Consider the following 219019-nt stretch of genomic DNA (forward strand, 5'->3'; position numbering starts at 1 on the left):
GGCCATACACACTACGGAGCCTCATTTTGACTTGTTTTAAGGACATTACATCAAAGTTGGATCAGCCTGTAGTGTGGTTTTCCACTTTAATTTTGAGTGTGACTCCAAATCCAGACCTCCATGGGTTGATAAATTGGATTTCCATTGATTATTTTTGTGTGATTTTGTTGTCAGCACATTCAACTATGTAAAGAAAAAAGTATTTAATAAGATTATTTATTTCATTCAGGTCTAGGATGTGTTGTTTAAGTGTTCCCTTTATTTTTTGAGCAGTATATTTTCAGACTGTTGTCATGACTTTGAGAGAGCCGGCGCGGAATCGCAGAATCTTCTTCTTCAGGGCATGAGAGGCTTTGATTTTAACAAAGGCCTTGGGCTGCGAGGAGGCCTTTGAGGAGGCCTGAGGGGAGGAGGAAGAGGAGGAAGAGGAGGGGGCCAGACGAGGGGGCAGCTGCTGGGGCCACACCAGCCCCCCCTCATCGGAGTCACTAGAGAGGGAGCTGGAGGCAGGGGAGTACACCTCACTCATGCTGAACTCTGACTCCCCAGGGGCAGCCTGCACATGGCCCTCCTCTCCCCGACACAGAGGTGCTCTCTCCGGGTACTCTGAGAGGCGAGGCTGGGCATGGACCTGAGAGTGGTGGTTGGGGTTTGGATGAGAGCAGGCCTGGGTGTAGCGGGCCCTACGAGGTGGGCATCTGTGGGCCTGCTCACCCTGGGTCTCCCCTTCCTCCTGGCTGAGCTCCAGGGTGGAGCACCAGCGTCGCCCCCCAGTGGTGTTGCTGTGCTGGGAGCCTGTGTGTGGACCCTGGCACCTCTGGTGCTGGGGGCGCTCGGCTGTGCTGTACCTGTGCTTAGGGAAAGCCCTCTGCCCCATCAAACTGTTCTCAGACTGGGAGCGGCAGGTCCTGTGGTCAGGCTTCTTGGAGCTCTGTCCCTCCTCATGACTCTTCTTCCCCGTGGCCCTGGGCTTTGAGCTGCTTTGGTCTGGGAACACAAAGGTTTGGCTGGGCTTAGAGGGCTCTGGAGGATAATGTGAGGGGGAGTGTTCTGGAGGATAGTGTGAGGATAGTACAGGGGCGTGGCATGCCTGCCCAGGAATGTACTGGGCTCTGACAAGGTGTTTATGTGAAGCTGGGGAGTGGGGCAGTGGGTAGTGCTGGGGGGAAACAGACTCACTACTTAAACAAGGGTCCATAGCTCCACAAGGGGGATCCAGGTTGGGTGGATGGCCCCCGGCCAGGGAGTGAGGTCTGGAGTGAAGGTAGGGTAAAGACAGATAACAGTCATCCTCCATGGATGGGGTCTCTCTCCCCCACGCCTCCCTGTCTAGAGGGTCACACCCCCAGGCCTGGCACTCACGGTCAGGGTAGAGGTCCTGTGGGTCAGGGATGCAGTGCTCAGGGGTGTGAAGAGGGGGTTTCCTTTGCAGGCTGCTCTGCCTGTTAATGCTGGATGATGAGGAGATGGAGGGGTCAGGCCCCAGGCTGGTACGAGGCATGCAGGGCCGGGGTGAGAACGCGTAGCGATGGATGAGACCCAGGATGTAGCCTTCTACCCTCAGAGCCTGCTGGAAATCCTCCTCAGTGGCCTGGTCCTGGTCCTCCCAACCCTGGGCAGAGTGTGGGTCCCACTGCCAGGGCTCCTCAGCCGTCACCTCCTCAGCGATGCCCTCCAGGGGTGGGTAGGGGGCAGAGAAGGAGTGGGGCACAGTGGCACGAGGGACTGGCTCCATCAGACTCTCACTTGTCAGTTGGAGGGCATCTTCTGTAGATGGAGAGCACAGAGAGAAGTTGTGTTTGTTTTACTACTGATACCAGTACCTAATGCAACTATAATAACAATGTAATAAAGTAAAGACAGCCCATGGTATTGTTGCTATGATACCATGAACCCTATTGGGGTTGAAAGAGAGCTGTTGATAGTGAGAGTGAGCTGAACTCACTCAGAGACTTGGGCCTCTCAGTGCTGCTGTAGCCCCAGCCAGAGGGGGGCTCTGGGAACTCAGAGGGACAGGAATGCCCCTTTGGAGACTGGCCCTCACTCGCCTCATAGAACCCTGGGAAACACAGATGATGTCACTCATTAGACCTCGGCTCTTTCAGGCTTTCTCAAACCATATGTTGACAAACTCATTTCTAACGTCTTGGCTCTTTCACAAATCACAGAACCAGCAGAAAGTAGGGCATAAAAAAAACATTTGTTCGAACTAATGAAATGTTAAAGTCATTATACATATACTTCAAAGAAATATAGGGCCACAATTAATGTAAAGAGTATACAGAAAATATACAGAACATGGGTCTAACACACAAAAAAATGGTGTTACTACATTAAGAAAAATATAAGTACCCCATGCCCCTCTGATGTGGTTCAGGGGTTAAAGTTCTGAGGTCAGAAATTGACAGGTGGTAGCATAAGAAGTTGAAAAATAAAAGGAGAGCTGCACACTCTAGGTGCTCGGATGCAATAATTTAATAACCTAATAACCAACGTTTCGACAGACAAGTTGTCTTCATCATGACACAAGGCAAGACCCAGATGCAGACACAGGAGGCAGATGTTTGGAGTCTTACAGTATTTATTAATCCAATAGGGGAAGGCAAGAGAATGATCGTGGACAGGCAAAAGTCAAAAACAGTTCAGAGTCCAAAAGGGCAGGCAGAATCAAGGTCAGGGCAGGCAGGATGATCAGGCAGGCGGGAAAGTAGTCCAGAGACAGGCAGGGGCCAAACTGGAAGGACTATCAAAAAGAGAATAGCAAAAGGAGTACGGGAAAAACACGCTAGTTGACTTGACTAACATACAAGACGAACTGGCACAGAGAGACAGGAAACACAGGGATAAATACACTGGGGAAAATAAGCGACACCTGGAGGGGTGGAGACAATCACAAGAACAGGTGAAACAGATCAGGGCGTGACAGGTATAATGACAAACACTGCGGGTCACCAAATAATTTTTCAATCTTCAACATAGAAATGCTACCAACATTTTTCTATTGATACATGTTACACGCATGATTCACCGAATGATAATTTTGAAAGAGGAAGTAAAGTACTTAAAGAATATGTTTTTGTTTCAGTCTCCTCCATCTCCACTAACCGAAGCTAATTGTATGGATTTTATTCCTATTAATAATGTAAAATTAACATCTGTACAGAAAGACTCATGTGAAGGCCAAATTACAGAGGAGAAACGTCTTGATGCAATTAAAGCCTTTAAGGCTGGGAAAACTCCAGGGCTGGATGGCATACCAGTGGAAGAATATCAAACTTTTTTTGATATACTCAGAGGACCATTATTAGCATGTTTTAACCACTCCTATTTAAATGGTAGATTATCGGACACACAACAAGAAGGTCTGATTTCATTATTACTGAAACAGGATCCAAGTGGTATATATAAAGATCCAGTCCATAAAAAAATTAGAGGCCTCTTACACTTCAGTGTTGTGATGCAAAAATTTGAGCTAAATGTTTGGCGCATAGAATTAAAAAGGTTTTGTCAGATATTATTTATCCTAATCAGATAGGTTTTTTATAATGATGATACAGTGGAGATAATAAAGGAAGTACAGGAAACAATAGAATGCTATGAAATATCGGGGAAACCAGGCCTGGTTTTCATAGCTGATTTTGAAAAGGCTTTTGATAAAGTACGACTGGAGTTTATATATAAATGCCTAGAATATTTCAATTTTGGTGAATCTCTTATAAAATGGGTTAAAGTTATGTATGTATAGTAACCCTATGTGTAAAATAGTAAATAATGGCTACATCTTAGAAAGTTTTAAACTGTCAAGAGGAGTAAAACAAGGTTGTCCACTATCGGCATATCTATGTCCACTATCAGCATATCGAAGTGTTAGCTGTTAAAATTAGATCCAACAATAATATTAAGCGATTAGAAATCCGTGGCTTAAAAACAAAGGTGTTATTCTATGCTGATGATTCATGTTTTCTTTTAAAACCACAATTAGAATCCACAGCCTCATAGAGGATCTAGATACTTTTGCTAACCTCTCTGGATTAAAACCAAATTATGATAAGTATTGGATCACTAAAAAAAAATGGATCACTAAAAAAAAAGCAATTTTTACATTACCGTGTAGTTTCCCAATAGAATGGTCTGACGGAGATGTGGACATACTCAGTATACAAACCCTGAAAGAAAAAAATGATCTCACTCCAATACATTTTTATAGAAAGTTAGCAAAAATAGATTAGATCTTGCTACCATGGAAAGGAAAATACCTGTCTATTTGTGGAAAAAGCACCCTGATTAACTCTTTAGTCAGATCACATATTTGCTTATGGTTTTGCCTACACCTAGTGACCTGCTTTTTAAATTATATGAACAAAAATATTCCATTTTATTTGAAATGGCAAGCCAGACAAACTTAAAAGGGCCTATTTATATAACGAATATGAATTCGGCTGGCAGAAATGATTAAATATTAAAGCATTAGACCTCTCACTAAAGGCATCAGTCATCCAAAAGTTATACTTAAATCCAAAATGGTCCTCCAGTAAACAAATAAGAATGTCTCACCCTATGTTCAAGAATGGCCTTTTTCCCTTTATTCAGATTACAACTGCTCACTTTCGGTTATTTGAAAACGAAATTATCTTCAAAATATAATTATTTTTTAAACAAGCCTTAGAAAGTTGGTTGCAATTTCAGTTTAATCCTCCTGAAAAGACAGAACAAATAATACAACAAATATTGTGGCTAAATGTCACGATTCCTACCGACGGTGGCGCCCCCTCCTGCTCGGGTGGGCATCGGCGGTCGTCGTCACCGGCCTATTAGCTACCACCGATTCCCTTTTTGTTTTTCCCTTTTTTTATGTTTTCTCACCTGCCCTGAGTTAGTCATTAAGAGGGCTATTTAGTTCAGCTGGCCCGCTCTCTATTGTGCGGGATTGTCTTTCTGTGTGTCGACTGCTTTTTGTTCGACTGTGCTTGTTGATTGTATTTTCCCTGTTGTTGGGAACCCTTTTATTTTGTACGTTGTGGTTTTATTAAAATTACCACACCGTGTTCGCTGCTTCCTGCGCTTCTATCCGCTACACCACAGACAAGCCGTTACAGAATCCCGCACCGCAAAGAGCATGGAATCAGCGGGAGCAGCGGGCACTTCACTACCCTCGATGGAGGAACGTGTCCTGCAAAATACATCGGTCCTGCATTGCATCGGATCCGCCATGGACCAGGTGATGGAGAGGATGGACCGATGGGAGAGGAGTGGTATCCTCTCTCCACCTATACCCCCCCGATACAACCATCTCCTCCTCCTACGACGTCTGGCTCTGGCGCGCTTCGCTTGGCACTCCCGAGGGAGTACGATGGGACGGCGGCTGGGTGCAAGGGGTTTCTTCTCCAGTTAGAGTTGTACCTGGCCACCGTCAGGCCTGCTCCCACAGGAGAGGAGAGCGTGAGTGCCCTCGTTTCCTGCCTGACGGGCCGAGCTCTGGAGTGGGCTAATGCGGTCTGGAACGCTCCGGACTCGGCGAGGGACCACTACCCAGAGTTCACCCGGGCTGTTTTCGACCACCCCCCGAAGGTAGAGCGGCGGGTGAACGGCTGTTCCACCTCAGGCAGGAGACGAGGAGTGCTCAAGACTTCGCGCTGGAGTTTAGGACCTTGGCTGCTGGAGCGGGGTGGAATGACAGGGCCCTCATAGACCACTACCGGTGTAGTCTCCGGGCGGACGTCCGCAGGGAGCTGGCCTGTAGGGACACCAATCTATCCCTGGACGAACTCATTGATATGTCCATACGGTTGGACAATTTGCTGGCTGCCCGCGGGCGTTCGGAGAGGGTCCTGCCCGTTCCACCCCCGGGCACCCCCGCCCCTACCCCTATGGAGGTAGGGGGGGCCGTGTCAAAGGGCACCGGAGGAGGTGGCTCCTCCTGCACCAGCTGTGGTCGGAGAGGACACACGGCCGACCGGTGCTGGAGGAGTCAGTCTGGGAGTCGAGAAGGCAGGCAGAACACTTCTCGGTCACCTCAGGTGAGTCAGCACCAGACTCGCCCAGAACCCCCTGTTGGTCATGTGTTTTTGCCTGTTTCATTTTCTAACTTTTTTCCCTCTTCCCAGCATAGGGCGCTAGTCGATTCAGGCGCAGCTGGGAACTTTATGGACCGTGGACTTGCCATTAAGCTGGGCATTCCACGGGTGCCGATAGATACCCCCTTCCCCGTGCACTCCTTAGATAGCCGACCATTAGGGTCAGGGCTAGTCAGGGAGTCTACGGTGCCGCTGGACATGGTAACGCTGGGGAATCATAAGGAAAGCATTAACTTTTTTCTTATTGATTCACCTGCGTTTCCGGTGGTGCTGGGGGTCCCCTGGCTGGCTGGTCACAATCCCTTCATTTCATGGAAACAGGGGGTTCTCCAGGGGTGGTCGGAGGAGTGTTCAGGGAGGTGTCTAGGAGTTTCCATAGGTGCCACGTCGGTGGAGAGTCCAGACCAGGCGTCCACCGTGCGCATTCCCCCTGAATACGCCGATTTGGCGATCGCTTTTTGTAAAAAGAGAGCGACTAAATTACCACCTCATCGACAAGGGGATTGTGCGATAGATCTCCAGGTTAACGCTGCGCTTCCCAGGAGTCACGTGTACCCCTTGTCACAAGAGGAGACGGCGGCTATGGAGACATACGTCACGGAATCCTTGGGACAGGGGTACATTCGGCCCTCCATCTCACCCGCTTCCTCGAGTTTCTTTTTTGTGAAGAAAAAGGAGGGAGGTCTGCGTCCGTGCATTGATTATAGAGGTCTAAACGCGATCACGGTGGGGTTTAGTTACCCACTACCTCTTATCGCTACGGCGGTGGAATCGTTTCACGGAGCACAGCTCTTCACAAAATTGGATCTCAGGAGCGCGTATAACCTGGTGCGTATCAAGAAGGGAGATGAGTGGAAAACCGCCTTTAGTACCACATCAGGCCATTATGAGTACCTCGTCATGCCGTATGGGTTGAAAAATGCTCCAGCCGTCTTTCAATCCTTTGTTGACGAGACTCTCAGGGACCTGCACGGGCAGGGCATGATTGTTTATATCGATGACATTCTGATATATTCCGCCACCCGCTCCGCGCATGTGTCCCTGGTGCGCAAGGTGCTTGGTAGACTGCTGGAGCATGACCTATACGTTAAGGCTGAGAAGTGTGAGTTTTTCAAACGAGCCGTCTCCTTTCTGGGTTATCGCATTTCCACCACGGGGGTGGTGATGGAGTGTGCCCGCGTTAAGGCCGTGCGTAATTGGCCGACTCCAACCACGGTGAAGGAAGTGCAGCGGTTCTTGGGCTTTGCCAACTACTACCGGAGGTTTGGCCAGGTAGCGGCTCCCATTACCTCACTGCTGAAGGGGGGGCCGGCGCGTTTGAGATGGTCGACGGAGGCGGACGGAGCCTTCAAGAAGTTGAAGACACTGTTCACCGACGCGCCCGTGTTGGCGCACCCTGACCCGTCTTTAGCGTTCGTAGTAGAGGTGGACGCATCCGAGGCTGGGGTGGGTGCCGTGCTATCACAGCGCTCGGGTGCGCCCCCGAAACTCCGCCCCTGTGCTTTCTTCTCAGGGAAGCTCAGTTCGGCGGAGCGTAATTACGATGTGGGGGACAGGGAGTTGCTAGCGGTAGTCAAAGCCTTGAGGGTGTGGCGACACTGGCTTGAGGGGGCTAAGCACCACTTTCTCATCTGGACCGACCACCGAAACCTGGAGTACATCCGGGCAGCGAGGAGACTGAATCCACGTCAGGCAAGGTGGGCCATGTTCTTCGCCCGGTTTAGGTTTACCATCTCATATAGACCGGGTTCCCTTAATACTAAAGCCGACGCGCTGTCCCGTCTGTATGACACGGATGACCGACCCATCGATCCAACTCCCATCATTCCAGCGTCAAGGCTGGTGGCACCAGTGGTGTGGGAGGTGGACGCGGACATCGAGCGGGCACTGGTGTTGGAACCTGCGCCTACGCGGGTGCCCGAGGGGCGCATGTATGTGCCGCTCGATGTTCGCGATCGGTTGATTCGGTGGGCGCACACGCTACCTGCGGCGGGTCATCCTGGTGTAGAGAGGACAGTGCGGAGTCTAAGGGGGAAGTATTGGTGGCCCACCTTGGCTAAGGACGTGAGGTCATATGTCTCTTCCTGTTCGGTGTGTGCCCAGAGTAAGGCTCCTAGGCATTTACCGAGAGGGAAGTTACAGCCCCTCCCCGTTCCGCAACGGCCATGGTCGCACCTGTCTATCGACTTCCTGACAGATCTTCCCCTCTCTCAGGGGAACACTGCGATTCTGGTGGTTGTGGATCGGTTTTCTCAGTCCTGCCGTCTCCTCCCCTTGCGCGGTCTCCCTACGGCCCTGCAGACTGCGGAGGCCCTATTTACCCACGTCTTCCGGCACTACGGGGTGCCGGAGGATATTGTCTCTGATCGGGGTTCCCAGTTCACATCCAGGGTCTGGAAGGCGTTTATGGAGCGGCTGGGGGTCTCGGTCAGTTTAACCTCCGGTTATCACCCCGAGAGCAATGGGCAGGCGGAGAGGGTGAACCAGGAGGTGGGCAGGTTCCTGAGGTCGTATTGCCGGGACCGGCCAGGGGAGTGGGCGAGGTATATTCCCTGGGCAGAGTTAGCCCAGAACTCACTTCGCCACTCCTCTACTAACATGTCACCCTTCCAGTGTGTGTTAGGGTACCAGCCGGTCCTGGCCCCATGGCACCAGAGCCAGACCGAGGCTCCTGCGGTGGAGGACTGGGTTCAGCACTCCAAGGAGACCTGGAAAGCAGTACAGGACTCACTGAAGGAGGCCAGTGCCAGGCAGAAAAGGAGTGCTGACCGCCACCGCAGTGAGGCGCCGGTGTTCGCACCGGGTGACAGGGTCTGGCTCTCGACCCGGAACCTGTCCCTCCGCGTGCCCTGCCGGAAGCTGGGGCCGCAGTGTGTGGGGCCCTTCAAAGTCCTGAGGAGGATAAACGAGGTGTGTTATCGGTTGCAACTCCCTTCCTATTACCGTATTAACCCCTCGTTTCATGTGTCTCTCCTCAGGCCGGTGGTGGCTGGTCCCCTACAAGAAGATGAGGTGCCGGAGGTCCCTCCACCCCCCCTGGACATCGGGGGGTCCCCGGCGTACAGCGTGAGGGCCATTCTGGACTCGAGACGCCGGGCGGGGGGCCTGCAGTACCTCGTGGACTGGGAGGGGTACGGTCCGGAGGAGAGGTGCTGGGTGCCGGCGGAGGACGTCTTGGACCCATCCATGTTGAAGGAGTTCCACCGCCTCCGTCCGGATCGCCCTGCGCCTCGTCCTCCGGGTCGGCCTCGAGGCCGGTGTCGGCGTGCTGCAGGAGCCGCGCGTCAGGAGGGGGGTACTGTCACGATTCCTACCGACGGTGGCGCCCCCTCCTGCTCGGGTGGCGCTCGGCGGTCGTCGTCACCGGCCTATTAGCTACCACCGATTCCCTTTTTGTTTTTCTCTTTTTTTATGTTTTCTCACCTGCCCTGAGTTAGTCATTAAGAGGGCTATTTAGTTCAGCTGGCCCGCTCTCTATTGTTCGGGATTGTCTTTCTGTGTGTCGACTGCTTTTTGTTCGACTGTGCTTGTTGATTGTATTTTCCCTGTTGTTGGGAGCCCTTTTATTTTGTACGTTGTGGTTTTATTAAAATTACCACACCGTGTTCGCTGCTTCCTGCGCTTCTATCCGCTACACCACAGACAAGCCGTTACACTAAACTCAAATACACTAATTGATCAAAAAAACATATTTTTCGATACATTTTTTAAAAAAGGTATCATTTTTGTAAATTAAATCATAAATAGGACTGGTGGAGTTATGTCACACATGCAGTTAACACAGACATATGGAAATGCTCTACCCAAAATTACAACCAACTAATTGCAGCATTAACATAAAAATGGAAGAGGCAAGTGGAAGGGGGAAAAGTAAGGAACTTGTCTGTCAGCCCTACATTAAAGACAATAAATGGTTAAAGAAAATTGTTATAGATAAAAACATATACCGATTTCATTTAAGGACCAAAAAATTGATAGCTGTGCCATATAAATTTCTAAATAGTTTCCGATGTACTGATTCCATGGCACATGGTTTATGAATTGACACGCAAAACAACGCCGGATTCAAAACTACGAATTTCTCAATTTAAATTATTATACAAAATTCTTGCAACCAATAGAATGTTATATACATGGGGGATACAATCTTCCCAGCTCTGCAGATTTAGCTGCGAGGAGGCAGAGTCATTATATCATTTATTTTGATACTGTCCATATGTAGCTCATTTTGGTTGCAGGTCGAGGAATGCCTGAAGAATTGCAACATTTACCTGGAACTAACGCTGCAGATAGCAATACTGGGTGATTTGAAAAGTCATAGTCAATCTATCAATAATATAATTATTATTTTAGCAAAAATGTTTATCTTTAATCTACAATCTGTTGAAGCTATGAGAATAGAAAGGCTCAGTATTTTTGTGAAGCATCACAGCACAGTTGAAAAATATATAGCAAATAGAAATCAAACTGGATGGACATCAGAAATAGAGGAAGGACTAAAAACAAACAAAATATAACTATTGTAAAATGGATTGTGTCTGTATAATGTGTATAATATGTATAAACTGAAGGTAGAAGCCTAAGTGTTATTGTTTATTAGTTTACTCCAATTGGGGAGGGGTGGTAGGGTTTGCAGGGAATAATAAAGGTATATTTAAAAAAAGTGTGTATATGTATGTCTATATGTATGTATATATATATATATATATATATATATATATATATATATGTGTGTATGTATGAATGTTTATGAATGTTTATGGATATATATATATATATATATATATATATATATATATATATATATATATATATATATATATATATATTTACCCAAAACATATATGGGGGATTGTAAATGATGCAGACAATTAAATTGATGAAAGCAACAATCTATCCGCAATATTAAAGTTGATCCCCCCCTTAAAAAAAATAATATAATAATAGTAATAAAAAAGATTACAAAAAAATCAAAACACTGTGGGTCACTACTTTATATAGTGTCAAAGGACACACAGCTGTCTGAAATCATGGCCGGGTATGGCTTGATATCATTGGTTAATTTACAGATATAAATAAAACACATAAAAAACATGAATGGATAGCATACAATCATAGATACAGTTTGGCTACATAAGCCTACAAACATTTACAATGAATAGCAAAATCACAATAATCACAAAAATGGCTTCAGATCAAAGTCTACGTTGAGACCGAAGGGAGCAAGGGTCTTTAAATTAAAGATCCAGGCAGCCTCTCGTTTTAACAATAAATTGTCAAGGTCAACCCCTCACCTAGGGAGGGTGACGAGTTCGATGCCGATATAACGTAGGAACAAAATAGAGTGGTTTGCTTCCAAAAAGTGAGCTGCTACTGGGTACAGTACGTCGAGTTCTTGCACATAATGGTGCCACGATGCGCTTTGTTTTACCCACATCATTTTTACCACAAGGACAAGTTATAAGATAAATAACTGCCTTAGTGGAGCACATGATAACACCTTTGATTGGGATCTGTTTCCCTGTTTGGGGGTGTTTAAAGGATCTACATTTATAAGTGCCATTGCATTAAGCACAGCCATTACACTTGTAGTTTCCATCCGGTAGAGGCGCAAATAGACGTTGTGCAGGGGTATTTTGGGGTGGTAAATCAGAGTTTACCAATTGATCTCTGAGATTTCTGCCCCGCGAGAATACGATCAAGGGAGGGTCCAAAAACACATGACTGATACTGTCATCGAATCTTAGAATGTGCCAATGTTTGTGAACGATTCCCTTAATTTGTTCAGAGCACTTTGAATAGTGAGTAGTAAGAATGCAAGAATGCTTCTTTTGTGAGACTGTCCTTGAAAGAGATCATGTCTCGATTTGTTTTGGATTTTCTCAACGACAGTATTAATCTGACCATTTTTGTACGCCCTTTCATTTAATTTTCTTTGCGTCTCAGCCATATTTGATTCGACAGAATTGGCTATAGGGAAAACTGTTTTCAAGGGAAACTGGTGACAGCTAAATGCCCTCAACAAACTGTATCTATGATTGTATGCTATCCATTCATGTTTTTTATATGTTGTATTTATATATGTAAATTAACCAATGACACACCCGGCCATGATTACACACACCTGTGTGTATCCTTTGAAACTATATAAACTAGTGACCCACTGTGTTTGTCATTATAAACTGGGTGGTTTGAGCACTGAATGTTGATTGGCTGACAGCCGTGGTATACCAGACCATATACCACAGGTATGACAAAACATTTATTTTTACTGCTCTAATTACGTTAGTAACCAGTTTATAATAGCAATAAGGCACCTCAGGAGTTTGTGATATATGGCCAATATACCAAATAAAATACAATTTTATCGGACACATGCACAGGGTTTGCAGATGTTAATGCGAGTGTAGCGAAAAGCTTATGCTTCTAGTTCCGACAGTGCAGTAATATCTAACAAGTAATCTAACAATTCCCCAACAACTACCTAATACACACAAATCTAAAGGGGTGAATGAGAATATGTACATATAAATATATGGATGAGCGGCTAAGAACCGTGCCTAAGAACAGCCCTTAGCCGTGGTATATTGGCCATATACCACACCTCGTCGGGCCTTATTGCTTAATTAGACCCTGATGAAGACAGCTTGTCTGTCAAAACATTGGTTATTAGGTTATTCAATTATTGCATCTGAGCTCCTAGAGTGTGTGGCTTTCCTTTTCTTTTTCAAGTGTTCTTCTCTGCTAACCAGCACCTCGCCTAAACAGGTGTGCGTTTCTTTTGCCTCCAGGTCGCATGAGGAGTACCTGAGCTGGGCCGACTGTCCATCGAGTCACCTTGGGTCCCCTCATAGGTGACATCATCTGTGTCCACTCTCAGCTCACAAACCTGCTGTTCCAGTGCCAGCATTAGCCCCCAGGGGGAGCTTTGGAGTGCACTCTGAAACAGACCAACACACAGGCATGATAACACATACACTAGACATACATAATTATAAGTCAATGTGAATTATGACCAAGTGTAGTAAACACACTATTAACCTTAAACAAATAACCGTATACAGAATGTTTTATTCCCATCTTTGGATAGTGGAGGTAGTATAGGACTATACACATCAGTGTGCATGGCTGCTTGGGCTGTATGCATGCTACTATAGCCCAATCCCAGTTACGTAAGATACCTGAGGATGCAGCCAGCTGGAACATGAATAATTCACTGTAGTGGGAACTGTGTTGAGATGTTATTTTTGTGGATGCACATGCAGCAGGACACACACATCTCATACACCAGGGGGTTGTTAAATCAGCCAGGCAATTTCAGGTCATCTGAGTACTCACAACACACACTAGCTATGCATGGCCTCCCCAGCACGCACACGCACACACACTTCAATTGGCATGTTATGACTTTTGCTACATTAAATTATGTCATTAACAGATGTGACACACTACATTACAGAGTCTTGGGGATGGAGAGGCTGTTAGACAACTGACAGGAGGCGCTTTATGTATTGTGTGTGTGCGTGTGTGTGTGTGCGTGTGTGTGTCTGAATGTGTGTCTGAGTGTGCGTGTCTGAGTGTGTGTGTGTCTGAGTGTGTGTCTGAGTGTGTGTGAATGTGTGTCTGAGTGTGCGTGTCTGAGTGTGTGTGTGTGTCTGAGTGTGTGTGTGTGTGTCTAAGTGTGTGTGTGTGTGTCTGAGTGTGTGTGTGTGTGCGTGTGTGTATGTGAGTGTGTGTGTCTGATTGTGTGTGTGCGTGCGTGTGTGTCTGATTGTGTGTGTGTGTGTGTGTGTGTGTGTGTGTGTGTGTGTGTGTGTGTGTGTGTGTGTGTGTGTGTGTGTGTGCGGAAGGGGCTTACTTAAAAAAGGATGTAGCTGGACACTGCTGGGATGCAAATGATTTATTGAAAGTGACCAAGGTTTCAGCAATGTGGCGGGGAGGGGAAATTCTTCCTTGAATTAAATGAGCATACAGTATGTGGAGCGTGCAAAGACAGATGAATGAAAAATACAGTCTGTCATTTTGGCATTACAAGGAGCCAACCTTCACATGAGCCAAACCAGCATCATAACAATGAAAGCTAACATAATGAGCTAGAGAGTATAAAAACACTCCACATACTGTAGATCTCAACTTTCCTATTCATATCGACGCTGAGTAAAAAAACAACAAGCAGCACCATATCTGGTCATCAGGATGGCTGTTCTTTTGGTCACTCAGCAGCGCTGGAATAATTACATTTACATTTTAGTCATTTAGCAGACGCTCTTATCCAGAGCGACTTACAGCAGTGAATGCATACATTTCATACATTTTTTCTCCGTACTGGTCCCCCATGGGAATCGAACCCACATCCCTGGTGTTGCAAACACCACGCTCTACCAACTGAGCTACACGGGACATAATTGCTGGGATTCTGGGTGCTTTGTCTCAGACAGATTAGAATAGATCAATGTGATAGCAGCGCTGTGTTTATGAACAGCCAAAAGACCCAAGCCAGGCTGTCCGCCTACTGTAAGCATTCATTATGCAATAAAACCTATTGGAGAGATGTTTTCTGCCACTAAACTAATATCAAATACAAAACCATTGTATTATGGTGGTTCCTAATAGGAGAGTGGAAGAGATCTCTAGATTTTATAGCTACCTGAGTGCGAACAAAATAAATAACACAAGGAAGGAAAGAGAGAACGGAAAAGAGAGAGGAAAACAGTGTATTGGAAATCAATTTATCCGTGACACACTTTCACAAAATGGATCATTAGGCCTAGGTCCTCTGGCAAGCCAGCCTCACACGGATATAGAACTAGCAGACACTGTGAAAGGCTGACTTATTAAAACATAATGACACAGAATACAAAGAAAGCTTTGAGGACACACAAACAAACATACAGTCAACATACTGCTTACTTCCAGAGTGTGTAGCTCTGGAGGGATCTCAGGCGGCTCCCTTTCATGCGATACCTTTGATTCTGCTGCATTATTAATTGACGCCTCCTGGCTCCCAGATCTCATACCGCACACTGCCTGGCATCATTACTATTTGACTGCCTCCTGTGCTCTCTCCGTTAGAGAGGGGGATGGGAAGGGGAGCAGCCAGGCAGCTTCGTGGCAGTGAGCCGGGGAGCCATGGAATCAGGAACACAGCCCCTCTATAATGAAAGCAATGTTGTGACTGGCACCAAAGGGAGAGGACTGTGGGAGGCCGGAAACTACTGCTATACAATACCACCCTGGCCCCCACTAGTTCACCGCTTGACTAAGCCACCGTTCACACACAGACACACATACGCACACACACATGCATGCATGCACACACACCATGTTTACATAACAGGCGTGAATGGGGCATGCAGCCTGCACACTCTGGCCTCAGTGGCCTTCCTCCTCAGCAAGGACAACTGGCTCTGAATGGACTCTATCCAGCTTGACTTCCCAATCAGTCAGTCAGTGCTCAGGTGACACAGCTGCTAAGAGCCTCCGGCTCGGGGGGAAGCTAGGCTAATGATGAAGGGGGATGTTACGGGACAAAGCCCCAGGACCAGGCAGCTCTAACCCACCCAGACATCAGTCACTCACCGCTGAGAGGGGTAGTCTCACTAATGATGTGGCCCTCTATGGAAGACACATGGGCCCAGGACGTCTTAGACATGCCAAAATCACCACAAACTGAGGCCAAGCACATACATCAATAGAGACACAGATGCGCACACACACACACACACACACACACACGCACACACACACGCGCGCGCGTGTATGCACATGCCCATACAGTAAATATGAACACACACAAAGGGTAACTAATGATTGAAATCTTGAAACACACACAGCAGGGTGTCTCAGAGTGGGGTCAATGTATTGTGCTTTACCAGCTGCTGTCTGGCATGACATGGCTGTCAGCACCTCCATACTGGGTCATTATAAACAGGACAGGAGGCCCTGGGGCCAGAGCCACTGCCAAGGGAACTGTCCCCCCCTCCCAGGAGAAGGCAGCATGGGTCAGATGCTTCTGTGTGAACCTGTCTTAAAGTCTCCACACAACATTGACTCTCTACATGCAATATGAGATTGGGTCCAGTGGTGAACATGGAGAAGTGATGTTTGGGTTGGCTAGATGGGCTGAATAGAGGTGGTTCAATTAGACCTTGATGTCAGATCATTCTCCAACCAATACTCCCCAAGGAATTTTCTGTGTAATTACTTGCAGGCTTGGATAGACAATGTAGTTAATATCCATCGATCCAAATGACAGATCCCTCTAATGGACCGACCAGAATGACTTGATGAAATGCGCACTGCACATTGTGAGAAAATATGCGGCATTTAGGGGTTGTCAGTCACTCCAAGCACAGTCTAAGAAATAGTCTTTACCATCCCATTCGAAGCAGAGACAGTTTGCTCTACGTTGACATCTCATTGGTGATCTGTTTCAGTTGTGCTTTTCAAGTGGCGGCATGATTCCCCTGTCTGCGCACCGAGGCCCTTGGGTTCATTAGTATTCTGCTCCATATGCGCCCATTGTTTGGGCCGCGGCCGAGGAGAGGAACGCGGGGGGAGGCTGGAGGAGAGGAGTGTAGTATGAAGGCTACTAAGCCTGCGTGTATTTTACAGGATAGAGGGAGAAAGTTGGGCATAAGGAGAAAATTGTGACATCCCATTCATTCCAAAGAAAATATGTGTTATTTGAAGAGATGTTTTAGTTTTTACAAACGCCCATTGTCTCTATAATAGGCTAATGCTATGCGTGTGTAATAGTTGCCGTCATGGATAGCTAGAGATATTTGTATTATTATTTGGGATGACATCGGTTGGATGGCCGGATTCTCTATACGCGTGGTGATAGCCCATTTGAGTGGTGGGACACGGATCACGCCCATCTCTGGCAGCATAATCATAGGCTAGTTCCCATAAGGACGTCGAAAATCTCCACACGCGAAAGAAACGTGCCTCATAACTTACATCTAAATTATATATGATGCTTTGCTATTAATATCACATAAAGACATATGCCTGTCAACATTGATTTAATAGAAATGTAACTGTTCACATAGCCCATCATCTCCGTTATAGACGAATTTGAAAAAGAAAAGTCAACGAATTAATTGGTATAAACACTTGCTAAGTAAAATACAACATACATGTAGGGCCATGCAGGGAACAATGGGCAATTAAACGGTGGACCGCTCCACCCCCCATTTCGTTGCCCCAAGTCATAAATCTGCGCCCGAAGGATGGGAACGATTAGATCCTTTCAGATGGGGATACCATTAATCAAGTTTAAGTAACTTGCAGATAAGTGTCATCGCTGAACAATAGGCGCACACCACCAATGCATTGTCCACTAACGGTAAAAAAAAAGAAGTCGTATTTTATATAGGCTATGAAGCGTATCCCTCCATATAGAGCCTAGTGGTACAATGGGGGTCGCGGTGGCGACCGACCACCCTGGGCAAATAACCATTCTGCACACTGCAACGATGTATATTTGCGTACCTATTTGCCACAAAAAAAGAAAAAATGTCCAAACTACGTCCAACTATCTAACTTCTTACCAGCTGACGTCTCAATGTCAAATTTTCTTGCCCCCAGCTGCTGAAACCCGATAGCTCGTTCCTTGTGGAATTTTCGAGCATGGGCTCCCCCAGAGCCAGAGCACCGAGGACCAGGCACTCCTGCCTCTGCTTGCTGAGCTCCAGCTCACCGAGTCCGGCCAGACTGGCCTCCAGGCGCTCCTTATTCCGACTGCGCTCCGCAGTCATTGGGAAATTAAAGGCATGATACATGGTTCCAAAACCTCTTCCAATGGTTTGATAGAAAAACCTGAATTACTTTCAATATTTATTTTACAAGAAGGTTATTACTCCACTCCGTATCTTATTGTTTTTTAACCCCGGTGTTGCATCCAATTTTGTTCTTCATCGCACATGTGGATAACCATTCTGCTTTCTTTGCATTAGGCTATAGTGATGGTTGTCTATTTGCAGTAAGGTGCCTGTGGGCTAAACATTTTCTATTTCGCAGCTGCCAGACGTAGAACGGTGTGCTCCGCCCTTCACACCCTATTGGCTCTTATATAACAGTGATGATTAAAACCGGGACGGCATCCACCTCTTGCAATCCTGCCTCAACTGTCATGGGATGAAAAATGCCGTGTGTCTTGATGGGTTGGCTATAGCCCATTCCATATGCATTTCCTCACTACTTTTAAGCACTACACATCTACCCCAGCCATGCACACTCGAATATTGTGGGTCGAGGCTGGCTGGATATCTCGTTATCCTGTCGATGGCATGCTTTACTGGGACATATTGAATATGACGATAAAAAAACAAGGTCAAGAGATATGGAGAGGCCATTAACCCTTTGTCGTCAACGGTTTCTTTGGACATATCCCAGAATGCAAAATGAAGTAAAACATATATTTCTGAATTATTTTCTAGACGTTGACATCAACGGTGCATTTTAGGTGCTGAATAAAAGATGAAAAGACATCGAAAAGACATATTTTCCAGATCTTGAAAATATAAAATGACTTTGAAAATACGTTTTTGTCATTTATTCTATGGCGAAATTTAAATTACTCATACATTCTCAAGAAAGTAAGCGTTATATCACAATATCTTTTTTCAATCCTTTTAATATTGGAAAGAGGAGCCAACGGCAAATTGTAAGAGAATATTAATTTTTTTCTCCCACCTGTCAGATCCAATTACAAATCTGAACCCATTATAAACATCTATGCTTTGGCCAAATATAGCCCAGTCGGGGACTTTTCAAAAGCTTTAAATCTGGCAGCAATGACGTTCAAACCTAAAGAATAAACCAACAGACCACTTCAAGTGGAATAACATTCTCAATAATGGTTACCAAATTCTTATTTTATTGCTATGACTGTCAGCCTATATGTTGTTGTTTATCTACCTTAGTTGAATGCACTGATTGTAAGTCACTCTGGATAAGAACAGAATGACCAAAATGCAAATGTAAAACCAAGCAATTGCAAAGCATGCTGAAAACAAGTACCAATTTTGGTCGTTGCAGACCACATCCAAAATTGAACGAATCAAAGACTTCTAGGCTATGTTTCACAAGTTTGAACATCACAGTACAATGCGGCACAGTTTAGTAGAGTAGAGCACAGTAGAGTACAGTACGGTACGGTACTGTACAGGACAGTAGAATAGAGTACAGTATAGTTTACTCTACTTTACTGCCCTGTGTACTGTATTGTAATGCAGGGGTTCCCAAACTTTTTCACTCAGGCTCTCCTTCCAGCATTGGGGAACATCCCGTGCACCCCTGAACACCACATGTATTTCTATGGGCACAAGCACTGTTCATGACACAAACTGTTCACACCCCTTTTGTTGGCAAAGAGAACATTTTGCAGGCTGAAAGCTTATTTCCTGTAATTCTACACATTTTGTCATGGGGTGCAGAGAACATTTTGATGTTTTAAAGCTAATTTTCTTGCAATTCTATACATGTGATATTTGAGTGACTCAAACATTACAACAACATGTATTCTGCTGTATTCTACTGAGCTCTATTGTGCTGTACTGTACTGTCCAAACTTGTGAAACATAGATGTATTTGATTGGTTCAGATTTGGTCCGTTCCAGACCAAATCTGAACCAATGATAGATGTGTATGTTTGTGCCAAATCAAGGCCGGTCCGGACCAGATCAAATCTGATAGATGTCTATGTTTGGGCCAAATATACGCCGGTCCGGACTGGACCTCTGTGAATGTTGAAATCAAGGCCGGTCCAGATCCGACAAAATCTTAACAAAACACAGACATCTATTATCGATTCAGATTTGGCCCAGGTCCGACCAAAAATTGAAGTCCTTAGATGTTGAAATCAAGGCCGGTCCAGACTACACCAAAAATAAAGACAAAAGAAAGACGTCCTAAACGTTGTTAAATGCTTAGTCTGATCTTTGTAAGCAATTCATCATATCAGAATGGGTCTGAATCTGAAACCTCCAACAGACCTTCCCACACAGCCTAACGCCTCCTTCTGCCCCCACACAGCCTAACGCCTCCTTCTGCCCCCACACAGCCTAACGCCTCCTTCTGCCCCCACACAGCCTAATGCGTCCTTCTGCCCCCACACAGCCTAACGCCTCCTTCTGCCCCCACACAGCCTAACGCCTCCTTCTGCCCCATACAGCCTAACACCTCCTTCTGCCCCATACAGCCTAACGCCTCCTTCTGCCCCCACACAGCCTAATGCCTCCTTCTGCCCCACACAGCCTAATGCCTCCTTCTGTCCCCACACAGCCTAACGCCTCCTTCTGTCCCCACACAGCCTAACGCCTCCTTCTGTCCCCACACAGCCTAACGCCTCCTTCTGCCCCCACACAGCCTAACGCCTCCTTCTGCCCCCACACAGCCTAACGCCTCCTTCTGCCCCCACACAGCCTAACGCCTCCTTCTGCCCCCACACAGCCTAACGCCTCCTTCTGCCCCACACAGCCTAACGCCTCCTTCTGCCCCCACACAGCCTAACGCCTCCTTCTGCCCCCACACAGCCTAACGCCTCCTTCTGCCCCCACACAGCCTAACGCCTCCTTCTGCCCCACACAGCCTAACGCCTCCTTCTGCCCCCACACAGCCTAACGCCTCCTTCTGCCCCCATACAGCCTAACACCTCCTTCTGCCTAACTCCAGCCGACGCTTGGCATTGCTAATAGTGATCTTGTTTGCGGCTGCTCGGGCCATGGAAACCCATTTCATGAAACTCCCGACTAACAGTTCTTCTGCTGAAGTTGCTTCCCAGAGGCAGTTTGGAACTTGGTAGTGAGTGTTGCAACCGAGGACAGACGTTTTTACACGCTACGCGCTTCAGCACTCTGTGGTGCCATTCTGTGAGCTTGTGTGGCCTACCACTTCGGGGCTGAGCCATGGTTGCTCCTAGATGTTTACACTTCACAATAACAGCACATACAGTTGACCGGGGCAGCTCTAGCAGGGCAGAAATTTGACAAACTGACTTGTTGGGAAGGTGGCATCCTGACAGTGCCACATTGAAAGTCACTGATCTCTTCAGTAAGGCCATTCTACTGCCAATGTTTGTCTATGGAGATTGCATGGCAGTGTGCTCGATATTATACCGCCATCAGCAACGGGTGTGGTTTAAATAGCCAAATACAGTAATTTGAAGGGGTGTCCACATACTTTAATATACATAGTGTAGGTTGTTATCAACCAAGACAGTAAGAACCCCTGAAGCTAGCTAGCTTATTCATCAAGATAGATTCCTAAACTACTGTATGTTCCACTCACCAATGGTGCCCTATTTGCCTTGCATGTCCAGTTGTTGATGATGTAGTTCTTGTAGGCTTCATCAAGAGGAAAAACTATTTTAAAAGAGTAAACTTCACAAATCTTGAATGTTTTTGTTCAATACTTTTTTATTCATAATTCCCATCTCTACTTCACATCTACCAGAAAGCCATATTATCTTAGTTTCTATTAGGCAAAGTTCTTGGCAAGTCAAAACCCACGCACAGCGCAGGTTTGATTCTCTTGTCAGTGTGTGTACACTGCAGATATACACAACGTATACTTACAGTATATATATATATATATATATATATATATATATATATATATATATATATATATATATATATATATACACACACACTACCGTTCAAAAGTTGTCCTTGTTTTTGAAAGAAAAGCACTTTTTATGTCCATTAAAATAACATCAATTGATCAAAAATACAGTGTAGACATTGTTCATGCTGTAAATGGCTATTGTAGCTGGAAACAGTAGATTTTTCATGGAATATCTATATAGGCGTACAGAGGCCCATTATCAGCAACCATCACTCCTGTGTTCCAATGGCACGTTAGCTAATTCCAATGGCTCGTTAGCAGATTCATTAAATAGTACCCGGAAAACACCAATCTCAATGTCAAAAGTGAAGAGGCGACTCCAGGATGCTGGCCTTCTAGGCAGAGTTGCAAAAGAAAAAGCAATATCTCAGACTGGCCAATAAAAATAAAAGATTAAGATGGGCAAAAGAACACAGACACTGGACAGAGGAACTCTGCCTAGAAGGCCAGCATCCTGAAGTTGCCTCTTCAATGTTGATGTTGAGACTGGTGTTTTGTGGGTACTATTTAATGAATCTGCCAGTTGAGGACTTGCGAGGCGCCTGTTTCTCAAACTATACACTCTAATGTACTTGTCCTCTTGCTCAGTTGTGCACCGGGGCCTCCCACTACTCTTTATATTCTGGTTAGAGCCAGTTTGCACTGTTCTGTGAAGGGAGTAGTACACAGCGTTGTATGAGATCTTCAGTTTCTTGGCAATTTTTCGCATGGAATAGCCATTTCTCAGAACAAGAATAGACTGACGAGTTTCAGTAGAAAGTTCTTTGTTTCTGGCCATTTTGAGCCTGTAATCGAACCCACAAATGCTCCAACTAGTCTAAAGGAGGACAGTTTTATTGGTTTAATCAGCACCACAGTTTTCAGCTGTGCTAACATAATTGCAAAAGGGGTTTCTAATGATCAATTAGCCTTTTAAAATTATAAACTTGGAGCTAACACAATGAGCCATTGGAACACAGGAGTGATGGTTGCTGATAATGGGCCTCTGTACGCCTATGTAGATATTCCATAAAAAAATCAGCTGTTTCCAACTACAATAGTCATTTACAACATTAACAATGTCTACACTGTATTTCTGATCAATTTGATGTTAGTTTAATGGACAAAAAATTAGCTTTTCTTTAAAAAACAAGGACATTTCTAAGTGACCCCAAATTTTAACGGTAGCGTATACCATGTATAAATCGAATTAAGATACATTCTACAGTTCAAAACAGGACAAAAAAAACATACATTAGGTTTCTTTTTGAACTGAGCTAAACCAGTAAGATAATGCCAAGACACACTTGTAGAACGTTGCTATAAATTTGTTCAGTAGTCATTTTCAAGAAAGAGGTTGGGACTACTTTTGTGGGTTAGCCAGAGATTTCAGTACGAGTGGGACAGCGCCTTGCTACTGCTCTAATCGTAACAGCAAGGCAGATTTCAATTAATGTAGTCAGTGAAGCACACAATGTATGCAGTGTTGATGACAACAGAATGGCGCTGTCAAGACAGCTTTAGAGCAAGAATAGCTCAAGAATAGAATCATACAATCATACTTGGTAATGCAAAAAAATGTGTTAGCGCACACAAAAAAACAAACAAACAAACAAAACAGATCTATGAGAGGTCATGGGTTATATTTTTAGATAGTAATAGTGATTGAGTGGAATGTTGAATAATATGATTGAATATCCACTGTTTTCTATGACAGGTCACTGTAATAGAGATGAAAAAACTAAAAGCTAAACACTTGATCTTGAGCTATCATCCATAAAGTCTATGAATTCTGTTACAATATGGTATAATGCTTGTTGTTTAAACAAACATAAACAATACCCTTATAACTAGTTCATAAGCACCACCATAAGATGTTTACTCATATGACACATAACATGTTATAATTCTGCATAACAGCTAATTACATACTTATAATCTAGTTGTAATGTTTTGTGGTATTGTCATGAATTGCAGAATGAGATTACTTTAAGTTAACAATTCGGAATGAATAACAATTAATACACCCATTTTATGCAGACATTCTAGATGCTAACATGATGAACCCATGGTATGTTACCATGCTTCTTTCAGAATATTTGAGATGGTCCATTTTAGTTACTAAAATAAATACAGAAATCCAAGCAATTTTCTAACTCAAAGTCCATACACTTTAAAAATAAACAAAGCATTTCAGTCACATTTTCACATATGAAATATAATCACATATTTAAAAAAATACTCAGCATATCTTTCAGTATAATATAGCTTGATTGTGAAAGTGATTTCTATAAAACAGAAACATTTCCAACCACTGTGATTCAGATGTTAAGATTTCCATAAATGACCAATAATACACCTTGCCATATCAAAAGTCATCATATGACGCGCCACAGGAGAGCAAAGCCTAAAACATGCTTTCAGGATAACAACTCATTCACTAACTAGAGTCTTGCGTATAGTCTTGTCCACGAGCGATCACTTAATCAGTAACTCACCAATGCAACGACAGCACACATTACAGCAGGGGGGTCAAACATACTCAAACAAACTCAAAATACTTTACTAAAACCAAATCGAAACAGTGTAGAAATTATACAATGGACTTACATTCATACAGTTTCTTGACCAGCTCGCTAATAATCACCGAAAGGAAAGCAAGACAGTCAGGGAGCATCGAAAATTATAAAATCATAAGATAGAGGACCAATTATTTTGCCAAATTTGATGGCGAGGAAATATAACCAATTTTCAAAGCTGCCCTCCAGACCTCGTTGAAGACCGAATGTGTGAATTTGTTTGACATCCCTACATTAAAGAGATAGATACCCACTCCTCCAAAGTCCACATACAACCCACTCCTGTCCTGTCAAACCTTGAAATATCTAAGAGAGTAACACAAAGCTGGCTGGAATTGCTCTTTTGGGTCTAACATTGTCACATAATTACATCATCAAGTGAATAGAAATGTGTTGAATGGATGCTTGAGACATTTTATTTCAATCAAAGATACAGAGTAAGCATTCTATGTTGGATACAAGTAATACTTTTTAGAATGCAAAAAGGGCTTCCTTTTCACTATAACCTAATGGCTGAAATACCACTGAGTTTTTTCATTCACTATTTGGAAGGTCCATAAAGTGCAATACTGTTTTTAGTGCTTTTATTACTGAGCTCTTGCCGCAGCTAGGGGTTACACTTCTTCAGACATTGCCTAGCTGAGGTTAATCCAGCAGTTATTTACTTACCTTTCAATAAATCAATGATAAATAAATCAATTATAAATTCTTTTGGTTCAATTTAATGAATTGTGTACAGATTCCAACACAAACATTGGACAGGGAGAGTGGAGGAGCGTGTATGATTTGGAATAAGTGGGGATGCAGATTGTTGATAGGATAAGCAAAGAGTGTGTGTGGTTGAGTCAAGCCACTTGGCATGGACACAGAAATAACCACATGGGGTTGATTGTAAACTGTTAGCCAGAGAGGCTAATGCAAGGCTGCATCCAAACGCATGGGCATGATGAAAGGCAGTTTGGCTACATCATGTACATCATGAAATGTTGAGACACATCCAAGTGTAGAATGATAGAAATGTCACTACAAATTAACACATGTGCACCCACACACAGAAACATACAGTACACTCAAGCACACTAGACATGTCACAGACATATCTGGCATGCTTTTCTGAAGAAACATTTTTCTTTATAAATTCTTGAACCCGCCTAGAGCTCTGATAACTTTCCTTTATACATAAATAAACAATAAATATCTGCAATGTGTATATATCTTGAAATATATAATAAATATACATATATTTCAAATATATTTATATAATTCTTTCCTTCTTCAAACATTTTTAAGAGATATAGTCACAGTTTAGTAATAAAACACTTACCTAAGAACACAGGTCTCCCTAATTGTCTTGCTGCAGTATCCCTTTTTCAAGTATCAATGACTTCTTAGTCGGCATGCTGTCTTTTCCCACAGAAAAGACTACTGCTCAATTTGTACTACATTCTCGGGTCTTATGGATCTGTACAAACTCATTTAGATAAATGTGCAACAAATAATGGAACTGTGCATAAAACAAGTCGCCAGTAACTGATAAATGAAAGCTCTGTAATGTTGCCGTACTTTGAAAGTAGCAGTGACAGCAAGTTAACTAATTAATAAATTGATAAACACGTGTAGGCAAGCTATCATTCTTAGAAATTGGTCAAAATAGTTGATAAGTCTGATGGGGAATTGACTGCATTACCCAACTAGTACAATAGTTGTAATAGAACAAAGCTCATTCATAAACATTCCAGAAGACTGTAAAATCCATAAATTCCTGTTGTTAACAGGAGATCCATTTGTTACCAAGCATGGATGTTTTGAAGCACCACAATACATATCCTCTTTATCTCCAATAACATCCTGCAATCTTTTAACTTTTCTCTGTATTGAGTACCTGTGAGAAGGACCCTGCTCCACCTAAATCAATCATTACTCATATTCTAACACAACAGCCTAGCTCTAGGTGATTAGGGAAACCAGCCCTGATGCACTGTTGAGCACGGGAAAAAACAAGGCAGTAGAGACATTTCAGTGGAACTGTGCTTCCATATACAGTGAGGGAAAAAAGTATTTGATCCCCTGCTGATTTTGTACGTTTGCCAACTGACAAAGAAATTATCAATCTATAATTTTAATGGTAGGTTTATTTGAACAGTGAGAGACAGAATAACAACAAAAAATCCAGAAAAACGCATGTCAAAAATGTTATAAATTGATTTGCATTTTAATGAGGGAAATAAGTATTTGACCCCCTCTCAATCAGAAAGATTTCTGGCTCCCAGGTGTCTTTTACACAGGTAACGAGCTGAGATTAGGCACACACTCTTAAAGGGAGTGCTCTTAATCTCAGTTTGTTACCTGTATAAAAGACACCTGTCCACAGAAGCAATCAATCAATCAGATTCCAAACTCTCCACCATGGCCAAGACCAAAGAGCTCTCCAAGGATGTCAGGGACAAGATTGTAGACCTACACAAGGCTGGAATGGGCTACAAGGCCATCGCCAAGCAGCTTGGTGAGAAGGTGACAACAGTTGGTGCGATTATTCGCAAATGGAAGAAACACAAAAGAACTGTCAATCTCCCTCGGCCTGGGGCTCCATGCAAGATCTCACCTCATGGAGTTGCAATGATCATGAGAACGGTGAGGAATCAGCCCAGAACTACATGGGAGGATCTTGTCAATGATCTCAAGGCAGCTGGGACCATAGTCACCAAGAAAACAATTGGTAACACACTACGCCGTGAAGGACTGAAATCCTGCAGCACCCGCAAGGTCCCCCTGCTCAAGAAAGCACATATACATGCCCATCTGAAGTTTGCCACTGAACATCTGAATGATTCAGAGGACAACTGGGTGAAAGTGTTGTGGTCAGATGAGACCAAAATAGAGCTCTTTGGCATCAACTCAACTCTCCGTGTTTGGAGGAGGAGGAATGCTGCCTATGACCCCAAGAACACCATCTCCTCCGTCAAACATGGAGGTGGAAACATTATGCTTTGGGGGTGTTTTTCTGCTAAGGGGACATGACAACTTCACCGCATCAAAGGGACAATGGACGGGGCCATGTACCATCAAATCTTGGGTGAGAACCTCCTTCCCTCAGCCAGGGCATTGAAAATGGGTCGTGGATGGGTATTCCAGCATGACAATGACCCAAAACACACGGCCAAGGCAACAAAGGAGTGGCTCAAGAAGAAGCACATTAAGGTCCTGGAGTGGCCTAGCCAGTCTCCAGACCTTAATCCCATAGAAAATCTGTGGAGGGAGCTGAAGGTTCGAGTTGCCAAACGTAAGCCTCGAAACCTTAATGACTTGGAGAAGATCTGCAAAGAGGAGTGGGACAAAATCCCTTCTGAGATGTGTGCAAACCTGGTGGCCAACTACAAGAAATGTCTGACCTCTGAGGGTTTTGCCACCAAGTACTATGTCATGTTTTGCAGAGGGGTCAAATACTTATTTCCCTCATTAAAATGCAAATCATTTTATAACATTTTTGAAATTTGTTTTTCTGGATTTCTTTGTTCTTATTCTGTCTCTCACTGTTCAAATAAACCTACCATTAAAATTATAGACTGATCATTTCTTTGTCAGTGGGCAAACATACAAAATCAGCAGGGGATCAAATACTTTTTTCCCTCACTGTATATATACACTATAATATCTTTGCTGGTGATCCTACTACTCTAGAGCATGGTCTGTGGCCAAGATCAGAGGGTTTAATAAAAGGGACACTGCAGCGTGGACCTTGAGGAGATGGTCGGTTTGGAACAGTCAAGGGAGTGTAGAAAGCCTAGAGACTGTAGGACCCCTTTTGTTCCTCTTTAGACACTCACAGAGCAGGAATGGAACTACAGACAGACGCTCATCGAGAGGAGTTAGGTTGAGAAGTAAAATCACACGCTGAGCTTTTGTTGTCCTCTATTCCCCACATGGCAACGGCTGATAGGACGATGTCCTTCCAACATTAAAAGACAAAGAAAAATAAGAGACAGATGTGGGGTCAAGGTAAGCTGGGCTGTCACCTTCCCACAATGCTTCAGTGCTGTGGGAACACCACTGTTAATTTCCTTTCTGTGATAGCGGCACTTCCTGTCCATAGTCTGACTTGCGGGGTCGTGACCTCTGTGAGCTGGGGGGGGGGGGGGGGTGTCAGCCGGCAGGCCATCCCTGTCACACTGGGGCCAGCTCGCCTCGTGGTCGGTCGATCTCTTGTCTCTCTTTGTTCGTTTGCATACTTACACACAAACAGCTCCTATATTGCACACCATGCCCTCATGGCCTAAGGTCGTATGTCAGTGGTAACGGCTTCTTTTCTCCTCAGCTTCTGAGCTGTAGTCCCTTAAGTCAATGCCCCTTTGAAGGTTCGATAGAGAGTCTTTCATCTGTAGAGGAAAACAGAACAAATTAAAACACCCCAAAGAACTATAATCATAGTTTCTTATGAAAAATGTATTTCACACTTTGAGACCCTGCTCAAAAACCTAAAGAATTTCACACTTGGCCTTGTGTTAATGCCTGTTACTGTATCTGTCTTCTGTGTTCCCTACCTGGTCTAATAGTACCACTGTTCCCTACTAGTGCCACTGTTCCCTACTAGTGCCACTGTTCCCTACTAGTGCCACTGTTCCCTACTAGTGCCACTGTTCCCTAATAGTGCCACTGTTCCCTACTAGTGCCACTGTTCCCTACTAGTGCCACTGTTCCCTACTAGTACCACTGTTCCCTACTAGTGCCACTGTTCCCTACTAGTACCACTGTTCCCTACTAGTACCACTGTTCCCTACTAGTGCCACTGTTCCCTACTAGTGCCACTGTTCCCTACTAGTGCCACTGTTCCCTACTAGTGCCACTGTTCCCTACTAGTGCCACTGTTCCCTACTAGTGCCACTGTTCCCTACTAGTACCACTGTTCCCTACTAGTACCACTGTTCCCTACTAGTGCCACTGTTCCCTACTAGTGCCACTGTTCCCTACTAGTGCCACTGTTCCATACTAGTGCCACTGTTCCCTACTAGTACCACTGTTCCCTACTAGTGCCACTGTTCCCTACTAGTACCACTGTTCCCTACTAGTACCACTGTTCCCTACTAGTGCCACTGTTCCCTACTAGTGCCACTGTTCCCTACTAGTGCCACTGTTCCCTACTAGTGCCACTGTTCCCTACTAGTACCACTGTTCCCTACTAGTACCACTGTTCCCTACTAGTACCACTGTTCCCTACTAGTACCACTGTTCCCTACTAGTACCACTGTTCCCTACTAGTACCACTGTTCCCTACTAGTACCACTGTTCCCTACTAGTACCACTGTTCCCTACTAGTGCCACTGTTCCCTACTAGTACCACTGTTCCCTACTAGTACCACTGTTCCCTACTAGTACCACTGTTCCCTACTAGTACCACTGTTCCCTACTAGTACCACTATTCCCTACTAGTACCACTGTTCCCTACTAGTACCACTGTTCCCTACTAGTACCACTGTTCCCTACTAGTGCCACTCTTCCCTACTAGTGCCACTGTTCCCTACTAGTACCACTGTTCCCTACTAGTACCACTGTTCCCTACTAGTACCACTGTTCCCTACCTGGTCTAATAGTACCACTGAGGATTTGATGATCTCTCTCCACTTCTGCAGCTCAGCATCATGGTAACGCTGTTGGGACTTCAGGAGCTGGGCCCACTCCATCTGCGTCTGGGGCAGTTTACTAGACAGAAACACACACATACTGTCAAACACACCCAGATGCCACGGCCAAGAGCAACTCCAAGCTAAGCATTGTTCAGGGGCAATTCTGCAGCATAAGTGTTTTGTGATTGGGAAAACAGGCTAAAGCCCATGTGGTTGTCAAGTAAAACTAAACAGACATATGCAGTTTGGGTTTGACTAAGTACACGGTCATATACATTCTAGTATTATGTAGGCAATAGGCATAACGCTAAAAACCTATAGATGGTTAGCGTACTTCTCATGTATTCGCAGCCCTTGCCAGGTGGTAAGAGGCTGTGCAGAATACTCCAGCATCCACAGCTTATAGAACAGCATCATGTTGAGCAAAACCAGCAAAACCAGGCTGAGGGAGGAGAGGAAAACAGAAGAATGTAAGGGACAAAGGAAAGAAGATGAGTAATGAAAGATACAGAGGTGCCTTAGTCTGTATATTCAGCATCCATTTTCTTTAGTCAAGTGACTTAGTGGCTTCATGGGTGGAATGTTATTAATATTTGTAATAATTTCATAATTAATAAACATTAAAAAAAATATATGCCAAAAATTCGGTCTTTCTATGTCAAGCGGTTTTGTTATTTCAGTCTTCTGTGACGTACACTATATATGCAAAAGTATGTGGACACCCCTTCAAATTAGAGGATTCGGCTATTTCAGCCACACCAGGTGCTGACAGGTGTATAAAATCGAGCACAAAGCCATGCAAACATTGGCTGTAGAATGGCCTTACTTAAGAGATCAGTGACTTTCAACGTGGCACTGTCATAGGATGCCACCTTTCCAACAAGTCAGTTGGTCAAATATCTGCCCTGCTAAAGTTGCCCCGGTCAACAGTAAGTGCTGCTATTGTAAGGTGGACATGTCTAGGAGCAACAACGGCTCAGAGGCAAAGTGGTAGGCCACCAAGCTCACAGAACGACACTGCCGAGTGCTGAAGCGAGTAGCATGTCAAAATCATTTGTGTTCGGTTGCAACACTCACTACCGAGTTCCAAACTGTCTCTGGAAGCAACGTCAGCGAAATAACTGGTCGTTGGGAGCTTCATGAAATGGGTTTCCATGGCCGAGCAGCCGCACACAAGCCTAAGATCACCATGCGCAATGCCAAGCTGGATCTTTCCGCCATTGGACGCTGGAGCAGTGGAAACGCTTTCTCTGGAGTGATGAATCACACTTCATCATCTGACAGTCTGACAGACAAATCTGGGTATGGCGGATGCCAGGAGAATGCTACCTGCCCCAATGCATACTACCAGTTGTAAAGTTTGGAGGAGGAGGCATAATGGTCTAGGGCTGTTTTCATGGTTCAGGCTAGGCCCCTTAGTTCCATTGAAGGGTAATCTTAACGCTACAGCATACAATGACCTAGACCATTCTGTGTTTCCAACTTTGTGGCAACAGTTTTTTCCTGTTTCACAAAGTGAGGTCCATACAGAAATGGTTTGTTGAGATCTGTGTGGAAGAACTTGACTGGCCTGTACAGAACCCTGACCTTAACCCCACGAACACCTTTGGGATGAATTAGAATGCCGAATTCGAGCCAGGCCTAATCGCCCAACATCAGTGCCCGACCTCACCAATGCTCTTGTGGTTGAATAGAAGCAAGTCCCCGCAGCAATTTTCCAACATCTAGTGGAAAGACTTCCCAGAAGAGTGGAAGCTGTTTTGGCAGCAAAGGGGGGACCAAATCCATAGTAATGCCCATGATTTTGGAATGAGATGTTCAACGAGCAGGTTTCCACATACTTTTGGTATTAAAGTGTAATATTGGGATGCAAACTCGGAATTGAAGACACTTCAACACTTTATCTGACATGGTACAGGTGTCTTATTATTTTAAGCCCATAACCATGTGTGTGAGGTGTATACTTTTATTTCAAAGTACATTTGTTTAAGACTACCAAGAAACACCCTGATTTAGCCCATTACAGTAAAATGTTAATGAACCAGTTACAATCAGGGAGGAGTATGTTTTCTAGTCAGGGCTAAGTGGTTTATCATTAGACAGATGTACCTTAGACAGATCCTATGGCAAGCAATGAAAGGAGAGGAGAGAGGAATCAAATTCAGAACATAAAAAAAAATAAAAAATGTTAAACCCAGAATCAGATTTTTGCTAACTACTAAAGATTTAAAAGAGTTGAACTGAGACAACTACAAATGAAACACAAATTATGAAGGTGGATCTGAAAGTGAGTGTGTATACTGTATGTGTGTGTGTGTGTAGGAGTGTGTGTGAGAGAGTGTACTCACACAAAGCTGATGATGAGCATCAGTTTGGAGACACTGTAGAGGGCAAAGCCTCCAGGGAGGTGCTCAGGCATGTGCCTGGTCTGAGTGGAACCTGAGGGGGGCAGACCAAACACAGACAGGGTCAACTTGATATATTTAACACAATATACATTTGTGGAAATATATAAGAGTGTATGTAATATATGTACTGTGGCAGACCAGGGGGTTTGGTCAAGATGTTTACCCATATTAGACACGGACAGAGAAGGATTAGCTCAGTTTCAAGGGTGTTTATTTAAATAATAGACCAAATAGAAAAGAACAGGTCTCCTCCATGGGACCCTCTCCGGGACACCGTCTTCCGGGTCTGGCTGTATCCTGTCGGGCACAAAACTCCCTCTTCTTACCTCTGCAATTGTCAACAATAACACGGGAGTCCTTTCTTCCCACCACTCTCCCTGTGTGCTGCCTTTCTGGCAGCTTTATGGGCCTTGCACAGCTGGTGAGCAATCCCCCTAATTAGTCCTGGCTGGAGAGCCCGTCGAGACCTGGCACGTCCAGCAGATGGAGCCATCGCCTCGATGTATACTCCATCTGTAACCAGGCCTCGACGAGTCTCCCCCTGGTGGCTGACCTGCTGTACACCACAGTACCTTATGAAAGTGTATAAGAATGAAAAGTGTCTAAGAGTATTAAAAGTGTCCCCCTGCCATCTGACCTGTCACGCCCACATGTTTGATGCGGTGGATGACCTCGTCGTCGGTTGGCGTGGTGACAGGGCTGAGGAAAGCATCGTCCAGGTGCTGGCTCCGTAATTGGACCAGTGGTCTTTTCCTCCGCCTCACAGACGTCTTCACCACCTTGACCTTGGGAGAGGGCCGGGCCGACTCCAACACCACATCCTCCACCTTCGACAGCTCCAACTCTGACAGGGCACACAGAAGCAGTTTCTACTTTCATACATTAGGATGGTTTACGGTCATCAGATTAAATGTTGCTGAACATTTGGTGTGACAGACTTAACAGCTGGTAGAGGAACTTACCAAGATGGCGGAAGTTCTCGTCCAGCCCGCTCCAGAAGTTCTTCTCGATGAAGCCCTTCACTAATCCCCATGGCTGTTTTCTGTAACGTAGCTCAGTGGACACCCTAGTGACAAGACAGGCAGTGTTTCTAAATTAACTTCTAATAGTTTCAAGAGCCACATGTTATTCCAACAGCTGCTATGATAAGGCCCTCCTCACCTTAACCGGCACTTGTTCTTGGCCACCCGTGTCAGCATGTAACGGTTGAGCGTGTAGAAGTAGTCGTGGTAGGGCACATCGTGTGTGATGACCTCAGCATCGATGATGTAGCACTCACTCTCATGGCTGGCCTTGTACAATGTCTGGGTCTCTGTGACAGTGGCTGTCTTGGGGGCCAGCGGGTTGGACAGGGAGATGGTGTACATGATCTCTCTCGTCTGGTTCCCCGCTGCGTCGTCCTTCTTCCAGGAATGAAACACTATATCTGTGTGGCGTTATATGTATACACATTCTATCACTACATTGTCACAGCACAACACCAATGGAAGAGCCAATAATGTGATGCTGACACCAACGCCAACAAACAGAATGTCTGACTAACCAGAGAACCTGCGCTGCTCCATGAAGTCGGTCATAAACTGGGATTCTGTGAAGAGGATGTCGTACATCTTGTCCACACTGAACTTGTAAACCTCATCGATGTACTGTCTCCCTTTAAGGTCATCGTGGAAGGCCTGCACTTCCCCTGCTGGAGAGCCATAAAGGGAAACACACTTTAGATTTAAGTGCCGTATAGGGGACATAATATCATATGGTGACAGTATTACCAAAACTTAGCGGCATCACAGAAGAGCCTGTTTCAAGTAATATACAGTATATATGCAGCAAATCTGTTAATGGACGGAAGATTGAAACCGTACCCTCGTCGTGGGTCTCTGAGGAGTCGCTGAGTTCGGTGGGGATGTCTTCATTGTCGTTGAAGTCTAGGGAGGTTGAGGGCACCAGGCCGCTGGCCTCCGCTAGCCTCTGCTCCAGCACCAGGGGCAAGGCCAGCAGCTCCCCGTCAGGGAGGCAGTCGATGTATTCGTCTGGAGGGAGGTCAAACTAAGACACAGAGGAGGAGGGGGTCAGTCACTAGAAATACACTGTAGGATACTACAGTACATAGTTATGAGTAGGATGGTCTGTGTTCATTTTTTTATGTTAATTCAGTTCTGGTGATCAAATTGCAAAAAAACATTCTGTTGAGTTAACTGTATTCCCCATATGCAGGCTATAGGCAGAATAACAAATGCATTTCCCCTCCATCAAAACAAATCACAAAACAGTAATTGATTTAACCTCTGACCTCTATTATGTCGCTGAGACTCACAGAGAGGGGCTCGCTGCTGATGGTTGAGCTGATGATGCATTTCTTGTGTATGGATGGTGGGCTGCCCTCGTGCTTGGCCTCGGCACTGCTCTTAGACAAGTTGTCATTACTGATCTCATTCTCCTCGTTAGGGATCTCCTCACAGAACCTACACCACCATCGTAGGGGAACAGAGACCAGCTGGAGGTTAGGGTTATGAGTTCTGGAGTATTGCTTTTACATGATAATGGACAGAGGGCTGAGAGGGACGTGAAGCAGGGCTGAGAGGGGTATGTGTGTGTGTGTGTTTGTGTGTTAGTGTTTGAGTGTGTATGTGTGAGTGTGTACAGTTGAAGTCGGAAGTTTACATACACCTTAGCCAAATACATATAAACTCAGTTTTTCACAATTCCTGACATTTAATCCTAGTAAGAATTCCCTGTCTTAGGTCAGTTAGGATCACCATTATATTTTAAGAATGTGAAATGTCAGAATAATGGTAGAGAGAATGATTTATTTCAGCTTTTGTTTCTTTCATCACATTCCCAGTGGGTCAGAAGTTTACATACACTCAATTAGTATTTGGTATCATTGCCTTTATATTATTTAACTTGGGTCAAACGTTTTGGGTAGCCTTCCACAAGCTTCCCAGAATAAGTTGGGTGAATTTTGGCCCATTCCTCCTGACAGAGCTGGAGTAACTGAGTCAGGTTTGTAGGCCTCCTTGCTCGCACATGCTTTTTCAGTTCTGCCCACAAATTTTCTATAGGATTGAGGTCAGGGCTTTGTGATGGCCACTCCAATACCTTGACTTTGTTGTCCTTAAGCCATTTTGCCACAACTTTGGAAGTATGCTCGGGGTCATTGTCCATTTGGAAGACCCATTTGCGACCAAGCTTTAACTTCCTGACTGATGTCTTGAGATGTTGCTTCAATATATCCACATAATTTTCCTACCTCATGATGCCATCTATTTTGTGAAGTGCACCAGTCCCTACTGTAGCAAAGCACCCCCACAACATGATGTTGCCATCCCCGTGCTTCACGGTTGGGATGGTGTTCTTCGGCTTGCAAGCCTCCCCCTTTTTCCTCCAAACATAACAATGGTCACTATGGCCAAACAGTTCTATTTTTGTTTCATCAGACCAGAGGACATTTAAAAAAAAAATACGATCTTTGTCCCCATGTGCAGTTGCAAACTGTAGTCTGGCTTTTTTATGGCGGTTTTGGAGCAGTGGCTTCTGCCTTGCTGAGCGGCCTTTCAGGTTATGTCGATATAGGACTCGTTTTACTGTGGATATAGATAATTTTGTACCTGCTTCCTCCAGCATCTTCACAAGGTCCTTTGCTGTTGTTCTGGGATTGATTTGCACTTTTCGCACCAAAATACGTTCATCTCTAGGAGACAGAACGCGTCTCCTTCCTGAGCGGTATGACGGCTGCGTGGTCCCATGGTGTTTATACTTGCGTACTATTGTTTGTACAGATGAACGTGGTACATTCAAGCATTTGGAAATTGCTCCCAAGGATGAACCAGACTTGTGGAGGTCTACAATTGCTTTTCTGAGGTCTTGGCTGATTTCTATTGATTTTCCCATGATGTCAAGCAAAGAGGCACTGAGTTTGAAGGTAGGCCTTGAAATACATCCACAGGTACACCTCCAATTGACTCAAATGATGTCAATTAGCCTATCAGAAGCTTCTAAAGCCATGACATCATTTTCTGGAATTTTCCAAGCTGTTTAAAAGCACAGTCAACTTAGTGTATGTAAACTTCTGACCCACTGGAATTGTGATACAGTGAATTATAAGTGAAATAATCTGTCTATAAACAATTGTTGGAAAAATTACTTGTGTCATGCACAAAGTAGATGTCCTAACCGACTTGCCTAAACTATAGTTGGTTCACAAGAAATTTGTGGAGTTGTTGAAAAACAAGTTTTAATGACTCCAACCTAAGTGTATGTAAACTTCTGACTTCAACTGTACTTCAGTAATGAGGCCAGCCTCTCATAACAACCAGCAGCAGAACAAGGGCGTCTTTATCAACCATGGTAATTGATGAGGCAGTGTCTATATCTGTAGCCATGGAAACCACACCCACCCCATGGTGTTGAAGTCGTCGTCAGGGTGAACATAGTCCTCGTCGTCACTGGTCAGGCCAAGCTCGTTGCCATAACACTGATGGACAAAGTGCCATAGCTCTTTGGGGCACAGGGGCTAGAGCACAGGGTTAGAAACGACACTCAGAAGGGCAGAGACTTGGATTCAGTGGAAAAGAAAAGTATCAATATAGTGAACATGTAGATCTATTTGTGATGAGGTTAATTGAGGTTGCTGGCTTACTTTGTCCAGCAGTGCATTCTGCCATAACCTGAACATCATCATGTAGGTCCTGTCCCGTGCTCCAAATGAGGTGAGAAAGTGCTGTGGGGAGAGAATTAAAATAATGAGTTTGTATCAGGTCAAAAAATATGCTTTGAAATGAGGCAGAGGAGAAAGTTTGAGCCTCCTTTCAGTCAGTGACTGCCAAAGATCCAGTCCCTGTCCTGTCTTACCTTCTCACCGTCTGTGGACACCTGGATGGCGTTGGGGATGAGGCGGGCTGTCTTCTCCTTTGTCATGGTGCAGACGTCCTTCAGCCTCACCGTCAGCTGCACACACATGCAAATCAATATATCTGTTGAACAATACTGAAAAATCTACTGTGCTGCAAACCATAGAAATACAGTCAATTACATTTCAATACCGCAAACTAACCAACACCAGAGAAATATAGATAAGGTCAAAAGAACAGAAAGCCCCTGCTTTCTGACGTACCAGCGTTTCCCAGCGGAAGATGTTGCTATAAAAACAGATCCAGTTTTCTGAGAGGTAGAGTCGGCCCTGCAGGAGGATGTCTCGTTGCAGGGCGCAGGAGTAATCTGCCAGCACAGGTCAGAGATCAAAGATCAGAGCCCAGGAAGAATACATAATCTACCCATCAAGGTCAGGGTTAATTCTATTTCAATATAGTCAATTCAGAAGATGAATTACCTGAATTGATAGTTTAAATGGAATTGACTCCAACCAGCCAACGCTAACTTGACCAAAACCAAGCTGATGTCCTATATCCACCATATTGATGACCTAACTGGCCTTAGTGGCCTAGTACTTTGTGTTAGTAACTCACCCACGATGAGTCGCTCTGTGTCCGGTAGCTGCTTGAAGAGCTTCCTGAAGTCCTCATTACGCTGTTTGTATGTGGGGCTCAACACCTGGAGAGACAGAGAGCAACAATTGTAACCTATTAGAGAGGGACGACTCACACATATATTTCTGAACACACACTCTCTCGCTCACATACACACACTGGACTACATCCATTTTCACAAGTGCATTTTAAACCAGACTTGATACCAAGGACGATCCCCTCTTGACATTTTGCCACTTCAGGACATCCAATAAGCATGCTTTTGATTAACATGAGCATTCCTAATGTGAGTCACATTCCCAAGACAACAATATATGGTAACATCAATGTACTGTATGAACACACACAATGGTGCTTTGTGCAGCAACAGTTTATATGTAGGACAGAGGGAGACAAAAACACACATCAAACCTGCTACGTTAGCAAACCCTTATAGCCATAGTTTATCTTATAAAACCTAGTCTGGTTGGTTGTTGGTTTAGGTCATGAGAAGAAATGTTCAATTCTCACACAAAGGAATTCATTCTCTCTTGTTACATTCTCAGGCATTTGGGTAAATCTTATCTTGGGCCTGGATTCAGAGGGCAGGCTTGTTTAAAGAGGGAAGTATTGCTGTGACCCACAGCCAGACGCCTTCTGAGTGTGAGTGCAGGGGTGAGTGATCTATGTATCTAAGTCAGATGCTGTCTTTGAGTAGGAACAGCTTCAGGAAACAATGCCTGCCAATACAGTAACCAAAGACATCCCTTCAGGGGAAAAACCTCTCCCTGCTTCAATCTTGAAGGAACACAACAGACTGTTCACATTAACATCATCTAGCTATATGTTCAATACTCATATAACAACAACAGCCCAGAATGGATAGAAATAATCTGTTTCTGTTAAACTATGAATGAAAACCAGTGGTGCCTGTCAAGAAAACTTGATAAATTCGAGAACTTTGAAGACTGGAATTATGTATTACGCGCCAGACATTTTTACTGTCTAGAAATGTTCACAGAAAGTACTCTCTATAACTGCCTAAAATATCAAGAGTATTAGAGCCTCCCTTTCATAACAAATGCCTGTCTTTGCCCCTTAAATTGCAGCCTTCTTACTTTGTCTAGGGAAAGGGTCAATGCATACTATGGGAATGCAAATAGCTACTGACTTCATTTAATTTGCCTGCCAAAATATAATTGGGGCAGGGAACCACAGAGTTATGCTCTTGGCACAGGTACAGTACAAAAACCACCCATCCAAACCTTCTCCCCCCTCTTCCCTCCCCACCGCTCCCCCTCCTGGCATCAGCTCTCTGGGGGGGGGTCAGTAACTTACTGCAGGGACCTCCTCTGACTCCAAGTTCTGGTCTGGGGGGTCCGAGGCGGCCCAGCCCCACTCCCACCCAAACTCTTCCCGGGCCGGATCCTGTGGGAGCCACCCAGCCAGGGCTTCATCCAGCTCCAGTACTGCCTCCCAGTCCGACGGCAGTCCCATGTGAGCCTCCATACTCCATACACTACCCTCAGACACCTAAACCCGTGGTGCCCCCGTGGGGTGCTCAGAACGGTGGATTTCAATGCTGGTGATCCAGTGGTCCAGGTCTGCTGCAGACAAACAGACAGAGCTGTTGTGTGTCCAGTGGCTGTGGCTTGGAGACTGCTGTGATTGAACCTGGTATGGGTGCTACTCCCTTTCAGTGTGAAAGCTGGACCCGGCTGACTGCTGCCACATGAATCCAGTCGTTTCTCCTTCAGCTGTTGGCACTCTAGTAACCCTGGCCACAAGTCTTTTATTATAATAGCAGCTCTGGCAGGTAGGCGTGTGCGGTCAGGGGGTGTAACGCTGTCCAGATCCAGATGCCTCAGAGCGCCTTGGTGAGCGCAGCTCAGACACACCAGCAGCGAAAGCAAAGAAATATCCTTGGTAAAGAGAAAAACAGAGCGAAAGAGAGAGAAAGAGAGATAGTTTCCTAACTGGAAAGTGGTGCAGTCCCGTCTCGCTGGCTGACAAGGTGATTGAGTTACAGAGGACAGATGTGCACACAACCTTCAGTTACCTCCACACTCCGTGAGGAAAAACAAGTCCATTAATCTTGAGTGGTGCGGCATGGAGTCGCGTGCCAAGACTTGCGGCTCAGTCTAATGCAGTTGGAGCAGTGTAGCTCTGGGAGTATGTCCCCTGTCGTTGTCCTTGACCATTCAGGTATTAGAGAGCAATAGCATAGGAGGGTTAACACATTTAGAGGTGTTACTATCACTAAACCCCCCCCCCCTGGAACCCTGTGTCCTACTTCCCTACTCTCTATCCCCCACAACTCTCCCTTAAGGTCAGTAATGCACTCCTGAAACCAGATCCCTGTCAGTGACTACGACCAGACTAGACAGACAGGCACAGAGATTGGTTCTCATCTGACTATGAGCCTAGCAAATCAACCTATCAGCACAGTGGTGAGAGGTTGACACAATGATAAAATACATCAGCAACGAAACAAACACTGTGGCTTCAATTGGAACTCCATTAGGCTCACTTGTGATTGGTTACATCTGTGCCCCGGATTTCAGAAACAAATTCCACACCTTTCCTGCTTACGCAATTTCCACAAGCCCACTCAACATCAACATCTAGCCAAATCAGTGAGAAGAAACAAGCTGTTGAAAACAGTTCAGATCATTCACAGATCCCTCTCAGACGTGAACAGCCTTCACCCTGTTGAAAATGCCTCCTCAGCCCGTGAATAACGTTTCTTCAGACGTTTGCGACCTGGGCCCACTGTCTTCCAAAACTGCATTCAAGATGTCAGATAACCGAGTAGTATCTGAATTCAACGTTTTTCCAAGAGCTTTTCCCAAAAATGAAAATGAAGACTAATGCAAATGCAGAAGCTATTGATTCGACTATCTCCGTTCTTCTCCAGGTGACAATGTGACAAGTCCTAAGACAGTGTAGCTGCCAGGTGATGACGGGGATATAGACAGTCCCTGAGGTGGCGGTTAACCATTAACCTGCTGGGTAAACAGTGAGAGATGTCGGAGACAGGTACAGTCAACCAGGGTGGGGCCCCATTCTTTTAAGGGGGCGGTTAAATATCCATTCCCATAAACAATGAGGCCAGTCTCTCACCCCACTGACAGTAGGTTGCTACAAACCACTCTGGAGAGGAGTGGCCAGGAAGGTGTATGCGTATATGTATTTGATTGCATGTGTGTGAGGACTTCCATCTTCATTGGAAACAAACTAAGTGCCACTGTCAAGGGAGTGTGCATGAATGTGTGTTTGTATATGTGTGAAGACTTCCGTCTCTATCTGAAACACACTATTCCTTGACACTTTCCCTGCCAACGGCGTGTTGATGGTGGGAGGGTGAGGAACCAGATGTGGGAACAGCTCAGCAGAGAAGGGCTGTCTGGTTTAGAAACACAGCCAAGCCATGATCTCTGACGATTCACCCTGTCCTGCATCATACACACTGCTTGCTTTTCTTGACATTTCAAACAAGCACCCCAGCTCCCTACATTGTAAAAATAACCAGTGTGGTTTCATGTAAAGTTTTATGAAGAGCGGTGAGCCTTTCATGGGTTAGGAGATAGGCTCTACAGTGGTATCCTTTGTGTGCGAATCTACCTCAGTGTAAACATGGCAGCCTCCCTCTGAGTCTCTTGCTCACCTTCTCCTGCTCTCTCCTCTCTCTCCTCACTCTCTCTTTCTCTCTCATGCAGGGGGATGAACTCTAGAATGTTTTCATTATAGACCTGAGAGTATGAGGAGGCAGATATTTCACCTCACAAAACTCTTGGAGAAAAGCAGTCTCTTAAACCTGCCACTTAACTGTCGTTACTATGAGCCACTATACTTGGCATCTGGCAGACATTGATTTCCTTGTTAATACCTCAACTGCCTGCGTAGGTCCTGTACAGTTTCCATGAAAGCATTGCAACAGAGTCATTAGGAAGGTTGATATGGCAGGGTGGGGCCTGTTGTGTGTCTCTACTGGGCTCAGACCTCATATCAGGACGGTTGTGATGTAATCACAGTAGGTTCAGTGCCATGGGAGAACATCATTGCCATGTAGAGAAACACAGTGACTGTGACATGGCCTACCACATAGCCTACCATACCCTCTGGTAAAGCACTGCATCAGATACATACCAATACACGTTGCAATGGTCCAGAACAGAGATTAGGCATAATTACATAGTTAGTGTTAGTTAATGTTTCTGGGAGCAGATTGGTATTATGATGCATTTGTTTAGTAATGGTAGAACAGGAGAGAAAGTAAGTTAAGTAGCTAGAGGAGAGTATCAGAAAGCATTAGATGTGGACCATAATTCTTCTAAACATTCTGGAGAATCTCCATTTCAAGTTTCACTAAGCAACAATGCCCAACTATACCCAATGTGGCCATAATGACAAAATGAGCACATTTGAAGACTTGGGAGGACTGGAACATGCTAACCAGTCCCATGCTCCATTCTCCTGTCATTCAAGGCATTCAGGGCTGCTCCAGACACTGACCACATGGTTCGTGGGTTTAGTATGATACACTGAGCAGACTTGTTACAACCTGGGGTGTATTCATTAGTCGCAGACCGTTGCAAAAAGTTTGGCCTGTTGCAAAAATGGAAATGGTTTACCGTTTACTCTAGGAACCTGGGAGGGAGTGAAACAGGGAGGGATATAGGCATTCAGGGCTGCTCCAGACACTGACCACATGGTTCGTGGGTTTAGTATGATACACTTCCTAGGTTTTGGCCTTTCTAGGGAGTTTTTCCTAGGGAGTTTTTCCTAGCCACCGTGCTTCTTTCACATGCATTGCTTGCTGTTTGGGGTTTTAGGCTGGGTTTCTGTACAGCACTTTGAGATATCAGCTGATGTACGAAGGGCTATATAAATACATTTGATTTGATTTGATATACCTGAATTTGTCCAATAGAAACTCTTGTTTTCGTGGCAAAACATTTTTTTTCCCCCTTTTGGAGTAAACAGTTTCCGTTGCTGAAATTTTCGCAGCAGACCAAACATTTTGCAACGGCCTCCGACTAATGAATACACCCATTGCGTCACCACCATCACAGCTCTGAGTAGCCTATAGTCCCTCTTTACACAGCAGCCATTTTGACAACATTATTTTTCAAAACACAACCACAATGTGGCCATGGCATTGGGTCATCTAACCCCAAAGTGCTGCATATTGTGGCTTCGCTCTCAGGTGGAAACAACATAGTGATGAATGAGGGATGAGGAGCAGACTAGTGGAAAGAGAGACCAGTCAAGCGATCCAAGAAGAAGGAATAAGCAGAAAGATATTTGAAAAATTGCACAAGAGTACAAGTCATGCTTACTCTCAGGATGTGTTGTCTTTCATGCTGGGGAGAGAAGGGGAATATATAGACACAAATAACAAGAAAAGAAAGGAATAAACAACAGAACAAGGGAAAAGAAAACGGAGTCCCACAGAGACACCATAGGAGAAACCATGGCTTTATAATAACACCATATCAGGGTATCAAAACACTTCTCACAGATGGCCAACCGAGCCATCAAGTAGATTTACTTGGCTGTTTAAGAAGAATTATAACGAAAGGAATTCATTACAGCCCCATTAAAATGTAGCAACCTTGTCTCTTAGTACACTGTCTGGAAACCTTGTGTTAAGTCAGGACCTCTTGGTGTAATGGTCTTGGTGTTGGACTGAGATCACTGGTTCAGGCTGTCACCATACTTTCGCTACAAGATGCTTTTCTGTCTGTCAAACATTCATCTATGAATCACATCTGTAGTAAGGTATGGGAGTTGCAACAAAATGGTGCAAAACATTACATTTTTATTAATCCTCAGTCATTTTTCTTATTAATTCAGCATGCCATCACACTGTAACCCTAGACTCCTAGAACTGTAATGTAAATCCCACTGGTTAGCTTCCTGGGTAAGCCTGAGCTCCATATGAACGTGACCTTAGGAATATACCCTTGTGTGATTCTAATCAGGGTCTAGAACCCTTAACCTCGTAACCTCACACACACACGCACACAATCGAAAGCACGCATGCACGCATGCACACACACACACACCCACAACACACACACACACACACACACACACACACACACACACCTTACTTTTTTTTTTACAATTGCTAGGACCCATTTCTCAATACTATGGTCACTTTTTTAAAACTCTTCACACAGTGAGGACAACAGCAGTCTATGTGGGCTAAACTGGATCATTTTTCATTGCTTTGGCACAAAATGCATTCAATGACTACATCTTTCAAATGTCATGAACTCTCACTCAGACACAACCACCACCAAAACTCTATGTACCTACAAGCCAATTTGCACATGTTCACATACTCTTTTCAAAACTGTTAAAAACCACACATAACACAAAATTGAATAAGACAGCAATTTGCTACATTTCTACAGTAATACCGTATTGAAATATATTCCAAATCTAAAAAATGAAATACTATCGAAATAATTATACCAACCACAGCTGATTCCCATTGTAGCTGAACACCTACCCAGGTGTTAGTCTTTCAATTTCATTACCATCTATACAAAAGGGGACATCTTAGGAATAATGCTGTACTGTAATGTAAACATGGACCCAGCCAGCGATAGAGAAGTGGCTGACAGAGGAAGAAGAGTGGCTGGGAGAGGGAGAGGAGTATATATGGGTGGTGGAAGAAGACTGAGAGGAAGATCAAGAGCTGTAGTCTCAGATGAGATTAGGGCTACTATAATTGATCATGTAATAAATCATGGTCTATCAATGAGAGAGGCTGATCTGAGAGTGCAGCCAAATCTGCAACACTCAACAGTGGCATCTATTGTGAGAAATTTCTGGCAAATGTGCAAATGTGCATTCTGTAAGGGCATCTGACTGAACTGCACATTACAGAAGTAAATTGAGCAAAGCCTCCAAACCCACTTGTGTGTAATTGTTTTTGTATTTCTGCGTAGATCCCAACGGTTACCTCCCACAGGCAGGAGAGGTAGATTTTCACTGCTGTGCAGGAAACAGCAATCGTTGATATGGTCATCAGAAACAATGGCATAAAACTCACAGAGATTGTTGGCAGACAACGTTACATTTGGAAATATTCACAATGTAAGCATAACAAATATTTCTAGAGTCCTGAAACAACATCAAGTCAGGATGAAGCAGTTGTCCCCTTTAAGAGGAACTCTGGACGAGTCAAGCAACTCAGGAACCAATATGTCCAGGTAAGATGACTATAAAATACAGAACTGGTTTCGAACAAAACCAAACAGGGCAGAGGCACACAATGGCATGTTTTTAGGTGTAATGTAAACTACCATAATAGCCTAACTCTTATGTTGCCTTGTGGATTTATTTGAGAGAGTCATGGAGATTGAAGCCAGGCAAACACCCCACATATTCATCTTTGTGGATGAGGCTGGTTTCAACTTGGCCAAAACACGGCGGTGAGGAAGGAATGTGATTGGGAAAAGAGCCACAGTGGATGTCCCGGGCCAGAGGGGTACCAACATCACAATGTGTGCAGCAATATCCTCTGATGGATTGCTGTTACACAAACCGCTAATTGGGCCACACAACACCGAGCGTCTCATTTCATTCCTGGATGACCTCTATGGAAGGGTTGTGCCAGGTGAGGAAAGGGTTGTAGTGAGTCGAAATCAGCCAACGTTTGCAATTGTATGGGACAATGTGGAATTTCATCACTCCCGTGCAGTCACAGAGCGGTTTGCAGCCCATCACAGGATGGTGTCACTTTTCCTCCCACCTTACTCTCCATTCCTCAACCCCATAGAGGAATTATTTTCCTCATGGAGGTGGAAGGTTTATGACCACCATCCACATGATCAAATGTCCCTTTTGGATGCAATGAATGCTGGATGCCTGGACATATCTGCAGAAGATTTCCAGGGATGGACCAGGCATGCCAAAATATTATTTCCTAGGTGTATTGCCCAAGATGACATAAGATGTGATGTGGATGAGAACCTGTGGCCAAATGCAGAATACAGGGTTGACTAGCATTGCTACTGTATCTGTATATGGTGTATATACAAATTATTGTATTTTGGAATCTCTCAATGCCAAAAAATGACATAAAACATATTGAAGCATATTACATCATGTCTGATTCATTCCTGTAACATATACTGCAGTGAATTCTAACCAGTAGAGAGGTGTTATACTTGTTTTGTAAAGACATTTGACAAAAGAAAACATTGTGTAATGCTACCTGTTGTTAGTGTTGTTTAGGTCATTGTTTTATGAGTGACAACGTGTGCTTGTTGGGTGACAAACTTTGCTAGTGTTATGGAATAATTAGTTGATTTGAGACATGTATGAAGTGTTTTGGTAGTTTTGGATGTGAAAGTAACTGCTGTGCCAAGCTGAAAGTTGGTTAGGAGAACCGTGTGAAGAGTTTTGAAAAAGTGACCTAAGTATTGAGAACTCGGTCCTAGCGATTGTAAAAAAGTGTAACAGAAAGAGTAAGAAGAGGATGAAACTTACGTTGTACCAGCTCTGGCTCTTCTGTAGACAGCGAGGAGCGATGCAGAGTGGAGAGAACAAAGACAATTGTAAGTCAATGAGACAAGAACACAACAACACTTGGCCACAGGGCTCAATATCATAAACACATAGAGGCCAGGGGATGATAAAAACAGACAGCGGGTATTTATAGAAGGTGTGAATGTCAACCTCTGGGTGGGCACCTCCTACCATAAACTCAGGCCTCTGCTGATATCCAACAGTTATATCCCTTTGAGCTTGTCACATCTTTTAGCTGGCCTTTTCATTGATTTCTGGGCTTCACAAATGTTAATTTACATGGCTATTTGCTAAGCAGATGGTGGATTGGGGTTGTGGTACAATATGTTCATCTTTGTTTCTAAGTGTTTATTTATTAATGATTTAGAGTTGCTTCTAAATGCTTGTGTATGGAGGTGAATTGTGTACTGCTGTGTGTTGTATATTTTCTAACAGCAGAGGGTAGTATACACACTGTTATTGAAAGCACCATAACTCACCTGCTTCTATTTTATGGGGCTATAAAGAGAGTGTAATATGTTTCAGAATTGTGATCAGAGAGGGATGCATGCTAGGGACCATCCAGTGGGTGGAGAAAGGGCGGGAGAATCAACCATGATTTTAGTGGTTACAAAATATGTCACCGCCTCCTCTTGATGCCATTAAAACATAAATAATAAGAAACTTAACCAGGCAATAACAAAAAATGTGGTTTGTAATTTCAGTGAAAACATACAAGAAGCATACTGGTGCGAGACTACTATTGTAAATCAATCCTTCGGAGATGTGAATGTAGATAATGTTCAAATATTTCAGCTATCAGATAAGCGTGTAGTGTTTCCTGTCTGAGAGTTGTGAGGCCCCAGTCATGTCCCTGGACTCTGGGCTCTGACGTGGACAGGGATAATCTCCTCTGAAGGTGACAGAGGCGTGAGAGAGAAGATTTAAGCTTTAAGGTGTCCGCAAAGTGTGTGAGTGAGTGTGTGTGCATGCCATTGTGCAAGTGTTTTGGAGTTTGTGTAATTGCATGTTTGTCAGTGCATCTTTATAGCCTACACGTGTGTAATTTGCATGCGTGTCTAAATCAAATGTTTGCCTCACCCACGAAGCACATTTGTGTCTGGGGAAGTGTGTCAGCAGCACTAAGAAGCAGGTTAACACCCACTGATTAAGTGGACCGCGTAACAGAGAGAGCTTGTGTACGGTAGTAGTGTCTTGGCCTGGATTCCCCTGAGGATCAGAAAGGCCTGGAACGACTAACTACTTTACACATCCCAACCAACCGGACCAAACCAGAACTGACCAGCGCTAGCTGTAACCCAGACAAACCTATCAGGTATAACCCCCATATCTTCAAACAACACTAGAACAACAATCTAGTTCTGAGGAACAGAACGGAACAGGCCTGATCCACCCAGCACAACAGGCCTAAAGACAAACCTGAACTCAACATTCTTGTGGCCAAGAAGACCCCCACAGAACTGACCCAGTTATTCAGATTTAAAAAGATGAATGTCCTCAGGTGATGAACCATGGTTATTATTATTATTTATTCATTATTATTATTTGTTAAACTTTTAGAGCGCTTTTCATTACAATCTCAAAGTGCTTTAAGCAACAACAATATTAGATATTATTTGAAATGTTTACGCTTGAGTCATTTAGCAGACGCTCTTATCCAGAGAGATTTACAGTAGTGAGTGCATACATTTTCATAGTTTTTTGTACCTGTCCCCCGTGGGAATCAAACCCACCACCAACTGCTAAATTCCACAATCCCACAACTACTAAACCCACAACCAACCATGCTCTACCAACCGAGATGTTTTATCAACATTTTGATATATAACATTGTACAAAAGGAGCGACTTCTATTTCCTCAGAAACAATCATGACTTTACTTCAGTACGTCTTACTGGTGAGACTCTTGGCAAGGCCAGAGCACAGCAGTGTTTGTAATGGTGGTCCAACTGACAGGTCTTCAACAGAGAGAACACTTTAAGGAGGGAGGAGAGAGAGGAGAGGAAGACGTTCTGGTCTGAGAGAGGAGGTAGAGACAGCTAGGGGCGATGACTGACATCACATATTTACAGAGGAGGGGAAGAGGAGGTCACTGGTCAAATCGGACTAGGGGGTTAAAGGGCAAATGAAAGCAAAAGGAAATGCTTACTTTAATCAGGTTTAATCTGTCATACTGAAAGGAAATTAAAGAGAAAATGAAGAGTTAACCAACATGAAGGAAAGAGCTGAACAACAAGAGAGGGGAAAAGGCTTTGGTTTTTATTTGCAAGTGTACTAACAGTACTAGGCCACCGCACTAAACGATCCAAGACACACTATTGTACTATCTAACTCTACTTTCATTATGTGTCCATGTCTCAGTGTTTTGGTCTGAGATGGGTCTTCATGCTGAGTCTCTATGTACTCTCGCTTTAGTGCTGCTCACTGTTTACGGTTCCATAAACAGCCTCATTGATTGGTGACAGTGGGAGACTGAGCAAAGTCGTGAGCGGCCAGTCAGTTAATTAGTGTGGGACCGCCAGCCCAGGTCCTCTACAGAGAGGAGCCCCTCTCTCTCCCCACCTGCCTGTGTGTTATCTGGATTGCATTAGACTAGGGTGACAGAGCTCACGTTGCCTGGGCGACTGCACAAAGTGCCAGGGTCATGTGACTCCTGCTGACCACGGGCCAGGGGCTCATGTGGGGCCAGAGAGGGCTGGCACTCGGCCACACCACGGGCCTGAGGGGTGATGTCATTGACTGGGTGTGCTGTGAAACGGGCCGGACACCGCCTGAACACCAACTCAACTGACTGAATGTCACTTGGCTCCCATTAACATCATCCTGTCTGCCTGTCTCATAGTCCGTGACAAAGCTGAAGGCAGCCGATTGCAGAGAATGTGCTGACGTGCAGCAAGGGGTCCTTACATGAAAATGCTCTAACTAACCGGTGACACACGGACTCTGCTGCTGTCGTGTGGTGCGAGGAAGAGAAAAGGAGCTTCTTATGTAGAAAGCTCTAGTCTCAGGATTGATCAGAAATTAATGTCACACACGTGTGGTAGAAAGGGATACAGAAGGAATTTTACAGTCCTCCCCCCCCCCCCCCCCCCCCGAAACGTGTCTGAAAGCCAGCAGTCCGGCAGGGAGGAAGACGAGAAAGGAAGGGCGGCAGAGGGGGGTAGAGGAAAAGGTCATAGCAACATGGATGCCATCTGGAGTGTGTTCAGATGGAAGATGTGGGGGGGGGGCACACGACAGCTCACAAGACACGGAGGTGAGGTGGGGGTGGGGGTGGGGTGGGGTGTAAAGAACAGAAAAGAGTAATGCTTACTTTGGAAAGTCGCTTGTGAGACTAGCATGCATCAGGAGAAGAACAAAGAAATCAGAAACCAAAAAACTGCAAGACACAACAGCTGAAAGAACCAAAAAAAGAGTTGAAAACAGTCAGTTTCAGATCACAGACATTTCATATGGCGGCAGTGAAAGTAAGAGAAAGCAAGCACTCTTTGTCAAGAAGAAAAATGGATGAGAGAAGAGGAGAACACAATGACAACAAAAGCAACAGGCGTCTGACACCACAAGGACTGGGGAGCACTGTGAGCAGTGAGTGAAGGGGAAAAGGGATGAGAAGTGAGAGAGCCGTGACCGCCAACTACCACGCTCCTTATCACTTCACAACAACAAGATATTCAGAGGAGGAAATTACTAAATATATCACCCAATATTATCATGTTCATGTCTTGCTTGAGATGTAAGCCTAGTTACCCACAGTCAAAGCTCCTGTCCTTCCCTCTGCTACCTTACTCTTCAGTTCAGACGCTGATGAACGAGAAGCGAGACTGCAGCCTCTTCACCTGCCTACTGTGTCAGAACGAGCCTTGCAGAGTTGAGAGAGCTACAGTTAATGACTGAGTGCTGCGATGGAGAGGGCTGACTGAGCGCCCTGCCTGTGATTATTACAATGCCGCTCTGACAGGACCAGGGGATGGAGGGAGGGAAAGAGGGATGGAGGGAGGGAAAGAGGGATAGAGGGAGGGAAAGTGGGATAGAGGGAGGGAGGGAGGGAAGGAGAGAGGGAGGGAAAGAGGGATGGAGGGAGGGAAAGAGGGATAGAGGGAGGGAGGGAGGGAGGGAGGGAGGGAGGGAAAAGGGAGGGAGGGAGGGAAAAAGGGAGTGAGGGAGGGAGGTGATAGGGGAAGAATAGGGTGAATGTGTGGTATAAGCGTCTTTGCTGATGATAATGGGTCCTTATCTACAATTGATGTGCTGAGGGTCTCGTTACGCAGTCTATGATTGGCCAGTTGTACCAGAGTGACAGTTGGATCTGACCTATAGTTTGATGATGGGAGTTGGACATTACCTTATCAGAGACAGCACAGTGTATCAGGAGTACATTGTACATCTGTAAATTGGAGCTACATGAGGATGGCATGTTTGATTTAGTATGGTGTGCCGATGCTGAGGTATGTGGGGTAAAATCAATTTGAAATGGCAAATAAAAGCTGATAAAACCATGTCATTTCACAAGATATGACTATATCTCACTCCTTCTTGTTGACTATTTCTTATAGAACATGTTTTATGGAATACAAGAAGACAATAAGACTTTACTGGCAACATTTGGAGGTTATCAAGACATTATGTCACGGGTAAAAGTGAATCCCCCTGTATCACCTCACCAGATAAATGTTGATTTCAGATTGTACTGGAAGATGTGTTCAGGGATGATACAAATATCTTGCTGAACTGAAGTGATAGGCCAGGCTGCCATGATTTATTTGTGAGTTATGAATGCACTGTGTGTTGATCAAGTCATTTTGAAAACTACACTGTTGGAGGTACTATTTGAGACTATGATCCTGACCTGTACTGTAGTGCGATTGTTGGAAAGAGGACTTTGATCCTGTACTGTTCGGTAGTGTGATTGGTGGAATAGGACTATGATCCTGTATTGTGCTGTACTGTGATTGGGGGAAAGAGGACTATGATTCTGTACTGTTCTGTACAGTGATTGGTGGAGGACTATGATCCTGTATTGTGCTGTAGTGTGATTGGTGGAGGAGGACAATGATCATGTACTGTGCAGTACTGTGATTGGTGGAAAGAGGACTATGATCCTGTACTGTACTGTTGTGTCATTGGTGGAATAGGATTATGATCCTGTACTGTGCTGTAGTGTGATTGGTGGAAAGAGGACAATGATCCTGTACTGTACTGTACTGTGATTGGTGGAGGTGGACTATGATCCTGTACTGTACTGTAGTGTGATTGGTGGAGGAGGACAATGATCATGTACTGTGCTGTACTGTGATTGATGGAAAGAGGAGAGCCCTGAGACAGAGATGGTCCACCTGCGCAATGAGGCTCACCTTGGAGTTCTTGCCTCCGCTCCGGGCGGACTGCAGAGAGTAGGTTCGCTGTACCACTTGCTCGGGGGTGGAGGGGGACTTGTCAGAGGAGTGGTCAGAGTGGCCCTTCTCCACCATGTTCTCACCAGGCTCCAGGCTCTGGGGCGTGGGTGAGCGTTTAGGACGCAAGACGGGCGAGCAAGCGGGCGTGCTCCTGTTGGAGTTACTGGCAGTGCTGGGGGTGAGAAAGAGACAGAGAGAGGGAGAGAGATAATTAATTTTACTTCTTAATTACAGCTGTGCTTTGGCAAAGTGGGTGGGGTTATATCCTGCCTGGTTGGCCCTGTCCGGGGGTATCGTCGAACAGGGCCACAGTGTCCCCCGACCCCCCCTGTCTCAGTCTCCAGTATCTATGCTGCAATAGTCTATGTACCAGGGGGCTAGGGTCCGTCGGTTATATCTGGTGTAATTCTCCTGTCTTATCTGGTGTCCTGTGTGAATTTAAGTATGCTAGTCGTGCTGCTTCTCCAGATTCAACTGTTCTGCCTGCGGCTAGGGAACCCTGACCTGTTCACCGGTCGTGCTATCTTGTCCTGGACCAGCTGTTTGTTTGTTTGTTTGTCTGTCTGTCTCTCTCTCTCTCTCTCTCTCAACCTCTCTCTCAACCTCTCTCTCAACCTCTCTCTCAACCTCTCTCTCAACCTCTCTCTCAACCTCTCTCTCAACCTCTGAATGCTCAGCTATGAAAAGCCAACTGACATTTACTCCTGAGGTACTGACCTGTTGCTCTCTCTACAACCACTCTGATTATTATTTGACCCTGCTGGTCAGCTATGAACGTTTGAACATCTTGAAGAACAATCTGCCCTTAAATGGCCATGTACTCTTATAATCTCCACCCGGCACAGCTAAGAGTGGACTGGCCACCTCTCAGAACCTGGTTCCTCTCTAGGTTACTTCCTAGGTTCCTGCCTTTCTAGGGAGTTTTTGCTAGCCACTGTGCTTCTACATCTGCATTGCTTGCTGTTTGGGGTTTTAGGCTGGGTTTCTGTATAGCACTTTGTGACATCTGCTGATGTAAAAAGGGCTTTATAAATACATTTGATTAATTGATTGATCATGAAACTACATATTCTGCACTGTTTGTGAATGTAGGGCTGGAGCAAAACCCATGACAAAAAAAATAACAGACATTACATTAATAACATTGAGGAACTAATTGTAGAACTCTTCAGTTCATTTAAATACCTTATTTAAATGTAAGCCATGCAAATTATGCAAATGTATTACCGTCACACAGGCAATGCTAGGCCTACTAGAGTAACATGCAAAGACTGAGGCCCATGCTTCCATTCATCCCCTGAGTGAGTAATCACGTTACATCACGGCAAATAGTCTTGAAAGCCACCCACTAACACAGTTAGTAACAGCAGCAGCTAGCCCACATAACCCAGAGACCAATAACAACAGCAGCTAGCCCACATAACCCAGAGACCAATAACAACAGCAGCAGCAGCTAGCCCACATAACCCAGAGACCAATAACAACAGCAGCTAGCCCACATAACCCAGAGACCGATAACAGCAGCAGCAGCAGCTAGCCCACATAACCCAGAGACCGATAACAGCAGCAGCAGCAGCTAGCCCACATAACCCAGAGACCAATAACAGCAGCAGCTAGCCCACATAACCCAGAGACCAATAACAGCAGCAGCTAGCCCACATAACCCAGAGACCAATAACAGCAGCAACTAGCCCACATAACCCAGAGACCAATAACAGCAGCAGCTAGCCCACATAACCCAGAGACCAATAACAGCAGCAGCTAGCCCACATAACCCAGAGACCAATAACAACAGCAGCTAGCCCACATAACCCAGAGACCGATAACAGCAGCAGCAGCAGCTAGCCCACATAACCCAGAGACCAATAACAGCAGCAGCTAGCCCACATAACCCAGAGACCGATAACAACAGCAGCAGCAGCTAGCCCACATAACCCAGAGACCAATAACAACAGCAGCAGCAGCTAGCCCACATAACCCAGAGACCAATAACAACAGCAGCAGCAGCTAGCCCACATAACCCAGAGACCAATAACAACAGCAGCAGCAGCTAGCCCACATAACCCAGAGACCAATAACAACAGCAGCTAGCCCACATAACCCAGAGACCAATAACAACAGCAGCAGCAGCTAGCCCACATAACCCAGAGACCAATAACAACAGCAGCTAGCCCACATAACCCAGAGACCAATAACAACAGCAGCAGCAGCTAGCCCACATAACCCAGAGACCAATAACAGCAGCAGCTAGCCCACATAACCCAGAGACCAATAACAACAGCAGCAGCAGCTAGCCCACATAACCCAGAGACCAATAACAACAGCAGCAGCAGCTAGCCCACATAACCCAGAGACCAATAACAACAGCAGCAGCAGCTAGCCCACATAACCCAGAGACCAATAACAACAGCAGCAGCAGCTAGCCCACATAACCCAGAGACCAATAACAACAGCAGCAGCAGCTAGCCCACATAACCCAGAGACCAATAACAACAGCAGCAGCAGCTAGCCCACATAACCCAGAGACCAATAACAACAGCAGCAGCAGCAGCTAGCCCACATAACCCAGAGACCAATAACAACAGCAGCAGCAGCTAGCCCACATAACCCAGAGACCAATAACAACAGCAGCAGCAGCTAGCACCAGAGAAAATAGCATGGTCAAAAACAGATCACATACTCTACATCAGTCATGAAGATTAGTGAAAACCATACGTCAGATAATGGATATCATATCCTACTGCTGCTTATTGAGATGAATGAACAACAAACTGCATCTTTAAAGAGCCAGGAGAAACCTTCCCCCGGGGTGTACGTGGAAATACACACTGAAAAAGGATCCTGCGGAAATATATAATTATACTTAATCCTCCTGACATTGACATTTAAACCTTTATCGGATAGCTTTTCTGCAATCCCATTTTCATGCTTTTCTAACTAATCTGGACAGATGAGAACAAGTCCATGAGCAGAGCCTAAGAGTAACAGGGACAGTTAAGCATCATGGTTATTATAATGTTGATATTCAGTTGAGTTATGGTGCAATAGTCAATTTGAACACAAGCTGAAAAGATTACCAGAGAACACTGTAGCAAGGACTACAGTGCTCTCTCTCTCTCTCTCTCTCTCTCTCTCTCTATCAATCTTTATCTATTCCATCTTCCGCCATCTCCAGCCTACCCAATGGCCTCTGCTTCTGACTCAGTCAAACTCACCTGCCTACGTTATAGATGAATGGATAGAGGTAGAGAAACATGCAGCACTAATAGAAGAGGAGGAGAGGACTGGAGGAGTGGAGAGGAGAGGAGGATTAGAGGAGTGGAGCGAGGGATGCTTCCCTTCCTGAACCACAGGTTAACCTGTTTATTATGTTCCGTCTCTGAGACCAGCCTGCACAGGTAACACCCCAAATGGCACCCTATTCCCTTGATAATGCACTGATTTTGGTCAACGGTAGTGCACTATATAAGGAACTGGGTGCCATTTCGGATGCACCCACAGAATCCCAGGGAGGCTCTGACTGCAGCCAGGATGGGCACTACTCACAATGAAGGCGGAGGTATCAAAAGGCCTAGCTGTCAATGATCTGTGTGGCTGGGCGCCGGACAGCCCCGGTTACTTGACGTGGCGTTATGCAAGCCCATTAAGTCATGGCCAGCCAATGGTGTATGTACCTCAAAGAAAAGAAGTGAAGCAATTATACCATTCTACTGTTTCAAAGAAGCCCTGCATGCAGCTTAGACTAAATCATAGTGAATAGTGCTGGTGGCCACTGTCTGCCTGTCTGCATGGATACATACCAGGTGCTCTGTACTCTGCAGTACCCAGAGCTGATCTCTCATCTAACTAATGGGATGGATGGATCATCAGCTCTGATAGAGTACATTGTGGTTACAAACAAATTATGTGGTGTTATGTGATAAGCAAAAGTGTGTTTGTGTAGACATACCTACTGCATAATACTTCAACATACAATCATAGACAATGATGATTCAGCATATGTTTGAGCATTTGTGAGTACAGGCCTATGTACCTGTATACAATGTGTATGTACTGGTATATGTCAATGTATGCATGTAAATCTGCACAGGATGTATATGAGTGTATATGAAATGTCTCACAAGCTGCCCTCATAATATGTAGTGTTGTGGTATCAGTGAATAATGCAGTGAGCTGGTACAAAGCAGAGGACACTGCTATTTCTCCTGCATGTTAATCAGTGTCTGAACCCAGAGTCTGTCTGAGATACACACACATTATGCAGGCACACACACACACACACACACACACACAACAGACACACACACCACACCACACCACACCCACACACACACACACACACACACACACACACACACACACACACACACACAGAAGTGTGCACGTACGCACCCACAGGACAGAGATGTACCTGGACGGACATTGACGCGGACACTGACACACATGCACACAAGCACACACAGAACAGTTCTCATATGCCAGTGGGCTGTGTGACACAAACACACACAGAACAGTTCTCATATGCCAGTGGGCTGTGTGACACAAACACACACAGAACAGTTCTCATATGCCAGTGGGCTGTGTGACACAAACACACACAGAACAGTTCTCATATGCCAGTGGGCTGTGTGACACAAACACACACAGAACAGTTCTCATATGCCAGTGGGCTGTGTGACACAAACACACACAGAACAGTTCTCATATGCCAGTGGGCTGTGTGACACAAACACACACAGAACAGTTCTCATATGCCAGTGGGCTGTGTGACACAAACACACACAGAACAGTTCTCATATGCCAGTGGGCTGTGTGACACAAACACACACAGAACAGTTCTCATATGCCAGTGGACTGTGTGACACAAACACACACAGAACAGTTCTCATATGCCAGTGGACTGTGTGAGCTGCATCATCTTTCATGTCACATCCTGGGTCAGTTACTAATGGTCTCACTCACTTGGCTTTCATCAGATCCACAGAAGCAGACAGAGTTAAGATGTGAGCTGAGCACACAGGACACCGTACTAGAACTACCCAGTCAGATATCTGCCAGTCATCCTCATCACCTTAACCCCATTATGGCCAGTCCACTCCATAAGTGTAATGGCTCTGACTGACCACAGGGTCATAATGATCACAGGCCCTGACACCTGCTGTCAGCTCTGTTCTCTGTCATCTGATTGGATAGAAGCCTATGTACCCATCTTTGAAATATTAATTATGAACGTAAGCCGACTAATATTGCACGCCTAGAGAGCCTAAACGCATTGAAGGTGTTTTTGATTTTGTTTTAGAACAGTGCAGCCAGTTATCATGAGCATTCAGAGTTGGATCACACGTCAATCAACATGTTAAAGGCAGCCCATAAACCCATAAATCCTCAGCATATAAATGGTTTGATCAGCTCATTCCCAGTAGTGTGTGTCTTTGCTCATTAGACAAGACCAGGTACACATGCCGCTAACATGTATGGTCAGACAAGAGAGTCATAGCCTTAGCCAAATCAAATGTTATCTGTCACATGCTTTGTAAACAACAGGTGTAGACTAACAGTGAAACGTTTAATTACGAGCCCTTCCCAACGATGCAGAAAGTAGAAAACACATACTACAATATACTACAATAGGTTACTTTGTGAACCAAACGTAACATGTGTGACAGGCCATTACACATTACTGTCAAGTTAATTGTCTCTCGTTTGTTCAGCACGAGAGGAGAGGACAGTTGCATGGGCGGTAAGAATGGCATCCTACTGCAGAACAATAGAGACAGCTGTTTCTGGATGTTGGCCTATACCTGAAGCTGACCCAGAACAATAACACAAAACATTAAAGTAGCTGCACCATTTGTATACAATGCCAAACCTTTATGACACACTTTCCAATACAACAACACTACATACTGTGTGAAGGAGGGTAATGGGTCGAAATGAATGAGCATAGAAGCCCTTTATTACCATGGGAACCCTTTGCATGCCACGGCAGGGGCTCCAAACACCACACCCTCCACTCCATGAAATGCCTTGTGTCGACTTGTGGTGGATGTGGTTATAATGACTCGTAAGAGAAAAAGATGTGGTTCTTATGACTAGTGAGAGACAATGCATTGTGAATTGTGGATAAAACCGCTAAAAAGCCTATACGGCTCCTCGCTCACACAATGAAGCACAACAAAGCACCTATATGAATATTGCTATAGCAACTGGGACTAGAGAGAATGTCTTTAAATATTCATAATATGCTTCTATATATAATCTACTGGGAAGAGACAGACCTTCTGTTGAGCTTGGCCTTTTAACTGGAAATAAGGGATTTGGAGAGGGAGGGAGAAACAACACTATCATGGCTGACTTTAATTGAGGACTGGGTAGAACTGGGTAGCCTGCACCTTTCCCGCTGCTACATTAGTATAATACTAAACGTGCCATCTAATGACATCGTTTGCATACTGTTTTGAAGCCTGGCCTCAGAACCATACAAAACATACAACACCTTATTTCTGAACACCTCCAAAAAGTATAATATGTAGTAATGTTCTAGTTACTTTAGACTGAAGCAAAAGTAGGGAGGTTGGTCGGGGAGAATGGATGAGCGTATACTGCAACCGTCTAGCAATCCAAAGGTTCAAGTCGCGTCAGTGACAATTGTAAAGTTTTAACTAACCCTTCCAGTAACCCTAATTCTAACCTTAACCCAATTCACCTAACCTGCTACATACATTCTTCTAACTTTTGTCATTAGTTCTCCTTGACACCAAAATAAATTCTCACTATAATTCTCCTCTGTTGTTATGAAGCAACAACTAACCTGGTCTCAGAGAAAGACATAATACTATGCGTTCTCCGCAATGTATGATAAGTTCATTCAAGCAACTCGCATGCTATTGTACAAACGGGTAAGACATATGATACCATTCGTACTCTCATTCCTAAGGTATTGTACAACCGCTATTCCATTCATAATGTAACCTAATGTAAAGTAATACATCATACTAAATACAGGGAACAGATTTATGTACAAAATCCTACAAATTGCCCTGAGACTAGATTGTGTGTGGAGATACAGTAGGTCCTTAAGGCAGGAAAGCAGCTGGGCTCATCTACATTACAGCACCAGAACCAATCACAGTCCTAATTGTATTGTATGTAAGATAAGGTTGATAAGAACATGGACTGAACATACTGCAGCAGAACGACAAAACAATGCACTTGGACTGCACATGGAACACAAATAGACCAAATATGGACCACACAAGCAAATGATGGTCAAAGAAAGAACACTGAGCAATAAGATGCAGGTTGAAAAGCATTATAATGACTTGGTAATCTACACATGCCCAGTGAGAAAAGCTAATCAGTCTGCTGGTGACACTTTGTTGCTGTCTTTTTGCAATGTGCTCTAAATCTCTGGGCTCAGGCTATCCAAACGGGGAGGGCAACGCTTCGCTTCACAATGCCCAGAGTTCCGGGCTGTTCCGAGGGGCCTTGTTCTCACTGCCGCTTTTGCTGACCCTGGAAAATACCCATCTGGCAATGGACCTTGTGCTTCACTGTGCTCCAAAGGGCAGGGGTGGACCGAGCTCAACGGCAACACACACACACACACACACACACACACACACACACACACAGTGCAAATGGCCTCTCAAATGTAGTACAAACAATTCACAGAGGTAAAATCCATATACTCCTACACACTCTAATCATGCATGAACCTAGCTTCAAACATCACATAAACACACCCACAAACATCCCATAAACACACCCACAAACATCCCATAAACACACCCACAAACATCACATAACATAAACACACCCACAAACATCCCATAAACACACCCACAAACATCCCATAAACACACCCACAAACATCCCATAAACACACCCACAAACATCACATAACATAAACACACCCACAAACATCACATAAACACACCCACAAACATCACATAAGCACAGCCCCACAATAAACACATTACCCTACTCCCAACACATCCCCAACTACCTACCTACCTACCTACCTACCTACCTACCTACCTACCTACCTACCTACCTACCTACCCATACACGCACGCACGTACACGCACACACGTTAAATCCTCTGGGGCCACAAAACTACAAGGCCACCATATCAAAGCCGATTGACTGTCCCAACTCCTCACCAGTCAATCATAGGCACAACAGCATCCTTTACATTGTTCACAAACATCCAGCCTCCGTTGGTTGCTGTGACGCACTCAAAAACCTCCATATCCTCATATAGAGAAAGGAGCAGCAAGGAGCTGTTCATCCAGCGGCTCATCTGAGCTCTCCTTCTCCTCCTCTCTCCCGGGAGAGAACAGAAAAAGAATAGAGAGAAGAGAAGAGAGAGAGCCCTGGGAGATTTCCTTTAGCAGGCTTAGGGCTCTGATCTCCTCCAGCCAGCGTGATCTCTTAATAACGAACTAAATTACGTCCCCGTGACAACACTTGCCAAACGGGACAAGAGGATCGCTGGGCTGTTGACTGACACTCCCCTTTCACCCCCACCCCCATCTGCATCTTCAGCACTGGAATGCAGCAGAAGTGTGTCTGTCTTTCTGCATGCAGACAGGCAGGCTGCTCTCTCCCTCCCCACTAACCTGGTAGCCATGTAGACCCAGCTCCGATGCAATCAGCCCCTTTTCAAGCCAAGGCTTCATTCAACCAGCGGGAGCCGCAGACGGGGGAAAAGAGGAGGGACAGGAGGATGAGGGGAAGGGGGGAGGATGGGTTCCAGAGCATGCCAGGAGGATGAGAGGAAGCAGAGACAAGAGAGAGCGCAGAGCGATCCCTTTGGAGAGTGTACTGAGGCTAGTGCACAGCCTATTTCTATCTCTCTGTTTCTATCTATCTGAGTCTGCTCCCTCCCTGCCTGCCTCCCTCCCAGACTCCCCTCTCTCCTGTTCCCCTTGCGTTTTTCAGCTCTTCCGTTCACCTGACTGGTGCGTCCGCTATGTCTGTATCCAAGCAAGGGTGTTCTCGATTCTCACAATCGCTAGTTTGATCCAATATTCACAGGCACACACAAAGTAAAAGTCTGAGGGAGAAACGGTGGCAGAGAGGGTCTGAGGGAGGGAGAGGGAGAGAGGGACAGAGAGTCTGAGGAAGGGAGAGGGAGAGAGGGACAGAGAGTCCGAGGGAGGGAGAGGGACAGAGAGTCCGAGGGAGAGAGGGAGAGCGAGTCTGAGGGAGGGAAAGGCTTTGCATTCTGCCACTGCTTGGTGCTCTGAGCCTGCTGGCCACTCAATTATTCATGCTGTTCATGAAGGGAGGGGCTGATATCACTGGCCTCTCCTGAATTATACAACCAATCCCCAGAAGGCCCATTACACCCCAGAGAACACTGATATAACATTTACAACAAACATACAATACAGCCCATACATCCACACCCACCTACAAACCAAGGTGTAAGAAAAGTAAGAACTAGGCCATTTCTAATTGTGAAATGTGTTTACCTCAATAGACAATACAAGCTTCTCATTCAATTCTCGTAAGCATCTATTTACAAGGTGTTTAGTAATTTTCAGGTTAACACTTTAATCTCACAACATACAGTGGACTCAATATTTCAGTTGCCATAGTTGCCTCCATCACCACCAATAGCTGGTGTAATAAAAAGAGGAAACAATTGAATACTTGAGATATTACGCTGGCGTATGGACCATAAATCTAATGGTCTAATGCCGCCTACAGACCTGAAGCCATATGTCAAACTGCACTTCAAAGACGGTTCCATTTACACTTTGTCATTAGTCATTCTGTTGCAGTGAAACAAATGCTTGCTATAGTTATTTTCACTGGCCTTTGCATTTGAAGTTACCTCTTTAAATACTGTCATCCTCATGACTCTCTAAGAAAATGTTGTTTTAAGTTGGCAAAAAGGTAATTTCACTTCAGTAGACTACATAGGCCTACCTAGCTTCACATAGGCTGCATTTACAAAGGCAGCCCAATTTTTCCACTAATTGGTATTTTGACCAATCACATCAGATCTTTTCACTGCAGATCTTTTTCAGAGGTGATTTGATTAGTGAAAAAAAAAGATCAGAATTGAGGTGCCTGTGTAAACATGGCCATAATGAACTTGAGTGGTTCCTCAAGATAGAGAGCATGTAAAAATCCACAGGCGAAGTTGTGATTTATGCTTTTTTTCTCCAAAGCCTATTAAGGAGGTGTATGCTGCCTGGATACAACATCCCACTAAGTCCATCAGGTCGAGCGGAAAACTTCCCCCACGGGTTCACCCAAAAATAACTTATCCAAGGTGGTGGAAACTCTATGTCCAAAGTTGGGTCACTCACATAGCCTAAATGCTGATGTGAAGTGGATTAAACACCTAACCTTCTCATGCTACTAAATTTGAAAGCTGCATACACAAGAATCTCTTGAAGATATCAAAAAGACCCCTTTGTCAACTTTGTACTAACATAGTACAGCATCAGACATACTACAATGATACGCCCCATATTAATACATGTCACACTTCTGATTTAGATTCAGTTTCATGTAAAGAAAACCTGAGTTCTGGTGCTGGAAAGAACTGACTCTGTGGGTGCTCTGGCTAGTGCTGTGGGACAAGGGCCCAGTCTCTCCCTGCTTTTTTTTGCTCTCATTGTTGTGCACCCAGGGGAGACCCAGATGGCACAACTGACCAACGTTGAGAGAAACACTAAGACGTGGGTAGTATATGGGGTCCATAGGATTAGCTAGATGGCTAAATGGCCTGTTCTGCTCCAGGCCTGGTTTACTACTAGTCCCACACGGGTTAGTATTGCGTTCTTTTAAGACCCTGTGCCAACAACCGCCCAATGTTGAAAGTCTCTGTTCTGTTCCGACTTTCTGGGCCAAAGGGCTGTTTACACCATTGCCATGGCAACCCCGATGCAGCATTGCATAGCTGTGTTTGGCCATGCGGTTTCCAGGGCGACAAGCCATTTGTGTGTGTTGCCGCCACTCTTGAAGTGGGACACCAGAGAAAGACAGTGAGAGAGAGAGAAGGGGGTGGGGGGATGGACCGCCTCACAATCAGATATTTAGCCTGTCAATGGGTGTTGGGACACATTAGGATAGCAGTCACACACTGGGTTATCTACTGGCATGATGTTTTAAAGTGCACTTTGCTGGGGGACTGCAAGCCGTGTTGCACAGCCTCCAAAGTGACAGCAGCATCCTCTGAGCATGGATCGATGTGCTTTCCTCTGGGGTTAGAACTGTGAAACTACCACTGTATATCCGTCCCTGCTCCCCTGCTTTGAGAGCCACTTGGGGACAGACAGACAGCGTGCTTGGGGCTGTGGGGGCCAGGGTCACTGAGCGGTGACAAGAGGGAGAGGAAACAGGCTGCCAACAGGACAAAGCCCTCCACGGGACACACGGCATGGCACCAACGGCCGACGGGACAGGGACAGTGCCATCTGGCGAGGACGTGGCAGAAGCAGGTCTCTGGGCATGGGAGTGGTGAGGAGGGTTGATTGTGACAGGCATGACTGACTGGGGGAGGGGGTTATTTCTTTATTTGGGCCCCAATTTACTGATGTACCCGTAGAAGTCTGACCACTATAGGGAGCCACTGTGATCAAGTCAATACTTCATGTACCTGTACACCCAGCTACTGTATTACAGTATGACTAGTCTGAGGTGAGTGATTTTATCTAGAAGGAATCATACTAATACATCGAAATAACCTGATATGGAAAAAACACAATTAACTATTTGAAATTATGCTGTAAATCTTTGAAAATTATAATAAAAACATTGAAAAGAGAAACACAATGCCTCAATATAAGGGTAATTCAATTCACATTTCGTGCTTTCCAAAAACATGCAGAGTGGGGTTGTAAACGGCAAAATGTACATTCTGCCTTTATCAGCTGACCTATGACAAATCAAAACCTGACATATGCCTTTTATCTGGAGAGAGAATGGTTATATTAAAAACTGCTTCATAATCACCAGGCACTCAAAAAAACTCTCACTCTCTCTCTGTCTTGTAAAAGGCAGATAGGCAGCTGTGATCACGTATGGTGATATTAGAAAGTGTTTTTTTTTACTATGCTTTTGGTCCCACGGGGGACCAGTTCGGAAGAAAAAAAAATGTATGAAATGTATGCATTCACTACTGTAAGTCGCTCTGGATAAGAGCGCCTGCTAAATGACTAAAATGTAAATGTAAAATGTAAAAAGCTTAATGGAAAACGGACAGACGATGTGCACTGTGTACGCCTGGCTGTTCCTAAATAACACGGCTCACGGTACGTTAATGACGAGGTGCAAGGCCCTGTGTGAATACAGGAGGAGTGTTAACACTGTAGACTAAATGCTCTCAGCTTCTGTTTGCACTCAACTGCCCCGGCCTCACTCCATACTATATACATCATACAACAGGCTTGTTCAATAACCATTCAGCCTATATAAAGAAGAGCCACAGCCTTTAGCACAGTGTCCCCTGCTTTCTGATATATCCGTTTTCCTCCCACAGGAATATTGGAAAGCTTGGATACAAAGGTGTGAGAATATGATGCAGAAAATGGTTGTCAAACCATGCAGAGATGGCACATAGTTTTCACAGGATGTGTCTTAGCCAGAATCCACCTCCTCTTGAATGACAGTCGATCCAATAAAAAACCCAAAGCTGAGATACAGTCATCACCATCCCTTCTTAGACATAAATCAACAGATAAGGGCTGTACTATCCCATTGCCAATGCCAGCAATCAAACACACAAAGTACTTATACTATGTTGAAGCAAAATATGGCCAGATAGTTATGATATGATAGGACCATGCCTCAGGACTACCTGGCTTGATGACTCCTTGCTGTCCCCAGTTCACCTGGCCGTGCTGCTGCTCCAGTTCCAACTGTTCTGCCTGCAGCTATGGAACTCTGACCTGTTCACCGGACGTGCTACCTGTCCCAGACCTGCTGTCCCAGACCTGCTGGAACCCTGACCTGTTCACCGGACGTGCTACCTGTCCCAGACCTGCTGTTTTCAACTCTCTAGAGACAGCAGGAGCGGTAGAGATACTCTCAAAGATCGGCTATGAAAAAGCCAATTGACACTTACCCTTGTGTTACTGACTTGTTGCACCCTCGACAACTACTATGATTATTATTATTTGACCATGCTGGTCATTTATGAACATTTGAACATCTTGGCCATGTGCTGTTATAATCTCCACCCGGCACAGCCAGAAGAGGACTGGCCACCCCTCATAGCCTGGTTCCTCTCTAGGTTTCTTCCTAGGTTTTGGCCTTTCTAGGGAGTTTTTCCTAGCCACCGTGCTTCAACACCTGCATTGCTTGCTGTTTGGGGTTTTAGGCTGGGTTTCTGTACAGCACTTTGATATATCAGCTGATGTAAGAAGGGCTATATAAATACATTTGATTTGATTGTTGTTTTGCAGGTTTGTATTGATCATGATAGGATGATACAGTAGGTGCATCTCTGAGCACTGACGAGCACTTACGAACTTGTTTCATTTGACCATAATTGGATCAAAAGAAGCTAAGAAACTAAAACATATCAACCTTCAGATTATATTGCATTATGTTCCTAGTCTATGGTGCTTGTCTATGTCACATAAATTAACAGCATCATGTTATTACATTATCCTTGTTATGTTATGTATTACATCCGTCATGTCCCATAAATGATCAAATAATCCACTAAAATAAATACTGAAATACGATTACTAAGTATTACATCAGGGTGCTGGATATACTGGGAAAGCAGGTTTCTGGATCTAAAAGGGGCTTAGATGGTGAGCGTGGCAGGGGATGTTGCAATGGGAGCGGTTGACCATCGGTGCGGCTGACTTTTAGAGAACATTTTAGAGGCCCCCATCTTGGTGGTGTCGAGAAATGTAAGGTAATTTTTGCCGATTTCCTGCAATTTATACACATTTCTCCATGGAGCATAAAGACATTTTTTGCAGTTTTAGAGCAAATTTTCTGCAAATTTAACACATTTCGTCAAGGATCTGAGAGCTAACTTCCTACATATTCTATGCATTGAGCCATGGCTCATGCTGTGTCATTGCTCAAACCAAACAACAAAATCAATACTGCTAAATTCATTTTTTTTGGAATGTTCAATTCTCCCTGACTGTGGAGCATTTATTTTGGTATCTTTTCTACATACCTTGTATCTGGTTTTAGTCCTTTAAATTTACACTGAAAATGTTATTCCATCGCGAAAATTTAAAATAATAAAAAAATATATATACAGTACCAGTCAAAGGTTTGGACACACCTACTCATTCAAGTTTTTTTTATTTTTTTTATAGTGTTGAAGACATCAACACAATGAAATAACACATATGGAATCATGTAGCAACCAAAAAAGTGTTAAATAAATCAAAATTCATTGACATTTACATTTCAGTCATTTAGCAGATGCTCTTATCCAGAGCGACTTACATTTTATATTTGAGATTCCTCAAAGTAGCCACCCTTTGCCTTGATGACAGCTTTGTACACTCTTGGCATTCTCTCAACCAGCTTCAGGAGGTAGTCATCTGGAATGCATTTCAATTAATAGGTATGCCTTGTTAAAAGTGAATTTGTGGAATTTCTTTCCTTCGTAATGTGCCAATCAGTTGTGTTGTGACAAGGTAGAGATGGTATACAGAAGATAGCCCTATTTGGTAAAAGACCAAGTCCCTATTATGGCAAGAACAGCTCAAATAAGCAAAGAGAAATGACAGTCCATCATTACTTTAAGACATGAAGGTCAGTCAATGTGGAACATTTCAAGAACATTGAAAGTTTCTTCAAGTGCAGTCGCAAAAACCATCAAGTGCTATGATGAAACTGGCTCTCATGAGGACAGCCACAGGAAAGGAAGATCCAGAGTTACCAGCCTCAGAAATTGGCAATTAACTGCACTTCAGATTGCACAGATTTCAAGTGACAGACACATCTCAACATCAACTGTTTAGAGGAGACTGCGTGACTCAGGCCTTCTTGGTCGAATTGGTACAAAGAAACCAGTACTAAAGGACACCAATATTAATAAGAGACTTACTTGGGCCAAGAAACATAAGTAATGGTCATTAGACCAGTGGAAATCTGTCCTTTGGTCTGATGAGTCCAAATCTGAGATTTTTGGTTCCAACTGCCATGTCTTTGTGAGACGCAGAGTAGGTGAACGGATGATTTCTGCATGTATGGTTCCCACTGTAAAGCATGGAGAAGGAGGTGTGATTGTGCTTTGCTGGTGACACTGTCTGTGATTTATTTAGAATTCAAGGCACTTAACCAGCATGGCTATCACAGCATTCTGCAGCGATACACCATACCATCTGGTTTGCGCTTAGTGAGACTATCATTTGTTTTTCAAACAGGAAAATGACCCAAAACACACATCCAGGCTGTGTAAGGGCTATTTGACCAAGGAGAGTGATGGAGTACTGAATCAAATGACCTGGACTCCACAATCACCCGACTTCAACCCAATTGAAATGATTTGGAATGAGTTTGACCGCAGAGTGAAGGAAAAGGAGCCAACAAGTGCTCAGCATATGTGGGAACTCCTTCAAGACTGTTGGAAAAGCATTTCAGATGACTACCTCATGAAGCTGGTTGAGAGAATGCAAAGCGGTCATCAAGGCAAAGATTAGCTACTTTGAAGAATCTAAAATCAAAAATATATTTTGATTTGTTTAACACTTTTTTGGTTACTACATGATTCAATATGTGTTATTTTATAGTTTTGATGTCTTCACAATTATTCTACAATGTAGAAAATAGTATGAATAAAGAAAAACCCTTGAATGAGTAGGTGTGTCCAAACTTTTGACTGGTACTGTACATATATATCATTTTTTACATTGTTTGGACTTAGGCGACCTGAAAAAACGCTTAGTCGGCCCGCCCAAGGATTTCAATGTCAGAAATATCGCTGTGAAGCTCAGACAGCGCCGTAGGGAAGCTTATAAAGAACGGAGATGACAACAGGCAACTTGGAGAAAATATGGTGAATACAGAGACAGAGACAGAAAGAGAGACAGAAAGAGAGAGACAGAAAGAGAGAGACAGAAAGAGAGAGAGAGAGAGAGAGAGAGAGAGAGAGAGAGAGGGGGGATTTTGTCCTGAAATTCTGGCACACCCAGGCCACTTTGCAGTTGTTGTTTTCACAGCAAGTGGAAAGAGAGATAGAGTGTGTCTGTGTATGCAAGTATTAGGGGATAGAGGAAATTGTCCAGCGTTTTCCCACGTGTTGGATGCTTCCATCGGAATCATTACGAAACATACAAATTCATCTTTCCACATTAAAGTTACCATGAAACTGGCCTTACTGAATAATACAGAGACATTTTGTTTATAAGGGCCTTTCTTCATCCCTTACGGCTTTTACATCTTCATCCCCATCTTGGTGCAGCCCGGGTCAGGGAGCCTCCATTGTTATGTCACTGTGAAAATAACCCTGCAGAACATGTCCCTGTAGGAAGGCAAGGCAGCACTGTATACATTACTAGTTGTGTGTGTGAGAGAGAGAGAGGTTATGGGACTGCCTATATGAACAGGAGGATGGGGGCTCTGCCCTGCAGTGTGCTACTTATCTGTTCTGAAGTGCCCAGAACAAAACTACAGGCAAATACTACAGTCCACTCTGAGTGTGAGTGTTTGGTCCACATGATAAAGGAATTGCCTTTACGTGTACACAGGGCTCTCTCCCTCGCTAGTGATGCCATCCGCCTGAGTGTATGTTTGTTTGTGTGTTGTGAGTTAGCCCACATTATGGATATGCAGCACGGTCTCTCTCTCTCTCTCTTTCAATTTCAATTTAAGGGGTTTTATTGGCATGGGAAACATATGTTTAGATTGCCAAAGCAAGTGAAATTGATAATAAAGAAAAGCGAAATAAACAATAAGAAATGAACAGTAAACATTACACTCACAAAAGTTCCAAATGAATAAAGACATTTCAAATGTCATATTATGTCTATATACAGTGTTGTAATGATATGCAAATAGTTAAAGTACAAAAGGGAAAATAAATATGTGTCTCTAATATGGCCATACATTTGGCAGGACGTTAGGAAGTGCACTCTCTCTTTCTGCCTCTCATTCTCTTTCTCTCAGATCCCACTGCAGATGACAGCTGAACTTGCCGGGTCCCTACTGAGCATGCTCCGCTCTGCTACCTCCCTCCCGCCCTCTTCCGTCCTCCCACCTCTTCCCTAGATGGCCCACTCAGTCGCTCTCCAGCATGAACCAGGCTGCATGGTCCTGGAGCTTTAGAGGGGTAGAGGGAATTGCTGGGGGTCATGTGCCGCAGGAAAGTGACCTCTCAGTGGGGTCGCTGAAGTGTTTACCCCCCAGGGCCATGCTGGATGTGCATGAGAAAGGTATTAGGGGGACCTATTGCAGTTGTTTCACGCTTCATCTTGTCAGACCCAGAGGTAATCAGTGTCAGCAGCTAGACCGCTTAATCTGTTAATACAGGGCACATACTGTATTGTGCACTGGGGTATTCAGTGTGTGTGTGTGTGTGTGTGTGTGTGTGTGTGTGTGTGTGTGTGTGTGTGTGTGTGTGTGTGTGTGTGTGAACATATTTTGTGAGAGTGTTGTCATGTTTTGACATGGGTCTTGTTGGCAATATCTGGATGTTCTTTTCACAACACATTGAGACATTAACAGTATTATAGACAGGGAGGAGAGGAAGCAATATCACTTCCTGAAGCTACAGGGCATTAGTGTCAAAGGCCATTCTCCATGCCCCCTTAATGACAATAACACTCTCCAAACACAATAGGCAACTAAATCACAGGCACTGGGTCAGAGTGCATCACATTCCCCACTGTAATCGCCTTAAAGAGGGCATGCATTACACCTCATTAAGACAGCTAATGCAGCTATCACTAATGGTAACCACTCTCCATGTCTGTTACCAGCCACAACCCAGACCTTTACTGACTTTCTAGTTTATTACACTAGACAGGCAGAATTACAGCAGAATACATATGACACAAATTCAATCATGTTTATTCATTATACTAATATGTTAGTGGGATTCATTAGGAAATTATGTGTTGTAACAAAACACTTGTCAACACTAGGCCTACTTAGATTGCCAGCTAAATGACGTTGTTTCATTTTAACGTCTCTGATGCACCTCCCTTGTGAGAAAGAGCGAGTTTAAGAAGCAAGCAAGGGTTTTGAGAAAGGAAGAAAGGAGGGAGGGGGTGAGACAGGGTGTGAAAGGAGGGTGAGATCATGTTAACGCTCTGGTGACCAGAACAAACCCTGGCAGACCCAGTCACACAGTCACACTTTAGTCACTGTTACCAACCGGCTACCACCCAATACTCAACCCTGCACCTTAGAGACCTATGTACACTGTACACTGTGTGCACTGTAGCTTCGGGAAGTGATATACAGTGGCTTGCAAAAGTATTCACCCCCTTGACATTTTTCCTGTTATGTTGCCTTAAAACCTGGAATTAAAATACATTTTTGGGGGGTTTGTATCATTTGATTTACACAACATGCCTACCACTTTGAAGATACAAAATATTTTTTATTGTGAAATAAACAAGAAACAAGAAATAAGACCAAAAAACTGAAAACTTGATCGTGCATAACTATTCAAACCCCCAAAGTCAATACTTAGTACAGACAACTTTTGCAGCAATTACAGCTGCAAGTGTCTTGGGTTATGTCTCTATAAGCTTGGCACATCAAGGCACTGGGATTTTTGCCCATTCTTCAAGGAAAAACTGCTCCAGCTGCTTCAAGTTGGATGGGTTCCGCTGGTGTACAGTAATATTTAAGTCATACCACAGATTCTCAATTGGATTGAGGTCTGGGCTTTGACTAGGCCATTCCAAGACATTTAAATGTTTCCCCTTAAACCGCTCAAGTGTTACTTTAGCAGTATGCTTAGGGTCATTGTCCTGCTGGAAGGTGAACCTCCGTCCCAGTCTCAAATCTCTGGAAGACTGAAACAGATTTCCTTCAAGAATTTCCCTGTATTTAGCGCCATCCATCATTCCTTAAATTCTGACCAGTTTTCCAGTACCTGCCGATGAAAATCATCCCCACAGCATGATGCTGCCACCACCATGCTTCACTGGGGATGGTATTCTCGGGGTGATGAGAGGTGTTGGGGTTGCGCCAGACATAGCGTTTTCCTTGATGGCCAAAAAGCTAAATTTTAGTCTCATCTGACCAGAGTACCTTCTTCCATATGTTTGTAGAGTCTCCCACATGCCTTTTGGCAAACACCAAACATGTTTGCTTATTTTTTTCTTTAAGCAATGGCTTTTTTCTGGCCACTCTTCCGTAAAGCCCTGCTCTGTGGAGTGTACGGCTTAAAGTGATCCTATGGACAGATACTCCAATCTTTGCTGTGGAGCTTTGCAGCTCCTTCAAGGTTATGTTTGGTCTCTTTGTTGCCTCTCTGATTACTGCCCTCCTTGCCTGGTCTATGAGATTTGGTGGGCGGCACTCTCTTGGCAGGTTTGTTGTGTTGCCATATTCTTTCCATTTTTTAATAACGAATTTAATGGTGCTCCATGGGATGTTCAAAGTTTCGGATATTGTTTATTACCCAACCCTGATCTGTACTTCTCCACAACTTTGTACCTTTGCTTCATAGCAAAGGGGGTGAATACATATACGCAAACCACCTTTAATTTTATTTTATTTTTTTTTACTTCACCAATTTGGACTATTTTGTGTATGTCCATCACATGAAATCCAAATATAAATCCATTTAAATGGCAGGTTGTATTGCAACAATATAGGAAAAACGCCAAGAGGGATGAATACTTTTGCAAGGCACTTTAGCTTCCTCTCCTCCCTATCTATAATACTGTTAATGTCTCAATGTGTTGTGAAAAGAACATCCAGATATTGCCAACACGACCCATGGCAAAACATGTCAACACATAAACACAACATATAAAATGTTGGTCCCATGTTTCATGAGCTGAAATGAAAGATCCCAGAATTATTCCATATGCACAAAAACCTTATTTCTCTCAAATTCTGTGCACAAATTTGTTTCAATCCTGTTAGTGAGCAGTTCTCCTTTGCCAAGATAATCCATCCACCTGACAGGTGTGGCATATCAATAAGCTGATTAAACGGCATGATCATCACACAGGTGCACCTTGTGCTGGGGACAATAAAAGGCCACTCTAAATTGTGCAGTTGTGTCACACAACACAATGCCAAAGATGTCAAAAAGTTTGAGGGAGCATGCAATTGACATGCTGACTGCAGGAATGTCCACTAGAGCTGTTGCCAGGAAATGTTATGTTCATTTCTCTACCATAAGCCAACATTGTTTTAGAGTATTTGGCAGTACGTCCAACCGGCCTCACAACCGCCGACCCCGTGTATGGTGACGTGTGGGCAAGCGGTATGCTGATGTCAACGTTGCAAACTGAGTGCCCCATGGTGGCGGTGGGGTTATGGTATAGGCAGGCATAAGCTACGGACAACGAACACAATTGCATTTTATCGATTGCAACTTCAATGCACAGCGATACCGTGACAAGATCTTGAGGCCATTCATCCGCTGCCATCACCTCATGTTTCAGCATGATAATGCACCACTCCATGTCACAAGGATCTGTACACAATTCCTGGAAGCTGTCCAGTTCTACCATGGCCTGCATACTCACCAGACATGTCACCCATCGAGCAGCGTGTTCCAGTTCCCACCAATATCCAGCAACTTCACACAGCCATTGAAGAGGAGTGGAGCAACATTCCACAGGCCACATTCAACAGCCTGATCAACTCTATGCGAAGGAGATGTGTCGTACTGCAAGAGGCAAATGGTGGTCACACCAGATACTGACTGGTTTTTTGATCCACACCCCTCTACCTTTTTTTAAGGGATTTGTGACCAACAGATGCATACCTGTATTCCCAGTCATGTGAAATGGTTACATACTTTTTTACCCACTTCACATGTATATACTGTATTCTAGTCATGGTTCATCCTATATAACTACTGCTGTACACACCTTTTCTATAAACATACTGTCTATAGACACCATCATATATATACTTTATTAATTTATATTTCGGACTCTGACACTGCTCGTTCTAATATTTCTATATTTCTTAATTCCTTTCTTTTTATTTTGGGGATTGTTAGGTATTACTGCACTGTTGGAGCTAGGAACACAAGCATTTCGCTACACCCGCGAGAACATCTGCTTTTGATCAATAACATTTGATTTGATTTGACAAAGCAAGGACAGAAGACATTGTTTATAGCTTTAGTGCCCGTTCTGACCCTCGTGTGCTATAGCTGATTCAGAACAATAGAACAGTGAGGTGGTCATCGACTCAGATTAACTCACCCAGCAGGATAATACTTTACTCATGCCCAGCTCCTTTATGGACAACCAAAGAGAAAGATTAACCACTACCAAAGAGGAATACTTCAGGTCCCAGAAAAACAATACCCAGAGAGCCACTGGGCTACACAGTAACAGAGTGACACAAATTACCATGTCTTCCACTCCACATGATGTTTCCGGGAAACCAGCATAATTTTCAGCAATGACACATCACATTTTCTCTTGCTCAGTGTCTTTGGATACAAATTGACATGAGTGGTTATTGTTTCCATGACTGTGTGTGAAGACAGCTTTCGTGAACCAATGATGACGCAAAACCTCTTGTGGCTCTAACAATGTAATCAGAGTAATGAATGTAATCAATGGCATTGGCCATCTATGGGCATGCATGGAGGAGGAAGCTCAGGTGGCCATTTTACGGTCTGTGATGTTTTTAGGGCTGTTATGTCTGGTTTTCTGCACGTTGTTGTGGCAAAGTCACTACTTACTTTTTAATTTATTTTGACTAGTTAGTTTTATCCAGTGATCTTTTGATGTTGAGATGATTTCAGCTCTTGCTGTTCTTCTGCACTGTACAGAATGCAACAGGAGAATTCTGTGGAGGTTTCTCTGTGAGGCTGAGGCTCCAGTGCAGAGAGAGAGACTATAAGGAGACCACTGACCTGCAAAATCACTAACCTGACCCTATAAAATATCGGTTTGCAGGTCAGGAGTGTCTGTATAGCCTTTTCCCTGTCAGGCAGCCTAGATCTGACCCTGCGACAGATGTGTCCCTCTCATCAACACCCACTGCTGACTGCATTACACTAGCAGCAACACTGACTATTAACGGTTTGTGTCAGTTATCATCAGCTCTATCACAGGAATTTAGAACTGTATCAATATAAATACAAACAATTTTCAGTCTCCTTGACTGAACAAGAGACACTTGTTGTCTATTGGCTGTGACGACGGACAGAGAAAGAGACAACAGATCACAACAGACTTCACAACAGAACACCTGTTTTTCTTCTCTCCTTGTGCATGGTGGGGTCAAATGGAGGTGGTAGCAAGTGATGTGACAAACAAGTTTTAGGTTGCAGTGAACAGCAGCAGTGTTCTGCCACAGTAAGAGATGGGTTAGTGCTATCCGGGATTCTCGGGACATCCCTACCCTAAACCCTAACCCTAACCCCTACCCTTACCCTAACCATAACCCTTACCAACATGCATTGGTCAAAACTAAAGTCACATTGTCAAAACTCTTCACACAGTCAGCGAAACAGAAGTGTATGTGGACCAACCACATTCTCCGAAATCCATTAACTCTTTTCTCATTCATACTCCACCACCTGCAAAACTTTATATTTGCAGCACGTTTTCAAATGCTAACACACTGTTTCCAAAACTGTTAAAAACACATTCAAAACTGAGTGATGGCTAATGTTGTGCATTTCTGCAGTAACCAGATTGAAACATATAGAAAATCTCAGCAGAATATTTATTCATTCCAAACCCAGCTGATTGCAATTTCAGCTGAAAGCCTACCCAAGTGTCCAGTTTTTATTCTCGTTACCAAACAGACAAAAGAGGAAGGCTTCGGGATGATTTAGTTTGAAGCAAATTGCTGCATTTCTGATTCATTCTTGTTACATATACTTCAGTACAGTCAATAAAGTGAAAAGGTGTTATTCTTATTCTATAATGAAATACAGATTAATGTGAAAAATCATTCAAACTTCAAAGACAAAAGTTCATAATTTATGTAATGCTCCCTGTTAGTGTTTTTTAGATCAGTGTGTTATGAGTGACAATGTATGCTTTCTGAGTGAGAATTGTTTCCAATGTTATAGTCGAACGAGATTATTTTGAGACATGTATGAAGTGTTTTGTTGGTGTGAGTGTGTTTTGGAGGTGAGATTAACTGTTTGGACAAGATGCATGTTGGTAATGCAGACTGTGTGAAGAGTTTTGAAAAAGTGGCTTCAGTATTGACCGACGCTTGTTAGCAATTGAAGGATACTGTTTAGACTTTTCCCGTGAGAGCTGTGCTCCCGTACCATTGCAGTATATCAATGACTCAACCCAAGTGCGGCCCTGAACGCTAAAAATAGTGTCAGCTGTGCTTGTTCCAGGAAGTGATGTCATATGGTGTGCTGAGGACTAGGGGATTGTGTACTGCTCTCATCAGGTTTAGTCAGCATTTTATTACATTCTGTATGGATTTTGTTTGGCTGTGACCTCATTGGTGATGCTCATAGGCCTGTCTGTAACTACAGTATTGTATTTAGAGTACTGTACCCACTACTTGTCCCTGACTTCCTCCTTCAATACTTATTCATCATTGCAGTGGACATGCACGTAACTGTACTAAATGAGGGATACAAAGTATATTGAAAGCAGTTGCTTCCACACAGGTGTGGTTCTTGAGTTAATTAAGCAATTAATACATCCCATCATGCTTAGGGTCATGTAGAAAAATAACCAGTTGCCCATTATTTTGGCTACGAAGTGACTTTGAAAGAGGGGTCTCAAAGGAGCATAAGAGGTTTAAAGGGTGTGTGTTTCTCAGTCACCAGATCTCAACCCAATCAAACACTTATGGGAGATTCTGGAGCGCCTGAGACAGTATTTTCCACCACCATCAACAAAACACCAAATGATGGAATTTCTTGTGGAAGAATGGTGTTGCATCCCTCCAATAGAGTTCCAGACACTTGTAGAACCTATGCCAAGGAGCATTGAAGCTATTCTGGTGGATCTGGCGGAGAGGTGGGCCAACGCCCTATTTAAGACACATTATGTTGGTGTTTCCTTTATTTTGGAAGTTACCTGTACATATGAACCAAGTTATTGTTACTCATTGTGTATTTATTCCTGTTAATATTTTTCTATTTTTCTCTCTGCATTGTTGGGAGGGGCCTGTAAATAAGTGTTTCACTGTTAGTCTACACCTGTTGTTTACGAAACATGTGACCAACAATTTTATTTTATTTGATTGTGCCTTTCCTCTAATAAAGCTGGGAAACTCATAATTTCATAAACTCATAATATGGTCAAGACAACAAGCACCAGACTGACATTATTAATACACCCCCCTACTCTTTAATACAAAGTTAAACAGTCAATTGCACATTCGTGTATTAGGTCCTTTCCAAATGGATAAAACTGTACACAACAGTGATGCCTGCTGAGTGTAGTCACAGCATTATGATGTAACCTTCACCCTCTATTCTCATAACAACTGAATGCCCATGTGCATGCATGATGAGATCAACTTCAGCTTCAGGCCTCTTATCTGTTTATAGCTCTGTGTTCAGATGCAAACCACTGGAGGCGAGCAACCCCATCTGTGTCCTTACAAACCTTTGTCCTTACAAACCACGCTCTGAATTTCCTGGTGGAGGATGGTATTATTAAGGTCGAGGCTGCCCCCCCAGGGCACCTCTTCCCCATAGCTAAACAACCTTATAAAGTTATTTGCATAGTTTGAGAAACAGACGCCTTACAAGTCCTCAACTGGCAGCTTCATTAAATAGTTCCCGCGTCAACAGTGAAGAGGCGACTTCGGGATGCTGGCCTTCCAGGCAGAGTTGCAAAGAAAAAGCCATATCTCAGACTGGCCAATAAAAAGAAAAGATTAAGATGGGCAAAATAACACAGACACTGGACAGAGGAACTCTGCCTAGAAGGCCAGCATCCCTGAGTCGCCACTTCACTGTTGACGTTGAGACGGGTGTTTTGCGGGCACTATTTAATGAAGCTGCCAGTTGAGGATTTGAGGCGTCTGTTTCTCAAACAAGACATTCTAATGTACTTGTCCTCTTGCTCAGTTGTGCACTGGGGCCTCCCACTCCTCTTTCTATTCAAGTTAGAGCCAGTTTGCACTGTTCTGTGAAGGGAGTAGTGCACAGTGTTGTATGATATCTTCAGTTTCTTGGCAATTTCTCACATGGAATAGCCTTCATTTCTCAGAACAAGATCAGAGTGACGAGTTTCAGAAGAAAGTTCTTTGTTTCTGGCCATTTTGAGCCTGTAATCGAACCCACAAATGCTGATGCTCCAGATACTCAACTCGTCTAAAGAAAGCCAGTTTTATTGCTTCTTTAATCAAAACAACAGTTTTCAGCTGTGCTAACTTAATTGCAAAAGGGTTTTCTAATGATCAATTAGCCTTTAAAATGATAAACTTGGATTAGCTAACACAACGTGCCATTGGAACACAGGAGTGATGGTTGCTGATAATGGGCCTCTGTACGCCTATGTAGATATTCCATTAAAAATCATTAGTCATAGTCATTTACAACATTAACAATGTCTACACTGTATTTCTGATCAATTTGATGATATTTTAATGGACAAAAAAATTGCTTTTCTTTCAAACGCAAGGACATTTCTAAGTGACCCCAAACTTTTGAACGGTAGTGCATATATACAGTTGAAGTTGGAGGTTTACATACACTTATGTTGGAGTCATTAAAACAGTTTTTTCAACCACTCCACACATTTCTTGTTAACAAACTATAGTTTTGGCAAGTCGGTGAGGACATCTACTTTGTGCATGACAAGTAATTTTTCCAACAATTGTTTACACACAGATTATTTCACTTATAATTCAGTGTATCACAATTCCAGTGGGTCAGAAGTTTACATACACTAAGTTGACTGTGCCTTTAAACAGCTTGGAAAATTCCAGAAAAGGATGTCATGGCTTTAGAAGCTTCTGATAGGCTAATTGACATCATTTGAGTCAATTGGAGGTGTACCTGTGGATGTATTTCAAGGCCTACCTTCAAACTCAGTGCCTCTTTGCTTGACATCATGGGAAAATCAATAGAAAATCAGCCAAGACCTCAGAAAAGAATTTGTAGACAAGTCTGGTTCATTCTTGGGAGCAATTTCCAAATGCCTGAAGGTACCACGTTCATCTGTAAACAATAGCATGCAAGTATAAACACCATGGGACCACGCAGCCGTCATACCGCTCAGGAAGGAGATGCGTTCTGTCTCCTAGAGATGAACGTACTTTGGTACGAAAAGTGCAAATCAATCCCAGAACAACAGCAAAGGACCTTGTGAAGATGCTGGAGGAAACAGGTACAGAAGCTTCTATTTCCACAGTAAAACGAGTCCTATATCGACATAATCTGAAAGGCCAGCAAGGAAGAAGTCACTACTCCAAAACTGCCATAAAAAACCCAGACTACGGTTTGCAACTGCACATGGGGACAAAGATCGTACTTTTTGGAGAAATGTCCTCTGGTCTGATGAAACAAAAATAGAACTGTTGGGCCATAATGACCATCGTTATGATTGGAGGAAAAAGGGGGACGCTTGCATGCCGAAGAACACCATCCCAACCGTGAAGCACGGGGGTGGCAGCATCATGTTGTGGGGGTGCTTTGCTGCAGGAGGGACTGGTGCACTTCACAAAATAGATGGCATCATGAGGTAGGAAAATTATGTGGATATATTGAAGCAACATCTCAAGACATCAGTCAGGAAGTTAAAGCTTGGTCGCAAATGGGTCTTCCAAATGGACAATGACCTCAAGCATTCTTCCAAAGTTGTGGCAAAATGGCTTAAGGACAACAAAGTCAAGGTATTGGAGTGGCCATCACAAAGCCCTGACCTCAATCCCATAGAACATTTGTGGGCAGAACTGAAAAAGCATGTATGCGCAAGGAGGCCTACAAACCTGACTCAGTTACACCAGCTCTGTCAGGAGGAATGGGCCAAAATTTACCCATCTTATTGTGGGAAGCTGGTGCAAGGCAAGCCGAAACGTTTGACCCAAGTTAAACAATTTAAAGGCAATACTACCAAATACTAATTGAGTGTATGTAAACTTCTGATCCACTGGGAATGTGATGAAAGAAACAAAAACTGAAATAAATCATTCTCTCTACTGTTATTCTGACATTTCACATTCTTAAAATAAAGTGGGGATCCTAACTGACCTAAGAGAGGGATTTTTTACGAGGATGAAATGACGAATTGTGAAAAACTTTGTTTAAATTTATTTGGCTAAGGTGTATGTAAACTTCTGACTTCAACTGTTTATTTGGTATTTTTCCAGACCCCAGAAAGAATACTCCGTTGCAATAGAGATGAATGGGACGCATCACTATCAAAGTCAGGAGTAATTCACCTGCTGTTTGAGGCCATATGTGGACGTTGCCTGCTGTTTTCAATCAAACACACATACACACACACACAAAGGCCTTTTCATCAGTTTACTGTTGGTTGTCATGCCACAAAACCCCAAAAGACATTCAAGGATGGAACTTGAGTTATTTTGAGCTGAGCAGATGATCCACGCCACTCACTGTGAAAAAGCAGCATCATTTAACAAAGCTTCCACAAAACAGCCTTGCAACCCCAAACATCCCATTCCAAAAACCTACAAAGAGAAATAAAACATCCTTCTACAGTCCCACCTCAGAGGATGAAAATAATTGATGGAAAGCTGTGATTACATCATTATCAGGTCATGTACCCCCAAGAGGGTGGTTACATTGTACTCTGATGGAAATCAAAAACTGACACAAACAACACGTATTACATAGCTCTGCTTGCGTAATATCAGAGGTGATCTATTACCCCAATGGTTTGACATATTTAGTTGTGCTTCCTTATTTGACAAATCCACCAGGACAATTGGAGTGGGGCGAATGCACCAAGGTAACTCTGGTGAAGCATTCTGTTAAAATACATCTAGCCTGGATCTGTTAAAATACATCTAGCCTAGATCTATTTTTAGGATACAGCTGTCCTGTTCCTTAGGGACATACAATACAGTACAGTGGTGGACCACCTCTGGATCAGCTAACCATGTTGACTGTGCAGGCAGTACAGTGCTGGAGAGAGCACACAAAAGCCACGGTGCCTGTCCCTGTACAATGCAATGCTGACCGAGACCTGACAGACCATGGGCTTGCAGATAAGGACAAGTGGCAGCAACTCTAGTACAGTATTTGATGAGACTGTGATATGTGAAGACTGACTGGAGCCATTGGGTCTACACAGTGCCAGGGGCTGTCAGGGCATTCACACCCTATGGAGAGTGCCCCCTCTTGTGGTATTCCTGAATATGGTTACAGCTAAGTGAAGTGTTTCATCTGGGTAGGATATGCATTATAAGCAGTACAGTATGAATGGTGCAATATTGAAGGCTTTGATTTGAGTGTTTTTAAACAAACTACAGTACCTATGTCTGTTTAGTGAATACAGTATATCCTACCTTTGCGTTCTCCATATCAGATTCTTCCACTTCCTCTGCTTGGCCTATCGGTAGAGAAGAAGGTGTGAGACTTTAATATGGCTGAGGAAACGGGACATGGGGAGGCACACAGGCCAATAACCATGATACCTAACTCCCAGTATGCCGCTGGGCGGGGGTGGGAGCACAATGAGATTTCTGTCAGTTCACTACAGCCCACTGGCGGTGAGTCAGTATCTGTATACCTGGTTCTCTGTTGAATAGAATGCAGCAGATCCCCCATTGTTTAAGGAGGCCCAAGCTAGCAGACGCCTGAGGATATGAACATTGTCCCTGTCTGGCTTTGCTCAACATGATAAAGGAACGGCATGATCTTTAACAGCTGAGGATGATGTGTGCTCTGTTCCTGCTATATTATTATAAAGAGTGTGTGTGGATAATGGCATAAGAGACACAGACAGGCTTCATTCAGATTATAATAATAGAGCCAACTCTGTGATATCTACTTATATCAAAATAATAGAGTTATCCTAACCTAACTCATTTAGGGCTACTGGGTTACCAAGGGATGTGTGAAAAATTAAGACCCATATGGTGGAAAGCCCTGCCTCTCTCTAGTGCCCAGTGACTACAGGGAACACAGACAAAACAATCACCCAAGGCCATGGAGTGATGTGTGTGGGAGGCCGGTAGCTCATCCATCCAGGCCTTTCTCTCTCTCTCTCTTCCAATTCATCGCTATCACCAGTGACTCAACATGAGGCGCTGCGCCCACATCTCCCATTAATCACTTTGTTCGGTGGCCTTTAGTTCGTTCTATCAATTCATATCCTCAGAGGATAAGAGCCTTACATTACTGGATTCCACTCACTAGGCAGACTCATAACTTCCCACTGTCTCACTTATGTGTGAAAGTGGGCTTCCCGGCACCCATTAAAGTGGTTCCCTGAGCTTGGCTGGCTGATGATTTTCCATCAAACCCCCTAGTTATTTGGAGGTGAATTCATTCAGCAGATTTTTTGTTGTTGACAAAAATCATAATTTGGCTCAATTTTCCTGAGAGATATTGTTAAATTGGTGGCTTCAATACAGATGACATATTCTACCATCTGCTTTGGTTTATCTGTCCCTCCATACCCTCACAGCTCCCTCTGATCATCCTTTGATAAGTGCCAGACCTCCAGGGCTTTCATCCCACGAGTACGCAGAGTGAGAGAGACCCACGTCCACAGAGAGCTGGCCCCTCTGGGGTAATTAGGGGCTCAGAGGGGTGACGTTGAACCAGGGTGCTTCATATCTCCCCACCCCTGGGCTAGAGGTGGACCGCCCCAGAATGAATAATACATGGAACCTTTAGGCCAACTTGGGAAAATCAATCACGTCTGGACAGATAGGATTCAGATTACACCTCTTGATTTATGAAGTCTGGGAGAGACCTCCCAAAAAAAGAGGGATGGGATGAAAAGTGGAGGGATATTTAGAAACTTAATTTAGGCTCTGCATGTCCTCTTTGAACACATCTGCCAGTCGACAGTTCTCTGTAGTTTTGCCGTATCCCTGGTAAGTTACCCACGTGGGCCTGCAGTGTTTTCATCACCAGCCCACTGCTACTCCACAATTAAGGATCTAACTTAATTACCTAACTGGGTATTGGACAGATGGGCTCTGCCCATAATGACATATTGTGTGTACACCCTGTGGACATGTACCGGTACATGAGTGCCGGTAAGCAATACAATTAGCATTCAGTAGCTTGGCTTCTGATGTGGTGAGATATATGGTTTTACAGTGCCTAAGCAGCAGGATAGATTCACTAATGCTCTTAACAGAATTACAGCCAGTCACCAGAGATCTGATGATTAGTCAGCACATCACAGCAGCTCAGGCTCAGTTCTACCTGCCTGCCTGCAGACACATGGTCTAATGGATGTGTAAGGATGGATCAGTGAGGGGAAAACCATAGTAAAAAATGTACAGTACCCTATTGGTGACAGAGCTGAGAGACATAGAGAACCAGCCATATATATCATTAATACACCAGTTGGAACCACTGAATGACTAGCTGGGTAACTAGCCTCACCTGTGTAGGGAGATCTCAGGTGAGACAGATGCCCACCCAGCATGTAGCAGGAGCTGTTTAAACCATGTGAGACTGTGACTGATAGACTGTCTGACTGGGTGTGTTTGTGTGTATAATTAATAGGCCTTGATGTGGGGACATCAAACTGTTACCGTTGGTGATGGTAAATCTAAAAAAAATCTACCTAAGAACCAAGACACATATATTATTATGTGTGTCAGCGAAACACCTCTTGGTACACTGGTTAACTTGGACCAATCCATTATCTCTAGAATTATCATATCATATTCCATCAATTCTACAAGAGGTGAAAACTAAAGCAAGTGACCCATTTTAATGGGAAGTGTTTGATATAGAGCATTTAGATGGCAATCGCTCTTCTACCTCTCTCACAGTAAATGGTCAATCCTTTCATCCTCTCATTACATTGCAGTAATGGCAGACTGACGTGGGCTTCTCCTAATAGCCCTCTATGTGCTCATTAGTGACAATCATTCAGAGTAATTAAAAAGAGACTGAGAGTTACGTAAGGATAGTAGAAAATTACCTGTCGGGTATTCATCACTGTGGGGTTACAGGGAGTGCCTGCAGGCCGCACTGGGTTCTCAGCTTTACAGGGAACATAAATCTAGCCAAATTACCCCTAATGGAGCCGACTGGGGAGCACAGATCCCAGTACAGATTTGGAAGGCCATCAAGCCGCCTGGAAAATCCCTATACGCCACTGGAGGTCTTAAACAATTATAAACATCTATAATTGTCTAATGTTCTGTAGTGATTTATGCTACTGTCTGCTAACAGGAGTGTTGATCTGATTATGTTACATAGATAAGTGTTGTAACGATCGATCAAATTCCACATACTGTATTACGTTTGTTATGAAGTGCTTAGGGAAGGAAACTGGGGCTGTTGAAACAGTTGCAGGAGGTTAATTGGATATTGAAACAAAATGCATTTAACAAAAAGATTAGAAAGTCAATGTCATCATCAGCAGAAAAAAACGTCTTAAAGGCCCAGTGCAGTCAAAAAGGTGATTTTCCTGTGTTTTATATATTGTGAACATGATGATAATGCCCTTTTAGTATAAGAACTGTTTAAAAAGACCGCCTGAAATTTTAGCCTGTTTTGGTGGGATGGAATTTTGGCCTACCTGATGACATCACCAGGCGGTACATTCTTTAATACACCACTAAGAAAGACAGTTCCAAACCGCCAATAACATTTAGTTTTCAGTTTTCCCCTCCCCACTCAGACCACCCCAAACAGTCCTAGCTAAATTCTTGATTGAGAAATTTCTCTTTGCTAAGAAGCTATTTTTGTTTATTTTTGACCATTTTAATTGAAAATAATCACAGTAAGGCAGAAAAAAAATAGAAAAATTGTTACCCAGAAATGATTTGATATTGAGATAAAAACGGCGGCGTTGGACCTTTAACACAGCAGTTTTACACACTACTCACTTAGAAAAAGGAAAGTAGAAAAGTGTACTGCACTTTTATACACATAAGATGACAGTTCTTACTAATGTCAACCTCATATGAAGAGACCACATTCTATTAACAGAGGAAATACTGTAGAAGCAAAAGCAGAATAGACAAATTTTATAAGACTTAATAAACTATAGGTAAAAACTTGATAAGAATCGAGACAAAGAACCTGACCTTGTTTTTGTGCATGGTGAACAGACAGACACCATCCTGTCCCTTCTCCTGGCTCTCATGGCCTCGCCCGCTCTGCTCTCTGTCCCACTGTGTCCCTCTCTCAGCCTCAGTCTGTCACAACACTACTGGCCTGCTATGTCATCCTCCTGGCCTTCACACGTACAATCACCACGTCCCCTCTCACACAACACACCCAAGCTCTAAAAAAAGACAGCTCAAGTCTCATGCCAGCATAAAAAGTGATGTCTAAACGTAGACAGGAAACGTCTCAGTAGATTGGTCTTCTGAGAAACATTAAAACCCACATCCCAAAGAATTAAGTCCAAAGAATTAAGGTTGAGTGACTTGATTGCTTCCATTATAACCATCAATGTAAAAATTGAAAACACAACATCCGACTCTCATCTTCTGCATTGAATTCCATATGGTTGTTAAAAATGTTAAAGTATTTCCTTTGTATTTCCTGTACAACTCTCCAGTAAAGAGGTTGTTTCCTGCTCAGGTCAGGTGCTCTATGGGTAACGTTACATTCCTACAGTACCTCTCCTCCACGGATGCTGCTGCTCTCAACTGTGTGTGGATGAGCAGTTGTACGAAGGAGGATAGATCAAGGATGCGAACGCTCTGATTGGTTGGCTTGCCATGGTGTGTGTGTGGGACGGTTCTTGGTAGGCTCACAGAGATGTGGTTGCCTGATGAGGGTGGTCTTCCTTCTGCTCTCCTCTCTATCAATCTTTCTCCTTCTCCCTCTCCTTTCTTTCTCTTTCTCCCCTCCTTTCTCTCTCTCAGTGCTGTAGGAGCTGCGAGGCATGCATTAGCAGCATAAGCTGCTCTAGACTGGAGCCTTGCGGCGTCTCTGTGAATAGGCACATCAGCACTTATCTCCACTGCACGGAGAGAGAGAGAGGGGAGAGAGGGAATGGGGAGGAGAAGTGCAGCTGCGTCATGACCTCACAGTATCTCCTACAGACATACAGAACTGTGCAAAAGTTTTTGGCAGGTGTGAAAAAATGCTGTAAAGTAAGAATGCTTTCAAAAATAGACATGTTAATAGATTATATTTATCAATTAACTAAATGCAAAGTGAGTGAACAGAAGAAAAATCGAAATCAAATCCATATTTGGTGTGACCACCCTTCGCATTCAAGACAGCATCAATTCTTCTAGGTACACTTGCACAAAGTCAGGGATTTTGTAGGTATATAGTCAGCTGTATGATTAAACAATTATACCAAACAGGTGCTAATGATCATCAATTCAATATGTAGGTTGAAACACAATCATTAACTGAAACAGAAACAGCTGTGTAGAAGGAATAATACTGGGTGAGGAACAGCCAAACTCAGCTAACAAGGTGAGGTTGCTGAAGACAGTTTACTTTCAAAAGTCATACACCATGCCAAGACTGAGCACAGCAACAAGACACAAAGTAGTTATACTGCATCAGCAAGGTCTCTCCCAGGCAGAAATGTCAAGGCAGACAGAGGTTTCCAGATGTCCAAGCTCTTTTGAAGCACAAAGAAACGGGCAACGTTGAGGACCGTAGACGCAGTGGTCGGCCAAGGAAACTTACTGCAGCAGATGAAAGACACATCATGCTTACTTCCCTTCACAATCAGAAGATGTCCAGCAGTGCCATCAGCTCAGAATTGGCAGAAAACAGTGGGACCCTGGTACACCCATCTACTGTCCGGAGAAGTCTGGTCAGAAGTGGCCTCCATGGAAGACTTGCAGTCAAAAAGCCATACCTCCGACGTGGAAACAAGGCCAATTGACTCAACTATGCACAGAAACAGAGGAACTGGGGTGCAGAAAAACGGCAGCAGGTGCTCTGGACTGATGGACTATTTGGCTGTAGCAAAAGGCAGTTTGTTCGCCGAAGGGCTGGACAGCAGCACATGTCTGCAGGCAACAGTGACGCATCGTGGAGGTTCCTTGCAAGTTTGGGGCTGCATTTCTGCAAATGGAGTTGTGTATTTGGTTAGAATCAATGGTCTTCTCAATGCTGAGAAGTACAGGCAGATCCATCATGGGAATACCATCAGGGAGGAATCTGATTGGCCCCAAATGTATTCTGCAGCATGACAACGACCCCAAAAATACAGAAAAAGTAATTAAGAACTATCTTCAGCGTAAAGAAGAACAAGGAGTCCTGGAAGTGATGGTATGGCCCCCACAGAGCCCTGATCTCAACCTCATTGAGTCTGTCTGGGATTACCTAAAGAGAGAGAAGCACCTGAGGCTGCCTAAATCCACAGAAGAACTGTACTTATTTCTCCAAGATGTTTGGGCCAACCTAACTGTCGAGTTCCTTGAAAAACTGTGCGCAAGTGTACCTACAAGAATTGATGCTGTTTTGAAGGCAAAGGGGGGGTCACACCAAATATTGATTTGATGTAGATATTTCTTCTGTTCACTCACTTTGCATTTTGTTAACCTGTTGGGGCTAGGTATTTGCACGGCCGGATAAAAAAACGTACCCGATTTAAACTGGTTACTACTCTTGCCCAGAAATGAGAATATGCATATAATTAGTCGATTTGGATAGAAAACACTCTAAAGTTTCTAAAACTGTTTGAATGGCGTCTGTGAGTATAACAGAACTCATATGGCAGGCCAAAACCTGAGAAGATTCCATACAGGAAGTGCCCTGTCTGACAATTTGTTCTCCTTCTGTGGCATCTTTATTGAAAATACAGCATCTCTTCTGTAACGTGACATTTTCTAAGGCTTCCATCGGCTCTCAGAAGGCGCCAGAAAGTGGAATGACGTCTCTCCTATCTCTGGGCGAAAAACAGCAGGAGATTTTGTGAGTGGTCAGGCTGGGAACAGTGACACTGGAGATGTGCGTTCATGTGAATTCTCAATTTTTTTCTTTCAGCCTTTGAATGAATACAACATCGCCCGGTTGGAATATTATCGCTATTTTACGAGAAAAATAGCATAAAAATTGATTTTAAACAGCGTTTGACATGCTTCTAAGTACGGTAATGGAATATTTTGAATTTTGTTGTCACGAAATGCGCTCGCACGTCACCCTTCGGATACTGACCTGAACGCACGAACAAAACGGAGGTATTTGAATATAACTATGGATTATTTGGAACCAAAACAACATTTGTTGTTGAAGTAGAAGTCCTGGGAGTGCATTCTGACGAAGAACAGCAAAGGTAATCCAATTTTTCTTATAGTAAATCTGAGTTTGGTGAGGGCCAAACTTGGTGGGTGTCAAATTAGCTAGCCGTGATGGCCGGGCTATGTACTCAGAATATTGCAAAATGAGCTTTCGCCGAAAAGCTATTTTAAAATCTGACACCGCGATTGCATAAAGGAGTTCTGTATCTATAATTCTTAAAATAATTGTTATGTATTTTGTGAACGTTAATCATGAGTAATTTAGTAAATTCACCGGAGGTTTGCGGTGGGAATGCTAGTTTTGAACGTCACATGCTAATGTAAAAAGCTGGTATTTGATATAAATATGAACTTCATTGAACAAAACATGCATGTATTGGATGACATAATGTCCTAGGAGTGTCATCTGATGAAGATCAAAGGTTAGTGCTGCATTTAGCTGTGGTTTTGGTTTTTGTGACATTATATGCTAGCTTGAAAAATGGGTGTCTGATTATTTCTGGCTGGGTACTCTCCTGACATAATCTAATGTTTTGCTTTCGTTGTAAAGCCTTTTTGAAATCGGACACTGTGGTTAGATAAAGGAGAGTCTTGTCTTTAAAATGGTGTAAAATAGTCATATGTTTGAAAAATTGAAGTTTTCGGATTTTCGAGGAGTTTGTATTTCGCGCCACGCCCTATCATTGGATATTGGAGCGGTGTTCCGCTAGCGGAACGTCTAGATGTAAGAGGTTTAACAGTAGTGTATTTTGTGTAGATTGTCATTTTTTGTCAACAATTAAATCCATTTGAATCCCACTTTGTAACACAACAAGAGATGAAAAAATGATGTAAATATATATATATATATATATATATATATATATATATATATATATATATATATATATTTACATCAACTTTTTATTATTTCAATTTGTAGGATTTATACAATACATTTACAGATAGATTTTTAAAGATCCCCTCCCACCGGCAATCTGATAGCATGTAAAATAACTAATGAGATAAAAACCAATTCATTAATATTACATAGTAAATCTACTGACCAATACATCATATAGCCTCAGAAATAGTCACAATTATTGATACAGATGTAAAGGCCCATTGGTTAAGAGTTCAGAAATGTATGCTGCTTCTTTTTTCCATGTGTCCAGAGTGAACACCTTGGCCCTGCTTCAGAGGATAAGTTCATTAGAGTTACCAGCCTCAGAAATTGCAGCCAAAATAAATGCTTCATGTAATATTTGTGTTGTGGAGAAATGACCAGGCAGGAGACGGGAGTACAGTTAGTTTCGTTTAGTCAAAACCTCTCATGCTCAACAGCCCCCGGCCCAATAGTGCGCATGTGCATTTACTATTAGGTGTAGTAACAGAACACTGCCGTAATACATTACTGCTTAGTAACAGCATAGTAACTAATATAAACAGATGTAGATCACAGATACTACACTTCACAGAGTTCAAATAACAGACACATCTCAACATCAACTGTTCAGAGGAGACTGCATGAATCAGGCCTTCATGGTCAAATTGCTGCAAATAATCCACTACTAAAGGACACCAATAAGAAGAAGAGACTTGCTTGGGCCAAGCAACATGAGCAATGGACATTAGACCGGTGGGAATTTGTACTTTGGTCCAAATCTAGATTTTTGGTTCCAACCGCCGTGTCTTTGTGAGACGTGGAGTGGGTGAATGGATGATCTCCGCATGTGTATTTCCCACCATAAAGCATGTAGGAGGAGGTGTTATGGTGTGGGGGTGCTTTGCTGGTGACACTGTCTGATTTATTTATAATTCAAGGTACATTAAACCAGCATGGCTACCACAGCATTCTGCAGCAATACGCCATCCCATCTGGTATGGGCTTAGTGGGACTATCATTTGTTTTTAAACAGGACAATGACCCAACACACCTCCAGGCTGTATAAGGGCTATTTTACCAAGAAGGAGAGTGATGGAGTGCTGCATCAGATGACCTGTCTTCCACAATCCCCCGACCTCAACCAAATTGAGATGGTTTGGGATGAGTCGGACCGCAGAGCGAAGGAAAAGCAGCCAACAAGTGCTCAGCATATGTGGGAACTCCTTCAAGACTATTGGAAAAGTATTCCAGGTGAAGCTGGTTGAAAGAATGATTACAGTGTGCAAAGCTGTCATCAAGGCAAAGGGTGGCTATATAAAATATATTTAGATTTGTTTAACACTTTTTTGGTTACTACATGATTTCATATGTGTTATTTCATAGTTTTGAGGTCTTCACTATTATTCTATAATGTAGAAAATAGTAAAAATAAAGAAAAACTCTTGAATGAGTAGGTGTTCTAAATCTTTTGACCGGTATTGTATATCTGTGTAACCTCAATAAAAGTAAGTAACCATGGTAACCCCAGACAAAGTACCTCAAACGTGCCTAAGAATGATGAGGGACTGAGGATCAGCTCCCTGTGTTTTTAGCAGCTTCAACTGCAAACACATCAACATTGTCCTTACAACCCTCTTTCTACCTAAAAAAAACAATATCACGTGAATCAGCAATCCCAACCTTAACACAGAAACAACCAGTCATCCCACATACACACAAATCCATACTAAAACAACACACTGCTGACAGACCTACCAAACTGTGAACTGTGTGTGGATAGCAGGTTCCCCTCCTACACACATACACAATGAGTAATGACAGATGAACAAAGACAACTACCATATTGCACATACAAATCAAAAACGTCATGCATTTCTCATACCTCCCCATTACAATACTATCACTCACCTTTTGGGCTTGTGTCATAAAACAGTGTTACTCAGACCTGGCAAGTGTCTCCACAGGTGTAACTGTCTGAAAACCCTTCAGAATGAAGTGACTGCACACAGATCTTCAAACCCGACCAAACAGAGTAGCTAACAGACGAATCACAGCAACCTGCTGTCCACTAACAAAGCCCTGTTTGTGTCCCACATTGTGACTGATGTTGTTTGTCCAGTAAAAGCAAACAATGACATTCCATGGCTTGCAACTGTATTCACGACTCGCCTTTCCAAATGTAAAGTGTATTCAGACACCTCAGTCAGCAGGGACAAAGCCATCTGTCACATGCAGGGTGGGCGCGCTGGGGTCCATGGGGTGACAGGACAGCAGGTTCCTATACACCACGCCATCTAACCCCATGCTTCTACACCTGCATTGCTTGCTGTTTGGGGTTTTAGGCTGGGTTTCTGTACAGCACTTTGTGACATCAGCTGATGTAAATAGGGTTTTATAAATACATTTGTTTGATCTAGCCCCACAACCTATACACCACACCGTAACCCCACAACCTATACACCACACCGTAACCCCACAACCTATACACCACACCGTAACCCCACAACCTATACACCACACCATAACCCCACATCCTATACACCACACCATAACCCCACAACCTATACACCACACCATAACCCCACAACCTATACACCACACCGTAACCCCACATCCTATACACCACACCGTAACCCCACATCCTATACACCACACCGTAACCCCACATCCTATACACCACACCATAACCCCACATCCTATACACCACAACCTATACACCACACCGTAACCCCACATCCTATACACCACACCGTAACCCCACATCCTATACACCACACCATAACCCCACAACCTACACACCACACTATAACCCCACAACCTATACACCACACCGTAACCCCACATCCTATACACCACACCATAACCCCACAACCTATACACCACACCATAACCCCACAACCTATACACCAACCTATACGCCACACCATAACCCCCCAACCTATACACCACACCGTAACCCCACAACCTATACACCACACCATAACCCCACAACCTATACACCATAACCCCACATCCTATACGCCACACCGTAACCCCACAACCTATACACCTATACACCGCACCATAACCTCACATCCTATACACCACACCGTAACCCCACATCCTATACGCCACACCGTAACCCCACAACCTATACGCCACACCATAACCCCACAACCTATACGCCACACCATAACCCCACATCCTATACACCACACCATAACCCTACAACCTATACACCACACCATAACCCCACATCCTATACACCACACCATAACCCCACATCCGATACACCACACCATAACCCCACAATCTATACACCACAACCCCACATCCTATACACCACACCGTAACCCCACAATCTATACACCACACCATAACCCCACAATCTATACACCACAATCTATACACCACACCATAACCCCACATCCTATACACCACACCATAACCCCACAACCTATACCCCATAACCCCACATCCTATACACCACACCATAACCCCACATCCTATACACCACACCATAACCCCACAACCTATACACCACACCATAACCCCACAACCTATACACCACACCATAACCCCACAACCTATACACCATAACCCCACATCCTATACACCATAACCCCACATCCTATACACCACACCATAACCCCACAACCTATACACCACACCATAACCCCACATCCTATACACCACACCATAACCCCACATCCTATACACCACAACCTATACACCACACCATAACCTCACAACCTATACACCACACCGTAACCCCACAACCTATACACCACACCATAACCCCACATCCTATACACCACACCGTAACCCCACAACCTATACACCACACCATAACCCCACACGCCATGCCATCTAACCCCACAATCTATACACCATACATAACCCTACAACCTATACACAACACCATAAACCCACAACCTATACACCACACCATAAACACAACACCATAACCCCACAGCACAGGATCCACCACCCAGCTGAGAATAGGACGTATAAGTTAGAGTGCAGGCTTACCTGATCTTGTCCGCTGCACTGTCGGACCTGGAAGGCAGAGAAGAGACACAGCAGATGTCACTCACAGGGGCATCCTCATATTCTTCACTCATACAGGTGAATAGCTTGACAAGTCATTGTCTCTCATCATCTTGGTATCTAACAGTGGGGTCAGGCTGTGACCAAAGCCTCAAAATTATCCTGAGAAAAATTGCATAATCAACAGTTATTGTCCAATCGCAGCATTCTACAACAGGCACCAAAACAATGAGAGAAGAGGAGGTCATCCTGGATAATCTTGTAAGCTAGTAAGCAAAGACAACAAACCACAAAATCCACTTGTTGAGGCAAAACCGCTTAAGCTCGTGCAATGAATACTAATGCTAATAACCTAGCCTGCTCCTATGACACCAGAACATCCACACACTGCCACCGGCATCCCAGCTAGCCTACCGGTAAACCAGCTAGCCTGTGCCATGCTGTAGCTGCACTGTGAGCAAACATACTGCTGCAGATAGCCATCAAGAACATCCAGAGCAGACATTAAATATACCTGCAGAGGAGACATGACATTCCATGCCCTCTAAAGCTGGGTACAGACCGTTTACCCCCCAGCAGCAGTAGCAGCAGCCAGTTATTACAAGCAGAGAGAAAAGAGTAGCATGCAGGACAAATCCCATAAGGTCAAACGTAAGGTTCCTATTCGGAGCAGTACACAGAGAAATAGCGCGGGAAAAACTGTAGAGAAAAAGAGCAGTACGGAGAGGAGAGGGGAGCAGGAGAGAGTGAGAGAGCGAGAGAGAGCGAGAGAGAGATAGGAAAGGGAGAGTAGAATGTTGTGGTCTACTGTAGATACTATAGAAGAGAGAGAGAAATAAAGAGAGATAAAAAGGGGGTATTCCAACAGCACCAGCTCAGGCTGCTGACTTTTCAATAATGGTTAATACTCTGTATTTCATTTTATTCAAAGCCATTATCACTGCTTTAAGCTTCCTCACAGTCAATTTGGCTGCGATTTGTTTGAATGTCTAATCTTTTTCTTTCACCACTAAACCACAGTATGACGAATCCATTTTCATTACAAAGACACAGCATTGGAAAGAGGCAGATATGACAGGTGCCTTTGGAAGCTTCAAACAGCCCTTCCTCTTTCCAGAATGAGCTACAGGCCATTGAGTTCCTCCTGATGTGGTATCTCATAGCTGAGGTATGATCCTCTCTCTCGCCAGGCGAGCAGGTAGGCAAGCAGGCAGGTAGGCACCACGCTCTGCTCTCTGTCTGATTTACTTCCCATGCCTGACATTTGTGGTCCCTGAGAACGCTGCAGTATATTCCCACCGCTGACAGAGGTAATATAGAGCTGGAGCTGCAGCCATCCACCCACTCACACACAGCCCAAAAGAGGGAGAGGAGGTAGGTTCCCACATTAAGGAAAAGTATGTTCTCACTCACATTTGAAGCACTGCGACTAACATGTGAATTACAATTGCTAGTAAATTTAGCATGCTTAATTACCACAGGTCACTCACTTAGTGAAGATAACATCAAGTGCCTTGAATCCTTACCTTATATCACAAATTGAAAGGATTACAAATGACTAAACTGAAGAATGACATGCCCCAAAGAAGAACATGTTCATTGCACTCATTACCAACAACATGGAAAACGCATCTAAATGGTCAATAATGGGTGTTCCAATCCAGATGCAGCAGTGCCTAGCAGTGCTGAGGACCAACTGCCATCTAGTGGTGAAAAAGCAGCAGTATAAGGAGCAGACAGAGAATACAGTAATTTCCTGAGCATCCTGATTCATACCGTCAGCGCTCTCCCCTTGCGTTCATCAAACCAGACAAACGATTCAATACTTTTGCATACATACAAAACGTAGAATACAAAACACACAGAATACACATACAAGTAAATTCAGAGTATTCTTGAATTTACCTCTCCTCTAGGTTGAAGGGAGTCAGGAAGCGAGTGGAGTCATCATCATGGCTACTCTGCTGGCTGCTCTGCTGGCTACTGGGTGACAGAACACAACAGAGAGGAACACATGTCACTCACACAATAAATCCGATTCAAAACATACGATGTGGCCCTACCCACTCCTTCAGGTGCATTCATAGAGAATTTCACTGCTACGGCGATTCTGTGTCCTGAGAATGCGAACTTCAGTACGTGTAATACCACAGTATATATACTTCTTAGTTATAACCACTAGATGGCCCTACAAGACACACACAAACACTGTACATGAGTCATACAGAGATAAAGGTCTGTGGTAGAGATGTTCACCTATACTGTGGCACTTAAGAGAATCCCATCAGTCCTGCTGTGCTGCTTGGCTACCCATTAATCCCATTCGATCTCTGTGTGAAGTACTGATTTGATTCCCAGTTGGAGGTATATTAAGTGCATCCAGAAACTTTGAAGACATACAGGTAACTGCCAAAATAAAGGAAACACCAACATAAATTGTCTTAATAGGGTATTGGCCATTACAAGCTGCCAGAACAGCTTCAATGCGCCTTGTCATAGATTCAACAAATGTCTGGATCACTATCGGAGGGATGGGACACCATTCTTCCACTAAAAACTCCATCATTTGGTGTTTTGTTGATGGTGATGGAAAACGCTATCTCAGGCACCACTCCAGAATCTACCATAAGTGTTCAATTGAACACACACACTTTAAACCTCCTGTGCTCTTTTGAGACCCCTCTTTTAAAGTCACTGAGGTCTCTTCTAGTCATGGTAGCAAAAATAATTGGCAACTGGGCATTATTACACATGGCTCTAAGCATGATGGGATGTTAATTGATTAATGAACTCAGGAACCACACCTGTGTGGAAGCACCTGCTTTCAATATACTTCGTATACTTCATTTACTCAAGTGTTTCCTTTATTTTGGCAGTTACCTGTAGGTAGCTGACATGGAGAAATGGGTCAGACATCTGAGGATGATCACGTTCAAAGAACTCTGTGACATTGCCTTTAACATGATCATAAAGGGAAGTTTTACAACATAATACATTTGCATAAGACAGATGTTCAGAATTATCCAATGAGAAGCTGAGAGCTATGTTTCCTTCAGTCTTATTCATGGTATTAAAAAGTATAGTCATTGTTGAAATATTTCTCGTTCATCATGTTGCTTCTGAGGAACCAGTTTAAAACTGCAGACTAGGCTAAATAATGCTTCAGTGAAGAACAGTCAATCATTACGTGTTTGGAGACCTTGTGAAATGGTAGTTGTGTCCATGACTCCAGAGGTTTTTAGAGAGGGCCTTTCTTTTGCTTAGGTAATATGCCCCACTGTCAACTTAAGTTGTGTGGTTTCTCAACTGGCGTGCCAGACAGTGAAGTTCTGCCTAAGTTTTCCAGGTAGTTCAAGGTTGGAGGGAGATATATACCCAAGTGAAACGTTCAGCAATGCCTGGATTGCACCTGCTCTACAAGAAATCAGGTGTAGGTTTTTAGTAAACTCACTGCTCTGAGTTTGTGTGCATGTGTGTGTTGGTTAGACTTTATGCAAGTGTATGGGGTGTATATGCTGCACAGTTGTGCATGCCTCTTTCAGAACACAAGCAATGAAAGTTGGAGGTGGCATGAGGCCTCACTAAATCATTAATAACTCATACACAATTGATTCACTATGTGCTTTGAACATAATAGCTACTGTAGGAGATGTAACAAAACACTGTGAATTTTGAGAGCACTGGCATTACAGACTTAAGAGGCAGCCAGAGTAGTGGTAATGGGGTTCTCTCTGGGCTTTGAATTCATTCCAAAGCAATTGCTTTTCAGGATGGGTTTCTGAGAGACAATCCAAACAAAATTGATGACTTTAATAGACTATAAGACAACCATATATCTTATTATGTTATCTGTATAAGTATCAACAGTGGTTGATTCGCAAGAAATAGCCACTTACAAAAAAACGTGAGCAGGGTTAACATTTGTCATTCACTACATTCCTTAGTTTAAAGCTGAGAAAAACCTGTACACTAAAGGAAAATAATAATCTGCTCCTGGGAATCTATTCAATAAACCATATCAGAAATAACCTTTCTAAAAATGCATTTGGGAGGCATTTCTAATCTCTTCTATTGCATTAGCAACACTTTCCAAGTCTTGTTAACTGCTATCTTTTATCTCCAGTATCTTGTCGAAAGGTTTTGTCTCTGAAATATTCAAATCCACAGGCCAGACAGAGACACTCAAACCTGGTGAAAGATAGTCGTGTTTCCCTAAAATAGTCCAGGTCTTATCTACTCACAACAGAGACTCCACAGGGGCTCAAGCGACTACCACAGACCCCCACAAACACACACACTATACTCACACACTTCCAGACACCCCACACACACACTATACTGAAATACTGCCCCCCCCTTGAAGTGGGAAACAGAGACCAGACTGGAGGAGTTATTACAGGCTCTGAGAGGAGATGGTAAGACCCAAATTTACACCAAATATACACCATAATATAAACTTGACATCGCTGTATTGCATTATGCAGATTGAACACTAACCATGACTTGTTAAACTGTCACAACAAGTTCCATTGTAACTACAGTAGGTTACTCACACTAACCAATGGGTACGTTTGATGTATAACTAGATGACTTATCTAAAACTAACAAATCTTTATTGGATGTCATACAGTACACTTTTTTTTATTTTTTATATCTGTATCAGTTTTGATATCTGTATCAGTTTTGATATTTGGATCAGTTTTGATATCTGGATCAGTTTTTATATCTGGTAAGACACTTAGGAGAATATATTGGAGTTGGCTCTTCTTTAACAGAGTCGTCCCTTGTGTCAGAGATTGGAAATATCTGACCTAAATCTGCTTCAAGGCTAAAAGTGTTTTTCATAACATAAGTCTCTGATTAAAAAGTGGCATACCATGTCTGACTGTCTCACATTCAATCTTACTGCTGCATGAAATAATTATATACAATCCACACTGGGATTTTCATACAAACTGGAATATATTTGCCATTGAAACAGTTGAAACTCTAGACAGACAACAGTACATCTAAGACAACTTCAGACCCTATCAAACATGTTTTCGGCAATGATTAGAAACACTGTTTTGAGTCAGACAAAGCACACATAGTAAGTAGTGTTTTGTCTTGGATTGTGGTACAGAAATTCAGCCAACTCCTAAGGAATAGGGGCTAAACAATGGCCAAGTATTCACCCTTGGTACAGCCTATAGCATTATCAGAAATTAGAGTACTGTACTCACAGCATGTTTGATGGGTGTTCTCTGTGAAGTCCAGCTAAAATGTGCTTAGAATGTCCAGAGAGGTCCAGAAGTCACACAAGCCAGTTTAACTATTAATGCCGTCGTACCATGTTTATACATTAACTGACTAAATACACAGCTAGGTCGCACTTGAGCTTGGACTAAAGCTGTAGTTACCTGTAGCCTTCCCTGTGCAACGCCAGGGTTGTGGGTTCGATTCCCACGGGGGGCCAGTACAAAAAAAAATGCATGAAATGAAATGTATGCATTCACTACTGTAAGTCGCTCTGGATAAGAGAGTCTGCTAAATGACTAAAATGTAAATGTAGCCGTAGAATCTAGAGTCATACATTCCTTCAGGTTACAATATTTACCTTGTGAAACAGACAGATCATAGTCACATTTTTATACACACAATAACCCTTGAGTAAGAATGTAACAATAAAACAATACTTCCTCTGTAACAGATTTACTTTTCGCAATGTTGAAATGATTGAGTTCAGTGTATACAATACAATTTAAGGGCTTTGCCCTGCTTGTTAAAGAGCTAGCGTACGCTAACCCCATTCCGTACAAATGTGCGCAACAGCGACATTCAAATGAGGCTGCAAAGGAAACTAATGGGACTGTAGCGACTGTGTTGACATCAAAATCTGGGGTGTGAACTACGTTTCTATTCAAGCGTTGATTGACATGGTAATGGCTCTATAGTACTGGAGAAAGGGGGGGATAGGGTAAGGGGGGGATACCTAGTCATTTTTTGCGTAATCACTGCAAGCTATCATGACTCTCAAAAGCCGCTGTTTACTTCTGAAGATCACCTTAGCTCCGCCTTAAAAACTCCTTATCACTATCACGCAATAGGTTTCGCTTCCCCATCCACCATTTAAAAAAAAGACCCTAATGGAGCTCATTGCCTTCTTAAATCATGCAGAGATGGGCATCATGAAGGTCTCGTCATTGAATTTGTTGTAAAGGGGAGAAATTGTGCTTAACAATGGTATTGATATTACAGTTGATGTGGAAGTATTACGTTTTTTGGGCGCTAAAATAAGGTCAATTATACGGACCAGCGCGATGTACAAAATGAATTAGTTTACGTTAAAGGTTAGAGCTGCCGCTTTCAAGGAGTGGCACACTAATCCGGACGCTTATAAGAAATCCCGCTATTCCATCAGACAAACCATCAAACAGGCAAAGTGTCAATACAGGAAGGACTAAGATTGAATCCTACTACACCGGCTCTGACGCTCGTCGGATGTGGCAGGGCAAATGTCTTCAATGACATTTTCAACCTCTCCCTGACCGAGTCTGTAATACCTACACGTTTAAAACAGACCACCATAGTCCATGTGCCCAAGAAAGCAAAGGTAACCTGCCTAAATGATTACCGCCCCGTAGCACTCATGTCGGTAGCCATGAAGTGCTTTGAAAGGCTGGTCATCGCTCACATTAGCACATTAATGCCGGAAACTTTAGACCCACTCCAATTCGCATACCACCCCAACAGATCCACAGATGACAATCTCAATCGCACTCCACACTGCCCTTTCCCACCTGGACAAAAGGAACACATATGTGAGAATGCTGTTCAATGACTACAGCTCAGCGTTCAACACCATAGTGCCCACAAAGCTCATCACTAAGCTAAGGACCCTGGGACTAAACACCTCCCTCTGCAACTGGATCCTGGACTTCCTGACGGGCCGCCCCAAGGTGGTAAGGGTAGGCAACAACACATCTGCCATGCTGATCCTCAACACTGGGGCCCCTCAGGGGTGCGTGTTTAATCCCCTCCTGTACTCCCTGTTCACCCACAACTGTGTGGCCAAGCACGACTCCAACACCATCATTAAGTTTGCCAACGACACAACAGTGGTAGGCCTGATCACCGACAACGATGAGACAGCCTATAGGGAGGAGGTCAGAGACCTGGCAGTGTGGTGCCAGGACAACAACCTCTCCCTTAATGTGAGCAAGACAAAGGAGCTGATCGTGGACTATAGGAAAAGGTGGGCCGAACAGGCCCCTATTAACATTGACGGGGCTGAAGTGGAGCGGATCGGGAGTTTCAAGTTCCTTGGTGTCCACATCACCAACGAACTATCATGGTCCAAACACACCAAGACAGTTGTGAAGAAGGCACGACAACACCTTTTCCCACTTCCCACTCAAAAAGTTCTACAGCTGCACCATCGAGAGCCTCCTGACCGGTTGCATCACCGCCTGGTATGGCAACTGCTTGGCATCTGACCGCAAGGCGCTACAGAGGGTAGTGCGTATTGCCCAGTACACCACTGGGGCCAAGCTTCCTGACATCCAGGACCAATATACTAGGCGGTGTGAAAGGAAGGCTCTAGTCATTCAAGTCATAGACTGTTTTCTCTGTTACCGCACGACAAGCGGTACCGGAGCGCCAAATCTAGGACCAAAAGGCTCCTTAACAGCTTCTACCCCATAGCCATAAAACTGCTGAACAATTAATCAAATGGCCACCCAGACTATTTACATTGACTCCTTTACAAATGACCTCAACTAATCTGTACCCCCACACATTGACTCGATACTGGTACCCCCTGCATATTGCCATGTAATTTTCAAATGTTATTATTTTTTTTACTTTTGTTTATTTAGTAAATATTTTCATAACTTTATTTATTGAACTGAATTGTTGGTTAGGGGCTTGTAAGTAAGCATTTCACGGTAAGGTCTACTACACCTGTTGTATTCGGCACGTGACAAATACAATTTCATTTGATATTTTGTGGTGACGGACAATTACAACACAAGGAATGCTTATTGCATTGCTTTCAAGTATACTGACAATGGCCTTGAACCAGATGTGACTACAATGGCTTCACCTGAGGCTTGCTACAGACAGAACCTCACTGCAAACAAGGAAACCTGGAACCTGTACTTTATTGGTGTGCAAAGGCTAGAATGAGAGATCATCCATTTTCAGGGATATACAGTGGGAGTGAATAATGCATGAAGTAAATGTATTGTGGTGTTGCGACTGCGAGGGGCTGCACATATAATCTCTAACATGGCCATCGTATTGTAACGGAAAGCCAGCCAGTGGACGTAGAGCTTCCAGCAGACCATCCTCCACCTTCCCTCACTACACTACATCACCTGGGCAAGAAGCAGTGCCTTGTTCCCATCAAGGATGCTCTGACCATGCACTTACACGCCCTGCTGGCAGTGACAGCCCCCATTGCACTACATTGTAAATCATAGCAATATAAAGAATGGGAGAACGCTGGAGCCAGTGCAGCATATGACAAACAGGCATCAAATGTGGATTGAGTCTGGATCAACGGCATAGCCCTGAAATAAGTGTGCTGTCATTTGTCACAGCTTCTTTTATGAATGCTTAATTCATAGCTGTGTGCTGCAGAGGCAGTCAGAAGCAGTGGTTCCCTTTAAGGCTACAAGAGTGTAGATGGAGAAAAATGTCAATATCTCGTTATGTTCGCTCGCTGTGTCGCCGCTACCCAACAAGATGAAAATAGCTTGGGTCTTCAATACTGCCAAATAAATAATTGATGATGGGATTATTAATATTGAGTTGTGGTGGATTATGTAACACATACGCCCACTGTTAGTCTTTTCAGTCTTCATCCATCAGTTCTCTCACAGCAAAACAGACCAAGACAGGACTATTCAGCAGCAGAAATTAATACTGTATGTGTATGTGAACCACTGACTGATAATACAGTGTGAACAAACTGGTTTTGCATCCCTAGAGGGGGATATAGATGTGATTAGTCTGAAATGGTAATGGTCCAGTTATTTTATCTTGAGAGCTGACAGGGTTATGCACACATGCCTCTAGGTAAAAGATATGTTTTCAGTCAAATGGCATGGACATGGCGTAATCACCCTCTGTATGTCTACCATCTGCTGCTACCATCTCTGCTCCCATCTCTGCTCCCTGCTGGGGGAGAGGGAGAAAACAAATCCCAGCAGAACTAGAAGCTCCTCCATTCCCATGAACATGACAAGAACACAGTCTGCACTGCAGGTTCTCATCTAATTGTGTAATTTGCTGACAAATCCAATTTTATGAATCACATGGTTTGTAGACAAACAGTGAAATAAATGCTTGACGTTAGTGTGCGTGTGTGTTACTCCAGTGTAAACCTCCCACTGGGCACACACTGGTTGAATCAATGCTGTTTCCAAGTAATTTCAATGAAATTACATTGAAGAAACGTGGAATAGATGTTGAATTAACGTTTGTGCCAAGTGGGCTGTCTGATCTTTGTAATCTAAGGATGCAACTCTACCGGGCCTATACTTTAACCTAAACATTGAAAACTTGAACTGTTAACCGCACAGCATGCGCTCCGGTACCGCTTGCCGTTCGGTAGCAGAGAGAACAGTCTATGACTTGGGTGGCTTCAATCATTTTAGGGCCTTCCTCTGATCCCACGTGGTATAGAGGTCCTGGATGGCTGGAAGCTTCGCCCCAGTGATGTACTGGGCCGTACGCACTACACTCTGTAGTGCCTTGTGGTCGGAGGCCGAGCAGTTGCCATAAAAGGCGGTGATGGCAACCAGTCAGGATGCTCTCGATGGTGCAGCTGCAGAACTTTTTTAGGATCTGAGGACCCATGCCAAATCTTTTCAGTCTCCTAAGGGGCTTTGTCGTTGTCGTTTCCTCTTCACGACTGTTTTGGTGTGTTTGGACCATGACAGTTCATTGGTGATGTGGACACCAAGGAATTTGAAGTTCACAACCTGCTCCACGACAGACCTGTTGATGAGAATGGGGGTGTGCTCGACCCTCCTTTTCCTGTAGTACACCATCATCTCCTTTGTCTTGATCACGTTGAGGGAGAGGTTGTTGTCCTGGCACCACACTGCCAGGTCTCTGACCTCCTCCCTATAGGCTGTCTCATCGTTGTTGGTGATCAGGCCTACCACTGTTGTGTCGTCGGCACACTTAATTATGAGTCGTGCTTGGCCATGCAGTCATGGGTGAACAGGGAGTACAGGAGGGGACTGAGCACGCACCCCTGAGGGGCCCCCGTGTTGAGGATCAGCATGGCAGATGTGTTGTTACCTACCCTTACTGTCTGGAGATGGCCCATCAGGAAGTCCAGGATCCAGTTGCAGAGGAAGGTGTTTAGTCGCAGGGCCCTTAGCAGGATGATGGTAAAAGAATGACATTATAGGTCCCTGATCTGTACTACAGTGCATTCGGAAAGTATTCAGACCCCTTCCCTTTTTCCAAATGTTGTTACATTACATCCTTATTCTAAAATCGATTAAAATAATTTTTCCCTCATCAATCTGTACACAATACACCATAATGACAAAGCAAAAACAGGTTTTTAGATAAAAAAACAGAAATACCTTATTTACATAACCTTGAGATGTTGCTACAACTTGATTAGAGTCCACCTGTGGTAAATTAAATTGATTGGACATGATTTGGAAAGGCACACACCTGTCTATATAAGGTCACACAGTTGACAGTGCATGTCAGAGCAAAAACCAAGCCATGAGGTCGAAGAGATTGTCAGTAGAGCTCCGAGACAGGATTGTGTCGAGGCACAGATCTGGAGAAGGGTAGCAAAACATTTTTTCAGCATTAAAGGTCCCCAAGATCACAGTGGCCTCCATCATTCTTAATGGAAGAAGTTTGGAACCATCAAGTCTCTTCCTAGAGCTGGCTGCCCGACCAAACTGAGCAATCGGGGGACAAGGGCCTTGGTCAGGGAGGTGACCACGAACCCGATTGTCAATCTGACAGAGCTCCAGAGTTCCTCTGTGGAGATGGGAGAACCTTCCAGAAGGACAACCATCTCTGCAGCTCTCCACCAATCAGGCCTTTATGGTAAAGGGACCAGATGGAAGCCACTCCTCAGTAAAAGGCACATGACAGCCCACTTGGATTTGGCCAAAAGGCACCTAAAGGACTCTCAGACCATGAGAAACAAGATTATCTGGTCTGATGAAACCAACTCTTTTGCCTGAATGTCAAGCGTCACGTCTGGAGGAAACCTGGCACGGTGAAGCATGGTGGTGGTAGCATCATGCTGTAGGAATGTTTTTCAGTGGCAGGGATTGGGAGACTAGTCAGAATCGCGGGAAAGATGAACGGTGCAAAGTACAGAGAGTTCCTTGATGAAAACCTGCTCCAGAGCGCTCAAAACCTCAGCCTGGGGCAAAGGTTCACCTTCCAACAGGACAACAACCCTAAGCACACAGCCAAGACAACGCAGGTGTGGCTTCGGGACAAGTCTCTGAGTATCCTTGAGTGGCCCAGCCAGAGCCTGGACTTGAACCCGATTGAACACCTCTGGAGAGACCTGAAAATAGCTGCAACAACGCTCTCCATCCAACCTGACAGAGCTTGAGAGAATCTGCAGAGAAGAATGGGAAAAACTCCCCAAATACAGGTGTGCCAAGCTTGTACCATCACACCCAAGAAGACTCAAGGCTGTAATCACTGACAAAGGTGCTTCAACAAAGTACTGAGTAAAGGGTCTGAATATTTATGTAATTGTGATATATATAATATATATATATATTGTGGAAAACCTCTTCAAAGTTAGGAGCGTTTGTCACAAATTAAGTGGGAAACTGTCACCAAAGTCAGCCCAGAATGAAAGTTCTTTCGAACATGACAGTACCTGTGTGTTTGTTTCGCTGTCCTGGTCCACCCAGGCCGCAGGTAAGGTCAAGGATAGCAGGGTTCGGTACACAAATCTGGTTCTCGGTAGGTCCAGGCCTAAACGCCAACAGGTAAGTCCAAAACAGTCCAGCTCGTACACGGTAAATCCAGCCAATGTAGATTGTCTCTTTCTCTATGGTTCATAGATCCTTCCCGCCCTCTCTCCCTCTTCCTGGTTTTTCTTGACCTTTTATCTGTGGGTCGGCTCCACCTTCTGAGGGTTCCCCTTGCTTCTGGGAATTGTAGTTTTGGCAGTCGGCCATTTTGTGATCTGTAGTTCTGATCGGGGTGGCCATTTTAGTGATCGGGCAGAGCCCGTTTATTAGTTCTGCTCTCACATATCTGCCATTTATCACTCGACCCCCTTACCCCCAAATGTATATATATTATACATTTGCAAATATTTCTACAAACCTGTTTTTGCATTGTCATTATGGGGTATTGTGTGTAGATCGATGAAAACGATTTAATCAATTTTAGAATAGGGCTGTAACGTAACAAAATGTGGAAAAAGTCAAGGGGTCTGAATACTTTCCGACTGCACTGTATACAGAAATGCATAATTATGAATGTCATTATCTTCATTGTGATGTATCCTTAATTAATATGTACACAAAGGTAAAACAATGTAATATCCTCCTTTGCATGTTTGAGTGTAACTCTACACACTGTCTATTAGGGGTTTTCCATTAAAATGATAAGAAAAATTAATAAAATTCCACATGCACAATATGGTCTGTGCGTATAGTGGTCCTATTGATTATGGCCACTAGAGGGCAATGACGTTCTATCTACTGCAGTTATAGTTATAGTTACCGAATACTTGGCCCCTAAGACCTTTATTGAGTGGACACTTGTTGTTGTGTTCGGTAGTGATTACTTGAGTCTGCAAGTGTTTTGGCCAAAATGAGCATTGAGACAGTGCGCACTCGACGTCTCAACTGAAACGTCTAAATATTCCAAAATTCTAAATGTATTCGCGAGCATTGTCTCCCGCGACCTGTCTTGTGCACGTGCGGAGCGCTTTATATCCATGGCAAATAATTTGAAAGACACATATTTACAACTAACACTACAGCATTGTTGCGTTAGGTATTTGTAAAAAAATATATATATGTTTATGATCGGGACCTGTTAGTGGTAGTTTTGTGATAACTGCACTGGGATTTTAATTTTGTGGTTTGAAAAAAACAAACATGGTTAGGGATTTTGGCAATGAGGCCCTGTATCTACTTCCCCAGAGTCAGATGAACTCGTGGATATTTCTATGTCTCTGCGTTCAGTTTGAAGGAAGTTTCTAACTTGCACTAACGCAATTGCTAACTAGCGTTAGCGCAATTACTGGAAGTCTATGGTGTCTACCCCCAGGTCGTTGCTGTAAATGAGAATGTGTTCTCAGTCAACTTACCTGGTAAAATACATTTTTCAAAAATCTAGCATTGTCTTGCAAAAACTACCTCTAACTTCCTTCAAACTGGAAAGTAGAGGTCGACCGATTATGCTTTTTCAACGCCGATACCGATACCAATTATTGGGGGGGCAAAAAGGCCGATACCGATTAATCGGACAATTTATTTATTTGTAATAATGACAATTACAACAATACTGAATGAACACTTATTTTAACTTAATATAATACATCAATAAAATCAATTTAGCCTCAAATACATAATGAAACGTTCAATTTGGTTTAAATAATGCAAAACCAAAGTGTTGGAGAACAAAGTAAAAGTGCATTATGTGCCATGTAAGAAAGCTAACGTTTAAGTTCCTTGCTCAGAACATGAGAACATATGAAAGCTGGTGGTTCCTTTTAACATGAGTCTTCAATATTCCCAGGTAAGAAGTTTTAGGTTGTAGTTATTATAGGAATTATAGGACTCTCTCTCTCTATACGATTTGTATTTCATATACCTTTGACTATTGGATGTTCTTATAGGCACTTTAGTATTTACATTTAAGTCATTTAGCAGACGCTCTTATCCAGAGCGACTTAGAAATTGGATTGCCAGTGTAACAGTATAGCTTCCGTCCCTCTCCTCGCTCCTACCTGGGCTCAAAACAGGAACACATCGACAACAGCCACCCGCGAAGCAGCGTTACCCATGCAGAGCAAGGTGAAACAACTACTCCAAGTCTCAGAGTGAGTGACGTTTGAAACGCAATTAGCGCGCACCCGGCTAACTAGCTAGCCATTTCACATTGGTTACACCAGAATAATCTTGGGAGTTGATAGGCTTGAAGTCATAAACAGCGCAATGCAATGCGAAGGGCTGCTGGCAAAACGCACGAAAGTGCTATTTTGAATGAACGCTTACGAGCCTGCTGGTGCCTACCACCGCTCAGTCAGACTGCTCTATCAAATCATAGACTTAATTATAACATAATAACACACAGAAACACGAGCCTTAGGTCATTAATATGGTCAAATCCGGAAACTATTACGTTTATTCTTTCAGTGAAATACGGAACCGTATTTTACCTAATGGGTGGCATCCATAAGTCTAAATGTTCCTGTTACATTGCACAACCTCCAATGTTATGTCATAATTACGTAAAATTCTGGCAAATTAGATCGCAACGAGCCAGGCGGCCCAAACTGTTGCATATACCCTGATTCTGTGTGCAAGGAACGCAAGAGAACTGACACAATTTCACCTGGTTAATATTGCCTGCTAACCTGGATTTCTTTTAGCTAAATATGCAGGTTTAAAAACATATACTTCTGTGTATTGATTTTAAGCAAGGCATTGATGTTTATGGTTAGGTACAGTCGTGCAACGATTGTGCTTTTTTTTGCAAATGCGCTTTTGTTAAATTATCCCCCGTTTGGCCAAGTTGGCTGTCTTTGTTAGGAAGAAATAGTCTTCACAGTTCGCAACGAGCCAGGCGGCCCAAACTGCTGCATATACCCTCACTCTGTTTGCAAGAGAAGTGACACATTTTCCCTAGTTAAAATAAATTAATGTTAGCAGGCAATATTAACTAAATATGCAGGTAAAAAAATATATACTTGTGTATTGATTTTAAGAAAGGCATTGATGTTTATGGTTAGGTACACGTCGGAGCAAAGACAGTCCTTTTTTGCGAATGCGCACCACATCGATTATATGCAACGCAGGACTGGCTAGATAAACTAGTAATATCATCAACCATGTGTAGTTAACTAGTGATTATGATTGATTGATTGTTTTTTATAAGGTAAGTTTAATGCTAGCTAGCAACTTACCTTGGCTTCTTACTGCATTCGCGTAACAGGCAGGCTCCTCGTGGAGTGCAACGTAAAGCAGGTGGTTAGAGTGTTGGACTAGTTAACCATAAGGTTGCATCCCCAAGCTGACAAGGTAAAAATCTGTCGTTCTGCCCCTGAACAAGGCAGTTAACCCACCGTTCCTAGGCGGTCATTGAAAATAAGAATGTGCCTCATTAACGTTAGTCCTAATTTTGTTTAAACGTTTTAACATTTAAATGTTCACACACTTCCCTGCAAAGTCAAAACGCAGTAACTACGAATTTGGTCCAAAGTCTTTGATCTGTTGTAATGATCAGGTATATTATCTGATTAATGTGGTATTTACTTTCCTGACACAAGAACGAGCCAGTTGATCAGAATATAAAACGGAGTGTCAGAAATTGCTGTCTGCCTAGACAGAAAAATACTTCGAAGTCAGATTTTACAGGACAAAAATTATGTTAATGCCTTTTGATTTTGTAGGGGTGTGAACGTTGAAACGTCAAAACGTTTCAAAGTAATTGGGACGTTAACGTTAAAGGAATACTTTGGGATTTTTGGCAATGCAGCCCTTTATCTACTTCCCCAGAGTCATATAAACTCGTGGATACCATTTTTATATATTTATCCAGTTAACCTGGCTATTATTCTAATGAGTGCCGCCTCCAAAGAAAAGTCAATAAAGTTTTGGGGCGGAGCTCATTAGAATAATGATTGACTTCATAATGACTTGTGATCAAATCTGTACCCATCATAGATGTTTATGTTTCACAAGTTTGGACATCACAGTACAGCACAGCACAACACAGTAGAGTTCAGTAAAGTAGACTATAGTCCAGTACAATACAGTAAATTATACTGCTCTGCTCTACTTTACTGTACTCTACTGTACAATACAGTAATGTACTATATTTTACTGACCTATACCCTACTCTACTTGCTGACAAGGTAGGTGAAACAGACAGCTATGATTGGTTCAGATTTGGACTGACCAATTTTCAACATCCATGAACGTCTGGTGTCGGTCAGTGTTCAGTGAGTGAAAGGGCTACAGTAAATGGAAAGAGATTCATTTGACCAGAATTCAAAGCCTTTGCTTATTCTTAATTTTTAGGATGGAACATTTTTGAAAAAATGTATATTTGCCTTAATTAAATATATAGACTAGCTTTCATTTGACACCAAATGTGCTCCTATGAACTTCACATGTTAGTATATTGTTAATTGTGATAACTATTGCTATGAGTATTTATCCTGCTACCAGACAATTTTAACCCTGTTTACATGTACATTCCTCCCTCAATCACTCCAGTACCCCTGCACATTGTAATAACAGTACTGGCACGGCACTGACCTGTATAGAAGACCTGTATAGAAGACCTGTATAGAAGACCTGTATAGAAGACCTGTATAGAAGACCTGTATCACTGCATTCTTGTTCTTTTCTTTTTGTGTTCTCTTACATTTCACATTTGATTTCTTATCTATATTACTACTTATATTGTAGTATAGGTAAGAGCTCAGAAGTTAAGCATTTCACTGTAATGTTTTATATCTGCTGTATCCTGTGCATGTAACAATACAACTTGAAACTAGTGCTCATGGGTCTTTTAACATGGAAATGCACGGTAACCAAATCATTAGGCTGCTGTCAAACATTAATCCACTGACCCTTGGCCACCATGTTCTCTAAATACGGCTATGTGCAGTTCTGCAAGGACTTTCTTAAAGATTTTGTCACCTCTAGGTACTGGTGCAGTTGAATGCTGTATCGAGGTGCTATAACTGAAAGCATTAGTTCCTGCCTCTTGGTGTTTTAAAAACGTGCTTCACCTTCAGCTATAATGTTGAATACAATGGGCAGCAGGCTGCTGCATCACAATCATAAACCTTTAAATCTTATTCAATCTTACAGCTCAATAATAAAAAAAAACAGACATTCTAAAATGACAAAGACCTTGTTCTTTCTGTTAGTGTTAGTACTGGCCAAAACGTTAGTGGACAGTGACAGCAGGCTCAAAGCAGCATGAAGGGTTTAAGGGGGAGACAGCAGGGAAGAAAGGAGAAGAGGTCTGGGTTTAAATTTTGGGGGAGGTAATACCCCATACCAACCTGCTCTCGCTGCCGGTGTGCTCCTTCTTCTCTCTCACCCTCAGCCACTTGCGGAGCAGGAAGCGCTTGCGTCGGGGTGAGGCGCTGGGCGTAGAGAAGTTGGACCAGGAGGCCCCATCCTCGTCGCTGGACCGGGTGATCTCGATGGATGGCAGCTGCAGGTACTCCTTGGAGCCCGAGTGGGAGCGGGTGGAGGCTAGCCACCCATTCACCAGCCTGCCCCTGTCCTTCTCCCTCTCACTGGGCACGTTCTTCATGCGCCTCATCTTGAAGCGCTTGCGTCGTAGCGTTGGGGTGGACAAGCTTGACCACACAGGACCATCTGAGACCCCGCCGTTCCCCCCATCCGAGTAGGCAGGGGCATCGCTGGGAACGCTCACCTGGAGTGATGGGGGCCGTAAGTTCTCGTTCATGGTCGAGGACAGTGGATATTGGAGGAGAAGTGCTGGCTGGCTCGTCGTTTTAGTAGTTGGCAGGCTTTCTGGGAGCTGTAGTTGGCGGAAGCTGAGGCGGTAGCTGTTTGTTGAGTCAGGTGCCAATATACTGCAACAGCACAGAGACACTGAAAAATTCAGGGTCGTCCTCATTTACTGATCTCTCATATAGCCTTATATACTCTTCTGGATCCTTACCACTAGTTACCACTTACTCCATGTCCCTGTGCATGGCCTGACAGGTGAGGAGGTGAGTCCTTCAGATACCCGGGGCCTGGTCCTCAGCTTTGGGGAGTTGTGTGGCTGTTGCTGGTCGTCAGGCGACAACAGGGCTAGCGGTTTGCAGCAGCGTCTCGGGCCAGGAGGGAGGGCTGACTTAGACAACAAACGGGGTGTCTGTTCTCCAAGCAGCAGATGAAACATGTATAAGGTCTGTCAGGGAGTGTAACAGTACTCCTCCGCTCTCCCCTGGAACTGGCAGGCCCAGTTACACACACACACACACACACACACACACACACATTCACAGCTCTCTCTCTCTCTCTGCTCACTGCCTGCCTATTGCCTGCTGCTAGGGCTGACTGCCACTGCTACTCCCAATGCTAGACAGGATGTCTCCAAGTACAAGCAACACTCCAGTCTTGAAGTTGACAGATCAGATGAGCTCTGTACTGTATGCTCCTGGGTGGTTGATTACTGTCCCGTGCATGTGTTGTAGGTTGGGTAGGCTCTTGCAGTCCGTCGCCTGGAGCACCGGTGTCCCGCTGTCCTCTCTCTCTCGCTCCGCACAGACACCTCCTACAGGTTAAAGGGAGGTGATAGTGGTGCTAGGTACAGGCAAGGCTGAGGGCGATGACACAGCAAAGGAGACACACACACAAACACATGCACACCCACAAACATGCACCCAGGAAACACAATGTACACAGACAGAAAACACACACACACACAAATATGTAGACACACACACACTTTCTCATTTACACTAACCTGTCGTTACACTGGTATGCCCATGTAATGCATTTAATGCTGTTAGCTGGCAGTGATACTCTGTGTCTCCACTGTCTGAGTCCACCACCATATATACCTTACTGACTCAGAGAACATTAACCAATAAGAGATGTTTTGAACCAATAGCCATGTGCTCAAGTCTACATTTCACTGTACAAACACAGAGGTAATTGTAGACCTATAGGTTCAGATATACCCACCATGACATATACATTGAACCAAAGACACATTGACTATCACATTATTTAAGTAGCAGATTAAATGTATTTGTTAAACTGTGTGATGGGTAAGTGATATTGGCATGGGGAACGTACAAATATCTGAAACATGTGGGTCTGAAGACAATTATTATGAAAGAGAAAAACACTTGGCTGAAGAGGTCTCTGATGAACTTAAAACCTTTTACTGCACAATGGAGCTCTAGCCTTCCATTGTTAGTGTACGGAGCAGGCAGGTTTCATGTCCTCTACCATACACTCTTAACAGGCAGGATTCATGCCCTTTACCACACACTCTTAACAGGCAGGTTTCATGTCCTCTACAATACACTAACGGCTGTATGTGTCAACAAACAGTTTTGTGTCAACAAGCCTGCTCCAGTACCTCTTTATGAACAGTGTGAAGAGACAGCGTGGGTAGAAATAACCACTAAAGCAGACTGGCTGTTGAACCAACCCACTGAGGATATAAAACATAAATGCCAAAATAAAGGAAACACCAACATTCACTCAAGTGTTTCCATTATTTTGTCAGTTGCCTGTAGGTCGGAGCACAGCAGACACACAGAGGAGTCAATGGTAATCGTAACCATCTGGGTTTGAAATGCCGGTTTCACAAGTCTTAAGCTCTACATGTTGACTAATATAGAGTATAGTAAACGTTATGCCGAAATAGCTTATTCTGCTTATAGTCATACTGCTTATTCTATACCAAAGTACAGGCCTGGGGGGCTATGGTAGTGACAGAATTTCTGCTGGTGTGCCATTAATACTATGTGACCGTTGAGTCATAGTAATTGCCTTTTATGCACTCTGGACATGCTTTGGTAGTACCCAACTTGCTAACGACCATCAGGTCCTAACGGCTTGGTACTCAGGGCTCTATTGTCTCTAACCCATCTGACATCAATGCAAATGATTTAAAAATATCACATGAAACACTTATCATCAAAACAGTAGGCCAATCTACTTTTAAAACTCACCTCACTGTGATGATACATTTGAAGATAGAAGAGAGTGAAACATGGTTGTTGTGTATGTTGTTTCAAAGCCTAACAACGAAATGGACAGAGCTTTCTAATGATGATTAATTCAAAACTCCCACATGCATATTAGAGCTTATGCATAGGCTTATAAGCCCAAGCCCCCAATTATGATTGTGCTGATTAAAGAAGTCTTTGGTACATAATTGGTCTAGCCTATACTCCAGAATTAAACAAATTAGAGTAATCGCCATGTACACTGAATTGACTGGTTTTACCTTATGCTACACTCCAACATTTCTATTCATGACTCTGGGAGAGAACAGCCCTAGGCGATGCTGTTGGTTCATTGATTGTGCAGGGTGGCTTACAGTTAGCCTACAATTAGTGAATTTGTATAAGATTTTGAATAGCCTAGTACAGTAATAGGTAGTTTTTTATGTTTTCATAATTCATTGGGTGACATTAACTTTAGCTATACAGAATCTCATCACCATGTGCTTCCATCTCCTCCTCTCTCTCCTTTATTAATTTCTTGAGCACACAGATGGGCTGTCAACAGTTAAGTGAAATACAGCGCCTTCGGAAAGTTTTCAGACCCCTTGACTTTTTCCACATTTTGTTACGTTACAGCCTTATTCTAAAATTGCTGAGGATTACATTAAAAAAAAAAATCTAACACAATACCCCATAATGGCAAAGCGAAAACAGAAATACCTTATTTACATAAGTATTCAGATCCTTTGCTTAGAGACTCGAAATTGAACTCGGGTGCATCCTGTTTCCATTGATCATCCTTGAGATATTCCTACAACTTGATTGGAGTCACCTGTGGTAAATTCAATTGATTGGATATGATTTGGAAAGGCACACACCTGTCTATATAAGTTGACAGTGCATGTCATAGCAAAATCCATGCCATGAGGTTGAAGGAATTGTCCGTAGAGCTCTGAGACAGGATTGTATCGAGTTACAGATCTGGGGAAGGGTACCAAAACATTTCTGCAGCATTGAAGGTCCCCAAGAACAGAGTGGCCTCCATCATTCTTAAATGGAAGAAGTTTGGAACCACCAAGACTCTTCTTAGAGCTGGCCGCCCGGCCAAACTGAGCAATCGGGGGAGAAGGGCACTCTGACAGAGCTCTAGAGTTCCTCTGTGGAGATGGGAGAACTTTCCATGAGGACAACCATCTCTGCAGCACTCCACCAATCAGGCCTTTATGGTAGAGGGGCCAGACGAAAACCACTCATTAAAAGTCACATGACAGCCCGCTTAGGACTCTCAGACCATGAGAAACAAGATTATCTGCTCTGATGAAACTATATTGAACTCTTTTGCCCGAATGCCGAGCGTAATTTCTGGAGGAAACCTGGCACTGTCACTGCGGTGAAGCATGGTGGTGGTAGCATCATGCTGTAGGGATGTTTTTCAGCAGGAGGAACTGGGAGACTAGTCAGGATCGAGGCAAAGATGAACAGAGAAAAGTACAGAGAGATCCTTGATGAAAACCTGCTCCAGACCACTCAGGACCTCAGACTGGGGCGGAGGTTCACCTTCCAACAGGACAACGACCCTAAGCACACAGCCAAGATAACGCAGGAGTGGCTTCGAGACAAGTCTCTGAATGTCCTTGAGGCCCAGCCAGAGTCCGGACTTGAACCTGATCAAACATCTCTGGAGAGACCTGAAAATAGCTGTACAGCATCTCTTCCCATCCAACCTGACAGAGCTTGAGAGGATCTGCAGAGAAGAATGGGAGAAACTCCCCAAATACAGGTTTGCCAAGCTTGTAAAATCATACCCAAGAACACTCGAGTCTGTAATCGCTGCCAAAAGGTGCTTCAACAAAGTACTGAGTAAAGGGTCTGAATTCTTACGTAAATGTGTTATTTCAGTTTAATTGTTTTTTATAAATTAGCTAAAATTAGAAAAATCCTGTTTTTGCTTTGTCATTATGGGGTATTGTGTGTAGATTGATCTGGAAAAAAAACAATTTAATCAATTTTAGAATGAGGCTGTAACCTACCAAAATGTGGAAACAAAATCAAGGGTTCTGAATAGTTTCGGAAGGCACTGTATGTTTCTTTGCAAAAACATGTTACTATCAATGTTCCCAAACAGATTTCACTTGGTTTCCCAAATTAAGCACTGGGTAGCTGCAGGAACAATGTTGGTGAGGCCATGGCATACAGCGTTTGGGTGGAATATCACCTGTCGGGCAGTGAGAGCATGCTCCTCAAACAGTAGTTGATGTGTGGAGTGAAATAAGTGTTCTTATATTTATTTCTCAGCTGCTCATTATAAGCACATGTTCCACTATAAACCCCAAGTAACCTACAAAACGGACCGGTGGGAAAGCGCGTGGCCTCCATATGCTCTTTTTTTCCCCTGCCCCTGTTCCTGCCCATTTCATACTGTGCCATTCTAAATCTAAACTCATTTTACATATTTGTAAAGATAAGATTATATTGAGAATATTCCAATGGGTGAAAATATGATCACTTGATGAAAGAATAGCTGTGCAGCCTGAGGTAAGGATCAGAGCGCAAGCTTTTTTTCCCTCTACTTTCTCAAATCATCAATAGCCTACAGTCTTACCTTGCAGCCCATATATGTTTTGATTTCTAAGAAAATCTAAGGTTTGTATCATTCACAACTAAAGTTGCCAAATAACTCTAAATCTAGAATATAGGACCTGTTTCAAATGAACACTTCTACGCCCCAACATAGCCACTTCATATGCGCACTCTCTTCGTACATTTTATTCAGCTAAGTTCAATTATATCTTCTTACTATAAAATCATGTAAAGTAAAATGTCATGGGACTTATAAGCATATCTTTTCAGCTAAATGAACAGGTCTACAGCCAATGCTATGGAGCATAGCCAGATAACATAGGCCTACAGTAGGCCAAGTCATATTCTGTTCTGAAATACTTTTTATTACATTTACATTTACGTCACTTAGCAGACGCTCTTATCCAGAGTGACTTACAAATTATTCATATCGTAATGTTTCTTTAGACCTGACTAAAATAAATCATGTATTATTGTGATGGTGTATATGTTCCAAAGGTAAGCATCAGCGGCTTGTATGTGTGGAGGCCTGGAGATGCTAAACGTGTTTATGTTAATTAACGGTCAATTTCCGTGAGTCTTTTGTATGACAATGACCGCCACAGCCCTACCTATGATTGACTGGTGAGGAGTTGGGACGGTCGATCAGCTTGGATATGGTGGTCTTGTAGTTCTGTGGCACCACAATGAGATAGACAGCCTGCCCAGTTTAGTGGAGTCTGCCAATAGCACAGTCAGTGTAGTCAGCTCAGCTTTCCTTTCCCTATTGAGACCGTGTCTGTGCCTCGATCTACAGTGGTTCCTTCTTCAAAAGTTGTGTCATACTGCAGCAGCATTCCATGGCACGTTATTTGTCAGCCATTTTTTACGTTAATGCAAGTTAGTGCTAGTATGACCACCAGAGGGGATCTTTGAGAAGCAGTTGATAGTCTCCCATATTGGCATTACAATAGAATTTAAAACCTTTTTTGTAATAACATAGTAAATCAGTGATATTTATTCCCATAGTAATTCGTTATGGATCCATAACTAAATCAACATCTGCATTTTGAAAGAGCATTTTTATCATTATTTTATTAACGAACGTGTCAAAAGGTGTATTGGAGGCGAAGTCAGGTGCAGGAGAGCAGAGTATAATGAACAGGCGCACTTTTATAGTTCCAAAACGAGAGCACTACATTAATCAAACGCGCTCAAAAAACAGAACATAAAAATAAAGCGCGTCAACTAACACCACATAACATGAAACAATTACACACAAAACATGATGGGAAACAGATGGTTAAATACAAGTAGCTTAATTGGGGAAATGAAAACCAGGTGTGTATGGAAACAAGACAAGACAAATGGATATATGAAAAATGGAGCGGCGATGGCTAGAAAGCCGGTGACGTTGATCGCTGAATGCCGCCTGAACAAGGAGAGGAGCCGACTTCGGCGGAAGTCGTGACAGAACGCATAAAGATGCTGATGAAGAAATACAGTACAGTATATGCTTTTACAAGTCGATAATAAAGCATTTTGAAGATATAAGCCACCTGCATTTGTTCATTAGGATACTGTGCAGTCGCACAAGTAAACATAGCCTACAATACATACTTTAGTAAACATGGGAAAGTGCCTAATTCCTTACATAAGGGAGAGCGGGCCATGGGGCGGCAGGGTAGCCTAGTGTTGGACTAGTAACCGAAAGGTTGCAAGTTCAAATCCCCGAGCTGACAAGGTACAAATCTGTCGTTCTGCCCCTGAACAGGCAGTTAACCCACTGTTCCTAGGCCGTCATTGAAAATAAGAATTTGTTCTTAACTGACTTGCCTAGTAAAATAAATGTCTGTACTAGAGAATGTGGGCACATGGGAGACTGGGGTTCAATTCATCAATGGGGAAAAAGAAGTAAGTTGTTCTTGTAAATAAGAATTTGTTCTTAACTGTTTCCATACAGTATGTGTTATTTCATAGTTGTGATGTCTTCACTATTATTCTACAATGTAGAAAATAGTAAAAATAAAGAAAAATCCTGGAATGAGTAGGTGTGTCCAAACTTTTGACTGGTACTTGCTTAATTCATTTGATTAATATTATGGTGTTTCTATTCCAAGAAAAACGAAAAATCCTCGGTGTCCGTTAGGAAAATATGGCGCTGTACAACGCGACGGTCGGAAGTACAGTACTGGGCTATTTAGCTAAAGAATCCCTGTGTCGTGCTGGCAGGGCATGCAGGAGACCGGGGTTCAATTCCCCAACGGGGGAGGAAGGAGCAGGCTGTCCTTGTAAATAAGAATTTGTTCTTAACTGACTTGCCTAGTTAAATAAAGGTTACAGAGCATAACATTTCTGCACCCTAATTTTCTAATTCTAGTCTAACCAATACCCAAACGGAGATTCAGTGAAAATAAAAATCTCACTGATTTATCAAGACCAGTCCCCATGCTTGTCTCAGGTCAGTGCGAAACGATGCTGAAATCTTATTGCTTCAAATCCTATTGCTTCTAACTTCAATATTATTTTTAAATAAGACCTACACCACATTTAACAGCACATTACTCAACACTAGTGATACTCATTTTGCCTATGGTAGTCCTACAGTATATTAAAAATATATTTTTCAATGATGTGACTCTCAGCCAATAATTACATTTAGAGGATTGGAAGATTCAAAATTAATATCGAAGGGGCACTTTCCGTTAGATATTATCAGATATTCTCACAGATCCTAAGGGGCTTTCATATAATTCAAAATGAATTAATAATAAATCGCTTTGTTAAAAAAGTAATGATATTTGGGGGATTTAGTTTTCATTTAACCTAGAGTGAGAGAGAAAAAGGCAATTATTGAACATGGGGTGAGACATTCTCACTAATTTGTAAATAAAGCCAGTTTGTTATTTAGAATTATTTATTTCTGGAGATACTTAACTTGATTATTTAGCAGACATCACTTGCTTATATTCAGTCATTTACGTCAACACATATATCTTAAGAATATCATGGAATATAATTGAACATTTTCGTTTCTCCATGCTTGTCTCAAAGCAGCGAGAAATGGTGCTGAAATAGACATACACAGCGGGAAGGCTATAAATAACGATATTTTGGAGATTATTTGGTTTTCAAAAAAACAACAGTGAGAGATTGTAATGTAATCTGAATAAAGGCCAAAATAATATTTAGAAAGGCCAAAATATAGCCCTGCTAATAGCCATAATGTTCTGTAGTTTCGACCCAATGATTTGTCTAACAAACAAAGACCTTCGCGTCCTGCAGGCCCAGGCATGGATCAAAGCTGGCGAGACATTCATTGACGTCATCTACACAGACGAATCAATCTTGGCCCTTGAGCAATTTGCTCAAAATTGCTACAGAAAAAAAGGAAGAATTTCAAGCAAGCCGAGTCCCAAACATCCACTCAAACTCCATGTGTGGGGGGCAATTTCTCGCCAGAGACCAGGCCCATATTTGATTTTAAGTTTGGCTATTTACAAAGCAAAAGGTACATAAAATATTGTGGCCTACACCTCACGGACTGTTGGGTGTTCCACAATAATTCACCCTTGTCTCCTTTTTCAGGTATCATGGCTCGAGATTTCTTTGAGGAAGAAATCATCAAGAGATATGCTGGACCTTATGTCAGAGAGGTGTTTCTGGGACCACATCGAATGAAGCAATATTTTGTTACGTTTACAGTGCCTTGGAAAAGTACTCACCCCCCCTTCACATTTTTCCTATTTTGTTGCATTACAACCTGTAATTTAAATGGATTTGTATTTCATGTAATGGACATACACAAAATAGTCCAAATTGGTGAAGTGAAATGAAAGAAATTACGGAAAAGTGGTGCGTGCATATGTATTCACCCCTTTGCTATGAAGCTCCTAAATAAGATCTGGTGCAACCAATTACCTTCAGATCCACATAATTTGTTAAATAAAGTCCACCTGTGGGCAATCTAAGTGTTACATGAATCGGTCACATGATCTCAGTATATATACACACACCTGTTCTGAAAGGCCCTTGAGTCTGCAACACCACTAAGCAAGGGGCACCACCAAGCAAGCAGCACCATGAAGGCCAAGGAGCTCTCCAAACAGGTCAGGGACAAAGTACAGATCAGGATGGGTAATAAAAAAAATATCCGAAACTTTGAACATCCTACGGAGCACCATTAAATCCATTATTAAAAAATTGAAAGAATATGGCACCACAACAAACCTGCCAAGAGAGGGTCGCCCACCAAAAGTCATGGACCAGGCATGGAGGGCATTAATCAGAGGCAACAAAGAGACCAAAGGTAACCCTAAAGGAGCTGCAAAGCTCCACAGCGGAGATTGGAGTATCTGTCCATAGGACCCCTTTAATCCGTACACTCAAGAGCTGGGCTTTATAGAAGAGTGGCCAGCAAAAAGCCATTGCTTAAAGAAAAAAATGAGCAAACACGTTTAGTGTTCGCCAAAAGGCATGTGGGAGACTCCACAAACATATGGAAGAAGATACTCTGGTCAGACGAGACAAAAATGTAGCTTTTTGGCCATCAAGGAAACCGCCTTGTCTGGTACAAACCCAACACCTCATCACACCGAGAACGCCATCCCCACAGTGAAGAATGGTGGGGGCAGCATCATGCTGTGGGAATATTTTTCATCGGCAGGGACTGGGAAACTAGTCAGAATTGAAGCAATGATGGTGCTAAATACAGGGAAATTCTTGAGGGAAACCTGTTTACCTTCCAGAGATTTGAGACTGGGACGGAGGCTCACCTTCCAGCAGGCAGGACAATGACCCTAAGCATACTGCTAAAGCAACCCTTGAGTGGTTTAAGGGGAAACATTTAAATGTATTGGAATGGCCTAGTCAAAGCCCAGACCTCAATCCAATTGAGAATCTGTGGTATGACTTAAAGATTGCTGTACACCAGCGGAACCCATCCAACTTGAAGGAGCTGGAGCAGGTTTGCCTTGAAGAATGAGCAAAAATCCCAGTGCCTAGATGTGCCAAGCTTATAGACATACCCCAAGAGACTTGCAGCTGTAATTGCTGCAAAAGGTGGCTCTACAAAGTATTGACTTTTTTTTGGGGGGGGGGGGGGGGGTGAATCGTTATGCATGCCCAAGTTCAGTTTTCTTGTCTTATTTCTTGTTTGTTTCACAATAAAAAATATTTTGCATCTTCAAAGTGGTAGGCATGTTGTGTAAATCAAATGACACAAACCCCCCCAAAATCCATTTTAATTCCAGGTTGTAAGGCAACAAAATATTTAAAAAATGCCAAGGGGGTGAATACTTTCGCAAAGCACTGTAGGCCTATTTACATGTATATTTCTATTATTGTACCTAATGTTGGCTGTTGGGCTAAATGTATTTTATTCTTCTCCAAATGCAGACAATGCGGTGGGGGGTTCACACCTAGCTCGGCTATTAGACTATTCTTTAGTAAAGGTTGAATAGTCTATTGTTCAGCTAATAGCCCATCCTAGAAATGTTGTTAAAAGAATTCACAGCCTGCTACGCTTGTGAAAAACGAATAATAATAATTTTTCCCTTGTTAAATATTCCAATTGATAAAGTGTTTTTAGCCACAAATCGGCCCCAACCCCAATTAATACACTTGGGCACAGTCAACAGCGTGCTGGACTTCAGGCTAGAATGCTGAGGGTTCGAAACCTTCTCCCTGCTTGTTTCATTACATTATTATGCCAGTCTCAGAGCAAATAGCCTGGATTATTACTGCCATCTCGTTCCACGCGTCATTCTCCACCTGAGTGGCTCGCTTGTGGGCGTACCAAACTCACTAAAAGTGGCAGTAATAAAGCCTCTCTTGAATAAGACAAACCTTGACCTCCCATTCTTCTCAAACATTTTATAAAAGCTGTTGCGCAGCAACCCACTTCCTTCCTGAAGACAAATAATGTATATGGATAGCGTCAGTCTGGTTTTAGACTCCACACCTTTTAATGGTGTCAGACCAAGGCTCTGCATCTGTCCTCGTGCTCATTGACCTTAGTGCCGCTTTTGACACCATCGATCACCACATTATTTTGAAGAGATTGGAAACCCTGATTGGTCTGCATGGACAAGTTCTTGGTTTAGATCTTTTCTGTTGGAAAGATATCAGCTCGTCTCTGTGGATCGTTTGTACTCTGACAAATCAATTGTAAGTTTCGCTGTTCCTCAAGGTTCCGTTTTAGGATAACTATAGTTTTCACTATATATTCTACCTCTTGGTTATGTCATTCAGAAACACAATGTCAACTTTCACTGCTATGTGGATGACACACAGCTGTACATTTTGATGAAACAACAAAATTGCCAACCCTGGAAGCCTGTATTTTAGACATAAGGAAGTAGATGGCGGCAAATTTTTTACTTTTAAACTCTGACAAAACAGAGATGCTAGTTCTAGGTCCCACCAAACAAAGATATCTGCTACAATTAATCTTGATGGTTGTACCGTCAGTGTTACTCTGGACCCTGATTCTCTTTCAATTAACATATCAAGACTATTTCAAGGATAGCTTTATTCCATCTTCGTAACATTGCAAAAATCAGAAACATTTAGTCCAAAAATTATGCAGAAAAGCTAATCCATGTTTTGTCACTTCTAGATTAGACTACTAATCTAGATTAGACTCTCCGGCTACCCAAATAAAGCACTAAATACATTTCAGTTAGTGCTAAATATGGCAACTTCACTAGAACCACATTTTTGTATCATATTACTCCAGTGCTAACCTCTCTACACTGAATTCCTGTTTAGGGCTAGGGCTGATTTCAACATTTTACTGCTAACCTACAAGGCATTACATGGACTTGCTCCTACCGATCTCTCCGATTTGGTCCTGCCGTACATACCTACTTGTACCCTACAGTCACAAGACAGGCCACCTTATTGTCCTTACAATTTCTAAGCAAAAGCTGGATGCAGGGCTTTCTCCTATAGAGCTCAATTTTTATAGAATGGTCTGCCTATCCACGTGAGAGACGTAGTCTCGGTCTCAACCTTTAAGTCTTTACTGAAGAGTCATCTCTTTAGTAGGTCCTATGATTGAGTGTAGTCTGGCCCAGGGGTGCTAAGGTGAATGTCAAGGCACTGGAATGACGAAACGCTCTTGCGGTCTCTGCCTGCCTGGCTCTGTCTTACTGGTGCTCTTCCATGCTGCCCCTAGGATGGGTGCGTCACGTCATGCCAGGCTTTTTTGCGCTACACCCAACTTGAGTGGGTTGAGTCACTGACGTGATCTTCCTGTCCAGTCTTGCGCCCCCTCGGGTTTGTGCGGTGGCAGAGATCTTCATGGGCTATACTCAGCCTTGTTTCAGGGTAGTAAGTTGGTGGTCTTTTGATATTTCTGTAGTGGTGTGGGGGCTGTGCTTTGGCAAGGTGGGTGGAGTTATATCTTGTCTGGTTGGCCCTGTCCAAGGGTATTGCTGGACGGGGCCAGTGTCCCTCGACCCACCCCCCCCTGAGCCCTAGGACCATGCCTCAAGACTACCTGGCCTGATGACTCCTGGCTGTCCCCAGTCCACCTGGTCGTGCTGCTGCTCGTTTCAGCTGTTCTGCCAGCGGCTATGGAACCCTGACCTGTTCACCGGACGTGCTACCTTGTCCTGGACCTGCTGTTTTCGACTCTCCATCTTCCTCTCTGTCTACCACACCTGCTGTCTCGATCTCTGAATGCTCGGCTATGAGAAGCCAACTGACATTTACTCCTGAGGTGCTGAACTGTTTCTCCCTCTACAACCACTGTGATTATTATTTGATCCTTCTGGTCATCTATGAACGTTTGAACATCTTGAAGAACAATCTGGCCTTAATGGCCATGTACTCTTATAATCTCCACCCGGCACAACCAGAAGAGGACTGGCCACCCACCCCTCATAACCTGGTTCCTCTAGGTTTCTTCCTAAGTTTTTCCTAGCAACCGTGCTTTTACATCTGCATTGCTTGCCGTTTGGGGTTTTAGGCTGTATTTCTGTATAAGCACTTTGTGACATCTGCTGATGTAAAAAGGGGTTTATAAATACATTTGATTGATTGATATGTATGTGTGTTTGTGTGTGTGTGTATTGGTTGGTAGTTAGTTGGGGTTGTGTTGGGAGTGGGGTGGGGTGGGGTAATGCGTTTATTGTGTGGAGTTTATGGCATGGGTGTGTTTATGTGATGTTTGTGGGTGTGTTTATGTGATGTTTGAAGCTAGGTTCATGCATGATTAGAGTGTGTAGGAGTATATGGATTTTACCTCTACTACATTTGAGATGTCATTTTCACTGTGTGTGTTTGTGATCTTGATCTTGTAAATCTAGTTGATCTTCGATAGAGGAAGAGGATGTTTTATACTTCCAAAACAAACTTTTTTTTTCCCAAACAAAGATATACATTTTTTAAATCTTAAAAGTTCAAAGCTCAAACTTTAAGAGGTCTGTAACCTGTATAGAACTGAACGCCTTCATTAGATGAATTGTATTAATAATACAACAATGGGGAAGGTTGATGGATGAATGTGCCAAGGTGTTGCATTTGCAAATGAATTTGAGACATAGCTATGATTAAATCGCTAGATTTGTTTACTATCAGAGTCACTAGCCAGCACTGGCCCCTTTGCCCTCAAGAGATAACAACATTCACCTGTGAGCCGTGGTCAAATATTGGACTTGGGCTATCTAGAGATCAATACAAATACTACTGGCAGTAAATAATGAACTAGTAGACACTACATCAAAAAGTGTTTTGTTTCCAATAGCTGCCTTCAGTACGATACTGTACCATGTACTACCATCAGCTGTTTTTTTACACAACACTACTGTACTCTACAGAATGTATTATTCTGTCTAATAACATATTAAAGGATGACAATGTGGAGACAGTTCACTTCCAGGTCATAGCCATCCAGCTGTCTTAATGCTAGATAATAACAATACAGACAATACTTAACAATCTATGAAACGATCGACAGAAAATTCAGGAGAAAGTAAAACATTACTCTTCAGGTCGATAATGCCTTTAAAGTCGCAAAGTAGTGCAATAGAGAGCAGCAATTCACATATATACACACACTCATGCACGTGCACACACAAACTTGCTCTCCTCCTGGTGTCAGATTCCAAGGTGACTGTGTCTGTGACTCATGAGCAGCAGATGAAGTTACCGGGGGAAATGGGGACTCGTGGCGACACTGCGGGACACCTTTGGACCTATCATCTAGTCCGGTCTGAGCGTGCGCCACAGCTGTTCCCACCAGCTCCTCTCCCCCACCCCCCCTCTCCACAGTCCAACCTGTTGGCAGGCTCAATGTGGCAGCGGGATAACAGCATGCATTATATATTCTCTTTACAGCTTCACACGTTCAGGTCGCCCTGGACATGCTCAGGTGGACAGGTGATGTCACCACCACTAAATGAGAGGTTGGAGCTGAGAATGAGGAGACGGGGAGAAGAGTGATCTCAGCCCTATACAGTCACTTCATTAATAAGGTTTCCACTGTAACAGCCATGAAATATTATATGTCATATAACACATCATGATATGTTATAAGTCATGTCATATAACACATCAAATGGTTTCTATATGAAAGAGCACATGGAAATGATTTCATGAATAAAGATGCTAAAGGCAAGGAACAAAGAGGTACAGTAGGACACAATGTCTCCGAGGCTAAGACCAACGCTGGCCTCCCCTAGAAAGGAACGTGGGGTGACTCGAGGCCATCAGGCACAGTTGGAGGAACCTCAAATGCCCCCTCATGTATTGTGCCTGGTTTACATTATTGGGACCCACCACAGAGTCACTTTGCTGTTACAGCTGAGACAGAGATGGCTATTTTCCATGACTTTGGACCGCTGCGGTCGACCACTCCGCGCTACAGTACGACCAGATTACCGCTAGCCTCCTTCCATGCCTCATTTCTCACCATCAAACGTTTCATAGTATTGTTCTGTCCTTTCCCATTCTATTGTTAGACCATTGCCATGTCAACAGCAAGAAGTAACAAAGTGTGTGCAGATTACAGTCATGTTAATGATCATTAAGTCTTTCATGCAAAAGTAAGCACGTGATGTAAGGCTCTGGTGAGAACAGAACAGCAGCGCTAAGTACTGCAATCAGTTGAGACATTCACACGGGTCACAGAACCATTCAGAGAGTTATCAAAGAGGTCACATAGTCATTCAGAGAGATATCAAAGAGGTTACATAGCTGAACATGCCTGCTCTCAGAGAATGAAATAAACTCTTGTAGTGCAAAGCATGGTAAATACTCAGAAAATAGATACTTTGAAGTACTTTGACTGTACTAGCTTTATGTATCACAGACAGGGCTATCATGAATTATCTTTCGACATCTTTTCTAGTAGCATAAGCCTACAGTATAATAGAGCTATGGTTGCGTCTCTGACTGATAAGAGTGGTCCGCTCTCCACTCAGCATGGCAGAAAGTCGGAGTGTGTGAGTGAAACAGCTGGTGCTGCAGAGGATAAAGCTGCCTGCAGGCTCCAGCGCTCTGTTGTGATTTATACCTTTGTCAAATATATATTTTCCCCTCAGGCTATTCCCTAGTTTCTACTGCATGTCCAAGGCCTCCCTCTTCAAGGAGAATCTTACGTTGATCCACAGTGACAATACCGCCAGATGAACTACTGATACAGAATGCCAGTGGACTCGAGTCAAACAAAGCTGTGAAAAGTGAAAAGGAGACAGATACAGTACGCTACATGAACAACAAACAAAACAACCAAACAGTTTTGGATATAGGTACTGCCACACATAAAATATTTATACATTACATTCTCTCTTTTTCCTCAGGGTGAAATGTTACTGACGCGGAGACGAGGTTGGAGAACGACAGTGTTTGAACAGAAAACTGACAAGTGTTAATTGTCAGACCCATTGAGTTATTCTCGAAGGCACAGGTAAGTGATGTGATGCAGAAATATCATGAGTTATGTTAAGCTGTGACAAGAACATAAACCCTGCTCGCTCACGTAACCACATTTACCCCATCTTACCTTTCCCCTTCCTGTACTAAATCTACAGTAGGCCTCACAGGTCTCAAAGTACGCTACAGGCCTCACTGTACGCTACAGGCCTCACTGTACGCTACAGGCCTCACTGTACGCTACAGGCCTCGGAGGCCTCACTGTACGCTACAGACCTCACTGTACGCAACAGGCCTCACTGTACGCCACAGGCCTCACTGTATGCTATAAGCCTCAGTACGCCACAGGCCTCACTGTACGCTACAGGCCTAACAGTATGCTACAGGCCTCGGAGGCCTCACTGTATGCTACAGACCTCACTGTACGCAACAGGCCTCACTGTACGCCACAGGCCTCACTGTATGCTATAAGCCTCAGTACGCCACAGGCCTCACTGTACGCCACAGGCCTCACTGTATGCTATAAGCCTCATAGTATGCCACAGACCTCACTGTATGCTACAGACCTCACTGTACGCTAAAGAACTTATAGTACACTAAAGATATCACTTTACGCTACAGGACCTCACTGTACGCTACAGGCCTCACTGTATGCTACAGGCCTAACAGTACGCTACAGGCCTCGGAGGCCTCACTGTACGCTACAGGCCTCATAGTACGCCACAGATCTCACTGTATGCTACAGACCTCACTGTACGCTAAAGATATCACTTTACGCTACAGACCTCACTGTACTCTATAAGCCTCATAGCACGCTACAGACTTCATAGGCCTCACGGTACGCCACAGGCCTCACGGTACGCCACAGGCCTCACGGTACGCCACAGGCCTCACGGTACGCCACAGGCCTCACGGTACGCCACAGGCCTCACGGTACGCCACAGGCCTCACGGTACGCCACAGACCTCACGGTACGCCACAGACCTCACGGTACGCCACAGACCTCACGGTACGCCACAGGCCTCACGGTACGCCACAGGCCTCACGGTACGCCACAGGCCTCACGGTACGCCACAGGCCTCACGGTACGCCACAGGCCTCACGGTACGCCACAGACCTCACGGTACGCCACAGGCCTCACGGTACGCCACAGGCCTCACGGTACGCCACAGGCCTCACGGTACGCCACAGGCCTCACGGTACGCCACAGGCCTCACGGTACGCCACAGACCTCACGGTACGCCACAGACCTCACGGTACGCCACAGACCTCACAAATCAAATTTTATTGGTCACATACACCTATTTAGCAGATGTTATTGTGGCTGACCAGTGATTACATAGGGCAGCAGCCACTAAGGTGCAGGGTTGAGTAACCGGGTGGAAGCCGGCTAGGGATGGCTATTTAACAGTCTGTTGGCCTTGAGATAGAAGCTGTTTTTCAGTCTCTCAGTCCCAGCTTTGATGTACCTGTACTGACCTCGCCTTTTGGATGATAACGGGGTGAACAGTCCGTGGCTCGGGTGATTGGCCTTCCTGTGACATCGAGTGCTGTGGGTGTCCTGTGGTTGTGGGCGGTGCAGTTGCCGTACCAGCCGGTGAAACAGCCCGACAGGATAATCTCAATTGTGCATCTGTAAAAGTTTGTGAGGGTTTTAGGGGCCAAGCCTTCTTCACCACACTGTCTGTGTGGGTGGACCGTTTCAGATTGTTAGTGATGTGTACGCCGAGGAACTTAACTTTCCACCTTCTCCACTGCGGTCCTGTCAATGTGGATAGGGACTTTCTCCCTCTGCTGTTTCCTGAAGTCCACGATCAGCTCCCTCATTTTGTTGACGTTTCCTACCTTCACCACCTGGGGGCTGCCCGTCAGGAAGTCCAGGACCCAGTTGCTCAGGGTGGGGTTCAGACCCAGGGCCCCAAGCTTAATGATGAGCTTGGGTGGTACTATGGTGATAAAGGCTAAGCTATACTCAATGAACCACATTCTTACATAGGTATGTATCCCTTTTGTCCAGATGGGATAGGGCAGTGTGCAGTCTGATGGCGATTGCATCGTCTGTGGATCTATTGGGGCAGTATGTAAATTGAAGTAGGTCTTAGGTGTCAGGTAAGGTATAGGTTATATGATCCTTAACTAGCCTCTCAAAGCACATCTTGATGTCACAAGTGATTGCTATGGGGCGATATTCATTTAGTTCAGTTACCTTTGCTTTCTTGGGTACAGGAACGATGGTGGACATCTTGAAGCAAATGGGGACAGCAGACTGGGATAGGGAGAGATTGAATATGTCCGTAAACACTCCAGCCAGCTGGTCTGTGCATGCTCTGAGGATGCGGCTAGGGATTCCGTCTGGGACGCCAGTCTTGCGAGGGTTAACGCGCTTAAAATGTCTTACTCACGATGGCCACAGATCTGTGATTGTCTGTAGGCCCTGCCACATGCGTCTCGCGTCTGAGCCGTTGAATTGCGACTATACTGTACTGACGTTTTGCCTAAAAGATTGCCTTACGGAGGGAATAACTACACTATTTGTATTCAACCATATACCCAGTCACCTTGCCAGGCCTCACAGTACGCTACAGGCCTCACAATACGCTACAGGCATCACTGGAATCTGATCACTCATTAACCCCCTGCAGTGGAGGAGAATAAAGGAACATATTGTGTACCAAACCACTGCATTCATGACCATTCATCCTGTATACAGAAGCTATACAACTGCTTCTGTGTTGCTTACTGTATGTGCCTGTGACAACAATGTCAGATGGTACATGAAGCTGGAGATGGAAATTAGTTACAGTGCCTTCGGGAAAAGTATTCAGACCCTTGACTTTTTTCCACATTTTGTTACAGCCTTATTTTTCAATGGATTACATTTTTTTTAAATCCTCAGCAATCCACACACAATACCCCATAATGACAAAGCAAAAACAGATTATTTTTAAATGTATTACAAATAAAAAACAGAAGTACCTTATACAGACCCTTTGCAATGACAATTAAAATTGAACTTAGGTGCATCTTGTATCCATTGATCATCCTTGAGATATTTCTACAACTTGATTGGAGTCCACCTGTGGTAAATTGAATTGATTGGACATGATTTGGAAAGGCACAGACCTGTCTATATAAGGTCCCACAGTTGACAGTGCATGTCAGAGCAAAAACCAAGCCATGAGGTCGAAGGAATTTTCCGTAGAGCTTCGACACAGGATTATGTCGAGTCACAGATCTGGGGAAGGCTACCAAAACATTTCTGCAATCAGGGGAGAAGGGTCGTGGTCAGGGAGGTCACTCTGACAGAGCTCTAGCGCTCCTCTGTGGAGATAGGAGAACCTTCCAAAGGGACTACCATCTCTGCAGCACTCCACCAATCAGGCCTTTACGGTAGTGGCCAGACGGAAGCCACTCCAGTAAAAAGGCACATGACAGCCTGCTTGGAGTTTTCCAAAAGGCACCTAAAGACTCTCAGACCATGAGAAACAAGATTCTCTGGTCTGATGAAACCAAGATTCAATTATTTGGCCTGAATGCCAAGTGTCACGCCTGGAGAAAACCTGGCACCATCCCTACGGTGAAGCATGGTGGTGGCAGCATCATGCTGTGGGGGTGTTTTTCAGTGGCAGGGATTGAGAGATTAGTCAGAATCGAGGTAAAGATGGACAGAGAAAAGTTCAGAGAGATCCTTGATGAAAACCTGTTCCAGAGTGCTCAGTACCTCAGACTGGGCGAAGGTTCACCTTCCAACAGGACAACAACCCTAAGCACACAGCCAAGACAACACAGGAGTGGCTTCGAGACAAGTCTCTGAATGTCCTTGAGTGACCCAGCCAGAGCCCGGACTTGAATCCGATCGAACATCTCTCGAGAGACCTAAAAATAGCTGTGCAGCAATGCTCCCCATCCAACCTGACAGAGCTTGAGAGGGTCTGCAGAGAAGAATGGGAGAAACTCCCCAAATACAGGTGTGCCATGCTGGTAGTGTCATACCCAAAAAGACTCAAGGCTGTAATTGCTGCCAAAGGTGCTTCAACAATGTAATCAGAAAAGGGTCTGATATCTGTTTCTATTTTTTATAAATTAGCAACAATTTCTAAAAAGCCGCTTTTGCTTTGTCATTATGGGGTATTGTATGTAGATTAATGAGGGGAAAAAACAATGTAATAATTTTTGAATATGGTCGTAACCTAACAAAATATGTAAAAAGTCAAGGGGTCTGAATACTTTCCGAAGGCACTGTATGCCGAAACATCTGGTGTAAACATAAATAGCATTTTAAATGCCTCTGGAAATGATCTGTACTACGTTTATCTTTTGCATGAATCTTACATCAATGGCTACAAGGATTCCTATCATACCAACACTCTCCAAAGGCATACTTGTGTGCATTGAGGGCCTTGTACTGTGACTGTAGCTTCACTTTACACACATTAAAGGGGCGTTCTAAAGCCCATTCTGGCTTTAGAACGTACATCACAACTTATCAGCCTGGCAGTGAATACTTATGCCTTCTTCTGATTCTCTCCATCCTAAAAACAGCTGAATGTTTTGGTTCACGTCCATGGAGGAAATGAGAGTTTTCATCTCTAATTTACAGTATTCGGTGTGTTCTAAAATTAGCACTTGCTCCATTGTGGAAACCAACCTGGGCCCAGAGTGTGGTGTGGAACATGTAACACTGTATGAAATAGTTAGTCAGACAGACAAGCTTTACCACACTTAGCCAGAGTCTCATTCTAAACAGTGAAAGGTAGGTTTTCACCAGACCGACAGTGTTTGTTAAACCACAATCACAGAAGGATATGTCTGTGTTATTAAGCCTAATTGTGCCTGTTAGGAATAAATAAGATGACAGCACTTTCAGCTAAGCTTCAGTAGATGTTATGTGTTCTAACGAAGCATTTGACACAGTCTGTTTGGGTTTTTAGATGTTCTATTATCCACCTTCGATCTTCTTTATAAGCTTAAGTGATGTGTTCGTGATAACTGGTTTGTGATAACTAGAAGGTATTTCTTTCATGGCCGTAAACAAAAAAAAGAGGTTTAACTAGATATGGCTAATTTGTAGTGCGTAGAGAAGACAGGTTGACAGCACTAATCATCCTACATGGCAATACTGTTCTAAACTTAACATACTGTCAAAACCACCCAGGATGTCCAGCTACAAACAGGCAGACCAATTACCGAATCTTCTTGAGAAATTACATTTTGGCTCATGTCATCCCATACAAACAATTCCTTTTAAGGCCAGTCTGATTCAGTCATTTACATAAAAGGGATGCCATTTGTGCCACCACAGTCTCTTGGACAGACAGTTCCCACGCTACTTCACCACCAGCCACTTAAACACAGTATCTGCAACTCTCAAGTACAGATGTAGGATCTTAATTTGAGCCAGTTTGCTACAGCCGAAAAATAATCCTGCAGCAACAGGATTATGTAGATTCTAATTAATGAAAATGTTTGCCTCCAAGCCAACTGGCACTGGAGTAAGGGAGAAGGTTTGTGAATTTATTTAAGCTGTGAAGAAAACATTGTAGTTTCGATATGACAGAAAGAGAAAGGGCCCTGACTGCTGCTTCCTGTGAGCCAGAGAAGCACTTTCCCAGGCCTGACAAAGTCATGTCACACACTACAGAAGAAGAGAAGCTGTCTGAGGCGGAGAGAGACTGGCTGGCTGTGAGAATCATTCAAATTGGTGTTATTCAGATTTGTCTAGGAAGAGAGACACTGCAGGTTATATTCATGTTGCATGCATCCCGAGAGTTTCAGTCAGAATAAAATGGAGATGGCACATATTCTAGGTAGAGATATAGCCTAGAGTACAGAGAATACAACACACTTTTAAGAGACAGTTACATCATACTGTACTAAGGAGGTTTAGTTAGGCTACAAAGGTTTTATGGGGTAAATGCATACAAAGGAGTGTTTAGAAACTTGCATAATCAAGGCACAAGGGTGCTATAGAGTAGGACTGGGGACCCCTATTGGTATTTCTCCAGTTGTTGTGCTGCACACATGCTGCCCTGCATAACAGCTGGCTGGGGGTCATGTTACAAAGCCAATTGAGAGAGGAGCTGTGTGCAGAATGTCAGCAACATGTCCAACTGACCAAAGGGTATCACTGTGTAATCCATCCCTCATCAAGCCTCCCAATATTAATTACTGTCCATAATAGAAAGTCTGATAAGTTCATTATAGAGATTTAAAAAGTGTTCAAGAGGATCCTGTGATGGAGTCTTAGTTATGGACTTTGAAAACGTTTTCAATGCAGTGATAATAACTTTTTGTTTGAACACTGCCAGGCATGCCAATCAATATGATTATTTTATAAGGAAATTATGCGCCTCAAGTCATGGCAGAAGCAGATGCTTCACAACCACCAATTAAGTGAAACATCTTTGACATGGAACAGTCGATGGGCTTCGTGATATTCTCTGAAGTATTACCCACATCGCTATTCACTCTAACTAATTATCGTCGGCTGTAATGAATGTCAACAAGTGAACAAGGAAAGTAAAGGTAAATAAGAATGCCCTACCTTTGCAGAGGTCCAGCACAAACAGTGGCCAGTGTGACGCGTTTATTTCTCAATTATAACATGAAATATTAAATTGCCTCCATCCTTATACTTCATTATGTATTTAAATATCAGCAATACATTAAGACTCAATTTATAAACTCGGTACGATTTAATTGATTCAGCCTATCAGTTGGTTGAAGTGGACTGTGTGGCTATATAAAGCCTATTCCAAAATCGTTACTTGTATTTCAAAATGCTTTACCTTCCAGATGTTCTTCAAAATGTTTAAATCTTTCGTCTACATCAGCAAGTTTGAGTACGCTATTCATTGAACGTGAAACTGACGCGTAGTTCAATACGCACGAAGAAGTTCAGTGAGCACAAGGAGATTGATTCGTTGAACACACGAACTATCAGTGCATCTTGTAGGCGGAGCCAAGTCCCGTTACTCTGGATCCGAGCAATCATTCCCTGCCTCTCAGAGCCAGAGAGAGCAGACCACTGCCCAGTGACCTATCAGTTGCAAGCACATGCTGCAGACCAAAACAGTAAACTGACCTCCCTAATTTTAACCTCTTAGTTATCAAGATGAAATACACATTTCCCACAAACTCAGAAACATCCAAGCTATGTGAGGTAGGTATTCCTAAACATGCCTATACATGATTTAATTTCCTAATGCTATTCAGATTGATAACTTTGACAACTATTTCCACAATAAATTATCGATATCATCATGTCCCACATTTAATTTACAAAAGGGTATATGAGTCCAGGCAGGCAGATACCTCAATGTTCAATGTGACCAGTGGCAGTTCAAGCTTGTATGGCTCCCTGGGAGAACAAAGACAAATAGAAACAAATTTGTGTTGATTTGGCATTTGAGCATCAATACATTACCCATCTCCCAACACTGTCAACCAAGAGTCAAGACTAAACCAATTAACCTTGGTGGTGTGCAGACTGGTTTTATATTATTCTTAATGATTTCGCACAAACCAGGAAAAAAAGCAACAACATGTTTGTGAAACTATTTATTCACAGTATTATGAATGAATTGTGGTTTATTTGGTAGCATTTCGTAGTGTGACTGATTTTACTAATTGCATTAGTACTGAACAGAGTTAGAGGTGCGCAATTTGATAGATTCCCCCGCTACCCCTACCTCGGGCTTCCGGTGGAGAGACCTGAGGTCAACCTATCCCCACCCCCCTTCCCATCTCGTACTTCTGAGTGGGAGACCTTCCCAGGCAGTAGCCTGCCTAGCTCACAAACTTGAATCAGGGTGCCCACTCCGACAAGGTTAATTGACCCATAGTCCCACACGGTGACATGATATCATTGACGTGACATGCAAATAAGCGATAGAAAACCGATTGTGCAAATGTCACCATTCCAAATGTTTTGTGTGTGTGTGCCCCGTGCCACCCCCGGAAAGATGCAGCCCTGGGTGGCTGCCCATGTCGCCTACACCTAAATCCGCCACTGAATGTGACACAACCACCCTATAAAAACCAACAGCTATACATGACACCAAATTGTTAGCCAACTGTTGCACAAAATGTTACTACAGCATCCTCTCTCTCTCAGACAGTTTTAGCAACAGTTAAACCACCACCACACAGTGGGGCCAGAGTCAGTGACTGTCTCTTGGTTGTGGCACACAGCCCAGCAGACATCCACACAGAGCTCTCTACCCGGAACTTGGCACCATGAGAGAAACAGCTGCCAGATGGTCACATTCTACAAGGAAACAGAAATATGCCTTTTTTTATTGTATTCAAACCCACAGGTCCATACGGCATTTCTAACTGTTGTGGCCATAATTAATTGTTAGTTTCCTCTGAAAGGAAATGCTGTACGTGCTTAACGCCCAATTTCAATCCTAAGAATGAGCACAAATGAAACAGTAGAACAATAACAATTGGGTTTTGAGACAAGTGTTACATGAACATGCACAATGTAAGAGCTAATCCTTATAATTGCAGTGTAATCCAGTGCAGCCTCTAGACTTTTGGGGGTGGGATATGGTCAAGGCAAATTCTTCACATTTTGCCATGGGACTGAGAAAATGTTGCAGTTTTAAAGCAAATTTCCTGCAATTTTACACATTTTGCCATGACTTTGGCCATGATATCAATGGGGACCCTGGAGGTCAGGGCCCCTGACCTGTTGGTAATTTGGTGATGATTAGGCCAAATACAAGGTTTAGATAGCTGGCTAAACAACCTACCTAGCAATGTTAGCTGACATGGGCTAATTGAGTGACGTAAGTTGAAAACTGCTGATGCACTACCAAATGTCGAAATTGCACTTTGTGAATTCTACTTTTCTAACTCTCAACAGTAAGTTGAGACCCCGACTGAGTTAATGTTTTATTTTCTCGCCCTCTAGCGGCCATGGGGCTCTACGTGCAACGCGCAGCACGTAGTCTGCGTATAGGAAGAAGTGGCACTAGTGTAATCTTATGTCTTGGCACTCAATGGTGTTTGGGCTAACCTTTAGTGGTGTCTAGCAAACAACCACTGATGTAAATTATTATTTTTTTGTCTCATTTACATCACATTACATTTTAAATCTGTCTTGCACTGATATTGAGTTCAGAGGGGAACATGGCTCATATAGTGACAGTGAAATCTCTATGATGGGTAGTTATGTCATAGACCCGGATGCTAATCCTGACCTTTTCACCTATTCCAGAACAAAGGGTTAAAAGGCCATAGGCAACAGAGTGGACTTCTGTCTGTCTGATAGTGTGTGTGTGCGCGTGTATGTGTGTATCACCACCTTCTCTTTACAAGATCGCTAGCTCCTAAATGTGACCTGTGTGTGGTAGGTCGCATGCAAGCCTTCTATCTGGCAATGGCCACTCCGCTACTATCGATATCTGTGCTAAACAATGTTTCTACTGAAGAGGTGGAGCATTTCCATCTCTCTCATGGTTGTAATCAGTTTTCCCTATTAAATCTGAGAGCAGCCAGGAGCCACAGTCATTTTCTGAGTGGGAGAGACGTGACCCAGGTCCAGAATAGCATCTTAGCCAATTAAGTGGTGACAGATAAGAGATGTGTTCTCTTTGGCTCCTTGTCTGAAGTTCGTGAACCACTAACAGGCTCCTCATACTTTGAGTCTGATAGAGCAATAGATGTGTGTTGGATGTGAGCAACAGTTTTTGTCATGGAACGGATCATTGCCATAGGTTGGGTCAATGGATGCAACATATGACCTGTCATATACCAGCGCCCCAGTGCTTAGGATGTCTAACATCATGCGATGTGTCATCAAGATTCTCTCTGAGCCTTCAGTCCAAGTAACACTGGCTGATTGATATAACTTGTCTATCTCTCATCTTCTCCCCTCTCCAAACATAACCTTCATCCCATAGGCCTTGCATGAGTGAATCATTCTTCAATTCCTTGTTTTGGGGATGCAGCTTTTCCCGTCATGTCTGACAACCTTACTGACACGTAAAAGGTCAGGGGTAATGGATTTGAAGGACGCTATGCAGAGAATATCCTGGCTTGTCTGTGCCAGTCAACTGATGGATCTGTACTACTGCAAGGATTCAACTCTTTTTTTCAATATCCGCCTAAACTGACATACCCAAATCTAACTGCCTGTAGTTTAGGACCTGAAGCAAGGACATGCATACTATTGATATCATTTGAAAGGAAACACTTTGAAGTGTGTGGAAATGTGACATGTAGGAGAATAATGTAATGTAGGAGAATATAACACTTTAGATCTGGTAAAAGTTAATACAAACAAAAATGTGTTTTCAATTTTTTGGTGTTGTTGCATCATCTTTGAAATGCAAGAGAAAGGACAGACAGTGATGTTGGATTCTAGGTGTAATTTAGATGTTGTCCACAAGATGGCAGCAGCGTGTGTGCAAAGTTTCAGAAGAATTACATCACTACACAATATTATGTATCAAGTCTGCCAGGAGTTTGCCCAAATGTGCCGAATTGGTCAATTTATACATTTTCAAGTACATAACTATAGAGACCATTCACACATGCTATGTTAATAAAACATTTAAGTTTACACACTTCCAGGCATGTCATACATGATGGATCATTAGCTTCCCTACAGAAAATACACTTTCACACATCTTGATGGCAGGGCGGGGTGGGTGTGGAGCCAGAGACAGCAGTGGGGTCAAACTGTTGAACCCAGTTCCAACATTTGAATATAAAAATTGATTTTATCAAACCCAACTACGCTACATTTTATCTCTGGGACCCTCAGAATATCAGAGCAAGATTACTGAATGTAGGTACATTATTTACCTTCAGAGGTGAATGTATCAAACCAGTTGCCGTGATAAATGTGTTTTGTTGTGCTCTATCCTCAAACAATAGCATGCTATTTTTTGCTGTAATAGCTACTGTAAATTGGACACTGCAGTTAGATTAACAATAATTTAAGCTTTCTGCCCATAAGACATGGCTATGTCCCGGAAAGTTGGCTGTTTTTTACAACGTCATTCTAATCACATTATCACATATTGAGCAACAACTGTCCCGGTTTAGGGACACTGATCCCCTAGAGGCTAAGGGTTATTGCAAGTGGGTGTTGGTTAATTTTAGCTTGATTAAAAGGAACGAAGAGCTGTTATAACAGAGCAAATCAAATGGAAATAGCTGTGACAATTACACCGGAATAAATTAAATTAATTCGAAACTGGCAGAAAACCAGTATCTGTCTCAGAAGCTTTCATCTCCGGTTTTATAAAATGATTCTAAATGGGTTAGTCTGAAACTGTTTAGAGAGGTGGAAACTTGACTGTAATTAGATAACAGTTCAGAAAGGTGGAGGCTTGATTGTAATTAGATAACAGTTCAGAAAAGTGGAGACTTGATTGTAATTAGATAACAGTTCAGAAAGGTGGAGACTTGACTATAATTAGATAACTTATTATTGATAATCTGCCTTCCTTAAATCTAAAATAAAATGTTTCTGAGAGGTTATTGTATGTGAAATATAAACACTAGCTCCTCCCATTGATCTACCGTAAAACTTTAATTAAACGCTTAGTCTCAAATAGCCGCCTGCCCCTTTTAATAGCTGGCCATCGGCGGTTCTAAACCGCTCTCTGTGGTACAAAGGCGCGAAATCGGGGGTGTATGATAGGCAGCCTAGTCTTCGCAAGTCTGATATGTGATGGATTTGTTATTATTATGTTTTTATAGGTCATACTGGTCACAATAAACAGTGTGGTGGTCTTTTCAACATTTTATTGAGCAAAAGCTGTGTACATTAAGGAAATAGATGCCTGGCTCAAATAGAAGCCTGTCTTAATTCACTTAATGATGGGTTTGCCAGACTGCATGACAGCTTTTGTAACTGGAAACACTGCGCAACTAGATCTGTAATTAGAAAAGTATAATCCCTGCCTGAGTCACCCTGCCTTGAAGAATAGTTAGACTTTTAATTTGCCATCTTTATGGTAGTGGAAGGGGAAGCTGAGCTGAGGTGAGCCACTCTAAATAATACATAACAAGCCCAATTACACAAATGAGTCACTACTGCAGAAAAGTGTAAAAAGCTAAGTTAAGCATCCCTACCTCCACCTTTCCATTAAGGTGTGGAGACTAGGCCTGTGGTACCTGTCATTTGAACACTGCCTGTGAAACTCAGGCAGTGTGCTGTTGGTTGGCAGAACAGGCAACATTCAAACCACCTAGATGGACTTGACCGAAAAGGCCTTTGTATCCCTGCACACACACACACACACACACACACACACACACACACACACACACACACAGAGACTAATCATAGGGTCCTACAGGTGCTGTGTGGGCCACCACCATGTTGTGAATAATGTTACACAGGTCTTACACAACTTGAATAGTTTAACTTTTTGATTGACAAGTCAACCATTTACAGTGCTAACGGGAGTGTAACTCATCTATCAGTGTGGTCATCTCTGAGGTAAAGTATAGTTTTCCAATAATTAGGAATATGAGATGAATTGCTTTGCATCATATCACAGGAAGGATGGTGGAGGAAGTCAGCAAGCTACTGTATCTATTCACCTTCAACCAGTATGTGTAAGAGTGGATGAATAAGAAACTGTCAGCCTAATGTATGTGATAAGGTGCAACACTTTCTGCTCTTATGTTAAATAGGGTATTTAAAACCGTCAATACAGTTACATAAGCTTATCCCCAAATGGCAAACCTTTAACTCTATTTCAACAGACAAATTTGCATCCGCTAATGATGTGCTATTGTAATAACATCCAGAAATCATGGAGTTATTTGCTCACTTCATAATGGTACAAGTGCTGATTGTAAATTGTCAATTACACACACAGCAAATTGTCTGTTCTATAAGGACCACCCCATTGCAGTAGATCTGGAGGATAAAACAAGCTATAATGATAATGGGTAGATTACATGATGGGTTTCTACCCCTGAAATGTTTCTTTACACAGGTGCCAAAAAGGACAACTCAGTGCTAGAATCCAATAAACCGTGCAGCAAACACGGCAATATCCTCATACTGGTCTGATGTGGTTCCTTTATGGACATCCAATGCTTTATGAGTGATGCTGAGTCTATGTGTTGACCTGTAAAACCTGGCTGCAACTCAACCATCTGTCAGGGGCCTGGTATTGACAGTATGCAAGCACACTACTGTCTTGTATGGCATCCAAGTGAAAAAACATAATCTTAACTGTGAGTGATTCTATAAATTGACTTGGTAGAGTCCATTATTAAAGTAGAACTCCATTGCATGGTTCAGTATTACTGGCCTCCATGGTCTGCTGAAAATAAGTACATGTACTCTCTATTGGGTGGATAAAAGCACCCTTAAATGAGTGGTATGTTTAGGCTGGCTGGAGAAGAAAAAGCAGAGTCAAATGAATAATGCAGTGTGATTGGTTGGTGTACCTGGAACTACAACACCTGGAATATTTCTGGCTAAAATGGATCTAAAGCCTCTGTTACTCTGTCCAGCCATTCCATTCAATATTATCTTTATTAATATTGAATGGAATGGCTGGACAAAGTAAAAGAGGCTTTAGATCCATTTTGGCCAGAAATATTCCAGGTGTTGTAGTTCCAGGTACACCAACACCACTGCTTTTATCCATGAGGTGAACATTTATATTTTATTAGAGACTTCTGAACCAGGATTGTCATATTGTTAAGGAAACTGTTGACTGATTGTGTCAAAATACAGTCAACCTGCCCAAAATAATATTTGCTGGTGGAATAAACTAAATTGTGTTTTTCTAGTAATGTGAGCTGGATAAAGCATCCATTCATCATGATGTCATATAATTTCTCAATTTTGTCCCACACATTTCATATACAGTATATCACTATAGAAAATGCAGTAGGCACACTTATAACACCTCTCCTCTGATTATCAGTGAGACAGTAGGCAATACTTCCATTAAGCAGCACATTTAGATAACTCCAGTCGACTTGTTTGGCAGTCCTTGTATCAATGCCTAAAATACACTGCCTTGAAAAGGCAGTATTGCACTTGCCTGCTCCAACTTGTGGCACTGATCCAAGTCTCGATAGAGAATAGAGTGACACCAAGCTATCATAAGCGGAAGTGAAAAGCATATTTTCTCAAAGCAGACAATGTTATATATGTTTTTGAGCAGTGAGATAAATGTGTTTTCAGCATATTGTTTTTACGCTCTGTATCTCAGTTGTTTACTCAGAGTATGTGTCACGTCCTGACCAGCAGATGGAGCTAGTGTTTTAGTTTTGGGGTCAGGACGTGGCATGTTTGTGTTGGGAATGTTTGTGTTGTTGATTGGGACTTCCAATTGAAGGCAGTGGGAGATTGAAGCGGCGAGAGCGGAGAGGCGATTCTATGAGGAGAGGGAGCTAAGGAAACCCGGGAGGCAGCCCCAAGATTTTTTTGGGGGGGGGCACACGGGTAGCTTGGCCAGGCCAGGGAAGAGCCGTAAGCCAGCTACCCGTGACTACAGGGAGGTGCGTATGAGGTGGAGGGCGCCATGTTACGCTGAGGTACGCACCATCTCGCCTATACGGACGCACAGCCCAGTCCGCCCGGTACCAGCCCCACGCATCAGGAGGCTAGTGCATCAGCCCAGCCTTGCCCGTCAACAGTCGCCAGAGCCGCCCGCCAGTCAACAGTCGCCAGAGCCGCCCGCCAGTCAACAGTCGCCAGAGCCGCCCGCCAGTCAACAGTCGCCAGAGTGGCCCGACTGCCCGGTTCTGCCAGAGTGGCCCGACTGCCCGGTTCTGCCAGAGTGGCCCGACTGCCCGGTTCTGCCAGAGTGGCCTGACTGCCCGGTTCTGCCAGAGTGGCCCGACTTCCCGGTTCTGCCAGTGTGGCCCGACTACCCGGTTCTGCCAGAGTGGCCAGACTGCCCGGTTCTGCCAGAGGTGCCCGCCTGCCCTGATCTGCCAGGGTGCCCGGCCTGTCAGGATCTGCCAGAGTGGTCCTCCTGCCCTCCGGCCCAGCCCGAGTGGCCCTCCTGCCCTCCGGCCCAGCCCGAGTGGCCCTCCTGCCCTCCGGCCCAGCCCGAGTGGCCCTCCTGCCCTCCGGCCCAGCCCGAGTGGCCCTCCGGCCCGACTGCCCGGTTCTGCCAGAGTGGCCCGACTGCCCGGTTCTGCCAGAGTGGCCCGACTGCCCGGTTCTGCCAGACTGCCTGGTTCTGCCAGAGGTGCCCGCCTTCCCGGTTCTGCCAGAGTGGCCCGACTGCCCGGTTCTGCCAGAGTGGCCCGACTGCCCGGTTCTGCCAGAGTGGCCCGACTGCCCGGTTCTGCCAGAGTGGCCAGACTGCCCGGTTCTGCCAGAGGTGCCCGCCTGCCCTGATCTGCCAGGGTGCCCGGCCTGTCAGGATCTGCCAGAGTGGTCCTCCTGCCCTCCGGCCCAGCCCGAGTGGCCCTCCTGCCCTCCGGCCCGACTGCCCGGTTCTGCCAGAGTGGCCCGACTGCCCGGTTCTGCCAGAGTGGCCCGACTGCCCGGTTCTGCCAGACTGCCCGGTTCTGCCAGAGGTGCCCGCCTGCCCTGATCTGCCAGGGTGCCCGGCCTGTCAGGATCTGCCAGAGTGGTCCTCCTGCCCTCCGGCCCAGCCCGAGTGGTCCTCCTGCCCTCCGGCCCAGCCCGAGTGGCCCTCCTGCCCTCCGGCCCAGCCCGAGTGGCCCTCCTGCCCTCCGGCCCAGCCCGAGTGGCCCTCCTGCCCTCCGGCCCAGCCCGAGTGGCCCTCCTGCCCTCCGGCCCAGCCCGAGTGGCCCTCCTGCCCTCCGGCCCAGCCCGAGTGGCCCTCCTGCCCTCCGGCCCAGCCCGAGTGGCCCTCCTGCCCAGCCCGAGTGGCCCTCCTGCCCTCCGGCCCAGCCCGAGGGGCCCTCCTGCCCTCCGGCCCAGCCCGAGGGGCCCTCCTGTCCCCCGGCCCAGCCCGAGGGGCCCTCCTGTCCCCCGGCCCAGCCCCAGTGGTCCGTCTGCCAGGGTCAGCCTGAGTGGCCCATCTGCCCGGCGCAGCTATCGGCGCCATCAAAGTGGGCGACGCCGAAGGTGGAGCGAGGTCCACGGCCTGCACCTGAGCCACCTCCAGGATAGGTGGGTTGGGGAGGGAGTGTGTAACACAGTGCCGTCGGTGACGGCAGCCACCCTCCCTTCCCTCCCTTATTGTTTAGGGGTTGTTGTTTATGGGTTTTTTGTTGGTGTTTTTCTGTTGGTAGGTGCATTCCGGGGTCTGCACCTTGAGGGGGGGGGGGTACTGTCACGTCCTGACCAGCAGATGGAGCTAGTGTTTTAGTTTTGGGGTCAGGACGTGGCATGTTTGTGTTGTTGATTGGGACTTCCAATTGAAGGCAGGTGTGTTGAGTTGCCTATATAGTCCTATATAGGTGTGTGTGTTTTTCTTTGGGGTTGTGGGTGGTTGTTTTTACACTTGCTTTGTGAGCCTGCAAAACTGTTTGCTGTCGTGAGTACTGTTTTTGGTTTTCCAGTGGATACTTTACTTGTTTTGTTGATTTAATAAACATGAGTGTCCACAATCCTGCTGCGCCTTGGTCCATCTCTGAAGACAGCCGTTACAGTATGCACCAGCAGACCACACGATACAAACCCCTTCATAGTACAAAATGTTTTAGATTACTTGACTATGCCTCACCAGCATATAAAATTGAATTCACAATTGTACTGCCAATGCAGCAGCAGTATATTTTCAGCAGCCATTGTTAATGCCAATGGTGAGCCAAGAGTAAGATTTAAAAAGGTAACACCTCCCATTCACCTTGAAGAGTTGTCATGGTCCATAAAAGGTGAATAGATGGGGACAGCCTGCTCCATTGTGCCCTCATCATGCTCTGAAACTCAATTAATTGACAGTACAAAGACATTAACAGCTCAGACTAGGAGCCAGGAGGACAAGTGTGGTCCCCATCCATCCCCCTTCATAAATCTGGCAGAATGCGTTGGGGCACAGAGGACACTGGCCACCAGCCAACCCACCATCCTGCCAGGTGGAGGTAAACACACTTAATGGTGCTGGCTGGAGAGGATGACAAACTGGTGGCTAATTTCACAAAATGAAAGCTGCAGCAGAAATACAGTATATGCAAATATATTACTGTACGATGTAAGCTATACGAGGTAACACTTGATTTGTTTTTAGGTTTGTATGTGGGCAAATTAAATCAATTCCCCAGCAAATAATGCATTTTTACCCATTCCCACAACAAGAAATCCATATGAGGGCTATGTTGTATATAAGATGCTAGACATCAAAGCTGTTCGCTGTTCCATTTTTACCCACATTTGAGTGACATCCATCTATCTATAGACCCAGGTGTCTGTGTGTGGTACATTGGACAATATGAATGTGTTTATTGAGGTGTCATGCCCCATTAACATCGGAGTTCATTTCACATGTCAAAGCCTGAACTATATAAAGAGACTGCATCACTACTGGAACCATTGGCACCATTACCTCAGGCATACTTTGTTTAACAATCTACAGTATGTCAAGTAGACTATCACTATAGTCGACATGGTTCATTACAAAATAAGCAATCATCTCTTTCGCTTTACAATGACCTTCCAAGTGGGAATACTTGGATGTGCCTAGGTGATTTGCTACACTTTCACAGATAAAGATTTCACCTGCTATGGAGCAGGAATATGACTAATAACCGTGTATGATATTAATTAGTCTGAACAATCAGCATTTTAAATGGGGTGCTTCAGCAAAGCATGACATTCAAAATAACTCTTCCCCATTGATTCCTCCAAGGGGTAATTTAGTGGCTCCTTTTCGAGTTTAGAGCTTGGTGATGAATAATTGTTGTCTATTCTTTATCCTGCAGGCTCTCCCCATTGAATGAATAATTAATATACAGAAAAAGTATTTTCTATGGGAAATCATAGGTTGATCACGACTCGGGGGTGATCTAGCTATTATTGTTAATTCTATATTAACCAGACAAATAGGAAATAAATGTACCAAACATAGGACATAGTCAAATACGAACATCCTGTGAGACATAAGCAGTGAGGATAGGACCCTGAATATGATAGAGAAGTATTGACATGAGAGTGAAAAACATCAAACATACTGAGACAATACTGTACAGTAGTTAAGAAGAGGTACTCCAGCAGTTTTTCATTCCGATTTTTTACAGAACTGTGTTCAACAACAATTCAGAGTTAACAACAACTTCAACTCTTGGTACAGTTAAGGGGTGTATTTTAGTCTGTGCTGTAAACAGGTTCAATGGGTTCAGTAAACAGTTCTCCTGAAGCTGTATTAATGAGCAGCTGGGACTAGCTCTATGGCTGACAGTGTCTTCTAGCTAGCTATGGATGACAGTATCTAATAGCTCAACCTGTCTCAGAGCATTTTGTATTATTCTGTACTTAAATCCGAGACACTCGATTTAGTATGATATGTTACGTTTCTTCTGGTATGTATTAAATTGTGGATGTCCATCACCCATTTCGCATGTTATTGTATGTTCCGAATTACAATTTGTGTTATATGTTATGAATTTGCAATACGTACCATATGTTGCGAATTTACAAAATGTACTATATGTTATGAATTAGCAAAACGTATGATGTGTTACGAATTCTAGCTAGGTGACTAGGTGGCTAATGTTAGCTAGCTGGCTAACATTAACTAGGCTAGGGCTTAGGGTTAGGGGTTAAGGTTAGGGTTAAGTTTAGGAGTTAGGTAAAAGGGTTAAGGTTAGGGGAATGGTTAGCTAAAAGAGGTAAGGTTAGGGTTAGGGGGACATGCTAAGTAGTTGCAAAGTAGCTAAAAAGGGTTAGGGTTAGGGTTAGAAAAGTTCCTAATTAGCTCAAATGCTAAAGTTGTCCCTGATGAGATTCGAACTTGCAACCTTTGGGTTGCTAGACATTCGTGTTAGTTACCACCTACTTCCTTTATGACACTTCAAGAAGTTAGCATTCCATATTAATGTCATTGTGGTACCGTCATTTCTCTCAGTTGGTCTAAGTACCATTTAAATCAAGAAGAATGATTTTGTCGAAATGTAGTGGTTCTGAATTTGATGAGGTGGCAAATGGCACAGCTAGGAGTAATAGCACTGACCTTCAGAGGCCACTGTTTAATGGCTTTGAGATTAGAATGTCTGATGTGTTGGCAAGCTGGCAACCCAGCAATTATTGTACATATGAAATCATGACTTTTGTACAGCACCACTGGAACAGCAAGCTCCATGTCAACTAGAAAGATGCATCCAATCAGAAGATAATAATGTTGAAGATTAACTCATGTACGTCACAGAATATAAAAAAATGACAATGGAGGCTAGTTTGTGTGATCCGCTAACCACGCTGAACTTTCAGAGGAAATCCTGAGGTAGATTTCCCATTCCCAAAGTGAACACTCAAACTCTCTGAGTTTCTTATTTGGAGAGTTTCATTTCTAAAAGTGGAAGAACTGCGCCACAAGCTTAGAGAGGACCTGCCGTAAACTTACAGTAAGCTTCATGAAATTGTAAAGGGAATGAATACATGACCAAGAGTGTGTTTCAGAGGTTACTTGTAGGCGTGCTCCATTTATGTGTGGGGGTGATGGGGTAATCTTGGACAGTTGTGTGGCAGCCAAAAGGGTTAATCGAGGTAAACGGCATGACCCAATGTTGCCACCACCAGTCAGTCACCATAACAACCAGCATCTATCCCGGGGCTTAAAACACACTGAAATTGTCAGAATATTTTTGCCTAATAATTACCAGACTGATTACCACTGCGCTATCAATCATTCATGTAAGCTTGTGAGATCAGGCAGCTTGCCTGAGAACAATTAGGTGTGAGAGATACACCTCATCTAAGTCTTCTGAGTTTGCCACTAACAAGCAGAGGCACAGGTGTGGCGACATGTCATGGGAATTAAAAATAATTACAGAAGGAAGGGACAGAGTTTTCTGTGCCTACAAGAATGGAATATTCTGTTTTTATTGTGAGAGCTCTGGGGAGTAAGATATCTAATGTATTTACAGTATTACATACAGTATGACAAATATACTTGAGAAAAAAACGATGATAGTAACAAGCACATCAACGTTTATAGACATGGCTAGAAACATGATTGTAAGAGCATAGTTTCTCCTGCTCTGACAATCATGGAGAGTTTTTTGTTTTCTTATTGCACTGCTTTTAGGAGATTTAAGCATGGGTATAATGATGAAAAAGTAAACTGTGGCAAACACCGATAGCATCATGACCACAACACCAAATAAAATGTTATTGAATAAGAGCTCTGGTTTAGACAGGGCTTTTCTCTGAAGCATTGATGGAACTCCCTGACACAGAAACTCATTACACTAACTATTCAATTCATCCAGCCAGACGTATCAACTACACATCCGGTCACTGCCAGAGAAGGATGCCTGAGATGGTTGGGCTGCACCTCATTACCCATGTGGATGGCATGGAAGCCTCAGTGCACACAGATAGGAAAAATATATCATCCTCACTACACTACATCCAAAACTGTAGCTGCCTCTGCTAAGTGAACCAGCCACCTCTAATCAAATACAATACAATTTACACAAAGCTGTAACAGAGAGGTCACTGTGTCTGTATGGTAGTAATTGTGCTGGTCAGGCAAGATATGATCTGTAAAGCCAACATCTAATACACGATTTAAAGAGGTGAGAAAATGTATGGAATTTCTTATTGAAAAGGACTTATGTCATCCCTGGTGTTACAGTCAGTATTGCAAGACACTGCCAAAGTCGATAAGGCAGGATACCAAAAAAAGTACCAGACGCATGGTAAAAAGAATGCTGAAAACTTCAAAGAAGCTAAATAATATTCCACTCTTCATATGAGCGCAATGGCATTTAATAAAGAGCAGGGTAAAGTAAACTCAGCATGCTTTCATCAATACAACTCCAGCAAACCTGGATTATTGTAACACCTATGTTAATACTAGCAAAGCATGTCAGTTATGCTTGAGCTGAAACCACTGCCTTTGATTTCGTATTTTCATTATGGCTGACAATGTGATTAACAACTTAACACTAATATACAATGCTCTCCGACATGGTGAATTACAAAAATTAATTATCCTACATCAAGCTGTCACTGACCACTGACTGCAGCTTATTAGATTCACTGCTCGAAAAGTAATGCTATGGAAATTGTGCTGATGTTTATCATGGGTAAATAGTCTTTATGGATGTTAGTACTGGCTCAGTGCTGCAATATTACTCATTACCAGTTGGATTTAACATTTTTTATTGTATTTATTTTATTGAACCTTTATTTAACTCAGTGAGTCAGTGAGAAAAAAAATTATATTACCAATGACGGCCTACCAAACGGCAAAAGGCCTCCTGAGGGGAAGGGGGTTGGAATAAAAAAAAAAAGATATAGCACAAAACACAAATCACGACAAGAAAGACACCACAACACTACATAAAGACAGTCCTAAGATAACATAGCATGGCAGCAACACATGACAACACAGCATGGTAGCAACACAACATGGCAGCAGCACAACATGGTGGCAGCACAAAACATGGTACAAACATTATTAGGCACAAACAACGGCACAAAGGGCAAGAAGGTAGAGACAACAATACATCATGCGAAGCTGCCACAACTGTCAGTAAGAGTGTCCATGAATGAGTCTTTGAATGAAGAGATGGAGATAAAACTGGCCAGTTTTACTGATTTTTGCAGCTCGTTCCAGTCGCTAGCTGCAGCGAACTGAAAAGAGGAGCGACCCAGGGATGTGTATGCTTTGGGGACCGTTAACAGAATGTGACCGGCAGCATCGGTGTTGTACAGTATGTGGAGGATGAGGGCTGCAGTAGTATCTCACACTGCCCTAACCCATCTGGACAAGAGGAATACCTATGTAAGAATGCTGTTCATCGACTACAGCTCAGCATTTAACACCATAGTACCCTCCAAATTCGTCATTAAGCTCGAGACCCTGGATCTCGACCCCGCCCTGTGAAACTGGGTCCTGGACTTTTATTTATTTATTTTATTTCACCTTTATTTAACCAGGTAGGCAAGTTGAGAACAAGTTCTCATTTACAATTGCGACCTGGCCAAGATAAAGCAAAGCAGTTCGACAACATACAACAACACAGAGTTACACATGGAGTAAACAACATACAGTCAATAATACAGTAGAAAAAAAAATAAGACTATATACAATGTGAGCAAATGATGTGAGATAAGGGAGGTAAAAGCAAAAAAATGCCATGGTGGCAAAGTAAATAAAGTATAGCAAGAAAAACACTGGAATGGTAGATTTGTAGTTTGAAGAAAGTTCAAAGTTCAAATATAAATAATATGGTGCAAAGGAGCAAAATAAATAAAATAAATAAATACAGTAGGGGAAGAGGTAGTAGTTTGGGCTAAATTATAGATGTGCTATGTACAGGTGCAGTGATCTGTGAGCTGCTCTGACAGCTGGTGCTTAAAGCTAGTGAGGGAGATAAGTGTTTCCAATTTCAGAGATTTTTGTAGTTCGTTCCAGTCGTTGGCAGCAGAGAACTGGAAGGAGAGACGACCAAAGGAGGAGTTGGCTTTAGGGGTGACCAGAGAGATATACCTGCTGGAGCGCGTGCTACAGGTGGGTGCTGCTATGGTGACCAGTGAGCGGAGATAAGGGGGGACTTTACCTAGCAGGGTCTTGTAGATGACCTGGAGCCAATGTGTTTGGCGACGATTATGAAGTGAAGGCCAGCCAACGAGAGCATACAGACTTCCTGACGGACCGCCCCCAGGTGGTGAGGTTAGGTAACAACATCTCCACCCCGCTGATCCTCAACACTGGGGCCCCACAAGGATGCGTTCTCAGCCCTCTCCTGTACTCCCTGTTCACCCACGACTGCATGGCCATGCACGCCTCCAACTCAATCATCAAGTTTGCAGACAACACTACAGTGGTAGGCTTGATATTCAACAACGACGAGACGGCCTACAGGGAGGAGGTGAGGGCCCTCGGGTTGGGGAGTCAGGAAAACAACCTCACACTCAATGTTAACAAAACAAAGGAGATGATCGTGGACTTCAGGAAACAGCAGAGCGAGCAGCCCCCTATCCACATCGCCGGGACAGTAGTGGAGAGGGTGGAAAGTTTTAAGTTCCTCGGTGTACACATCACGGACAAACTGAAATGGTCCACCCACACAGACAGCGTGGTGAAGAAGGCGCAGCAGCGCCTCTTCAACCTCAGGAGGCTGAAGAAATTTGGCTTGTCACCAAAAACACTCACAAACCTTTAAAGATGCACAATCGAGAGCATCCTGTCGGGCTGTATCACCGCCTGGTACGGCAACTGCTCCGCCCATAACCGTAAGGCTCTCCAGAGGGTAGTTAGGTCTGCACAACGCATCACCGGGGGCAAACTGCCTGCCCTCCAGGACACCTACACCGTCCGATGTCACAGGAAGGCCAAAAAGATCATCAAGGACAACAACCACCCGAGCCACTGCCTGTTCACCCCGCTATCATCCAGAAGGTCAGTACAAGTGCATCAAAGCGGGGACCGAGAGACTGAAAAACAGCTTCTATCTCAAGGCCATCAGACTGTTAAACAACCATCACTAACATTGAGTGGCTGCTGCCAACACTCTGACTCAACTCTAGCCACTTTAATAATGCAAAAATGTATGTAATAAATGTATTACTTGCCACTTCAAACAATGCCACTTTATATGTTTACATACCCTACATTACTCAGCTCATATGTATATACTGTACTCTATACCATCTACTGCATCTTGCCTATGCCGTTCGGCCATCACTCATTCATATATTTTTATGTACATATTCTTATTCATTCCTTTACACTTGTGTGTATAAGGTAGTTGTTGTGAAATTGTTAGGTTAGATTACTTGTTAGATATTACTGCATAGTCGGAACTAGAAGTACAAGCATTTCGCTACGCTCGCATTAACATCTGCTAACCATGTGTATGTGACAAATAAAATTTGATTTGAGATAAGGGGGAGTGAGGCCTAAGAGGGTTTTATAAATAAGCATCAACCAGTGGGTCTTGCGACGGGTATACAGAGATGACCAGTTTACAGAGGAGTATAGAGTGCAGTGATGTGTCCTATAAGGAGCATTGGTGGCAAATCTGATGGCCGAATGGTAAAGAACATCTAGCCACTGAAGAGCACCCTTACCTGCCGATCTATAAATTGCGTCTCCGTAATCTAGCATGGGTAGGATGGTCATCTTAATCAGGGTTAGTTTGGCTGCTGGGGTGAAAGAGGAGCGATTACGATAAAGGAAACCAAGTCTAGATTTAACCTTAGCCTGCAGCTTTGATATGTGCTGAGAGAAGAACAGTGTACCATCTAGCCATACTCCCAAGTACTTGTATGAGGTGACTATCTCAAGCTCTAAACCCTCAGAGGTAGTAATCATACCGGTGGAGAGAGGGGAATTGTTCTTACCAAACCACATGACCTTTGTTTTGGAGGTGTTCAGAACAAGGTTAAGGGCAAAGACAGCTTTGTTGTAGAACGTTTAACACAAAATCCGTGGAGGGGGTCAGCTGAGTATAAGACTGTATAATCTGCATATAAATGGATGAAAGTGCTTCCTACTGCCTGAGCTATGTTGTCGATGTAAATTGAGAAGAGTGTGGGGTCTAGGATCGAGCCTTGGGGTACTCCCTTAGTGACAGGCATTAGCTGAGAGAGCAGATGTTCTGACTTTATACACTGCACTCTTTGAGACAGGAAGTTAGCAAACCAGGGCAAAGACCCCTCAGAGACACCAATACTCCTCCGAAGAATGGAATGGTCTACCGCATCAAAAGCTTTGGCCAAGTCAATAAAAAGAGCAGCAGAACATTGCTTAGTATCAAGGGCAATGGTGACATCATTTAGGACCTTTAAGGTTGCAGTGACACATCCATAACCCGAGCAGAAACCAGATTGCATACCAGAGTACACTACAGACATCAAGCCAGTCAGTTGATTATTAACAAGTTTTTCCAACACTTTTGATAAACAGGGCAAAATAGAAATTGGCCTATAACAGTTAGGATCAGCTTGATCTCACCCTTTAAATAAAGGATGCACCGTGGCTGCCTTCCAAGAAACGGGAACCTCCTCAGAGAGGAGAGACAGGTAAAAAAAAGGTCAGAGATAGGCTGGGTGATGATATTTTGCAACCTTAAAGAACAAAGGGTCTAAACCATCTGACCCAGATGTTTTTTTGTGGTCAAGTTTAAGGAGCTCCTTTAGCACCTCTGACTCAGTGATCGCCTGCAAGGAGAAACTTTGTAGCGGGGCAGGGGGAAAAGAGTAAGGAGCATCGTGGCTAGTCGCATTAGAAGGGGTGGGAGATGAGGAAATGTTGGATGGGAAGGATGCATGGCTGAATCAAATAGGAAACTGAAAATGCATTCATGCAAGAAACATGAGCCAGCTGATCAGTTGTACTGAGAGCATTTTCCTGGGAAGCAGAAAGACTGCTATTGTTCTGATATTGGTGAGGCAGCTGGTCACAGCAAGAGAGAAGAAACAGATGAGATTATTACCAACACAGATGAATGAAGGAAACTACTGTGGATGGGATGGTGGGGTATAAATAAGCCTCCCTCAGACAAAATAGACCCATATCTATATATGACAATATCAGATCTAAACATGAATGCCCAGATTTATTTTTTATTTATTTTTTTAAATCAAAAGTTTAAACCTCACAGACAATTTACTAATGTTCACTGTTCCCAGATACTACAGAGCTGTACAGGCAGATGATTTACCAAAAAACATAATACCAATCTATTGATTATTTCATCCAATCCTCCTCATCAAACTCGGAAGTATTGTTCTCTGACTCAACATGACAGTGTTACTTTCCTTGTTGAACTTTGAGAGGTACATGATACCATTTAACATATTTAGGAAATTCCAGTAATTGTTTATCTGAGCCATGGTTAAATTAGTGCCTTATGACATTTTCCACTTGGCAGTGAGAGACTGAATTGTCACTTCATTAACAGACTGACAGCAAGGTTGCAGTGAATATTGTCATGGGTTGGGTCTTCAAGAATTTGTGCATTATTCCTATTTGACACAAGGGATCCGCTTTACTGATGCTTACTCATGTCTTGCTGATCTTTATGGTTGTATTGCTTACATCTGTTTATCTTTAAAATAAGATACAAAATAAAGGAAAGGTAAAAAAAATGTGGCTAAAAATAGCCAAAAAACAGGTCCTACAGTTTATACAATGTATGACATTTAACAAGATAGACTTTGCTATTCTCTGGAGGATTCAGCCTAGGTCCTGGTTTTCAATGGGACGTAAATCACGATAACCGATATTCTATCCACTACGAAAGGCAAAAGTCTGCTTTTACAACTCATTACGAAGAGTCAGAGCCCAATATCCCAGATCTGGACATGGGTGAAAACATGGAACACAGCAGGTTTTCCTCCACTGCTCAGACCCCCGGTGGATTACCAACTCACATACTTTGTCTCCCTGGCTGGGATAATTGGCACCTAGCAGGGGAAGGCAGTGCTGTGCAGCACGTCTTTTACGAAATCTACAGTTAATAATGAGAGGATCAATGGGGTCTAGATGAATGGAGAGAGTGACCCAGAGGAATGCAGGATGTTTACCATCAATCATGATTCAGTGGAATTCAATGAAAACCTAAAATAGAACAAATATAATCAACCATCAGATGCAGAAGAAAAAAGACTGAAAAAAAGAGACCCAACTCCACATAGCTCCAGATTGTAATGTGTATGCCTTGAATCTGCACTGTCTGCATGTTTCAGTGTATTTCCCATATGCATGACGTCCAGCTGGCACTCAAGTCTGCATGGAGGAGGTGGCCATGCTTTTGCACTCACGTCAAAATGAATAATGTGAACTGGATGAGACGTATCAATGCATATTTGTCTTGATTTAAGTGCTAATGCATAGCAGTGATGTAAAGCCATCATACTGTTTGCCATTGTTGACCCCAGCCAGTGCCAATAATATGACATATGAATACAGCCAACTGTTGTCTGCGCCCTTCAATTGCATCTGAAGAATTATTAGAGAGGATATGAGAGTAAAAAACAGCTCTATTTTATGGACTGTTCACAGGGCTATGAAGGACCACATAAGAAATCTAAACTGGTAACTCAGACGTCCTGAAACACAGAGAGAGAGGAGAGAGAGAGAGCAAGATAAATTCCTCTAATGCAACGCCAGATCTCAATATGTTTCCAGCAGACTTCTAAACAGAACAAAAGTACGTCTAGACATGCAAGGCAGTTTTGTTTGAATCCAGCCCTAAATCAAATGAGGTAATTATCCTCTTAGTTATTTGTCCACTTTACGCCTCATTTCAAGTAATCCCTTTGCTTCAGTCACACTTCTGTTTAATAATCTATGAGATTATTCCTGCTCGTTATGATGAATGTTTTAAAGTAAACTGTTCCAAGTAAAGTATTCAATTAGAGACCTCTATGTTTAACATAGCATATCATTATTTCTACCAGAAAAGATGGTTATCAAAATGTGACAGAATCATTGAGTGCTCTCTGATCTTAGAAGTATCTATTTGATGCAATGAAGGGGTAATTTGTTCACTCAAGAGCTACCATTGTTTAGTAGTTCAATGTAACTTTTTCAACAATTCAACCTCAGGCTCTTTACAAATCTGGAGCTTCATTTGTGATGTTGTGTATTTTCTAATGACTTGAACAGTACTAGAATGTGCAAAATGTGCAACTACAATACATGGTCATTCCCCATCTCTCCATCTAACATTCCCCATCTCTCCCCTACCTACCGCACATTATGTTCCATGTACACAACCTTAATCAGACTTGTTCCTCTCTTGGGGCAGATACCATTATACTATATTCTTACACATCACTGGCTATTATTGCTCTGGGACTGATATAAATGAGAAGGCAAGGAAGGTGCAGGGACAAGGTATTTTTCCACAGTAGGTGTGTGCCTATTCAGGCAGTGGCAACCAGCAGCATAATTTTGCTTGACAACAGACGACTGATAAAAGGTGCAGGTGGATGCAGACTAGAGGAAAGTGTTCACCATAGGGTGCTCTCCTCAGCCGCCCTTCAGCTAAACTTCCATTTATTACACTACATCACCTAATTTATGTAATCGAAGGTTAGTGACCAAAAATGCATCTCCTGCCAAATGAGAAAATGAACTGAAGAGTGCAATGAACCCACAGAAAATCCCTCAAAGGTGACTGATAACATATCGATGAAGTGATGATAAACTACCACTAGCATGATGACATAGTGATCTGACACTGAACTTGTGCTCATTCATTTTAAACACATAGTACAGTAGTTCCATTCACACACATTCATACAAGCACATTCAAAGCATTACAGTACAGCATGTACAATACATGTACGTATATTGTAGACATAAGCTTCGCTGAAGGAAGGTAGGAAACATACATTACCTCAGAGCACAAAAGGGCAGTAGCTGGGTTAGAACCAAGGATCATGCCATCTGTCAAACAGTTGGGCTGCATTGGAAGTGGGACCAATTCACTCCTCTGCTCTCCTCTCTTCCTGTTCTTTCCGCTCCGCTTCACTACACTACACTACAGAACAGAAAGCAGCTCCACTCCAAGTGAAGGGAATCCTCTGTCTGAAGCCCATTTAAATTCACACAAGAGAACCGTTCCTGGGAATTGTGACGTACACCTGCATGTCACGGCAATGTGTTAAGACGTCCCTTGTTTCTCTTTCCTTCACTCTCTCTCTTGCTTTGATTTGCTCTCTCTCTCTCTCTCTCTCTCTCTCTCTCTCTCTCTCTCTCTCTCTCTCGTTCTCTCGCTTGCATTTGATTAGCTCTCTCTCTCTTACTTTAGATTTGCTCTCTTACTCTCTCTCTCCCCTACTCTGTTCTTTCTCCTCCACTCCCTCTTACAGAAGCACAAACACACACACACACACACACACACACACACACACACACACACACACACACACACACACACACACACTGTTGCGTGCAAGTTAGCCCCTGTCAGTGCACAGTGAAGCGTATGTAGAAAAGACAGAAGTGCACTCGACACACCTCTCTGAACTTCTGTGGAGGTCTTATACAACGTAGACTACTAAATAAAGAATAAACCACCATTTTTATGCTTGAAATCTATTTCATCATTACATGGCTCACCTATTCCAGAGGATGGTTTTAGCACCTGAAAATGTGAAAATCTGGACAAAACCCGTTAAGTAACAATGCTATTAGTATCACTGTATGGGACTCAGTAATAGGGGAGACCTAGGCTGTGACTTAGTATTTATTAGGTGTAATAAATAAAAGAACCAGCTACCCAGAATGAGTCATCATGACTGACACATTTGCATGTCCCTCCATTGTCATGTGTAAATTGGAGTCAAAAGTATGTGGACACCCCTTCAAATTAGTGGATTCAGCAATTTCAGCCACACCCGTTGCTGAAAGGTGTATAAAATTGTGCACACAGCCATGCAAACATTGGCAGTAGAATGGCTTACTGAAGAGCTCAGTGACTTTCAACGTGGCACCGTCATAGGATGCCAACTTTCCAACAAGTCAGTTGGTCAAATTTCTGCCTTGCTAGAGCTGCCCCGGTCAACTGTAAGTGCTGTTATTGTGAAGTGCTGTTATTGTGAAGTGGAAATGGCTAGGAAAAAACAACGGCTCAGCCACAAAGTAGTAGTCCACAAAAGTTCCCCGAACGGGACTGCCGAGTGCTGTAGCATGTAAAAATCGTCTATCCTCGGTTGCAACACAGAGTTCCCAACTGCCTCTGAAAGCAACGTCAGCACAATAACCGTTCAACGGGAGCTTCATGAAATTAGTTTCCATGGCCATGCAGCTGCACACAAGCCTAGGATCACCATCCAATGCCAAGCACAGGCTGGAGTGGTGTAAAGCTCGCCGCCATTGGACTCTGGAGAAGTGGAAATGCGTTCTCTGGAGTGATGAATCACGCTTCACCATCTGGGTTTGGCGGATGCCAGGAGAATGCTACCTGCCCCAATGCATAGTGCCAAATGTAAAGTTTGGTGGAGGAGGAATAATAGTCTGGGACTGTTTTTCATGGTTCGGGCTAGGCCCCTAAGTTCCAGTGAAGGGAAATCTTAACACTACAGCATACAATGACATTGTAGACAATTCTGTGCTTCCAACTTTGTGGCAACAGTTTGGGGAAGGCCCTTTCCTGTTTCAGCATGACAATGCCCCCGCGCACAAAGCGAGGTGAATACAGAAATTGTTTGTCGAGATCAGTGTGGAAGAACTTAACTGGCCTGTACAGAGCCCTAACCTCAACCCCATCAAACACCTTTGGGATGAATTGGAACGCAGACTGCAAGCCAGGCCTAATCACCCAACATCAGTGCCCGACCTCACTAATGTTCGTGGCTAAATGGAAGCAAGTCCCCGCAACAATGTTCCAAAATCTAGTGGAAAGCCTTCTGTTATAGCAGGAAAAAGGGACCAACTCCATTATTTTGGAATGACAAGCAGGTGTCCACATACTTTTGGCAATGTAGTGTATGTGTTTATGTGTGTGGATGTATATGATGTGCGTAATGTATTTTTGAAGGGATGCTCCAGTAATGTTATATTTTGAGACTGGACCAATAATGCTTAACAGAAGAAAACAGGGAGGGGGGGGGGGTATTTAAGAATCAGTCTTGGTGGAAGCTCACCCCCAACCACATCCCCACTCTTTAAGGGGATAACAGTGGGAGAGAGAGGGAGGGAAAGAGCTAAGAGCTAAAAATAGCTCTGGAGGTGAGCTGAGCTGTCTAGAGGTTGGTGGGAAGGGGTCTGCTGACAGCTGAGACCATTAAACACAGAGTGTTCCACCTCAAAAAACACAAGAAAGAGGATTTCGACACTCAGATTGTTCTGAAACGGTTTCTGTAGTTGGAAACAGATAACATCAGGATTCCTGAAACATTATTTTGTTGAAAGATCATTTGAACTCTGAGAAATGAAGGTCATTGATTGCACCCAAATTGCCCATTTCAAATGATGGGATTCATATAATATTCAATAAATATAGTACCCAACATCCGAATTTGGACCGAACCTCTTCTTAACAATGTTTAAGACTTGAGGAATCCAAATAATGGGTCAAAAGCCACCCCCGGACCCTCCCCAAACCAAGCCCACCCCAACGGTCAGTGCTATCCGGAAGCCTTGGGACGTCCCTACCCTTAACCCTAACCCTTACCTAACCCTAACTTTAACCCTTTTAAATTTGTACTTCACAGAAGTCCCAAGGATACCGGATAGCATGGACCCCACCCCAATGGCCAGTATACAGCATCAGTTTCTTTGAAAATGTTTCACACACGTTCTCCTCTTAAGTACTGTGTATATCTATGAAGCTACCAGTATTCCCAAACCCAATTACAGGCCATAAGGATGAGACCTAGAACATGTTGTGCATAGCAGTGATGACCATACACACAGCCATAGAGCAATACCTCATGTAATACTGAAAAACACACAAAAAAAATCACATCAGAAATCTTTCACAAATCAGTTAACTAAATAGCTTTGTTGTTCCTCTTGCATTATGTAATTGAAGGCTTATTTAAGAAGGCAGCAGAGTAGCTATCACTGTCACACTTTTCCAGTGAACTCCCCTAGGGTAGGGGTACACACTGCATGTATTGCTTGGATGAATCACAATGTCCCCACACAAATACGCTCTGCTCTCTGAAGGTAATCTTGCTAAGATACAACACACACCAGTCTATTTAGATCTGGCCTAAGACAAAGTATGTGTTATTACCGCAACTGAGAGACGATCACAACAAGATAAAAAAACTGAAAAGTAGCTGGACCTCCTAAATGTGATAGCTGCCTCAACACAGTTTCAAGAATTAAACATGTCAACTTCTCTATGATTAACATTCCTGAGTGGAGGAAGTGAAGCTGAAACACAGAATGCTTTGTGATTCAAATGTAATTACTGTAGGTCTAATCTTTGGATTAGACATAGTTGGGTCTTTCTCAGGCAGAGACAAATGTTATCTTTGAGGTACCATCAATCATGCTGCCAGCAAGCAAAACAGAGAGTCCAATAACAATCTAGATAATTAGGATACTTCAATCCACAGGATGGGCATGAGATATCAATAAAATACAGCTCTAAGTGGCCTACATGTATATTATTTTTATTATTAACATTTATTTATTCAGGGAAGCTCAATTGAGACCAGGGTCTCATTCCCAATGGTGCTGTCATGACATTGCCCTGTTGGGTGAGGTTTATGACCACCCCATAAATACCATTAACCCTACTCTCTCCACTCTACAGAATGGACTCTTGGAAAGCCCTTTGTTAGTATGGCAACATACAAAGTTTGGGGAAAAGAACAATATTTCTGTAATCCAACCAGTTGAAAGTGTCCTTTGGTACTTAACTTCTCTAGGGTAGGGGGCAGTATTTTGACGTCCGGATGAAAGGCGTGCCCAAATTAAACTGCCTGCTACTCAGGCTCAGAAGGTAGGATGTGCATATTATTAGTAGATTTAGATAGAAAACACTCTGAAGTTTCTAAAACTGTTTGAATGATGTCTGTGAGTATAACAGAACTCATATGGCAGGCAAAAAACAGAGAAAAATCCAACCAGGATGTGGGAAATCTGAGGGTTGTAGTTTTTTCAAGTGATTGCCTATTGCCTATACAGTGACTTAGGGTTAATTTTGCACTTCCTAAGGCTTCCACTGGATGTCAACAGTCTTTAGAATGTTGTTTCAGGCTTCTACAGTGAACAGAGAGCGAACAAGAGGGCCTGGAGTCAGATGACTGAGAGACTGACATGAGTTCAGTGACGCGCATTCACGTGAGAGGTAGCTGTGTTCCATTACATTTTTGAAGACATTGGAATCATCCAGTTGGAATATTATTGAAGATTTATGTTAAAAAGGCCCTAAGGCTTGATGCTATACATTGTTTGACATGTTTCTACGAACGTAAATAGAACTTTTTTTGACTTTTCGTCGGGAAATTTTCAGCGCTTCCTACATTTGGAGTAGCTTACTGAACGCGCTAACAAAAAGGAGGTATTTGGACATAAATGATGGACTTTATCGAACAAAACAACATTTATTGTGGACCTGGGATTCCTGGGAGTGCATTCTGATGAAGATCAAAGGTAAGTGAATATTTATAATGCTATTTATGATTTTAGATGACTCCAAAATGGCGGGTATCTGTGTTGCCTGATGTTTTCTGAGCGCTGTACTCAGATTATTGCAAAGTGTGCTGTCCCCGTGAAGCTTTTTTGAAATCTGTCACAGCGGTTGCATTAAGGAGATGTTTATCTATAATTCTTTGAATAACAGTTTAATATTTTATCACATTTATGATGAGTATTTCTATTAATTCCTGAACATTACGGGCCAATGTAAAATGTTTTTTTTATATAAATATGAACTTTATCGAGCAAAACATACATGTATTGTGTAACATGAAGTCCTATGAGTGCCATCTGATGAAGATCATCAAAGGTTAGTGCTTAATTTTAGCTGTATTTCTGTTTTTTGTGACACCTCTCCTTGCTTGGAAAATGGCTGTGTGGTGTTTCTTGTCAAGGTGATGTGCTAACATAATCTAATGTTATGCTTTCGTCGTAAAGCCTTTTTGAAATCTGACAATGTGGTTGGATTAAGGAGAAGTGTATCTTTAAAATGGGCTATTATAGTTGTATGTTTGAGAAATTTGAATTAAAGAATTTGTTGTTTTGAATTTGGCGCCCTGCTATTTCACGGACTGTTGAATAGTGTGTCCCGCAGGTGGGACGGTCACGTCCCACATACCCCAGAAAGGTTAACCTCTCTAGGGCAGGTGGCACCAAATCGTCCCACCTACGTAACAGCCAGTTGAATCCTGTGGCGCGATTTTCAAATACCTTAGAAATGCTATTACTTCAATTTCTCAAACATATGACTATTTTACAGCTATTTAAAGACAAGACTCTTGTTAATCTAACCACACTGTCCGATTTCAAAAAGGCTTTACAACGAAAGCAAAACATTAGATTATGTCAGCAGAGTACCCAGCCAGAAATAATCAGACACCCATTTTTCAAGCTAGCATATAATGTCACAAAAACCCAGAAGACAGCTAAATGCAGCACTAACCTTTGATGATCTTCATCAGATGACACACCTAGGACATTATGTTATACAATACATGCATGTTTTGTTCAATCAAGTTCATATTTATATCAAAAATCAGCTTTTTACATTAGCATGTGACATTCAGAACTAGCATACCCCCCGCAAACTTCCGGCGAATTTACTAACAATTTACAAAATTACTCACGATAAACGTTCACAAAAAGCATAACAATTATTTTAAGAATTATAGATACAGAACTCCTCTATGCACTCGATATGTCCGATTTTAAAATAGCTTTTCGGTGAAAGCACATTTTGCAATATTCTAAGTAGATAGCCCGGCATCACAGGGCTAGCTATTTAGACACCCAGCAAGTTTAGCCTTCACCAAACTCCGATTTACTATTAGAAAAGTTTGATTACCTTTCCTGTTCTTCGTCAGAATGCACTCCCAGGACTTCTACTTCAATAACAAATGTTGGTTTGGTCCAAAATAATCCATAGTTATGTTCCAACAGCGGCGTTTTGTTCGTGCGTTCAAGACACTATCTGAATGGTAAATAAGGGTCACGCACACGGCGCATTTCGTGACAAAGATTTCTAAATATTTCATTACCGTACTTCTAAGCATGTCAACCTCTGTTTAAAATCTATTTTTTATGCCATTTTTCTCGTAAAAAAGCGATAATATTCCGACCGGGAATCTGCAATTAGGTAAACAGACGAAAGAAAATATCACTGGGTCGACTCGGGCACACGCCTAATTCCTTTGTCCTCTGATCGGCCACTTGGCAAAGTCGATAATGTGTTTCAGCCAGAGGCTGCCTCGATATCGTTCAGCTTTTTCCCGGGCTCTGAGAGCCTATGGGAGCCGTAGGAAGTGTCACGTTACAGCTAAGATCCTGACTCTTCAATAAACAGAGACAAGAAGAACGACACCTTGTCAGACAGGCCACTTCCTGCATGAAATCTTCTCAGGTTTTTGCCTGCCATATGAGTTCTGGTTATACTCACCGACACCATTCAAACAGTTTTAGAAACTTTAGGGTGTTTTCTATCCAAAGCCAATAATTATATGCATATTCTAGTTACTGGGCAGGAGTAGTAACCAGATTAAATCGGGTACGTTTTTTATCCGCCCGTGTAAATACTGCCCCCTAGCCCTAACAGGTTAAAGAATATGATGTGAGATCAGTTGGTGTCTGGGACATTATATCTGATGATTGGACGACATAAATTGTATCTTGGAAAGTCTACACATAGTAATCAGATTCACATGGAATTGTTGTGCAATATAAATATGAAACTATTTGTGAAAAAACTAAATGTAACTTTAGCTTCTAAATGAGAGAATTGTTTTCATAAAATAAACTATGCTCACTCAGTGGCCCAGTGAACAGACATTGGTTGAGAAATATGAAACATGCCCTTCTCTCCCCCACTACAAAAGACCATTAATGGAAGTCAAACTTTAGTTCCCGATGACGTGAGGACTGGTGCCCATACGTTTGAAAGGGCTAATTTCAACTACAACCTAACGAAATTAACATTTAGTTCAATAAATATTAAGACTGCTGTCCTAACATTTAAAAAGGCGAATTTCAACGTGGAGGTGATGATCACCACGCTGGAAAGGTGAATTTCGACTAGACCAGCCAGAATACAGCACGAGCTGAGTATGGCAACTTGGTATGAACTTTGAACTCTTATTCACTGAAGAAGTGATACATCCTATACGTCGAGTTATCAGCAGCAGCTGTAAACATACGTGGCCTAGGAAAGGACAGACAATCTTCTGAGAACGACAGGGTACTTCCACGTATCCGCTCTACGACACTACGACCAGACAGATTTTACAAGGGACAAGGGCGATCTCTGCTGGGCAAACCAGTCTTCCATCTTCGACCCATCTATCGAAGCACAGCTCAGTGTAAATATATATTTTGCATTTTCCTTTTCCAAATGGGCGGTTATTAGAATGCATAAGATTCTGTATTTACAGTAGCATAGCTTCTCAAGGTCCGATAGAATACCCTTTTGTCCCTCAGTCTTCCCGCTCTTTCATTCAAACCCAACTCCCTTTCTTTGTGTTACCAGCCGTCTTATAGGTTTCGTCCGCTAGGGACTTTTGCTTTTATGACATGATTAGTAATCGATGTATGATCCACCCTGTGTATATGTAATTCTGTGTGATTATTTAGGTATTTAGTAAATAAATAATTAAGCCAATTTTTCTATTGCTGATTCAACTTGTTAGCCAGGGTTCGTGAAGATTTTTACAACGTTCAGATGAGACTAAATAAGGTGACGATTAATAATTGACTGCTATTGATATAAAAGATCTTCAAGAGTGGATTCGGGAGATAGCCTCTCTATATAAACTAATACTTCTGTGGTGCCCCTGGTTATTAATGAGTTAATTGTTGCATCGTTTAATTCAATCACGTAATCAATCAAACGTTAGGTAATCGATTTGATAAAATTTCATGTCGTATAATTTAAATCACTCAGAGACACGACAGTGCCCTGACTACAAACATTTTCTCACATACAGGAAGAAAAATGTACAAAAACAATAAAAATAACCACAAGGCACAACCTCAACACCACCATTTCGACAAATAAACCACTAGAATCAAAATCGACACAACTGCAATCCTCAATAAATTTTTTCAACACCAGAGTCCTAAACTGCCCTAGCAGCACCAGGGAATCAAGATGCAAAGAATTTTGTAGGTTATTCCAACAATGGGGGCACTAAAACTAAAGGAGGATTTACCTAAATTGGTCAAGACCAGAGGGACCTCAAAAGCTAACCAATCCTGCAAGCGGGTTTGGTAGCTCATTCTTTTATACATTAGCAACTAAGTTAGGTAAGTTGGAAGCTTGTGTAGTAGAGCTTTGTTAACAAAAAAGGAATAATGAAGTGATCTACGGGACTTTAATAAGGACTATACAACCTTTTGATACAGGATGCAGTGGTGAGTATTAGCACTGTCACCTATGGTAAAGCAAAGGGCGCTATGGCACACGGTTTCCCAAACTTGGTCCTGGGGCCCTCCCTGGGTGCACATTTTGGTTTTAGCCCAAGCACTACACAGCTGAATCAAATAACCAACTCATTGCCAAGCTTTGATTATTTGAATCAGCTGTGTAGTGCTAGGACAAAAAAATTAAACGTGCACCCAGGTCGGACCCCAGGACCGAGTTTGGGAAACCCTGCTATGGTAGACGGCATCTAAAGGTTTAAGAGTAGTGGCTGCTGCAATCTAGTAAATGGTGTCACCATAGTCCATAGTTGACTGTACAATCTGCCTGCTTCTATTTAGGGAGATGTAAGATCTATTTCTAAGATAGAAGCCCACTTTAAATGTAGCTTTTTAACTAGCTCATCCATGTTTTTTTTATCTGTTGGTGACCCCTTCCCGTTCTCATCCTGTTAACGGGATCGATTCTGACAACAACCAGTGGAAAATCAGAGCGCCAAATTTAAAACAGCTAAAATCTCATAATTCCATTTTCTCAAACAATCAACTATTTTACACCATTTTAAAGATAAACTTCTTGTTAATCTAACCACATTGTCCGATTTCAAAAAGGCTTTACAGCAAAAGCATAAGTTAGATTATGTTAGGACATAAACTTCACAAGAAACACCACACAGCCATTTTCCAAGCAACTATATGCTTCACAAAAACCCAAAACACAGCTAAATGAAGCACTAACCTTTGACGATCTTCATCAGATGACACTCCTAGGACATTATGTGACACAATACATGTATGTTTTGCTCGATAAGGTTCATATTTATATCCAAAAACAGCATTTTACATTGGCGCGTAACGTTGAGAAATGTTTTCCCTCCAAACCTGCCGGTGAATGAACACAATGAGCACACATGGTACGTAGATTCTCATCGTAAACATTGATCAATATAGAAGTGTTATGCAACAAATTATAGATACACTTCTAAATGTAATCGCTTTGTCAGATTTCAAAAAAGGTTCACGGCGAAAGCACAATTTGCAATAATCTGAGTACAGCCCAGATGACACTAACTAGCAAACAGAAACCCGCCATCTTGGAGTCAATAAAACTAAGAAATTACATTATAAATATTCACTTACCTTTGATTATCTTCATCAGAAGGCACTCCCAGGAATCCCAGCTCCACAATAAATGTTCGATAAAGTTCATATTTATTTCCAAATAATCCATTTTGTTCGCGCGTTAGGTTCACTATCCAAATCCACTAGGCGCGTGCTTACTTAGTCCAGACGAAAAGTCAAAAAAGTTATACTACAGTTTGTAGAAACATGTCAAACGATGTATAGAATCAATCTTTAGGTTGTTTTTATCATATACCTTGAATAAAATTCCAACCGGACCTATCCGTTCTTTTTAGGAGTGAATATGAAGTCTTGCGCGTGACTTGAGCCCATGCCTTATAATGGGACACCAGTTTACCACAGCTGGTATTCCCTTCAAATTCACCATAGAATCTTCAAACACCGTTCTAAAGACTGCTGACATCTAGTGGAAGCTTTAGGAAGTGCAAAATTAACCCAAAGTCACTGTATACAGTCAAGGCAATCACTTGAAAGGACTACAAGCACCAGACTTCCCACTTCCTGCTCGACTTTTTCTCAGGTTTTTGCCTGCCATATGAGTTCTGTTATACTCACAGACACCATTCAAACAGTTTTAGAAACGTCAGAGTGTTTTCTATCCAAATCTACTAATAATATGCATATTCTAGTTTCTGGGACAGAGTAGTAACCGGTTTAAAGTGGGTGCGTTTTTCATCCGGCCGTGAAAATACTGCCCCCTAGCCCTAAGAGGTTTAACATTACGTTTTTGTCAATCCAAAATGTCCAGATATTTTTAGGCGGGAAACCGATCGATGGAAGAAACATCCAATTAATAAATATGTAGTTCATCTTAAGAGAATTAGAGAACAACATATACAGTATTTAGTCTTGCCTGCATTACGTACAAGTTTTAAACCAACCAGCGCTTTCTGTAAGGCAACAAACTCACATTGCAGCTCTAACATAGTCTGGTCAACAGTTGGGGGAATGCCCTACATAAAAGTTTCATCTGCACATAGCCGCGGGGAGTAGGGGTGCTGAGGGTGCTGCAGCACACCCTGAAAAATCTGATTTAAAAAAAAAAATGTATAAACAAATGTAGTGCACTGGGCCTTTACTAGCCCTGTATTAGCAGACCAATATAGCTGTCTGTAGTGCGGGCAATTTAGTTTTTTGTGCAAATTTTTTTTTTCACCACAAAGTAGTGCACTGGGCCTTTACTAGTTCTGTATTCGCGGACCGATATAGCCGTCTGTTGCGCAGACAAATATATTTTTATGATCTTAGCAATTTAACACCATCTAAAACAAGCATAGAAGGTGAAACGGTGCTATGTCCAAGTCTAAAACTGGATTGGTGCACATTTAGAATATAGTGAGAAGTTCTTAGCTGACAGATGGCCAGGGATTCTAAAACTTTGGAAAGGCATGATCATTTGGAGATTGGACAGTAGTTATCTAAGTCTGAAGGATCTCCTCCTTTATGTAGCCACTTTCCAGATCTTAGGGATAACACCAGAAACAATTGTCAAGTAAAAAATATAGGCCAATTGTTCTGCAATAGGTGGTGCAGGGAGCTGCAGTAAGAAGGGATTAAGTGAATCAGCCCGTGTCGATTAAAAAAAATAATAAAAAAAATAAAAAACTCTTTAGCAAAGCACTTAGTAGTGGTGTAAAGTACTTAAGTAAAAATACTTTAAAGTACTACTTAAGTCATTTTTTGGGGGTATCTGTACTTTACTATTTATATTTTTGGCAACTTTTACTTCACTACATTCCCAAAGAAAATAATGTACTTTTTGCTCCATATATTTTCCCTGACACCAAAAAGTACTTGTTACATTTTGAATGCTTAGCAGGAGAGGAAAAATTGTCCAATTCACACACTTGTCAAGACAACATGCCTGGTCATCTCTACTGCCTCTGATTTGGCGGATAAAAAACCCCACACATTTTTCATTTTTAAATGATCTTTGAGTGTTGGAGCGTGCCCCTGGCTATCTGTAAATTTAAAAAAACAAAAAAATGGTTCAGTCTGGTTTGCTTAATATAAGGAATTTAAAATTATTTATACTTTTACTTTTGATACTTGAGTATATTTAAAACAAAATACTTTTATACTTTTACTCAAGTAGTATTTTACTGGGTGACTTTCACTTTTACTTGAGTAATTTTCTATTAAAAGGTATCTTTACTTTTACTCAAGTATGACAATTGGATACTTTTCCCACCACTGTCAAATGGTTGAAATGATTCTGTAAGTGCAAAATTCTTTACAATCTGTTCTGAGGTGACTAGAGCACTATCACTAGTAGAATTATAGGACTTTTCAGAGAATATCCTTTCAAATTGGTGGCCAGCTGAAGAACAATGGCTATTAAAAGCACCACAAATTTGAATTTTGTCTAGTATGGGACCAGTGGCTGTCAAAACCTGCTGGGGCAACAAAGGGTTGGAGTTTTGTTTAAAATATTTGACCAATTTCCAGAAGTTAGCTGGATAACCAAACTTCTCCAATCTATTGAGACTTTCTAACACTGTTTAATGTCTACATACACTGTACCCTCACTTACCACCTGCAATACATTCTATGGGAGTTGAAGCCATTTCTGTCTGGAGATGGGTAGAGATATCTATAGGCACCATTATTGCCGGTCTTATCAAATTCATGACGATGTTTTACATAGAACAATGCTAGAGTTTTCTGGCGGAGTTGCTATGGAGACTTTACAGTAAGGAACAGATTGTCTGTATGAGCATGTTTCCTTTCCTGTAAAGCTGATGGGTAGTAGTTACCGGTAACGAGAGAGTGATAGAATGTGCCAGGTCAAAATGCATTGTTATAATATGCCCATTAACTACATCTATTCAGACACAGCGGATACTGTCATGTGTAACAAGCAGTACCGCCCATTAAAATTAATTGAGCTCCCTGAAAGCATGGATTCTATAGAACTTTCATGACTTTTGACACATGCAGTAAGAACCAGGTGCTGGTGTCTTTCATTCTACCTTTTCTATTCACACTACAAAGTGAGTTTTTATAGGAAGAAGTGTTTTTCTGCAGCTGTTAATTCTGATAAGAAATCCATAGAGGACAACTTCAACTGAAGTGTTCAACTGCGTACATATACAACAACATGGAAAATCTAGCCAATTATTGTTGGAATTGTTTCCATCAAGGGACTCAACAACAAAGTAACAAGGTCTTATATCAGACAAACCAATCTCTACGGTAAATCACATAACCCCATGTTGTTACCCACAAGTAGATGCCTGCTAGGTCATCATATCAAGATCACCTCTAGCACACCGTAGTGTATTCTGTTCCACATGAGCAGGCACACACATTACTCTGGAAAGCCTAGTGTTGTGTAACGTGCTGTCTCAAGTGCACCTCAGACTGTCCTGCTGGATATTTCATGTCTCTCCCAGAGTGAGAGGAGCCTCCAGGTCCATCTCTCCATGATTAAAACCCAATTATCTTGCGATACCTGGATTTTACCATGACCACCTTAACAGGAACAGTAGATGTTCCTGACCCACCCCACACTACATCGCACTGTGTGTCTTAAAATATTTACAACCAAAAATCCCTCCATAAAGGCAAGAGTCATTATCTCTAATAATAATGCCATTGTACTTTTGGGAGACAAATAATTGCCTTTCTTGATTACTGATAATGAAATAAGTGAGTCATTATGAAAATAGTGTCAACGAATGAGACTTTACAGGCATTAACAGGAAGCTGGGAAATTAAGTTTTATGCATTTGAATACATAATGGATCTAACTCAGCCTCTAGTATAACCTATGCATACTGACATGATATTAAACACCTCCCAGAAATTGTGATGCACATTTCACTTGATTTTAACTTACCAAGGACACATTCCAAAGCCCACATTCCCCACCTCAAGAGAATAAAGCTCTAAAATGTCCATGCCAGTCATAATCATAGTGAGATGGTACAGGAGAGTGTGAAGCCCTGGGGTACTATAGCAGTAGGGTCTGTGCAGAATGGAAGACATAAATGACCACATTACCTCATGTTAATAGGCTGTCTTAGAGTGTTTGATTGGTCGTAGAGAGCCCTGTGACACACTCATCACTTCAAGGTTATTCTGCTGACTCTGGTAAAACCCTCTATTAATCTCTCATGTTCTACAATATACATTCAAATACATTGAGACCATAGTCCATAGAGAATGAAAGAGGGCTCTTCTTAGTATCTGTCCCATTATGACGTCTGTGAGCGCACAGGCAGTGCCATTGAGGTCGTCTCCATTTTTTTGAGTACATTTTCTTCTTCTGCTACTTCTATGAGTTAGTAAACAAACTGAAAGGGTGCATACTGTAAACTGGAGTGTGTCATTCTAACAGGTATAAAGCCAAGGTTGGGCAACCAGCAGTTATAGAATGTTTGCTCATGAGCATAATTCATTGGCTGACCCCTCCTGATAACCCGGATGGAATTATGTGATCCTTTCTTATCCCATAGGACAGGGATCATCAACTAGATTCAGCAACGGGCCAATTTTTTCTTGAGTGGATGGTCGGGGGGCCGGAACATAATTACAAATAATTTGTAGACTGCAAATTGACCGCAAGAAGCCCAAACATAATAATTTCAAACCTTGCTTAAATTTGTATATGATAACATAATAATTTAAAACCTTGCATTTGTATATGGTGGTCAGTTGATTACACTCCTAGCTCATTCATGTGATCGTATATAAATTTAAGCAAGGTTTGAAATTATTATGTGATTAAAATATATATATATATACACACACACACATAATAGGAAGAAACTGTATATCAGAGCTACGAGAACACAGGGAAATGCTCTTTGTGGTCACAGTATTTGCATGTCAAACACATAATATTGTAAAATCCAGCAGTTCCTGATTTGTATGAATGCTTTGGGGTGAGTGCAGTCCTTTACAATTTGAGGTAAACATATTTAGCCCCTATGCTGTTGTTTGAAAAATGACCTTCATTCAACATTTCCAAAACAAATGGGCTCAGATAGGGTGCCCTCATTTTGTAATGGATGGCTCATGGCTTGTGTGGTGTTGAAATCAAAATTAGCTAAGTAAAATAGATAATTAAGATGTCTTATCTGCATAATATGCTTATATGACTAAACTGCTGAAACTCTTGTTATTAGAATGTCTCCTTTCGGAGTCTGGTGTTGGCAGCTGCACTTCCTCCCTCATATGGGCCTCAGTCACCTTGGGTCCAGAGAGGGTAAAAGTCAGGCTTGTCTATCACATGTCCCTGTTGCTATGCAGAATATCAGAAAGGGAATATGGCAGAGGAGAATATGTGTCTTTGCCTATTGCAAACCATGTGAAGGGATGGCGTGAGTAATGGGGAACCAATCACTTGTCTCCACAGTGTCGCCTCTTAGGGTGAGATTGTTCTCTCCCCTAGTTCAAGGTGGAAACTAAGTAACAACAAATGTGCTAAGTACTAAACAAAACAACAAGTTCTTTGTATTTGGGGCCTAAGGACTGGCACAGGATGTGTGGGGTTAGTGTTTTGGAACCATTGCACGTCATCTCTGAGGTTGCACCCATCTTGACCTATCCTGAGCTGGTATATAACCCAGAAGCTAACTCCACTCAGTGGGTTCTCACTATATCCACCTTGGCGACCAGCTCCCTTGTCGATAAGTTATTTGAAAAAAGATTTTGTTTAAGTATCACTCTGACTTGTGGGATAAGTTTGTCACTCCTAATTTCATAGTATTTAGAAATTCCACCACACTTGTTATCATTCTCACTGGAAAACTATAGGTGACTTATTATCTATGGATTTATTTTAGTGTATCTTAATCTGAGCAGAAACCACACTCAGCAAGTTAAATTCTGTTTGTCAGGAACACCCTCTGGCTCCAATACAGCCTGCGTAGACATGTGGCAAAGCCAACGAAGGGAACAAATGATCAGTAAAAAGATAGTATTTCAGAAAATTCTCCAAATTAAGCTCAAGGCTCTGACACAAAAAAGTTCCAGTAATTGCATTTGTTGTTCTCTTAATTTAATCAAAATGTTTCATGCTCATAAAGCATGTTTATAATTGTACTCTATTGTATTACAGCAAGTAATTTATTGGGAATTTACAGCTGTTAATGAGACGTATGTACAGTACCAGTCAAAAGTTTGGACACACTTACTCATTCTAGGGTTTTTCTTTATTTTTACAATTTTCTATGTGGTAACCAAAATAGTGTTAAAAGTTGCCACCCTTTGCCTTGATGACCGCTTTATACACTCTTGGCATTCTCTCAACCAGCTTCATGAGGTAGTCACCTGGAATGCATTTCAATGAACATGTGTACCTTGTTAAAAGTTAATTTGTGGAATTTGTTTCCTTCTTAACGCATTTGAGCCAATCAGGTGTGTTGTGACAAGGTAGCGGTGGTATACGGAAGATAGCCCTATTTGGTAAAAGGCCAAGTCCATATTATGGCAAGAACAGCTCAAATAAGCAAAGAGAAATGACAGTCCATAATTACTTTAAGACATGAAGGTCAGTCAACATGTACATGAAGGTCAGTCAACATGTACAACCATCAAGCGCTATGATGAAAATGGCTCTCATGAGGACCGCCACAGGAAAGGAAGACCCAGAGTTACCTCTGCTGCAGAGGATAAGTTCATTAGAGTTACCAGCCTCAGAAAATTGAAGCCCAAATAAGTAACTGTCACGTCCTGACCAGTAGAGGGTGTAGTTGGGTCAGGACGTGGCAGAAGAGAAGTGTGTGTTGATTGTTTCGTTTATTTTGGCCGTGTGACTTCCAATCAGGCACAGCTGTAGAGGGTTGTGGCTGATTGGGAGTCACACATAAGTAGCCTACTTTTCCTTTGGGGGTTGTGGGTAATTGTTCTTGTTACAGTGTTTGCACCTGACAGGACTGTGTTGGCTGTCAGTTTATTGTTTTCATAATTGTATAGTGCTTGTTTCATTAAATATATCTTGAACACTAACTCCGCTGCATTTTGGTCTCTAAAGACAGCCCTTACAGTAACAGACACATCTCAACATCAACTGTTCAGACGAGAGTGCATGAAGCAGGCCTTCATGGTTGAATTGCTGCAAAGAAACCACTACTAAAGGCCACCAATAAGGAGAGACTTGCTTGGGCCAAGAAACACGAGCAATGGACATTAGATCGGTGGAAACTTGTCCTTTGATGAGTCAAAATTTGAGATTTTTGGTTCCAACCTCTGTGTATTTGCGAGACGAGTAGGTGAACGGATGATCTCCGCATGTGTGGTTCCCACCGTGAAGCATGGAGGAGGAGCTGTAATGGTGTGGGGGTGCTTTGCTGGTGACACTGTTGTGATCTATTTAGAATTCAAGGTACACTTAACCAGCATGGTTACCACAGCATTCTGCAGCCACACACCTTCCCATCTGGTTTACACTTAGTGGGACTACCATTTGTTTTTCAACAGGACAATGACCCAACACACCTCCAGGCTGTGTAAGGGCTATTTGACCAAGAAGGAGAGTGATGGAGTGCTGCATCAGATGACCTGGCCTCCACAATCACCCAACCTCAACCCAATTGAGATGGTTTGGGATGAGTTGGACCGCAGAGTGAAGGAAAAGCAGCCAACAAGTGCTCAGCATATGTGGGAACTCCTTCAAGACTGTTGGAAAAGCCTTCCAGCTGAAGCTGGTTGAGAGAATGTCAAGAGTGTGCCAAGTTGTCATCAAGACATAGGGTGGCTACTTTGAAGAATCTAAAATCTATTTTGATTTGTTTAATACTTTTTTTGGTTACTACATGATTCCATATGTGTTATTTCATAGTTGTGATGTCGTCACTATTATTCTACAATGTGGAAAATATGAAAAATAAAGAAAAACCCTTGAATGAGTAGGTATGTCCAAACTTTTGACTGGTACTGTAGGTCTGAATTACATGAGAGTTCAACACACTTGGCTAAAAGCTTGGCAAAAAGATTTATGCGAATACTCTAAAATCTGCATAAATCAATATGCACATTTTCCCACCACAGATGAGTTTCCATCAAACAGACTTATTGCAGATAAAAGACTGTGTGGGATGGCGTAGCACACATAAAAATAACTTTTGCACTTAAATTCCCCTGTACCTAATAAAAAATACAAGTTAAAATGGGTTTCCATTGCATTTTCCACTCTACTGATGGTTGCGTCACAAAAAGTGTTGCGTTATATAGCAAATGTGCACACTTTGGTCTAGCCAACAGCTTGCAGATACATATAGGCTACCTACATGATAACATTAACATGGATAAGAGCAAGATCATTTTTATTTGTCAAACAGCAGCCAAGCATCAATCATCATGTCTCCAGAATAAGACCCTCAATATTTTTTGGAAAGGAGCATCAAGCGCATCACTGTCCACTTTCACCACGTTGTGAAGTTCATCATGACTTACTTAATCTGTAGCCTAATAAATGCATGCTTTCCTGAGTTGTAGTGGGAGGACCACACAACATATCATTGCGTGTCAAAGTTTACTTCGATATGATGGTTTTTATACACTATATATTTATAAAAGTATGTGGTCACCCCTTCACATTAGTGGATTCCGCTATTTCAGCCACATCCGTTGCTGACAGGTGTATAAAATCGAGCACACACCATGAAATCTCCGTAGAAAAACATTGGCAGTAGAATGGCCTTACTGAAGAGCTCAGTAACTTTCAACGTGGCAACATCATAGGATGCCACCTTTCCAACAAGTCAATTCATCATATTTCTGCCCTGCTAGAGCTGCCCCGGTCAACTGTAAGTGCTGTTATTGTGAAGTGGAAACCTCTAGGAGCAACAACGGCTCAGCCGCGAAGTGGTAGGCGACACAAGCTCACAGAATGGGACCGCCGAGTGCTGAAGCACGTAAAAATAGTCTGTCCTCGGTTGCAACACTCACTATTGAGTTCCAAACTGCCCCTGGAAGCAACGTCAGCACAATAACTTTTCGTCAGGAGCTTCATGAAATGGGTTTCTGTAAGGACAAATACTGGGAGATGAGAAGCAAGTACAGGGAGTCAATATTTAATAAATAACAGACATGAAACAAAACACGGACAGCGTCTGGACAAGGGAAGCATAAGGACATTAATGCTGACACAGGGATGAAAGTGAGGAATAGACAGATATAGGGGAGTCCAATGAAGCGCTGATTCGCAAAACCATGGTGACAGGTGTATGTAATGATGGGCAGCCTGGCGCCCTCGAGCACCAGGGAGCAGGCGTGACAGGTTTCCATGGCCGAGGAGTCGCACACAAGCCTAAGATCACCATGCGCAATGCCAAGTGTCGGCTGGAGTGGTGTAAAGCTCGCCGCCATTGGACTCTGGAGCAGTGGAAATGCGTTCTCTGGAGTGATAAATCACGCATTACCATCTGACAGTCCGACAGATGAATCTGGGTTTGGTGGATGCCTGGACAACTCTACCTGCCCGAATGCATAGCGCCAGCTGTAAAGTGGTCTGGGGCTGTTTTTCATGGTTCGGGCTATGCCCCTTAATTCTATGCCCCTTGATTCTGTGCTTCCAACTTTGTGGCAACAGTTTGGCGAAGATCCTTGGATGTTTGAGATGTATTTTCCTTAAGAAATTGCAGGAAGGAAACAGAGCTCTGCATAAGAGCATTTGACATGAATTGTAATCTTGGTGGGTAAAGTGAAGATGAGAATAGTTTGCTGATAAGAAAAAAAACTAATGTAGTCTGTTATGTGGGAAATTATACAACGTTACAAATTCTGTTGTTTTCTCAATTCTGCAGTTGTCTATAAAGATGTATAGTTGCTGTTGAATCCACATTATTGTATCTCAGGTATGAAGGGTATAACCATCTATTATACAACGGGTGGGTTTAGTCCTGAATGCTGATTTGTTAAAACCGCATTCCAGCCGGTGTCTATTCCACAAGTTACCACCGGCTAAATCTACAGTACGACGTTAAAATGCCTATTTACTCTGTTCCATCTGACTGCGCAATCCACTGTCTCATCAGCCCAGCCAAGCAATTTATAAACTTGATCTCCACTATAAAAAGCATCTAGACATGATCTCACATTTCTTTCAGACAAACATTTCGTTTTCAACAGCGGAGATATGTATAATCCTTGCTGTCTGTCTCTCCGACATTTTTAACATTGTTTCAATATTAAATTCCATCTCCAGCTATCCCATATTAATGAACGTGTCGGGAGTCTGGACGAGACAGACAGGCAGGCAGCGTTTCTCAGTCAGTCGGAATCATGAATCATCTGGTATCAGTTTTATGGATATATACAAATGAATGTCAATTGAAAAAAGTTCAAACGAAACGAAGTGCAGCTAATTTGCTGTCTTTCCAGCTTCAGTTTGAAGTGTATGTGTTAGCTGTGTTGTTGGCTAGCTCCGCTGAACAACACTGTCCTGACGAGAGAGTATATTTTCTATGTCATGCAAAATCGCACCTCATTAGCTCATTGTTATGGAAGTGTCCAAATAAATGTCACTAGAAAACAACTTAAACAAACGCAAATACAGCTACTTTGCTGTCATTCTGGCTGCTTTTTGATGTGACTGTAAGTTAGCAGTAGTTGGCTAGTTTAGCATGCAAGGGATAAGAACGTTGCCAGCCAGTATGGCAATTGAACATGTAGAATGACTGGGTCGGGTCCATAGATAAAGAACAAAAAGACTGAACGACTGGCAACAGAACCAATAGAATGAACAACCAGTCGGCTTGAGTAGCAAGCCTACATGTGTCAGGACTATATCTTGTTGAAGAATGAAACAATATGAATAAATTAATCAAAATAAAGTTAATGAAAATATGTCAATCATTATTTGAATATGTTGGTAACCCGTTGAATAAAATCGATAATGCCCTTGAAACCGGTGTTTGGGGGATATATTGGCAGTTTGCCGGCCCGAGATGAACAACACCAGTGCAAATATATCCTCCAAACACAGGCGTCGAGGGCATTATCACTTGAATGACAACCGTAAAGTAGGTAGGAATTCATGATGTGGAATGAAGCAGTGGGGGAGAACTGCATGGATATTCTCCACAGAACCGGGAGCCATAAACTGTACATATACAGTGGCTTGTGAAAGTATTCACCCCCTTGGCATTTTTCCTATTTTGTTGCCTTACAACCTGGAATTAAAATAGATTTTTTGGGGGGTTTGTATCATTTGATTTACACAACATGCCTACCACTTTGAAGATGTAAAATATTTTTTATTGTGAAACAAACAAGACATAAAACAAGAAATAAGACAAAAAAACTGAAAACTTGAGCGTGCATTACTATTCACCCCCACAAAGTCAATACTTTGTAGAGCCACCTTTTGCAGCAATTAAAGCTGCAAGTCTCTTGAGGTATGTCTCTATAAGCTTGGCACATCTAGCCACTGGGGTTTTTGCTCATTCTTCAAGGCAAAACTGCTACAGCTCCTTCAAGTTGGATGGGTTCCGCTGGTGTACAGCAATCTTTAAGTCATAACACAGATTCTCAAATTGGATTGAGGTCTGGGCTTTGACTAGGCCATTCCAATACATTTAAATGTGTCCCCTTAAACCACTTGAGTGTTGCTTTCGCAGTATGCTTAAGGTCATTGTCCTGCTGGTAGGTGAACCTTCGTCCCAGTCTCAAATCTCTGGAAGACTGAAACAGGTTTCCCTCAAGAATTTCCCTGTATTTAGCACCATCCATCATTTCTTCAATTCTGACCAGTTTCCCAGTCCCTGCCAATGAAAAACATCCCCATAGCATGATGTTGCCACCACCATGATTCATTGTGGGGATGGTGTTCTCGGGGTGATGAGAGTTGTTGGGGTTGCGCCAGACATAGCATTTTCCTTGATGGCCAAAAAGCTCAATTTTAGTCTCATCTGACCAGAGTACCTTCTTCCATATGTTTGGGGAGTCTCCCACATGCCTTTGGCAAACACCAAACATGTTTGCTTATTTTTTTCTTTAAGCAATGGCTTTTTCTGGCCACTTTTCTGTAAAGCCCAGCTCTGTGGAGTGTACAACTTAAAGTGGTCCTATGGACAGATACTCCAATCTTCATTGTGGAGCTTTGCAGCTCCTTCAGGGTTATCTTTGGTCTCTTTGTTGCCTCTCTGATAAATTCTCTCCTCACCTGGTCTGTGAGTTTTGGTGGGTGGTCCTCTCTTGGCAGGTTTGTTGTGGTGCCATATTCTTTCCATTTTTTAATCATGGATTTAATGGTACTCCGGTAACCCAACCCTGAACTGTACTTCTCCACAACTTTGTCCCTGACCTGTTTGGAGAGCTCCTTGGTCTTCATAGTGCTGGTTTCTTGGTGGTGCCCCTTGCTTAGTGGTGTTGCAGACTCTGGGGCCTTTCAGAACAAATCATGTGACTGAGATCTCATACTGAGATCATGTGACACTTAAATAAAGTCCACCTGTGTGCAATCTAACTAATTATGTGACTTCTGAAGGTAATTGGTTGCACCAGATCTTATTTGAGAGCTTCATAGCAAAGGGGGTGAATACATATGCATGCACCACTTTTCAGTTTAAAAAAAATAATCATTTTTGAAGCAAGTTATTTTTTTGATTTCACTTCACCAATTTGGACTATTTTGTGTATGTCCATTACATGAAATCCAAATAAAAATCCATTGAAATTACAGGTTGTAATGAAACAAAATAGGAAAAACGCGAAGGGGGGGGGGGGGGGGGGGGGGGTGAATACTTTTGTAAGGCACTGTAACTGTACTGCTGACCAAATGAAATTACAATTCAAGTAAATCCTAAAATAACTAATATCCAAACACCTGAACAGGGTGAGGACAATGTCTTCACATCACAGCAACTGACAAATGCCCACGATATCACAACCAGTTAAACACTATCCTAAGGGCTTCAGATTGCCAACATGCTCAGCATGGTACTGTGCATAGATATCCTACTAAATTACTAGAGGGGCTAAACTCTCAAAGTTCCAGAATGGGAGGAGAATGGCAGCCATTGTGGCCAGGGAGAATTCCAAATCAGTCTAATTGGATTGAATGGAGGTAAAGGCATAGGTTATGCATTTCCTGCTTCTACATTTACAGGTGTTATACCAGTTTCTGTATAAATAGACCATAAATATATGTAAATAGACCATAAATGTCCAAATGTTTGTTTTATAATATGATACAACGTCAGTACAGTACATTTAAACCTTCAGCCAGTGTATGGCTGTGGATTGACTGCATTGTTTCTATGGAATGTTAGCATATTGGCAGTTCATCTGAAAAATGTATGAAACAATTCCACAAAAACTGACTGGCTAGCTAGATAACCAACATAATGTGCAGATAATATTCAAATTCATTGTTTTACACTATCACATTTAGAAAAATGTATTTATAGGGGACAATGCACATTAATCAACATCAATATTACAATAATGCAACATCCATGTAAATGGGATGGGGTTAGCCAAAAGCTAATTTGCACACGTAGTCCCAGGTCAGCTCAGGACAATTACACAGCCACAAAACAAATACTCACTAAAACAATACAAAATACAAATACATTACATCCAATAATATATCATTCTAACGACAACAACACTATCATCAACTGTCGTCTTACATATGAGGAACCACAGATAACTCATGTGTACAGGTTTGGATAGATTTTAGCCATGTTTTCAATTCAAATGTAAAATTATAATAATCAGTGCAGCTTCTCAAGTCCATGGGCATTGCATTCCAGTATATTGTAGCTCTAACAGAGAAGGCTGATTGGCCGATTTTACTGTGACGAAAAGGGACAACGCAATCCCCTCTAGTTACTGCCCTTGTTATCATGGAGGTGCTTTCCTTGAGCATGATATGCCGGCATAGGGGTGGAGGGGCAAGAAGATGCAGGATCTTAAAAAAAGGCTTGCATCTACTGCTTAAAGCTATCCAGACTAAATAAATTGTTTGTAAATGATATGACAATGGTGGTAACTGTTTGGTTATTTATAAAATCTTAAGTGTTTGTAGAGTGATTCAATTGGTTTCAGAATAGTAGCTCCTGCTTGTGATCAGCATGTGAGGCAATACCTCCAATGTGAGAAGAACATAGCATGCATATATAGTTTGGCGGCCTCCAGAGGAAGGAAAGGTCTTATAAACCTAAAGTTGGATAATCCAAACTTAACCGTGTTAACCACCTTCTTCACATGTTTCTTAAATGTCAAGTTGGAGTCCAAAATGACACCAAGATACCTGAAGTTACACACAACTTTCAGATTCTCCCCATTAACAAGAACAGTTCGTTGGGAAGAATCAATGGATTTCTTAGAGAAGTACATACAAACAGTCTTGTCGATGTCATCCATTTAGAAACATGTACTATAGCTTCAGTTAACTTGTTAACAACCAATTGTGTATTTTTTTAAGGGAACATACAGAACTGTATCGTCTGCATACATCTGCATGTTAACTTGTGGGCAAGCAAGTGGGAGATCATTTGTATAGATGGTTGTCACAAAAGTTGTCATGGAGAGAAGAGGACCAAGGCGCAGCGGGTATGTGGATACTCATAGTTTAATTCAAAAAAAGAGTAAAGCATCCACGGTGAAAAAAACAATAAACAAGACAGCAGCAACAGTTTTACAGGCTCTACAAACGCAGTGCAAAAACAACCACCCACAACCCAAATGAAAAACACACACACCTATATAGGACTTCCAATCAAAGGCAACTCAACACACCTGCCTTCAATTGGAAGTCCCAATCAACAACACAAACACAAAACTGCCACGTCCTGACCCCAAAACTAATACAATAGCTCCATCTGCTGGTCAGGACGTGACAATGGTAAACAAAAAGGGGCCTAATATTGATCCTTGTGGGACCCCAATCTTATAGTAAAGAGAGTCTGACTGAGTGTCCCCCAAATTAACCCTTTGACTTCTGTTTGTCAGATAGGAATACATCCAACTAATGACTTCAGTGGACATATTAAGGGAGGATAGTTTGGATAGGAGGACCTCATGATTCACAGTATCAAAGGAATTTTTAAGATCCAAAAAGACTGCGCCGACTTCATCAGCTATGTCCAGTTTAGACTTAATGCACTCCAGAAAAAAGCAATTGGCTGTTTCGGTAGAATGGTTAGTTCTGAATCCAAATTGCATTTGATGTATGGAATTGCCCTGAATGAGGTGAGCAGTCAGGTGATCAGCCATCTATCTTTCAGCTACTTTTGATAGCATTGGAAGAATGCTTATAGGTCGGTAATTTTCCACCAGTGTTGGGTCACCAGATTTTAAAACAGGTATCACTGCAGCAGACAGATTAACTAGATGTACAATAGGGGCAATCAAAGAATATTTGTGTCTCTTCAGGAATACAGTGTTTAGACCAAATACATATTTTGTTCTAGAGCTCCTGAAGAAGCTAATAATACTGTCCACTGCTGATGCTGAGATTTCAGGAATTCTGAATATGGGTTTATTATTATCAATGGGAGTGAGAACTGTGATATTGGTTGAAATTTGAGCCAGTTTCCTGACAGAGTCAACAACAACAAATTGTTAAAGGTGGTGGATATGAAATTGGAGTCTTTCATTAGAATCCCATTAACCTTTAATTCAAGATGTGTTTGGACTTTTCAGCTTCTCTACCTGTTAGTTTGTTGAGATTTTCCCAAATCACTTTGCCATTACCTTTTGCTTCATTAATCACTCTAAGAACTCTCCTTTTACTTTTTTTATAATCCTAACCACCTTATTTCTCAGTGATGCAAATATACGTCTGTCATCATTCTTACCAGACTTTCCAGAGGTCCTCTTTGAGCCATGGTAGAGGTTTTCCGTCTTGGCTTACGTTGACATTTCCTAGTAAAAGAGGTATCCACTTTGACAAATAGCTGACAGAAATGTTTTTATTTTAATATTATTTTTTATAATTATTTATTACAAAACACAAGGAAGGGGTGAGAAAGTATTAGAACATGAAGGACAAACAATACAGCATCAAGACACTATCAAACATGTATCAGTCTTTCCGCAACAGAGCCATCCTTATGTGTTAGGGTGCGTGTGCATGATAGTGATATAAAATATATGTCATAGTTTCCTTTTTCATGATCACAATCTTGTGAAACCTGAACCCTCCAAGATCCCCCCACAGTTCCCCAATAGCTGTCCCTCAACCATTCGAGATCCCTCCCAGTCCCCACCCTGGAAGAAAAAAAATAAAAAAATACAATTAATTCCATTAATTCCATTCCCCACCACAAGAACCCCCCAATGCACGAACAACCAAGAGAATAAACTAAAGAGAAAAAAGGAAAAGACAGAAGAAAACAGCAAACAACAATGCAAAAAAAATATATAAAAAAAGAATACATTTAAAACAAAGGACATCAAGGATAACTGAAATCATAACATACCATAATCATAACTTTATATGTTTGTGTGCATGTCTGGCACTATTACATGTATGTGTGTGTTCTTGTATGTGTTTATTTGAATGAGAGTGTGTGTATATGCATGTGTACAAACACCTGCACGGCATCAGCCTCAGGCAAACCGGCATTAGTTGCAAAAACACTGCCACTTAGTGTCATTCAAATGTACTTTTATTATGTTTTATTTTGACTTTTTTTTCTCCTTTATCTTTTGACCATCATTCTCTCTCACACACAGCAACTCCACTCCCACTTGTCTCCAATTCCACATACCAACCCTCAGCTTCCCTCAGCCCATCCCATCTGTCTCTGCTGGCCACCCACTTCGTGTTTCTACGCAACACATACCTTTCAACTATGCTATTAAACGTATAATTCCAATCTATCTAATCGAATAGAATCTACAGATTGCATGTTGAAGATAAATACCTTTACTAAGAGTATTAGTATATTAGTAATTGACTAACCCGGTCTCTCCAGATCTCCTAACAGTACTATTTCTAGGGTCAATTTTAGATCAATGCTATGCATTTTCAGCCATTCCTGAACCTGAGACCAGAAACAGGCTACCTGAGGGCAATACCAAAATAAATGGTCTACTGATTCTGTATCCTCACAACAAAATCTGCAGAGCATCGATGATTTTCTGCCCCAAATATTCAACATTTTGTTGGTGGTAAGAATTATATATAATAATTTTAACTGAAAATCATGAAGTCTTGAATCTTGCGTTGTTTTATATATCAACTCATACACCCTGTACCATGGAATCGGTACATCAAAAATCTCTTCCCAACTATTTTGCAATCTGTATGGCACAGTTGTCAACATCCTGGTCCTCAAATGAAACTGGTATACTTCCCTATTTATGTTACTTTCATTCCTCCGGCAGTTTTGATCCTTTATATTGGGCAGACAAACCAGTTCCCTACCTCCTCCCGCTGCCACCCGCCTACTCCATTTTGGGGGCAATGCTGCAATCAATTGGTTGTACTCTTGGATTGAGCAGACCTTCCCGTACAATTCTGATAACTCCATGAAGGACATAACTCTACCATTACAATTTACAATATAATTTAATAACAAAATACCCTTTTCAAACATCTTTTCCATAAATACAGGTATTTTATCAACCAGCACATTTGAGTTCAGTCATAATATTTGGTCTATCTTTTCAGGGGGATGAAATTGAAATTGTAGCCAGAAATGTTCTGTATCCAGACTCTGGGTCTTCATTGCTTAACAGATCAGACCAGTCAATTTGACTTATAGCTGCATCATAGTTACTCTGCTCACCTTTCTGGATTTTTTTATCGTACTGTTGCACATTAATATGGTTCTTAAATCTCTTTTTAGTGAGCTTTCTAACCACCAATGTAACATTGTGGTCAGATATGCCAGTTAGTAAGTTACTGGACTTAATTATTCGATCAGGTCTGTTAGTAAACACTAGATCAATTTGAGTCTGGGATGACTGTGTTACCTTGTATTATTTGAGTCAGGTTGAAATAATCTGTGATCTGAGTTTTTTCCTGCAAGTTTTGTTTTCCTAGTTTATATTGAAATCACCCATGAAGATGATCTCTTTCTTATGATCACATTCTTTAAGCATGGCATTTAGATGGTCATAAAATGAGATATCAGATGTTGGTGATCTGGCTGACCATGGTTTACCTACTCTCTGGCCAAAATGGCTGACCTTTATACTGTCATAAGAAGGGTTGTCAATTCTAGTATTCAAATTCCTAATTATATGGTACTGTGTCTATCCTTCATGTTTGTCCTTGCAGTCCATTTATTTACAAAAACAATTGCGTGAATGACAGAGTTGATGTCTCCCATCAGAACATGTCCCCTGTGATGCCTGTGATGCACATTTCTCTCACTGTTGACTCTGGGAGCTGTGAACCTTTTGGAGTAGTCCTTGAAAGGGTCTCACTTTAAATGGCATCACTTATCCTGTGTGTGTGTTTGATCATGCTTTATTTGAACTTTTCCTGGCTTTCCACAAAGCCAAATACAAGAACGTGACCCTATTCATATTGGGATCTGTTTCAGATAATCCACTTCATCCTGAAATAGTGCAATCCTGCCACCATGTGGAAGAAATCTACAATACACAGAGACAGTGAATACGGTACCGTACCACTGGGCCATTCCAATTCTGATTAGTTCAGACAGAACTCCAATGTTTGCCTAAACATTCATTTGTTTGCATTTGCAAACAAGCAAGCGCAACAGTCTTCCTGCATACAGAGACGAAAGAGCAAGGAAGTCTCACATGATCAGAGAAAACAAACTAACTCTTTGCATCCTTGTTGAAAATGCATTGTTGTTGGTCTTTCTTTGAAAGAAAACCTGTTAACAATTTTAAGCACCTTAAACCAGAACACCTACTTTCCTGTAATACAATACCATTGTTAGATGTTCCCTTAGTTATTTCCCTGATTTGTCTATAATTAATCTCTTCAGTGCAGTCGGTCAGAGGAGAGGAAATGACTTTGAGCCCTGACCCTGGGACTCCTCTGTTTTATCTCTGGCCTCTCTGAGATGGAGATAGGGAGGGAGTAGAGAGCTAAATCCATTTTTCTGTGTTGTCTCATTAGCTGGAGCCCTGGGGTGAGATGTGCTCGAGAGAGAGAGCGAGAGAGAGAGAGCTCAGTCAGTGGCAATGTGCTCAGACGATGGCGGTTCATTTACAGGCCCTGGAAGAGGAGCGCAGGGTCCTGTAAGGGTTCAGTATTGGAGGTGTTTAATCAGATGTGCAGTGCAATCAATTATGAACATTTCAATGCAAAAATATATAGTTGGTTGGAGGTTTCACAAGATGCCTTAAAACTAATGCCAAGCAAAACTGATATTTTCAAAGGGATAACACCTGACTGAACAGGGCATTAGCAAGAAACACCTTCATGTGATTTAATCTAACCATCTGGTCTGCACTGAGTGGTTGGGGGGGGGCGTGGAGCCATGACCGGACACACACACACACACAAGACACGCACACCGGACATGCACACACATACACACTGTGACTGCAAGGCACATCTCCAGACCCATCATGACATATGGCGGCCTCGGGACAAGAATGTTGCTAAACTCCAGCCATGCGATCCAATTACCAACACAGTGAATATTGCCTTCCTTCCGTACTGCAGTTTGTCAACTGGGCTGAGCTCAGCGACAGCATTCTCAGTAACACCAGGATGCTGTATATATCAGAGGGATTAGGGCTTTTGTGATAAGGACGATTTGGATCTAATTACCTAGACAGGACAGCTTAACAGCAGCGTATGGGCCTGATTGCTCTGCTGCTGAAGAACACATAGGATGGAAATATCACACCGTTTAAAGATGCACTATGCAGAAATTGCTCTGCAATTTCCTGTTTGATAAAATTCTAATAGTTCGCATAATTTCAGTTCATGTGACAAAACAAGCATGTATAAAGAGAATCTTTGTACCATCTAAAACGCTGTAAAATATATTTTCCATAACCAAAAATATTGTATTTTCAACTGTTTGAAGCTGGTGTACAAAACAGAAAGTAAAATATGCAAAAACTAAACTTAAGCATGAGAAGAATAGAAATAGCGCACATAGAACATATCTACCGATTCTTAGACTTGCTTTCAAAGGGAATGACAGATCTATAACTCACATTTCTATGTGAATTTGGTCAGGTTGCCCAAAATGTTATATATTGCAGCTTTAAGACTCAATGGAGGGGTAGAACATCAGACTAGCTAAGCAGATCCATTATCATCAATATCATATTAGATTTTCTGGTGATTACATCAAATCAACTAGTTATACAGTATTGGCTTAGCTACAACTGAATAAGTGTATCCATTGTGGGCAGACTGAAAATGCCTTAGGTGGCAACGCTGTAAAAAACTGAATCTACTGATTTGGAAGAGTGTAGGGCTATCACAGTAAGCCTCAGGCCAGTAAGAAAGCACCATATCTAAACACATTACAGCTGAAGGCACTTCACTGGTGCTGTACAAGTGGGAGTTACATCCCCAAAGAGCAAGACGAGAGCTGTACGTGTGTCTATCTGTTGGTCTGTGGACCTGTATGGAGTAATGGAAGAGACTATCCAGAGAGACTATCCTGTTACTGTGTATTGGCCCTTTGGGAGGATTCAGGGCCTGAGGGCCTGGGGAAAAAACAGTAGGAGTGTGGCAGCCCTAGCCCCGAACAATGTCTGATAAGGAGCACATCACTACACCCTGCCTGGCCTGGTCTGCCCTGCCTGGCTGTGAAACCTTAACCGCAGTGTTCCAGGCAGGTGCTGTGGTTAAGGTTTCACAGGCAGGGTGTAGTGATGTGTTCCAAGCACCTACCTGGAACACTGCTCATGGCCCAGACATGGGAAACTCAACGTGATGTTTAACCCAGTTGTGAAGACAAGGATGCACACAGGACACCCAAGTACGGGGTTGGGAGCTTGGTGATTTGTAATCTGCGGACAGCAAGATGTGCCAGATCTTTGACTGAAATTACAGTGAGCACAGCACATGAGCAATACTCTATATCTAAGTATAAGACTCAACCTTTTCCATTTGGTTGTCACGTCCTGACCAGTGAAAGACGTCATTTGCCATAGTAGAGTGGTCAGGGCGTGGCAGGGGGGTTTGTTTTGTAGGTATTTTGGGTTTTCTGTTTCTATGTGGGTTTGTTCTAGTTATCATTTTCTATGTGTTGGTTTTCATGTTCGGCCGGGTATGGTTTCCAATCAGAGGCAGGTGTCTTTCGTTGTCTCTGATTGGAAGCCATACTTAGGCAACCTGTTTTTCCTTGGGGTTGTGGGTAGTTGTTTTCCGTTTTGTCTGAGTACCTTACGGAACTGTTGGCTGTCGTTCTGTTATTTTGTTTAAGTGTTCTCGTGAAATAAAGTAAGAATGAGCACTCAACACGCTGCGCCTTGGTCCCCTTTCATCGACCGCTGTGACATTGGTACAAAAAATAAAATGAAAAAGCATCCAAAAAGCCAGCTCCATCTCATCTCACTTCACTCTCACATAATGAAACATTTCCATGAAAATATAGGCTACGTCATTTTTCCCAGTAAGCAAAAATCCCCGTGCTCACTTACCATGAGGGACTATGTGTCCGCTTGCTTTTGAAAATAGATGTAAAATGTGCCAGGCTGCTTTGATCTAGGCGGTGGCTTGAGATAATCAGAGAGAACTGGTGCACTAGATCTCACAGGGATTTAATTTTTAAAAATAATTTTACCAAGGCTCCAATTTGCCTCATCTACTAGCACAGTTTTGATTGTCCTCATTAGGAGGCATGTCAACAGAGAGAGACTAGAGGTGGGAACTGTTCCTTGGGAGAAAGAAAGGCCATTGGCCTACTCCTTAGCCAACTAAAGAAGACGTTGGGAAAACTTGCACTTTGCTGACCTTTTCATTGACGTACCACATTACGGCTGTTTGATAAGCCTGTGGTGTTTAAATCAAAAGCACCATACAGCTAAAATACAATGGGTGTCATCGCTGCCGGCTCACCTGACAGGTACACGCCACCCTGTGCCTTCTGTGAGCCGGATGGCACTGCAATCGCTACTCCTTCTTCCTCCTTCAAGGCACTCAGAATCACCTTTATTCACCAAATACATTTGCATGTACAGGAATTTGACACGGTAAAATGGTGCTGCCACAATAAACAGAATATACAGACACCCAATAAACAAGCAGAATATATAGACACAGAGTACACGATCCACATGCAGTATGTACAAAATGAACATCAGGCTAACAAACTACAGACTACACAATGAATAACAGGCTAACAAACTACAGACTACGATGTAAACACCAGGCTAACAAACTACAGACTACGACATAAACACCAGGCTAACAAACTACGATATAAATACCAGGCTAACAAACTACGATATAAATATCAGGCTAACAAACTACGATATAAACATTAGGCTAACAAACTACAGACTACACAATGAATAACAGGCTAACTACAGACTACGATACAATTAACAGGCTAACAAACTACAGACTACACAATGAATAACAAGCTAACTACAGACTACTCTATAAACACACCAGGCTAACAAACTACAGACTACTCTATAAACACACCAGGCTAACAAACTACAGACTACTCTATAAACACACCAGGCTAACAAACTACAGACTACTCTATAAACACACCAGGCTAACAAACTACAGACTACTCTATAAACACCAGGCTAACAAACGACAGACTACTCTATAAACACCAGGCTAACAAACGACAGACTACGATATAAACACCAGGCTAACAAACGACAGACTACGATATAAACACCAGGCTAACAAACGACAGACTACGATATAAACACCAGGCTAACAAACGACAGGCTACGATATAAACACCAGGCTAACAAACGACAGGCTACGATATAAACACCAGGCTAACAAACGACAGGCTACGATATAAACACCAGGCTAACAAACTACAGACTACGATATAAACACCAGGCTAACAAACTACAGACTACGATATAAACACCAGGCTAACAAACTACAGACTACGATATAAACACCAGGCTAACAAACTACAGACTACACTAGGGGAGATGGTGGATATGTGTGAGAGATTATCATTCCTATCATTTCCGTTATTGTGTGCACTTTGGGAACAAGATTTCATCTTTCCAATCAGCCTCCTGCTGTTTCAGAGGGAACTGAGCTGTCTGGAAAGATATCAAAGTGCCATGAACATAAATTGCTCTAGTCTAAATATAGTCATACCTTACACATCAGTCCACATATCAGCAAGCATGCTGGAAAATGTAAATAATGCACACAGTATTCTATCATTATATCTTCCATGACTACCTACAATAAGACAAAGGAGTAACTAGTAAAGGAAAAGAGGAGAATAATATTAGCACACTATACAACTTATGAAGGCCTAAAACTTAATGGATACAGCTCCAAAAAGCTTTTAATTATACTGCACATCTTCAGCATCCACACCAGTCATTACATCACCCTTGGCTGCAGTAACTCTTGATTCCACCCATTCTAAATGAGTAGCTGGAATAAAGAATGCATACATATTCATCCATCTGGATGGGAGCCAGGAGTAGAGTAGTGTTAGATGGCAGAGCCAGATGAGTTCTTTATTACTGCTTCTCTATAGCATATAAATCAGCTAGCTGGAAAAGGCCTGTGAAAATGAAACTGCACGACCAAGCAGAGCAGTGTAGAGATAATAGACTCACCCACTGGATGGCCACAGTAATGGTGTATCAATGAGTGTATCAATCACACGGTTACATAATAGATTAATATATTAGTTTGATTAAATCTATTACATGCTTTGCAAGAAGAACAATTTCCCTAACACATCTGTATTCAGGCTACCTGATGGGACTTTGATAAATGCAGAAAATCGCAAATGAAAATAAACTTTCTTCCACAGCGACCATGTTATTTTCGGGAAGCCTATTTGATTCTGAGTTCAGACATAATGTTTGTATGTGAAAACTATTTCTAAGATGCATACTTTCAGTTGTTCTGAACTAACTTCACTCACGCTAAAGAGGGAGGCTCTCGGCTGGTGCTAGCACATGTGCAAATCAAATACTCAGCTGGAACGCCGATTAAGGTGTTTACATGTCCTAATAATTTGAAGTATTGCTCAGAAAACCAGATGTTTTAATCGGGCGAATGCTTACTTCGATTATGACCTTATGCCGATTAAGATAAGCAGAGTAATGTGTTTATATGACTAATGCCATACTCGGCCTACTGCCATAATTAGTTTAATATAAAATGATTAGTGTGCATATAAAAAATATAGTCAATGTATGGGAAAGGATGATCCATTCTCTCACTGTTGTTATCACGTACTCCTTCTACCCCAACCTGCCTTATCGCATTTAACTAATCTCATCCAGTTATTTACATTTATTTGACACTCTGTCTTATGGTCAATAGGTCTGTTAAACCAATCAAACAGAAGAAAAAAAACATCAAAGCTTGGAATGCCACAAAAGCATGCAGAAATCCGCTAGAAATGTAAGCCAAAAGGAGGTCAAGAGGACGACACCCTTTTCATTTAATTTTATAGCCAGAATAACTGCAGAAAGGCTTGCCATTTTTTGTCTGTGGCTACAGTTTAAATTGACACGAAACTCAAATCTTTCCTGTTAATACAGAGAAGAGTACAGAAGCCTGACAACTGACAAGCACTTTCCTACAGTAGCTCTAGCAGTTGTGATGTCCGTCACTGTGCCATGACATGCACAGTCTTCTGTAGTAAAACAATACCACCATCTCGTCCTGGCAAGGGCAGGTTCAACCTGGTGTTACGGGGACAATTAAACATCCATCTAGTAAATGGGTTATAGTGACAACAGAACTATAGCTCAAGAAGGTCCCCCATGAAACATCACACATCTGGTTACTCATACATTCTGTATCTGTGCAACACGAATGTCTACGCATGTCTGAGTGAGTATGAATGACAACTGGATGGCCACAGAGAGACCCTATTTTTCAGCAGAAGCTTTTTCTTTAGTATTCCTATTAGGCTGATGCCTTTTAGCACAGTAACACAGGGCTGTGCAATTAGGCTGTGACACAGTTGTCATACATCATTTTTGCTCTGAGAGTCAGCAGACAGACAGACTGGTTGCAGTAGACCTAGAGGTGTGATACGTGGCCACAGAGAGGGAGGGATTCTTAATAGCCAGGTTACCCAGAGACCACCACCCCTGCTAACCACCACTGCCACTCATACTAGACACCATTTAGCAAGCACCCCGACTGCAATTCCAGAGACATACTGTATTACTTCTGATAAAGAAATCTTGCTATACCATGGTGTTATATTATTTTAAAGTTAATTCTTCATCAAGTGCTAAATATGCTATAGTCTGGTACTTAGTACAACTGGATAAGGAGAGGGACCTGAGCGAGTATGGAAACCCCATCCATCTCTGGCCTATCAGTGACTCAACTGCACCTTGGCTTTAGCATGATTAATGTTTCAAAATATCTCCATCGTCTTTGCAACCCCTGTTAATGGCCAGCGTTTACTTTGCAGTGTTATCAAACGTGTATCTAAAGCAGCAGCTACATCATAGGTTCTGTGGTGTTTTATCCATATGAAAACATTTGTAAATAAATCCAGACTTAAAACCCCTCTCCCGACATAAAGTTTACTACGATAACATCCTACATTACAGACAGTGAGGAAGTATTCACAATCTGTATGAAGTAACTAGGGTTGCAAAGCTACTGGTAATTTACCAAAGTTACCGGAATCTTCAGTAATTTTGGTAATTAACAGAAAATCTATGGCAATCTTTCGTAACTTTGGTTATTTATACTTGAATAGCTTATTTTTTTTATTCATATACAGTATTAATTTGTTATAATCTGTGTCCATATTGTCCATGAGTTTCTAATAGATAGACCATATGGTTCAAGAAAATATCCTAAATAAATGAAGGAGAAAAAAATGAAAAAATCTAATCAACAATGGCATTATTTTCAATTATCTTTACAACTTGTCCAACTATTGCCACCAGTTTGACAGCAAAATCCTGACAGCAAATAATATATTGACATAGAAAAAATAAATAAAAGTCTGTAAAAAATACAAAGGCTATTTTCTTCTGAAACCCTCAGATTAAGTTCATCCTTAAAATTTGCCAAGGAGTTCAAATACAATATAGGCCTAGTTACAAGAGATACAAGTGCCATGATGCAGCACACAAGAAGCACACTTGATATGGTTATCATATCCTTAGTGTGAAGGTTAAACTAACCTTTACCTCTCCATCAGTGGAGGCTGCTGAGGGGAGGACGGCTCCTAATAATGGCTGAAACGGAGCGAATGGAAAGGCATCAAACCATGTGTTCCAGTCATTACTACGAGCCCGTCCTCCCCAATTAAGGTGCCACCAACCTCCTGTGCTGTCCATTATTATTATTCTTGTAATAATGCATTCTGTAGGCCTACATACTCATACATTTCAATTGACCCAATATAATTAAAACCCTTTCCTGTAGTCAAATGACCTAGTGGCCTCATGGGTGGAATGCTATTACTATTTTTCATAATTTCATAATCAATAAAAATGATTAAAAACTACTAAAAATCTGGTGTTTCTAGGCGAAACTGCTTTGTTATATTTCAGTCTTCATGGTCCAAACACACCCAGACAGTCGTGAAGAGTGCACGCCAACACCTTTTCTCACTCAGGAGACTGAAAAGATTTGGCATGGGTCCCCAGATCCTCAAAAAAGTTCTACACCTGCACCATCGAGAGCATCCTGACCAGTTGCATCAATGCCTGGTATGGCAACTGCTCGGCATCTGACCGTAAGGCGCTACAAAGGATTGTGCGTACGGCCCAGTACATCACTGGGGCCAAGCTTCCTGACATCCAGGATCTATATAATAGGTGGTGTCAGAGGAAGGCCCAAAAAAATTGTCAAAGACTCCAGTCACCCAAGTCATAGACTGTTCTCTCTGCGACCGCACGGCAAGCGGTACTGGAACGCCAAGTCTAGGACCAAAAGGCTCCTTAACAGCTTATACCCCCAAGCCATAAGATGACTTTAGAAGCTTCTGATAATTTCAGTCAATTGGAAGTGTACCTGTGGATGTATTTCAAGGCCTACCTTCAAACTCAGTGCCTCTTTGCTTGACATCATGGGAAAATCTAAAGAAATCAGTCAAGACCTCAGAAAACAAACTGGAGACCTCACAAGTCTGATTCATCCTTGGGAGCAATTTCCAAACCCCTGAAGGTACCACGTTCATCTGTACTAACAATAGTACGCAAGTATAAACACCATGGGACCACTCAGCCGTCATACCACTCAGGAAGGAGACGCGCTCTGTCTCCTAGAGATGAACGTACTTTGGTGTGAAAAGTGCAAAATCAATCCCAGAACAACAGCAAAGGACCTTGTGAAGATGCTGGAGGAAACAAGTACAAAAGTATCTATATCCACAGTAAAATGAGTCCTATATCGATATAACCTGAATGGCCGCTCAGCAAGGAAGAAGCCACTGCTCCAAAACCGCCATAAAAAAGCCATTCTATGGTTTGCAACTGCACATGGGGACAAAGATCGTACTTTTTGGAGAAATGTCCTCTGGTCTGATGAAACAAAAATATAACTGTTTGGCCATAATGACCATAGTTATCTTTGGAGGAAAAAGGGAGAGGCTTGCAAGCCGAATAACACCATCCCAACCGTGAAGCACGGGGGTGGCAGCATCATGTTGTGGGGGTGCTTTGCTGCAGGAGGGATTGGTGCAGTTCACAAAATAGATGGCGTCGTGAGGAAGGAAAATTATGTGGATATATTGAAGCAACATCTCAAGACATCAGTCAGGAAGTTAAAGCTTGGTCGCAAATGGGTCTTCCAAATGGACAATGACCCCAAGCATACTTCCAAAGTTGTGGCAAAATGGCTTAAGGACAACAAAGTCAAGGTATTGAAGTGGCCATCACAAAGCCCTGACCTCAATCCTATAGAAAATTTGTGGGCAGAACTGAAAAAGCGTGTGTGAGCAATGAGGCCTACAAATCTGACTCAGTTACACCAGCTCTGTCAGGAGGCATGGGCCAAAATTACCCCCAACTTATTGTGGGAAGCTTGTGGAAGGCTACCCGAAACATTTGACCCAAGTTAAACAATTTAAAGGCAATGGTACCAAATACTAATTGAGTGTATGTAAACTTCTGACCCACTGGGAATGTGATGAAAGAAATAAAAGCTGAAATAAATCATTCTCTACTATTATTCTGACATTTCACATTCTTAAAATAAAGTGGTAATCCTAACTGACCTAAGACAGGGCATTTTTACTATGATTAAATGTCAGGAATTGTGAAAAACTGAGTTTAAATATTTTGGGCTAAGGTGTATGTAAACTTCCGACTTCAACTGTACATGTAAAAATTACCTCGACTAACCTGTACTCCCGCACATTGACTCGTTACCGGTACCCCCTGTATATAGCCTCGTTAGTGTTATTTTATTGTGTTATTTATTCTTTTTTTTACTTTAGTTTATTCAGTAAATATTTTCTTCATCCTTTCTTGAACTGCATTGCTGGTTAAGGGCTTGTAAGTAAGCAGTTCACGGTAAGGTCTACACCTGTGGATTCGGCACATGTGACAAATACAATTTGATTTGATGTACATATATAAATTGCAATATTGGGATGCAAACTAAAAAATGTAATACATTTCAATTCTATATCTGACATGGTACAGGTGTCATCTTTTTTTTAAGCCCAAAGTAGATTTGTTTAAAACTACTGAGAAATGCTCTGTGTGACCCTGATTTAGCCCACTGCAGTAAAAGGTTAAGAATAATTTATTGATATTTCTGATTGAAGGAACATATAGTGGAGAGTGGAGTATGTTGAGCCATTTATTACATTCAGTATCACTACGTCAAGGGAAATTATAGTCTTTCTAACAAAGATACCTACATATTTCAGGATGTTGTGCATCTCTGGAAATAATCATAATTCATAAACATAACAGTTTTGAAAACATAGCTTGTCCAAAAAAGTGGTCTCTTTGCACAGCATACCCCGGTTATGGGGTAAGTTGAGCATTGGCACAGGGTAAGTTGAGCCGCCTTGGGTAAGTGGGTGATGGTGTCCTGTGACAGTGGGAGATGGTGCTGGTAAGTCAAAGTTAAATTCATGGTCTGGGACAGGGATGTTGTTTCGATGTACCAATTCGTAGGCTAGTTCTCTGCATTTGAGGCTACTAAGCCCATGAAACTGGAAGGTGATATTCTTGATATAACATGATATATGTTTAGCAAGCTCAGACTCCATGTCATCAGATAATACCTTGTGTGCCCCTGCTACTCTATCATAGGCTCTCTTTCACACAGGTACATTCATTTTCTTTTTTGCCAATTTACCTCTTCAGTGTCATTCAGTAAATGCCTCATCCCTTGCTGCTGTTCGAATGGACTTTTCTTTCTCTCACTTCCTTGGTTGCCCTTTCAACAACCTCAATGGGGGCTGGATCCCTGCTTGTCTTACATTTTTATACACAAGGCACGATGACACATTGCACAAATACTATGCATATGTTATGAATAAAACAGACTAAATGTAATCATAATTTGTATGGGGTATGGTGGCCATTGGCTTGACTTACCCTAAGGCAAACATTTTGACTATATTAGCCCACACAGATGCAAGGATGAACTTTCATGTTAAGTTTAGGACCTCATAATTATTGTAGCTTATAGAGACCCAAACGGATGTATAAAACAATCTTAAAAGAATCTACAGTACATTGGTTTAGATTCAAACATCCTTCACATGACCCATCAATTTAGACAAGTGTGTCAGGTAAGAATTATCTAATAATGATGAAATATTTATAACCTATTTTTATCTGGACACTGTTTTTGATATTGCTACTATGCAAGTAACCACTTCACTGTACTGTTTACACCTTCTATATTCTGTGCATGTGACAAATAAACAGATTTTATTTGATATAGCTTGTGTTTACCACATTGCCTCACATTGGATAAAAGTAGAGACTCAGCGCAAAACAAAAAATGGTGTATCATACACTGCAGTTGAGGAACAATGGGAAAGTAATTCTGCTTTGAATGTTGATAAACTTGTAACCCCACTTTTGAGAAAATGGCCCTTGAATATTTTGGTACACCTACTGGAGAGCTCTTCTTTGTCTACACCCATTCAACATCGTGCACACTATCTTTAAGCCTTAGCCCCACTCATATTTTTAAGGATTCACATGTGAGGCAATGTGGTAAACACAAGCTATATCAAATAAAATTGATATTTATTTGACACATGCACATCATACAGAAGGTGTAAACGGTACGGTGAAGTGGTTACTTGCATAGTAGCAATATCAAAAACAGTGTCCAGATAAAAATATTTTATAAATATTTCATCATTATTAGATGATTCTTACCTGACACACTTGTCTACATTGATGGGTCATGTGTCGGAAATTCTATAACCACTCCCCCAGCCACATATAGCTAAGTGGATGGGCCACTATTGTGTAGGCATGTACACATTTTCATGAAATACAATAGATGGCCGTAATCACACCCAGACACATCTGGCTAATTTGATGGGTCACGTAATAATCCGTCCGAAGTGGAGTCTTTTGTTTAGACATGTAGCTAGCTAGGTAGATAGCTAGCTAAACAATGAACCGGCATAATCCCAACTCATACTACTACCAATACAAACATTTTCAAAGCTGTAGAATGAATCTGCAGGTAGCTAAAGCAAACAAATTCGGTTCAATGTTAGCTAGCTAATATTAGGCAATAACTAGCAATGCAAATGGATTTCTGATTAAAATAATATTACTACACAGATCATTCACGTAACGTTAGCTAGCGAAACAGCAAGCTGATGTTTGCTAACTAACTAACAGTACACTTTAACTTGCAATAAAAACAACTTTCTGACAAAATGTGAAACTTATCAGAAAATGTAGCTAGACTCTTACCCATATACATGGATGAACCCTTAACGGCAGACTGGAACCATTTTATTCTGTTTTGTTTGTAGTTACCGCTTGATTGGCTAGCGTTGTGTCAAGTCACTCCGGTTCACACTGACCGTGGCATGTGCAGAAAGTAGCCCATCACTTTTTCCAACTGATCTGTTGATAGCACCTGCTAAATTCAGGGCATCAATGTTGTTGAGAAAAGTAGCAAATCTTTTGTAGTTCTCGATGGCTAACATTATATCTTTCAAAAATGGTGCGGTAGTAAGCACTGTCAACACATACTGAACAGCTCACGTTATAGACAGAAGCATTCTACATGGCAGACCAATCCAAACTCATCTCCCTGCAAGTCCAGCCCATCGATTATCTTAGCAAATCATGACTAGTGGGAAGGTTCCTTACTTTTTCCGTGGCTAAACCAACTAGGCTCATAACCTCTTACATCTACACGTTCCGCTAGCGGAACGTCTGCTCCAATATCCAATGATGGGCGGGGCGCGAAATACAAACTCCTCTAAAATCCGAAAACGTCCATTTTTCAAACATATGAGTATTTTACAGCTATTTAAAGACAAGACTCTCCTTTATCTAACCACACTGTCCGATTTCAAAAAGGCTTTACAGCGAAAGCAAAACATTAGATTATGTCAGCAGAGTACCCAGCCAGAAATAATCAGACACCAATTTTTCAAGCTAGCATATCATGTCACATAAACCCAAACCATAGCTAAATGCAGCACTAACCTTTTATGATCTTCATCAGATGACACACCTAGGACATTATGTTATACAATACATGCATGTCTGTTCAATCAAGTTCATATTTATATCAAAAACCAGCTTTTTACATTAGCATGTGACGTTCAGAACTAGCATTCCCACCGAACACTTCCGGTGATTTTACTAAATTACTCACGATAAACGTTCACAAAAAGCATAACAATTATTTTAAGAATTATAGATACATTACTCCTCTATGCACTCGATATGTCCGATTTTAAAATAGCTTTTCGGATGAAGCACATTTTGCAATAATCTAAGTACATAGCCCAGCCATCACGGGCTAGCTATTTAGACACCCAACCAGTTTAGCCTTCACCAAAATCACATTTCCTATAAGAAAACTGTTCTTACCTTGCTTGTTCTTCGTCAGAATACACTGCCAGGACTTCTACTTCAATAACAAATGTAGGTTTGGTCCCAAATAATCCATCGTTATATTCCATCAAGACGTTTTGTTTGTGCGTTCTAGACACTATCCCAACGCTAAATCTCGGCCACGAGCATGACGCAGAATTTGACAAAAAGTTTCTAAATATTCCATTACCGTACTTCGAAGCATGTCAACCGCTGTTTAAAACCAATTTTTATGCAATTTATCTCGTAGAAAAGCGATAATATTCCGACCGGGAATCTGCCTGTCTGTATACTGAGGGAAAAACCGAAAGCCGGGGGCGGGGCGGGTCGCGAGCGTAAGGCTTAGTCCACTGAGTGACCACTTAGCTTTTGCTCTCCCTTGTTTCAGCCAGGGCTTTGAATTACGTCATTCCTGTTTTTCCCGGGCTCTGAGACTTCATTGGAGACGTGGGAAGTGTCACGTAACAGCAGAGATCCCTTGTAATAGATAGAGAGAATCAACAAGGGCAAGAAATGTTCAAACAGGGTACTTCCTGAACAGAAGCATCTCAGGTTTTTGCCTGCCATAGGAGTTCTGTTATACTCACAGACACCATTCAAACAGTTTCAGAAACTGTGGAGTGTTTTCTCTCCAAAGCTAATAATTATATGCATATTCTAGTTTCTGGGCAGGACTAATAATCAGATTAAATCGGGTACGTTTTTTATCCAGCCGTGAAAATACTGCCCCCTGTTGATAGCACCTGCTAAATTCAGGGCATCAATGTTGTTGAGAAAAGTAGCAAATCTTTTGTAGTTCTCGATGGCTAACATTATATCTTTCAAAAATGGTGCGGTAGTAAGCACTGTCAACACATACTGAACAGCTCACGTTATAGACAGAAGCATTCTACATGGCAGACCAATCCAAACTCATCTCCCTGCAAGTCCAGCCCATCGATTATCTTAGCAAATCATGACTAGTGGGAAGGTTCCTTACTTTTTCCGTGGCTAAACCAACTAGGCTCATAACTTAACAATTTTACTCATATTTATGTATGGAATAGAAGTTTGTTATCAAGGCATATGAAAGTTAACATGTTCCAGAAGGTATTTCTGCCAAAAATCTCACATAGTGCAATGTAGGCCAAATGCAGCACAACTATGCAACTCTTTCCAATAACTTAAAACACAAAGCCAACCTCAATTTAATATTTAGTTGGAATTTATCACATGTTCGGCTCTTCACTTACAATACCATGCATGTTTGAAAACCTCAGGTTTTCAGTGTTCTACAGAATCAAAACTAGACTACCTGTGTTGTTTTCTGTCCCTGGAAGGGGGGGTTGTTTTCCCACGTTGGTTTTGTCCTTGCTGAAAGAGAGGGAAGGAGATGCTCTTGAACAAACCCTCCCCAGCCGACTCCTCCAGCCTCAGTTGCGGGATGAGGTGTCCTAAGGCCATGATGTTTATCGCAACACATGCGCACTGTGTTTACAAACAGCCTACTGATGACGAGGGCGCACTTCGAGAGACAAGACTACCGCACTATAAGGGACTAATAAAAACGAGTGTTGGTACTCCTGTCGCTTTTATATTGTGGTCTCCCTCCATCCAAGCTCCTTGTCACAGCATCCTATACGCTCTACTCCCCGCTGAAAAGTATAATTGGGACGCTGAGGCGCAGTTGGTGCCAAGCGACACACAAAACGCTTCACTGGAGTTGCGCACGCACTTATTCCAAATGATGAGACAGAATCATTATAGAGGACCGCGCGCCACTGTAGAGTGAGAATTCTTTGTTAATGGATCTGATGAGTCCCTGTTTACAAGTCAGTGAACAGTTTCAAATATGTTGATTTTGTTGTAACTTTGAAAATGTAAATGAATGTTTACTTAAACAATTCTTATTTGCTTGACCTGATGCTGTCTGTCACCCCAAACTTGACATAAGGTAGGCTACCACAGACTTTCCTTTATGTTTCGACCTGAGGTTCAGCCAATGACTCTAAATGCTTCTCACCCATTATGTTTGCACCATGTTAATGAACGCGGGATTTGGCTAGAAAACGTACCTCAATCCAGGGATGGAAGATGTCCCTCTACTCCTAATTATCCCATTATCTGAAATGCAAAATCGAGAAGATTGAAACACTGCTAGTTTTTAATTAAACTTGCGTTTTCGTCCTCATGCTAGGCTAGCTAATTCTAAAGCAACGTATTGGATTTCACAACACTTCTGGTACTCACCCCAATCCTACTGTAGGTGTTGCATTTTCATGTAATCCAATTGGCTCCTTTAGGACATTTTTCCAGTGTGTGCGTTGATTGTTTGTCTAGCTCTCAACCATCCTCACCCCTTCTCCCCCTCAAGTAAGAGATTGGCTAAAGCCAGGAGCTGGAGGTGATAGCAATCTGACAGTCCCCATTCACCTCTCCCCTGTATATGAGCTAGCCATTGTTACGAACCGGCTCAGGGTTCGCAACAAAAGGGAGACAACGTGGAGACAAGGTGTATCAAAAATATATATTTATTAAATAAAGCAACTAAGAAGTTAACAATGGCATGTGTAATCAGTAATGTAAGTGAGTGTGTTGCATACTTGAATGTAATATTGCAGAGTGTTGAAAGGTGCCAAAGCAAATAACCAAAAGAACCACAAAACTCCAACCAATATCAACAAGGTGTCTGCGTGGAGAGAGTCTCCTCAATGAATGGGGAAGAGGTCCATTTATCCTGGGAAACACCTGAGCCCAGGTGTTTCCCATTCATCTGACGACCCTTCCAACTCCGCCCACCGGCCTCCTAATAAAGAAACAAGAACAAGAGAGAATACGGCAGACAGAGTGGGAGGGTCGTCACACCCCCCCCATAAAACCGGGGACCAACAAGGACCCCGGAACAACGTATCAGCCTCTGCGTCCCAAATTTACAAGAGGTTACATGTTCATCTTCCACTTGCCCCAGCCAACCTCCTTCTCCCCAGACCTCAGCAACCTTTATGTACAGGAAGCAACTTTTAAGAGGAAAGAAGAAAACGAGACCAGGAAGGTACAGACAGGAACGACAGAACACGACAACACCAAACAACGGTCAGTCACATAAATATTCAGGAACAGGGCGCACGAGAGAGCGCATCAATAATCACGTTATCAGTTCCCCGGATATGCCACACCATCTCATTATCCTCTGATTAGGACACATCATGGACCTGAAAAAGGTGAGAGGGTTATGGTCGGTGTAGACCACACTAGGTACTACTCCTGACCCAACATACACTTCAAAGTGTTGTAGCGCCCAAATGAGTGCTAGCGCTTCTTTTTCCATGACCGAGTAGTTCAACTGATAACCGTTAAACTTTTTGGAAAAGAAACTAACAGGGCTCTCAACCCCAAATTTACACAGACCTCTGCGTCTCAAATTTACAAGAGGTTACATGTTCACCTTCCACTTGCCCCAACCAACCTCCTTCTCCCCAGTCCTCAGCAACCTTTATGTACAGGAAGCAACATTTAAGAGGAAAGGAGAACACAAGACCAGGAGGGAACAGACGGGAAAGTTAGAACATGACAACCCAAACAATGATCACTCACATAACACTCAGGAACAGGGCACACAAAAGACCACATCAGCTACAAACTCAAACAACATTTCCCAACGATTCATAGTCACGCCAACGATTCATAGTCACTAAACTCATAACGAATACGAGTACAGACTAGAGGGTGTAATACAGGCAAAAATGTCATATGCCCTACTCGTCAGTGGCACCTGCCAATGGCACAATAATAGATCAAATTTGCTCACAAACTTAACTGCGCCGACTTGATCAACGCCATCCTCCATCTAAGGAAGAGGAAATTAATCCGGCTTAGTAACTCCGTTTACATTACGGTGGTCCGTTCCATCCGTTTTACTGACCAAGATACAGGGAGAAGCCCAACTAGAGAAAGAAGGCTCTGCTATCTTACTCTCCAGCATGTACCTGACCTCAGCATCCAGACAACGCAGTTTCTCTACAGAGACTCTATAGAACCCCTGACGAATGGGGTCAGCATTTCCAGTGTCAATATCATGCTCTATCAAGTTTGTACGTGTATGTGTCACAGAAAACAAACCTGGAATTTTCCGAATCAGAACAACCAGCTCTTTCCGCCCATCAACAGGTAGCTGAGTGAAAGGGCCATCCAAAATATCCAGTGTCTCAGAATTTTTTTATCTACCCTGCAGTATGCAATCATCGGGACTAGGAACATTTTTTTCCTCATGCACAGACCTAGTATTAACAGAACCAAGGGAAGCAACGTTATCAGCCAAACGAACAGGTTTACCGTCCCCTATAGACACCCACTTTCTCATCAGAACATCCTCTTGGGGAAAATAACCATATGCGACATCTCCCAACTGTTCCACAGGCACAATTTGGTCACGCAACTCTTCTAATGTGTGGTCCATCCGTGGCGCATTGTTTAGATCGGAGAGGAGTACAGACAACGGAATAACAGGGAAAACAGTGAGAGACTTCTTTGTGGTATTCTCATTTACCGGAGCAGGGACCAGGTCACCATGGCTCATAGACCGCGTCACTGTACCCGCAGAGAACACCGCTGGGAACCTCTGCTCACTCTCATCAGGAATCCCTACAAGTGACGGTTTAGTGGAAACCACTAGAGATGGAAACACGACAGGCCACACACTCTCGCCAGCCAAGTTATTCCCAAGGATAACGTCGATACCCTCAATAGGCAACGAAGGACGCACTCCCACAACAACCTCACCTTTCACCAGTCCACAATCCAACATTAGTCTATGCAATGGAACTGACAGATTGTTCAAACCTATTCCCCTAATTAGAACACTATTCCCAGAATCAGACTCAGCAGAGAAGGGTAACACAGATTCCAACACAAACGATTCCGAGGCACCTGTGTCTCGTAGGATCTTCACTGGCACTAGGTTCTTACTTCCTAACATGGACACAAAACCCTCCGTAACGAAAGGTAAATAGCCTGGGTCAATATGAACTTTCACATGGCCCTGGGCCTGAGACAATGTTTCAGTAGTAAACTGATGTGGAACAGACGCAGCTAACGCCGTAGGCCTAGATTTAACGTTAGCGCACGTACTGAATTTACCCCTAGACCTGAGAACCGGACATTCATTTTTCCAATGACCTGAGCCGTGACAGTAGTGACACTCTTGACCAAAGTCAGTTTTACCACGGGAATCAGGCTCAACCCTAGTTGAATAAAACTCTGCCCGTGAACCAGAGTATCTCTGTGAGCGTGGTTCAAATCTCTCCGAACGCCCCCACTCACTCCAAGTACGTGGTTCTACAAAAACACTTTTGTGAGTCAAAACATATTCGTCTGCCAAAACCGCAGCTTCAGCGACAGTCTTTACTTTGCGTTCGTTAATATACGTCGCTATATAATCAGGGATTGTGTCCTTAAATTGCTCTAGCATAATCAGATCACACAGCCCTTGAAAAGTCATAACCGCAGAGGCGGAACACCAGCGATTAAACTGTGAAGATAATTTTCGCGCAAACTCAACATGAGTCTGCTTATCATCCCTTTCTAAAGTTCTAAATCGTTGGCGGTAAGCCTCAGGAACCAATTCGTAAATCTGTAACACCGCCGTTTTAACCTTATCATAAATGACACTGTCGGCTACACTAAGAGCTGAATATGCTTCCTGCGCTTTACCAGTCAGCACACATTGCAACATCAAAGCGCGATCAGAATCAGGCCAACTCCTAGCGTTAGCAACACGCTCAAACAACAAAAAGAATGTCTCAGGATCCTTTTCATTAAACTGAGGCAACAACCGTAAATTCCCAACAATGTCAAATGTGTCCGGGGCACGACCAAAAGAGGAACGATTCCTAAGTAATTCTGGGTCACCTTCCCAGAGCAAACTCTCTCCTGAGAGCTTTCCTTCCCTAACCAACTCTAGTCGCTCTTGTTGCAGCTTGATTTTAGCACGCTCGATATCCTGTTTAAATTCCAATTCCTTTTCATGTTTTAACCGATCTGCACGCTCCATATCCTGTTTAAATTCCAATTCCTTTTCATATTTTAACTGATCAGCAGCCAATTCCTTTTCATATTTCAACCGATCTGCACGCTCCATATCCTGTTTAAATTCCAATTCCTTTTCATATTTTAACTGATCAGCACGCTCCTTATCCTGTTTAAATTCCAATTCCTTTTCATATTTTATACGATCGTGCTCTTGCTGTAACAGAAGCAGCTCTTTCTGCTGTTCAAAAAGAAGATTACTAGGACTAACCGATGGAGCGGTAATTGTGACATATCGGGGAGACGGCGAGTCCTCAGCAGAGGCTGCCCCAGTGGAAACGTCAAGAATACCACTCTCCATCAGATTGGCCTTCACTATTAACCTAATGGAATTTTTTAGACGTTTATCACTAATTTCAATTTTGTAGTGTTCAGCAACCTTCAACAGCTGTTCTTTAGTACATAAGTCTAACAGTTCCTCTGATGGAAAGCGAATGAACTCGTCTACATTAGACGCCATAGTCAGAGAGAGAGAGGAAAGGGAGAGAAAAAAAAATCTCACTCAACCCCTCTGAGCACACCAGACCACAACAAGAGAAAAAACAATCACACTGATACCACAGAAAAGAGATGAGAAATGGAGCTTCCCCAAAACCTACAATAACTCAACCCTAGTCTTCATGCAGATTTGCGGTGGGTAATTATGCACTGTAGCCCGCTGGCGAGGAAGTAACCCCCCAGCACGCTGGTAGATTCCACCAAGCCCCGGATGTGCTCCCGAGACAACTGCTCAATCCACAGACACCACACAAAAATAACAAACATTAACAATGCCCAACATATTCCAACATGAAACACGTCGCTAAGCCTATCAGGGGAAAAAGACTATAGCTCCAGGTAGTAAGTTTCACTACCCTATCCAAATCTCCCACCGAGGTACACAGCTGATTCTACTCACCTCAGACCAATGTTCCAACAGCGAGTACAACAAGTGTTTCCAGGCTGGGCAGAGGCCTGGAAACTAACCAATGTACTCTCTCCAACGCAGCACACAAACAAAACAACCAAAGGCAACCAGTACTGAGCACCAAACTCAAACTAACAAACAAAGCACCTCAAGTTAACATACCTCCACGTTTTCTCCCAAACACAAGTTCAAAATCCCGGATGAGCCCCCACTTGTTACGAACCGGCTCAGGGTTCGCAACAAAAGGGAGACAACGTGGAGACAAGGTGTATCAAAAATATATATTTATTAAATAAAGCAACTAAGAAGTTAACAATGGCATGTGTAATCAGTAATGTAAGTGAGTGTGTTGCATACTTGAATGTAATATTGCAGAGTGTTGAAAGGTGCCAAAGCAAATAACCAAAAGAACCACAAAACTCCCCAACCAATATCAACAAGGTGTCTGCGTGGAGAGAGTCTCCTCAATGAATGGGGAAGAGGTCCATTTATCCTGGGAAACACCTGAGCCCAGGTGTTTCCCATTCATCTGACGACCCTTCCAACTCCGCCCACCGGCCTCCTAATAAAGAAACAAGAACAAGAGAGAATACGGCAGACAGAGTGGGAGGGTCGTCACACCATGCTGTCTCTTCAGGCCCTGATTGGCTAGCCAGCATGACCCACATTCTCCAAGGGTTAGCTTTGTCCAGTTTGTGAGCATGGGTGGACCAACAGATGTAGGATTTTAATTTGAGTCAGTTTGCAACAGCAGGAAAATAATCCTGCAACAACAGGAAATGTGAATTATTTTGTGGATTATAATAAATGGACTGAAATTTCAAAGTGGAAATTACAAACTTCAGAGGCCATTTTAAACTTCAAATATACTACAAGTTTGCAGGAAAGCTCTCCTGCAACAGCGTGATCAAATGAAGATCCTACATCTGTACATACACCCAAAATCAACCCATGCGTACCCCACATGACATACTGTATGTTGTCTGTCCATATGTCATAGCCTATGGTTAGAAAATAGAAGACTTCTCATACAGAATTCTGTAGACTGTCACTAATAGCGTAATCCTCACAGCTCTGCTGATTTTTGTAGTTTTCCTGAGGAGTCTCAGATCAATTACTTGACTGTGGGCGGATAGCCTGGTCATCACTTGTATTCAATTAGCTCTCCTCCATTGAACTGCATGGAGTCAGCACAGCATCTGCCAAAAACACTTCTTAAGGGCCCAGAATAATTTGATTATGAATCCGCATGGCATGCCAATTTGGCCTAGGCCTACTCTTACTTTTCTGCACTCTGCCACATTAGGATATTTTATTAATTGCTTTAATGTATAATTAGGCCACACAAACAATGTTTTTTTTAACTTTATAGATCTTAATGTAACAAGCGCTCTACTTTTTTGTTTAGCATCAATAAGGTTTTGTGAATTCATTAGAATCTCACAGATGAAGCCTAATGCCAATGGCTTAATTAAAGCACATTTATGTTTGACCAATGGCTCCTAAAAGTCCCATGGGCAATCCTTTTGCCCAAAAGAACATCTTGGGAAACAAAACTTTTGTAGCTGGTAAAGATTCCCCAATATTGTGCCATTCACACACATGTCAAAAGGAATGTTGGCCACCCAAAGCCAAGGAGAAGGATGAATGAGGAAGAGATAAGGCAGGAACCACCTGGCATAAGGTTATGAAAACTATCCAGAACAAAGTTAGCTGGAGATGCACCATTGATGCCCATTGCTCCACTAAGTAATTATCTTCCTTTTAGCACTATGAGCAGGGCAGAATCAAGAAGAATAGTATCAAGGAGTAAATTGTGAGCAATTTAGTGTCTTCAGACTGGAATGTTGTCTGCACAGTTCATTTGGATGAAGGGGGAGTCGGGGACTCTTGATTTAAAAAGGGAATTATAATGCCAAGTGGATGTTAAAAATAGCATCCTATTAACCTCTCCATTTGACTTTATGGCAGCACTGTAATTAGTGTAGTCGTCAGACAGTGAAATGTGCTTGAGATGCGGGTCACAGTGCAATACCCATTATCCACTGAGAATCACTGAGAGAACTGAGAGGCAGACAGACATCGTTAAAAGTCTACGATGTGTGTGTTAAGTTTGACACAACCTTCAGACAAATGTATCAATTGCTCAATAGTCTTCTTTCACCACCTTTTTGGCTTTTATACAGAGCTATAACCCTGGTGAGCGAGGCTTTGTTTCCTATACAGCAGCAGTTACCATTTTAGATGGGAATCAATGGGCAGATAGTTACCAGTTGTCCTTTAGGCAGAAAATATTCTGGTACAGATAGATAAATGACCATGATAGTTGCATGTGGGTTGTCAAAGTATATGTGTGTGCCCAGTGGTTACATACTACATTACTGTAGGCCTATATCATCATGCTCTTATCAATGCCATTCTATTATAAAATTGTACAGGCATTTCATGTTTCGATAAATCAAATCAAATTTATTTATATAGCCCTTCGTACATCAGCTGAAATCTCAAAGTGCTGTACAGAAACCCAGCCTAAAACCCCAAACAGCAAGCAATGCATGTGAAAGAAGCACGGTGGCTGGGAAAAACTCCCTAGGAAAAACTCCTGAGAAAGGCCAAAAACCTAGGAAGAAACCTAGAGAGGAACCAGGCTATGAGGGGTGGCCAGTCCTCTTCTGGCTGTGCCGGGTGGATATTATAACAGAACATGTTCAAGATGTTAAAATGTTCGTAAATGACCAGCATGGTCAAATAATAATAATCATAGTAATTGTCGAGGGTGCAACAAGCACGTCCGGTGAACAGGTCAGGGTTCCGTAGCCGCAGGCAGAACAGTTGAAACTGGAGCAGCAGCATGGCCAGGTGGACTGGGGACAGCAAGGAGTCATCATGCCAGGTAGTCCTGAGGCATGGTCCTAGGGCTCAGGTCCTCCGAGAGAAAGAAAGAAAGAGAGAAAGAGAGAATTAGAGAGAGCATATTTACATTCACACAGGACACCGGATAAGACAAGAGAATACTCCAGATGTAACAGACTGACCCTAGCCCCCCGACACATAAACTACTGCAGCATAAATACTGGAGGCTGAGACAGGAGGGATCAGAAGACACTGTGGCCCCATCCGATGATACCCCCTGACAGGGCCAAACAGGCAGGATATAACCCCACCCACTTTGCCAAAGCACAGCCCCCACACCACTAGAGGGATATCTACAACCACCAACTTACCGTCCGAAGACAAGGCCGAGTATAGCCCACAAAGATGTCCGCCACGGCACAACCCAAGGGGGGGGCGCCAACCCAGACAGGAAGACCACGTCAGTGGCTCAACCTACTCAAGTGACGCACCCCTCCCATGGACGGCATGGAAGAACACCAGTAAGTCAGTGACTCAGCCCCTGTAAAAGGGTTAGAGGCAGAGAATCCCAGTGGGAAGAGGGGAACCGACAAGGCAGAGACAGCAAGGGCGGTTCGTTGCTCCAGCCTTTCCGTTCACCTTCACACTCCTGGGCCAGACTATACTTAATCATAGGACCTACTGAAGAGATAAGTCTTCAGTAAAGACTTAAAGGTTGAGACTGAGTCTGCGTCTCTCACATGGGTAGGCAGACCATTCCATAAAAATGGAGCTCTATAGGAGAAAGCCCTACCTCCAGCCGTTTGCTTAGAAATTCTAGGGACAATTAGGAGGCCTGCGTCTTGTGACCGTAGCGTACGTGTAGGTATGTACGGCAGGACCAAATCGGAAAGATAGGTAGGAGCAAGCCCATGTAATGCTTTGTAGGTTAGCAGTAAAACCTTGAAATCAGCCCTTGCCTTAACAGGAAGCCAGTGTAGGGAGGCTAGCACTGGAGTAATATGATCACATTTTTTGGTTCTAGTCAGGATTCTAGCAGCCGTATTTAGCACTAACTGAAGTTTGTTTAGTGCTTTATCCGGGTAGCCGGAAAGTAGAGCATTGCAGTAGTCGAGCCTAGAAGTAACAAAAGCATGGATTAATTTTTCTGCGTCATTTTTGGACAGAAAGTTTCTGATTTTTGCAATGTTACGTAGATGGAAAAAAGCTGTCCTTGAAGCAGTCTTGATATGTTCTTCAAAAGAGAGCTCAGGGTCCAGAGTAACGCCGAGGTCCTTCACAGTTTTATTTGAGACGACTGTACAACCATCCAGATTAATTGTCAGATTCAACAGAAGATCTCTTTGTTTCTTGGGACCTAGGACAAGCATCTCTGTTTTGTCCGAGTTTAAAAGTAGAAAATTTGCAGCCATCCACTTCCTTATGTCTGAAACACAGGCTTCTAGCGAGGGCAATTTTGGGTCTTCACCATGTTTCATTGAAATGTACAGCTGTGTGTCGTCCGCATAGCAGTGAAATTTAACATTATGTTTTCGAATGACATCCCCAAGAGGTAAAATATATAGTGAAAACAATAGTGGTCCTAGAACGGAACCTTGAGGAACACCGAAATTTACAATTGATTTGTCAGAGGACGAACCATTCACAGAGACAAACTGATATCTTTCCGACAGATAAGATCTAAACCAGGCCAGAACTTATCCATGTAGACCAATTTGGGTTTCCAATCTCTCCAAAAGAATGTGGTGATCGATGGTATCAAAAGCGGCACTAAGATCTAGGAGCATGAGGACAGATGCAGAGCCTCGGTCTGACGTCATTAAAAGGTCATTTACCACCTTCACAAGTGCAGTCTCAGTGCTATGATGGGGTCTAAAACCAGACTGAAGCGTTTCGTATACATTGTTTGTCTTCAGGAAGGCAGTGAGTTGCTGCGCAACAACTTTTTCTAAATTTTTTGAGAGGAATGGAAGATTCGATATAGGCCGATAGTTTTTTATAATTTCTGGGTCAAGATTCGGCTTTTTCAAGAGAGGCTTTATTACTGCCACTTTTAGTGAGCTTGGTACACATCCGGTGGATAAAGAGCCGTTTATTATGTTCAACATAGGAGGTCCAAGCACAGGAAGCAGCTCTTTCAGTAGTTTAGTTGGAATAGGGTCCAGTATGCAGCTTGAGGGTTTGGAGGCCATGATTATTTTCATCATTATGTCAAGAGATATAGTACTAAAACACTTTAGTATCTCCCTTGATCCTAGGTCCTGGCAGAGTTGTGCAGACTCAGGACAATGGAGCCCTGGAGGAATACCCAGATTTAAAGAGGAGTCCGTAATTTGCTTTCTAATGATCATGATCTTTTCCTCAAAGAAGTTCATAAATTTATTACTGCTGAAGTGAAAGCCATCCTCCATTTGCGAATGCTGCTTTTTAGTTAGCTTTGCGACAGTGTCAAAAAGAAATTTCGGATTGTTCTTATTTTCCTCAATTAAGTTGGAAAAATAGGATGATCGTGCAGCAGTGAGGGCTCTTCGATACTGCACGGTACTGTCTTTCCAAGCTAGTCGGAAGACTTCCAGTTTAGTGTGGCGCCATTTCCGTTCCAATTTTCTGGAAGCTTGCTTCAGAGCTCGTGTATTTTCTGTATACCAGGGAGCTAGTTTCTTATGACAGATGTTTTTAATTTTTAGGGGTGCAACTGCATCTAGGGTAATGCGCAAGGTTAAATTGAGTTCCTCGGTTAGGTGGTTAACTGATTCTTGTCCTCTGACGTCCTTGGGTAGGCAGAGGGAGTCTGGAAGGGCATCAAGGAATCTTTGGGTTGTCTGAGAATTTATAGCACGACTTTTAATCTTCCTTGGTTGGGGTCTGAGCAGATTATTTGTTGCAATTGTAAACGCAATAAAATGGTGGTCCGATAATCCAGGATTATGAGGAAAAACATTAAGATCCACAACATTTATTCCATGGGACAAAACTAGGTCCAGAGTATGACTGTGGCAGTGAGTAGGTCCAGAGACATGTTGGACAAAACCCACTGAGTCGATGATGGCTCCGAAAGCCTTTTGGAGTGGGTCTGTGGACTTTTCCATGTGAATGTTAAAGTCACCAAAAATTAGAATATTATCTGCTATGACTACAAGATCCGATAGGAATTCAGGGAACTCAGTAAGGAACACTGCATATGGCCCAGGAGGCCTGTAAACAGTAGCTATAAAAAGTGATTGAGTAGGCTGCATAGATTTCATGACTAGAAGCTCAAAAGACGAAAACGTCATTGTTTTTTTTTTTGTAAATTGAAATTTGCTATCGTAAATGTTAGCAACACCTCCGCCTTTGCCGGATGCACGGGGGGTATGGTCACTAGTGTAACCAGGGGGTGAGGCCTCATTTAACACAGTAAATTCATCAGGCTTAAGCCATGTTTCAGTCAGGCCAATCACATCAAGATTATGATCAGTGATTAGTTCATTGACTATAACTGCCTTGGAAGTGAGGGATCTAACATTAAGTAACCCAATTTTGAGATGTGAAGTATCACAATCTCTTTCAATAATGGCAGGAATGGAGGAGGTCTTTATACTAGTAAGATTACTGAAGCGAACACCGCCATTTTTAATTTTGCCCAACCTAGATCGAGGCACAGACACGGTCTCAATGGGGAAAGCTGAGCTGACTACGCTAACTGTGCTAGTGGCAGACTCCACTAAGCTGGCAGGCTGGCTAACAGCCTGTTGCCTGGCCTGCACCCTATTTCATTGTGGAGCTAGAGGAGTTAGAGCCCTGTCTATGTTCGTAGATAAGATGAGAGCACCCCTCCAGCTAGGATGGAGTCCGTCACTCCTCAGCAGGCCAGGCTTGGTCCTGTTTGTGGGTGAATCCCAGAAAGAGGGCCAGTTATCTACAAATTCTATCTTTTGGGAGGGGCAGAAAACAGTTTTCATCCAGCGATTGAGTTGTGAGACTCTGCTGTAGAGCTCATCACTCCCCCTAACTGGGAGGGGGCCAGAGACAATTAATCGATGCCGACACATCTTTCTAGCTGATTTACATGCTGAAGCTATGTTGCGCTTGGTGACCTCTGACTGTTTCATCCTAACATCGTTGGTGCCGACGTGGATAACAATATCTCTATACTCTCTACACTCGCCAGTTTTAGCTTTAGCCAGCACCGTCTTTAGATTAGCCTTAACGTCGGTAGCCCTGCCCCCTGGTAAACAGTGTATGATCGTTGGATGATTAGTTTTAAGTCTAATACTGCGGGTAATGGAGTCGCCAATGACTAGGGTTTTCAATTTGTCAGAGCTAATGGTGGGAGCCGTCGGCGTCTCAGACCCCACAACGGGAGGAGCAGAGACCAGAGAAGTCTCGGCCTCCGACTCCGACTCGCTTAACGGGGAGAACCGGTTGAAAGTTTCTGTCGGCTGAATAAGCGACACCGGTTGAGCATTCCTACAGCGTTTCCCTCCAGACGCCATGAGAAAGATGTCCGGCTGCGGGGACCGTGCGAGGGGGTTTATACTAACGTTACTATCTGTACTTGCTGGTGGCACAGACGCTGTTTCATCCTTTCCTACACTGAAATGACCCTTGCCTAACGATTGCGTCTGAAGCTGGGCTTGCAGCACAGCTATCCTTGCCGTAAGGCGATCGTTCTCCTGTATATTATGAGTACAACGACTGCAATTAGAAGGTATCATGTTAATGTTACTTAGCTTCGGCTGTTTGAAGTCCTGACGAACCATGTCCAGATAAAACCTCCGGCAGGTAATTCATCTGCATGAAATGGTTGGATGGAAACGTGGTTTGTGATAACCATGATACCTCTGGAGGTGGCCATATTATGAACCACCAGAGGGAGTCTCAACCAAAGCTATTCATGCCTTCACTCTTTCCATCCCAATTCCCACCACCACCATACTGTAGTCTAGATAGTAACATGTGGTCATTAATCACCTTGAGGATTTGTGATACTAATCAAGTGGCTCATTTACTTTATTGGCTGATTTCTTGGTTTAAAATACGCATGGCTGTTATCACTTTAGGGTCCAGCAGCATCATCACAGATGGAGCAGTTTTCACTGAGATCTTCAATCAACACCAGGGGGCACAATTCTATAACTGATGAACAGAAACATATTGTCAGTGCTCCAATTATGTACTATGGCAATCTACATACATTAACTTTGAAGATTACCACAGGAATAGAAAACACAATGTTACTTTAATGGGTTCTAACATAAATATGATAAATATGAGTCACTGTGTCCTTATGTCGATGACGAATATCTTAATCAGATTTTTTTGCCATGAGAAAATGTAATCAAATCTTATTCAACAGCCAAATAAGGTTGATAACATTTTCCCATGGCAAAAATCGAGATAAGGACTCATCTTTATCATAGTTATGTTAGAACCCATTAGAGTAACATTGTTTTCTATTCCCGTGGTAATCCATTATAGTATTCCACACTAGGACTAGAATCGCCTTTTTCATTTTCAATTACATTTTTCTAAAATGAGAGACATACAATGGCCAGTGCTTGTGCTATTGATTTTAAAGGCAGATAATTTGATTTTGATGCTGAAGTGTGTATGTGTACATGTGTCATCACACACTGTTAATCCTGTGGAATCAAAGAGCACAGAGGCATGCAGCAGAGTAGAGAAATGTGATGTTGGCTTGAAAATCTGAATCAAATCTGGTTGGATATGTATGAGGGGCTCTGGAATTATGGTAATGTTAAAACAAATAGGATCAGCAACAAGCAGATGTCAGATAAGAGTCTATTATGTGGTATGTAGCCAAACCAATACCCATTTTATTGCTCTCATATCTACAGTACATTCACTTTATATCTCTTACCATTTACTTGAGTGTCACGTTTGTGTAGGGAAGGACCAAGGCGCAGCGTGCGTATCCTTCCACATCTTTATTTCTATGTGAAACTATGCAAGACAGACAATAAACTATAAACAAAAACAACAAACCGTGACGAAGAGGTGCTACATGCATAAACTCAAAATAATCTCTCACAAACACTAGTGGGAAAAACAACTTAAAAATGATCCCCAATTAGAGACAACGATGACCAGCTGCCTCTAATTGGGAATCATACGAAAACCCCAACCTAGAAAAAAGAACCTAGAACACAACCTAGAAAATTTAAACTAGACAAAAAACCCAACATAGAAAAAGAAACTAGAACCAAACATAGAAATAAATAAACTAGACAAAACCCCCCAGTCACGCCCTGACCTACTCTACCATAGAAAAATATGAGCTCTCTATGGTCAGGACGTGACAGTACCCCCCCCAAAGGTGCGGACTCCGGCCGCAAAACCTGAAACCAAAAGGGAGGGTGTCTAGTGTTGGTGGCGGCTTGGTGCAGGATGAAGAACCTTCTCATCCCGCGGATCCTCCCGCATCGGAGGCGGTTCTGGTGCGGGCTGAAGAACCCTCTCATCCTGCGAACCCGCCAGCATCGGTGGGTTCGCTGCGGACCGGCGCTGGAGACTCTGGGCTGCGGGCCGGCGCTGGAGATTCTGGGCTGCGGGCCGGCACTGGAGACTCTGGCTGCGGGCTGTCTCAGGAGGTTCCGGACTGGGGGCCGTCTCAGGAGGTTCCGGACCGGGGGCCGTCTCAGGAGGTTCCGGACCGGGGGCCGTCTCAGGAGGTTCCGGACCGTCGCCGGAAGCTCTGGACCGTCGCCGGAAGCTCTGGACCGGGGACCGTCGCCGGAAGCTCTGGACCGGGGACCGTCGCCGGAAGCTCTGGACCGGGGACCGTCGCCGGAAGCTCTGGACCGGGGACCGTCGCCGGAAGCTCTGGACCATCGCCGGAAGCTCTAGACTGGGGACCGTCGCCGGAAGCTCTGGACCATCGCCGGAAGCTCTGGACTGGGGACCGTCGCCGGAAGCTCTGGACTGGGGACCGTCGCCAGAAGCTCTGGACTGGGGACTGTCGCCGGACTGGGCAGGCGCACTGGAGGCCTAGTGTGTGGAGCCGGGCAGGTGGCACCAGACTGGTGACACGCACTTCAGGGCGAGTGCGAGAAGCAGGCACAGGACGTACTAGACTGGGGAGGCGCACTGAAGGCCTGATGCGTGGAACCGGTACAGGTCGCACCGGACTAGTGACACACACCTCAGGGAGAGTGCGAGGAGGAGGCACAGGACATATCTGACTGGGAACACGCACTTCAGGGAGAGTGCGGGGAGCAGGCACAGGACGTATCTGACTGAGGACACGCACTTCAGAGAGAGTGCGGGGAGAGTGCGAAGTACTGGGCTGTGGAGGCACACTGGAGACCTGGTGCGTAGAACCGGTGCAGGATATACTGGACCGTGAAGGTGCACTGGAGGTCTGGAGCGTAGAGCTGGCACAACTCGTCCTGGCTGAATGCTCACTTTAGCCCGGCAAGTGCGGGCCGCTGGCACAGGACCCACTGGGCTGTGAAGGCGCACTGGCGACACAGTGCGTAGAGCTGGTGCAGGATATCCTGGACCGAGGAGACGCACCGGAGACCAGGAGCGCTGAGCCGGCACAACCCGTCCTGGCTGAATGCTCACTTTAGCCCGGCAAGTGCGGGGCGCAGGCACAGTGCGCACCGGGCTATGACTGGTCACATGCTCCCCATGGTAAGCACAGGGAGTTGGCTCAGGTCTCAACCCTGACTCCGCCAATCTCCTCGTGTGCCACCCCAATTTTTGGGGGGAGCTGCCTCTCGGGCTTCCGTCGTTGCCGTGCTAGTTCCTCGTATCGTCGCCGTTCCTCTCTCGCTGTCTCCGCCTGCTTCCATGGCAGGGGCTTGTCCCCTGCCATTACCTCCTCCCAGGTCCAGGATGTCCTCCACTCTCTTCTCTCCCGGGCCCAGGATCCCTGCTCCTCCTGGGCACGCTGCTTGGTCCTTTGGTGGTGGGAGATTCTGTCACGTTTGTGTGTAGGAACGGACCAAGGCGCAGCGTGCGTATCGTTCCACATCTTTATTTCTGTGAAACTATGCAAGACAATAAATTATAAACAAAAACAACAAACCGTGACGAAGAGGTGCTACATGCATAAACTCAAAATAATCTCCCACAAACACTAGTGGGAAAAACAACAACTTAAATATGATCCCCAATTAGAGACAACGATGACCAGCTTCCTCTAATTGGGAATCATAAGAAAACCCCAACCTAGAAAAAAGAACCTAGAACACAACATAGAAAATGTAAACTAGACAAAAACCCCAACATAGAAAAAAGAACCTAGAACACAACCTAGAACATTTCAACTAGACAAAAACCCCAACATAGAAAAAAGAAACTAGAACCAAACATAGAAATAAATAAACTAGACAAAACCCCCCAGTCACGCCCTGACCTACTCTACCATAGAAAAATACGAGCTCTCTATGGTCAGGACGTGACATTGAGGAATATATTCCATAATCACTGTCGTGATTTGTTAACAGGCATATTTTTGTATGATACCTATGTTCCTTGAAAAAAATATAAAAGTCACCATTTATCTAGACATGTATACTTGTCAACATAGGAAGACATTTTATGAGGGAAAATTATAAATGTCAGTCAATAAAAGGCTGACAGGTCAATAGATATCTCTGATCTTCCTGCAGTAGGCATAACTGTCACATCCATGGGCCTGGAGAGTAGCACTTAGGGTGAAGCCTCTGCTACTGCCGAGAGAGATCATGAGCCCTATTAGCAACACAGAGAAAGGTGGTCCCTAGCTCTCTCACCTTGAGTCACCAGTATAATACCATTACAATGTCACACACATGAGAGGCAGCTGGTATCGAATGTCAGTTTCACTGCTAGCATTTGCCTTGATTGAAGCAAAAAAAGCCATATAACTTGTCATTGTATATTTTATTTGCAAAGGAAATAGTACTAACTCAGAAGTCGTAAAAATATACATTTTTTACTTGTGATATTTACATGGATTGTTTTTGTCAAACAAACTGTACCGCTTTAAAAAACCAAAGAGAAGCGATTGTGAAGAAGATGACAGATGAGTGAAAAGTAAAGAGAGGTTTATATTTCCTTTTATCATGCCGTGCTGAGCTGTCTGTCTGACATCCAGACAAGGTCGTTACAGACAAAGCCAAACCCCCCAACCCCCAACCCTCACCCACGATGAGCACAGCACACAAAAGTGCAAAGTACATGGATTCAGAAGAACCAAAACAGAAAACAAAATAAAGCTTCATAAAACTGTCTGTGATATATATTTACAATAACATGATTTTAGCCAAATACAGGTATACATTTACATCAAAGCAAAGCATTCCCCTCATCTGCTCGATGGCCTTTGACATGCAGCACCCTTAGCGTTCCTCCTTTCTGAGATGTACTTCCACCCCTCCACTTTCAGAATGTCACAATGCATCATGTTCCCGTACCAGAGGCTGGCCAAACACAGTCTGAGCTTCAATCTGTCATGCTGGACTGCTTATCCTAAAAACTGCTAAAGAACACAAACATGGTGGCTACATGAGATTCATATTCATATAATATAATGCAGGATAATCAGAATCATGAATCATTTCACTTACGTTTGAATGCTGATAACATTATAGTGGTGCCACTTTAAGAACCATTTTTGAGTGTGTTGCAAATCTGGGGCGGAGAGAAAGCCTAGTTTAAATTCCCGACTGCTCAGACAAAAGCCTATCAGGATTCATTTGGAGAAGTAGGTTTGACAGTCCACAAAGCTGGCACAGATGAGGAGAAGCAATGTGAGGGCTCGTAAACTGGGGGATTTGCCACCTGAGACCTCCAGTTGCTGGAAAGCAAATCAAAAAGCCGGAGGAATTTAAGACAAAGTATCCTATCCTCCACCGGGCTGCTCCTATAGGCAGTGGAGGGAATTTAAATGGAGGAGCCTAGAGCTCTGGCTCGATTTTAATTTTGTTATACGTCCCCACCTCTCCCACTACTCTCTCAGGTTCCCTTGAAAACTGTGTTAGAGCATTTGTTTTTGAGAATGCTAAGACACATAGCACTGTTTGTGTGTGTGTGTGTGTGTGTATTGTCTCCTGGGCTATGCAATGGTTATTTTTGTGCTCCCTTTGATGGGCAGGACCATCAGTCAGTCATAATGCCCCCCGACATTCCCTCCATCAAATTTATTCTAAAGGAACAGAAATAACAAGTCTGACTATTTTGGGTTTCGGTTCACTGTGTACTGTGTGGTGTGTGTGTGTGTGTGTGTGTGTGTGTGTATGATGGGAAGCTGTCAATACACAAATAGACCAGTGCATAGCTATATTAAAAGACAGCATTAACAGGCAGATAGCATGCGAGCGGCTTCCAGAGGACAAGATGAGTATGAATTATGGACAGGCATTGTCTCGAGACACCACTAGCACTAGCGAAAACAAGATTGCTGCCTGTGAAACTGAATTGATTTCAATAATAGGCATATGCTATACTGTCACAGAAACTAAAATAAACACTGTGTCTGCACTGAAGCCTTATCCATTCAGATAGGATATGCCTGGCTGGTCCCCCTATCCTTCTCCTTTGAATGAGCGGCTAACATGAGAATGTGTGGGTGTGGCCCCGAAGGCCTGTATCGAACTAAAACACATCAGCTTCCCTGGCCCAATATAAACCATCCTGTTCTCTTTGAAAAGGCATTTCTTTCCTCATTGGACGCCTTAACACCACCAGCAACACCACCACCACCTTGTCTATTAAATTAAATGACATCATGTGCGTATATCTACCTGTATGTACAATATAAAACAACACTATGACTACATAATGTACATTACTCCATTGGCATAGATCGTTGTCTCGTTAAGGAGATGTACACTCTCTGCATTGTGATTGGGTTACATATAATCACACATGTTTGGCTTACGCCCCTCTAGTTTGGCTGTAGATTCCCAAAGCTGGATCAACACAGATAACTCAAACCACTTGTGCATTCACGATAAGGACAGAGAAAGAAACCGTCAAAGGGGATAGGGATTGCAAAGGCACACTAAATTGCCTACTTGTCCTTTTTTTCTAAACTTTCATTCAAACTACACTGGGTCTGACAGCTGTACAACAAAGGGGATGGCTGATGCCAAAGCCTGGCCAACGTACTGAGCAGCCATAAACACAATGAGACAGTAATTGAGTGCCACTCTGTTGTTGTGAATCCAAGGAGAGTACCTACCATGGGTGGAACCATGCACACTGTACAATACAAGTCACTAAAGTCATACTCCTTCCTCCATTCCCTCATCCACAGTATTTGGGGGATTAACTTCAAGGTAATGTGTGCCTCTGTACCTATCTTTGACTTCCATTCAGTACCTTACAAAGCAAGCAAATAATCGTAGTGACCATCTTTGTTCAACACACATTCATGGCGTTTTTGACAGGCTTTGGTTTTAGTAACATTGCTAAACAGTGGAGGTAAATAAAATAGTAAAAAAAAAGCAACGATGACCCATCCTGGGGATTGGTGGCACTTCTCCAGGCTGAGACACAACCATGGGGGGTAGGGGGGGTGCGTCAGTTGAGTGGGTCGAGTCACGGACGTGATCTTCCTGTCCAGGTTGGCGCCCCCCTTGGGTTGTGCCGTGGGGGAGATCTTTATGGGCTATACTCGGCCTTGTCTCAAGATGGTAAGTTGGTGGTTGAAGGTATCCCTCTAGTGGTGTGGGGGCTGTGCTTTGGCAAAGTGGGTGGGGTTATATCCTGCCTGTTTGGCCCTGTCCGGGGGTATTGTCGGACGGGGCCACAGTGTCTCCCGACCCCTCCTGTCTCAGCCTCCAGTATTTATGCTGCAGTAGTTTATGTGTCGGGGGCTAGGGTCAGTCTGTTATATCTGGAGTATTTTTCCTGTCTTATCCGGTGTCCTGTGTGAATTTAAGTATGCTCTCTCTAATTCTCTCTCTTTTTCTTTCTTTCTTTCTTTCTTTCTTTCTTTCTTTCTTTCTTTCTTTCTTTCTTTCTTTCTCTCAGAGGACCTGGGCCCTAGGACCATGCCCCAGGACTACCTGGCCTGATGACTCCTTGCTGTCCCCAGTCCACCTGGTCGTGCTGCTGCTCCAGTTTCAACTGTTCTGCCTGTAGCTATGGAACTCTGACCTGTTCACCGGACGTGCTACCTGTCCCAGACCTGCTGTTTTCAACTCTCTAGAGACAGCAGGAGCGATAGAGATGCTCTGAATGATCGGCTATGAAATGCCAACTGACAGTTACTCCTGAGGTGCTGACCTGTTGCACTCTCGACAACCACTGTGATTATTATTATTTGACCCTGCTGGTCATCTATGAACATTTTAACATCTTGGCCATGTTCTGTTATAATCTCCACCCGGCACAGCCAGAAGAGGACTGGCCACCCCTCATAGCCTGGTTCCTCTCTAGGTTTCTTCCTAGGTTCTGGCCTTTCTAGGGAGATTTTCCTAGCCACCGTGCTTCTACACCTGCATTGCTTGCTGTTTGGGGTTTTAGGCTGGGCTTCTGTACAGCACTTTGTGACATCAGCTGATGTAAGAAGGGCTTTATAAATCAATTTGATTGATTTATTTGAAACTGTGTGTCACCCTTCACAACCTGTCCAGACATGCCCGGGTGGGGAGAGTAAAATAGAAATAGAAGGGATACTATGCCCCCTTGTCTTAAAGTTATTCTTATCCAGTATATCCAGTCATGTATCTCTATGTACTGTACTTTAACACCTTATTCACCCATATGTTAATTTGCGGAGGAGTTTACATACTATATGGTTTGATAACTCCAGTCCTCACACTTTTGCCCCAGCCCCAGCCAACACACCTGACTCCAATAATCAACTAATCACGATCTTCAGTTTAGAATGCAATTAGTTTAATCAGCTGTGTTTGCTAGGGATGGGGGAAAAGTGTGACCCCACTACAGACCCGGGAGGCCAGAATTGCCGATCCCTGATGTAGAATGTCCACAGAGCTGAGAGAGAGGATGTGGGGGGGAAAATAAAAGTTTCAGCAGAACTCAGGCTACCATGTCAGTGATACATCCTATGAATGTGGCTAAAGTTTCACCTGTTGAGAACAGCAGATGAGCTGTTCTCTAAATGGGGTCAGGACCATGGAACATGGTGTGTCTTAGATGTCATGGAGTCCGTAAAGCATCACAGAGCGTCTGCAGCACAGGAGGCTGCTGAGGGGAGGAAGACTCATAATAATGGCTGGAATGGAGTGAATTGAATAGTATCAAACACAGGGAAAGCATTGGTGTTTCTCAAAATACATACTACCATGCTCTGAGCACGCAAATTGGAGAAGGGGAGGGTCGGACTATGAGTCCAAATCGAAGTATGCGAAATGGAGCACAGAGGGCACTTCTCGAATGAGTCTGTACATATTTGGAAGCATGCATCGAAGCAAGCTTCAACAGAAATGATGCAAAGAAATATGACGCAACCACGTAAAAAATAAAACAACATTTCTTGAAATCCATTATTTGAGCTGAATTGAGAGAAAATACACTTCGGAATGAAATGTTGCCTATTCTCATCTCATATG

At 43.1% G+C, this 219019-nt stretch overlaps 2 protein-coding genes across 2 annotated transcripts; both read right to left on the bottom strand.

Moving 5' to 3' along the window:
• Nucleotides 1-217: 217 nt before the first annotated feature.
• On the bottom strand, nt 218-18198 carry LOC115163528 (dapper 1-like). The gene is made up of 4 exons (XM_029715508.1): nt 17630-18198; nt 12882-13014; nt 1946-2059; nt 218-1767 (listed from the first exon to the last, which is right to left on the bottom strand). Exons 1-4 carry the CDS (start codon nt 17858-17860, stop codon nt 281-283), a joined length of 1965 nt encoding a protein of 654 aa, XP_029571368.1. The 5' UTR covers nt 17861-18198; the 3' UTR covers nt 218-280.
• Nucleotides 18199-28474: 10276 nt separating this feature from the next.
• Nucleotides 28475-132245, bottom strand: LOC115163529 (protein Aster-B-like). Its single transcript, XM_029715509.1, has 23 exons — nt 132149-132245; nt 109278-110509; nt 93929-94006; nt 92006-92032; nt 51658-51871; nt 49620-49640; nt 46268-46288; nt 37757-37841; nt 37405-37508; nt 37143-37238; nt 36931-37011; nt 36689-36804; nt 34606-34753; nt 34154-34337; nt 33835-33981; nt 33453-33717; nt 33254-33357; nt 32929-33135; nt 32232-32322; nt 31993-32004; nt 30218-30325; nt 29839-29959; nt 28475-28638 (listed from the first exon to the last, which is right to left on the bottom strand). The coding sequence occupies exons 2-23, from the start codon at nt 109862-109864 to the stop codon at nt 28549-28551; spliced, it is 2907 nt and encodes a 968-aa protein (XP_029571369.1). The 5' UTR covers nt 109865-110509; nt 132149-132245; the 3' UTR covers nt 28475-28548.
• Nucleotides 132246-219019: the final 86774 nt, after the last annotated feature.

This window comes from Salmo trutta, chromosome 26, assembly GCF_901001165.1.
Source record: "Salmo trutta chromosome 26, fSalTru1.1, whole genome shotgun sequence".
In the NCBI taxonomy this organism is placed as follows: Eukaryota; Metazoa; Chordata; class Actinopteri; order Salmoniformes; family Salmonidae; genus Salmo; species Salmo trutta.

Coding starts and splice junctions, on each gene's coding strand:
- LOC115163528 (XM_029715508.1), bottom strand. CDS start 17,860: ATGTATCATGCCTTTAATTTCCCAATGACTGCGGAGCGCAGTCGGAAT. Junction 13,015..17,629: donor TGACATTGAGACGTCAGCTG/GTAAGAAGTTAG, acceptor GGTCTGTTTCAG/AGTGCACTCCAAAGCTCCCC. Junction 1,768..1,945: donor TGAGAGGCCCAAGTCTCTGA/GTGAGTTCAGCT, acceptor CTCCATCTACAG/AAGATGCCCTCCAACTGACA.
- LOC115163529 (XM_029715509.1), bottom strand. CDS start 109,864: ATGAGGACGACCCTGAATTTTTCAGTGTCTCTGTGCTGTTGCAGTATA. Junction 33,136..33,253: donor CGAGAACTTCCGCCATCTTG/GTAAGTTCCTCT, acceptor GTGCCCTGTCAG/AGTTGGAGCTGTCGAAGGTG. Junction 29,960..30,217: donor GGGCTGCGAATACATGAGAA/GTACGCTAACCA, acceptor GTTTCTGTCTAG/TAAACTGCCCCAGACGCAGA.